Here is a 288,358-nt window from a genome sequence, read left to right as displayed (position 1 = left end):
AAACAACTAACCACATCCAGCTCTCCATGAGGAAGCCTGCACATGTCTACTTGCACACACCAATGCACAGCAATCCCTGCACACATTACACACACACACACACACACACACATACACCAGATTCCAAAGCAGGCAGAACTCATTCAGTCCCGAGACTGCCAGCAGCATCACTTACCCACCATCCACTATACACACACATCAACATTGCCATTTGTACCCTCCCCATTTGGGACATAAAGGAGTCCCCACAGGGAGGAGTAACCTAGCTGGGGGAAGCTGGGCCATCCAGGGAAACCTGGGACTGGTACAGCCAAAGCCAAATTGCACTAAGGTTCAGCCTGGGGACCAACTTGAGTAGGAGGGGGCAGGCTGTATCTTAGCCATTACCCAACAGCATACAGAAGACACTCCCCCCCCGACCCTCCCCCCCCACAACCAAAAAAACAGAGCCTGTGCTTATAGTGTTTATTCACTGCCTCAACTGCCTTCAGAGTAGACTCAGGCTCAGACAGAGGTTCTCCACTCCTTTCATAAGCCCCCCTCCCTTCCGATCATGTGTTCCATTCCTCCCCACCCCCACTCCCACCCCCCATCCCCTCGCCCCCTCAATAACTCTAAATTTGAGACTTTGAGTAGCCAGCTTGTCAAGCTGTTTGGCGCTAGGATTCTGTTTGTTTGCAGCTTCAGTTCCACATCAGTGTTCATTCTCTTGGTTATCTGCACACTCAATCCCTGCACACATCGCACACCCAGAACAGGAGCACTTCACCCACTGGTCACTCCCACCCCAGTGACAGCTTTACTTCTTTTCTGTCCATTGCATAAACTTAGTCACACCTAGTCACACACAGCAGCACACACTCAGTCACCCCCAGTTGCACATGCTCCGTTTCCATCAGTCAGCTGGACATGCCTAGTCTCTCGGTTGCATACGCTCTCCTGACACACTCAGTGACACACCCTGTTGATGCTGGAGAACATGGCCACACACACACACACACACACACACACCCTCAGCCCCAAGGTCTCCTCCTGGACTGGCAGCTGTTAGTCACCAAGGTGACTTGCGGATGGCAGCCCTGAATCTGGGGGTGCAGAAGTGGGGCCCCAGGGAAACTCAGGTGGGAATTCTCCTCCATCCAGAGAAGCACTCCCCTCTCAGACACATGCACAGGCCCAGGACCACCACCTTCCTTTGCTCCAGTCCTGAGCCTCATCTTTGGCAGACACTGTAAACCCACCCAGGATCAGGCTCCCAGCTCCCCCAGGTCTGCTGACCTCTGCCCAGGACCTCATTGGCACAGGCGCACAGTCTAGGGAGGCATCCAGTTACCACACAAACCAACCATCCATAGTTCTACAGCCTAACCATCACCACCCAGCACACCCACAGACACCTCCCACAGCCGACCAGGGTCCTCTCCACCTTACTACTGCCGCTTCCGACCTGCTGACCCTCGTGACCCCAGTTTGCTCAGATTCCGGGTCCCCTCACCCACATATCGTGCAGCCCCCACCCCTGTCCACTCTGGACCCCTTATCTAACCACTCCCCCTACACTTGCGCTCCCTTAGGCCCCTTTCCCAGGGGTGTGTGTGTGTGTGTGTGAGGGGAACATCTGTATTCTCAGCACAAACTACTTTCTGCGCCCCAGAAAAAGGGTTGGTTATTGGGGTAGGGAGCAAAATCAAGGTGCCCCTGGGTTCTAGCTGTTGGAGACATGCAGGGCGGGGTGAGTGGACTTCCTTGGACCTGGAGGCTCAGAAGGGTGGGGAGGAGGGGGTCCCCGCAGCGACTGGCAGGGGCGGAGGGGAGGCGCGCGGCCCCAGCCCGTCCCTTTCAGGGGGGACTCATGCATCAAACTTCAATTTTCCGGACGATTGAATTAGTGATTTTTTTTCTCCTGAACTAAAATACACTTAAGTCTTTGGGATTAATTACCACGTTCTGGTCCCTCAGACTGGAGTATTACTTATCGGAGCTGCGTCTGACACCGGCCCGACACCTCGTAAAATAAGGAACTGCGCCTCCTGGTCTCACCCGGCGCCGCCCGCTGGCCCCCCGGGCCGGGGAAGGCGGAGCGGGGAAAGCAGAGCTAGCCGGATAGCGCAGAGGGGCCCAGCCTGTCCGCGCGCCGCGGGGTCCCGGGCCGGAGAGCAGAACCTGCCCGCGTCCCGGGACTTGGCAAGCAGGGCCGAGGCCCCAGACCCAGCCGTGAAGGAAGAGGCAGAGCCAGGTCGCTTCTCCAGGGCAGCGGGGAAGCGAAAGTGGGTCCGCAGAGAGGCCAGAATCCTGAGTACGCAGGCCCGCGACGGCCCGGGGCGGTAAAGTAACTCGGGCAACAGGGCTGGCGGCCTGGAGGGTCCCAAACCTTAACGAACCTCGCCCCGAGAATGGGCGCAGGGCCCACAGCCCCTCACACGATTCAGGCCACACTTGCACGTACACTCACTCTCCGAGAATAAACACATAATGCACGCGCCCGGCCCCCACAGAGCGCACACATGCAGTGAACACACCACGCACAGCCGCACCCGAGGCCCGCCGGGCCGGCGCCTGCAAGGAGACCAGGGCCCGCACTTGGGTTGGAGGGCCTCTCACATCACAGGTTCTTGCTGTAGCGCCCGAAGCTCGGCCAAGGCCATCTCAGCGCCCGGGGCGGCGCGCGGGTAGTTGCTCTCATCGGAGCCAGGATTGCCTGGGAGAGGGTGAGCTAGAGCCCAGGCCTCCCTGATCCTAGCTCCTCCCTCCAGTCCCCAGACAAGTCCCTCAGCCCTTGCCCTCGGTTGCCGCCGCCTCCCTGCGCGATGGAGCCAGGAGACTAGCCCCGCACCACGCTGCCCGGTCGAACGAGTCGGACCTCCAAGGCCACGCGCGCTGTCAGCGAGGCTCCGGAAGCCCACGGACAGCCTGGCGGAGGCATGGAATCCAGCGCAGCCGAGAAGACTGAGCCGGGGCGGCTTGAATCCGCTCCCCAAATGGTGTGGGACCCTTCACGGCGCGCTCTCCCCGGGCCTCCTTGGGTTCAGCCCAGGGCTCAGCGTTCGCCTCTCTCCCCTTCCCTCCGACGACTGCAGTCCCTCCTTCCGCCCGCCTTCTCTCTGGCCTATAGAAACAACGAATTCCTCCTCGTCTTTCCAGGCCTGGGTCCAAAGCCACCTCCTCCCTGAAGCCCCCTCTACCCTGAGCCCGAAGTCGTTTCTCCGAGCTCTTCAAAAGGCGCTTCCCTGCCTCTCGGCCCAGTCTCCTCTGTCTTCGCTGGGGTACGGCGGGCCCCGTCCGCTAGACTGGGAGTTCCTTGAGGGCCGGAACTGGATCTGATTCGTTTCCATTTCCCCAGCCCCCAGCGTGGCCTGGTGCAGAAAAGATGCACAACAAACATTTGCTGAATTGAGTGGATTTTCCCCTTTATTTTATTAATCCTTCCCCTTCCTTCTTTCCTTCTTTCTTTTCCTCCTTCCTTCCTCCCTCGTTATTTTTTATTTCTTGGTTATATTCAATTGTCATGTTTTTCAGGCTCATTAAATCCATTTAGAGACAAAAGAATAAAAGGCAGAAGGGGAAGGAGGGGGAGGAGGGAAGGGGGAGGGGAGGGGGAGGCCAGGGAAGCAAACAAATAACCCGCTTTAACTAGACGGGCGGATAAATGGCCCCGTTTCTCCTCAGCCCCGATGCGCCTGCTTAGCTGCGCGCCCCGCGGGCCCCGCAGCTCGGGTGGGCTTAGCCCCGGGGCCGCCGCCCCCAGCCCGAAGGGACCCAGCAGGGCCGGGCCCGGGGCCGCGAAGCGGGGAGCGGCCGGAGGTGCCAGGGCCGCTTCATTGGGATTCATGGGCGTGTTGGGCGGGCGGCCTCGGGCTCCGGGCGCGGGGCGGGGGCCGGGCGGGGGCGGGGTGCGCACGGCGGGCGCAGATGCCCGAGTGACCGCCGCGCCGCGGTCCCTGCGCCGTCTTTGTGCCGGGGAGGCGCGCGCGGGGACCTAATCCATCAAATTGTCTACAAATTGTGAAGAAAATTCAAAAACCATATGGTCGCCAGCGCCGGCGCGCTCTGGGCTGCGGAGGGCCGTGGCCGCGCCCGCACCCGGAGCCGCGGGGGGCTGGGCCCGGCTATTGTCGCCTGTCAGCGGCCGCCCGGGTCCATTCGTCCCGGCCTTCATGGTCCGCGCTGCGAATTACAGACCCATCCATCCTGAGAGGGCGATTTATGTCGCCCGGGAGGAACCGGCCTCACGCCGGCCCGGCTGCCCGGCCGCCTCTTTCCTTCTTTCGCTCTCGCCGCTCCTCTCTTTTCCCCATTCCCTTTTTCTCTCTCCGTCTGTGTTTCTGTTTCTCTCTCTGTGTGTAGCTTTTCCTCTTTCTCCCCTCGTCTCTGTGGCTTTCCACTTTCTCGATCAGATTTTGAAGTGTTTTTTTCTGTTCTCCTTTTTCTATTTTTCTCCCTTAGTTTCCTCGTGGACTCGCACGTTCGGATTCAGGCCCGGGGGCCCCAGCGCCTGCCCGAGAACAGATGCGCATTTCTCACATCAATTTTGCTTAGAAAGAGAGCCGAGTGGCCTGGAGGCGGGACCTTCCTCTAGTGACAGCGGCCACTCGCCAGCCCAGTGATAACAAAAGCCCAGAGAGAAACCCGGTCCGTTCGGAAAAGTGAAAGCTGCCCCTGTTCCTGCCCCAGCCGCACTCGGGACGCTGGGACACCCCCCACCAACCCCCCGCAGAGTTCTTGGTAGATTTATGTCTCTGTCCCCAGCAGCGTTCGGGGCCCAGAATTTGTGAGCCTTACCAGAAATCCATCCCAACTCACAGACGCCTCGGGCTCACATCTTCCTGTGCCCATGTCAGCAATTTAGTCTGCCCTCGTGCCTTTGGCTTTTTCTTCCCTCCCTCAAGGCTGAGGCCCTCTGGCGAACCGAAACTTGGGAGCCCTCAGGCTCCACCCCGCTGTCCGACTGAGCTGTACCACCCAAGGCTTAGCCGGTGTCCCGGGGAGCGCAGGAAGAATACCCTTGGGTCCCGGCTGCGATGCACGAACCCCAGGGCAAGTGCCCCTACCCTCAGCCTTTGCCCCACATAAATTAATTTCGCACCCGTGGCGCCCTCAAAGTACGCACAGATTTCCTCCCAGTATTGTACGCCTCACTTTTTACCCGGACCTGGCGAAGCCCGCTTCTCTCGCCCCCTCACCATTTGGTAGCTGCCGCGTGTTCGTGGGCAACAAGCGCCTCCTCTCTCTCACCACTTCCCCCTCACCCTTCATTCTCACGCCTGCCCCGAAACTCCTCCAAATCGCCAAGGCCTAGGCAGCCCGAGAGCAGGAGCCGAGAGACATCGAGCCTGCCGCGGCTTCACTGAAGAAGGTCCACTCATTCAGACACGGTCACCGCCGGTTCTAGTAAAATGGCAAAGACTTTATTTATCGGAGAAAGAGGCCTTAGTTACAGTCCGGGAGGGAGAGGGCAGGGCAGGAGAAGGGGAGTGGCACGCGGGACCCACCCTCATCCAGCCACCCTTGTCTGGCCAAGACGAGCTAGGAGCAGGGCATTGGAGACTGCAAGACAGACCCAGAGCTGTGGAGGAGGTGGGTGAGGGTTTAGGCGGGCCTCCTCTCAGTCTCTGTCACATGCAAAGAAATTCTAAAAAGAGTAAAAAATAATGCTTGGACTTTGGGTTCCGTTTTCGTTGGTTGGTTGTTGGATTTCCCCCTGCTTTGTCCCTAAGACCCGGACCCCAGTAGTCAGTCCAAGGCAACCAAGAGAGGGTGGGAAGGAATCTTTAAAATAACATTTCTGGGCATTAGGAGGCAGAAATGGCATCGAAAACGGACTTTTCTCGCGGAGGGGGAGGTTTGGGGGAGAAAACATTGATTTGAAACTTGCAAGTCAGGACCCGGTTGTCCCCCTCAGTCCCTTCCCACGCGGGGGAGAAATAAACGCAGAAGGGAATAAAAGAAATCAGCTGCAATAGGTCTAGGGAGGTGAGGAGGGAGAGGGCCGGTGCATTCGCCACATGCAGAGAAAAATAAAAAAAGTCGGGGCGGCCCCCTCCCCCAGACCTCGAGGTTAAGTGTTTGTTACCCTCGATTCTGCCTCGCCCTCAGCAAAGCCGGCAGCCTGAGCTTTGAAATCAAGGAAATCTCCGAAACTTTAACAAATGAAAGAAAGGAAGAAGTCAGGCTGCGGTGGAAAGAACCCGGTATATAGGCTTAAATATTTATACAGAAGCCATACAGAATTGCACGGCGAGGGCTCCCGGGGCGGTGGAGGCCGCGCGCGGCGACCGGCTCCGCCGGCCAGCCCGGGTTTATTGCTTCGAGAGGGAAGAGGCGGCTGCCGGGAGCCGAGTCCGGGCCAAGGACGGGGAGAAGGCGGGAGTTGCAGAGGAGGTCCCAGCTCCCCTCGGCGGTCCGGTCCGGGAGGCGGCGGGCATCCGGCGCTCGGAGCCCGGGGGCGGTGGAAGATGCTGGGCGCTGCTCAATCGTCCACGTCGATTTCTTCGTCTTCCTCGTCCTCCGAGCAGTCCTGGCTGCTGGCTGGCTGGTCTGTGAGCGGGGAGGCTGGCGAAAGCTGCAGGGGCCCAGCGCCCGGGGCCTGCGGGGCGCCTGTGGTGAGTGCCGGAGAGCCAGGCCTTGACTTAGCCCTGCCGCCGCCGCCGCCGCCGCCGCCGCCCGCGGCCTCCGAGTTCTGCTCGAGTTCGGCCAGCGCCACGATGTCCATCTGCCCGCTAGGGCCCAGTTTCTTGGCGGACTCCACGTCGGCCTTCATCTCCTCCAGGTCCCGTTTAAGCTTGGCGCGCCGATTCTGGAACCAGGTGATGACCTGAGCATTGGTGAGGCCCAGCTGCTGCGCAATTTGGTCGCGATCGGCGGGGGACAGGTACTTCTGGTAGAGAAAGCGCTTCTCCAACTCATAGATCTGGTGATTGGTGAAGGCTGTGCGCGACTTTCGTCGCTTTTTGGGGGTCTGCCGCTGCCCAAAGATGGTCATCCCGTCGCGGCCTGCGAGGAAACCAGAGTATAGTCTTGCGCCCGGGGAAAGGAGACCCCACCCCGGCTCTTACTCACCCCACCTAGACCCATCCGGCCATCAGTCTGCCGCTGTTCCCTTCTCGGATTAGATTCGGCCACCTGGACTAGGGCAAGCCTAGGCTATGGCAAGCCCCCTTCCTCCATCTCTCGTCTACCGGAAGTCCCTAGGAAAAATTGTTTTGATCTCTGCCCCGTCACCTGAGAGTTCGTTTGAAAGAACCGAAGTCGCTAGAACATAAGAGAGCCAGACAGGGATGCTCTGACTGGGTGTGAATGTTGGCTCTCCACCTCGTCGCAATCAACACGACTCTACTGCTACCCAAAAGGTCCCAGCAAAGGCTCTCCATTCTGCACCCCAGGAACAGGGCTAGGAGTTACCAGGCCACTGAGAACGAGAGGAAGCCAGGCAGACTGCGGAGAGATCTTGGGTTCCCGCCTCCCCTCCGCGGCACTCGACTCTAGCCTATCCCGAGGTCCCTAGGAGACAGGGTTTGGGTCCTGTTCCACGCATCTCCACTCCCAGTGGCAGCGGCTTGGGTTGGAGGGCCCTGACGACCGGCGTGTGGGGTGAGGCGGGCAGAGACACAGGGCAGTAAGCGTGGGACACACGGAACAGGTCGCGGGGTGCTGGGCGCGGGGGAACCCAGTGGCGGCGCCTACCTTCGGCTGCCTGCAGGACGCTGACCTCCAGCCCCTTAAAAGTCTTGCTAGCGAGCTCCTCAAGCGCGCACAGCGGCGAGGTCTGAGAGAGAAGCGCGCGGCCCGCCAGGGGCAAGCCGCCCGGCGCGTGCTTGTCCGCGGCCGCCAGCAGGTGCGCCGCCCCGCACAGCGAGTAACTTCTCCGCACAGACGGCTTGTTGAGGATGTCCTCGATGCTGAACGGCGTCAGCGGCTTGTTGGAGTTGGCGGGAGGCGGCAGGTGGTCCAGCGGGCTGCGCCGCCTCTCCTCCCCCGGCGCCGCCTTGCTGTCCTCCTTGGAAGTCATTTCGGCCTCGTTTGGGGGCCCGGCCCGGGCGGCTCGGGCCTCGGGGACCCAGCCCGCGGGCAGCTCGGGCGCCGGACGGCGCGGCGGGAAGCAGACGGGAAGGAGGCCGCGCCGGGCAGGGCGCGGGCCGGGCTCGGGGCCGATTAGCGCAACAGCAGAGGCGAGCAGAGCCGCACGGGGCCCCAGGAGGAGGGCGCTGACACGGGCGCTGCCGCCGCCGGGGCTTCCAGCAATCCGAGGCCCGAGCCGGGGCGCGCCTCGCGAGGCTCCAGTTTCGCCAGCCCCGGTGCTATTTAAAGGTGTCAGGTGGCTCCGCGGCGGTTCCTGGCCCACGGTCCTGGCGGCAGCAGTTGGAAGAGCCGAGGCGAGGGCGCCGATCCCGTACTGCGAGGGGAGGCGGAGAGATGGAGCAATTGACTATTGCTAACAAGTTAGCCTTGATCGAGGAGTAATCAATTATCTGCAGCGGCACTTCTGTCTCTCTTTCTTTCTCCGTCTTTCTCTCTTCTTTCTCTCTGTTCTCTCCTCCCGTTCTCTCCCTCCCTCTCTCCCTCCCTCTTCTCTCTTCTCTGCTCCCCCCGTCTCTCTCCTTCGCTCCCTCTCCCTCGTCCTCTCTTTCACTCTCTGTCCAATGCAGGCGGCTCTAAGTTGGGAAGCTCATTAATTAGCGGGCCTGGGGTAGGAGGAGCCGGCTGGAATTAGCCTGCCTAATGCGCCTGTCAGTCCGGGCGCTGCGCCGCGCTCGGCCCGAGCTGTTTGTAAATTACATTAGCCGCGCCTTTATTGCACCCGAACCTCCGGCGACAGAAAAGCCGCCGCCCCCACCCCAAACTGCGAGCCGCGCTCCCGGAGCACCCGCCTCCCGCCGGCCTGGCTGTGATGGCAGCGCTGGCCCGGAGGTCTCGGGCTCTCCAACCCTGGATTTGGCGCCCGATAAGGGCGGCAAGAGCACAGCCGGGGAGGTATGCAGCCGCCGCGCGGGCCAGGTAAGACCGGGAGCCTGGGTGGGCCCCGTCGCCACCCAGAGCAGACTTTGTCGAGCTGAGATCAAGGACACAGCGCCCCTACCCCTAGACCCACTTACCCCTCACCCACGGCCTTGGGCGACGCGCCTGGCGGAAGGAATCTGGAGCCCTCGGGGTGGCCCGCGGTAGGTCCGAGAAGGTTCTGCAGCCCTGGGTGAAGCGACACAGGACACAGGGGTGGAGGAGTCCCAGGGGTTGGGGGAGGAGGCCAGTCCGAGGACACAGCCTTACCCAGCGGAGAGGTAGAGCGGGGGTAGTTGTTGATGGCTCTAGGCACCTCTCCACTGGCCGGAGCCGAAGCGACAGCCTTACCTCCTCTCGCAATCTTGCACACTCTTTTCCGGCCTCTGCTCTCCAGGCCGACTGGGGCCACGGCCCGTCTGGTGATCGGCGTCCGACCGAGGTAGCCAGGCCGGGTGCCGGGGCTAACGGGGCAGGCTCAGGGCCTCCCAGCTGCGTTCTGCCGGGCCCCGGCCGGGCCCCGCTGCCGGCCCCGCCCAGCCCAGCGCCCGGCTTGAGTGAACCACCAGGCCGACTCCAGCTGTTCCGGATGCGGGGCGGGGGGCCCAGAGGGGGCCGGGTCACGGCTGGGGCTGCGCTCTCAGGAACCCGCAGGGAGCTGGGGTTCGAGTGAGACTGGACTCTGGCAATCCTATGGCCCGAACTCTGCGTATCAAGCGAGCATTTGTGTGCATCGGTATTTGAATGTGTTTATGTGTTCGGATATGTATATATGTGTGTGGTTCTCCACGGATATATTTGTGTAAACGTATGTGAACTTGTGGGTATTTGGGCATGCCTGTTTTTCATTCCCCTGAGGCATCCAAGGGGGTTGTGCCTCTAGTTTGTTTTTGTTTCTCTTGAGTCCTTCCTTTGGTTTGTATGCAGCTACTTGCCCTGCCACCCTAGTTTTCTGTGTCTGCCCCTGTAGAAAGGAGGGGAGGAGGGGACTGGCTGCAGCTGAGGGAGGAATAGCTGCTGTCCTCATACACAGCCCCAGCCCTTTCCCTGGCTTTGTTTGTAAACTCCGGGGCAGGCAGCGCAGTCTGACAGCCCTGCTTGGTCCAGAGACGGCTCCAGAGAGGCCAGTGCAGAGGACCGTGGCCCAGCTCAGAGGCTGGGATGGGAAGAATAGGACCTCTTGGGCTTCTTGCCCTGTCCTACCTGCTCCAGAGAGAAGACCAAGCTGGGCTGCAGGGCAGGGAACAGGTTCTTTTCCTGGATGCCTCTAGCATAGGGACCTCTGAGCATCAGAGATCAGTGTCTTTATCTCCCGGTTAAAAGGACAGTGTAGGGAGAGAGGATTCTTGTTTGGGACCCCAGTGACTGCCCCAGGCCTGCCTGGCAGTGTTGGGAAGAGCTATTTACCCTCTCCCTGTCTTTGTCCTGCATTTTGGGGAAAGCACAGGTACTTTAGAAGCAGGAATGGTGAGAATGTTCCCCCAGAGATACAGAACTATCCCCCAGGCAGGCCAGTCTCTGATGCATCAGTGTTACTCTGGGAGCCATGAGGTGAGGTTAGGCCTGGGGTCAGAGTCCAGAGATGGTGAAGAGGGACCCGAAGAAGAGGGTTCCGGGGAGCTGAACTCTGCTGGCTTGGAAGCTCTGAGATGGAAAGGGGTCTGCTCTCTCCTCTCACTTCCTGCTCTTAGGATTCCACCTCACCTCTCGCCCACAGCCCATTCCTGCCATAACCCCCAAAGCCATGACCCAGAGCCTCAGGCAAGCCATATCCAGAGGAGGCCCCTCCACATCAGGGAATGGGGACTCTTTGGTCCTTATCCTCCGGAGGAGCTCTCACCTCTACTCTTCCTCCCCCATTCTTCCAGTCTGTTCATCTCTCCACACCTGACATTGGTCTACAAGACAGGATTGCAAGGACAACCCTGCTCCTCCTGTCTCCCAGCCCCTCAGGACCAGCAGAATTCGGGATTATTGTGAGGTTGCCAGGAAGGTGAGGAATGTGAATTGGGGAGCAGAGGGGCAGCATAGAGTGCCTCCCCTGGAGCCCTATTTCCCTGGACCTTTAGTTTATGGCCACGTTGTGTCAAAGTACACAGGACATTCCGAAATCATCTGCTACATTACCCCTTCTAACCACCATCGCCAAATCATCTTCCCTTCTTGGCAGGTACCTGCTGTCCAATCCCACGGTTTTGGGGTTTTTGGCCTAACTGGTTGTACTCTTGGCTGGCCAAACAGCTCTGGCCAGCATAGCTGGGGAATCAGGGGGCACATGGTATCACCTGCCCATTTTTGTTCAGGGTCCCCTAAATCCATCACCTCATTGAGATTATCTTCAAAAGCCAGTCCACTGTGTGGTTTGTTTTCCCCCAACTCACTCCAGACCCCAATGTGTAGAAAAGTGGACTCTTTTGAACTCATGAGAGCCCAAACCCACCGGCAGAGCCCAAACCCATCTGCAGAGCTAGGGGCTGTGTTGGGGGTTGCCCTCAGCCTCATTCCCTCTCCTGCCAGAATGGGAGATCCCTTTGGACAGGGCCCTTGATGTGGGGGTTGTCCACTTCAGACATTCACAGGCTAGGCAAGAAGGGGGACACCCTCAAGTATTGGTTGAATGAGTTTTTGTCGGGCAAATGGAGTATAGACAATTGTGTAGAGGGGAAAGGTTTGGGCTTTGGTGGTCCCACCTCAGAGGAGTTTTGGAGATCGTGAGATTTGGAAAGGGGAGTAACTCAGAGACAGGTAGGGTAGGGGTTGGTTGGAAGGAATATGCCATTGCTCCAGGATCTCACCTTCTGCTCAACCCCCTTCCAGGCACCCAATGCTGGATCTGGAAGGCTCCATAGGGTTCCCCAGTTCCCAGTCAGCGGGGCCATTGTCTTCTCCCCTGGAGTTGGTCCCAGAGTCTGTTCCACAGAGGGAATGCCCGTCTTCAGAGCCTGGTCAATATTGCATCCTGACTCCCGAATTCCTGCTTACTGTCTATACCACCAGGGTATTCCAGCCTTATTCCAGCTCCACTGCAAGGGGAAGGGATTATTCTGCCCCAGATCTGCTTTTCCCCTAGTTTCCCTCCTCAGACAAAGAGGAGGGAAAGGACATTGCATGAATTGTGAGGATAAGGGAAACTGTAGACTGACATACAAGGAGTTATTCCTTGGCATGGGAGAGTAATTCAAATAAATCCCCAAAGGCTCTGTCAGCTTTAATCCAGATTGTCTTGGTAGCTTCATTCATTTCCAGATTATTTGTGTAAGCATCATGTTGGCCTTCAGGCCAGAGCTTCCCTGAGAAAAAAAAGTTCTGACATTGCTGGAAATGAGTTAACTTGACCACCAAGTGCGATCATTTTTGTCCCCCAGGGACCTGCTACTGTGACACTTCTCATGGAATTCAGAGAGTGTTTCTTCTGCTGTAGAAGCAGACTCCTGCCACCCTGGCGGAACCAGAACTGCCCACTTGGTTTTTATTTTCTGCCCTGGGCCACCTTCTGCAGTAACAACAACAATAATAACCATGACAATAAACACCATAAGCCCTTACCATGTGCTTGGCTTCCGACTAAGAGTTTTATTGATTTCACTTATTACTCACAACCCTATGAGATAGTTACTGCTATTACCCTGATTACATATAAGGAAAATGAAGCCCAGAGAAGTTAAGTAACACAGCCAAAGTCACACAGCCTGTTTGGGAGTAGTTAGGACTTAAAGACTGTTGTTGTTTTTTTTTTCCCCCTGACTCAAATCTTAATCCTAGAACCATAAAATTTTACATCGGAGCCCAAAGTTTCTTTGAATGGACTTTAGGGGCTCTGCAGATTCCAAAAATTGTGTGTAAAATTATGTATGAGCCCAAGTGTTCATATTTTTTCAGGGGCAATATTATGTAACACACTGGATTCTCAAAAGGGGTTGGAGATCCAGAAAAGGTTAAGGCCAGAAGCAGGCCAATAGGGGAAGGGAGAGAGAAGCTGCCTCTCTGCAGGCCTGGGGAGCAGGGAGCCAGCTGCTCTGAAATTCATGCCAGGCTCCAAGCCTGCTTCTGGACCTGCCCTGCTGTCTCTGACCATGACCAGCTCTCGGGACCTCTTCTGGCAAAGAGAGATGGGGGTAGGCTCTAAGACCAGGGCACTTTTTTGGAGAGCACCCTTCCTTCCTTCTCTCTTCTCACCTCCCCAACTTCTTTCATGAACTGAACTCCTTTAGAGCCTAGTGACAGGTGGTCCCACCATATGAGTCTTTCTGGCCCTTTGGTCCTGCATGGGGTAACTGATTGCCCTTTGAAAGTGTAGGGGGATCAACAGACCACTGAGTAACACAGACAGATAGAGATGAGGAAAGATGCTCAAGGCCCAAGTGACCATATTCCTGCAGCCCTCTTTTCGGTCCCAGGCCTTTGCTTCCCTCACCCTGAGACCAGAAGTAAATCTTATTGCTGCCCTTCCTGGCACTTGTTTTTTTTTTTTTTTCTATGCTGCACGCTTATGGGATTTTAGTTCCCTGACCAGGGATCGAACTTGGGGCCTGAGAGTGAGAGTGCAAAATCCTAACCACTGGACTGCCAAGGAATTCCCTCCTGGTACTTCTTGCTGTTTTTAGTGCTCAACTCATCTTGGGGAAACTTTCCTGCCTGTTCTGTCCTCTATGCCCCTTCAAACATTCCCCATGGAGACATTGTCAGATTGCCAGGAGCTGCTGGTTGTTGTCCTTCTACTTCTCTCCACCTAGCTGTGAACTTGGGAACCTGAAACTCCTTTCCATAACCTGTGTCAGCCTGGCATATATGAAGAACTCTCTATGCATTTGTTGAATGAATAAACTAAATGAACAATAGATAAAAGGGAGAACTAGGCAGGGACCTCTGCCTGTGCCCCCTCAGAGACAAAGAAGGGAGTAAGGGAAGGGTAGGTGCATTGTTTTTCCAGCTGCATGCAGATGTGTGAGGCACTCCTGTGGCTAGTACCTCTAATATACATGAAGGGGCACAGAGACCTCATTCTTTAATGCTTTTTGGCCATGGGGGTGGGGAGTGTCCTAAGTTCTGGACCCAGCTGTGGTATGGCCTGACTCAGGAATGGAGTTTGTTAACCTTCTCTCTTTAAAAAAAAAAAAAAAAGGCTCCCATCCTATTTTGAGCCCAGAAGCAGAGAAGAACAGACAGAAGGAGGAGAGAGATGGGCCAGTAGGAGTGGCAGGAAATACACCTCCTCCCCAGTAGCCTAGGGGACTATGAAGAGGGTAAAGGATAGGGGCCGGGGGTGGTGGGGTGGGGGAAGTAGTGTCTGGTTCTGTCCCACGGGGAGTAGCATTTGAAATAAGCCATGAAAATCCAGAAGCACTGGGGTAGGTGCAGAAGTGAGGACCACTTTCGGGTAAGCAGAAAAGCTGAGCAGGAGGCCAGAAGTGCCAACCCAGAAGGGGAGAAAGAGTGCCCCTCACTCCCTGGCCTGGGCATCAAGCTGCTGAGGTTGGTTGGTCCGCTGTGCACCTCAGCAGGTCTGCAGCCTGGGGCATGGGCTGGTGGGCTTCTGGGATGGTTGTTTGGGACTGCAGGGGGGAGTTGGGGACAGGCTGCACCCCAGTCCTTGCCGGTCCTGGGTCCACAATAGGGGTTCCATTCACTATGCCACTATGCCATCTACGGAAGCACCAAGAACTGATCGCCTACTAAACCTAACTCCTGGGTCCTTGAGCTCCCCAAACCGCTAAAGGTCAGGCTACCACAGAGGTCTCTGCCAGTGGGAGGGTGCCAGGCAGAGGAGCCTGGGCCAGGACAGGTGGGTGGGGGAGGAACCTAAGCGGTGAGGGGGGAGGAGACCTAGGAGCCAGCCAGCGAGCGTGGTTAGGAGGGCTCCAGAAAGGCCTGAGTCAGGCTTCTCATAATAAACTGCACGTGAATAATTCAGCACCAGCGCGCGGGGGCTCATTGCATTAGCGCCTCACCTTCCGGCTGAGGGGAAGGCGGGGAGGGGGGTCACTAACGCGCTTGACGAGGGAGCCAGATAGAAGACTCCTGCCTACTAGCATCCTGGGTTCTGCCCGGCCCAATCCCAGGAGACTCATTAGTCCCCCGAATGCCTCCGGCCCCACCGGTCAGAGGGCGCCTATTGGGCAGGGCTGTCCCAGCGAAGCCGCTCTTAAGATCCCAGGCAAGAGAAAACAGGCAGCGGGACCAGGGCCGGAATAGGGGAGGAAGGGGCCCGACCTGTGGGCAACTGAGCTGCGGCAATGCCCAGTCGCGCTGAAAACGTGGGCGGAGTGGCTCTGAGCAAAGAGGAGAAGGCGGGCTCCTGTGCTCAGAGCCCGGGTGCCCAGGGGCTGCCTTCGTCTGGGCCGGGATTTTCCTTGTGCTCAGAATGGGGCTCCAGGGACGCTGAGGGACTTTTCACCCACGGTGGATCCCCAGGTTGTGCTTCTTCCCCCACCCCACCCCCACTGACCCACCCACCCATAGACCCGGGCGGCAGCCCACCCTCGTGCCCCCACCTCGCGTCAGCCGGCGCTGAAAGGAGCACCGGAGGCCCGCTAGGCCTGTTGTTCTCCGACTCTGCGACCCCATGGACTGCAGCAGGCCAGGCTTCCCTGTCCTTCACCATCTCCTGGAGCTTGCTCAAATTCATGTCCATTGAGTCGGTGTTGCCATCCAACGATCTCCTGCTCTGTTGTCCCCTTCTCCTCCTGCCTTCAGTCTTTCCCAGAATCGGGGTCTTGTCTAAATGCACACCACCTTCAGCCTTATTTCGTTTGAGCAGAGCCAGCTTCCTCTGGCTTTTCCACTTTCCACCAGCCCCTGGGTTTCTGATCTTGAGGGTTTGCATTCATCCCGTCCAACATCCACTGTCGCTTGATTCCTCCGGCTCTTCTCCAGAACCGTTCACTTCCAGGCAGTCGGCCCCGCCCTCTCTCCATCAGCCTCCCCACTCCTACGAAGTGAACCTCGGGCCGCTGGAGACCCTCGAGCTGACACCAGTGGCCCTTCGGGGCCGGCGCGACCGAGGCCCCCGTCTGGTCTCCGGAGGTCTTGGGCAGCCCGACGAGAAGTCCGGCCGAAGGCACCTCGCGTCCCTCCCTCCCTGCTTATCCCTCCTTCCCTGCCTTATCCCTCCTTCCACCCCAGCAGAATCCTCGTCTTCTGCCGCCGCCTCCTCCTCTTCCTCCGTCTCTACGCATTTGTTTTTCTTGGTTGGGTGCCTTGGGCTTCCGGAGGCCAGGCCGCTGGGGACCAGGCAGGCTGGGGTGTCTTTGCAGAGGCAAGTGAGGACTGATGGCACCTGGACCCCAGACGGCTCCACCACTGCCCCTCAGTGTGTTCTTGGGTAAGTCTCTTAACCTCTCTGAGCCTTTACGGGGCAAAGGTCAAGAAATTTAGGGAGAGTGATGGATGAGAGACTAAGTCATTCGATTTGTTTGGGAAAAGGGGTTGCCCGCTTTGGGGCCTGAGGAAGTGAGTTTCGGGAGAATACTAGGTCCGAAACGACCATTTATTTTAACGAATATTTCAAGAGCAGCTGGTAGCTGCTTATTTTTCTTTTTTTACAGCTGATGGGTTTCCAGGCATTAGAAACTTCTCCAGTCCTCACCACATCTTGGTTTTACCGAAGAGGAAACTGAGGTTAAGACTGCGTCCTGCTGGTCAACTGCACAGGTGGGATTCGAACCTGCCTCCGTTTAGGAGTCGCTCCTAAATTTGAGCCAGGCAGCCTCCCTTGGACTGGCAAATCGAGCCCTCACAGGGCTGGCCACCACCTGAGTGAGGAGGGGTTGGGCTGAATCACTAAGCATTCTTTTTTTGTGTGCCGGGAAAGCTTTGAAAAATTTTTCAGGTAAACGATTTTGGCCACTCCCCGGGAAGGATGGAAAGGACACCCGGCGGGGACCTCCAGCTTGTTGAGGGAGAGCCCCCTAGGGCGGGACACGGAGGTCAGCTCTTCTCCCAAGCAGAGCCCAGGTTGAATGAAGCCTTGGCACCTGGATTTTTCCTCTTTTGAGTTTATCCATCTGCTCAGTCTGTCCTGTGTAGCCCACGTCTTCAGAAGACCAGGTCTTGGGGGGTAGAGGAGAAGGCACAAGGCCCCCTCCAGGGTACAGGTATGGCCAGACGACGCCCAACTCTTTCACCCCTTCCAGGGGCGCCTCTCTGAGGGAAGGTCCTCCTAGCGGCAGAGGAATTGGCTGGGGGGAGTGGAGGGAGGCAGGAGGGGGCCGCTGGCTGGGCAAGGAAGGCTGGAATCCAGGCTCCCCAGCGACCCCGTCCCAAGCTCCCGCTGCAAGGTCGCGGCATGGCAGCCCCGACAGGCCACGTGTCCCTCGACACAAGTCCCATTACACTGTATTTATGTTTCACTTTATTGTTTTTTTTTCCTCCTCTCTTATTATTGTCTCACTCTGGGGGAGGCAAAGGATATAATATATTCATCTTTATTATACCAAATCTGTGTGAAGCATTTAATAAAACGCTGTTTCCACACAGCCAGGGATTAGTGTGAGCTATTCTTAAGTTAATGCTCGGGTACGGAGGGCGCCTCTGCTGCAACGCCTGCTGCTGGCGGCCGGGGGGAAGCGCAGGCCCTGGGTGCTGCGCCGGCGCCCACCCCCAGCACACGGTGCCCTTACCAGACCGCGGTCTCTCAGTGGCCCCTCGGGCCCCAGCCTGGGGGAGGGGCTCCGAAACAAGCTCCCTCCAGCGTTTCTAACTCGCAGCGGGCCTCGGTCTGCGACTATGAAAATGGGAAGACAAATCCTATAGCCGCTTGCGTCTCAGGGCTCTGTCTTGGGAGGCTGAAGAAGCCGCGGGGGTAAGCAGGACTTTATAAGCTGGAGTGGAAAAAGAGGAGGATTTGTCAGCACGGGGGTTGATGGGGGATAGAGAGAAGCAAGGAGGCCACAAAAAGTGGTTCTAGGCAAAATAGACCCCCAGGCTGAATCCCAGCCCGGGCTGGGGAGCAGAGTGCAACTCCAGTTTGAGCAGAGGCCAGGTTTTGGCCTGCCTGGGCCTCACCCCGAGCCTGATGAACGTGACTGACCGGAATCAGCATTTTTTTTTTTTCCCCTGGAGTCAGGATCTTGGCATGTCACAGTAGGTGACATGGTCCTCCCGGTAGGTAGATAACAGTCTTTGAAGTTCAGGTTACAGCTAGCAAATTGAGACTCAGAAGTTCAAGTGGCTTGTTTGAGGAACCCAGCTGGAAAGTAGCACAGCAGATCTACCTGTCTTTAGACTCCACTTCCCCCTTCCCCCAGCCCTCCTGCTTGCCACCTCTCCCCTCAGTGTCCCCTCATCCCAGACCTCCAGAGTTGTCCATGGCATGTAAGCTTTCCCATTCTGTTTTACACACACACACACACACACACACACATACATGTCCTACCTGGGATACCCGTGAGAAGAAGAAACAGTCACATGACTTTCTTATCCAGGCCCACTGCTCAGTAGCTTTCCTGGTGGCTCAGATGGTAAAGAATATGCCTGTAATGCAGGAGACCTGGGTTCAATCCCCCAGGGAAGATCCCTGGGTCTGGAAGAGTCCCTGGAGAAGGAAATGACAACCCACTCCAGTATTCTTGCCTGGAGAAGTCCATGGACAGACGTGCCTGGTGGGCTACAGTCCATGGGGTTGCAAAGAGTCAGTCACGACTGAGTGACTTTCACTGCTCAATGTACTTTAGAACCCACATGCCTCCTGTTTGTTTTTCCGGCACTGATTTGGGCACACCAGCCTTCCTTTAGTCCCTTGTTCCCTTGTTCCAGGGCTGTGGGAGTTGGGGGCAACCAGGCCAGGCCAAAAGGAGGTGTTGTGCAGGAAAGGATTGGGATGGGCAGATAAGTCCCCCTAGTTGGAACTAACACCCTCCTAGAATTCTCAGTCCCCATCTGCCCCTATCACCCGCTCCTGTAGGCTTCTGGTAGGAGCTTCTTTGAAGGCTAAGGGTACTTGAGAAATCTGACAGTTCCCAGCCTGGGGCTGGCTGGGGAAGGGTACCCACTCACTGTGTGGTAGGGCTGGGACTAGGATGAGGCAAATAAGGTGCTTAGGGCACACAGTTTAAGGAAGTACTTGTTCTCAGTGCTGTGTACAACCCCTGAAATTTTGTGCTTGGGCTTCTCACTTGTCTCATCCTAGTCCCAGCCTCTTTGTGGCCCCAGGGCTGGAATTACCACAATTGCAGTGGGGACAGAGAATGATTTCGCCTTACCCTTATGAATGAATATGTAGAAGTGTAAACAATGGAATGAACTGCCAGGGGTGGGGGGAGGGCAGTGAGCTTTCCCAACAGGTAGAGTATGCTTCGAACCAGCTGGAAGGCTAATAATCAGTCTTATTGCCATCATCATATTCTGCATCATTTTATTGGGTTGGGCAAAAAGTTCATCCAGTTTTCCCATAACATCTTACGGAAAAACCCCAACAAACTTTGGCCAACTCAATTCCATCGTGTGTTTTGTGCCAAGTAAGAGCTTTACCCACATTATCTCAAGCAATGTATTAAATGTCTTTTGGCTGAGGATGGGTATTAAAGTCTCTGACCTTCTGGATCCTTTCCATCTCTGACTGTCTATTGTTGCTTAAGATAAAGGACACTTCTGTTGATTTTGGTTAGTTAATTATAGTTCAAATTATAGTTATTATTTGAACTTGTCTTGTGGCCTTTCCTAATGAGTAAGCTCATTGAGGGCAGGCACTGTGTCTAATCTCATTTTTTTTTAAAACTATTCCTTCTCCTCCATGATCCACACAGAACTAAGCATGTAGCACATGTTTAATAAATGTGTACTAAAAAAAACACATGAGTAATCAAAAGCTGTCTGTCTACCTGGCCATTCGCTTTCCATGCTGTGCCCATCAGAGCTATGAAGTGGCCCCTGGGAGAGCCAGTACCACCTCTGCAGTCATTGTCCCCCTTTCCCTGAAACTGAGCTGAGTTCAGGCTGGCACTTATAAAGCCTCCTCCCCACTCACGCTCCCAGCTCTTTTCTAGTCTGTGGGCAAGGCAAAGGCCAGCCCAGCTTCCACCTGTGCAGAGGAGTCCAGTCTCATACTGAACAAGCCTCGGAAGAAACCATTTGGGTTGGGGAGGAGGCCTCTGGGAGATCAGAGCAGGCAGAGGCCCTGTAGCCAGAGAAGCCTGCCTGGCAGAGCTGGGACTAGAGCTCAGTCTCGGAAGATGGGAAGGACTGAGAGGCTAGAGGGAAGAAATCGAGTATTCCAGGTTAGAGAGAGGGGAAGCATGGGCAAAAAGACAGAGGCAGGCGGGACTCCTTGTAACAGTTTTGGGAGACAGTAGGCTGGCCTGGCTAGAGCACCAGAGGACATAAGTGGAAAAGATGTCCGTGGAATGCCTTGAGTGTCCTGACCCAAAGTCAGAGACCAGAAGTTGGGGTTCAGAAATCAGAGTCTAGAATTCTGAGCCCAAAGCCACAGTCCAGAACTCGGCCTTGAACAGAACTGTCTTCTGGGTTGATGTGAGATGCCATCATGGGCTCCAAACTCAAGAGGCATGAGTGACCTGGGTCACAAGATGGACTCTTCTGTTTGGCTTGGCCCAGGAAATGCAAGGCCTGGTATGGGCTCAGAGCCAGCCTAGGCCCACCTGAAGCCCCATGCCCTAGGACTGGCATGAGTAGCTGTACCAGGTTCTCCCAAATCAGACCTTAAGTCTGGCATCATCTGCCACTCAGGAGCCCCGAGCTTGGGCCAAGAGTCACCCACCAGTATACACCCTTCCACCCGTCCCCTTTCCTTCCTCCATCCTCTGATATAGGTAGAATCTAGGGCTTCTAGGTTGGACCCAGCTGGGCTAGGCCGCTGGGGGGTGGAGCCGTGATGCCAGCCAGCGTGTAGGCGTTGCTGTGCCGGCCTGTCATGGAGCACAAGCCTGCCAAGGAGCCGGAGCGCTGTGCCGCGTGGAGGGTGTCAGGGGTGGTATTGTCGGCGCACAAATGCTCAACTTTATGTACTTTTAACTAGAGGTGTAACAGATGGCCCCGTTTCTGTCCAAGCCAGGGAGACTGGTGCCCATTCCGGCTGCAGCCAATCAATCCCGCCACTCTGGGGGGAGCTACAAGCTGGGCTGGGAGGCCTGGAGCCAGCAATCGCGCAAGGCTGTCTGCTCGGGCTGGCCCAGTCCTGCCTCTGCCAGCCGCTCAGCCGTGGGCCTGGGGAGGTAGGAGGGCAGGAGAGTGGCAGCCATGCCTGGGAGCCCAGTCAGAGGCCTGTCTGGGAGAGAGAGTCTGGGCCTACCCATCAGGACCCAAATGGCCAGTGAAGACGTTCAAGCGCCCAGCCCACCCCACTTTGCCCTCATTCTCCTGTGGTCCCTGCTTCATCCCTAAGCCCCAGATCTCTAACCCCCAAACACTCCAGACCCTTAACCCTGCTGTGTCCTACCTTGTAGACACCAGATGTCGCTTGGGACTGTGGGTAGATAGAAGTACCTTTGGGAGAAACAGTTCACAGAACTGCAGATGATGTCAAGATATCCAGGGAAGAAGAGAAAACAGGATCCAGCTGGAAGAAACCGTTACCCTGTTCATACATTCATCCAGTCAACACTTGGTGAAAGCCTACTATGTGCCAGATCCTTTGCTAGACACAACAATGAATAGGACAAAATTCCTGTCCTTGAGACCTTCTTGGGGAAAGACACACAAGTACATGGATAACTGGAGTGATGAGCCTTGGCTCATAAAAGTCTCCACAAGGACCACAGAAGCACAGAGCAGGAGCATTTAACTCTATCTGGGAGATCCAGGGAAGATTCCAGCAGGAGGCCAGCTCTGAACTGAGTGTTAAAAGACTGGTAGGAGGCTTTGGTCAAGGTACAGGCAGGGAAGGGTATCTGAGAGGGCAGGAACAGCATGTGCAATGACATAGTAAGAAAGAGCATGGTGAAGGGAAGGGTCAGAATAGATTTGAGTGTGCTGGAGTTGGGTACGGGGTTGGGAGGGGAGGGGATGAGGCTGGTAGCTGATGTCTTGGCCCTGTTTCAGCAGACTGGCAACGTGACCCAGTGACTCTCTTCCCCCAGTTGCCCCTCCTGTGACCCTGCAGCTCCTCCTCCTGAGCCCAGAGGGAGTGAGGAAAGGAAGAGGCCAGGCCTAGCAGCATGCAGGCAAGACAGGAACTCAGGACACCCCTCAGCATCGGTCCTCCAGAGTGATCCTGGTCCTGGCCTGCCTTCTTCCCTAGCTTGAGGGTTGAGGCCATGAACCAGGGGGCTGACTCTCTCCCAGATGTGTACCCCTGGCGTTTCTAAGTCCCTGAAGAACAGCTTTTTTGTAGGTTCCTTAGAAATGACTTGGAATCTTATTCATTTGTTCACCAAGCATTGACCATGAGTTGTGTTCAAGGCCCAGGCAGGAGTATCATCCAAGACTGTGAGGAGCTCAAGTCCAGACCCGAGAGAAAGACAGGAGTCTCGGCAGGAGTCCTTCTGTTTACAAGAAACAGATTCCCTCAAGTTTAAAAGAAAAAGGAAGGTCTTTCTGTGGAAGCAATGGCCCCAGGCAGCTCTTGGCGCTGACTTCTCCCTCATGGTAAGGTGAAAAGGCACCCCACTGGGTCTTCTTTTATCTGTTTGTCTCTCCTCATTAATGTTCATTAAACTGTTGTTACAGGAGGAGAAGGAGTGACAGCTAACAAGTTCTGAACCCTTACTGAAAGCTAGACAGATTGGTTTTCTTTCTTTCTTAATCCTCTTAAGAACTGTGTGTCAGCTAATCTCGTTATCCCCATTTTACATGTGAGAACACTGAGGCTCAAGGAGGTTAGGTGCTCTGCCCCAAGTTCAAGCCAGGAAGTGGAAGAATCAGGATTCCCACTCAGGTTGGCCCCCAGGGCCCCAGCTCATAACTGCTTCTGACCCCCGTGCAGCATCGAGAGCTTCCTGGGTATCCTCATAATTTCTCATAACTGTGACTTGCATTTGACCAGCCGGCCTCTCTGAGTCTCTCTCTACATCACCTCTGCTAACTGCTCTAGTCTCTCTGTATTTCATAGTTCAAATTCCCAGGAGAGGACGTCGGATTGGCCCAGCTCATCTTTTAATGCCAGGCCACACTGTAAGCAGCTTGCCCAGGCAAAGAGCTGGTTGGGAGTGAAGCCATGTGCAGCCACTGTCCGGCATTTTTGATAGAGCCAAGAGTAGGAATAATATTCTACGAAGGAGGAAATGCAAAGTGCTACAGGAAAGGTGCAAGAAGAGGATGAGGGGAGACTTCATGGAGGGTCATTTATGGTTTCAGTTTTAAAACGAATAGGATTGGGGGGCAGGGTTAAAGGCAAGGATTTCTGGAAAGCAGAACATGAACACAGGCATGTGACTGGGATGGCATGAGTCATGTTCAAGGGCCAGTGAGTAGTTCTTATTAGAAGAAGGGTGTGCATGAGACAGAAGCTGGAAATGTAGGACTTGAGTGCTAGCATGAATCTAAATTTAGTGGGATTTATGGAAGGTCTTTGAGCAAGAGAGGAGTGTGATCAGATGGGTAAGATGATCATATACCCAGGGCAGTTCCAATTTATGTCTGTTGTCCCATTGTCATTGCTAATTTTTATTCTTAACTTTTCATTGTTGCCATTGTTATTATTATTTTACAGAGTCCCCTTTGACTCTTAAAAGCATCCTAGTTTGGGTAATAAAGTCTATGGTTGCCCCAGCTGTAAGGGCTATAGGCTGTTGCTCTGCTAGGACTGGGTGAATGGGGCAGGATGAAAGGCAGGATGGTCTTGGATGAGGATGTTGCCATAGTCCAGGTAAAGAAAGTCATAACCAGATGAGGGCAGAAAAGACAGAAAACAAAAGGCTGTGAGCAAGAGACAGGGCTAGGGTAGAATTTCCCAGACCTGACCAGTGAATGGATTTGGAAGATATGGAAGAGATATGGAAGGGGGAGTGTAGAGTCCACGTGACTTCCAGATGTTCAGCTTGTTTGAAAGAACACTAGAAGTTTGAAGGTAGGGTTTGTCAGGGATAGGGGACAGAGAATATGACTGTAGTTACAGAGAGTTTGAGGTGCTCTGGGACATCCACTCAGAGATACTCAGCAGGAAGCTGGATATTCTAGATGGGAATGCAGAAGCTGTAAGTTAGGGATTCTTCCGAAGAGATGGCTAGTGGAAGCCAGGGGAGTGCTGAGCTTGCCTGCAATGGGCCAGGAGGTGGAGTAAGATAAGATGAAAACTATTGGGTTGATCAAAAAGTTTGTTTGGGTTTTCCCATACCATCTTATAGAAAAACCAGAAAGAACTTCTTGGCCAACCTGATAAATCCCAGGAGATTCCTGTACTTAGAAAATTGAAGGAGAGAAAGAAATCAGAAAGACTAAAAAGGAATAGTCAAAAAGTTAGGAGAAGAAAAGAGTTAGTGGCCTGAAGACAACAGAAGTTTCTAGGAAAGAAACTGGTATTAAATTCTGAAGCGTGATCAGTGAGGAAGACAGAGTCAGTGGCCAATGGGTTTGGTTATTCTCAGGCCACAGTTAACCACAAGTGACTACAGAGTGGTGGGATATCGCAGGAAGAGTTGATGACCAAGAACTAGAAGTAATGAGGGTGATTTCTCATTCATAAAGTTTATCCAGGAGAAGGAGGAAAGATGGAGAGCTAAAATGGACAATATGTGGAAGATGCTCGATGGAGAAAATTCTGGGAAGAGGCTGGGGTGACTGGGTTCTCAGTAAGGAGAAGAAGAGGGGGAAAAGGGTAAGTGATTATCCAGGAAAATTCTAGGGTGGACTGGTGGGTTTGGGGTAGGTGGAGAGGGGAATATTATTTGAAGAATGGGCTTTGTATTCTTGGTAATACGAAGTATTCTTGATAAGTTAGAGTGGAAGTCTTGCAGAGAAATTTGTAATAGTTGTGGAACTGTAATGAGTTAATTATAGATGAAGAGAAAATTTTTGTTCTGTTTTGAACATACTGGTGTAGGAGGAGTTGAGGCCACATGAATGGGCTGGGTTTTTTTCCACCCTCTCCACAGTGTCCAGGAGTAGGAGCCAGAAAAGTAGATGGCAGTGCAGCTTAAGGCTGAAGATGGGTAAACAGGGTGGCAGGAAGCATGTTATTCATATAATGGATATGGAGCCAGGGTAGGAAAGGAGCAAGAAAGGCCAGACTGGGGGCAATGGAGTGGGAGAAGGTGGAGGCCTTAAGGGACCAGAGAATGAGCCAGTAGGAATGGGGGGAATGAGTGAGGTTGGAGCATAGGAGATTAGGATCAAAGAAGAGAATTTCAGATCCTGAAATTCGGGAGTTTCCAGAGGTGAGGGGTGGTCATGCCAATTAGAATTAGAAGTAAAGGAAACTGTCCATAATGGCTGAGTTCAAGACCTTCAGAGGACTAAGGAGGCTGGGTGGGTTGACTGGGAATTGAGCTGCTTTCAGAGTCCCCAGGGACACTTCAGGTTTGACCTTTTTTTTATTTCACCAGTTGGTACATGTTCCTTTATTTGAAAAAAAAAAAAAAAGATCTGAGGATCTAATGCACAGCGTGATGATTATAATTAACAGTACTATATTGTATATTTGAAAATTGCTAATGGAGTAGATCGTAAATGTGAGAATAAAAAGGAAATGGTAATTGTGTGATGTGATGGAGGTAGAGCTAAAGTTGCATGCAGTATATCCGTATGTCAGATCAATGCATTGTACATCACGTGTAATGTTATATGTCAATATAACATCAATAAAGCTGAACAAACATTCAAATGATCAAAATTATAAGTGCTCATAATCCCACCCCTCAGATATTACTTAAGTTAACATGTTGGTGCTTATTCTCTAGACCTTGATATATATACTATTTTTTAAAATTCAAGTATAGTTGATTTACAATATTGTGTTAGTTTCAGGTATACAGCAAAGTGACTCAGTTATGTATATCTATTTTCAGATTATGAAGTTATTTTTTTTAAGTTATTGAATATAGATCCCTGTGCTTTACCGTAAATCCTTGTTGCTTATCTCTTTTACTGACATATATATTTAAAAAACCAAACTAGAGGATCACATTATATATATCTAATGCTTTCCTAAATAAGCTTTTAATTTTGAAGTAATTTTAGATTTACAGAAAACTTGTAGAGATAGTACAGAGAGTTTCAATATGTCTCTTACCCTGTTTCCTCTAATGCTAACATCTCACATTACCATGGTACATTTTCCAGGACTAGGAAAGCGGCTTTGGTCCATTGTTATTAACCTAACTCTAGACTTTATTTGGCTCTCATTAGTTTTCCCACTAATGTCTTACTTACTCCAGGATCCCATCCAGGCTCTCACGTCGCGTTTAGTACGCATACTGTTTTGCAACCTGCTTGTTTTACTTACCATTATGTGTGAACACCTTTCAATGATGCTAACATTCTTCTACACCATCATTTTAATGGCTGCGTGGTTTTCTGTTGATGGCTGTGCCATTGCCAATCCCTACTGTGGGATGCTTAGGTTGTCCAATTTTTCACTCTTATGAACCAGGCTGGGATGAGCCCCTTGAAGCTAAATCGTCTGGACTACGCCTGCTTATTTCCTCCTGATACATTCATAAACATGGTATTGCGGGGCAAAAGGCATACGTTCTGTAGAGGCTGTGGATGCATCTTACCCCACTGGCCTACTGAAAGGTGGTGCCCGTTTACCCTCACAGCAGCGTCACTCAGCCTTTTTTTTTTTTTTTTTAAGTTCATGACGGGGAGGGGGCAGATACAGAAGACCTTTAAGATGGGCTGTCCCTCAATGCCATACCCCTCTCTCTGCTCTGCTCTTCTCTAAGCCACAGGGTCCACATCGGCCCTGAATGCAGCTAGCAGCTGGGGTGGGGGTGGGGTGTGGCCAGGCTATGGCCCCTGGGCTCTGGGGACACCTCCTGTGTAGGGAACTGAGGAGGGGGCCTGCGCGGCTGCCTGGGCTTTGTTCTTTTGCCAAGAGCTGAGCTGGCGGGGAGGAAAGGATGAGGAGAGGCTGTAAGGGGAGAGGGAGCCCTCCTCTCCCCCCATGAAAGCTGAGAGGCAGGAGGGCAGCTCCCTGAGCCAGCCAGGGGGGCAGCAGACAGATTGGGAAAACGTAACCTCCTCGAGACGCATGCTCCAGTTCAAGCAGGAGGCATTAAGGATGAAATATCTCCCGAGCAACAATTCATCTCTAACTGGGAGGAGAGGGACTCGCTGACATTTAGCTGTGATCAGGGGCTGCACACGCCTGTCTCCAGAAGCCTAACAGGAGCGTGGCTGCCTATGTGTGCGAGAGAGTGTGTATGTGTGTGTGTGAGAGAGAGAGAGGGTATGAGGGACTCTGCAACTATAGTGAAGCCATAGGTATATGGTGACGGTGTGAGAGAAATCATGTGTGTAACAGGAGGTGAAGGATGGTGGGTGACTGTAGTGAGACTGTAACTGTACATGTGACTGTTCAAGTGTGACAGTCTGTGTGTGACTGTGAGGGCTCTGTAAGTGTGTGTCAAAGTCAAGTCTGTAATGAGGTGCTGGAGCCTCTGTGAGCCTGTGTGTGATGGTGCAAGTGTATGCTAGGGTACTGTGCACTCTGTGAACATGACATTGAGCCTTGAGACATCATGAGATTGAAAATGAGGTGATAGATGTGAAACTGACCCCAGGTGAGGTTAGTCTCGGGCCACTGCCAGCCCCTGAAGTATGTTTGTGAGAGCTGGGAAAAGCTGCCCTCTCCTCCATGAAGGCACAGCCCCCAACCGTGCTGCTCTGCAGCTCTCCTGAACAGGGTGCAGTCTGCAGTTCTCCAAGTGGGGGCCCACTCTCTTTTCTTATCGTCCAGTGGAATTTTGTCTTATTTCACTTATCACGATGTAATGTCTTTACCATGTTTGTCAAAGTACGTGCCTTTCCCCAGCTAGACTGGAAGCTCTGCACAGGTGAGGACCACTTGTTTAAGTCTTTGTTTGCTGTCCTAACGCCAGCATCTAGCCCAGTGCTTGAGGCAGAGGAGTTGCTCTATAAACGTTTCCTGGATGACTAAAGAAATAACCAGGACATGGGGAGTGTGTTCACATGTGTAAATCAGCCTGCAGAAGTGTGGGCCTGAGCCAGGTGTGTGCCTCTGCTGGCTGAGCGTCACTGTCATTCCCAGAAGGCTTTTCTCCTCTCTTCTAAACCTCACTCCCAAGTCGGCCAAGGACAGGAGTGGCCTGGAGACAGAAGGACACTTGAAGAGGAGCCCCACGTCTGCACTGTGTGTGGGCCAGGGTGAAGGGAGCAGCAGGACCGGGCTCATTGGCTAGAGGGACAGCAAGGGTCAAAGCCTAACCCACGCCCTTGGATGCTCTCCTGCCTCATCTTCCAGGCCCCTTTGAGGCTCAAGAAATCTTCCCAGGGCTGGACTCAGAAAAAACCGCCACCCAGGCTGTGCAAGCCCCCGTCCCTGGCCAGCCCTTGACACACCATATACCCTACCCTGGGGTTCAGACCACCAGTCCTGCTTTGGTCCCCACGTGACGTACTCAAGTGACACAGGATTCTTTTGCCTCCTGAAGGCAACAGAGTAGCTAGGGTCACACTAGCCTCACCCCCTAGGGCATGGCCTAGGTCCTGAGAAGAAGCCAGTGACTCCACATTTGAGGGAGGTGTGCACAGGGGTGGGTCTAGAGATGAAAAAGGTCAAGGTGGGTGGATTGGGAGAGGCTGGCAAAAGAGCAGAAAGAAATGAGCTCAGAAGGCATGAAGGGGCAGAAACTCAAAAGTTCTAGTGGGCTGAAAAGATTGGGCCAAGAGGAGGTGAATGGCTCGGGACAGAGGTCCAGGAGTGTTCTTGTGGAGGGCAGGTTGGGAGTAGAAGATGCAGGGAGCCTAGAGCTAACCAGAGTGCAGGTGGCCATCAGCACAGCCCTGCCCCTAAAATCTGAAATGGTTCCCAAGGTCCACTCACACTAGCACCCTAGGGTGCCCAGCTGAGGACTTGTGCTCAGAGGCCCTTGGAGGAGAGATGGTGTGTGTCAGAGCAGCAGGAGAGACCACCAAGCAATCCGACAGAAGAGACCCGAGCTGATGGTTGTCCTTACGTTACCAAAGCCTTAAGTTTCCTCTAAATGAGAGAGGACGACCATATGCTCTGCCAGGTTTCCTCCAGCTCAGACTGTGCCTTTGGGACTCTGATTGTGTGGCCAGATCTCAGGGCTGCACTCACTGGTCTCAGGGCTGCCTCTGGCCTCTACTTTTCCAGCAAAGGCTCGGACACAATGTCCCAGGGGTACCTGTTAGACCCTAGAGGCCCCTTCTCTAGACCATGAGGACCCTAACCTCTTATCCTTCTTTCCTGCCTCCATGTCCAACTTTTCAGAGTCTGGAAAGGCAGATAGCTTGCTGTTTGCTCTGGAATCTGACCTCAGGAGCAGACCATCCCCTGCCTCTGACCTCTGCCCTCTCTCCTAGGACCCTCAGTGCTTCTTCCACTGGGAGCAGTTCCCAACTTGTGAGACCAACCTAGCCAGGAGATGAGGTAAAAGGTATTTGCTCTGCACTGGCCCTAGGAGACCACAACCTGCTTCTCCCTGGAGGAGGGGATCAGAACAGACTAGGGCCTGCTCTCCCCCTTACTATTCTCCCCATGGCTTCATGGATAACTGGAACCAATTGCAGGGGATATTTCCCTGTCGGGGTATAGCTGCACTTGTCCATTTACCTGATGGAATCTCACCCACTGCCCTCTCAGGGGCACCAGCTCAGACATGTGGTTGACCCTTGATGAGCTGGAGAGGACAGGGACATGTTTTTCCTTCATCTCTTTTCATGGAGGAAAACCCATGACTATGGGTTCCTTAACGTTAAGAACCAAGTCTTATTTATCGTTGTGTCTCCAAGGTCCAGCTCAGTGATCAGCACGTAGTAATTGGTCAATAAGAATGTAGAACAAATGAATGAATGAAAGAATAGAGAATGAATTCCCCCTTTTCTCCATTGATAATAATGGAGAGGAAGTTTTGTATATTACCTGTGTTTATTATCTCCATAGGGTCTACTTGTAGTGGCAAAGAGCTACTGCTTCTTTCCCTCCTACCTGGCCACCTCCCTGACCTGAGTCACTTCACAATCCATTTTCTCAGCATCTGGGGAGGGAGGCTGTCACTTTAATGAGCATCTGGGATGTCTTCAAAGTGTAGGTGGGGACTCCCCTGGTGGTCCAGGGGCTACGACTCCATGCTGTCAATGCAGGGGGCCTGGGTTTGACCCCTGGTCAGGGAACTAGATCCCATATGCCACAACTAAAGATGCTGCCTGCTGCAACTAAAAAGCATCCCACATTCCACAGTGAATATCAAAGATCCTGCATGCGCAACTAAGACCCGGTGTAGTCAAATAAATAAATATTAAAAAAAAAAAAAAGTGTAGGCGGCCTTGCTCACATGCCTCAGAGCCGCCAACCCACTCTCTCTGCAGGCAAGCAGTAAATCAATCACCTTTGCCTTGGGCAAAGCCCTATGCCAGGCCTTGGGGAGGGGTCTGGCCTCAAAATGTATAAAACGAGGATTTAGTTCCCTCTTTCTTGGTTCCCTCTGATCAATGACATTCAGCTCTAGAGATTGAAAATCCACTCCTTTTGGGTACATGATCAGAGCAAGAGATGTACTTGGGGGTCAGAACTCAATCCAGATGCCCATCCTTTCTATCCCCATGGACCACATGTGAGTGGAAGGGTTGACTGCTTGCTTTAGAAAACCCAGGTACCTGCGGCTCCCTGGGCGCGTTAAGAGGGCAACTGGAGTGAGTAGCCAGAATGCAGGCGTGGGCAGAGATGAGAGCTCTTGCTGCCTCCTATACGGCCACCACCGTCAGTAATACCAGAGGAGGCCCCTCTTCCCAAATGCTTCAGATGCACGATCTCACTCCATGGAAGAGACATGGGATGTCCAGGGTCTTTATCTACAGCAGCTTTCCATAGAAGAGCAGTATTCCTGTTATTTCTGGGGTCAACCAGAGAAACATAGGACAATGGTCATGCTGTGCTCTCTATTAAACAAACCAGGGAGAGCAAAGAGCTTGTCCCCTCCCCACAATCTTTTCTCCTTCCTCTGACATTTTTTATATACCAGGTTTCTCTGTTGGTAAGTCCTGCCAGGAAATACCCTTTCCCAGCTTCCTCTGGGCGTGGGAGTCACCAAACCAGCCTTTAGGGACCAACTCTACAAATCCAGTCTGTTTTCACTCAGCAGAAATCCAAGAAAAGATGTTGGCAGGATACTGGTCCCCTGAGAGCATGCCAATACCAAGCTCCTCAGGCCTGGCCAGAAGACCTCTGTAACTGATGGCAGAATGCCCAGGGTTAAGTGGCCATGAGTTAGAGATAAACCAGGGCTCCAAAAGCCAGGGAATCCAAGCAGGCAGAAAGGCACTTCAGGTTTCAATGGACAGGGCAGGGGAGGCAAGAGTCTAGAATCTAAAAGGTCATATAAGGTAATGAATACTTGACCCTGAGGCAAGAATTGATGAGTCATGGGGATGCTGGGACCCAGTGCCTACAAGAGGTTATTTTGAAGAGGTGGGAATTCACGGTACACTCTGAGGACTTCTAGATAGGACAAGGAGAGCTTGGGGCGACTTTATAAAATGAGATGAAGGAGATGTTGGAGGTTCCAGTACTAGTGGTGGTGATGGCAAAAGTGGTTGTTATAACACTATAGTGAGGTTGATGATTATAGCGCTTGTATGATTATGGTAATAGCAGGAATGGACTGATGAGTGGTCATGATGTTATTATGATTTGTTAGTGATCACTACCATGGTGATAAAGGGAGTAAGTAATGGAAATTGTTTTCACGATGACAGAAGTGGTGATATTGAAGCTCACAGTGACAGGAGCAATAATTTGGAGGGTGATGGTAGTATTGGTAGATGATGGTGACAGTAATTATGGTCACAAGTGAAGAAGACAATGCTGCTGCTGCTGCTAAGTCGCTTCAGTCATGTCTGACTCTGTGCGACCCCAGAGATGGCAGCCCACCAGGCTCCCCCGTCCCTGGGATTCTCCAGGCAAGAACACTGGAGTGGGTTGCCATTTCCTTCTCCAATGCATGAAAGTGAAAAGTGAAAGTGCAGTCGCTCAGTCGTGTCTGACCCTCAGCGATCCCATGGACTGCAGCCTTCCAGGTTCCTCTGTCCATGGGATTTTCCAGGCAAGAGTACTGGAGTGGGGTACCATTGCCTTCTCTGGAAGACAATGCTAGAGCTGTTGAATTGTTATCCAGAGAGAATTTGTAGTAAGGATTATTTTGGTAAATATGGGCTCTTCATGTGGCATTGTTCTTGCCTTAATCCCAGTAAGTGTATGAAGTGAGCCTGACGCTGTACACAAGATAAGGAGGGACACATCATGGCCCCGGGTCTCCCTGAGCTGGGACGGAGGACTTCCTTCTCCAAATGCCTCTGTAATCAGACATGCACTGCTTTCCTGTTCTACTCCATTCTGATTACAGACAGAGTAGAGGTTGGAGGGTAAGCCACACTCCACCTTTCCCTTCCCTTTCATCTTCCTAGGTTTCTACTTGTTTCCAAAGATAACCCTTCTCCAGAGTCCAATATAGAAACTAAGTCACAGAGGTTTTTCCTTGTGGGCTGGAGCTTGAGCCTGATGGGTGTGCCAGACATCTGGCTGGAGATGAGATAATGGCCAAAAGGCCCTCCTTGCAGCAGGAAGAGAAGTGGTTACTGTAGCTGCTATATTTAATTCAGAGCTGGTCCTCAGTCCCTAACCAATTCAGCCTCCAACAGCTCTCTTGACCCTGTCCTGGTCAATCCTGTTGCTTCCTGCCAAGTGTGGCTGCTGAGCACTTGAAAGGCAGCTAGTCCAATTGAGATGGGCATGTAAATATACACTGGATTTTGAAAACTTAAAATGAGAAAAAGAATGGAAACTATCTCTTTAATAATTGTCTATCTTGATCACATGTTGAAATAGCATTTTGGAAATACTGGGTTAAATAAAAGATATTATTAAAATTAATTTCCCCTGTTTCTTTTAATTTTTTTTACATGTATCTACTACAAAATTTTAAATAACGCATATAGTTCACATTATGGTGGACAGTGCTGCCTTAGATCATTGCATTTCCTTTGTTCAGGAAAGCAAGAGGAAAGAAACAAAGCAAATTACAAAATAACAGTGAGTTAGGCACATAATGAGTTTGTTTCTCTCTCCCATAAAGTCTAAGCAGAGCAGATATGGCAGCTCCATCCCACAGTGTCAAGGCTTCCGTCTGCTTCTTTATTATTGCTTCACCATCCTTAACACATAGCTTCCATCCTGAACTCTGAGATGGATGCTCTAGTTCCCATGTCCATTTCACACCCATGAAAAGAGGAAAAGAGGATGTGGAGGGTCAGTGCCTCCTTTTTAAGGGCAGAGTCCAGAAGGTATAACATTACTTCTGCTTGTATCTCTTTGGCCAGAATCTACTTAACTGGACACATCTAGCTGCAAGGGAGTCAGGGGAACGTAGTTCCAAACTGTGTGGCTAGGTTCCAGCTAAACTTGGGTGGGTGGGGGGTATTATTTTTAAAATGGGAGGGTGGATATTGGAGGCCAACCAGCAGTCTCTGCTATACCCAGAAAGGAGTTATACCACCAGGCTCACACATTCTACTGGTCTGAGGAGTGCCTAGCACCACTGAGCTAGAGCTTTGGGCAGCAGGAGAATGGAGCTGGTAACCTCCAAGAAAAACCTGCTCCTTTGAAAGAAATGCTTTTGATAAAGGCAGCTGAGGTCCCAGCACATTGCCAGATGTTCCTGGGTCAGAAAGGTTTTAAGAGAAGGAAGGAAGAGGACAGTTTGACAAGAAAAAGAGGCAGGAGTATTCTGCAATGATTATTTAAATTCTACACTCTGTTGCCTGGGACACTGCCTATGATTCCAATTATTTGGATATTTATACTCAAAGTCTTCACTGGTCATATGACATAGGAACAATGGTTGCAAATGTTTGGTAAGTTGGCTCAGTTTATTCAGAGCCTGCTTTCTTGCCCTCTTTCCTTCCACCTATTATGACTTCCACCTCTATCAGATGCCCAGAGCTGGCAAGGAGGTGGACCCAGGAGATACACAAGGCCTGTATTTAAGGGAGCAATCTGAAAGTGTGTTAGTCACTCAGTTAGGTTTGTGACCCCATGGTCTGTCCATGGAATTCTCTAGGCAAGAATACTGGAGTATTGCCCTTCCATTCTCCAGGAGAATCTTCCCGACCCAGGGAATCAAGCCAGGGTCTCCTGCATTGCAGACATATTTTTTTTTTTTTTACCATCTGAGCTACCAGGGAAACCTGGTCTGAATGGGGTGTCAGAATAATCAAGGACCACCATCCAAACAACCAAGGAGTGAGCAAAGGCTGCAGTGGGACACTGGATTTCTTTTTTTTCCAGGTCTTCTTAGTAAAAAGATATTCAAGAAAAGTAAACTAGGTCTCTAGGAAGGGAGGGTCTAGGTCTCTCCTGGCAACTGAGGTAGTCCTGTTGCTTTGCACAGACTAAGAGTTTGATAAGCGTTGTGTTACCTGGATGAGCACTTGGGTCGAGTTCAGTGTGGAGTCACGTCCAGAGTTGAGCTGTGAGGAGAGCCTAGGAGAACATTGGATTTTGAGGCTGGAGACCCCATAGCTGTCCCCCACCCTGGACACATCCCCATCTTTCTCAGTGACCCTGTCTCTGGTCCTACACCATCATCCTTCCTGGGATCTTCCTTTTGTGACTATTGAACTGATGGCTCAAGCTCAGGGCTACTCACTGGAAACTGGGCATGTTAGGTAGAGACGGGACAGGTGTGGGCTGTTCCTAGGAGGCCTGCTGTGCCTCAGAACGCACCTCCCTGGCAGACCCCCCTTTGTCCTTGGAAACAAACCCCTTAGACAGGGCTTCCATGACTGCTGTCTCCTCTGGGCAGCTACTTTCCCACTCAGTGCAGGTCAGATAAGGAGACCACAGTCAGCCCTAGGAGAAGGTCTGGCTGGCTGGAGGGGCCCATACTTTGGACTTCCCCCTCCTCCCATACATCTTGTTGTCAAACACATTTTATTTCCTCACGTCTGGGGACTCGGGGGCTTCCCCTCCAGGATTACTTCCTCCTCTGGTTTGTTTTCCAGCTGGAGACTCTAGGAGCCCCGCGGCAGGGGGGTGGCTCCTCTGCTATGGCCCAGGAGGCTTCAAAGGACCCAGAGTGGAATGCCAGCTGGGGAGACTGCCGGCCTGGGGGGAGGGGCCCAAGGTATAGGGCTCTGGATGGGGTCCCCACTCATTTCCCAATCCCCTACCACTGACTGAGGAGCTGTATCTATGGGAGAAGGTAACTTCAAAGGTTTGGGATGGGGGACTCCTGCCACCCCCTCCCCTGGGGCTCAGAGCAGGGCAGGAAACGCGCCCCCCCGCCATGATGGATTAGGTGCCTAAGAGCCATGGCAAGCTCATGGCTGGGGAGACCTTCTCCCTTTTCATGGGGCTCAGATTTCACGATTTTGGGAGGGAGGAGGGGGTGAAATAATTAGTAATTTGTGATTAAGTCTTTTCATGGATATTTTGTTTCTTTGTTCTGTGATGTCGCCCGGAGCCATTTAAAAAATGACTTAATGACAAAAAAAAAATAATTGCTCTTTGTAACTAATGACTGTGTCAAAGCTTAGAAATCACCAAAGCCTCAGAAAGTAGAAACCGAGACACAGAGAGGGGCGGGGTGCTTGTCCTCCAAGGAATCCGATCAGCTATCATAAAGTGGCCAGAGATCTGTTTGTAGCTGGCAGCCCCCTCCTCTCAAGCCAGCCAGTACCCCATGCTCACCATCAGCCCAAGGGCTTCAGGCCTAGGATCCCCTAGGAGGCTTTGTGGCTGGGTCCAGAGGAATGGGCAGAATGCTTGAGGTCAGCCCAGACTGTCGCAGCAGGCCTAGTCTTGGAGTCCCTCCTTCCTCCATAAAACCCTCTAGGAGGCAGACTTTCCCTTGTGTGGGGGATGAAGGGGTAGTCAAGCCCTCTCCTCATCACCCCAGCATCCCAGACGGAGCACCTCCATTGCCCTAGGATTCAGAACTTGGGTCCTGTCTTTTGGGTGCATACGCTAACCACAACAGCTCTTCCGTGGGCTGGGGCCCTGCAGAGCTCCAGCCACCTGAGAGGGGATGTGCCAGGGCCTGAGCCCCAAGGACTCAGCGCAGCCCAGCTTCCTTCTGCCGCCCCCAGCTGCCTCCCGGGGGCCCCTGGGGAGTGGGCTGAAGCCGGTGAATTGCTCACGCAGCAGATTCTGCTCCTGTTCCCTTCCTGGCCCTCGCTCTGATCTCTCCCAGGGGAAATGCTGAGGGGGAAAAACCCGTTAACTTGTGCCTTCTATTTGGTTTTCCTCTGGTTCTTGTTTAAAATGCAGAGATTATGAGGTCAAACTCTCCCAGCCAATATTTTTCTAATGAAAAATGTAGTAAGGCACGACTGAGTAATCTAATCTATAAGTTAAGCGTTCCACACAGCAGCGATTTTCACCGACAGAACTTCAATAAATCTTGTTTTGAGAAAAATGATATGAGGCTGATGTTCTATTTTTGTCAATTTGAATGGACTCCCCTGCCCCCCCACCAGTCCCCAGAAACACTGCATTGCACCCAGCCCATCTCCTTCCCTCCCCCAGAACTGGCTGCATGAAAAGGGGGGACAAGAACAATCAGGTGGGAGACTTGAGTTCTGGTCCAGCCAGGCTCCAGAGGTCTGGGGCCAGAGGCATCTGCTTCCGCACTCCTGGCCTCTGTGGCTCTCCTCCTGGTGAGGGGGTAGGTGAAGGGGCTGGTGGTCTTGAAAGCAGAGGAAGCCCACAGTCTAGGAGATTGTGTCTTCCCTAGCCACAGGGTCAGATTTACCAGGTCAACCTGTCTCTCCTGCCTCAAGGCTGAGCAAAGAGCGAATAGCAGGTCTCACACCTTTCCTCAACCCCCAACAAGCCATTGATAGATTCGGCAAGAAAGGTCTTGCCTCAGGCTGAATTCTTCAGATCCGTCCTTGAAGTCGCTGATCCGCCATAGTCTGACTTGAACAGAGAGGGCGAAGCAGAATGTGGTGACTCCCCTCAAAGTGTGTGTGAGTGTGTGTGTGCGCGCACACACGCATGTGTATACCTGTGAGCACCTGTGTGAGGGCTCTGGGAGGCAGGCTTTCCTGAGGGACATGTGGGTCATAAGCCTGTCATGGATGAGGGCTGCCAAGAAAAATATCAAAAAAGATATCTTGAGCCCAAGGGATATGTGGGAGGCCACAAGAACGGGTATGGAGAGGCTGTTTCAAGAAACTGGAGAAGCGGGGAGGGCAGCCAAAAAGGATTACAGCACCTCATCAGAGAGAAATCAATTAGGAGAGGTTTCAAAATAAGGAGCGCCTTCCTCCCTCCTCCCAGTGACCGTCCGCTGAGGGGAATGTACTGAGACCAGCAAATGCCAGGACAGAGAAAGGGTTTCTGAGTGAAGACCCGGGAGCACGTAGGTTGCAAAGAGCCAGAGCCTGCCTCCGTCTGAAGTCTGCAGGCGTGGAAAGCCAAGACAAGGAACTTGATCTCTCAGGAGAGCTGAGCAGAGAGGAAGGAGGCCTTGGTGGGGTCGGGGAGGAGGGTGGTCCACAGATCAGGGGGCCTAAGTTCTGATATCCCCAACGGTCTGACCTCAGGCCTCAGTTTCTTCATCTATAAGTGAGGAAAATAAGACCAGTCCTACTTACCTGATAGCAGTGTAAGCAGACTGAATGAGAAGATGTATGTGAACACGCCCAGTTTAAAGTACTGCACGAAGTGAGCTATTGATAGAATTTTTTATCGGGCTGGTCAGGGTGAGAAGACCCAGGGACAACTCTCAGCATTTTGTGATGTTGCTGAACCAGGTTACATTAAGCCTGAGGCTGGGGATCTGTCGCTGGACCTGCCTCTGGAGTTTGGGCTTCAAGACTCCCTCATGGAGGAGAAAGCTTGTGCTGGTCCTTCGCTGCCCCGGTGTGCCAAGGTTCCACAGCGTGGAGGGATCCTGGGAGAGCCTTTGGGCTGGTTAGGGGGCTGGGAGAGGAGTCATCTCTCAAGGGGAGGGGAAGGGCGAGGACCCCTTGTCCCTGCTGGATCAAGTTCAGGCACCAAGAACAGTCCATTTCTCCCCAGGCCTTAGCGAACCCTCTGCTCCCTGGCGTCACTGCAGGGCCATTCTGAGGCTCCTGGACACTTTCCAGGTGTGGGTGGTGTAACTCCAAATGTCAAATATTAGCTCCAGGTCCTCTTTTGTCTTCTGGTCCTCGCCCACAATTCCTTTCCACTCAACCTCCCACTGAGTGTTCTCAGGAGAAGGGAGCCCAGGCCCAGGGCTGCCTGAACCCAGGGCAGGTAGGGAGGTGCTTTGAGATTGTTGAAGCTGTTCAGAGTGACCAGGAGTGGCCTGCACCCTCAGAAGCCCTGGACACTCACTTCTAAGGGCAATAAGAGGTGAGGGGAGACAGAGTATTGACTTCCAGCATGACTAGGGTTGAGGGTGAGCCCAAAGCAAAATTTCCTCTCCAATTCTCTGTGCTTGGTGTGTGTGGGGAGTGGTAAGTGGGTTTGGCAGGGTCCAGAGCTAAAGGACCCCCAGAAGGGGTCTGAGAATCCCTGTGACCCAGCCTAGTCCTCTTCTTGCCCCCAGAGAGGTCCCAAGCCCCTTCCTAGAAAAGTTACCACAGTTATAATTGCACAGACCATGTATTAGGACCTCTTGAAAACTGGGGAGTGAAGAGGGGATTATGGTTGGAGGAGACAGGAGCTTGTAGACTTTATGCTAACCCATACCCACTAAAATCAGATTTTCAAGGAACTTTAAATTGCACAAAGAATATTCACAGGAGATGATGATAAGCAAAAAAATAGAATACAAATTATTAGGTACAGAATAATCCCATTTATGCAGCAAAAAAAATTTTATAGATTAAACAAAATGATGAGAATAAAACAAGCAAAAGTAGAGACGGTGATGGTTTCTAGGTGGTAAGAATACGTGTGATTTGATTTTCTTTATATTTCTCTATAGTTTCCAAATTTCTACCACCAACATATACATTTATAATTCAGAAGTTACGAAAAAGATTAAGAAGATGACTCTGAAGTCAAGCTGGCACCCCAAATGCAGACCCAGAATTTGGCAGCCCTTTGCCTGCTCCCTGGGTCTTCTTTGGTGATCCTGGGCTGGCTTCTTTTATGGCAGCCCATGGGGGAGGGGCTGAGGCCCAGCAGCTGGGAGTCAGCTGTGCTTGGAGACAATCCCGTGTCCAATGGGATAGGGTGGAGTGGGGAAGGGGGGCTCATTTCCGAGCTGGACAGGAGCCAGGTTTTAGGGACCAAACTTGCCAATCAGCTACCTGAGGCACCAGTAATTCATAACTCCTTTTCAGCCTTTGCCCAAGGGTCTCCACTCCCTACTCCAGTGCCTGGCTTTCAGCTATATGAGAAGGGATTAAAGGAGCTTCATCTGTGGTTCTGAGGTTCAGTGAGAACCTGGATTTATGGACATACATTCAGGCCTATATTCACCCCTTTCCCTGGCTTCAGCTCCCTCCTGCTTCTGGATTCCCAAGGCCATGGACTCTGTCTGGGGAAAAGAATGGCAGGTTAAAGCTGGGAGGGGGCCCCACAGAATCTGGCTGAGGGGTTTTGGACCAAAGAGTCTCAGTTAATCCAAGCCTGGGGGATTAGTAAAAATATGGCTAAGAAATTCTAGCCTACCTTCAACTATTCAGTTGTGTTAAAGAAAAAAAAAAAAAAAAACCCACATAAAAAAGGCTTTTTAGACCATTTATTTATGAGCATGTGTCAAAGTTTTATTTCAGTCTTGCTGCAAGTGAGGAGACCTTTAAGAGGCCAATTCAAGGATTACCTCTTGGTAGACATATTTAGAGGAAAGAAGAGTGGTTAGCATCATTGTTTAAATGGACATACAAAAATGATGTCGTGGATAAAATGCATCAAACTCTCACTGACAACCGTAGAGGTAGATGGGAAACTGACTTCTAAGAAGAAATCTGCATCTGCTTAAAATCTATCAGAAAAGTTTGAGTATTTTTATTCAGAATGCTGTTTTCTCCCCACCCCCACCCCCGCCCCTGCAAATGGATTATATTGAGCAAAAAGGCTCTCTTACAGAAAGGTTTGGTGTCTTTTCATCTTACAGTTGGAAACATTGACCTGGCTCCTTCTCCAAGGCTGGAGGCTCAAGCATGAAGCAATCAATATGGAAACTCTGGGTTCCTATGTGCCCAGCCCATGCCAGGCACCAAGGTGAGAACAAGACAGTGGGCAGGATTGCAGGGAGGCTGAATTCTCTCCATACCAGGGAATATTTCCAGACAAAAGGATCTGTCCAGGTAAGTCTCTCTGGAAGTCCATGAAGCTCCCTCATGCTGGAGGTAAGCAAAAGGGCAGAGGAAGCAAGCAGCCTCATGATAGAGATATTCTAGAGCTGTTTCTGCAAGTGCAGAAAGTAGACCTCTGGTGGAATGCCAGGTGCTTTCAATGGTGCATTGACAAGACATTAAATCATACTGAATCCCATAGTGAGAGAGTTACTTTCTTTTCCTCTCTTTTCCATTAGATCCTGGGTTCACAGAACTAGGTTAATCACATTCCTCTGTTCATGACACAATCTCATCTTAGTCCTTGCATAGACCACCATATTATATATATTTAGTTAGCTTTTTAATTAGTTGCTTTTAAATAATAATATAGACACCCCATGAATTTTTCACTCAAAACAAAATCTCAAGCCTTGACAGTACTAACTAAATGACCCTTGTGTTCCCTTCCCTGCCTCTGACCTGAGGCAAATGACATTCTGAATCCCATATTCATCATTTCTTGCTTCCCTTTTAGTATAGTAAATATAGTTTAATATATTTATACCTAAATGTATTCCTGAAAAGTATATTTAAATTTTAAACTGTTTTTAATTTTATTAAAAAATAGTATCAGACTATATACTATATAATTTTCTTGGACCATCTTACATATTGTATTGAATGAGTCATCTATACCAACTGTTTCATGTCACTTAAGTTCCTTTGTTTTGGCTACAGTATAAAATTCCACTCTCTGTGGGAATTCCATGAGGGTTCAGTGGTTAAGACTCGGTGCTTGCACTGCCCTGGGCCCAGGTTCAATCCCTGGTCAGCGAACTAAGATCCCACAAGTCATGCAGTACAGGCAAAAAAGTTAAAAAATAATAACATTCCATAATGTGAGGATACTATAGATTGTTGTGAAGATATCACTCTCCTTATAGCCATGTTCTTAATGGTAATGTTTTGGCAATTCCCTGGCAGTCCAGTGGTTAGAACTCCTCACTCCCGTTGCCAAGGGCCTGGGTTTGATCCCTGGTTGGGGAACTAAAATCCCATAAACTGCGCTGCACAGCCAAAACAACAACAACAAAAATAATGCTTTATATTACATACATTTTAGCACACACACACACAAAGATACTGCTTTCCCATTGATGGACATTTGGGTTGTCTGATTATTCCAGTTGTATCAAAGAGAAAGTCTCAGTTTGGTGCTGGTGTGTCTTCAATACCTCTGTGACATGTGTTTCTCTCCCTTCCTTTTTAACAAAGAGAGAGGAGACCCTAGGCTTAAGAGTTCTCGGCAGGCAGTGGTAGCCAGCTAGAATTGAATTTCATTGTTTTTTATTTTACTAATTTTTATAATTACTTTCTATTTTTGACAACTAATGATTGGTTTTCCAGTTGTTATAGTGCTCTAGGGTTTTTTTTTTTAATAAACATACTCAAGTAAAAAAATCATAAATTGATTTAAAGAAAAATATCAAGTAAATAACATTATTGGGGGTATACGGATATGGAGTGAATTGTGAAGCTGGTACTTGAATGCTGAAGCTTGGAAAATATGATTTTAGAGGTTGATCAGAGTTTGGTTGAACCTGTGATCTCTGTGGCTCTTCTAAGGCTGATAGTTTCTGATATTCTGGATATACAGAGTATAGGCCATGGGAGCTCAGTGAGTGCTGGAATGGTCAGGGAAGGCTTTGTGTAAGAACTGGGGTGTGATCTTGGCCTTAAAAAATGAATAAGATTTAAGTGAAGATTAAAAAGAAATGACAGGCTACTGAGTTTGCTTGGTAGAAGCAAAGAATAGTGATAGAAAATAAAGACAATAAATTTGGATTGAGTGGAGGAGGCTAGATTATTAAAGTCTGAGAAATCCAAAGAGGACTTTAGACCTAAGTTTGTGGGGTAACAGGGAGCCACAGAAAGTTCTTGAGTGGGTAAGTGACATGATGACATGACTCAGACCCCGAGCAGGTACTACCAGATTTTTGGTGAAACTCCTTTGTCCATCCAGAGACTGCTGATTAAGTCATTTATACCTCAAATATTTATCAAAGGCCTCTCACGCACCCAATACCACCCTGTGGATTCAGTGATACACAGAAACATACTCTTTATTCTCCAGAGTTCTAGTGGATGATCCAGACATTGAAGAAATAATCACATAAATAAATGTAAAATTAAAAATGTAGTTAACCCAACGAAGCAGGTGTTCCTTATGTACATGTAGTAGGGGAAGGCTTACCTGGTTTAAGAGGCAGGGCAAGGCTGTTCGGAGGAAGTGATATCTGAGTTGATGCTAGAAGGATGAGAAGGAGTTGAATAGGTAAAGAGAAAAGGGAAAAACACTTCAGACAGAGTAAGCAACATGTCTGAAGCCCTGTGGCTTGCAGAGGAAGCCTGGAGAGTCCCAGGAGTGGAAAGCTCATGAGGAAAGTCATTGTGGCCGGGTCTCAGGGTGAGGAGAACATGCTGAAGAGGAAGATGAGAGACCGAGAGGCCAGGCTATGTCAGAGACCAGCAGCTTTTAGGAAGACTTGGGACCTTTATCCTAAAAGAATAGGGAGCCATCGACAGGGCTGTGACATGACTGCATCAGTGCTTTTTTTTTTCTTCAAAAAGGAAAGAAAATCAAACATTCTGGTACATGTGAGGAAGACAGGCTGACTCTGAGTGTCCCTCTCGGAGCCAGCCCCAGAGCCCTCCAGCCCCAGGGTTTTAGGAGGCTCTGTAAGGAGAGCTGCAGGAGGCTGAGGGGAGCCCGGGTTGGTGGTGAAGGAGTACCAAGGGGGAGGCAGTGACTGTGAGGATCAAATGGAGATAAGTCCGGGAGGGGCCAAAGGACACCTGCATGATTGGGGGAGGCGGCATGGAGAGGGGCCAGAAGCCAGTGAAGGGAGAGGCCGGAGCTTGGCCGAAGTCACCCTCAGAAGCGGAAAGCTGCTGCAGTGACTATGTTTCCCCAGGAGAGGGCTCCACCTTGGGAAAATGGCTGCATCTCCATGGTTCCGAGGATCTCTGAGGTTCCCTAGAGAAGCCGTTCAAGGGTGGGGCATGGGGGTCCCTTGCCTCAGTTGGAGGAATGGGAGCCAGGGACGGTGGTTGGGGGCTGGCTGGCTGGTGATGGTTGAGCCTAACCTAACCATGTTAGAAGCAAGGAAGGGACCAGGAAGAGCACAGAGCCACAGTGGCCAGGATTCATGAGTGGGGACAGAAAGGTGGCCCCAAGCAGTGTGAGCAATCAGTAAGCCTGGAGGGCTCTGGGGGCTGTGGGCTTGCCAGTCCTCAGAGAGCAGAGGCTGTTGTGTTTTGGCTTTTGCTTTCTCCTAGATACGAATGGGGGCAGGAAGTGGAGGTGGAGGGCAGGTGGAAGCAGGGATCACAGCAGTAGTAGAGCTGACCTGAAGTGAGACCCCTTCATCTTAAGCCCTCATCCCCTCATCCTTTCTAAGCCTCCTTGAATTGCAGAAAAACAGGGAAACTGAGGAGAAAATTTCTCTCCAAAAGGAGCCAGACTTTAGGTGAGGGAGGGAGAAAAGGAAACCTGAACAAGAGCCCCATGATTCTTGTCAAGATTTTTAAGAAGATGGGGAATAAAGTAAGTGTGGGGAATTCAAGGCTTGGGTGCCCGTGCATGCACGTACACACATGTGTACACTCGCTCACTCACTTGCACATTCATTCACATATATACACACATCCTTTCTCCCTTCTTCCCCACCACAGACAGCTGGGGTGTGTGTCACCAGCACCCATTAGCACAAGTGAATGCCTTCATAGTGTTTGGTGTGCGTGTTGTTGTAAGTAAAAGATGCAACTCAAGAGGAGTGATGGGGGGTAAGGATGGGGGATATTCCAAATGTGATCTGTGTTTCTGAGGGGATGAATGTAGTGATTCATTTATTCATTCATTCATTATCATTTATTCATTCAGTCAGTCATTCACTCAACAAGGTTATGAGGGAGCCACCATGTTTCCCAAGCAGTGTGCTTGCTTAATAATAAGCCACAGATGCTACTCCTGCTCACAGTCTAATGGGCTTCAGAGGAGACAGGCCTCAGGACAGAGGCAGTAAATGCCATGATGAAGGTGTGCAGTGTATATGGGAGCTGGAAGAGGAGAGCTGCCCCAGAGCACTTCCAGAGAATGGAGTGGGTACCTTAGTGGGGTGAATATAGATGCTGGTCAGGGGAGTGTCTCCCGGAAGTGAGCTGCTCATCCACAGCTTGGCATGTGTTTGGGTGGGTATGTGGATTGGGAAGTGTGGGGTATGCTATGTGGATGTGTATATGGATGGCAATGTGTGCGTATGGGGAGGTGTGAGGTGTGTATCGTTATCAGAATTATCAGAGCACATCAGCTCTTTATTACATGTATAATTTCCCCACATCCCATCGAGTCCCTCTGTGCAGGAAGCTGGAGTGGAACTAAACCAAATAGGGGATTAGCAACTTCGAGGGGCTGTGGCAGAGCTGCAAGTGCTGCTGATGGATGGTGTTGGCAGGAGGGGAGGGGAGCGGGTGTCCAGCAACGGAGAGATTGGAGGAGGAGTGGAGGGGAGTCCTGGTATGGGAGAAGAGGGTGTCAGGGGAAGGGGAGTCAGCCATCTGGGAGGGTGGGAGACTGAGGCAATGTGGACTGGACTGGGGACAGGGACCAGTGCCTGTCTTTAGGGAGGAGGTCTGGGGACAAGCCCAAAGACTGGCAGTTCTCTGCGATAAGCTGGAGGAGGAGAATAGATGGGAGAGGGAATATACCCAGTCCAGGCCAGTCCTGCTTGGGGTGGGGGAGCCAGGCCTGCCTGAGGGCCTGGCCACCCAGCATGCTCTCTTTTAGAGGTATTTCCTGCATCTCATATGTGGAATATGGCCTGGAAGGTTAGTGGAAAGAAGTCATCTCAACACTGGATTCAAATCTCAAACTTTGAAGTAGGACCTTGGGCAAGTTACTTCTCAGAGGGGTGTTAAAAACTGGGGTAATAATATTTACCTTGCAAGGTGGTGGTGATGATTAGTACAATATATAAAAACTCTGGGACCTAGTAAGCACTCAGTGAATAATGACTTTTTACTAAAGATGTTGGATTTGTTTGTAGAGCTGAGTTATCTACATGCCAATCAATCTAAACCTCTCCTACTCTTTAAGATTCAAACACAACCTCCTTCTGTATTCAAGCCTCTGAGCTGAGCCAGGCCTACGGAGGCAGCCCCTTCTCCTTGCTCTTGGCTGGAAAAATGTTTCTAAGTAAGTGTTTGTTTCTCTGGATGCCCCTTCAAGCATATTTCTGTCACCGGTTCCTTTTTTCTTCCCTGTTTCACTTAATTTTTTCTCTGCTTAGCCAAGTAATCCATGGTTATTGTGGAAAGTAAACATAAAGAAACAAGAGTAAGAAAACCTTTAATCCCACCATCAGAAGCAAAGATACAAATCACTAACGTTTCTCCAGTGCTATCAGGCCTTATACCAATTGCTTTGGATGCTTTATTTCATTTCATCTTCACAATAACTCTGGGAAACAGGCACAATTATTGTCCCTACTGCCTAGAAGAAGCCAAGTCATAGAAGGTAACTGATTCAAGATTACACCACTGGTAAGTGATCCACGGAGAATGCAAACTCAGGCAAACTATACCTTCCTTCTATTCTTGTCCATTTTCTGAGGACATTTCTGCAGTCTTCATTGAACCAGACTCTGGCCTTCAGTTTACAAATGTTTTACTATCTTCTCCATATCTGGCACAGTGCTGGGGTCTGCTGGAAGACAGGAGACAGCACAGAGGAGCATTTTCTAGGCCCAGCTTCCAGCAGTTCCACAGGACAAAGGCCAGAGCTCAGTGTTCTGGGGCCAGTGGCAAAGGAATACAGAGGAAGGAGGAGCAGATGGCCAGCGGGGGCTTGGGGAGGAGGACTCTGCCTCAGCTGAGCCATCTCTTCATGCCCACTTCTCCTGACTCCCATCACCACACAGTGGCTCCTCTCAGGGCACAGCCCTGCCACCCGAAGAGCAGAACCCCACAGCCCTTGGGGCTGCAGCAGGCCCACAGGCCACTTTGCCAGGACACCTTGCCTCTCTCCCTCCATTCAGCCAATCCACCTGTGGTCAGATGAACCTTGTTGAAGCACACTTTGTTAAGTCCCTTACTGTTCAAACACTGTGGCGCCCAGTTAGGTACAAAGTTCTTGGTTGGCGTTCAGGGAGGGTCTTGCTGATCTAATCTCAAACTGTCTCTGCAGCCTTCTTCGTCCAGCTCACCCTTCACATGAGAACATCCCAACTGGGAAAATGTCTTTTTTTCAACAGCTCTTTCCTTCTCCACCTACCAATGCACCATCTTTTCTTCAAGTCCCATAATATATGCTTCTTCTTACACATCTTTCCTGACTGCTTTCCTAAGCACGATGACCATTGGATCTGTCTCTTCCTTTGAGTTCCATAGTCCTTTTTATTCCTCTCAAAACATTGATCTTAGGCAGCCTGACAGCATAACTATTTTTAATTGAAGTCTAACTTATATACAGTCAAGTGTAGTAATCTTAAGTGAATTTTAAATGAATTTTTACATACACACACCCAAACAAATACACACACGTAAACTTTAAGATCAAGATATAGCACATTTCTAGCACTCCAAAGGAATCCTTTGTGCCCCATTCCCTAGTACTTCCTATCCTAACTTCTATCATCCTAGAATAATTTTGTTTGTTGTTAAACCTTATTTAACTGAACCGTACATCATAAACTCTTTTGTGTCCAACTTATTTGATATTGTACCTGTGAGGTTTATCTACATCTGTGAATGTTTCAGTAGTCTATTCTTTTTCCTTGCTTTGTAGTATTCCATTGTGTGATGGTATCAAATTTATTTACCTGTTCTCTCATGGATGGACATTTGGGTTGTTCCCATTTGGGACAAAATCAGCTGCTGTGAACATTCATGTACATAACATTTACATAACATAGCATTTATTTCTCAAGGGCATACACCCAAGAGTAGATTTGCAGAGTTGTAGGATATACATCCCTTGGCCTTGGACTTCATCTCTTGGACTGCAAGGAGTTCCAACCAGCCCATCCTAAAGGAAATCAGTCCTGAATATTCATTGGAAGGACTGATGCTGAAGCTGAAACTCAAATACTTTGGCCACCTGATGTAAAGAACTGACTCATTGGAAAAGACCCTGATGCTGAGAAAGATTGAAGACGGGAGGAGAAGGGGATGACAGAGGACAAGATGGTTGGATGGCATCACCAACTCAATGGACATGAATTTGAGTAAGCTCTGGGAGTTGGTGATGGGCAGGGAAGCCTGGTGTGCTGCAGTCCATCGGGTCGCAAAAAGTTGGACAGGCCTGAGCAACTGAACTGACTGAGGATATACATAGCTTCAGCAGGTACAGTCAAACATTAGTCCAAAGTGATTTTACTAACTTACACTCCCAAAAATCTATGTGAGTTCTAGTTGCTCTAGGATTGTCAACATTTTTAATTATAGCTATTCAGGCAGGTATTATACTTATATTTTTATATTTCAAATAACAGTAATCATATTTACCATCTATTGATTAGATAGAACAACTCTAGAAAGCTGGTATTATTATCACCATTTTACAGATGAGGCTCTGAGTGGCTTAGGAGTTGAACAAAATGACAGGGATGATCCACAGGAGAAACAGAATACAAATGCAGAACTACTTGACACCAAAGTCCCCGTGGTCCAGATACATCATGTTGCTTCTCTTCTGCCACATAATAGAGAGCAAGACTACAAAGAGATGTGCTCTGTAGTGCCCAAGTAAGAGCTTAATAAGGGATTGTTAAATTAAAGGAACTGATGTGCAGGAAGAGGTGGAGCTCTTGCATTAGGGAAGAGCCATCTAGGTGTTCTAAACTCCAGTGACTGATCGGATTCTGTTGGAATCTGACAGGCTGCCCTTGGAGTCAGGAAACCTAGTTCCCTGATAAAAGAGAGAGACAGAGAAAGAAGGAGCGAAGAGGGGAGGGAGAGAGGAAGGAAGAGAGAGAGAGGGAAAATGGAAGGAAGGAAAGAAGCAAAGGAAAGAGGGAAGAAGGAAGGAAAAATCACTACATTTAATCAACTTGGGCCACAGTTTCCTCATCTATAGAGTGGAGATAATAATACTGCTCTGGCTAGTGAGAGAATAAGAGGTAGGGTATTGTATTTGTAAACTGCAATGTTAAAAATTGATAGAAATTTTAAATCATAGCCGTCATCTATGGGGCTTTATAAAATACATGGATACTTAGGATTCAACTGTGGAGATACAAATTGGCTTGATCCAGGGTGGAGGCTGGGCATATACATTTTTTTAAGAGCTTCTCTGGGTGACTCCAGGGCTTGGCTAAGGATAAAAATTGCCAGGGTAAACATATGCATTATTATTATTATTATTCTCTTTTGGAGGGTGGAAATGGGGAGACTCCTTTCAGAAGAGTCTTCTGTAAAGCACAGTGATCCATTTTAAGTCCTTAGATGAGGAACACTGTCAGTGTCTTTATATCCTGGCCATCTCTAGTCTGGAGTCTTAAAGGCAGGTTTGTGAGGGTGTATATTAGGGTGTGCATGTGTTTTTAAGACTATATGCCTGGAAAGGGCAGTAAGGAGAAAACCAATCATGCAGGGTTTCTATATTGAGAGGAGGGCACTAGGGACAGGAGGAAGAATCAGTCAAGTTCAGGGGTGCTCAGGCCCATGGACTTCTATCCTTAAGAAACAAGCAAAAAGGAGCCAAGCCTGGGGCTTGGCTGTTCCTGTCACCCTAATTTGGCCACAGCTGGGGTCTGAGTATCACCCTGTTTGGCCACAGTGTCAGCCCTGCCTGCCCCTGACCGCCGAGCTGGGGAGGCCTGGAATCTAGCCTGGAATCCAGCAGCCATCCTTCTTCCTGTTAGTCCTCTGCATATCCTGTGCACCCAGGATATTGTCCATACTTGAGCGGTAAGAGAGGGTCAGAGCAAGGCGAAAACCACCTCTCCTACTCTGCTCCTGCCTAGGGCCCTCAGTCCCATTGACCTGCTCCCTGTCCAAGGCAAGCAGTCCACATTTTGGGTTTCTTCCACTATTTATACTCAGGAGAGGGACCCTGGGGACCCCATGGGCCCAAGCTACTGGCCCTACTTATCCTGGGGTGGGAGGGAGAGGAGGTCCTGCTTAGGCTCAGAGAAGGATGTGGGAGAGAAAAGAGGAAATAAAACAGAGGGCAGGATTAATGAAGTGGCTTCAAGAGCTAATAGTGCATTTACCAACATCTCCTCCTCTGACTCCCATCCAGGAGGAAACTGGCCACAGCTCTGAGGCAGGCTGTCTGGCTCCCAGTGCACCTTTTAGGGATCCCAAGGCTGGAAAGAGGCAGACAGCCTCTCAGATGACAGAGACAATCTCTCTTCTCTTACACCCCAATCTCTGTAAATGAGATTGGGGTCTCAGCCCCTCCTGTGCAGTGCAGGTCCTTCCCCAGAACCACCAGCTTCCAAGTAGCCAGTGGAAGGTACATTATTTGGCAGTGTTTGGGGGATCCTGCCCCCCACTCCAGCATCCAACCACAAGGATACAGCCCTGGCCACCTTCAATAGTCTCTTTCAGCCTGTACCCATCCCATGCCCTCCTCTCTCCCAGGCCTCCTCCCCAGAAGCTGACCTGGAGCTGGATTCCCAAATAAACAGTAACTAATTGGATTAGGAGCTGATAATATTGTTGACCTTTCTTAATGTCTGCTGGCAGTCTTTCCACCACACTGAGGCTTAATTGTATGGGGTGGGGGGAGGGTGGGGGACTTCCAGGAGTGAAATGTGACCCCTGTTAACCTCAGATAAAATGGGCTCAGCGTCTTCCCAACTGCCTGTCATCCCCCATGGAGCAGGAACACACACATGCTCCCACTCTCATCAAATAATTACACAGATGATACACACATGCATAGGCATGCATGCAGAGATGCAAACACACCCAGCAGCACACAGACATCTCACCCGAATCCACACCTGACTTTGAACATGGATCCTACATGTATACAAGCCATACAAACATGTGTGCATGCAACATCACATATATGATAGACAAATATATGCACATACACAGTCGCAAAAACAAACACCGAGATACATCTAGGCAAGTATAATTACATACTTGATGCATAATAGGTTAATAGACATACTCATGAATGCATACAGATGCACACACATACACTGCCATGTGCACATATACTCAGGCATGATGCTGAATAAAAGGAGCATGCACAGTGCATGACACGTGTCCACATGTGTGCATAATGTGCACATACCTTTGCCCCCGGACAAGACAGCCCCCGCCGGCGCTCCACATAGATAGTCTGGCCCACCCCACACCCCATCTCTTTCACAATCTCTGTTACTTCCACTTTCTACTTGTTCCTGGGCTTCCTGGTTGTGTTTCTGGGACCCTGTGTTTATGGGTCTCTTGGAGCCCGGCCCCGCCTCTGTGAGTGTCTCCATCGCTCAGAACCTCTGGGGCCCTGCCGCTGCCTGGATTTCTCTCTGCTCCTGGGATGCCGAAGTTGAAAAGGGCCTGGCTGGCAGAGTGGTGGGGAGAACATGCAGAGAGAAGAGATTAGAAGAGCTGGGTATGGGCAAGGAGGCCAGCGAGGGTGGAGAACAGGGTCAGGGGGAGAGGACCCGGAAAGAGGGGAGCGGCGAGGGAAGGGGAGCGCGGGGCGGGGGAGGGGCGCCTGCCTGCGCACAGCAGATGTTGCCGCTCCTCGGATGGAGCTGTTAATGTAAGTGGAGTTTGTGCAATGGTAATTAGGAGGGCCCTCATTACCCTGGCGGAGCCGGCTGAGAGCCGATAAAGCCGAGGGGGAGAGGGGCCGACATCAGGGTAATGGGGGAGCGGGGCCGTTGAGGAGCTGGAGCCGAGCCGGGACCGCTCCACGCGCAGCTGGAGCCCGGCGAGAGGGCCGGGGAGGGGGGCGCGGACCGGGCCTGGAGCCCCCGGGAGAAGCAGGGGTGCGAGAGGGCGAGTGTTGCGCGCGGCTACCTCTGCGCTGGCCTTGGTGCCGGCCGCGCGGGAGAGGGTGTCGTGGAGCGCGAGCTGCGAGGACTGGAGCTGCTTGTTTGCAAGGGGCAGGTGGCGAGGAGGGTACCAGGCCGGAGTGTCCGCCTCAAGTGCAGCCCTGGGACGGGGAGTGGAGGTGGGGGACATCCCCGGGGAGGCGGCGGGGGTGGGGGTGGGGGAACATCCCCAGAGGCCTATGCACCTATATTCTGAGACCCCTGGTGACAGACAGCGGTGGGGCCAGAAGGTGGGAACATGAAAGGACACCCTTTTCCTCTAGTGCCTCCCATCCCCCTGCTCCAGTGCCTGGGGATCTAGGACTCATCCAAAGTGACCAAGACACGGTATCTGGAAGAGAACAGCCAGGACGAGAATTACCATCTAGAAGGAAGGTTCCAGAATGTTAGGTCACAGACTGGAGGAGACCAGCCAGAATTCAGGAGATGACTGGCAACCTCCCCTCCGCTGCCAACCCTAGGGGAGGGCCCCAAGCAATGAGCATGTTGAAAGCGGAGCCCCAGCATCCCTAACTAAGCACCTTGCTTCCCTTGGGCTTTGCAGGAAGGGGAACAGAGGCAAGGGAGCAGTGAAGCACTTGTACCTCTAATCCCCGTCTGGGGACCTGGGAGCCCTTCCCACACCTCCAGAACGGGGTCCAGGGTGGTGAGTCCGTTTTGCTATTTACCATCCAGGGATTTCCAGGATGAGCCCCAGTGCTTTTCAGACTAAGGAGTGAGCAAGCCCAGTCTTCCTAGCTAACTGAGAGCCATCTTCACAGAACGGGCCATTTTCACAGAACAGGCCAAGTCCCCTTCTCCTCCTGCTCCCCCAGCCCAAGGCCAGACAACCCTGGGAAGACTTCCAGGAGGCAAGGAATCTGCCACCATGGCAGGGAGAGGGGAACTGTGGGGGGCCTTGCTTTCTCCATCGGAGGGTCCATCATCCCCTTTTTAAATCCCTTTTTCACACAGCCCCCACCTGCAGCCGCTTTCAGAAGCCCAAGGTCATTGACTCCTGCCACTTCAGTTTACTGACTTCCCAAGGAGTATATCATGCACCCTCCCCTCCTCGCCCCCGTTATGGAAAGAGTGGAACAGACAGGGGGATTTTTTTCCCTTCAGGCTTTGAGGAAGGGAAAGGAAGGACCTGCCACTACCAACCGCAGAGGGAACCATGTCTCCCAGAGAACCAACAGGAATGTGGTATCTCTGAATAGACCTGAGCTGAGGGGAGACCCCGGAAGCCCCTCCCCTCTTCAGCAGCGTGGCAGAGTAGGGGTTAACAGGGAGAGGCTGCAAGACTGGAGCAGGCGGTGGCTCCCGCCTCCCCCCCCCCCCCCCCGACCCCCAGAGTTGCTGACTCTTCCTTTTTGTTCGGGCTGACAGCGAGCACCTGGTGTGCTCCTGCAACAATATTGTTCCTGCCTCCCTCCCTCCAGGCCCCAGGCTCCCCTCTCTCTCCCCCTCCCCACCCGCAGGCAGCCTTCCCCTCCATCTCCTCTTCCCCCTAGCCCCTCCTGCCACTGGCCTCCTAGGAGCACCCCCCCAACACAACCACAAGCACGGACCCTGCGGTGTCAATAAACACAACATATGCTGCCATTAATGTGAAAATCGTGCCCTCTACTCCATTCATCCCCTCAGCCTGCCCGCCCGCTGGGGGCAGGGGTAGGGGGGTTGGGGAAAGAAAGGTCAAGTGGGAAACATTAACTACCCTCTTTTTTTGATCTGCTTACCCCTCACCCCCACCTCCAGAGATGGAGAGGAATTGGAGGAGCATGGATGGGAGAGGGATAGGGGTGTTCTGAGACCTGTGTTCTCCCCCAGAGTCTCCCAGATGGAAACAGGTGAGCACCCTCCTCCAGCCCACACGCCTCTTGAGCTTCAGCGGGACAGGAGTAAGGCTGCAGTCAGCCCTCCCACAAACGGCCACAGTTGCTGACAGGCTTCCCCTGGGGGTAGACATGGTCAAGGCGGTCTTGTTCTCTTGCAAGTCCGGCAATCATCTCAGCTCCTGGCAACCTTCTGTCTGTCTACCTGAATTATAAAAGACAAACCAGAAGGGTTCTCCAAGAGGGCTGGGCTTCAAAAAGCCCTTGTGAAAGGAGCCAAATACCTCAGGTGGCTAAGGGAGTGGCCTGGCCTCAGTCTCCTCAACTAAATCACCAGTGCCAAGGCAGCAGGGGATAATAAAGATAAAAATAATACAATAACAACAGCTAACATGTATTGAAGGCTTATTTATGTACCAGACATTGTGCTAAGCACTTTACAGGCTTTATCTAATTTGTTCCCCAAAAGGCCTCTATAGGGAAGTTACAGCTGATATCCCCATTTTACAGCTGAGGAAAACAGGCTTGCTTAGGACAGCTAGCATGTACTGAGTACTCACTGTCCTCCAGACCCTGGTTGGAGTTTTCTACATATCATGTCAGTGACCCTCTGAGGTTAGCAACACTACTGGTGCCATTTTACGGAGGAGGAAACTGAGGCTCAGAGAGGTTCAGTAACTTGCCAGCAAGTTACTGAAGTTCACAGGCAGCAAGCAGAACTTGGCCAGGAATTCAGGTCTGTCTGACAGCAAAGCTTATCCTCTTGGCCTCTACACGTTGTTGCCTCCTTTCTCTTCTGTATTTGTCTCCATCTCCAGTAGCACCCACAGCACATACAACTCCCTCCCCCACCCAAGCTCACTCCCAAGATCAGACATATAGTAGGACAATGGCTTCCCAGTGGCGCTAGTGGTAAAGACACAGGTTCAGTCCCTGGGTCAGGAAGATCCCCTGGAGGAGGGCATAGCAGCCCACTTGAGTATTCCTGCCGGGAGAATCCCACGGACAGAGGAGTCTGGCATGCTGCAGTCCATAGGGTTGCAGAGTTGGAGACAACTGAAGTGACTTAGCACGCACACATGCACAGGACAATGGGGAAGGAAAAGCCAGAGTTGAGACTCTCATTCTCTGCCCAGGTCCTCACTCTTTCCACTGTCACTCCCTGCTGTACCTGTCCAGCCTGCGTGCTCACTGTCCCCTCACCCCCATGGCCAGCCTCATTCTGAGGAGCCACTGTGTACAGGCAAAGCGCCCCTTTAGGCTCCCAGAGCACAAAGATATTGTGCTTGGCTCTGCAGCTCCTCACTTCTGAGACTCCAGTTGCTTTATTGATACTAACTTAACACATCCCCCACTTCCCCACCCGACCAGGCCCAGTCTGACGGGCAGAAATCTGCTGCCTGGGCACCACCCTGACCTCTCTTTTCCTCTTTCATTATCCGCTCTGGGCACCAGGGAGCCAGCACCAAAATTAAAACAATAACTAAGCCCGAAGTGGACCCAGCAGCCCCCACTCCCACCCAAGGGAGGGAAAAAAGCCACAAAAACACCTGGAGAGGAGAATAATCAATGGAAGGGGAGGGGTGACCCACTCCCACGCCAGCAGCCCCCCACCCGCCTTAACCCTTTATCCCCTGCACTGAACCAGAATTCCCAGACCCCATCCTATAAAGAAGCAGCAGCTCCTGGCAACTGTTCAGCCATTTAGTGCTTTGGGGTTTGAATAAACAAATCTGAGACAGTGAGGTCCGCAGAAGCCCACAGTTAAGAAGGACTAAGACTCCTAGAAGCCAGTGTTACCATGAACAAGAAGTACTTCTTGGGCAAATTGCTGGAGAATTGGTTGATCACTTACTTAGCGATGTGTGTCAAACGCTTTATAAAGTGCACTACTTTATTTGATCCTCGCAACAACCACACCTGTAGGCATTTTTGCTCCTATTTTTCAGATGAAGAAACTGAGACTAAAATGAAATGACTTGCCCAAGTTCATCTCAGCTAGTAAGTGGCAGAATCAAGCTTCAAACTTCTACTCCAGACTCTTTTTTCAGAGCCTACAACTTAACCATCTGGCTGAGCTTTCTGCCTGGACCTTTTCCCAGTGCTACTGGAGTCTGGGTAGACAAGTAGGCTCAGTTCAGGAATCTTCTGGCTTCAATCTTACTGAAAGGAATGGAGATCAGCGAAGGCAGGACCCAGGTCTAGGCCTGCTGAGGCCAGCAGAGGGGGCTGCTGTAGTTGAGGTCAAGTGCGGGAGAGGGAAGCTGGAAGTGCCTATCTCAGGAAAGCAAAAAAGTGTTCCACAGGGCTCCCCGTGCCCCCTGGCCCCTGCAATGTCTATGGGCCAGCTGCCTCAGCGCAGGGTGCCCCTCCCAGGGGAGGGGGAGGGGCAGAGTTAGCCCTGCTGAACTGTCCTAACTGTGGAGCTCTACACAGAGGACCTCCCCTCCTTGTCTTTCTGCCCTATGAGTATTCTAGAAAGAGAATCTCAGCTACTCCATCCACTCTACAGCAGGATACCCATATCCCCTAGCAGGCCCCACTGCCCCACCCCAACACACTCCAGCCTCTCAGCATCTTCTTCTTTTTAAAAAATATTTATTTATTTATTTGGCTGCACTGGGTCTTAGTCGCACCAAGTGGGATCTTCAGGCTTCATTGCAGCACGTGAACTCAGTTGCTTGGCATATGGGATCTCGTTTCCTGACCAAGGATTGAACTTGGACCCCCTGCATTGGGAACTTGGAGTCTCAGCCACTGGACTACCAAGGAAATCCCTCTCAGAGTCTTCTGACTGTCCACTTACCTTGTCATTTTTCACTTTAATTCTACTGACATAAGAACAGAACTTTTTCAAAGGCACTATACCAGAAAACTGAAAGAAAGATGAGAAAAACTAACTATTATGTCTAGACACTGTTCTATGGACTTTGCCTAAAACTTGCACAACAATCCTTAGAGATAGGTACCCCTGTTCTACAGAGGGAGGGAAGGAGGGCCTGGTAACTCATAAACTGAAGCTGGGAAATGACATAGCTGGGATTTGAATCTAGGCAGTTTGCCCTTTTGTAACACTACTTTTTCCCCCCAAAAAAGAAAATCTTCAAATGCTTTATTCTGCATTGGACTGTAAGTTCCCTAAGGGCATTCTTGCCCATCTTTACAATCTTATAATAGGGTAAAACATAGGGTACACGTGCATGTATGCTCAGTCATGTCCAACTGTTTGCAACCCCATGGACTGTAGCCTGTCAGGCTCCTCTGTCCATGGAATTTTCCAGGCAAGAATACTGGAGTGGGGTGCCATTTCCTATTCCAGGGGATCTTCAAACCTGTGTCTCTTATGTCTCCTGGATTGGCAGGAGGATTCTTTACCACTAGGGTCACCCAGGAAACCCTAAACATACTGGGACCTCCACAAAAGTGCACCCAAGGAATTCTAAGAAAATTAAAGGCCATGAGGACTGCCTGTCACACCCCACAGGGAGATGGCCTGATGCTCTCAACCTTGGCTGTCCTGGGTGCTAGATCAGCCATGCTGCCTTCCCAGTCAGAGGTAGGCTGAGCCAATAGGAGAGCCAGGTCTGACGAGGTCTTCAGGCCTTTCCATAACCCTTCCCATTGCCTCACTGGTCTCCCTTGACTCTCTAGATACTGACCTAGTCTTGGCTTCTAAGTCCGCACAGTCCCCCAAATTCCTGCCTCTACCTCCCTCCAAAGACTAGTCATGAGGACCCTTCATGGCCCTGACCTTCAGAAGTTTTGGCTCCCTTTGCCCAGTTCTCTCCATTCTGCCTTTTGTCCTGGAGCATATTTGTGGTGAGGGTTGGCCCTGCCCTTGGGAAGCTTAGCTCCTTCACACCGCAGCCTGGTTTCAAGCTGTCCTAAGGACAGATGCCCTGGTCCCAGGAGCCCATCCGCCGCACACCTGCCCCCTGCCCACAGCTGACCAAAGACTTTCCTTTGCCACCCCCTCAACACAGCCCTCTATTGCTCTGTTCCTGACGTGAGCATTTCCTCCAAATCCCCACACTGCCTCCCGTGACCCACTTAGAATCCTAACTCTCCAGACTTAAAATAGAAAACACTCAACACAAGCTTTTACACTTCCTGCTACCAGCTGAATAAAGGCTATGTCCTTAGCAAAAACAATAACCGCCTATTACTAACAATAGTTGCCCACCAATTCAGCACCTATGGCCATTCATTTGCTCAGCTTTCCCCAAGGCACTTCCTACCTGTACTCAGACTGTATAAATGCCTGGGTGTCTCTCTGGGTGTGGGACTTGTGTGTGACAGTGTTCTGGGAATGGCTATTGTGTACTACACTTTCTCTTCTCCTTGGGAAAAACTCTGAAGTGGCTGCTGGCCCTGGGCTCATCTGTAATCTGGGGCATTGATCGGGGTTCATTGATAACTGATTGTTTTCACACGTGACTCGGTCACATTCCTCTAATCTCCATCCTTCTGCTCAGTTTGCATGACAAGAAGCGGCCTCAGTGGGGAGAGGTCGCTCACCTCTGACCAGGATATAATTGGAAAAAGAAGGTCATTGCTGCCTTTGCTTCTGGGGCAGATCAGCTTCGTTCCATTTGTGTCAGGAGCTCTTGCCAGCCCACACTGTCAATGACGTGGAGACAATGGCTGTGCCCCACAATGGAGCCCACAGAGATGTGCTCAACACAAATCACGAGACCCACGCTTGCTCTCATCAGGACAGGCATGTACGACAACACACACACAACAGGGGCTCTCAACGCTGAGGATACCATCAATGACACACAGGACAACACGTGACATCTACACATAGAGGACGCACAAAGAGATACATGAAAACAATGCTTACCGATGACACAGGCATCCAACGACAAATACACACAGTGAGACACATAGAGACATTTTGATGAGGGCAAAGAGCCCAGGCTGAGCTACCACACCAAACAGGAAAAAAATGTTCAATAGTCATTCCTTTCTTCGGGCAATGCCCCTATGGGAATATATCAGAATTACCTGGAGAGCTTTAACAAACTGCTTGTTTCCAGGAACCCGTGCAGGCCCGTACACACCCCTTACAATATGAGTACATGTGGATCCACACGTTTGCGATGAAAAGCTCCCTCAAGTAATTCTGATATGCCCCCAGGTTTAGAATCATTGAACCAGGCTCCCCTCTACTGGGTGGCAGAATTTGCCAGTAGGGGTGTGGGGCTGTATTTTATTTTCTCAGTTTGGGAAGGGACAGGCAGGAGCTGAGAAAAGAATTCGCCTATAGCCGGAAGATTAGGGGCCAAACAGTGGCCAGGAACTGAAAGAGTTAAAACTGGGCATTGATCCCGGCGACCTTGGCTGGCCTCATTAGCGCCCGCACAGCACACACAGAAGGACCCTTCGCGCGGGGACTGTCCCAGAGACTCGCCTGCGCTGCGCCGTTGGGTTGCGAAGGCCCAAAAATCCCACACCGCCTCCGAAGCCGTGTCAGCTGCAGCCTTGGGTATCTTTGGGGAACCCTGGTTAGCCCCTGGTCCGGTGATCAGCCCCCGAGGCACTTCCCCGTGCCATGCTGGGCACTGTAAAAATCAGAAAGTTGCTTCTGTTCGGGGCCCCGGGAAGGGCCGAGCTGCCCTACTCCCAACCCGGCCTCGCAGGGAGGCCTCCGGGAAAGGACAGAGGGCAACGCGCGGGGACCGTGCGTCGGAGGCGGCGGGTCACTTGAGCCCCTGCGAGGTGGCGCGGAGATCTGCGGGGACAGCACAGGGTCGCGCCGCCCCCTGGCGGCTCAGTGGCAGAGTTGAGGCTAGGGGCGGGCGGCAGCGGGGGTCTGGCCGCTCCGGGACAGGTTCCTTGTTTCCAGAGACGAGCGGGGGAAGGATGTTGAAAAGACGCCCCCACGAAGACTGTCCTGTCCTCCCTCACTTCCGCTCTGCCTCTGTCCCTTTCTCGATTTTTATCTCTCTTCCTTCTCCCCCCATCTCGCCCACTCTTCCTGCCCTTCCCCCTCCCGTCCTCACCCCCTCTCCTACCCACCCCCCTTCCTTTCTCTCGTCCTTCGCCCGCCCCTTCCCGCCCCCGCGGGGCAGCGCCTGGGTGCGCCCGCTTGGCAGTTAGCCCATTAGATCTCGTACTATTGATCCGCTTCTGAGCTGAAGCTGACAGCCCCCCACCCCCTTCCCGTTCTCTCCTCGTCCCCATTCCTGTCCGCCCCCCCTCCAACTCCAGGCGGTCCTGGCCTGTGCCTTCCCCTCCACTCAAACCCCGACGCGGGCTGCGCCGAAGTCTCGCCCTCACGAAGGACAAGAACAAATGTAATTAACGCGACTAGCGAGGGGGGTGAGCCCCTACCCGCACAGGCTCGAGCCGGGGTCTCAGCGGTCCGCCCCCTGCCCGCCGTCTCCCTCCCGCCCCCACGCTCCCCGCCCCCCGGAGCGGGAGCATTTGGGTTGAGCTGCGCCTGCCCTATAAATCCACATATAATTCTCGCCTTTCCTGTTCAGCTAAGGAAAATAAACGTGTAAGGCTGTTTCTGGGAGCCCAGCTCAGGGACCGCTCTAAATTCTCCTCTTATTGAGTCCGGGCTGGAAATCATTCAGTTCGGCGGCGCGCCCCCACCCTCCCCACCCATAGCCCGCCGCAATCCCGCGCCCGCGCCCGCCGCGCACACGCACGCGCGCACACGGGAGGCAAGAGCCGGGTATATAAATATCTCCAGCTCTCCCCATAGCCGGGCAGATTTATTCCGCTGCCAAGCCTGCAGAAAATTGACTTGTTCATGGAGGCGGCTATTGACACATCACCGGGGGGAGGGTTAGGGGAGAAAGCAGTGGAGCCGGCGCCCCTCCATTATACGTTAATGTAATCAGCAGTGTGCGAAATGACTGCGCGGAAAATAGCATCACTGACATTTATATTAGAGGATATTGATGGCAGGAGCTGTGACCGCATCACTCTGCCTCCCGTTTCCACGGATTGACACAGGAGCCTCTTGTTGGCTCCATCCACGCTCGCCTCCCCTCCCCCTCCTCCTCCCCCTCCCTCGCCTTCTCTCCCTCTCTCCACCCACTGTCTCTCTCCTCGCCTCTCCCCCACCCTCCCAATTCACTCTTCCAGACGCTCATTTTCCAAATAATTCTTGCGCACCTACTGGGTGCCACGTGCAGGGTCTCTCCCGCGCGCCTGTCTCTAGGTTTCTCTCTTTCTTCCCAACAGTGCCCTTGCCCTCTTTCTCCCTTCTCCCCAGCTCTGCCTCCCCCTCCCCCTTCCCTGGCTGGGTGGTTGGACCGCTGCTGTCAGAGCAGATAGATAATTGAAAAATGGGCCTCACCTTTGCAGCCAGCAGGAGTGGTTCAGGCAGTTACGGCCGGGGTTACCTACTCCATCTCAGGCCCAGGCTCCAAAAGAGATTCTGAGGAAATTGGATTTTACATGGATGTTTTATTCGGGCAGAGGCTTTAGTGTATATAAATACAGCCGAGGAGGCCTTGGCGGCAAGGATGAGTGAGGCGAGACAATCCCGCCTGGGGCCTGGAGGCTCAGGGGAGGCAGACAGGCCATGTGCTCAGCTCTGGGTCCCAGACCTGGACATCCGCGCATTTCCTCCTCAGCATCTGAGACTAAAAGAGGTTAATGCCTCTGAACAGCTCCTCAAAAACTGCCTTGGGAATTTTAAAAGTGTGTAATTGTTAACAGCACCATGTACTGAGAAAAGAAGGAAATATACTCAAGAAGTTTGAGGACTGATTCAGTAAATATTTATTGAACCCTTAAGTTGTGAAATTGTGTTTGGGGCACATGAGTATGTTAGACATGGCTGCTGATTTCAAGGACAGTTTGGAGAATGACAACCTGGGGTGTCAGGTTAGGGACAAGGAAGGGGAAAGGTGTGGAAGTGGGTACTGAGATCACTTCTCTGATCATCCAATCACCTGAGAAGCCTGGATGAAGAAGCAGAAGGGAAGCGGGTCAAGCTGGGGGATGGAGAGTCCTACCAGCTCTCCAGTCTGTCTGTCCTGGGCTGGTCAGCAGAGTTTCTGGGAACATTTTAGACAACTGTAGTCACCAAATCTATAGGCAAGTTCATATCCAAAATGTTTGCAGGAAATCTGATGAAATCCTTCAGAGGGCTAGGGTGATAGATCATCAAGGAGCAAGGTGAGGCCTTCCAGAGAGACCAGCTGCAAGGCATGAAGAGGGCCTGAGTGAGAAACCCTTTGTGGGAGACCTAAATTGAAGGTACATAAGCCAGTGGGGGGGGTAGGGGTGGGGGGTGGGCATCAGACAACAAGGGAGGTGAGATGTGGGTGTGGGAAGGAGGGAGTAGATGCTTGGAGGCCTTGAATAAGGAATCCTCCAGTGTTTGAATGCCCCAGTCCCCATAGGAAGGCCCCTGTTTTCAGTCATGGGCAGGGTCTTTTCTGTGCCTCGTCTGATCTCTGATTAGAGTCTATGTGGTTGACAGCTGTAGCCCAAATCATTTTCATTTCTTGAAAGAAGAGCTCATGAGCCAACCCATGATTGAAGAACTGTTATTAAGGTGAGTATAACCAGGCTAAATGATCACCAACGGGCCAGGGGATCCTTCAGGGCTCAGAGCAGAGACGACAGCTGCCTTATCCCAGCCACACCACTGAGAACTGGACCAGTCCTCCCCCAGATTCCAAAGCCCCCCTTCTTCTCCGAAGCCACATTGTTCTACTGTTACATCATCAGCCTGCAGGGGCAGGACAGGTGCTGGATAGATCATGGCCATCCCTCCAGCTGCCCCACACACATCCTAGACACTTCCACATGGCATCTGGGAGCTCCAGTCCAACTCTAGGATGGGAGTACTCTGGGGTAACTGCACTTCCTGTCTGACTTCTATTAGCCTCTTTCCTCTCTCCTGTGGATTACATTCACTCTGACAGCCTTGAGTCAGACACCCTTCCCAGCTATCAGGAAGCCAGGCTGCTCCCACTTACCAGCATTACTTATACCTCCTCCTCACCTCTGGTCTCAGAGAACCACACGAACTCATGTCTCCACCCCGCAGGTCTGATCCTGGTTTTGTCTTCCCTTCCTTGTGACTCATTTGACAAAAGATTCTGTGTCCTGAGATTCTGGTCTTACTCCTAGTCTAGAAACCCTTGAATAGGTTGGTGATGAGAATATGAGGGTGTGTGTGTGTGCATGTACCTGTGCTCACTTGGTCATTGCATGCCCAGGGCACAGGGGACATCATTCATGGAGCAGGACTTGGTACCACCCTGCCTTCCAAATTAGGGAACTGACATGCATAAGGAAAATGAAGGAGCAACCAGGGAAGTAACCTCCCACAGCAGGAAGGATGCCTCTCAGTCCTGCATGCCTTATTCAAATGAGATTCTGGAAAGTCATTCTTCCATGATCATTTACTCAGTAAGCCATCAGAGAGGACCCAGTGACATGGGGTGGAGGGAGGGAAGAAGGTACTGGAAATAGCCATGTAAGACTCAGCCACTCATTGTGATTCAGAGCCTGTCCATTCCTTCTCCCTATGTGAGAAGGCAGCTGGAGACAGGGCTCAAAGGAGAATGGACCTTCGAAAAAGAGAAAGCCTGTTTCCAGGGGGCAAAGGAAGCCATTAGGAGCTGGAAGGAGGAGGTCTGGTTGGAGAAGCCAGGCTTCACAAAAGTGCGTTTCCAGCCTTAGCAACAAAGCCAGTGTTAGCTATGCGACTGTGATGAGAATCACCTAAACCCTCTGGAATTCAGATCTCCCATTGGTTAAAAAAAAAAAAAATGGGGGTGTCCTTTTCAGCTATAACTTCTGATTCTAAAGTGGTGAATGAATATGTTTGGAAAGCCCAACTTGGGATGAAAGAAGGAAGTTCACAGTTAAAGACTGAGACTTACAAAAGGGATAATGAAAGATAATTGTGGAGCCAGTGGTCTGAAATTGCTCAGAAAACTCTTTGGGGGTTGAGAACCTGTTGGAGCCAAGACAAGTACAGAGCAGGAAAGTGGACCAGGTTTGGGCAGAGGGGAGGCAGGGATAGATCCAGAAAGCAATGCCCCCTAAATTTGTCTCAAGCCAATTCTCTGCTTAGAAATCAGCTGGTACAGCCCAGAGATCCAAGTAACCTGGAAGCTATTAATTCAAATGACAGGAATCTGTGCACTCTTTTATGTTTTGTACTTTAGAGGGTAAAGGGTTAGTTTGTTTCTCTGGAGTTACATAGTTTCTCTGAGACTATGAAGTTTCCTAGTTGAAAAATGTTGTTAGAGCGTCACGGTAAAGAACCCGCCGGCCAACGGATGATACACAGGAGACGCGGGTTCGATCCCGGAATCGGAAAGATCCCTTGGAGAAGGGAATGGCAACCCACTCCAGTATTCTTGCCTGGAGAATCCCATGGACGGAGAAGCGTGGCGGGCTACAGCGCAAGGACTCGGACACGACTGAAGGGACTTAGCACGCAGGCACGCACGAGCTTAGGATAGAGAAGGGATCAGGGCGCCCCTAGTGGCAGAGCTTGGTGATTGGCAGCAGCAGTACCGCTTCAAGACGGTGCAGAGGCTGCAGGCAAAGTGAAGCAACTGGAGAGAGGCGGTGGGGGGCACTATAAGTAACGGATACACCACCAGCCCCCTCCCGTCTTGACTCGGAAGAAACAGGGCAGGTGACATGGGAAGCTTTGCAGCAGAAAGGCGCCTTAGAAAATAATCCCCAGGGGGAAAAGACTAGAAGCCCAGAGCACAGGAAGCTAGGAGCCAGCAGGCAGGGGAGGAGAGAGAAGAGGGGAGCAAAGATATCCCTTTCCACGGATGTGCCTTGGCCCCAGCCCAGGCAAAGGGGGGCAGATTTTCTGTCTAGTCCCAAGCCCCTGCATCTGCCACCTTGTTTACCTCGTGCCTATTTATAGTTGCAGGCTCCAAGCCCGGCATGGGACTCTGCAATTTATGTGACTATAAACCTCCAAAGGGCACTGGATGCTGGCAGGGCATGGATAAAGACAGGGGCAGGCCTCTCAAGGTCAAAATGGCCACCCTCCCAACCCTGTTGACCTTACACTCCACTAAAGAGCAAGAGGTCATAAGACTAGGCTCAGGCAAAGAAGCCATGCGTGGAAAGACACAGTCACCTCTTTGCCTCTTCCTACCCTGAGCTGGTTCAGTTTAGGATTGCAAGCAAGTTAGAGAGGACCTGTTTGGTTTGGTTTTCCCTTTGGGAGGTCGTTGGGAAGCTCTGGGTAGGAGGGTGGATCTCATCAGGGGATGACTGATTTTGGAGAGAGTGGCTGAATCTAGCCTTCTGGGAAGGAGGGGAGAAAGGAGCTCTGCCACCCAACTCTCACCTGCCCATCCTCTTAACATCAGAAGAGAAGAAAAATCCTGATGGCTCAGACAGTAAAGAATTTGCCTAAAATGTGAGTTCGATCCCTGGGTTGGGAAGATCCCCTGGAGAAGGACATGGCAACCCACTCCAGTATTCTTGCCTGGAGAATTCCATGGACAGAGGAGGCTGGCGGGCTACAGCCCATGGGGTCCCAAAGAGTCAGACACAGCTGAGTGACTAACACTTTCAGAGTTATTCCTGGCCACTGGCTTCCTTCTGGGAAGGCCTTGGAAGGCCTGAGCCAGCCCACCTCTCACTGAGGACAGGGTATGCTGGTCTACCAGCACCTGGGCCTCTGATCACCATGAGATTCTGCTCAAGCAGAATGGCCTGAAGCCTTCCCTTTAGAGGCAACCACTACTTAGCCTCTGGCTGACCGTCTACTTCTTGTCTCTCTCCATTGCCTGATACCCTCCAGCCCCACCATGTGTTCTCCCCTCACTGCTTCCCCTAAAAGTACCCCACACTGTGCGTGCCAACCCTGCTCCCTCTGCTATCCCAGCCTCCTGATGTGCCCTCCCCCTCAAGCCCTTTGCACTAGTCTTCACCCCATGATTTATCACAGAAGTATGGAGGCTGGACATAGCTCAGCTCTGTGTGTGTGCATGTGTGTGCGTGTGTGTGTGAGTATAAGGATGTCCTGGGTAAGTGGACAGTTGCAAATCATAGGCCAAATGGGTATGAACATGAAGGAGAAGAGAGACCCAAAATGACCTTCTCCTCAACTGTTTTGTTATTTCCTCATCAATCTCTGGTCTGCTGGATAAATCTGAGGGCTTTCAGAGGGGAAGTGCCTCCTTAGAGCCCATGTGACCCTGTGGCCATTTCTGATCCTGCTTTGGCCTTCCCCTCCCCACCACCCTTTCGGGGCTCAGCTGCCTCAGGACTGGACTAAACCTGGTGGGAGGTAAGCAGATCTGGGGGTCAGGGGTTGCCCAGCTGGGATCAACCCACCAGCAGTGGGAGGGGCATTGAAAGATAATGAACCATCAGTTAATGTGGACTCACTCCTGCCTGGGCCTGGCCTTGGTTTTGGCCTCAGAGAAGGATTGGTCTCTGGGTAAAGTAAGACTCCAGGGAAAAGAAGATGTCCTGGGGTATGGGCCAATTCTCAGACCTGTTCCTCTGTCCTCCTTTCCCATTGCAGCCCACGGGGGATGTGAATGAGTGAACCAAGTCATGTCCTTTCTTCCTCTGAAGAGGGGAGTCAGGGAATGGAAGAGATTCCAGAGAGTCCCTTTTTGCTCACCTATTAGTCCCCTTTTTCTCTCATGCCTTCTGTGGGGTGAGGGTGGGGGAGTCTGGGAGATGGAGGTCGGGGGTGAGGACAGTGTCCAAGGACCCGGGGAGAAATCAGGGACCTGGGTGGGGATATGGGGTTCAGTGGAGAGGAGCTAGGAGGAGGAGCTGGGAGGAGGACAGGGCTCGTCCTCTTGCCCTCTCCCAGAGGGAGGCAGCAGAGGACCATGGGAATTACCCCAACCAGCAATCAGCAGTTCAGTTCCCTTTGTGTCTCCTGTCCATCATGGACCCTATTCCAAGGGACTCATTCAGATGGAGTTTGTACAATTCCAGTCTATGCCCTTCTGCTGGAGAGAGATTTGGGGATGTCAGCCTGTTTTTGATTTGGCCCCCACAAGCCCCTCTATTCATTCCTAAGCAGGGAATCCTCTCCTCCTTGTCTAGAGCTTAGAAAATATACCTTTGTTCATTCCTCCACCTCCTCAACCTCCCCAATTCCCTACCTCCCTTGGAGACCAAGATCCAGCCCTGAGTCACCACCCTGAAGAGGCCCAGTCTAGCTGAGGGAACTTCTCTGAGCCTGCTGGGCCATGACCAGATGTTCCAGTCTGAGTGTCAGTCTTCCCTAGGGAGTTTTGAATGAGGGTCAGGCCCACACACTCCTAAAGTCTCTTTTCTCCTATCCACATTTAGGTACTCACCAGGCCCACTTACCTGTATATGAGAACCAAGTCAACCTGGAGATGCACAAGGGCAGCAGCTAAGTGGAGGAAACCTCAGGTGTGACCTTGAGTGAGATGAAAAACCAAAGCCTCCCAGGCTAGAACCTCCTGCCAGCATGGCATCTCTCAGCCTGGTTGGAAGCTGGGGGCAGGGGACAGAGCACAGATGGGTGGGGAGGGCACTGATCAAGGAAACTAACATCTCAGTTGCTGGGAGCTTAAAGTTAGGGAACTAGAAGGCACCCAGAGGCCTCAAAGTTACACCCTGGGGCAGAGAAAACATCTCCTAAGGGGCCACTTGGGCATGGGGTAGAAGGAGCTAGAGACAAAATGGCCTTGGTTTGAGGATGGTCTTATCCAAAAGGAAGGTAAGACTGACCAGGTTTTTCAAGAAGAAAGAGGGCCAAAGAGTTACTTTTGAACCCTTATTCTGGGGTATGGGTGCCTGAGAGAATTGAAGACCTGAACTCTGGGAAGTGGAGCTGGGATCCAACAGGAGCGCATGTGTTTGTAAACCAGTCCAGCAACAGAGAGGCAAAGTGGGGGAGTGGCAGAATGGCACTTTTCTCTCTCACCCAGTCTCCTGTTGTTCGTTCTAGGAAACCTGGGGCTCAGAGCGCCCATGATATAAGGCAGCTGGCACCTTACAGATCTCCTAGCCTAGACCTGTTGTTCAGACAGGGAAGGAGAAGCTCAGAGAGGAAAGGGAGGCCCTAGTTCCCAGACTGTACCAGTGTCTTCAGTCCTGCTTGGCCATCTACCAGCTTTGTTCTTAGACCCCAGATAAACTTATCCGGTGGAACCCCAGGCTGATCTACCTTCCCATAGATTTGTTCCCAGATCAAATGGGTGGGTGGGTGCCCCCTGCCCCACCCACCCCACTGCTGCTTTAGGTTTAGGAAGCCAGATCCTTCCACGTCTGGCTGAGCAAGGAGCCCTGGTTGGGAAATCTCCCTTCTCATTCCTCTTCCAGACTGGGGCTTCTTTGGGGCTCCCTCTGCAGCTTGACATGTTAAAATGTCTTGCCCACTCTGCCTCTGCCTCTCCTCCTTTCTCTCTTCTCCTACCTTCTCTCCCCCCGCCCACTACCCCACCAATCCCTCCCCTAGATAGAGCCCCTGAACTGCTGAGATGAATCTCTGAAGCTCGTGGTTCTGGCCTGTGTTCCTGGTAATTGAGTTGTGGTCCCTGGTCGTGATGGGGGTGGGGTGGAGTGGCTGCCTGCGGTCCAGGCCTCCTCCCACCATGCACAGGCCGCCTTAGCCCACCCCACTGGGATCCAGCAGAGAGGGTAAGGAGGAGGTGGTGAGGCTTCCTCTTCCCCAGTCTGCCTTCTCCAGCTCTCTGCCTCCCCCTCTACCCCTCCCTGCTTCATCTCCAGCACAAATCACATGGTGACAGCCCCATCCAACCTTTGGGGAAGGGTTTGTAAATGTGTCTTCCTTAGCTCTGATCTCCAAATTGTTCCTTTTATTGCATTTGTCACGGTGAAGATTAAAGTCCCTGGGTGGCCTGTACCACAAATCACAGAGTCTGCTCAGGGAGCAACTGCAGGTTGGGAACTGATGGAGGGGTCTGGGCCCTGTTACCACCTGTATGTGTGTGTGTGCATGCGTGTGTGTATATGCACACACATGTGTGTGCACTCACAAGCACACACTTCTATCTGTGCTGTGGATTTGTACCCAGGAACAGGAAGATGTGTCCTTGGTGTTGTCATTCTAAGCTGTTGGCCCCCTTTATAGCACAGCTTGTGACCTCTTCCTCCAGACTGTCTTCCAGGATCACCCCACCCATTCCATGGTGAGCATCGCTGTCTCTCCTGTATCTTCCATTAGGCAGGAGCGGAAGCTATGTTCACATCACAGATATTTCAAAATAGCCTTCTGGGTCTCTGGCTGCATCAGTCTCTAGATCCCATCCTGGCAACCCTCTGGGTCAAGGGCAGCTAGACCCAAAGCCTCCAAAGAATAGCAGACCTTACCCTGCCCCAGCACCCTTAGACTCTGACATTTTTTCTCATCCTGGGACATAACTGGGTTTAGAGGGGACACAGCTAAGATAGAGGAGACCCAGCTGAGGGACCCAAAGGACAAAAGCTCCCTTGTACACACGCACTGAAAAACAGTCCCTTTCCTTCCCTCTTATGAGGTAGGCTTCCTGCCTGTCCCTCATGCACATTCATAACATTCAAATTTATGCCGTAATCTCCGCCGCTCCATATGTATGAGCCTTTGATGGGTGTTTGGGTTTATGGGATGCACCCAGCCCTCCGTTCCCTCACCCGCCCACCGCCTCCAACCACTGCAAAGACGCTCGTACATAATTGACATCGGCAGATTCTTTCATTATACAAGATTTAGCATCTGCTCAGGGATCGCTCGCTCCTCACTCACTATAGATGACTTTTCCCTGCGTTTCCTATTATCAATTCAAATTAGCCCCATTTCCCCACCGACCAGTGCAGCATTTACACTTGACAGTGAGGAAACAGCAAGGCTGTAACGGGCTTCTCAGTTATTTAGGCCCAGTTAGGCCAGGACCCAGAAAGCCTCAACAAGGGGGTAGGCAGAGGTGGGGTCATCATAGCAGGGAGAATAGGGTCACCACTACTTCGTCTCTGTCTGGCCTTCTTATAGCCTTGCACCCTCACTTTCCACCCCGGGGAAGGCTTCCTCTCCCATCTGGGTCTCTAAGGGGTGGGGTAGCCCCTTGCTGTCCACCCACTACTCAGCAGCAGGTTTTCTCCCTCCATCCCACCTTCCCTATCTCTCATTCCATCCATATTGGCTCCACCTGTGTACCTAATGGACTACCAGCATAAACCAAAGAAGAGGTATTAGCAGCAGCCAGGCTCTGACCCTCTCCCCTTAAGATGTCTATCTTTCAGTGCATCTCTGTGAAGATCTGAGGTAGTGTGGCCTAGGAGTTCAGAGATCACAGCCAAAAAAAGAAACAGGCATCAGGGAAAGACATTGAAATCATGGCATGCAGCCCTAAGAAGAGAGAGAAACACACCCAGAAAAGGAGAGACGTATGAGAGCCTAAGGGAGCTGACAGAGATGCCTCTGGGGTTTGGGGAGAAGGCACAGGAAAGCAGAAGGCCTGGGTGAGGCCCTTTTTCAGGCCACGCTGGCTACACAGAGCTGTAATTAGGTCAGTGCTGCCCACCCACTAGTCTGACTAGTCCAGGCCCGGTCTCCTGTAGTAACTCGTGGGTCCCCTGAGCCCACTAAATGGCCTAAGTACAGGGCAGAAGCTCCAAGTCAGCGAGGCACTGGGCCTAGGTCCTGATTCCAGTCAACCCATCTCAAGGCGGGTGCTTCCCTCACCCATCTCCTTGGTCCCTCCCCTCCAGCCCCCAGCCCCTCCCCTTCCCCAGCCCAGATCAGCTTCCAAGGACAGATGTGGGGGAGAGGAGGTGGCAGGCAGGGTCTGAGAGGCTCTGGGATTAGAGGGGTCTTTCCCATGCTCAGCTTCTTCGGAATCAAAGAATTCCTCCATCTGATTGGATTTACCCTAAGTCACAGGCGTGTGGGACCTTCTTTCCCTCAGCAACAGCTGGAAACAGCCCTAAATATGATTAATTAGAGCTGTAAAAAGTCCCGGACACAATTAAGATTTATGTGTGTGTGTGTGTGTGTGTGTGTGTGTGTGTGTAGAAGGGTCAGGAGTTGGGGGAGTGGGGTGGATTACCAGCTACATCTAGTGCCCTCCAAGGAGAGTAGAATGACATTTCCTTAGAGACATTCCTCTGACATCCATTTCAGGCAAGGGTCATTTTATCCGGCCTCCAGCTTCTGAGCAGATTAGCCCCTTTCACTGTCCCAGGGGTACTGCTTGATTTTCTGCTTTATTCCTTGATAAGGGGGGAGGGCACATGGTTTCTGGGGCAGGTGCCTCATTTCTCTTCCCTCTACCACAAGCAGAATGTCCTCTGCCAAACCTCAGTTCCTCTTGCTGGGTCATTCTAGGGATCAGGGACATATGTGCAAATCTCAACATAGCTCCTTAGACACAAGCCCAGAGGGATGTAAAATAGGAACCTCAGAGGAAGCTGAATAAATGAACTGCCAGCCAAGCTTCCTGCCCTGGGAGATATCTCACTTTCATCCTCTAAGACAGGACAGAGGTCATCTCTTTGGACTCCCCCCTCCCCACCGCCCCTGTACCTCTAAGATGACAAAAGCTTATTCAGTGAGTCCTCTCCTGCCTCTTCTGTGATTTGGGTAATTGTTCCCAAAGATGTGGACATCCCAGCTTTGATAAGATGCTGGTGATGATCAATGTTATTTATAATCCTGAAAGGGAAGGAGACAGGAGCACAGACAATTCCCTCCAGTGAATCATCTGAAAATCAGTTCTCAAGAATCTTTGAAGGAGCACTTGATTTTAATTTATTTTCTTTATTACAATGGATCGATAGTCTGTTTTGCTGAAATAACTGAGCCCAGGAAGAGGTTGCCTAGGTTCTGGCACCGATGGCCAAAGATGTAATGGACCAGAGGAGTGTGGAAAAGTCCCAGACTTGGCATCTCCTCTCAGAACCCTTCCAGGGTTAATGGCCTGAGTGCCGGGGGCCTCTGGTTTATGGCTGAGTCCCCAGCGGAGGGATCTAGGAAGGCTTAGAGCTGCTGAGTGGTCTTTGGGAGAGAGCCACCACGTATACTGATTGAGTTCATAACAAGCAGGGACCTAAACCACTGGGATTGTAATTCATCATCCTGATATCAAGGCCAAGGAGTATGTGGACACTGCTTGTCAATCCTCAGCCCCGATATAGGCCTGCTGTGAGTGTCAAAAGCAAGAGGGATGTTCCAGGGGCCCTGGATGCATGTGTGTTGGCTCTACCATAGGGGTCAACTGTGTGGTGTGCTCCCCCACCATTTCCATTTACACCCTTTGGGCTTTACAGTGTATCCAATGGCACCCCACTCCAGACTCTTGCCTGGAAAATCCCATGAGCAGAGGAGCCGGGTAGGCTGCAGTCCATGGGGTCACTAAGAGTCGGACACAACTGAGCGACTTCACTTTCACTTTTCACTTTCATGCATTGGAGAAGGAAATGGCAACCCACTCCAGTGTTCTTGCCTGGAGAATCCCAGGGACGGGGGAGCCTGGTGGGCTGCCGTCTATGGGGTTGCACAGAGTCTGACACGACTGAAGCGACTTAGCAGCAGCAGCAGCAGCACCATCAGGGAGAGAGGGAAGTGGGCGCAACGGGGTGAGCAACAGACTTGGGTCCCAGTGGGCAAAACAAGGAGAAGGCAGAGAGTGGGAGATTGGCAAGAGGTGGGCAGGAAAGCAAGCTGAGGATGAGCAGCTCCTCTGTGAGTGTCCTATGCTCTGCTCCTTTGGGCCTGATGGTGGTGTTTACACAGAAGGCTCCATGTATCTTTGTAGCTTAGTGTGTCTCTGTATGTGTTGTCTCTCTACTCTTGTGTCAATACTTTGTGACCCTATGGCTAGGGATAAGTGTGTCACCAGAAAGATCAAGAAACTAGGGAGTTATGCAATAGATCAAAATCAGACTTCCTTGGATTTCCTGAGCACAGTATTTGAAACATGAAATTGAATGCCTTTAGGAGAGGCAGTGCCTTTGAGCCATAGATCCCACCACTCCCTATTGCTTTCCACTGGTTGCTTCACATTAATATAATCTGCCTGGTACTGCAGTCTTGAGTCTGTGACCACTTGAAAGGAAGGAGATATGCTACTATTGGTCCATGAATTGTCTCCTGAATAATTAGTCTCCTTCAGAGACAAAGGTTGGAATCCAACTACCACCAGATTTCCTGGAAATGAGGGTTACCGGGAACCACTTTTTTTTTTTTCTTTTCAGAGTCAGGAACACCTTTATTGAGGGAAGGAAACAAGCCTCATCTTTCTACGAGAGAGAGGTTCAAAATTATATAGGTGGGATTGGAACCCAGGCTGCATCAGTGGGACTCTTTGCACACTGCCTCTTCCCTTTTCCAAGTCAGTTCTGAGCTGAGGTAGAGCTGAGATATGAGAGAGGCCGAGGGAGAAAAAAACACAGAGACCCTGAGGGACTCATTTCAAGCTGGTGTGCCCTGGACATGGGCCTCTGCCAGAGGATGGAGGGGGTTTGGGATGACACCCTGATGGGATGGTTGTTGGGGAGACTGATTGCTCAAACAGCCCAATCTGTGGTCTCACAGGAAGGCAGGGCCCCCTTCCTGTCCAGTATCATATCACCACCCTGCTCCATCCTCCATCTTTCTGGGAGAAAGGCAAACTTGGGGACCTAAAGAAGGGTAGACTCTTTTTTGTTCTCGAAGCTTAGAAGAGGTAGCTGGGAATGTGTGAGGCTTGATTTGGGTCTGGGGTTAGGACTTGCTCTTTGTTCCTGCTCCACCTTGGTAATCAGCCTTCCAGAACTCTCAGTGGATCCTATAGGGTAAGGCCCCTGGGGGGACCAAAGTAGCATCAGATCTACCCTTGGGATCCCCCATTCAACTAGCAGCTTCCAGAGTAGGAATCCTGATACAAGCCTTTCATTTGACTTCCAAGAAGCCTAGGATAGAAATGGGGAGGGACTAAAGGGTGCCTTAGAGGTTATGTAAGGGAGTAAGTATTTTGTAGTTATTTATTGAGCATTTATTTTGTGCCAGATATTGGGTTGAGTATTTTACATACTGTATCTCAATCATCCTCTGAGGAATGTATTACTTACTTTATCTTAGTACTCAGATAAAAGAAACTGAAGGTCTAGGAAGTTAAAAGCCACACAGCTATTATGTGGTGAATCTGATTAAATTTGAATTTCAAATAAACAGTAGTTTTTGTTTTTGTTTTAAGCATAAATACCCAAGAAAGCATGGGTACACTTTTGCTAAATTTGTTGTGTATTTGAATTCAAATTTGATGGAGCACCCAGCATTTTCTCTGGCAATTCTAGGACCTGCAACAGTCCCCCAGGAAGCCCTGAGGGAAACAGGCCTGAAGGAGAAGGAAATGCCGTGGACAGAGGAGCCTGGAGGCTCTAGTCCAAGGGGTCTGCAAAGGATTCAGACTCGACTTAGCAACTAAACAGCAGCAGCAAATGGTGGTCTAAGCTTAACAGACTGCTTAGGCTGCAAAGACAGCCCTTTTCTTTCTTGCTGATTGTCGCTGATGCCTCACAGAGCAGGGCAGGGCTTGGAGTCTGGGCTCACCTTCTGCCCCGCCCCCCTCCCAACCCGCTCTGCATTGGGGGTGTCAGAGGTCACACCCGTTCATCAATTGATGGGTTGCTCAGTAGGAAGCGGCAGACCACAGGTCTGCACAGCCGGGAACCATGAAAGAAATTTAAAATTAAAAATGTCAAGAAATGTGAGACGGCAAAAAGGCGCTTAAGCAGTCATCACGGGAAAAATTAAAACTCCTCACATTTATCGTCCGGTTTCGCACTGAATTATACAATGGGGGGCGGGGTGGGGTCCACTGGAGAGCCCGTCCAAGGTTTCCAGCCTCTGAAGGTCTAGCCCAGCCCTCCCTCCAGGGCGGGCCTAGCTCTGGGCTGGCCTGGCGGATGAAGGATGTGGGAGCGACTCCTGGCCCGCATCCCAGGCTCTCGCGCCCCGCTCTCCTCCCACCTTCCATCAGACCCCATTCTGGGACCACACGCTGGTCCTGCCCGGGCTTCCACTCCGGTTGGGGTCCGCCCTCCTCCGCAGGCTGAGCTCCGCGCGGCTCCACCCCAGGCTCCACCGCCTGCTCCAGCGCTCGCTCAGGCGTCAGCTCCGGTTCAGGCTCGGGCTCCCACTCCCGGCACGGCTGGTTCCGCTTGCTCGGGGCGTCTCCCTACTGAAGAATTATGTTGCATAAAGCAGCCGCCACCATCTTGAACTGGCAGTGAACTTTGCTTTCTACATATAAATACAGATAGCAATCACACCCCAATCAGCGCTGAGGCTTCAGGGCATCATCTCAGCAACTCTAACTTTCCCATTACGATAATGTGATTTTCACTCAGTCTATAATATCACCAGCCATGAATAAAGCAACTGGCTCTTTCTGTCTCTCTCCTCCCTCCCCCCTTTCTCTGCCTCTCTCCCACCCTCCTCAGTCTCTTTCCCTCCCTGGCGCCCGCCTCTTCTGTCTCTCTCTGAAACCCCTCCTGGTGTCAGTCTCCATCTGTATCTCTGCATCTCTGAGCATCTCGGCCTTCCTCTCCCAGTCTCTCCTTCCTTCTCCTCTGGGACTCACCTTCCCTAAATACCAAAGACAGGGATGTGCAGTCCTCCTGGGACTCGGTAAAGTTCTGTTCCCCAGCTCTGCCATCATCTGCCTTTGCCTGAAGGTGAGAAAGTCTGTGGGATCGGAGGTGGTGGGGGTGGCCTACAGGGCTTTGGGAAGGTGATGAGATGGGGAGGGGAGGCCAGGACTTGGCTGTCTCCCTTCTCTCTCTTTCTCTTTCCTTAGGTAACAGGAAGGCTGTCTGTGAGAATTCCCATCAGGAACTGAAGCATCCAGCAAGGAGAGCTGAAAACTGCCTTCTTAGGAAAGAGTCCTGGCGGTCTTCTGGATACTGGGGGCCCCAAACCCAATCAGGTTCCAAGTGCCAGACTATTGTAAGTACATCCAGCTGGTGAGAGGATACTCTAGAGAGCCCTGGGGAAAAGAAGAACCTGCCCAACCTTCTAGGGCTACTTCTGAGTACCCTGTGCCATGCACTTGGCTAGTCAGGCTAGTGCTGCCTTTGCAGGACATGTGTTAAAAGTCCTCAGACAGGGGACTTCCCCAGTGGTCCAGTGGTTAAGAGTCTTCTGCCTTCTAATACAGGGGATGTGGGTTCAATCCTTGGTCGGGGGAACTAAGATCCCACTTGCCACAGGGTGTGGCCAAAAAGTAAAAAAAAAAAAAGTCCACAGACAGTCTTTATCAAGGTGTCAGCCACCCTGTCAGAGCTCCTGGAAAGGCCTTCTCTTGCCTTCGTGGACATTCTCTAGGATGGTGGTAGTGCTAGATAGGGGGTTGTCTGTGCTGGTGGTTCCTTTATCCATCCCCCTGGGTTTGTATTCCAGTTCTTTCACCTACTAGCTTTGAGGCCATGAACAATGCTCTTAACTTCTCTAAGCTTCAGTGTCCTCATCTATAAAGTGAGACTAATTATAGTACCTATCTAGTGAACAAAGTAATGTGTATACAGTGCTTAACACAGTATTTGGCACATTGTTCAATAAATGTTAGCTATTATTATTACTATTAGAAACTACTGGATAATGCCACATATATAAAGCAGTACATCATAGAAATTATGAGCCTGGGTTTTTAGAGTCAGACTGAATTTGGGTTCTAGCTTAGGCACTTACCAGCTCTGTGACCTTAGAAAAGTCGCTTAGCCTCTCTGAGACTCAGTTTCCTCATCTGTAACAGCAGTAATAGTAGTCCCTTCTTCATAGTGTTGTTGTAAGGGTTACTCGGGCTAATCTAGTGCTTGGCACAGTGCTGACATAATCCACAGGCTCTAGAAGGGTTAGTGATTAAGGGTCAGACATGGCACATCCAGCCATGAATGAGGCAAACACTGTGGTTGTTCTGTGGCTTATTCTCTGGGCCCTGACCTTTTCTATTGCTCAAGACCATTGATGGTCTTGATCTTTCACTTCTGTGGAGGTTGAGGGTTTGCTTTAATTTCCCTGGCTGTTAAATTTTGCACCTTTTCGGCTGCCCACCTAGCAGAGGAGTGGGACTAGAATTCCTGCTTAGCCCCTTTGCTAGGTAAGAGTGGTGAGAGAAGGGGCTTTTGAATGCTCTGTCTTAGGCAAGGGTGACAGTGTCCAGAAGGCAACTCTGGGACGCGCTCCTTAAGGAAGGGGTGACAAATTAGAATCGGACATCTGCATTCTGTCCATTTCTGTGTTTCTAAGTGTTTATGGATCCATATCTTTGTTTCATTTATTTATTTATTTTTGGTTTCTCCCTGAAGATTTCTATGGAGGCTGATCCCAGCCTGATCTCAAATGCAAGAAGGGAACGAAGACTCTGCTCACCTCCGTTGGGCCCTGAAGGCGAGACAATCAGAGCTCCCAGCTCTGGGGCCTGGAAAGGCAGAGCCAGAGGAGGAACCTAGGACCACAATGTCTGGCCAGTGGGTTATTTGGATCTCTTTGCTCAAACCTAGCCTCTTTGCTTGGCTCCCGGAGGAAGGAAGCTACCCTTCAAGATCCAGAGCCATAAGCCAAAGCAGTCTTAAACAAGTGTTTCAGCCAAGGGAACTTGAGCTTAAGAGTCTGGTCTCCTCCCTCCTCACCCCACTTCTCAAAGACAAAAAAGACATAGTCCATCCCATCCATATGGTCACAATCCAGTGGGGGCATGAAAATAAGAAAGTAAAGCAGGAGTGAGAGACAACGACAGGCTGCAGTGAGGACAAAAAACAGAACAGGGGTCAGTTCAACCTAACACTTCCTAGAGGAGCTGGTGCTTCAGCTAATTTGTAAATGTGGGCAGAATAGAAGGGGGAAGGGAAGGAAAGGCCCATAAGGCAAGGGGAATGGCATATACAAAAGCCTTGGGGCATCGAACAGCATGGCTCATTTGGAGACCTGCTGTACAGAGGGTGGGGTGGAGAGGTCACTCTGGGGGAGGCCGGGGGCAGGGGACAGATAGTAAAGGGCCGTGGGCAGTTGTGCTTTTATAGGGGAGGGCATTAGTAGGGGAATGACTTGCATTTCAGATAACTAGCTCTGAAGAAGATGAAGAGAACGAACATGGGAATGTAGCCAGAAACACTGGAGGCTGGGAGGTCAGTAAGGAGGCTCCTACAACTGTGCAGGCGAGAGACAAAGAGGACCCGAGCTGTGGCAATGGGGTTGGGGGTCCTGAGACTGGGGAGAGCCTTACAAGGGCATGGACAGGATTTTGTCCACTGTTTGGAGGTGGGATGTGATGGGGGAGAGGATTCCTGGATGACATCCTTGGGTGAATGATTGGGAGTGATGGAGGTGGGGAACAGAAGGAGTGGAAGGGGTTTGGGGCGAATGCAAAGTACTAAGTTCTAAAAAATAAATAAATAAAAAATAATAAAATAAAAAAAAAATGCTGAGTTCTGACTGGGACATGTACCCACTTGGGGGATCCAGAGTACATCTCAGCAAAGATACCCTGGAAGTTATAAGGCTATTAAGAATAATTTTATGTCCATACATTTGGCAATGAAGATGTCTGGTACGGAGTTGGAAATGGGTGTGTGGAATTCAAGAGAGAAGCCTTGTCAGAATATATGGATTTGAGAGTCACCAGTATATGGATGTGTATTACAACCATGGGAAGGAGGTCAGCTACTTGGGAAAGACATGAGAAGAGAAGAGGGCCAAGAATAGTCTTGGGGAGTATCAACACTTAGAGGAGTGTGTGGTTTTCAACCTTGGCAGCACATTTTGATGAGCCAGGGAATTTGAAAAGCACCAGTGTCTGGGCCCCAGCCCAGAACAACTAACTAGATCTGAAACTCTGGGGATGAGCTGTAAAATTCGTCATGCATGCATGTTAAGTTGCTTCAGTCCTATCGGACTCTTTGTGACCCTATGGACTGTAGCCCACCAAGCTCCTCTGTCCATGAGATTCTCCAGGCAAGGATACTGGAGTGGGTGGCCATGCCCTCCTCCAGGGGATCTTCCCAATCTAGGGATCAAACCTGGGTCTTCTGGTCTCATGCATTGCCAGGCAGATTCTTTATCACCAGCGCCACCTGGGAAGCCCAAAAGTCCCTCAGGTGATTCTAAAATGGAGCGAACCAGTGACTGGGAGGGCAGAGGAACACGGCTGGCAAAGACTGAGAAGGAATATTCAGAAAGGATTTTGAGGAGGGAGAGTTCCAAAGCATCAGATGATGCAGAATAACAGCAGGTGAACCCTACCTGGCACTCATGCTCTGTCGGGGCCTTGACATGAACTCACTGAATACTCCCAGAGGCTTGATGAGGCAGGTGCTAATATTATCATCGCCGTTTTAGAGATAAGGAAACCAAGGCACAGGGATGTTAAGTACTTGCCCAGAGTCACACTACTAGTAACCAGAAACCAGGATTCAAGTCCCGGTAGCTGACTACTGAGTCTGTGCTCCTAACCGCTAGCCCACCTTTCCCGCCAAGGGTTAAGTGAGGTGAGCACTGCCGGGTTCTAGCCCTTAGCTGGTCCATATAGTCTTCCAAGGGGCCCACTGTTCTCTTCTCTCTTCCCCTCTTTCTGTCTTTCTCTCTTTCCCTTTTTCATCCCTCCCTATATCACTAAGGCAGCTGCCCTTTGTCTCTCTGGCCTTGCCCTGGCTGAGAGGCCAGGTAGAGCTGGTTCTCCTCTTTGTTGGTGAGACCACACTGTCTGCCCCTAACTGGGTGGCTACAACCGTGAGCACATGGCCGGTAGCCTCTTCATTCATCATGCTGAGCTGAGCATCCTTTTGAGGTCTTCACAGTCTGGAAGAGGGTGGGGAGTTGGGGTGATACAGAAGAAATAAAGGCTCTGACAGTCCTGGGAAGTAAGTCTTTCTGGGGAGTTGATACTGTGATAGGTACTAAGGAGGAAAAGAGACTGGAATCCACGTTCACATGGAGGGAATATCAGCCTCGTCAGACACCTGGGACACCCCTCTGCACAGCTCCTGCCTGATTCCCCCAGGCCTGGAGGCAGTGGTTCTCAACCAGCCTGCATGTTAAAATATCAAAATATACTGCAAGGACCACCTTCTGAACAACTGGAATCTCCAGGGATAGGACCCAGGCGCTGATAGATTTAAAAAGGTCCCCAGGGGATTTCATTGTAGCCAGAATTGAGAACCACAACGTCAAGAAAAGAGCTCTGGATAAGTATAACAAAACAGTGCTTCTAACTCTCACTTTATCATTTCGTAGCTGGTGATCTTGGATAGTCCATCAGACCTCTTTGAGCCTTAGTTTCCCATCTATAAAATGGGAGTAGTAACTTGACCCTGCCTACATTATACAAATTGTTATGTTGCTCAGGTAGACTGTTGAATGTAGTATATTTTGTTAATTATATAGGGCATTATATAAAAGTGAGGTGGAATTAACCTATATAGACACAAATAGATGCAGGTGTTCACTTAGCACACTAGGGGCACTTGAGTGAGAACACATACACACACGCGCGCATACGACAGACAGCAGTTGGTTGGGCTCTGAAAGCAGAACTGTGGTTCTCTAGACTTGGCCTTTTATGTTTTTAGCCTTCAGAATATGCCATTAAAATATGGAGCATTGATCTGGGTGTGTGTGTGTGTGTGTGCATGTGCACACACGCACAAATGTATGTGTTTAAATGATTGCTAAAGTGTGGCATCATTTGAGTCTGCCTGTCAGCCTATCAGAAACGTCATCTATAACCTTCACTGTTTGCAGTTTAATCTCCCCTGCCTCCTCGAGGGCCCTGTTCTGACATTTTAAACCCCATAAATGACAGTAGTGCTCTAAGCCATTTTGAAAAAAGCCAAGCATTTGGAAAAAAAACATAGAGACATATCCCTAAATTCCCCTTCCCCTGAACACATGCTCACTCACGCTCATAAGTGGAATCACACACATGCTCATACCCTGCACTGGCCAATTTAGGAGAAGTCACAGATATGGGCCAACATAAGCACACGTGTGTGATGGCAGGACACAGGTGCATGAAAGCCCAGTCGTGTATCTGGGGCCTTTGTATATGCTCCAGTGGGCACACGGCAAACACAGCTTTCTGCTCCTATCAAGTCCTATTCATTCAAAGCTCCTTTGCTTTGAAAGATAATTGAAGAATCCAAGCTCCTTGGAAGGCTGGTACTGGGAACAGTGGGGTAACATGGGAGACTGAGGGGCCCCAAATCTTGAGTTTAGTGTTAGGCAAGGATGTGAGTACAACAGGATAACGAGCAAATTGTACTCCACCCTACCAACAACCAGAGAGCACACCACATTTGGGGAACTGGAATGAAAAAAGAAAACCCAGAGGTGCTTATTAAAGGAATGAGCATGTGAGAAGGACAAGATGTGGTATAAGATGTTGACAGGAAGCCCCATAAGACAGGGCCCTGTCAGCTCCTGGCTGTATCCCTAGGGCCTGGCACTGGGTTTACCACACACCAGAGGCTCATCAGTACCTGATGAATGAATGACTGAAAGAAGGTGTAAACACTAGTGTGAGTAAGTAGTAAGGGGAGTGTGTGTGTGTGTGTGTGTGTGATGGAATTGGGAATGGGGCTGGGAGATTGAATAGTTAAGGACAGTTTCTTAAAATAGATGACTTCTGCTCTAGGCCTGAAAGAGAGGGGCCCACATCACATCTAATATCCATTTGTTCCAGGGTAAGTGGCTGGCTTTTTTTGGTCTACACTATCTCTGATTTTGCAGCAAGATCTCCCTACTCAAAGGCAAGATAGACTTTTCTCCTATATGTGAGGAGAATGTACCAGCAGAGGATAGGGACTCCGGGCCACTTGATTCTGAGGGGCTCTGCGGATTCCTCATGGTACGACTGGCTCCTATGGCCCTCCTATGGCCCTCCTATGGCCCTCCCAACTCAAGTCATCGTGCACTTTAAGGAACTTGTTTCCATGGCAACCAGTTAGTGTCAGAAAATGAGGGCTGTGATGTCAGAATGGGGGATGGGGTGAGAAACCTCCATCCCCCATGTCCCTGGGTCCCTGCTCAGAGTCTTGCAGCCTTGCAGGGAAAGCTCCAGAAGAGATGAAGTACACCACACTCCTGAGGAGCACAGATTCTGGGTCAGTCAGGGCCCAGAAATAGGGACTGATTTGGAGATCTGACTCACCTGGCAGTGTCCCTACCTGCCATTCCACTCCAAAATGCTGGCAAGGCTGGGGGCCCGGTAGTGAGACAGTGTGGGCATACTTGGAAGGCTAACAATGATCTGGGACCATTGCCTGTCTCTTGGGAGAGAGGGATCCAGGCTCTCTTTATAAGGGGGCTGTAAACAAGTAAACATGACGTAGAGGGAAGGAAGTCTCGGTTGTAGTAGACCTGTCATCATACCCTAGGGATGGATGCTTTGGTCTACAGGAGGAAAGTACATACTTGTAATAAGAGTAGGGACTTCCCTGGTGGTCCTGTGGTTAAGACTCCAAGCTTCCACTGCAGAGGCACTAGTTCCTGGTCGGGGAACTAAGATCCCACAAACCACACAATGCAGCCAAAAAAACATTTTTTTTTTAAATAAAAGAGGAAGAAGCCCAGCTATGAAGGCACCTAGAGAGTGTCAGAGAAAGAATTCAGTGGGCACTTAGCTCTCTGAGTCTTGGTGCAGAGAATGAGACGTAACAGAGCTACAGCAATTTAAGCCCCTTAAATCCTTAGGACCATGACTAGCTTTCTGAGGGAGTCTGGTCTGTTTGGGAAGTTCATTCAAATCAGAAGATATAAAGAAAGAATGCAAAGGACCTTGTCCTTAGGAGAAAAAAGAAGGCTGGGTGTTCATTTACTGGACTTTCTGGCCGAAGTAAGTGAACCTCATCACACCAGCTGGGCAGGCCCTGCTGTGGAGATGATGAAGAGGACGACGACGATGATGATGATGGCAAACAGCAGCAGCTGTGTTTCTCAGGGCACTTGACATTTTCCTCCTTGTGGTAGGCCAGTTGGCAGGTAGGCAGAAGTTGAATTGTCTGTAGGTTGGGTCTGAAAGTGGACTCTGGGGTGGAGATGGCTGTGCAGGAGCTTCACTGGGGAGCCCTTGGGATTATCACCGGTGCAGGGAAGGAACTGGAAAGAAGCAGGACTGAACTGGAGGAGAAGTTGGGTCGTGATACTCAGAAAAGGCCTTAGTCGACCACATGGAGGGCTCTGAGGCTGCAAGGCCCTTCAGAACTGTCTGGAGTAGAGAGAGGGGGCTGGCCCTTCATATGGCTGGGGTGACCAGGCACTGGACGCAGGCTGCCCAGGGAAGGGCATGACCTTAAGCGAGACAGCTTTCTTTGGCAGAGACAACTCCGAGGAAAGCTGACAGGCCAGGGAGGCACCTGGAGACAGTCCTTGAGGACTGAGGAAAGTGTGGTGTTGCAGCATGGCCTCCACCACAGCAATGACCACTTTTCCTTTTGAAAATGAGGAAAGGGAAGTTCAGAGAGATGTTATGACCTGCCTAGTCATACTGCTGTTGTACAGGTAGGGTTGGAGTTTAGTTTCAGCCTCGTAGACTTAGTCTTGGCTTTATGGAGAAGAAATGTCAGTGTAAAACTCCTCTGTATGACTGCAGGAGCAAATCATTAAGGGAATCTCTCGCTGAGCACCATGGAGGACAGGCCACTGGAGCTAAGGGTTCCTGAAGTGGGAGGCTAAAGGGAAAGCTCTCCGCAATGTCCTTGGGCAGACAGAGTCAGGATGCAGACAGATCCTGAGCCAGGTCTCAGCTCTGCCGGGGTCTGGGTAGCTTCCTCCCTCTCTGGAAAGGGCAGCTCTCTCTTGAGTGTGCTCATTCACGTCCAACTCTTTGCAACCCCATTGGACTGGTAGCCCACTAGGCTTCTCTGTCCATGGGATTTTCCAGGCAAGAATACTGGAGTGGGTTGCCATTTCCTTCTCCAGGGGATCTTCCTGACCCAGGGGTTGAATCCATGTCTCTTGCATCTCCTGCATTGGCAGATGGATTCTTTCCCACTCTGCCACATGGGAAGCCCCTGGAAAGGGGAGGCTGTGCTTCTTAGCACAGAAGTCACAGACCTGGCTGATTTGGGCTGTGAGAGAAACTTCCTGATAGTTGTGTTGAGCTGCTAGAAACAAATGGGGCTTTGAGAATATTATTCTGTCTGCTTGATGCCTGGTCTCTGGGCCCTCAAGGAATGGAATCTCCCTGGGGGCTTCTAGAAGGGGACAGAACAGTCAGTAGGGGTCGAGTCATGGTCAACCTCAGCCCCAGGACCAACCAGCTGTATCAGGAAAGCCTGGCAGAAGACATTTGTTTGCTGAGGGATTGACAGTGGTGAGGAAACGAGTGGGCAAGGTGACAGAAGGTGAGAGATACCGAGGCGGAGAGAACAGAGGGGACTGACTTTCAGAACCAGCCATCCTGACAGAACCAAGGTGAAGGAATGCAGTCCCTGGGCTGGGCCATCGAGATCCCACTGAGGATTCTGGAAGTCTCTGAAGAGTGTTATGAATACGTGTGGTTGGGGTGGGGCCGTGACAGGATCAGGTGAGTGTAGGAAGTAGAGTGAAGGGAGCCCACACCCCTCCCTTACCTGCACACTTGAACTGAGGGGTCTTCGGGCTGTGAGTGACAATGGTTTCTCACAAGTGTCCCTGGCTAGGAGGTGGGAAAGAGCCCTGAGCCATCACTGGAAAGACCCAGAGATGCAAGAGGCAAAGGGACGGGAAGCTGATGGCAGCTTGGGAGTTTCTGCCAGGGACGCTCACGAAGATCTGCCAGCCTGTCCCCAGTTGCTCTTTGCCCTGAGGGCCATGGGCATGTGCCCCCAGGACCTGGTCATTCTTGCTTTTCTGGGAGGCAAGAGTGAGCAGTCACAGTTCTGTCCAGGAGACTGTTCAGAAAGGGACTTGATTTTTTTTCTTAAAAAACTCTGTCACCTCGCCCTTCCCCCACACATTTCCCTTCATGACCTTGTGACTCCTCCATTAGGTCTCCTTTCTTCTTGCTTCAAGAAAAAGCCAGGCAGGGAGGGCTGGGGACCAGGGAGGGAGGCGAGCCGGCAGAGAGGCTGAGCCAATCGCAGGTCTGCAAGGTGCAAAGCAATCAGCGGAGCCGCTGGTGAGCGGGTCACTCAGTAGTGTGCACATCAGGGTGAAATCCTTTCAGCTCTTCGCCAAACCCCTAGTGAAAGACAATCAGGCTCGCTGTCACCGAGCTAATTCTGTCTATATAAAAGCAGTAATGAAATTCACGGCAGGATTACCCTCTCCATCCAATGGGCCAGCGTCGTGGTGACATATCTCTCTTATTGCCCGAATGTAACACACCATCTAATTTACGTCGTGTAGCGAGCAGGAATGAAATGTTCATAAAGAATTGCTGCATCTCGTCACCTTAACTGCGGCCCGGGGCTCTGAGGCATCTGTCAGGGAGAGGAGCAGGAGGAGGGAGGGCGGGCGGGGCTCAGGGAGCAGCAGCCAGGGGCAGGGGTTCTAGGGGTGGCTGTTTCTTAATAGGGTGAAGTGAAGGCAGAGGGAGGTGGGGCAGAGGTAGGCTAGGGAGGAGAGTGGGAAAGGGGGCCAATGGAGGGCTTTGGGGGAGACAGGGCTAAATAAGGGTAGGATGGAGTGGTCTGTGGGGAGTGTTTGGAAGTCTGTGTGAGTCTGGGGAGCCAGAGAATCTGAGCGAGTATGTGTGTGTTTGGGTGACTTTGTGAAGAGACATGGTTCATTGGGAAAATGGCCCTCCGGTGCCTCCCAGATACTGCAGGGCCCCTAGTAGTCTCTCATTCTCTCGAGGTGGAAATCCATCCACTTCTGAAGGCTGTCAGAATCAGACTCTTGGTTTGTGAGAAAGGAGACCTTTAATAGAGTTAAGCAAGTAGCAGACAGACAGCAGAGGCAAGTTTGCAAACTTAGGAGTCATTCATGGCCCCTTGGGCTTCTTATGTGCACTGCAGGACAAGACCAGCAGCCAGTGCTCTCACCTCCACTCTAAAGTGTTTCACCCATCCATCCTTTTCTCTCTGTCCCCACCACCCCAGTCCAAAGCCACTGCCATCTGTTGCCTATCTAACTCAACACCCCACTTACTGGTCTCCCCCCGTGCCCTCTTGCCCCCTCAACTCAGCCAGGTAGTGGTCATCTCACTACTATTGTCCCTCAACTTGAAACCCCACTATGGTGTCCCCTTGCTCTTAGGACAAAGACTAGAACCCACGTCTCTGACTTTGCCCTACACTCTCAGTTTCATGCTGTGCTCCAGCCACATTTGTCTTTTCCTATAGTCTGAATGTGCCGCATTCTAACCAGCCACTGGGGCCGTGCACAGGCTTCCTCTCCTTGGAAGATGCCCATCAGTGGCTGCAGCACCACCCCTGCATGACTTTAACTCCCACTCTCACTTCAGATGTCAGTCGAAATGTTGGGACCTGGAGGAAGCCTCCCGTGACTACCCACACTTGGTCAGCTTGGCTTTCCTAGCATCATTTCCTTCCTGTACAATACAGACTGTGTACCGTAAAGAGAAGATTCCTTGTGTGACCATCTGATTACAGCCTGGACTCTGAGCTCCATGAGGGCAGAGACCCTTATGCTTCCATCACCTGGTACAGCATCCAGGGACACTGTAGCCACTCGATAAGTATTGTAGAATGAAGGCATATGGGGCCTGCACAACCATTACAGGCTAGAATCGCTGCTCCTTCCTTCTTCCATTCATTCAGCAAATATGTACTGAATGTCTCCTGAGTGCCAGGCACTGTCAGAGGCACTGTGGTCACTAGGCTAAACCAGTGAAGAGACAATCTCTGCCTCTGAGGAGCTCACAGTCCAGGGAGGGGGACAGGCAAGAACAGAAAGCAACCAGGGTGCTAAACATGTCCTGTGCTGCTTTACTCCAGAGACAACCATGTCCTGGGCCCACATCAGAGCCCCCATGAGGAGGGGTTGATCTTCCTGGGCTATACAAAATTCTCCCAAACTTCCCCTAGACACAGCTCAGACATCTATGGGGAAAAAAAAACCTCAAAAGAAAACAAATTTATTAAAGAGGCATAACTGGATTTCTCTTACCAGTGCTAATAACAACAAGAAGCATTTATTAATTATGTGCCAAGCACGTCATCTTATGTAGTCCTCACAATGACTGTGACTCCTACGGATTATTATCCCTGATTCACAGATGAGGAAACTGAAGCCAATTGATATAAGTAACTTGCCGTAGAAGGTCACACACCTGGCACACAGTTAATGCTTAACAAATATTTATTGAGTGTACGAATGAATGAGAAGTTAATAGGTAGAAAGGACAGGTGTTAAACCTAGGCTTTCTGGCTCCGAAACCCGTGGGCTTTTTATTATTTATTTCAGGCAACAAAATTTGGGGGCTATCAGTCTCTGGTCAGTGTTAGAGAAATAATCTGAGGTTGGACTCTGAATCTATGCTTCCTTCTGACCCAGACCCTAGTCCAAACATCCATGGCCTTCCTACAGATACACATGACACCAGATACCAGGCTCGGCCATGGCAGGAAGATTAGGTTTAGAGAAGACCAGACCTTACTGACTCTAGGGAAATGCTCAAAAGGCGAACCTTTCCCAATCCTGCCCTGTCTTCCTCCAACAGGCTTAGGTTGGCTTATCAAGAAGTCTGGGAAGAGGGAGTTCCCTTGTGGCCTCCTGGTTGGGATTCCAGGCGCCCCAGGTTCAAGCCCTGGTTGGGGAACTGAGATCCTGCAAGCCACCTGGTGGGGCCAAAAAAAAAGCCTTGAAACAGTATGATCAAAACAAAGTCTAGGAAGGGATCTTTGTGGAAGCTAAAACGTCATTCTTGTGTGTACATATCAACCGCATCTTATTCTCTCTCTCTTGTGCCTAAGCTGTGTTGTCTTTTCCATTGATTCTGAGATATTTACCCACCAGATGATATATATCTATGTGGGATGTTGCGTGTGGACCTGTGTTCATGTATGTATACACATGTATCAGTAAACTCATTCTTTCATTAGCTCTCTCATATCCCAGTGATATCTGTTCTGTTTGAAGACACCTGAGTCTGTAACCTGAAGTTCCCTCCCCAAAAGACATCTGGGAATATGGGTCCCTGAAGCTGTCTTTCCCTCTTGCTTCTAGCTGCCACTCCTGAAAATTGTACATGACCTTCCAGCTGCTGATGGCAGGCCACAGAGTGGGATTGTGTGACATTTGTTTCCTCTTATTTTGAGGAAAGTTCTGCTCCTTGGCAGTGGGTAAATATCTCTTATCAAAGAGCTAATGCATGGATGTATCATCAAAGAGATAATATATGCCTGGCACACAGTAATCTCTCGATTCATGTTAGCTATTAACATTATTATAGCTCATTTGTCCTCCCTGACCAGAGGGCGTCCCTCCTTCTCCCCGCAGCCCTCCTAGGGCTGGAAGTACAAGTAACCATATCCACTCCTTCCAGGGAGCTGTGTGAGGCTTGGTGCACTTACAAAGACCTCATGGGGTGAGAGGGCTCCAGGCCATTGTCATCTATATCTCTCAGTAGGACAAAAATCTCACACACCCCTGGCAGGCAGGACTCAATCATATTTTTAAGTTTCTATAAAATAAGTTTCAAGAGTATCTTTAGACATCACACCCAAAACCTTAAACTTTTTTTTTTTTTAAGTCTTTTGCTGCACTGCCTGGTATGTGGGATCTTTGTTCTCCCACAAGAGATGGAACCTGTACCTCCTGCAATGGCAACATGGAGTCTTAACCATTAGACCGCCAGGAAAACTCAAAACCTTAAATTTCTAAGACTCAAATTGTTTCCTGCATCCATCTTCCTGCAGTTGACATCTTTCCTCCTAAACTGGACCTGAAGCCAGACCCACTGGCCAGTGCCCACCAGAGAGGAGCAGTTGTAATCATAACACCTGATAACCTGAACTCCTTTCCTTTGGCCCAAGTGGCCTATCCTTCCAGCTAGTGATCTGTTTTGTGGCTCTGCCAGGGGTTGACATTCTAAACCAGACTCACTTCTTCAGGTGAAGCAAGATATCATTCAAGTTGGATGGATACAGAGCATTCAGTAGCAGAGGCTGGAAAGGGTGGGGATGAAAGAGAACTCAACTATCCTAAAGAATCAGGATTTGCAGGACATCATCTGCCCTTAAATTGGCATCAGACATTCTTTTCAGGGTCCATGAAACCCAGGGGTCTGTACCAGAAGTGAATTAAGGCTTATTTGATTGTTTTTGTACAAGCAAGAGGGGAAAGGAAGATTCTATGGAACACATAAACTAGAGGAGGTTGGTGATGGATTAAAAATTGGAATCCAACCCTGTCAATGTGTTTATTTGATTTCCACATTTTCCTCCCCCCTTTTATTCCCACTCTTCTTCCCCTTCCCCCAGACTGACATAAATGAAACCCTGATGGCTATTTCAACTGCAACCTTATATATCCAGGGAAGCCTGAGCATCCCAGCTGCTGGCCGGCTCTGATCCTCTAAACCCAGAGAGGCCAGCTGGTCAAGTTCTCAGGGATGGCAGATCCTAAGTGCAAATTTGGCTTTTGCTACCAACAGACTCTGATCATGACAGATCACTTAGCTTCTCTGGGTACTGGCCTTAGCCTCCTCCTCCCCTCTCCACACACCCCACCTCAGGTGATAGCAAGAAGCATCCTGAATTTCTTGAAAAACGATTCTAGAAATTCACCTTTGTGTTTCCCCTTATAATTACCAGATCAGAATGTAGTCCCCATGAGGATTAGCAGGATCTTGGGTGGGCCAGTCCTCTTCTCTGTTGGCCTGGACAGCTGTTTAGTCACCAGCCAGCGGGAGAGAGTGCAAGTGGGTGGGTGCAGCTCAGCCCTATTGCTGGGTGCAAAACCCATTGTGACATTGTGATAACAGCGAAGATAATTGTCCAGCTTCCTGGCTTGTCTGAGGGCTTTGTGTGTTCCTCCAGATACCATATGGTTCAAAACTGTCAGCCTAGTGGGCTGCCGTCTATGGGGTCGCACAGAGTCGGACACGACTAAAGTGACTTAGCAGCAGCAGCAGCAGCAGCAGCCAGTGATTAGGAATCTGGGCATTCACCCATGAGAGTCTAGGTTCAATCCCTGATCAGAGACCTAAGACCCCACAGGCCACGTGGCATGTCCCCAAAACCAAAAAGCTATGTCAGCCCAAAGTAACCACCGCATCCAACCTGCTTGGAGTTCAGTATGACAGCAAGGGGATGTCTAGTATGTAGATAAAACTCAAAGGCCCTCAAAAAGGAGACTAATTAATGAAGAAATAGACATAAATTCTATTAAGTATGGCTCAACTCTTTTGCTCTCCAGGCCCTCCCAATACCAGAAACTTTATTTGGTGGTCATTCCCTGCTCAGTGTCATTAAATTCTCTGGTAATCTTCGGGGATGTGTAATTATGCTGTAGTTAGTGACTGTTCACTAAGTAAACCCTTGGTGTAGTTACCATGTAAGTCAACGGTATTTACAGGGTATTTTTTCTGCCTGTAACTCAAAGCCTTACCGAAACAAATTGGAATTGCCTTCTGGAGGCCATTGTTATAAATTACAGACCCAACATCTGTCCACATCTGCAATGTCTAGACAGCCTGTCTCAGCTACAAGAGAGGGGAGAGACGGGAAGAGACGAACGAGGGAAAGTGAGGGAGACATGAGGAGTGGCAGAGGGAAATCTCAGAATCACATAATTTTTCTCTGCAGAGGTTTGCCCAAATGACTCCCGTGCTGGCTTCTGAAATGGATCTGACTCTTCAGAAGCTAACACCAAGCTCTGGAGGGTTCAGGAACTGACCATCATCCCTGAGTGGGTTGGGAATGCAACCACTTCCTCTGGGCCACCTTTCTGTCCCTGACGGGCTCTCTGGTCATAGTGAAGCCTGAAAGTTACAAATACAGGAACTGATGATGGCCTGAGTTAGGAGAGCTGCCGTTTCTCTAAATTCCCTCCAAACTCTCACCCAGCTGCTCCCTGACTCGCACCCCCAACGGGCTCAGCTTTTGGGGGCAAGGCATTCACGTGCCTGTCTTTTGCTGTGGTCCCTCTCCTGCACCCGCGATAAGGAGCCTGCCCGTCAGCTGAGTGATTGTATTTTTTTACAGTTCCTAGCACAAACCTTCTCATTTATATGTAAAGCAGCCATTAGTCATAGCTCCGTTCCCACACACTGCCTGATGTACAATCACATTTTGCAGCGGATGAATCTTTCCACACAGCTGCTCTGCTATGAATAATCCGTCTCCAGGCCCATAAATCAGAAAAAAATCATGCACCTCGTTCGCCTGATCCTTACACAAAGTCATATATTTTACATGAGGACGAGCTAAATATTCATGAGTCTTAAAGGCTTTCTTCATAGGCACTTGTTGGGGTTGTTTTCTACTACTGGGGGGATACCCAAGGTTGTATTTAGGTGAACCAGAGATTTTAAAGAGGATAGAAGAGGGGAAGGAGAGGGAATCTGTGTATGTGTGTGTGTGTGTGTGAGACAGAGAGAGAGAGAGAGAGAGAGAGGGAAAGATTGATGGAGATTCTAAGCTTATCTCTTAGTCTAGGAGTGATGTGGGACAAAGGGTGCTCATGTGAAGTCTTAAAAACATGATAAATACTTGTTCACCTGAGCTTCTATCCTGCTCAGAGCCATGAATATTGCCTCGCATACTTTCAAGGTCATTTCATAACCTTTGCCCTCTGACCTATGCAGCAATGACTCTGGCCCTTTTCTGTATAGGGAGGTGCCTCGGATCCCCACCCTGATTTGATCAAAGCAGAATGCGGGGTGAGAGACCAGAGACATGGGGAATGAGCAGATATAAAGGGAACCATTTTGATGCTAACAAAGCCTGTGACCCATGCGCAGCTTCAGGCCTTCAGCAATTTCCTGGGGTTTTTGTTTCCAACCCATTCTGGTTCCAGAGAGCATTTAAGGTGGCTTTCCTGCCCCTGCCTGCTGTATCTCCATCCCCTGGTCTACCTCCCTCCACTCACCCTCTTAGCCCCTCCAGGCCCCGATTGCTGCAGTCAGCTCAGAGGGCCCATGCACTCTGCCAGGAATACTCTCCCTGCACAGCTCCTCAAACTGCCCCTATTTCCTGAAATGCAAATTTTGACCCCTTCAAGAAGCCTCCTTCCACTCTCTAGAGGAGAGGGAGTGCCTGGCCGTGTAACCTCCCCCTGCCGCCTTCCCTAGCTAAACTACTCATCACACCAACTCGTCTGCTGGCAGGTACTTTTTCATTTTATTCTGGCATTCGCTCAGCATTTGTCTGTGTGTTCAGTGGCGCTGTCTGTCTGACTCATTATGCTGTGGTCCGCAGTGGTGGTGATGGTGTGTCCTCACTTCCCTGGGAAGGTTGAAAATTCTTCATCCTGGATTTCACTGACTAGATGAAGGACATATTTCTAGGTAGGTTTCTTGGATTTAGATTTGGAAACAAACATAAGCTCTCAGACCCTTTCAGCCTTCGGTGGATGATGATGCCTTGTGTTCCATTAGCTGTCCTCTGATGAAGAACTGTCCCCAAACTATAGTGGCACCCCCGTGGGGAAAATCACCTCTCTGTTTAACAGATGGGAAAACTGAGGCCTAACCTTGGCAAATCACTTTCTCAAGTCAAATCAAGAGGAAATGACAGGACATTACAATTGCATCCAAATTAACTTTTATGATTTTGACTCAGGTCATCAAGTTTTTTCCACCCACCCCCATGGTAAAAGGTCAGACATCAAAGCCTTTTCTTTTTCTCCAAGTTCCATGGGCTTATGCACTCTGCTCCCCTTTGCTTCTCCAACTCTCAACCCACTCTTACTAATGTTCAGAAAGAATTAAGTAAGAAACCTGCCAGAGAGGAGGAAAAAGTCCAAACAATCACAGATGGCCGGCTCGCAAATTTAATTTAAAATCATTCTTTATTATCCAAAATATTAAAATTAAAGCTATAATGCCCAAAGGAAAACACAGATTAAAACCCCCTATGTTTCACAGCCTTTTCCTCAGGGGGTCCCTGAAACACTGAGTAAGAATGCTTTGAGAAGAAAGCAGGCTTGCAGGAGCGAAGAGCCAGCTGTAGATCATTGAGCCAAACTCTCGGTGACTGACCCAATCAGCTTCCCTTAAAGCCAAACACCAACTGTTTCATATGCAATTAATGATTGCCCTGGCAAATGAAAGTACATCAAGTCATCACAGGCATCGTTGAATGAGAAGACACACAGCAGTCACAGGTAGCTCATCCCTGGCATCTACATAATGATATTACCAGGCTAATCTAGGCTCAGGATTTAATTCTGCAAAACACCATGCACTAAATATTTATATTCATAAAAGGGCTATGGGGGAAAAAAGCCCACATGCTGCCTCTAGGCTCCCCATTTGTCTAGAATAAGCTGCTGGCTCATTTGCTGGGGTGTATGGTTGGGGGTCAAAGGCATCAGTCAAGTGTCAGTAGAATTCTAGTGTTTCTGGCCCCAACTTCACCCTTTGAAAAGCCTCATTGCTGGATTGGGTATTCAGAGATACCCAAGAGAAAGCAAAGCCCCTTCCTTCCCTGGATATGTCAAAGCAGACACGGAGGACTCCTCACGTATCAGTGAGAAAGTAGAGCAGATGAGAACGTATTCCTCTGTCTCTGGTGCAGAAAAATGAAAGTCTAGAGAAGGATCAGAGACTGTTTAGAATCATACCTCACAAATTTTAAACTGCAGATGTAATTCCAATTCTTGGCACCACCATATCTGAACTGTAAAACTGAAGAATAGAGTTTCTCCAAATAATCACAAATAAACCAATGCTGATGGAAAGAACAGGTGTTCTCTTTGGCTTCTTGGATTTGTCTCTATTTTCTCTATTGGATCCTAATTCTGAACCACAGTCCTTATTCAAATGTTTTTTGCAGTGCACTCCTGGGCCTGACACCTCCAGCATACAAGGCACAGGACCTAACGCAGCTTGGCCTTAGGGGTTGCCAGGATCATTTCCATGTCCATCCTGGAGGCTGCTCTCCTCTCCCCACTTGTATCTCAAACCCAATTCTTTTTTTTAATTGAAGTACAGTTGATTTATAATGTTGTGTTGATTGCTGCTGTACAGCAAAGTAATTCAGTTATATGTGTGTATATATATACACACATTCTTTTTCATATTCTTTTCATTATGATTTATCATGGGCTATTGAATATAGTTCCCCGTGCTATACAGTAGGACCTTGTTGTTTAACCTTTCTATATATGCTGTTCTTTAGTCACTAAGTTGTGTCCAGCTCCTTTGCGACCCTATGGACTGAAGCCTGCTAGGTTTCACTGTCCATGGAATTTCCCAGGCAAGAATACTGGAGTGGGTTGCTTTCCTTCTACAGGGGATCTTCCTGACCCAGGGATTGAACTCGTGTCTTCTGCACTGGCAGGTGAATTCTTTACCTCTGAGCCACCAGGGAAGCCCATTCTACTTACACCAGCTTGCATCTGCTAATCCAAAGTCCTAATTCATTCCTCTCTGCTCCCCTTCCCCCACCACCCTAGCAACCACCAGTCTCTTCTCTATGTCTGTATTTCGGCTTCTGTTTCATAGATAGGTTCATTTGTGTCATGTTTTAGATGCCACATATAAGTGACATCATAGGGTATTTGTCTTTCTCTTTCTGACTTCATATGATAATCTCTAGTTACATCCATGTTGCTGAAAATGGCATTGTTTTCTTTTTTTATGGCTGAGTAGTATTCTATTGTATACATCTTCTTTATCCATTCATGTGTTGATGGACATTTAGGTTGCTTCCATGTCTTGGCTACTGTGAACAGTGCTGCTATGAACACAGGGGTGCATGTATCTTTTTGAATTATAGTTCTGTCTGTGTATATGCCCAGGAGTGGGATTGTTAGATCATATGGTAATTCTATTTTTAATTTTCTGAGGTGGCTCCATACTGTTTTCCACAGTGGCTGTACCAACTTACATTCCCACCAACAGTGTAGGAGGGTTCCCTTTTCTCCACACCCTCGCCAGCATTTATTTGTAGACTTTTTAATGATGGCCATTCTGATCAGCATGAGGTGATACCTCATTGTAGTTTTGATTTGGATTTCTCTAATTATTAGCAATGTTAAGCATCTTTTCATGTGCCTCTCAGTCATCTGTACTTCTTCTCTGGTCTCTTTAGGTTTTCTGCCCACTTTTCGACTGTGTTGTTTGCTTTATCTGTTGTTGAGTTCAAACCCAACTCTTTTCATCCAGCCCCCTCTGCCCTTTTTGCTCCTTGGCAGAAAATGCAGATGATGGAGACTGTTGGTTTCCTGTGCACACCATGACTTGGAGCCTTCAGCAACTTTTCCAGGGCTCTGCATATTACAATCAAGATGAGATCAGCTAATAAAAATTACTTTGGTTACAATCCAAAGAGATTAACCAGCCTTAAGGGTTTCACAGCTATGCATTACACTTTTCAATTTTCCTACAATTAAGCTAACAACAAATAATATTGACAAATAAAGTGCCAGATCTGCTAGCTGAAGCCCTGCCATGGCAAGCAAGAGTTGTTCTGCCGCTAAGTAATCGTCTAGCCATTGCCTGCTTGTCAGGTCCAGCCTGTGATTTCCAACACGCTAGGGCCCTGGCACTCTAGCTCACGGATGAGGGGGCAATGAGTGAAGCTTGTTGGTTTTGTTTTTTAAAAAGATAATAATCCTGACTCTGGCCCTCCTTACACTTTCGAAGAATTTTCCTTGTTTCCACTGATCTATCAACATCCTGCTAAAGAAAATCCAAGGTAAGGAGACCTATATTCTCGTGAGGCACAACTACATTAACTCATTAACTAAGTCAGAGTCACAAATCCAGGGCCTAATATAAACTAGACCCAGCACTAATAAAATCTGGGGATAGGCCCAAGTCTCAATGAAAACCCTCTCCCACACAGATGCTGCTTGAGGTCTATGGAGGCTAGACTTCAGCACGCCAGGTTGCCTGGGCATTGGAAACAATAGCAGGCTGCAAGATGCTTTGGCTCCTGTCTACAAAGCTAAGGCCCAATTACTTCTCTGGATATTTCTATTACTCAAGTTTGGAGAAGAAGACAGCAGGAGAAAGGGCTAGGAGAGGAGGTCTACAAAGGGAATAAAGGTCATTGTTACCATTTAATGAGAGTTTACCATGAGCCAATCACTGTGGTCAGTGCTTTCACTCAGTAATTTATATAATCTTCATAATAATCCTATGAAGTAGACCCCCATTTTACAGCTGAAGAAATCGAGGCCTGGAGAAGTTAAATAGCAGTTCAGGAATTGAACCCAGGTTTACAGGGAGGCCTGGCATGCTGCGATTCATGGGGTTGCAAAGAGTCGGACACGACTGAGCAACTGATCTGATCTGATCTGATTTGGTTCCAGAGCTTGTCTATGCTTTTTGCCACAAAACCAGTGAAAACTGCTGAACAATTACAAATACAGAAAATATATTTCTGTAGCAGAATCTAAATTATTATTATTATTATTTTTGGCCAGGTCTCGAAGCTTGTGGGATATTAGTTCTGTAACCAGGGGTTGAACCTGGGCAAGCTCAGAGTCCTGACCCCTGGACCGCTGAGGAAGGCCCAGCAGAACCTAAATTCTGATCTAAATTAGAAACAGGACATCTAACCTCAAAGTCATACTCCCTTTGATACAATGTTTGATCTTCATCAAAATCAACAAATATATGGGACCTCTCTGGTGGTCCAGTGGCTAAGGCTCCATGTTCCCAATGCAGGGAGCTTGGGTTTGCTCCCTGGTCAGGGAACTAGATCCTGCATGCTGCGACTAAGACCAGGAAAAGCTAAATAAAGAGATAATAAAAAACAAACATCTGACAAGAACCCAGTCTCCTGGGACAAATGGGATAGTGAGAGTGTTCTATTTCTTCAATTATGAGAAACAGAGGATAATCTTAAACTAAATCATGTGAAAGTGAAGTGAAAGTGAAGTCGCTCAGTCGTGCCGGACTCTTTGCGACCCCATGGATACCAGGCTCCTCCGTCCATGGGATTTTCTAGGCAAGAGTACTGGAGTGGGTTGCCATTTCCTTCTCCAGGAAATCATTTGAGAAACTTGTTAAAAATGCAGATTCATGGGCCCCACCCAATCTTCTTGATCAGAATCTCTGAATAGGGGGCTTGTGAGGCTGCTATTTAACAAGGTCTCCAGACGATTATTATGCATCCAAGCAAGGAAAACCATTGACATGAACTATGAACATTGCCCTCAAATACATGCCAAGCCCTGTGCCCTGGCATCCAGGCCACTAATCTGACTGTAAGCAGCCCTCAGCTCCTTCACTCTCCCTCTACCTTCAGTCTTTAATACCTGCCAACTGCATTTCTTCCTCCTGTCTTTATTCTAATTCACCCTGGTCCCTGACCTCATCTGTGCTCTCCCCTCCTCTCCTCACCTGTGTTTGGGTTTTACACCTGCCCCTGGCCTGCTTTGGCTTCTTCCTTTCTCTCTTTTAAATGTAATTTTTATTTAAGTGTATTATACATACAGAAAAGTGCTCAGGATAATAAGGTTACAGCTCAATGAATTTTTCCAAAGTGTATATACCCGTGTAGCCAGCATGAAGTCTTTCTCTCTCTTTTTAAACACAAATTTGACTCTAAATAGCACTGAAGGGTAATTTAAGTCTTTAGTCTCTTAAAGGGACAGCAGGAAAGGGAAATTCCACCATATATCATTCCTTAAAACCTGATTGTAGAAGCTTCTCACCACCAAAATCTCTCTGCCTTCTTCCCTTCCTTTCACAAGTATTTATTCGGCACCTACCATATTATGTGCTGGGTCCATAATGATGAACAAGATATCCCTGGGTCCTGCTTTCATGGCACTAAAAGTCTCACAAGGGAGACAAATGAGACACAGAAAGGAAACAATAAATTGTGGACTTCCCTGGCGGTCCAGGGAAGTGGTTAAGAATCTGCCTGCCAATGCAGAGGACACCGGTTTGATCCCCAGTCTGAGAAGATGCCACATACCATGGGGCAACTAAGCCCGTGGGCTGCAACTACTGAAGCCCGCTTGCCCTGGAGCCTGAACTCTGCAACACGAGAAGCCACTGCAAGGAGAAACCCACGCACCACAACCAGAGAGGAGCCCCTACTCACTCAACTAGAAAAGGCCTGTGTGCAGCTGCAGAGACCCTCCGCGGCCGAAAATAATAAAGAAAATGTACATTAATTTAAAACATTATAAATTGCGACAATTGCTCTGAAGGGATTAACTGGGTGCTCTGGTGCCTGGAGGGTGAGGAGGTGAGGCAGGGGAGGAGGAAAGAGGAGTTTCTGAACAAACTATGAATGAAAAGGGCAGAATGTGAAGGCAAGGGCAAAGGCCCTGAGGTGGGACACACCTTGGATCAGGGCAGGAATTCTTTCCTTTCTCTTGGTGACCTCTCCAGCTCTCTCCTCCCATCTTTACAAATCTCTTCTTTTCCACCAGAAGCTTTCTACCTTGTCTGCCTCTTTTTATAGGAACAATCTACCATTTTCTCTCTTATAGCATAATAAGTGTTCATCAACCCAGACCCTGACTGTTTAGTGACGTAGAGAAGGGGGGAAGAATGTGAACTTGAACTTCAATTTTTTTTTTCTTTTTCTGGTTCCAGAAATGTTTGAACAGGATTTATCCACCTACTCTTTGGAATCAACTCGCAGTCATCCTGTTGTCCCTGAACTAAGTCTACAGGAAGCCTCTGAGTTGCCTCCTTTCTCTGGTTTCTCACAGTTATCTCTGGGAGACTCACAGAGGAGTTCTGTTCAGGAACTCAGAGGTTTAGAATCAAGAAGTCTCATCAGTGGTTTTGGCAGCTACACTGTTTTGTTTCTGAGCTAACGCTGCCATCAACGATAGCCCTGGCATTAAAGGCAGGGGGCAGTACAGACTGTGCCCCAAACAATTTGGTTGCAAGCCCTTCTAACAACGATGACTTGAATGAGAGTGTTACAAGCACAAAGAAACCTGAGGATTCCAGAGCAGCCCTCTGGCTCTGTCGTCTGCTTTCTTCCTGCCCATGTCAGTGTGAGGCCTCTGCACCCTCTGACCCTAGAGGGAGGCAGAGCAAGTCCTTCTTCTAGTCTCTTCTCTCCTTTTCCACCTCCACCCCCCAGCCTATCCTCAGATCCTCTTACAATCCTGCCTGCCATGATCTCTCAGTTATCACTGGGAGACTCATCTTTGAAGGACTCCCTCAGTCAGACTCGCTGACAGGTGACTGAAGTGGGGAGAATGTTGGGAGGTGAGCCCTCATAACAAAGTAATTAGATCTTTCAAAAGCCCAGCTTTACAGACCTTTTCGCTTCTCCAGTATTGTGTGATAGAGCACCTCCTTCTGTTAACTTCAATGTCCTGGAGAAGGTGAGTTAAATTAAAAACAAACAAAAAACTGTTCTTCCATACAGAGATCCAAGTTAAGGCCTCAAAGCCAAATCTGGGTATACACATTTTTTATGTCCTCTTTGTGTTCCAGTCCTTGACAAAATCCTGTCCAGTTTTTATCATCATTATCACCACCATCTAACACTGACCGAGTTCCTATCATAAGCTAGGGCCTGGGCAAACTGCTTTATGTGCATCTTTTCCTCCTGGTCCCACTAAACCTGGACTGCTAAGCCTGACCGTGACAGTGATTCTCAGGGTCAACCTCCAGGGCTATGAATGAGGCAGACCCTCAGACTAGCACTGGCACCAGCAGGGAGAACCAGGGAACTGGGGGATAAAGTTTAGATGCCTTGCCCTCTGACGCTTGGGACATGATTGGGACAGTTTTCTGACAGACACTGGAGAGTAGTAGCATTTGGTCATGTGTCCACTTAACAACTACGAGGAAGATATTAGCTTGGGATAGTGGAATTCCCACCTCTGGGAAATGACAGCAGCCAGATAAAGACATCATCTGCTCATGGGATCTGGACAAAGGCCAGTTGAAGAGAAAACAACCCATACAAACCTTAAAATCTATAAAACGAGGGAGGGTCAAATAGTGTCTAACAAATTTAAGCAAAGAAATAAAGGAATTACAGCATGAAAATCTGATTAATATCTGAAGCTGGGAAAAATATTCAATAAACACATACACTATCTTCTTATAACCAAATGAATACTCTTTTTGTCTGTTCTGGACAAAGGTTCCTGATTTGGATACTATTGTTAGTAAATACCAGGCCACCTGACCTGCCCCTTGAGAAATCTGTATGCAGGTCAGGAAGCAAGCAACAGTTAGAACTGGACATGGAACAACAGACTGGTTCCAAATAGGAAAAGGAGTATGTCAAGGCTGTATATTGTCACCCTGCTTATTTAACTTATATGCAGAGTACATCATGAGAAATGTTGGGCTGGATGAAGCACAAGCTGGAATCAAGATTTCCAGGAGAAATATCAATAACCTCAGATATGCAGATGACACTACACTTATGGCAGAAAGTGAAGAAGAACTAAAGAGCCTCTTGATGAAAGTGAAAGAGAAGAGTGAAAAAGTTGGCTTAAAAACTTAACATTCAGAAAACTAAGATCATGGCATCTGGTCCCATCACTTCATGGCAAATAGATGGGGAAACAGTGGCAGATTTTATTTTGGGGGGCTCCAAAATCACTGCAGATGGTGACTGCAGCCATGAAATTAAAAGACGCTTACTCCTTGGAAGGAAAGATATGACCAACCTAGACAGCATATTCAAAAGCAGAGACATTACTTTGCCAACAAAGGTCCATCTAGTCAAAGCTCTGGTTTTTCCAGTAGTCATGTATGGATGTCAGAGTTGAACTATAAAGAAAGCTGAGGACTGAAGAATTGATGCTTCTGAACTGTGGTGTTGGAGAAGATTCCTGAGAGTCCCTTAGACTGCAAGGAGATCAGTCCTGAATGTTCATTGGAAGGACTGATGTTGAAGCTGAAACTCCAATGCTTTGGCTACCTGATTCAAAGAACTGACTCATTGGAAAAACCCTGATGCTGGGAAAGATTGAAGGCAGGAGGAGAAGGGGAAGACAGAGGATGAGATGGTTGGGTGGCATCACCGACTCAATGGACATGAGTTTGGGTAAACTCCGGGAGTTGGTGATGGACAGGGAAGCCTGGCGTGCTGCAGTCCATGGGGTCGCAAAGAGTTGGATATGACTGACTGAACTGAACTGTTAATAAATGCATTTAGACTGTGGGTTAGACTACCTGCAGGAGAATCTGTATTAGTTATCTATTGCCACATAACAAATAACTCTCCAATTTAACAGCTTAAAGTAACAGTAATTATTTATTATCTCATAGGGGTCAGGAATTTGAACAGTTTATCTGAGTGCTCTACCCAGCATCTCATGAGGTTGTGTTCAAGATGTGGGCTAGGTTTGCAATAACCTGAAAGCTTAACTGTGACTGTTGGATCTGCTCTAAGACGGCTTGCAAATGTTATTGGCTATTTGGTGCTGACTGTTGGCAGAAGGCTTCAGTTTCTTGCTCTATGGACCTCTCCATAGGGCTGCCTGGGGTTCCTTATAATTAAATGCCTTATTTATCCCAGAGCAAGTACTCCAAGTGAGTAAGGCAGACCCACAGTATTTTGTATAACCTAGCCTTGGGAGTCACCCTCCATCATTTCTGCAATATCTCATTGGTTACATAAATCAGTCCTATTCATTATAGGAGGGGTGTGAATACCAGGAGGCAAGAATTATTGGGGGTCATCTTGGAGGTAGTCACCACCATACCTTTGTTCTCACAGCGTTCTATTTAAACCATTCACTTCAGACTGGGACTTGAACCCATGGGTGTCAGGACTCAAACCCAGCCAAAACCTTACTGGAGACTCTAGCCCACAGTCTTTTAATTAGAATCACTTACCTGATGTCTGGACTTACTGAGGCTCAGATTCTATGTGTCTCAGCACAGAAGGAATTCAGTTAGAGGCAAAGTGAGAAGCAAGAAATAGATTTATTAATATAGCATTCTTACAAGAAATGCAAGCAGGCAGGTGAGGAAGCTCTACCTTGAGGATTAAGTGGGCTACAGTTTAATAGTCAAAGGAAAGGGAGAAGGGAAAAGACTGCCTTTTTCGAGTAGATATCAGGCTTACATCACTAGCTCTTCCTCTGTATCAGGCAGGAGAACGTCTGACTCTATGAGGTCAAATGAGGACTGTCATATTGCTGCTGTTGTTGTTTAGTTGCTAAGTCATGTCTGACTCTTTTGTGACCCCATGGACTGTAGCCTGGTAGGCTCTTCTGTCCATGGGATTTCCAAGGCAAGAATACTGGAGTGGGTTGCCATTTCCTTCTCCAGAGGACCTTCCTGACCCAGGGATTGCTTCCAGGTCTCCTGCATTTCGGGCAGATTCTTTACCATCTGAGCCACCACGGAAGCCCCTCTATAGTTAGACAAGCTTGCTTCATTCCACGAGGTTCCAATAACTTTCTTGAGTGATTAATTTACAATGGTCTCCCAAAGTTTCCCAGGTTTCCCTCTCTATTTATAGACTCCTACTGAGCCTTCTACAGCTATCTGAATATTTATCCTATTTTATCCCTATCACTATCAGGGGCACACAATTACAATTTGCCCCATTCCTGATGATGCTCACTGGGTTTTTTTTTTGGGGGGGGGATACTATGTCTTGTGCAGGATCTTAGTTCGCCCATCAGGGGTCAAACCTGTGCCCCCTGCATTGGAAGTGTGGAGTCTGAACCACTGGATGGCCAGAGAATTCTTGATGTTCACCTTGATCGCTTGCTTTAAGTTATGTCTGCCTGACTTCCCCACTGTGAAGTTACTCTTTTCTTTTTCGAATCATTAAGTATATCGGGAGTCATATCTCCATTATTCTTTGAGTACTTCCTTGTGTTCTGGCACAAAATTTTCTAGCTTCATGTTGTTTTTACCTTGTCCTAGCCCTGGAATTAGCTATTTCCCCAAGGAACACTAATTCCTTTTAGTGGAGAATGGTATTTAGAAGCTAAGATCTGGATGCTAAGTCTAGTTACTATTATTGGGTATTGCTGCTCCAGGGCTTCCCTGGTAGCTCAAATAGTAATGAATCTGCCTGCAATGCAGGAGACCCTGGTTCGATTCCTGGGTTGGGAAGATCCCCTGAAGGAGGGCATGGCAACACACTCCAGTATTCTTGGGCTTCCCTGGTGGCTCAGTTGGTAAAGAATCCACCTCCAATTCGGGAGACCCTGGTTTGATTCCTGAGTTGGGAAGATCTCCTGGAGGAGGGCATGGTAACCCACTCCAGTATTCTTGCCTGGAGAATCCCCATGACCAGAGCAGCCTGCTGGGCTACCGACCATGGGGTCGCAAAGAGTAGGACATGACTGAGCAACTAAGCACAATACAGCAGCATTGTTGCTCCAAGACCCTCACAGTGGGCAGAGCTAGGGAATGTGTGTATACAATGTCTCCCTTCACTGCTACTAGCTTCTTCCTCCACATGGAAGCCCTTACCATATCAGTTGGGCTCCAACACCCCATGCCAGATCATCTCTCAGCATAGACACCAACTTTGTTCTGTCCTGTGTAATAGTTTTAAGACTAAATTGTTCAGGAAGAAGGTCCAAACTGAGCCCATCTTGATTGTATATGCAAATTATATGAAATTTAGAGCTATTAATTGTTAACATTTATTGAATACTTACTACATGCCAGGTGATGTTCTAAGGATTTTCCATGAATCCTCAGGCCAGCCCAATGAGACAGGAACTATTATGGTCCCCATTTTGCTGGTAAGGAATAAAGAGGTTAAGTAATTGCCCAAGGTCACATGGTTACTGGACTTCTAGAACATATCCTTAAAAAAGGAGGAGGTATCCTGTGTCCTTCACAGCATTTCCCTGATGTAGGCCTGGAACACAGATACTGTACTGCTAGATATCCTCTGGGGACAAATTGCCCCCAGCTGAGAACCACTGGTCTAGAAAAACAGTAATTGAATCTAAGTAAAGCTGCTTCTTGATTGTTTGTGCTAATGAATGAAAGAAAGGGGATAAACGTAATCCAGAAGGGCATAAAGAAGTCTCTTTTCTCTGTGTGGCAGAGATTGCTGGTTGCCTATTCCAACACCCATTATAAAGACATTTCTTCAACCTTTCTCCTCCAGCTCTGTACCCCGCCTGCCTTTGTACCCATACTCTCTCCCTCCATTTCTGTCACTGAAGGCTAATCCTTGCATCTGGATTTCACTATATCTTCTTAGACCCTCCTATTTCTACCTCTAACCACAGTGCTATCTCTCCTCTTCTTCCCTGGATAGCCATATATCTTGCAAGAAGAGACTCAGCAGTCTCCATTTCCTCACCTTTCCTCTTCAGCTCACTGCAGTATGGCATCTGCCTCCCCCCATGATCCACACTTGCCAGGTTTTCCTCCTGTCTCTCTGGTCACTTCTTGGGCTCCTATTGCTGGCTCTTCTTCTGCTCATCCTGTAAATCTTAACGTTCTTCAGAATTTCATCCTGGACCTACTATTCTTCACACTGCTTGCAGTTTTCCTGCATGACTTCATCCTTTCCTTCAATTGCCACCTATATGTTGAAGATCCCTATCTATAGTCCAGGACTTTCTTTCCAGTGTCAGTTCTGAATATCCAACTGGCTATTTGATGTTTGAATCCATGTAGAAGTCTCACAGGTATCTTGAAGCAATCTGTCTAAAAAAAGAAAAAAAACCATAAAAACTGATTATCTTTCCACTAACTGTTGTTCCTTCTTTTCTGTTCCCTGTCTCAAAAAATAGCACTCCTCATTCATCCTGTTTCCTGAACCAGATACCTAGAAGTCATCTTTGACACATCCTTTTAACATCATCCACGACATATCTCCATTATGTCCTACAGATTCTATCTCTTCAACATCCCTGGAATCTATCTGCTTTCTTTTTTCATCACCTCCATCATCAGACCTCCATCATTCCTCCCAGGAAGATTTCAGCAACCTCATGATTCTTTTTCCAGTCTCCAGCTACAAGAGATTTTCTAAAATTACAAATCGGGCCATGCTGCAGCCCTGCTTAAAAAAATGTTCAGTAGTTTCTTGCAGCCCTCACAATAAAGTCCAAATTCCTTAATCTGGCATCTAACCTGGAGTGAAAGTCAAGATATTTTATAGTTGCTAAGGCACAGGCACTGACCCCAGTTAGAAAGGATCTCAGCCGGTTCACCTGGCAGTGTCTGTTGGCTGAACGGCTCGCCTACAGAGCCTCGTGCTATTGTCTTCTGCATTCTTGTCTGGTGCTGCTCTTCTTCTAAGCCACCCTAATCTTGTTTTGGTTCTCAGACTGCATCATCAAATGCAACTTGAGACTTCCCTGATGGTCCAGTGGTTAAAAATCCACCTGCCAGGGCTTCCCTGGTGGCTCAATGATAAAGAATCTGCCTGCCAGTGCAGGAGACATGGGTTTGATCCCTGGTCCGGGAAGATCCCACATGGTTTGGAGCAACTAAGCCCACGTATCGCAACTATTGTGCCTGTGTTGTAGATGGGGAGCCGAAACTACGGAGCTCATGTGCCACAACTACTGAAGCTAGAGCCCCTGCTCCATAATAAGAAAAGTCACTGCAATCAGAAGCCGGAGCATCACAACAAAGAGTAGCCCCTACTTGCTGCAACTAGAGAAAGCCTGTGTGCAGCAAGGAAGACCCAGAATGGCCAAAAATAAATAATAAATAAAAATTTAAAAAAATGCAACTTTGCCTGAAATGCTCTTTTTAGCAGCTTTACCATCACCCCACCCCATCCCCACTCCACAGAGCTGCCCTGAAAGGGATTGACTGCTCTATCCAGAAAAGAATGGCTTTGGCCTGTGGCAGTGGGCATGTCTGTTGAGGGAACCCACACTCTTAATGATTCCTTCTATTTAGGCACAAAAGCATATAGCCTCAGTGGGGTTAGCAAACTTTCCTAAATAGAGAACTGACGGTTGATCTTTTATGAGGACAAGGAAGTAAGATGATGGTGGAGACAGGAAGGGGACATTCTTTATTTAGCTCCAAGCTAAAACAGTATCTTTCTTGCCAACTGAAATATAAATAACCTTCCCACCTCCACAGGACCTCTTGACCTAGGATTAAGCCTATCAGATATTCAAGTAGTTGATGGATATTTAGTCAGTTGATCACTTTGCTTCCATTCAGCTTTGAGCTTTGATTGGCTGTTCTTAGGGATTCCCTTGTAGCTCAGTTGGTAAAGAATCTGCCTGCAATGCAGGAGACCTCGGTTTGATTCCTGGTTGGGAAAGATCCCCTGGAGAAGGAAATGGCAACCCACTCTAGTATTCTTGCCTGAAGAATCCCATGGACAGAGGAACCTTGGAAAACAGAGGATTGTGGTGGTGATGGGGGGGGGGGGGGAATTGTTGAGTAATTCTAGATTTTGGAAGGCAAGGTAGGCTTAGAGGGGAATCTGGATAGCAGAGGTCAGCAAGAAGGCACTGAGCAAGCATCCAGACTCCAAGGCAGCCGTCTCAAATCTGGCTGCAGATTAGAACCACCTGGGGACCTTCTAAAATTACCATTGCCAAGGGCTTCAGTTCAGTTCAGTTCAGTTGCTCAGTCGTGTCCGACTCTTTGGGACCCCATGAACTGCAGCACACCAGGCTTCCCTGTCCATCACCAACTCCCAGAGTCCACCCAAACCCATGTCCATTGTGTTGGTGATGCCATCCAGCCATCTCATCTTCTGTCATCCCCTTCTCCTCCCGCCCTCAATCTTTCCCAGCATCAGGGTCTTTTCAAATGAGTCAGCTCTCCACGTCCACAGACTTATTAAATTAAGGGTAAAGCTTGGCCACCATTATTTTTTTATAAAGTTCCTCAAATGACTCTTATTTGCAATTAGGGTTGAGAGCGCAATGGCAATGGGATGAACAGAAAGCACAGACATGTGTAGAATATTTCTAGCTCTGTCCTGCTATGTGTTATACGTACAGACTGCAGAGGGTTAGAAGCGCTGAGTAGTTTAACTAAGGGCATGATCCTTATGGGTTGGAGGTTGCCCAAAGTAAAATATACAGACTGGCAAAATAAAAGGGGGCTGGTAGATTGGTAACCCTGAGTGTGGTAGTGTGATGAGGTGTACACTGTCCTGGTGTTTCGGTACTGCAGTTTGGCTCTACATAGCCCAATTAATGGAGAAGGCAATGGCAACCCACTCCAGTACTCTTGCCTGGGAAATCCCATGGATGGAGGAGCCTGGTAGGCTACAGTCCATGGGGTTGCAAAGAGTCAGATACGACTGAGCGACTTCACTTTCACTTTTCACTTTCATGCATTAGAGAAGGAAATGGCAACCCACTCCAGTATTCTTTTGTGGAGAATCCCAGGGATGGGAGCCTGGTGGGCTGCTGTCTATCGGGTCGCACAGAGTCGGACACGACTGACGTGACTTAGCAGCAGTAGCAGCAGCCCAATTAAGTGTCCTTAATAGCCTATGAACCAGCAAATACGGTCTTAGGTGCGTATTCCCAAATATATTCTCATTCATGGAAGAATGTAGGAAGTTGATCACTGCAGTGTTATTGGGAACGGAGTCTTTTTATTTGTTTATTTAGCTGCACTGGGTCTTAGCTGAAGCATGTAAATTCTTTAGTTGTGGCATATGGGATCCAGTTCCTTGACCAGGGATCAAACCCAGACCCACTGCATTAGGAGCATGGAGCTTTAGCCACTGGACCACCAAGGAAGTCCTGGGAACTGGAGTCTTTTCTGGAAGAGTAAATGGGTAGAATGTGGGGAATACACACCATTAGACTATTCAGTTAGAAGCATCATGTTTTATGTACATAGCAATGTAAATGGATTGTAAAACCACAGGTACTGGGTGAAGAAAGTATGAAACACAATGAGACACATAACAATATTACATTTGTGAATTTAAAATTTAACACGCAAAACAATATCTATTTTGCAAAAACTGAACAAACCAAAAGAATGACAATCTCATTGCGCAATATTTTCACACTCCTCTATGGATAACAAGGGCTTCCCTGGTGGCTCAGATAGTAAAGAATCTGCCTGCAATGCAAGAGACCTGGGGTTCAATCCCTGACTTGGAAAGATCACCTGAAGAAGGGAATGGCTGCCCACTCCAGTATTCTTGCTGGAGAATTCCATGGACAGAGGAGCCTGGCAGGCTACAGTCCATGGGGTCATAAAAGAGTCAGACACAACTGAGTAACTAATACCTAAAGTAAAATAAAACAAATGACTTCTCAACAGAATTTTACAGTAAAGGATGTTAACCTCCCACCCAAACTGAACTCTCCTAGACAATCCTGCCTCTATATTTTCAGACAACATGGTCATCCTGCCTCTGTTTCCTCTGTCAAGACAGCTCTGATTACTAGAAAGCATGAGTCTGAGTCCTGTGTCATTACAGTGTAGTTCAGTGAAAATAGCACAGGCCTTGCAGTCAAGCAGATGGGGTTAGAATCCTGATGTAATTTGCTGGGTGACTTGATCAAGTTACTTATCTCCTCTTAGTCTCACTTACTTCATCTGTAAATTAGGGATAATAATACCTGCTTTACAAAGTTACCCTATATTAGAAATTATGAATATAAGATACCTAGTCACAAAGAGCTAATAAAGTGACAGCTGTTATCATCATCACCACCATCACTATTATTATCCCATCCAGTGGGCCTACTTTACCCTATAGAGCTATATACATATGCCTTTCAATACTTTAACGGAGAAGGCAGTGGCACCCCACTCCAGTACTCTTGCCTGGAAAATCCCATGGATGGAGGAGCCTGGTAGGCTGCAGTCCATGGGGTTGCTAAGAGTCAGATATGACTGAACGACTTCACTTTCACTTTTCACTTTCATGCATTGGAGAAGGAAATGGCAACCCACTCCAGTGTTCTTGCCTGGAGAATCCCAGGGACAGGGGAGCCTGATGGGCTGCCGTCTATGGGGTCGCTCAGAGTCGGACACGACTGAAGCGACTTAGCACTTAGCACTTCAATACTTTAAAATACTTGAATTTATTTGCCATGTTATTCCTAAGTGCTCTTTTTTCAGAGTAGTCATTTATTTGGTTATCTTGTCCTTGGCTGCGCTCCTGCATAAGATGTTTACAGAACACGTTGCCCATAACCGAACAAAGTACTCCAGGTGTGGTCTTAGGGCTTCAAAACAGAGTAAAATCATAAAACTGTATTCCCCAGACACTACTCTCTTCAAGCTGCCTAACTTTCAAACTTTAGCTTTTATGGCAACCATATCACATACTGCCTATGAAAAGTTGCAGGTAGTTTTCACATGAATAAATTTTGAGTCTTCATTTTGCAATAGTAGTAGTAGAACTTAAAATTTTTTTTTTTAATTTATTTATTTGGCTGCACTGGGTCTTAGTTGTGGCACCTGGAATCTTTGATCTTCGTTATAGCATGTGAACTCTTAGTTGGGGCATTTAGGATCTAGTTCCCTGACCAGGGATGGTAACTGGGCTCAGTGCACTGGGAGTGGGGAGTCTTAGCCACTGGACCACCAGGGAAGTCCCTTAAAAAAAAAAAAATTCCAGAGTTAAACTTTTAATTAACTTTATTATATATTAGGTAATGTGCTGAGTTCTGAGGACATAGGAATGAGTAGGACAAAGTATCAACATACTAGAAATGTAAGTTCCGTGAGACCAGGTCTATTGTGTTCACTACTGAATCCCCATCTCTTGGGCACAATTATCTGCACACGGTTATATGTGCTGTTTGTTGAATGAACAAATGAATAAGATTTACAGTGGAAGATTTCCCTATAAACGAAAAGCTATTTCCCTATTTTATGAACTCAGATATTTTGTACAAGCCTGTCATCTTTAGCACAACCCTAGTGTTTTCGCATTTTACGGTAAGCTGATTTCCAAAATAAATTCGTACAGTCCCCTTTAAGGCCAAACTAAATATTACATGCTTTATTTGCTGGATGGCCATTATATCCCACTATTAAAGACCTTTTGGAAGTACCCATTTAACATCTCAGGGTTAGCAGTAGCCGGCGATGGTTTCTGAGTGCTAAACACCCGAGAATTTTCTGAGTCGAGTTCTATTAGACCCTGACCTATAGTGGGTTAGAATAAGGTGGAAGTGTGGCGCGATGACTTAGGAGGACCTTGAAACTCTGCAATTCAGCATGAAGCTACTGCTAGGTGCCCATAGGCCCAGCGTCTCAGTCGAAATCCGTCCCTCAGACGCCAGACATAGGAATTTGGGGGGAGTCCAGTTCTCTAGAACAACAGTTAGGGAGGCCCTAACGTCTCTGTCCTCTCACAGCTTTTTCCAGTATTTGGGCTACAGGTGAGGCACTGGTCGCCATCTTGATATCAATTGCCAGGCAAGTCGCCACTGGCGTCTCTCGGTAACCACGGAGACACCGATGCCCCTCCCGTTTCTCAGCTCTAGAGGCTGCAAACTACGATTCCCATACGCTGATCGTCTCTACTTGACGGTCAGTTGTCTAGATTTGGCTTGGGAGACACCGCGACCCTACCGCAGTGAACCGCGGGAGTTGCAGTTCGCGGTGTGGCGTCACGTTTTGCTTCAGGAAGCTCCAGAACCACAAATCCCGTGAGCCAGCGGGTAACACGCATGCGCAAAGGACAACTTGTCTTCCCTGGCCCCGCCTGCCAGTTCCTGAGAGGTAAGAGGGCGGAGGAAAGGAAGAGGAGGCGGGATCCGGGCGCTGCGTTGGCTGCGGCCTGGCACCAAGGGGGCGGCCCCGGTGGAGTGCAGACCCAGTGGCCCCTGGCGATTATGGACCCGGCCGAGGCGGTGCTGCAGGAAAAAGCGCTCAAGTTTATGGTGAGGAGAAGGTGCAGGCCGGGGAACTGTGGAGGTGGTGCGTTGGCGGCGTCCCTGAGGCTCGGGCCTGGGCTGCCTGCCCGTTGGAGGAGGGCGCAGCGAGACCCTGGGCCGAGGCCGGCGGCGGGGGCGGCTGGAGGGACGGGACGGGAGCTTCTGGGAGGTAGGAGGGGTTGCGGAGAGGACCCGGGGGTGGGGGCAGCAGCTCCGCCATCTTGTGGATGAGAGGCCAAGTGACAGCGGGAGCCTAATCGGGGAGGGGTCTCTGGGGCGCGCGGGGCCCTGGAGAGTAAGGGGCGTAGGGACAGTTACTGAAGAGCTGAGGAGGCCAGGAGGAGAGACGCCGTGAGGCCGCTGGCAGGGCCTTGCCGGTGTGAGGGTTACGGGTGAGGCCCTGGAGAAGAGGTTCATTCAGTAGTGGGGAAGGGGAACGCTGGACAGTGGGAGGAAAGATACTGGGAGTGGGAGGTGGGTGGGAAAAACGGGCAAGGCTGGATGCGGATGAATCTAAGGTAGAGCAGAGAGAGGACTGGTGGGAGACTTGCAGTCTTGTAGAGTGAGATGGGAAAGAGAGCCTTTGACTTCAGGGTACAATCCCAGCTTGGCCAAACTAATGTTGACAAACTCTGGGAAGAACTAGGCCTTACTTAGGAAGGAAAGGACTGGGGACGGGGATCTAGGGCTGTGATGACAGTCTTTGGGAAAGGGAAAAGGTTGAATAGATGCCAGAATTACAGGTATCAGGAAAGGGTATACATCCTCTAGTTTGAAAGAAGACAGAAGAGGTTCACTGGTTAGGGAAATCCAGGTACAGGAGATTAGGGGCGAAATTAATATCTAATAGTGTAAACCAAAGCTTAATGCAATATCGTAGAGACAGTAAAATGTGGAGACCAGGTGCAGTATCACTTTCTGGGAATGGAAAGGCTATGCAGATTAGCATCCAAAGACCCATAAGAAGTAATAAGATCACTGGAGAAATTCAGGAGATAAAAGGGGGAATGCAGATAGTGGAGAATAATAGATGTCAGGGTTAGTAGTTACTTAGGAGTTTTAGGTTGAAGTTTTAATCCTTGGGAGTCTAGTTCTTTAACTTTGTATCATGCTTTTCTTTTTTTGATATGTGTATGTTTAGCACATTTGTATAGCTATTTGATGCATTTAATCTGATGCTTCATTTGTATATCCCAGATGTAAAACCAGACTTTGTGGTTACAGCTAAAGAATGATGGGATGCATAGACTTCTTTCTGTCTTAACTGGTGTCCATAGGGACCATTGATATTATTTGCAGTCTATTTGCTTTTTCAGAAGTAATTGTAACCTGTCACTCCAAATCTTTATTTCTGTTGTTAGATAGTTGTTTTGTGTCCTTGCCTTAGATACCAAAACAAATGTAAACAAACCATGAACACTAACCTAATTGAATTTAGGGTTTAAACTGCTGCATTTACAAGAATATAATTTAAGAGTCTGGTCAAATTTACTATAACTTTATTTATTTTGTATTAGTGCTTTCTAAAATGCCTAACTAACGTTCAAGTGTATCTTTAACAAAATACTATTAGACCTGAAGAAAGATCTTGAGTTTCTGCCCAGTGTTGAAATTCTAAAATATTAAGAGGCTTCGAAATTGTTTTGGACTTCAGAAGTGAGACGAAGTTGCTTTGTATGTACAGCCAGCTTCTAGATTTAAGTAAGAAAAGTAACAGCTGCTTATTTTTGTTTTTCTGCTTAGAGGTTGACTCAATCCTAATCTTGACACATGTCAGATTTATGGAATAATGTGGTTTTAACAGATCATAAAGGGACCTTATGAGATCATCTTCTTTACTCCCTGATAGACCTCAGCCTAGGAACATTTTCAACCAATTGATCTCTGCTTTGTACCAGTGAGTTGTTTTGATAATGGTCTCCTGATTGAGTTAAAGTTAGAGCTAGAGATGGCCATGAGTAGTTTGAAGCTTTTGGGACACCACACATTATTAAATGTTGAGTCAGTTTCCATAAGGAGAAACCAATTTTTCTTCAATTTTAGTTACTTTCATTTTTGACCTTGCCTGCTGTTAATGGCTGCTGTTTGCGAGAAGGCCAACTGGAAAAGGGTCACCAAGAATGACACCTTAATAACTGAAACAGAATGGAGAGTTAAAGATTTGGTGTTCTTTTTCAGCTCAGTGCTGTGCTTAGTTGCTCAGTTGTATCCGATTCTTTGAGACTCCATGGATTATAGTCCCCCAGGCTCCTCTGTCCATGGGGATTCTCCAGGCAAGAATTCTGAAGTGGGTTGCCATTTCCTTCTCCAGGGGATCTTCTCAACTCAGGGATTGAACCCAGGTCTCCCGCATTGCAGGCGGATCCTTTACCGTCTGAGCCACCAGGGAAGCGCTTTTCACCTCAGTAACAGTCTTATTATGAATCTAAGTCACAACCTGCCTTTGGTCCCATTTACCCTGTTATGTTTGTTTACTTAGTCATTTGAGATAGGAAGATATTTTATTTGTGCTTGCACCTGGTAATTAATGCACAGTACACATGGAAAAGATTATCCTTTTAATCATATTGAAATTTTTATATAGTATTTGGCTTTATTTTGTCCTATCCTTTCCCTCAATTCTGAGGTGTGAATGACAATTTTTGTATAGGATGCCCTGATTTCTACAGTTTAAGAAAATATAAAATTTTGTTTAAAATAACATGAAATGGATATTCTCTTTTCTGAATTTTGCTCATTACTGTATTGATGTAGTAATTTGATTAATTTTTATAATAAAACCTTATCAGTGAGACCGATTCAGATTTGACCATAATTCACACATGGTCTAGACTTAAACTTTATCTTTGACTATCTGTACTATATCTGTATCTGTCTATCCTTCTGTATTTTATCTATTTATATGACAAGTTGAAGAATGGATTTGAAATTTATTTTTAAGTGGACAGGATAAACTGGTCTCAGGATCTTAGAACTAGGGAAATTTGACACATGGATGAAATAATTTCAGGATGTATAGAATAGTTTTTTTTATTGATAGATAAGTGAAACAGTGTAAAGGTTAACTTGCTGTGTAACAAACATAAATCTTTCATTGATTGGTGCATTTTCTGTTTCGCTTGGTGTTGGCTGGAATGTTCAAAATGGCCACAGTCTCTCATGGCTGGCCCAAAATGGCCAGTTTCTCACGTTGGCCACTGTCTGGAAGTTCAGCTAGCAGTAAGGCCTTCTTGTCCTCCTTTCTCCACATGGCCTTCTTTTGGATTTCCTTAAAGCATGGTGTCTGGGTTCTAAGAAGGGGAGCATTCCAGGAGATAAGAAATAGAAGCCAGCCAATTCTCTTAAGTCCTAGGTTTGGAAGTTGAGAATGTTGTTATTGGTCAGAGACAGTAAAGGCTGGCCCAGAGTCAGAAGGAGGGAAAATAATCTCTCCCTGTAGACAAAAAGAGTAGCATGCAGGAACAGAGAGAAGGAAATTGCTGGGGGCCAGGACCTTTTGAGTCTGGCTACCATAGATGCTGTTCTAGTTGGATGCTCAGGCTGAAAATACAGATGGGATCAGCCACATTTGTGGCTATTAACACTTGGAATGCTTTGGGGACATCTCATTTTTGAGATTAACTTCCTAAAAAACTATTGTGATCTCCTGCATGACTTGTCTTAATAATGTTACTGTAGAGATAATATTGGATGAATTGATATGATTCAGGAATTTTTATTTGCTTGAGAACTATATATATCTAAAAACAAGAAATTGCATTTTAAAATAAGTATTCAGATTTTTCACTGTGATGGACTTTTCTTTAAATCAGATTGATTACCAGCTGGTTGGATAACATTTGAAGCTAGTTCTTAGTTTGTCAGAGTTTCTGTATATTAATCTCTCTTGCATGTATGCTCAGCAATTCTTTGCGACCCCATGGACTTCAGCCCACCAGTATTTTCTGTCCATGAAATTTTCCAGGAAAGAAGCCTGGAATGGGTTGCCATTTCCTACTCCAGGGGATCTTCTTGGCCTAGGGATCAAGCTTGCCTCTCCTGTGTCGCTTGCATTGCCAAGTGGATTCTTACCTGTTCTCAATTTAAATTAGCCTTCAGTTTCTTTTCTGAATACTCTTATATAGGCATTGGAGTATGAAATTACAAATTAATGATAATTCTTTGTGCTCATTTTCTTGATTCATGTTTATGATAGATGTACATAGTAAGTTACTGGAAGTGAATTACTAAATGTGGAGTAAAAATTCTACTTTGAATGAATGCCAGAAATTTTTTATTGCTAAATTAGAAAGTGAACTTTCAAAGGAGACTACTTATTCTATATTATTTATGTATTGTTTAAATCCTTAAGGAAGGAAGCAGTTAAGAATTTTTTTCCCTTTCTAAAGGGAAATGAGACATGATGTAAGATTTTGATCATGTATAGATAAAATTATTTGTGGTAAATGGCATTACAATTTACAAAAAGAAGAAATAAAGAAAAAATAATCTTTGTGGTATAAAATATTTTAAGATACCATGTGCTTTCTAGCAGTATTTTAATATAGCATGAAAGTGCTTTCTAAATGTTTATAATAAGAATTCATTGTGGATGAAGTAGTAAATATTTGCCAGTGTTTAACAGTCTTGGTCACTATAAAGAAAACTGCCTTCTTCATAAATCAAATCCATCATCCTAACATCAGCAGTGGAGGAGGGAGACCATCTCTATGGGAGAGGTCCACCTGATCTTACCACTTCAACTAGTATTCTACTAGATTCACCTTGTGCTGAGGGAATTACCACTGGATAATTTCCTTTAGTTTTCTGAAGTCTGATTGAAACTAAACTAGAACATTTTATAGAAGACTCAGAGATAGCAACAGTGGACTAGATACTGAGAGTAATGTTGAACTAAGAATGTGATTTGTTCTCTGGGGCAGTACCATACCACCATAGTTCCTGGATTGCCTTTGTACGTGGCCAGGGTGGGGATGAGGAGCAGAGGAGCAAAAGTCACAGAACTGGGAGAGAATTCCTGGCTGCTTAAGGTAAACATTTTGAGTTGGAATTTTTTCTTGATTTCTTTCTCCTTTCTGAGATTTGGCTCTCCCTTCAGGTACATTTGTCTTCCTATTCCCAGGCTTGTGACCTGATTCTGTCTGTGTCGATTATAGGATAAACATGGTAGAAATGGGAGGGTTTTGTTTGTTTATTTTTCTTTGTTTTTGAAAAATATGATCAGCTATGAATAGCTAATATGTATTTATTTAGTGTTTACTAGTTGCTGTTCTAAATTCTTTACATATACTGTTGTTTAATTTAATCCTCCCAATAATTCTGTAAGGTAGATTCAGTACTATTGTTGCTCCCATATTTGGATAAGGAAACTGATTCCAGAGAGGTTAAGTAACTTGTGCAAAGTCACTCTGCTTAGCAAGAAGCCTGAGATCAAATCCTGGCAGTCTGACTTGAGACCTACACTGTATTTCATCCTTGAGGCTCAGAGAAACCATGGAATATGATGGCATATTTCTTTGCTGGCCAAATGGGCCAGAGTGAAGAATTACTGTCCAGATTTATATACAGATTTTCTGATGATTTGAATTATTAGGAAATGAAGTTGCCACAGTATCATTGTATCGATTGGCTATTGCTGAGTGATAAAACCCCACAATATGTCATGGCAGTATAATGATAGATATTTATTCTCAAGAACATGTGGGTTTGCTGAACATTGGATGACATAGGCTGAATTTTGTTGGGTTTCTCTGGATTTGGCTGCTCACTCAGGACTGTTTCACATATTTTTCTGAGACTGAGATTGAAGAGACAGTGACTTCCCAGGCTGAGCTGTCCTCATAGCTATAGTAGAGGCGCAAGAGAGCAAGACCACTGGTTCAGATTCCTTTCAGTCATTGGTTATATGGTACCTGCTGATATTCCATTAACCAAAGTAAGTCACAGGGTCAAGTGAGGAGGTGGGAAAGTATACGTTGCCCATAGAAGGAGTGGAAGAGAGAGCAACTTGCACAATAATCTACTATGGTAATAATAATCTATAATAATCTAATATACTCGATTTGTAGAAGAATGGTAAAATGCTTACTCTTACAACTACTGTGCTGGTGCTATTCTGACTAGCACTTTCTCATTTTGGTTGCCGAATGACACCTAATGTAGTGTGTCTCTCTGTATTATGTTATGTAGAAAAAAAAAGTGTTAAAAAAAATAATCAGAAGGCAGTGGCACCCCACTCCAGTACTCTTGCCTGGAAAATCCCATGGACGGAGGAGCCTAGTAGGCTGCAGTCCATGGGGTAGCTAAGAGTCAGACACGACTGAGCAACTTCACTTCACTCTTGCAACCCAACCACACCTTTGGCCAAGGCCCTCCCCTTGAGCCCCTCACCTTTGGCCCAGAATGCTCTCCCGCACCCCTCGAGCCCTGTCCCTTCCTCGGCCTAGGCTCTTCCCGGTGTCCAGTGTATTGTCTACCACGCAGCCCAAGTTTGTAATAAAGCGGAGACTGGAAAAAAAAAAAAAGAAAAAGAAATAATCAGAATCTTGACTTTAATCCACAGTGATAACCTGAAAAGTTCATCAGTATCACAATACTATTTTTCTGTACTTGGGAAAGATAAGGTTGATGTGGCTCCAACAGCATTTGTAACAGAAGTTGAACTGTAACAGAATTTGAACCAAGGTCATACATAGCGCCTTAGCAACTCCCTTGGTGCTAGGTTTAGAGCTCTTAATAACCCCTTCTCTGCACCTACTCTTAGGGGAGCAAGGATATTTTCTGATGTCTGGGAGACTTTCAGGCTTTCTCTGAAAAATTGTGGAAACAGAGTTGTAGCGTGTGGATAATGTTTTTGCAGCATGGATGCATAAATCCTTGTACCTCTCAGGAAGTATGACACTAAACTGTTAATGTGGTTACTTGTGAAATGGTGGATTATGGGTAATATTTCAAAATATTTAATGGCATCTGAAGATCTATTAGGAAACACACAGCACAAAAAGCATTACTTAGTTGTTTTTCTTTTTCCTACGTTCCTTAATGTTTTCTACATTTTGACAGTGAATATGTATTGTTTTTAATCAGATAAATTAAAACTTAATATATTTAATGTTTATGTTTAAACTTTAAAAAATGTATATGTTTATAAAACAAGTACCCCAAACGAAGACCTGCACTTGGTCATGGAGCGCAGTGTAGCAGGTGTACTGGCCAGTGGACTGGCAGTGATGGCTTGAATAGACATCTCACTCACCTCATTTTGTTAACTGAAAAGTCTTAACTGTTGGACTTGCCTACTTAATAAGGATCTTTCTCTCTCCCATCCCATACCCCCAAGCTCATTTTAAATTGTAAACTTCCATGAATATGTTAACACAATTGATAAATTATATTACTTAAACCGCTGTATGTATCTAAAGTTTTCACTGGAAGTTTAGAACTCTGTGGTTCTCAACTGTGTTGAAGCACTGCATTTTCCTGTTTAGAAGTACTTGGCAAAAAGTTGACAACTGGAAATGAGGCCATGGTAGTTGGCCTGCACCATGACTTGATAAAAATATAAACATAATCTGAGTGCAAAACATTATGTTACGTGTGGAGGGAGGTGGTTCTGGGGGCAGGAGGAGATGAAGACACAAAGTTAAGTAAAACGTCTGTCTTCTCTAGAACTTCACAGTTGGTTGAGAAGACAAGCATTTATAAATCTCTCTTAAGGCACACTTTGGTAAGTGCCAAAGTAGAGGCGCAAAGTGCTATAGAATTTAAGGGAGGGGAAATTAGCCTTAACTGGAAAGAGCTTTGGAAGGTTTGAAGAAGAAAGCTTCATATTGGGTCTTGTGGAATATATAGATTTTGCAGACTTGTTTCTGAAGTGGCTGTTCCAAGAACAGGGAGTAGTTTGGGTAAAGGCCAGAAGATCAGGAGATGGTCAACACAGTGAGTAGATACACGTGATTTGAACATAAGGTGCATAGCAGACAAGAAGGAAAAGATAAACTGGGAGGCTAGGGAGTTTCGATTGAATCCAGTTTGTAGTCAAGAATAATATTCTAGTGTACTTGGTATATGTCTGTATAAGGTTTTACTGAAGTAAAATAAATACACTTTTTAAAGAAATCATAAGTATACAGTCCATTGAATTTTTACACAGTGGTCACTTCTGCATAACAATTATCTAATACCTATAGATTAGTTTTTGCCTTTACTGATATTTAACTTCATATAAGTAGAATCTTTCCAGTGTATATACTAGTCTGGCATCTTTTGTCCCTCATAAGAAGATTCATTCAGGTTACCTTAAGTGTAGTGTGTTCATTCTTGTTGCTCTGTAGTGTTCTGCTGTGTTAATTCAGTTCAGTTATTTAGCCATTCTCTTGTTGATGGACGTTTGGGTTATTTCCAGTTTTTGGCTACTGTGAGTAATCTTGTACATGTCTTTTCTTGAAAATATGTACATATTTCTGTTGGGTATATACCTAGAAGTGGAATTGCTGGATCATAGGGTATTTTTATCTTTACTAGATTCTGTGAATTTTTTCCATTTGATACTTTCTGCAGCACCATATGACAGTTGCAGTTGCTGTACATTCTTGTAACATTCACTTGCTGTTGTCTCTCTCCACTTTAGCCATACTAGTAGGTGAATGATATTGTCAGACTTTTAATTTGCATTTCTTTAATAGCTGCTGTAGTCAAGTACCTAAAAAATTATTTAAGAAGGTTCTTAACTTTTTTAAGTTTATTGGCTGTTCAGATATCCTCTTTTGGGTCTGTCTATTCAGGGCTTGGTCTAATTTTTTCTTTTTAATTGCCTTTTTCTTATTGATCTATTCCCTATATTCTGGAAAATACAGTACGGATCTTTCATCAAATATATGGTTCTTTTGTGGGAAAACAATGTGTTTTGTTTTCAAATTTTTTCATTTAAGGAATCAGTAAAAAAAAAGAAAAAGTAGTCACAAGATTTTGTGGCTACAAAGTATCTACACAGGATTTATAGAATTACCAATTTTTTTCGCTGTACCACCAGTGCTTGAAAAAGTTGCACCACTGTCAGCACCATCATTTTATAAATGAAAAAAGGAGCTTTTTAATGCCATAGAAATAGAAAACACATAATCTCAGAGTAAAGGAAACTCTCTGAGGTAGGGAGAATAATGCCCCATCCCCTGAGCCCCCATTCACAACAGTTGAATCCCAAGAACCTGTGAATATGTTAAATTACAGGGCAAAGGGGATTTAACAGATGAAATTTGGTTGCTAATCAGCTGATTTAATTTTTTTGCAATACCATGTGGCATGCAGGATCTTAGTTCAGTTCCTGGACCAGGGATCCAACCTGTGCCCCCACCTGCAGTGGAAGTAAGACTCTTAACCACTGGACTGCCAGGGAAGTCCCTCAGCTGACTTTAAAACAGGGAGATTATCCTGGATAATCCAGATTGGACCCAGTGTAATGACAAGGGATCCTAAATATGTAAGAGGGAGGCTGAAGAAGAGGTCAGAGTGATGATATGTGAGAACACAATCCATTGTTGCTGATTTTGAAGAGGAGGGAAGAGAACCATGAGCCAAGGAATGTGAGCAGCCTCTTGAAGCAGGAAAGGATAAGCCTCCAGACAAGAACATAGGCCTGCTGAGGCCTTGATTTTTGGCTCAGAGACCCATTTCAGACTTCAAAACTATAGGACTGTCAAATAAAAAATTACTGTTGCTTTAAGCCACTCACGGAGAAGGCAATGGCACCCCACTCCAGTACTTTTGCCTAGAAAATCCCATGGACGGAGGAGCCTGGTAGGCTGCAGTCCACGGGGTTGCTAGCGACTTCCCTTTCACTTTTCACTTTCATGCATTGGAGAAGGAAATGGCAACCCACTCCAGTGTTCTTGCCTGGAGAATCCCAGGGACGGGGAAGCCTGGTGGGCTGCCTTCTGTGGGGTCGCACAGAGTCGGACATGACTGAAGTGACTTAGCAGCAGCATCAGTAAGCCACTCAGTGTGTGGTAATTTTTTACTGCAGCCATGGCGAAATAATGGAGCTTCCCTGATGGTGCAGCGGTTAAAGAATCTGCCTGCAGTGCAGGAGTCACTGGTTCAATCCTGGGTCAGGAAGATCCCCAGGAGGAGGAAATGGCAACACACTCCATTATTCTTGCTCAAAAAGTCCCATGGACAGAGCTGTGAACTACAGTTCATGGCGTCACAAAGAGTCAGACACAACTGAGCGACTAAGTGTGCGCATGTGCGAACACACACACAAACATACACACACGGCAAACGAATACATCTTAGATAGTTACCCTAATTGGAGTGTGTGTATACACACTCCATATATGTATGCTGCTACTGCTAAGTTGCTTCAGTCGTGTCCGACTCTGTGCAACCCCATAGACGGCAGCCCACCAGGCTCCCCCATCCCTGGGATTCTCCAGGCAAGAACACTGGAGTGGGTTGCCATTTCCTTCTCCGATGCGTGAAAGTGAAAAGTGAAAGTGAAGTCGCTCAGTTGTGTCCGACTCCCAGCGACCCCATGGACAGCAGCCTACCAGGCCCCTCCGTCCATGGGATTTTCCAGGCAAGAGTATATATGTATACATATATATAATATCACTATCTTTATTTTTAGTGTTTGCTAACTACCAGTGCAGTTCATTCTCTTTCTCCTAATATTTTATTTTGAATCAACTCAGAATTACCAAAAGTTTAAAGTACAACACAAATGACATTTCCTGAACCATTTGAGAGTAAGTTGTCACATCATCATCACCAAATGCTTAATGTATGTTTTCTGCAAACAAGGACATTCTTTATAACACAACCATCAAAATTCAGAAATTAATATATTTCTGAGTTAATTGCAGATCTAACCCCTTAGACCCATTCAAACTTTGCCAGTTGTTCTGATAATGTTCTTTGTAACAAAAGGATCTGATCCAGAGTCACATACTGAAATTAGTTGTCATGTCTTAGTCTCCTTCAGTCTTGGAACAGTTCCTGTCGTCTTTACCTTCCATGACTACGGCACTTTTGAAGATTATAGGCTATTTTGTAGAATGATTCCTCAATTTGGGTTTATCTGATGCTGTTTCCTTATTATTAAATTTGGGTCCTGTATTTCTGTCAGAAATACCACAGAAGTGTTGCTTTGTTTTACTGATGGCCCCCTTGCAGGTGACACATAACGTTTGTTTGTCTTCTGACTTTTTTTACTTGATTAAAGTGGCTTCTGGCAGTTTCTTCTTTAAAGATAATGTTTTTCTCTTTGTATTAAGCATATTATGGGAAAAGTACTTTGAAACCATGTAACTATCTTATTCATCAGATTTTCAACCTATTTATTTCTAACAGAATGGGTTTATGAATTCCTGTTTTATTTGATGGGTTATAATACTATCATTATTTCTTTTGACAAATTGTTCCCTGTTTGGCCAGTGAGAGTGCTTTCAAACTATTTTCTTTGTCTTTTTGATATAATTCTATCATTCTTTGAGCATGTCATTGTTTTTTGATATAAGATATTTTAGGCTTACCTTGTACTTTTTTTTGCCCCAGCCCTGAAATCAGTGTTTTCTCTCTTCTTTCCCCCTGGTTTCTTTTAGTAGAGAATGATATACAGAAGTCAGTATCTGGGTGTTAGGTATATACACTGCTGTGGGAATGTCACTGCTTCCAAGTCCTCTCACTGGACAGAGGTAGGGAATATATGTATGTGTAAACATGCATACACACACATGTGCACACACATTTATATTGCTTTTTAAAGTTTATATATTTAAAATCATGAGTTCACGTGGATATCTCCAATTTTAGTCTAACACAACAGGGTTCATTCAATAATTTCCTTTCTATAATTGTAACTCCCTTTTCTGATAGTAAGTTGGCTCTCATTATCCTCAACATATTTTCTTAATCTCCCCTGTATGTGACCAATCTCTTCTGTTGCTGCTGTTACTGACACCCATCATGTGAATGCCATCCTTACCTTATCAGGCTCCAAAATCCTATATTAGGCTGCTGTCCCTAGCTCCCTGTTTGAACACCTTTCTCATTTCAGGCTCTGGTACTGTGCACTAAGTTGCTCTCCTCACTCCATTTGGACTCTAGCACCCTGTGCAGGGCTACCAAAGCTGCCATATTCCTGTGTAGACATTTTCTTTATCTTGCTGGGGTTCTGACATCCTTCTGTAGGTCACTACAGATTCCACCATCACATCTTATGAACCTAACTAAACTGAATACAGATTTTTCATTTTGCAAAACTGAAACTCTGTACCCATTAAACAGCTCTCCATTTCCCTTTCCTCCAGTTCGTGGCAATCACCATTCTACTTTGTTTCTGTGAATTTCACTATTCTAGATACCTCATTTATGTGGAACCATACAGCATTTGCCTTTTTGTGAATGGTTTATTTTTTTTAGCATAATATCCTCAAGGTTCATACATGTTAAGGCATGTGTCAGAATTTCCTTCCTTTTTAAGGCTGAATAATATTCCATTGTATGTATACATCACATTTTGTTTGTCCATTTATCTTTTGTCAAATACTTGGCATACTTTCACCCTTTGGCTATCTGTGAATAATACTGCCGTGAACATGGGTCTACAAATACCTTTTCAAGACCCTGAAATGCTTTATTTTACCTTTTACATTTAGATCTACAGTCTGTCTGGAATATATGTGTTTGGTATGAGGTAGAAGATAGAATTCTGTTTTATTTTGTTTTTCCTCTGTTGTATTGCAGGGTTACTTTTGTCATATATCACCTGTCTATATATGTGTGTGGGCTGTTTCCAGGACTTTTCGGCTCCAATGGTCTAATTATCCTTCTGCCAGTATCATACTTCCTTAATTACTCTGTTTTGATATCAGTTCTTAATATTGGATACGGAATGTCCCTCAGCTTTTGCATGTCCATCTATATTGGAATCAACATAATATCCAAAACATCCTCCTGTGACTTTCATTGGAATTTCACTGAATCTGTATATAAGTTTGGGGAGAATTGAGATCTTAACATTATTGAGTTTTATAATCCATGAAAATGGTATATCTTTCTATTTTGGGGATCTGTAATTTCTCTGTCGGGGTCTTTATACATCTTTTGTTAGACATATTCCTAGGTATTTGGTGTTTTTAGATGCTATTTTTTAAATTTAATTTTCTGTTTTTGCTGAGTGTAAAATTTTTTTAAATCTGAAGTCCATGGCCTCCATTCAATATAAACACATGGGAGTACTTTTTTCTGAAAGGTCTATACTTTACATCTGAATCTGATTCCTACTGGGGGTAATACAGCAAAGAAAATTAGAAGACCACTTTAGTTATTTGACTTAGAGTAGATTAGACTAGGAGGAGGCAATGGCACCCCACTCCAGTACTCTTGCCTGGAAAATCCCATGGATGGAGGAGCCTGGTAGGCTGCAGTTCATGGGGTCCCTAAGAGTCGGACACGACTGAGCGACTTCACTTTCACTTTTCACTTTCCTCCATTGGAGAAGGAAATGGCAACCCACTCCAGTATTCTTGCCTGGAAAATCCCAGGGATGAGGGAGCCTGGTGGGCTGCCGTCTATGGGGTCTCACAGAGTCGGACACGACTGAAGCGACTTAGCAGCAGTAGCAGCAGCAGACTAGGAACACAGAGCAAACAGGCAAGGAGGCTACTTAAAGGCTATGTAATAGTCTAGGCAAGAAGCTGTGTGGGCTTAAGCCGGGGCAGTCAATATGGAAAGAAGGAAAGATATTCAAGGAATATTCTGGAGATAGACTGAATAAGGTTGCCTGGAGTAGGATAGGAGAAAAGAATAAAAAGAGAAGAGTAAAATAAGACTTGTTTCAGGCAGTGTTAGTTGCTCAGTTTTGTGCTCCTCTTTGCGACCCCATGGACTGTATCCTGCTAGGCTCCTCAGTCCATGGAATTCTCCAGGCAAGAATACTGGAGTGGGTAGCCATTCCTTTCTTCAGGGGATCTTCCCGATCAAGGGATTGAACCCGGGTCTCCTGCACTGCAGGCGGATTCTTTACCGTCTGAGCCACCAGGGAAGCCCTCATTTCAGGTATATTTAGGGCGATTAGTTAAAGGGAAGGTTGGGTTTCCCTGGTGGCTCAGACAGTAAACAGTCTGCCTGCAATGCAGGAAACCTGGGTTTGATACCTTGGTCGAGAAGATCCCCTGGACAAGGAAATAGCAACCCACTCCAATATTCTTTGCCTGGAGAATCCCATGGACAGAGGAGCCTGGTGGACACAACTGAGCAACTAACACTTTGACTTGTCATAGCAGTAGGTATGGCAAAACAGCTATTTTGGTGGGTAAAAATATTGGAGTAGCCCTTCACTTTTTAATAATGAGACTAAATTTAAGATATTCACATAGATAAAAATGGGCAAAATAATACGATTTCTGGGATTTAGAAGGTAGAAAGTTGAATGATGGGGTTTACTTGATGCTGTTCTATACTTTTCTGAGTATATGAAATTTTCCATAAGAAGAAGTTAGAAAAGAAAGATGTATCTAAATAGAACTGAAGTTCTCTGGACCACCTCTCAAATTCCTATATGATAGAAAGATCAGGATTCATCTAAATGTCGTGTAAGTTCATAATCATTGCCTGTTGTACTGAGAATAACATTTTAAATCAAAGTCAGCCAGATAAGGAGGCACAAAGCTACGGAAGCTTTACTTGTTGAGGTAGGCCAAGTGCTTGGATATAGCTAGGAGCTGAGGAAAGGAAATTTAGCCAGGCACATGGAACATGGTATCTGTGGGCAACTGAAGCAGATCTGGGGACCCAGGGAAGTTTATAAGGGCAGGATATAATTTCAGAGGGAGAGAATAGTGACAAGGAATCTGGGTACAGATAGTCTGGGGAGATCCAGATAGGCAGACAGCATCAGTGAGTACTGAAAAGAGGCAGCAAGTCCCCCCTTTCAAGCTTGGGCTCAAAAATAGAACTGGAATACCCAGCAAGGAACTGAAGAAGTTGGCCTACTCATTAGTGCCCACTGCAGTAGCACTATACTTTATTAAGTGTAAGAATTATTTGGAGAGCATGTTAATATGTATTGCAAATTCTCAGCTCCTCTTCCATCCACTTTTGTAGGCCTCAAGAATCTGCATGTTTAACACGCATCTCGGTGTTTCTGATAGAGATATTTCTCTGATCACGTTTTGACAAAACGTCCAGACCACTGTGTCCTGTCCAGTGTATCAACACAGAGGCAGTAGGGGAAATGTTGTGACTACAACCAGCGTAAAAGGTGAAGCCTTGTACATGGGGAACTAGCAGGAAGCACCTGAGCTAACTGAATTCAAGTGTGGAGGCAGGTGGTGATTATTCTGTAGTTCAGTTCCGTTGCTCAGTGGTGTCTGACTCTTTGCCACCCCATGGACTGTAGCATGCCAGGCCTCCTTGTCCATCACCAGCTCCTGGAGCTTGCTCAAACTCATGTTCATTGAGTCAGTGATACCATCCAACCATCTCATCCTCTGTTGTCCCCTTCTCCTCCTGCCTTCAATCTTTCCCAGAATCAGGGTCTTTTCAAATGAGTCAGTTCTTTGCATCAGGTGGCCAAAGTATTGGAGTTTCAGCTTCAGCATCAGTCCTTCCAATGAATATTCAGGACTGATTTCCTTTAGGATGGACTGGTTGGAACTCCTTGCTGTCCAAGGGATTCTCAAGAGTCTTCTCCAAAACCACAGTTCAAAAGCATCAATTCTTCGGCACTCAGCTTTCTTTATAGTTCAAACTCTCACATCCATACATCACTGAAAAACCAGAGCTTTGACTAGATGGACCTTTGTTGGCAAAGTAATGTCTCTGCTTTTTAATATGCTGTCTAGGTTGGTCACAGCTTTCCTTCCAAGGAGCAAGGGTCTTTTAACTTCATGGCTGCAGTCACCATCTGCAGTGATTTTGGACCCCCCCCAAAATAAAGTCTGTTACTGTTTGCATCTTTTCCACATCTATTTGCCATGAAGTGATGGGACCAGATGCCATGATCTTAGTTTTCTGAATGTTGAGTTTTAAGCCAACTTTTTCACTCTCCTCTTTCACTTTCATCAAGAGGCTCTTTAGTTCTTCTTTGCTTTCTGCCATAAGTATAGTGTCATCTGTATATCTGAGGTTATTGATATTCCTCCCAGCAATCTTGATTCCAGCTTGTGCTTTATCCAATCCAGCATTTCTCATGATGTACCCTGCATATAGGTTAAATAAACAGGATGACAATATACAGCCTTGACATACTCCTTTCCTGATTTGGAACCAGTCTGTTGTTCCATGTCCAGTTCTAACTGTTGCTTCCTGACCTGCATACAGATTTCTCAAGAGGCAGGTCAGGTGGTCTGGTATTCTCATCTCTTTAAGAATTTTCCACAGTTTGTGATGATCCACACAGTCAAAAGCTTTGATGTAGTCAATAAAGTAGAAATAGATATTTTTCTGGAATTCTCTTGCTTTTTCGATAATCCAGCGGATGTTGGCAACCTGATCTCCGGTTCTTCTGCCTTTTCTAAATCCAGCTTGAACATCTGGAAGTTCACAGTTCATGTACTATTGAAGCCTAGCTTGGAGAATTTTGAGCATTACTTCACTAGTGTGTGAGATGAGTGCAGTTGTGCAGTAGTTTGAGCATTCTTTGGTATTGCCTTTCTTTGGGATTGGAATGAAAACTGACCTTTTCTAGTTATGTCAATTAAATCTCAATAAAGCTGGAAAAAAAGAGTGAAGACAGAATGAGACAAACTTCATGGTAGAGGCTTGAAATCTTTTTGAATTCTAATTGATTAGTATTAAGTTGGCTTCTAAAAAGAATTTACTTCTGGGTACTGTTTGCAGCTGGAGTAGTTGGTGAACCATAAGGGAAGAAAAATTAGCAAGATAATACTGTTTATAAGAGTTATATCTAGTAGAAGAACAATAGCAACATCCTCAAACGTGGCTGTTCTAGGCATGTTAAAATCACATTACAATAAACTGGTTGTAGATAGTTCTAACATTACTTTCATTGTTAATATCCTATGACCCTATCGCATGTGAAGATAAATGACAACAGACTACTTCAACAACTGTTTTATACAGTTCTTAAGATAACATCTTGAGGTAATGTCAAGGAATGAAGGAAGAAATTTGAGGAATCACTGAAGTGTTCCTTAAAGCAATAGACATAACTGAATGGTAGGGAGATTTATGATGAAACATTAGTCTCTTGTACAGTTACATAGATCAGAGTTATTCTTTTGAGCAGGGTCCTCAGGCTGAGGACAGAGCCACAGGCTTGCTGAGTAGTGAGGAATTCTGTCTAAAAATGTCCTTTTATCTTCATCCCTTGGATTATAAGCACCATCAGCCACAGCATCTTTAAAATAGAGGAAGATGTGTAATTGGATACAAGTAAAGGAGTAAATGTGAAGGGACTTTCTAGGCCTTAAGGATATGGTGGTAGTGATACTTTTACCACAAAACTCTAACACAATAATTCACACAGACTCCCAAGGTTTGTTGACTATACATTCTACCCCATTCCATTTTACTGTTTAAACATGTATATTTTCATGTCTGCTGTGTATGACCAAAGAACATTTTTGGTCTTAGTTCTTTCTTTAAAAAAATTAACACTTAGTAAAATTAACTTTTTTTTTAGTGTACAGGTCTCAAAATTTGAACACATGTAGATTCATACATATTCATATAACCACTACTGTCAGGATATACAACAGCTCCATCATTTCCCCCAAAACTCCCTGTATTATCTCCCCATCTCCCTAATTTCTGGAAACTGTAATCTGTTCTACCTCATTTTAGTTTTATTTTTCTGAGAATGCCATTTAATTGGAATCATACAATATATAATCTTCTGGTACTGACTTCTTTTACTCAGCATAATGCCTTTTTGATGATTCATCTAGGCTGTTGTATGTATCAATAGTTCATTTCTTTTTATTGGTTAGTAGTAGTTCATTGAATGGATTGTACCATATTTTGTTGATCCATCTGTTGAAGGACATTTGGGTTGTTTCCAGGTTTTGATTATTATAAATAGAGCTGCTGTTAATTTTTTGAACATAAATTTTAATTTGTCTGGGGTAAATTTGGAGGGGAATTGCTGGGTCATATGGTTAGTGTTTGTTTAACTTTGTAAGAAACTGCCAAGCTGTTTTCCAGAGTGGCTGTACCATTTTGCAATACCACAAGCAGTATATAAGAATTCTAGCTCTGCATCCTTGCCAGCATTTGGGATTGTTAATATTTTTTGTTTTAACCATTCCGACAGGTATATAGTAGTATCTTACTGTGGTTTTAATTTACATTTCCCTAGTGCATGCCTCAGTTCTTTTTTTTTTTTTTAATATTTATTTATTTGGCTGTGTCAGGTCTTAGTTGTGGCATGCAGGATCTTAGTTCCCAACCAGGAACCAACTTGTGCCCCTTGCAGTGAAAGTGTGGAGTCTAGGGTAGGAACACCAGAGACATCCCTACCCTATACTTATTTATTTATTATTATTATTTTTTTTTTACTTTACAGTATTGTATTGGTTTTGCCATACATCAACATGCATCTGCCACGGGTGTATACGTATTCCCCATCCTGAATCCCCCTCCCACCTCCCTCCCCATATACTTTTAAAAAATAAAGCAAAGTAAGTGATAAACAGTCATGATGATCATGATCATTATCAGTCATTATCAGTAAAGAGATTTACTGATCTCTTGTTCTTGGTATAATTTTGAAAAACTTGCTTATTCAGGGAAATAATTTAGATAGTGGAAAGAAGGTCATTTCCTTAGTAATGTATTTGTTTGGCCCCCTTCTACTTTTTTTCTCCCTTTTTCATAAATCATCGCAAGCAGAAATTTGTATTATAAGAAGCAAAGCAGATGATTGCTAGTTAAACGTTTAGTATTTTAATAATTTTATTTATGTATTATTTTTGGTTACACTGGGTCTTCGTTGCTGCGCCTAGGCTTTTCTCTAGTTGCAGCTAACCTTCATTGCGCTGCTCAGGCTTCTCATTGTGGTGGCCTCTCTTATTGTGGAGCACAGGCTCTAGGTATCCGGGCTTCAGTAATTGCAACATGTGGGCTTAGTAGTTGCAATTGTAGGCTCTAGAGCCCATGCTGAGTTGCTCTATGGCATGCAGAATCTTCCCGGACCAGGGCTCGAATCCATGTCCCCTGCATTGGCAGGCAGATTCTTATCCACTGTACCACCAGGGAAGTCCCAAAATGTTTAGTGTTTTCGTTAGTTATTAGCTTAAGGTCAAATTTGTTTAATGAGTAAATGTGGAAGAGTTACTTTATTTACACTTTGAACACATACTTACTGATCATTGACATGCCACTCCCATTTTATGAAGCTGGAATGTAATTTCTTTATTTTTTTAATGACCATATATGTTTATAATTATTGAATCTTTGTTTTGATACTAGGTGAGTCAGTACTTTACTTTGATACCAAATCCTCAGTTAGGAAATAGCCTCCTGATTAGAACTTGTTTTCCTAGGAAAATATAGTCCACTTGCAAGCAGTTTCTAGTAATATATGCTGCAAAAATAGTCAAGTAGTGACTCAGATTTAGTGTTGAGTGTAACTGAGAAAAGATGACTTAAGTAGAGGGACATTGATACATCTGTTTTTCAAATTGCAGTTAATTATAGTGACAGCTTATAAGATCTACTTCATTGTCTCCTGGAATCTTGCTTAACTTTACAAATTTCACATGATTTAGGTTAGAAATGGACAGTATAAAAGTTAGATGAATTAAATGAAAAGAATCTTGCGTTATCAAATCATGCTTCTAAAGGTTTTTCATACCGTCCAATCATGTTCAGGTGTGACATTTTGAAAATAAGAATGATTGTTTCATTTTTTATCAGAGTTTGAGAATAGAAACTCCTTTTATGCAGGTATGTATCATCTTTGATTATATGGTAGTCTTCTGGATATCTTCCTCTACTTGATGCATACCAGCTGCATCAATAAATTGTGTGATCCTTGATGTGTTTGTATGTGGTCATGTTAAGAATTGTTTCTTAAGTATTCTTAAATACGTTTTACCAGTATTTTATGGAAAAATACTCATAATCTTTTGACAGCATTCATGCTAAAAAGAATTAGAAACGGATATTTATCTCATTTGGAACTCATTCTCTTTCAGTGTATCTTTAAAGTGTAGGTATGAATAAGAATTCATACAATAGGATCAACTGAGACTTTGATTTAAGTATATTACAAATTGTATATGGAAGCCTGCATAAGATACTACATACTGTTTTTTTTTCCAAAGAAGCTTCTTTAAATGGTTTTGTTAAGTGTAGGAATGTTCTGATGATTATCTTTTTAATTAAAATGAGAAATCTTTGTTTAAAGTGGCATTCTTTTTTTACTGCCTGTTACAGTCTCTGTAACAATCATTTCTTAAGTCTGAACGTTTTATTTCCAGGAATCCATTTATATAAAACTATGTTTAGACTTAATTAAGGAACGATTCTTACAAAGCTTGTAAATAGCCAGGAAAAAAGGGACAGAAGATAAAACTGACATTCACATTTAACAAAATGATTGTTACAAGGTATGTAATAAGCTATAAAAATACAATAAATCTCTTTTTATAAGAGTTCATATTTTTTGATCCTTGTTTTCAAGGGTATTTAAGGAAAGCTCTGCAAAGTGACATCTGTTTTGCTGAATGGACTAGTGAGAACTTCTTTTGTTTCTAACCGATAATACAGGAGTTCTACCTGTCTTCTTTGTGTGCTTTCTTTGAAATACATTCTAATCAGTTAAGATGGGGATGTAAATTTTATATTGTGCAATAGTGAAAACAAGACCTAGTTCTCATCTCACTTATACTACTTTCTAGAAGTCAGAAAAAATTTGGGCAAGTTACTTAACTTCTGAGTCTTATTTTCCTCATCTGGAAATTAGTGATAATAATTCTCTTCCTGCTTCAAAAAGCTGTTGTGAGGACTAGGTGAAATTACACACAGTGAAAATATTTTGGAAGTTATATATAAGACTGTGAACATTCAAGCTACCTTTCTTAATCTCTTTAACAGTTCTGGTAGTACTATTAATAGTAATAGTAAAATAACAACAATGGTAGAAAACACTTAGAGCTCAGTATGTACAATGTACAATTCTAGGCACTCAGCATTAACATACATTAACTCATTTGATCCTCTCACCTCATTAAGTATGTATTGTTATTATCCCTGATTTATACACTTGCAAACTGAGACACAGAGATGTTAAATTATTTCGTTAAGAGCATACAAACAAAACCTTGTGTGCACCAGGACCCAAGAAAAAGCAATGACACCACAAGAGACTGACCCAGACTTGCCCGTGAGTGTCCAGGAGTCTTTGGTGGAAGTGTGGGTGGGCGGTGGCCTGCTGCAGGTTGGGGGCACTGAGTGCAGCAGTACATGCATGGGACCTTTTGAAGGAGGTCACAATTATCTTCGTTATCTCCACCATAGTTTGGCCTCAGGTCAAATGACAGGGAGGGAACACAGCCCTGCCCATTAACAGAAAATTGGATTAAAGATTTACTGAGCATGGCCCTGCCCATCAGAACAAGACCCAGTTTCCTGTTCAATCAGTCTCGCCCATCAGGAAGCGTCCATAAGCCTCTTATGCTTCTCCATCAGAGGGCAGTCAGAATGAAAACCACAATCACAGAAAACTAATCAAACTGATCACATGGACTGCAGCCTTGTCTAACTCAATGAAACTATGAGCCATGCTGTGTAGGGCCACCCAAGATGGATGGGTCATGGTGGAGAGTTCTGATAAAACGTGGTCTATTGAAGAAGGGAATGGCAAACCACTTAAGTATTGTCAACTACAAATTGGCACTTACCAAGAGCATTGCCAGTGACTGAACAGCAAAGGCATTTTCCGTCTGCCTCTATGGAAATGCACCCGTCCCTTATAGCTCAGTTGTTAAAAGAATCTGCCTGCAGTGCAGGAGACCTGGGTTCAATCTCTGAGTTGGGAAGACCCCCTGGAGAAGGAAATGGCAACCCACTCCAGTATTCTGGCCTGGAGAATTCCATGGACTGTGTAGTCCATGGGGTCGAAAAGAGTCAGACAAGGACTGAGCAACTTTCACTTTCACTTTCTATGGAGACTGAACCCCATGCTGCTATAGCTGTTGACCTTCAACAATCCCTGAGGGAGTTCAGGGTAGAGTGAGGCACTCTGCTCCAGGGAATCTGGTGGGACAGGTCTTTAGATAGTTGGATGTTTTTAGAAACAGATTTTATGATCTCAGTCCTTTCATGTCCTCATATCTAGAGAAGCACTAAATCCCTTCATGGTGACATTAGATCCTCATGACTAACAAAAAACCTTTTGTAAAATGAGTGCTTCATGGTATTGAACTCCCTCTTCACTGAAACCTTATATATTGACTTTCCCCCACTGCCGCTTTGGAGCAGTCTCCCAGAGCTATCTGAGATGCTGTCTCCTGGGCTGCAGTCCTCATTTTGCCCCAAATAAAACTTAACTCACAACTCTCAAGTTGTACATCTTTTTTTGGTTGACAGTATTTTTGCCTTGAGAACCCCATAAACAGTATGAAAAGGCAAAAAGATAGGACACTGAAAGATGAACTCCCCAGGTCAGTAGGTGCCCAATTTATGCTGGAGATCAGTGGAGAAATAACTCCAGAAGGAATGAAGAGATGGATCCAAAGCAAAAACAACGCCCAGCCGTGGATGTAACTGGTGATGGAAGTAAAGTCCAATGCTGTAAAAAAGCAATACTGCGTAGGAACCTGGAATGTTAGATCCATGAATCAAGGCTCTTGATGAAAGTGAAAGAGGAAAGTGAAAAAGTTGGCTTAAAACTCAACATTCAGAAAACTAAGATCACGGCATCTGGTCCCATCACTTCATGGCAAATAGATAGGGAAAGATGCAAACACTGACAGACTTTATGTTTTTGGGGGCTCCAAAATCACTGCAGATGGTGACTGGAGCCATGAAGTTAAAAGACGCTTGCTCCTTGGAAGAAAAGCTGTGACCAACCTAGATGGCATATTAAAAAGCAGAGGCATTACTTTGCCAACAAAGGTCCATGTAGTCAAAGCTCTGGTTTTTCCAGTAGTGATATATGGATGTGAGAGTTGGACTATAAAGAAAGCTGAGTGCCAAAGAATTGATGCTTTTGAACTGTGGTGTTGGAGAAGACTCTTGAGAGTCCCTTGGACAGCATGGAGATCCAACCAGTCCATCCTAAAGGAAATCAGTCCTGAATATTCATTGGAAGGACCGATGCTGAAGCTGAAACTCCAGTACTTTGGCCACCTGATGTGAAGAGCTGACTCATTTGAAAAGACCCTGATGCTGGGAAAGATTGAAGGCAAGAGAAAGGGATGACAGAGAATGAAATGGTTGGATGGCATCAGCGACTCAATGGACATGCTGCTGCTGCTAAGTAGTTTTACTCAATTTCGGGAGTTGGTGATGGACAGGGAAGCCTGATGTGCTGCAGTCCATGGGGTCACAGAGTCAGATACAACTGAGCGACTGAACTGAACTAATAGCATACAGTTGGAGAAATATGGCTTTGAAGAGTAGAATGAGTGGTATCAATCTTTTTTCAAATCCATAGAAAAATTGAGAAAAGCGTAATGATCCTCCATATATCCCTCACCTGGATTGACCAGGTGTTAACATTTGCCACATTTTTTGCTTCTCTGTGCAGCTATACTTGTAGACATCATCATGATATTTCGTCGCTACTGTGCTTGTATTTCCTTGGAACACAGTATTTATCTTTCATGACCACAATGCGCCTTAGCAACACCCTACTGAGGTGATTTAACAGTTTAACATTTTGTTATTCAATATATTTGCTGTTGTTCTTTCACAAAGTCGTGTCTGACCCTTTGCAACCCCATGACCTCCAGCACTCCAGACTTCCCTGTCCTTCACTCTCTTCTGCAGCTTACTGAAACTCATTTCCATTGAATCAGTGATGCCATCCAACCATCTCATCCTCTGTCACCCCCTTCTGCTTTTACCGTCAGTATATTATGTTCAAATTTCCCCCACTGTCTCAGTAGCATTTTTTATAGCCTCCTTTTTTAAAATCCATGATCCAATCACATGTTACGTATAGTTATATCTCTTAAGTCTCTTAATTTACAATAGTTCCTTAGTCTTTTTATTCTTTTTCAAAAGTTTTAACTTTTTTTTAAATTGGAGTATAATTGTCTTTTTATTCTTGAAATTGACATTTTGGGAGAGTCCAGGCTAGTTTTACAGAATGTTTCTCATTTGGATTTGTCTGATTGTTATCCATGATTAGATTCAGGTTAAAAAAAATTGGCAGGAAATACATGTGGTTTCTTTCTCATTGCATTACATCAGAAAGTACATGATGTTGTCACGCGAGTGTATGTTCCTCATTTCTTTGTCTTGTCACAACAAAGATTTGGAGTGACAGACATTAAAACCCTTGGCCCGTCACAGCTCTCAGGTCTTGGACAAACTGTGCTACAACTCATAGGCAAATCAGTGTTACCGCCATTTTGGACTCCTTTTCCCTATTCTACCTACCTAACAATGTCATTTTGTTCCTTTATTGGTGTTGCTGTTTGATCATTTTATTATGAAATCACCAGATTTTTCCATCGTAATGGTGTATTTGAAATTAATAAATGCCCAGTGGAGCGAAACTTGGAAATTTTGTAAATAACTTGTTTTCCAACATTGTTTCCCCCAATAGTTATGGCATCTACCGATGATGATTGTTCTGTAGAAGTTTTAAAATCTGCCCATTTATTTTTAGGCAGATCTAAGTGGTTTTTTTTCCTTCTTGAGTTTGAAATGGTGACTGTTTCCTATTTTGAGAAGATGTTGGGTAAACTTTGTCATTTTATTTTTGCTTTTGAACCTAGACTAATTAAAACATACTTTTAACGTTCTAATTTATAGGTTATATACTTTGTAATTTTTATCTTTAGTGGAAAACATTGCCAAAGCTGCTTAAATAATTGGGTTTAATTTTTAAAGGCTTGTGATATAAAAGCTGTATCAGAAGTTCCTGGAGGGCCTGTATTTTCCATTCCATAGGTCTGGGCTACGTAGAGACTGAAAATTTGCATTTCTCACTAGTTTCAGATGATGCTTCTGGTTCTGGAATCACAGGTTGAGAAAGGAAACGGCAGCCCACTCCAGTATTCATGCCTGGAAAATCCCATGGACCAAGGAGCCTGGTGGGCTACAAGTCGGACATGACTGAGCAACTTCTGTGTGTGGCTTCTTTAGGCCTTTCTCGGCAATTTGCTTGTAATTATTTGGGCTTCCCCCCACTTGTTTGCTTTCTCTGGTAGACATGAGAGTAGTGTGGATATAGAATAGTGGAGTTATTTGAAGTTTGTTTTAGTTGATTTTGGTTAATGTTGGAAAAATTGTGGGAATTGGCTAACTTACTGAATCAGATCAGTCGCTCAGTCGTGTCAGACTCTTTGCGACCCCATGAATCACAGCACGCCAGGCCTCCCTGTCCATCACCAACTCCCAGAGTTCACCCAGACTCACGTCCATCGAGTCAGTGATGCCATCCAGCCATCTCATCCTCTGTCGTCCCCTTCTCCTCTTGCCCCCAATCCCTCCCAGCATCAGAGTCTTTTCCAATGAGTCAACTCTTCGCATGAGGTGGCCAAAGTACTGGAGTTTCAGCTTTAGCATCATTCCTTCCAAAGAAATCCCAGGGCTGATCTCCTTCAGAATGGACTGGTTGGATCTCCTTGCAGTCCAAGGGACTCTCAATAGTCTTCTCCAACACCACAGTTCAAAAGCATCAATTCTTCGGCGCTCAGCCTTCTTCACAGCCCAACTCTCACATCCATACATGACCACAGGAAAAACCACAGCCTTGACTAGACGAACCTTTGTTGGCAAAGTAATGTCTCTGCTTTTGAATATGCTATCTAGGTTGGTCATAACTTTCCTTCCAAGGAGTAAATGTCTTTTAATTTCATGGCTGCAGTCACCATCTGCAGTGATTTTGGAGCCCCCCAAAATAAAGTCTGACACTGTTTCCACTGTTTCCCCATCTATTTCCCATGAAGTGATGGGACTGGATGCCATGATCTTCGTTTTCTGAATGTTGAGCTTTAAGCCAACTTTTTCACTCTCCACTTTCACTTTCATCAAGAGGCTTTTTAGTTCCTCTTCACTTTCTGCCATAAGGGTGGTGTCATCTGCATATCTGAGGTTATTGATACTTCTCCCGGCAATCTTGATTCCAGCTTGTGTTTCTTCCAGTCCAGTGTTTCTCATGATGTACTCTGCATATAAGTTAAATAAACAGGGTGACAATATACAGCCTTGACAAACTCCTTTTCCTATTTGGAACCAGTCTGTTGTTCCATTGCCAGTTCTAACTGTTGCTTCCTGACCTGCATACAAATTTCTCTTAAGAGGCAGATCAGGTGGTCTGGTATTCCCATCTCTTGAAGAATTTTCCACAGTTTATAGTGATCCACACAGTCGAAGGCTTTGGCATAGTCAATAAAGCAGAAATAGATGCTTTTCTGGAACTCTCTTGCTTTTCCCATGATCCAGCGGATGTTGGCAATTTGATCTCTGGTTCCTCTGCCTTTTCTCAAACCAGCTTGAACATCAGGAAGTTCAAGGTTCACATATTGCTGAAGCCTGGCTTGGAGAATTTTGAGCATTACTTTACGACCCCATGTGCAACTGTGCAGTCGTTTGAGCATTCTTTGGCATTGCCTTTCTTTGGGATTGGAATGAAAACTGACCTTTTCCAGTCCTGTGGCCACTGCTGAGTTTTCCAAATTTGCTGGCATATTGAGTGCAGCACTTTCACAGCATCATCTTTCAGGATTTGGAATAGCTCAACTGGAATTCCATCACCTCCACTAGCTTTGTTCGTAGTGATGCTTTCTAAGGCCCACTTGACTTCACATTCCAGGATGTCTGGCTCTAGGTCAGTGATCACACCATCGTGATTATCTGGGTCATGAAGATCTTTTTTGTACAGGTCTTCTGTGTATTCTTGCCATCTCCTCTTAATATCTTCTGCTTCTGTTAGGTCCATACCATTTCTGTCTTTTATTGAGCTCATCTTTGCATGAAATGTTCCTTTGGTATCTCTGATTTTCTTGAAGAGATCCCTAGTCTTTCCCATTCTGTTGTTTTCCTCTATTTCTTTGCATTGATCGCTGAAGAAGGCTTTCTTATCTCTTCTTGCTATTCTTTGGAACTGTGCATTCAGATGTTTATGTCTTTCCTTTTCTCCTTTGCTTTTCACTTCTCTTCTTTTCACAGCTATTTGTAAGGCCTCCCCAGGCTGCCATTTTGCTTTTTTGCATTTCTTTTCCATGGGAATGGTCTTGATCCCTGTCTCCTGTACAGTGTCACGAACCTCATTCCATAGTTCATCAGGCACTCTATCTATCAGATCTAGGCCCTTAAATCTATTTCTCACTTCCACTGTATAATCATAAGGGATTTGATTTAGGTCATACCTGAATAGTCTAGTGGTTTTTCCTACTTTCTTCAATTTAAGTCTGAATTTGGCAATCAGGAGTTCATGGTCTGAGCCACAGTCAGCTCCTGGTCTTGCTTTTGCTGACTGTATAGAGCTTCTCCATCTTTGGCTGCAAAGAATATAATCAGTCTGATTTCGGTGTTAACCATCTGGTGATGTCCATGTATAGAGTCTTCTCTTGTGTTGTTGGAAGAGGGTGTTTGTTATGACCAGTGCATTTTCTTGGCAAACTCTATTAGTCTTTGCCCTGCTTCATTCCGTATTCCAAGGCCAAATTTGCCTGTTACTCCAGGTGTTTCTTGACTTCCTACTTTTGCATTCCAGTCCCCTATAATGAAAAGGACATCTTTTTTGGGTGTTAGTGTAGGTCTTCATAGAACTGTTCAACTTCCGCTTCTTCAGCGTTCCTGGTTGGGGCATAGACTTGGATTACTGTGATATTGAATGGTTTGCCTTGAAAACGAACAGAGATCATTCTGTCATTTTTGAGATTGCATCCAAGTACTGTATTTCGGACTCTTTTGTTGACCATGATGGCCACTCCATTTCTTCTGAGGGATTCCTGCTCGCTGTAGTAGATATAATGGTCATCTGAGTTAAATTCACCCATTCCAGCCCATTTTAGTTCGCTGATTCCTAGAATGTCGACATTCACTCTTGCCATCTCTTGTTTGACCACTTCCAATTTGCCTTGATTCATGGACCTGACATTCCAGGTTCCTATGCAATATTGCTCTTTACAGCATCGGACCTTGCTTCTATCACCAGTCATATCCACAGCTGGTTATTCTTTTTGCTTTGGCTCCATCCCTTCATTCTTTCTGGAGTTATTTCTCCACTGATCTCCAGTAGCATATTGGGCACCTACTGACCTGGGGAGTTTCTCTTTCAGTATCCTATCGTTTTGCCTTTCATACTGTTCATGGGGTTCTCAAGGCAAGAATACTGAAGTGGTTTGCCATTCCCTTCTCTAGTGGACCACATTCAGTCAGATCTCTCCACCATGACCCGCCCATATTGGGTTGCCCCACAGGCATGGCTTAGTTTCATTGAGTTAGACAAGGCTGTGGTCCTAGTGTGATCTTACTGAATAGGATCTCATTAATCTGACTTATCCAAAATTGTGTTATAATGAAAATGGCTATAGGCTGTTTTAAAACTTACTGTGGCATTTATGTTTGTAGGAATTTTCTTCACTTCACTTAATGAAACGCTGATTCCTTAGTTCTGACTGAATGAAATGTCCATCATGGTCATTTTGGGCTTTCAGGACTCAAGTGATCCCTCCATACGTTTCATCAACTTGGTCCTGTTAAGTCTGTGCAATTAGTAAAGCAAGTGGCACATTCGTATGTCATAGAGATAGTGTTGCTTCTACAGAATTTGGCCAGATGGTCCTCCTCCCTTTCTTCCCCTATTAGAAATACTATAAACGTCAGCTTAATAAAAGGCTGACCTTAATATTTGCTTCCCAGACTAAATCACAGCCTTGAAGCAGTTATTTCCTTCCAAATAAGAAGTTTAATTTCACGCCCTGATTAGTGCTAGTACGTGCAGGTAGATACTCATTTTGTGCAGCTAAACTGATCTGCTTTTGCAAATTACTTGCCAGTCAGCAGAGCTATAATTTCTTATGAGTAGTTGGTAGTAAATTATAGTTCTTATTAGTATGTTTTATGTGTGTGTGTGTGTTTTCAGTATGTGCTTATGAAGAAGGAGTAGGAATCAGTCAACAAACTTTGGCCAGATTAGGATTTGACTAGTAGTTTTTTTCGAAAACTGAAGGGTTGATGAATTTGGACTAACAATTCTAATTAATTATGTAAACTGGTTAGAAAGAGTGAGATCTTATTTTCAGTTGATGTGAAAATGTGCCCAGAATCTTGAAAGAGTGATTCCTGGTGTAAAAGAGTAAAGAAGAAAAATTCTCTTTTGTATTGAGAAATAGAATATATTGTAGTTAACATTTGAGTTTTAAAATTGGAAGGCACTATTGAACTGAATTTTTAACTGCTTAATTGAGGCCATTAAGTTAAAATATTTTTATTTTAAAGTGAGACTTTTATTAAACTTTGATTAAGAAAAAATGCCATCAGTCAGAAGGAGGCAAAGTTCTACTTTTTAATAAGTGGCTCAGTTATTTGCTTTAGCTGAGATATCACTAAATTTGTTTGGGCTTTGTGTCTGGAGGGGTCATATGACTGAAAGCTTCATAACTTTTCTTGTTCATGGATCTCACTGAAAATCTTTTGTATGTCATGAGATAGTCCCCTGGACATACACATGTATATACCTTTTCTACATGATTTCAAGAGGTTCAGACATCCTTGAATCCTATCCATGTGTCCTGATCTAGACTTATTTTAATTTTTACATAATGTATTTTAATTTAAAATTTGTTGTTGATTATCATTTAAACATAACTAGTTGTGACTTTTAATAAGGATGTGACTGTCAGGTCTGAGCTTCATCATAAAATGTCATTTTGAGAAGCTAATGAAATATCGAGTATAGTATTTGGTAGTGTTAGGAAAAATGGTACAGAAATGACTTGACTGGTGGTTATCAAAAATCCTACTGGAATTTCCTGTTCTTAATTTTCTTATTCCCCCAACCACCCAGACAAGCAGTGACAATTTATCCTTGTCTATGATGATGGAATTTTACCTGTCAAGGATATATGGATAGATATACTTAAATCTTTTAATTGCTATCCTACTGATGTTCCCAGGCTCTTTCTACTTTTATCAGTTTTCTTAAAGAAATATCATGACCAAGCAAATTCCCAGCAAGGTCAGTGTGCCCTAGAAAGTGCACGTTACATGTAGATTTGGAATATACTCTTTTCTATCAAGGTGGACCTTAAACACTGTCAGCATGTTTAGTTATTTATACTCTGCAGTTCTCAGAGGGCTGGGAAATATCATTTTCCCTTTTTCTTCATCCTTTTAAGTATCAACACCAGATATCTGTCCGCCTACTTAGCTCATTCAAGAAACAGTGGTTTGCAGTCACTTTAGTAGTCATACACTTTGGGCAAAAGACCTTGTTTGGATTGTAGTCTGACTTCTTGCTTTTATAAATGAGCAAACTGAGACTAAAAGAGGTCATGTAACTTGTTCAAGGTTACAGTTGACTAGAGCCCACATTTCCCTATTCAAACCCCAGTTGGTACTCTTTTGACTCTTTGTTTTGTTTGTGGCTGAGCTTATGTTTCTTTCATTTGATGTGATTGATAGATAAATTGAAGTGTGTTTGTGTGTTTAATCTATGACTTTGTTGTTGTTCAGTTGCTCAGTTGTGTCCAACTCTTTGTGACCCCATGGACACCAGGGGGTCCTTCACTATCTTCCAGAGTTTGCTCACACTCATGTCCATTTAGTCGATGATGCCATCCAACTATGTCATCCTCTATTGCTCCCTTCTCTTCCTGCCCTCAATCTTTCCCAGCATCAGGGTCTTTTCCAGTGAGTTGGCTCTTCACATCAGGTGGCTAAAGTATTGGAGCTTCAGCTGCAGTATCAGTCCTTCCAATGAATATTCAATATTCCAATGACTTTTTTTAAGAAAGCCTTTTCTGTCCTAAGTTTATGAAAATAGTCTCATGTTTTCCACTAGAAGCTTGATTGTTTTGCCTTTTACATTTTAGAATGTTAGTCTCCCTCACTTTAGGATTGATTTTTGTGTTTGTGAGGATGGAATTTCATTTCATTTTTTTCCGTATGGACTTCCAGTGTCCCCCAGCATCATCTACTGAAAGATTATGTATTCTTCTCTGATCTGCAGGGCTGCCTCCATCATAAATCCTGTCCTTACGTGCGTTGGTTTGATTTTGGGTACATTATTCTGTATATTGTTCTGTTTATCCCTGTATCAGTACCATGCAGCCTTAGTCACATAGCTCTATAATAAGCCTTGATATATAGTATTTAACTCTTGATAGAAATCAAAACATGGGGTTATTTTTAAAGTATTTGTTTTTGAATATGTAAAACATGTAGCACAGTACAAAGTTTAAAAAAATACAAAAGGGTATATATAAAGAAATCTCTTTTATCCGTCTTTTTAGCATTTATTTTCCCTCCCCAGAGGCCACCACTTTTTCTTATTTCTTGGAGATTAGTTTAAATTAGATACTTTAAAGAGTTTTTCTAGGACCCACCAAGAAGACACCTACCATGGATTAAATACTAAAATTTGAAAACCTTTGGCTAGGGAAAATGATTTTGGTTTCTGTTTTTTGTTTGGTTTTTTTTTTTGTTTTTAATGTTAAGAGGCAGTAAGTAGTGTATAATGAAAGAGCACTCTCTTGAGCCAGATAATTTAATAAGCATTTGATTCTTAGACAAATGCTGGAGTTTTTTTAGCCTTTAGTTCTGTTTCTTGTCTGCACTTTCTTCCTATTTCTCACCTTGTAAAATGAGGGTAATGATAAATCACACATCCTACTTCATCAAGTCAGTTTGAGGTCTATAGTGTCTCCATACAAATTTTAAGATTTTTTGATTTAGTTCTGTGAACAGTGCCATTGGTAATTTGATAAGGACATTGCGTTGAATTTATAGATTGCCTTGGGTAGTATAGTCATTTTAACCATGTAGATTCTTTTAATCCAAGAATATGGTATATCTTCCCCATCTGTTTATATCATCTTCGATTTCTTTCATTAGCATCTTGCAGTTTTCGGAATACAAGTCTCTTGTTTCCTTGTTGTTGTTATTGAGTCACCGTGTCGTGTCCAACTCTTGAGACCCCATGGACTGTAGTCCGCCAGGCTCCTCTGTCCATGGGATTTCCCAGGCAAGAATAATAGAGTGAGTTGCCATTTCCTTTTCCAGGGGATTTTCTCCAGGGATCGAACCTCAGTCTCTTGTATTGATAGGCATATTCTTTACCGCTGAGTCACCAGGGAATTTCTTAGTCTCATTTGGTAGGTTTATTCCTTGGTATTTTATTCTTTTTGATGCAGTGGTAAATGGGATTGCTTCTTTAATTTCTGTTTCTGTTGTTAGTATATAGGAATGCAACAGATTCCTGTGTATTAATTTTGTATCCTACAACTTGCAGATTCAGTGATGAGCTCTAGTAGTTTTCTGGTACCATCTTTAGGATTTTCTGTGTATATCATGTCATCAGTTTTACTTATTCTTTTCAAATTTGGATTCCTTTTCTATGTTTTCCTTCTCTGATTGCTGTGGCTATAACTTCCAAAACTATGTTGAATAAAAGTAGCCAGAGTGGGTATCCTTATCTTTTTCTTGAATTAGAGAAAGAAAATGCTTTCAGTTTTTCACCATTGAGTTTGATGTTAGCTATACGTTTGTCTTATGTGGCTTTTGTTATGTTGAGGTATGTTCCCTCTATGCCTACTTGCTGGAGAGTTTGTATCATAAATGGGTGTTGAATTTTGAAATGATCATATGGTTTTTATTCTTCAGTTTGTTGATGTGGTGTATCACACTGATGTGTGAATATTGAAAAATTCTTGCATTCCTGGGATAAATCCCACCTGTATGGTCCTTTTAATGTATTGTTGAATTTGGATTGCTAGTATTTTGTTGAGGATTTTTGCATGTTCATCAGTGATATTGGCCTGTAGTTTTCTTTTTTGTGTGGTATATTTGTCTGACTTTTGTATCATAGTGATGGTATCCTCATAGAATGAGTTTAGAACTTTTCCTTCCTCTGTACTTTTTTGGAGTAGTTTCAGAAGGATAGGTGTTGACTCTTCTCTAAGTGTTTGATAGAATTCGCCTGTGAAGCCATCTGGTCCTGGACTTTTGTTTGTTGGGGGTTTTTTAATCACAGTTTCAATTTCAGTACTTATGATTGGTCTGTTCATATTTTCTATTTTGTCCTGGTTCAGTCCTGGGAGTTATTCTTTAACACCATACACAAAAATTAACTCAAAATGGATTAAAGACCTACATATGACTGGATACTATAAAACTCTTAGGGGAAAACATAAGCAGAACACTCTGACATAAATCACAGCAATATCTTTTTTGATCCATCTCCCAGAGTAGTTTAAATAAAAATAAAGATTAACAAATGAGACCTAGTTAAACTTAAAAGCTTTTACACAGCAAAGGAAACTACTAACAAAATGAAAAGACAACCCACAGAATGGGAGAAGATAGTCTCAAATGATGCAACTGATAGGAGATTAGTCTTCAGAATTTACAAACAGCTCATGCAGCTCAATATCCAGAAAATAAACAACCCAATGAAAAAATGAGCAGAAGACCTAAATAGACATTTCTCCAAAGCAGATGGCCAAGAGGCACATGAAAAGATGCTCAACATCACTAATTATTAGAGAAGTGCAAATCACAACTACATTGAGATATCACCTCACAACAGTCAGAATAGTCATTATCAAAAAACTTACAAACAGGGGACTTCCCTGGTGGTCTAATGGCTAAGACTCAGCGCTCCCAATTCAGGGGTCCCAGGTTCAGTCTCTGATTAGGGAACTAGATCCTGCATGCCACAGCTAAAAGATCCTGCATGCCTAAAAGATCCCTCATGCTGCAACTAGAGATTAAAGATCCCCATGCCACACATGAGACCTGGCACAGCCAAATAAATACATATTTTAAAAATCTACCAAAGTAAATGCTGTAGAGGGTGTGGAGAAAAAGGAACCCTCCTACATTGTTGGTGGGAATGTAAACTGGTACAGCCACTATGGAGAAGAATATGGAGTTCCTTAAAAAACTAAGAATAGAGCTACCACATGATCCAGCAATCCCACTCCTGGGCATTTATCCAGAGAAAAACATGGTCCAAAAGGATACATGGAATGTACCATTGCAGCAGTGTTTACAATAGCCAAGACATGGAAGCAGCCTAAATGTCCATCAACAGATGCATGGATACAGAAGATGTGGTACACATATGCAATGGAATATGAGCCATTGAAAGAAGGAAATAATGCCATTTGCAGCAAGGATAGACCTGGAAATTACCATACTAAGTAAGTCAGAGAAAGACAGATATATGATATCACTTATATGTGGAATCTAAAAAAAAAGATAGAAATGAACTTGTTTTTTAATGAGGGAACCAGTGTTTATCTATATTATAAAAATCAGAAAACATTAATTTCTTTTTGAAATTAATTTTAATAAAAGTTTAATTTTTTTCCTGGCATTCCAAAGGATCATCTTACCTACCTCCTGGCGTAATACCTACATCCCACTTTGGAAACCAACTGGTCTAACATAGGAGTAAGATGCCCTTTGGTAGAATTGAGTTCTTTGCCTTTTTTTCACATTCTCTTCAGATTTCATACATCATTGAAAAGCATCTACATAAGAAAACTAATCTTTAAAACAAGCATAGCCAGTGTAGTGCAGACTTCTTATACTGTATATCATATTCTTCTAAAACTAAATGTATGCCCTGGAATCCATACCTAGGTCTTCCTTTATCCCAAGGTTTTAGTAGCTAAATTAAAGGCTTTATAAAGTATGGATTGTTTAGTTGGCAAATAGTTCCATGTCAGTTCTCTGTGGAAAATTAATATTCTTGTAGGGCTAGAGGTGGAGATTGATGACTAAAGATACATTATAATTTCTTACTAAAGAAAGTGATTCTTTGATAACTTTTTTTTTTATAATGTTTTCTTTCAACTTGGAATGGTTCAAATAGCAATAAAATTATTTTAAAGTTTTGGTAATTGGAACTTTCATATCTAATTACCAATGACTGATATAATCAATCTTTAAAAATTAGTACATTATACCCTGGAGTGTAGAAGTACATTTAATTCTCTTGTGTATATATAAAACTCTTACCCTAAAAATCAATCATTTTGGACAGGATATAACATACTCTTGAGAAGAGTTGGTAGGGGCTTGTTCCAGTAGCCTGCAAGTCCCTAATGGAGTGTGTGGCTAAACATGTCAGATGAGGGCAGGAATAGTAGTTCCACCAGTGAGTTCCAGCAGATGTGACATCAATAGCATAGATCTGAGTGCATGTCGGCTCACAACAGACTGTCCTGATGATGAGGCCAGAGGCTCTCTTTTGAAGGGTATTCTGGATGAGTCATAGCTGTTAACAAGAATGCTAGGCCACACATGCACAGGTGATTCACCAGTCCTGTCAACAAAGGGCATCACAAAAATTCAGTCTCAAGATTCCATGATTCCAACAGCATTAGCTCCTAAATTCACATTTTGCTCTATAATAAAATTATATCATCTTGCTTACAGCCTAGGACCTAGTGGCTTCAGCTAATTGAGGAGTCATTGCAAGGTAGCAATTTCTTGGGAGTTTAAGCCTTAGAAGATCTTCCCTGGTGGCTCAGATGGTAAAGTGTCTGTCTACAATGCAGGAGACCCAGGTTCAACCCCTGGGTCGGGAAGATCTCCTGGAGAAGGAAATGGCAACCCACTCCAGTATTCTTGCCTGGAAAGTCCATGGGGTCGCAAGGAGTCGGACATGACTCAGTGACTTCACTTTCACCTTTTCAAGCCTTAGAAAGGAGCATTTTCTCGAGGTTCCCTAATGCTGGGCTGAATGAATCACAAACTGGAATCAAGATTGCTGGGAGAAACATCAACAACCTCAGATATGCAGATTTGATACCTCTCTAATGGCATAAAGTGAAGAGGAAAAAAGAGCCTCTTGATGAAGGTAAAAGAAGGGAGTGGAAAAAAGTTGGCTTAAAACTCAACATTAAAAAAACTAAGATCATGGCATCCAGTCCCATCATTTTGTGGCAAATAGAAGGGGAAAAAGTGGAAGCAGTGACAAATTTTATTTTCTTAGACTCTAAAATCACTGTGGATGGTGACTTCAGCCATGAAATTAAAAGATGCTTGTTCCTTGGAAGGAAAGCTATGACAAACCTCGACAACATTTTAAAAAGCAGAGACGTCACTTTGCCAACAGAGGTTCATACTGTCAAAGCTATAGTTTTTCCAGTAGTCATGAACAGATATGAGAGTTGGACCATAAGGAAGGCTGAGCACAGAAGAATTGATGCTTTTTAACTGTGGTGCTGGAGAAGACTCTTGAGATTCCTTTGGACAGCAGGGAGATCAAACTAGTCAGTCCAGAGGAAATCAACCCTGAATATTCATTGGAAAGACTGATGCTAAAGCTCTATACTTTGACCACCTAATGCAAACAGAAGCCTCATTGTAAAAAACCCTGATGCTGGGAAAGATTGAAGGCAAAAGAAGAGGTGGGAGGCAGAGGATGAGATGGTTAGACAGCATCACTGACTCAGTGGATATGAATTTGAGCAAACTGCAGGAGATAGTGAAGGACAGGGAAACCTGGAGCGCTGTAGTCCTTGGGGTCACAAAGAGTTAGACACGACTTAGTGACTGAACAACAGCAACCAATACTATGGAAAGAAGAAAGCAGAGTTAGAGATGGGCTTTTGTGTATGATTTTAGCCCATTTGTTGGTTTCATTTTCACTTGAGTGTCTATCCAGGTTGCCCAGGATTGGAATCCATTTGGTCCTAGATTCTCTTCTTCTCTGTCCATACCCTTTGTGTTGCCATTCCCCCTCTCTCATCCCTCCTCTAAAAATAGTGTAACCACCCTTTTGCTCTAGCTGCTTTTAAAAAAAATTATCATTGTTTTGGGTTTCTCATTTTCCTGTGTGGAAAAGATTCTAAAGAAAAGATCTTGATTCTGTCATTATTTTAGCTCTTTATATTTGCCAACCCTCTCCTCTTTAGTCTTAAAAAAAAACTGACTAAAAACTAAATTGTTAAGCTGTTATTTCAGAATTTGGTAGAGTGGATTTTAAGAAAACGATCATGCTATGATCTTCAGGTTTGGTTAAATAAATCATCTTTTTCAGTTCACTGCAAACTACAAAATTTATTGAATTATCTCAACTGTGATTAAAATTAAAGTGTGTCTCGTTACACTAATATGTGAAAATTAGTTCAATCCTGTAAAAATACCACAATATTATAAATAATCTTTTATATGCCTGTAGGGAACTAAGGGGGAACTTAACTAACATTTGCATATTTTCCCCTCAAATAGTAATATTTCCATATTTTGTTTGTAAGCAATAAATATGTATATGTATTCATGGATATTTGTATTATGGGCGAGTTTTTTTTTTTTAGTTGCACTGCTGCACAGCTTGCGGGAATCTTAGTTTCCTAACCAGGGATCAAACGTGTGCCCTTGCAGTAGAAGTGCAGAGTCTGAACCACTGAACCACCAGGGAATCTCCACTATGTGAAAAATTTTAATGTAGCTTAGTCAGCTGATCAAAGGACTTAAAAGATCTGAATTTAGTTATTTAATCTATTAAGTTAAGATAACCTTTTGAATATACAGAGTCCTGTTATTGCAAATGCTGGTACAACGAGGAGTAGTAACAGTTGATAGTTTTTTTTTTAAAAACACACTTATGTCCTGGCATGATGTTCCTAGTAATGGATATGGTGATCCACTAGCCAAAATACTTTAAAAAATTTTTATGTTGCTGTTTAGAACAATAAATGCTTTTCTTTGATCTTTTCTATGGATATCAGTTTTTATAAATACACAATTTATACTATAAGAGAATTTGAACTGTATGAACTTCTTCAGGATTCTATTAGCATAGAAAGCCTTGAATTGAAGGTTAAATTTTTAAATGGCGTTTGCCTAATATAAAGCTCACTACTCCCAGCTCTGGTATTCCTAACAAATGATGTTGGATTACTATGGCAAAGTATTCAGTATAGAACTGTATTCATTCTTGATTGTTCTACTTGGGACAGGTATTAATGGACACTTTACTGTAGCTCATAATTATGATGATATTGCTATCTTTTGCTTCGGTAAGTCTGTATAAAAGTAAGTCACTGCTAATGGTAGATAGTTTTTGGATTTCAGGTTTCAGGTATCGGGGTTTTTTTTTTTTTTGAGGGGGGGTTAAGTTTATTTTTTGTATGATGAAAGTTCCTATCAAAAATAACTCTTCCCTCAAAAGGTTTTAAAATTGGAGTTTTATTGTTTAAATAGCATTTTTATGTAAATTCTGTTGCTTAGTTTCTTTATAGGGAAATCCAGTGTCCTTAAGAATACAATCCTTATTTGATATTTGGCAAAACTAATACAATTATGTAAAGTTTAAAAATAAAATAAAATTAAAAAAAAAAAGAATACAATCCTTAGAGAAAGTTGTTACATACTGGAGAAAGGCAGAATGATTGTGTTGTTATGGCAACTCAAATGGAGAAAATGAAAACAGCACAGATAAGCTGCATCCTGTTGTCATAGCAGCCATAGTTGTGAAAATGATTAAAGCTGGTCTAGAAAGGATGTATTGCAGCCTAATCCATCGGAAGTAAGTAGTGTGAGAAAGGACAGGGAGAACTGATATTAGACAAAAGTTAAATCCCTCTGGTGCCATAAGTTGCTAGTATCACTCACTGCATGTAGACAGATCTCTGTCCTTTCTAATTATGTTTCAACTCAGTTTTATTGCCTCAGATCATAACAATAGTATGAAGGAGAGAGAAATGAAATAACCATATGAAAAGCTTGTGAATAAAGGGTTTTTTTGGTGTACATTTAAGAAGAAATTGAAGTCACAAAATTTTGTTAACTGAAAGTGGCTTTAAAGGAACAGTAGAATATTTCAGTTTTCTCCTCTTTCCCTCATTTTTCACCCAATTCTTTATTTTGTTTCTGTATCATTTTAGTCTTAAGTGTTGAAGTGCAACATAAATACCTAATGTTATGGCAGTTTGTCGGAGAAGGCAATGGCACCCGACTCCAGTACTCTTGCCTGGAATATCCCATGGACAGAGGAGCCTGGTGGGCTATAGTCCATGAGGTTGCTGAGTCGGACACGACTGAGCGACTTCCCTTTCACTTTTCACTCTCATGCATTGGAGAAGGAAATGGCAACCCACTCCAGTGTTCTTGCCTGGAGAATCCCAGGGACAGGGGAGCCTGGTAGGAGGCCGTTTATGGGGTCACAGAGAGTTGGACACGACTGAAGCGACTTAGCAGCAGCAGCAGCATGGCAGTTTGTAAAGCATCAAATGCAGCATTGTGACTGCAGGTGAACAGATGGGTTTGATGAATGATAAGCATCTTGTAGGTGAAATTTATTTTAGCTATATCCTTCAAACTTTCTCTCTAATCAAAGCTTCTTAATTATTTTAAATGCCATTATTTCTTTCTCAACTTCTACTTGCCCACCGTAGCAAAATATTTCCTCCCAGTGGAGTGGAGACATGTTAGGAATGAAAGCTGTGCTCTTTGTTCAGCATCTGGCTGTTTGCACAGGTTTTTGTGGCAATGGAATCAGCCTCTCTGTGTGAAGAATATTGATCTACTGCTTGGTAGGTACTGTGTAAGAGAAGTATCTCAGTAACAATGTGTTAAAGTGGTTTAAGAGCAGTGTATATTACAAATAAAGTAGAGGAAGATGGAGTTCTGCAAGATTGGACACGTGCTAAAATATCCATAAAACTGAGAGGTTGATCTAAAAACTGTGCTGTTGAAATTCCCGTATTTCTTCCACATTTAATTGCAAATAGTTGAACACTATCTGAGCATGAGTACACGAATGCCATTGCCCTTTTGCTCTTTACTAGAGGTTTTTATTGGAGAAGGTAATGGCAACCCACTCCAGTACTCTTGCCTGGAGAATCCCATGGACGGAGGAGCCTGGTAGGCTACAGTCCATGGGGTCGCTAAAAGTTGGACATGACTAAGCGACTTCACTCTCACTTTTCACTTTCATGCATTGGAGGAGGAAATGGCAACCCACTCCAGTGTTCTTACCTGGAGAATCCCAGGGACGGGGGAGCCTGGTGGGCTGCCGTCTATGGGGTCACACAGAGTCGGACACGACTGAAGCGGCTTAGCAGCAGTAGCAGCAAGGAGGGCTGTGATACTTGGTTTGTAGTAGTTGAAATACCATTTGATATCAGGGGATCTTTTCATGAAGAGTTTCCCTCTCATTTAAGAAGAAAGCTCCAGATAGCACTCCCTCCTGATCTCATTGCTATAGCAGACACATCTGTAGAGAAGGGGACGTTCCAGAAGTCCAGTGTGAAGATTTGTCTCCTCTCCCCCTACTTCCCATTCAAACGATTTTACTTTGTGGCTGCTTTTGCTGTTTTTGCCTAGGAAGGGAGAGGTTACACTGGATTGGTCAAATGGTAGCCAGTCTGCCCTAATATATGGATTATTGACATGATACTGGCCTCTGTTGAGTCATAGCAACTGCTATGAACACATGTATAAATTCCTATTGAAAAAAATGTTGCAAATGCCTTTCATCAAAATGGAAGACTGCTTCAACTTCTCTTTACTCCTCTAGTTGCAACCAAGCTTTTTTTTTCTTTTTCCTCTCTTTTCTCTTTCTCCCTCCCTCCCTTTTTCAGAAATACATAAAATCTAATACTCCCAATGAGGACTCTGCTCATTTGAAGTCGTTGTATAGGCCAACCCCATATCATCAAAAATTGTTGTGTGTGATTCCCAGGCCTTAGCTGGTGGCCTAGTTATTTCAAATAATATTTAATGCAATAAATTCTAGTGCAATAAAGGAATTTGGACAGTACCTTTGAGTTTATTGCAGTGGGATTTGACTTGATTTTAATAAAATAAAATTCCAGTATAGCCAAATAATTTCTTTGTGGCATGATTTAAAAGGTCTTTAAGTACAGGTGTAGGAGATTGAGTTTGTAAAACCTGATCTGAGAAAATTGCAGTTTTATTCTTACTGAATAAATGAGCACTTCAAAAATGTAGGAATTCTCCTTACTTAGCATAAGGTGATTTTTAATAATGTAGCAAAGAAAATGTAGGCAAACAACCTTACTTTTTGTACTGTTATGGGGAGAATAAAAATACCACCCAGCTGTATGCATAAATTTGTTTACTAAGTTGGTTGATTTTCTGTAATGGGTATTAAAAATGACTTTTCTGGTACAGAAAACATGTGGTATCTAGGTATTATTATGAGGCTATGCTGCCGTCTATGGGGTCGCACAGAGTTGGACACGACTGAAGCAACTTAGCAGCAGCAGCAGCAGCATGCTGCCTGCTAATGTTGAATATTTTGTGTGATTTTTTTAAAAAGAAAATTTCCTTATTCAAATTCAATAATCTTATGGTTAAGTGAGCCATAGACCAAATATTTAGGACTTATGTTGATACAAATGAAAGAAAAACACAACACAAGCATTTGGTAATTAGGAAAACCAGAATGTCAATGTTAGAAATTTGATCATAGTCTTGTACTCTGGAGATCTTATCTCAAATCAGTGGCTTTTAAGATCTTTTGTTTTCTGTAGTGAAGCAGAATAGTGAAAATGTTTTTATAGAAAGTTATGAAGAAAAAAGTATGTATTAATTTGCTTTGGGTCATTCTAATCTCTCTGGTAAATCCATAATTAGGAAGGCCTTTTAAAGACTGTGTTCTAGTCTCACAGGTACACAGCTACTCCATATCTGGTGAATCTAAATTCATATGTGAGGAGGTTATGTTTTTTTAAAGCATATTATTTACACAATTCACTGGAATGGCTCCTTTGGAAGTTGGGTGGCTCTCTTATGTAATTACGTACTTAGTAACCCTGCGCTACACAGCAGTAGAAATTCAAGTAAGACTAATTTACTGCTTATGCATAGTTATTAGAATTTTAAAGCATTTGTTTGTTCAAAATTCTAGTGTATCAGAGTGTTATATTTGAGTAATTGCATACTTAATAAATAATAATGAATAAAATTTATTTTAGAAAGCAGCCAGATTTGAATCCTAATAGTTCTAAATAAGCATCAAAGCCGCTTTATTCTTTCCCCCTTCACCATATTGTTTAAAGGAATTTCCATCCCTTTAGGCCACATTTTGTGGTGAAACTAATAATTTCTTTTTTAAAAAATCCATATTTAGATGTGTTGCAGATGGATTTAAATAATAGAATTTTTTAGAATTTTGTTGCTGCAAGGTATCGGTAGAAATATTTTAATCTACTCCATTTTACCAGTGGAGACACTGAGTGAGGCACATGGAAATTAAGTGAACTGCTCAGGATCTTACAATTGATTTGATGATGAATCTGCACCTTCTTCTGGATTAATGTCTTAATTCCTCAATTAGTGTCACACCTGTTCTCAGTTGTTACGATAATTCAACAGTTCACTTCACCAGGGATTTCTTGAACACTTCTGTTGGACTCGGCAGTGGACTTGGTATCCAAAGACTATGAGAATATTGTGAGTTTATATGGGCTAGCAATAATGATATCAGACTAGTAATACTTTACATTTAAATTCTGATTTATGTAGTGTTTTTCAATGTTTATAAATGTTTAAAAGTGCCTAAGCACTTAAATCTAAATTTTCTACTAGATTATAATCTCCTTTAAGGCAGGGATTCACTTTTCATAACGTTAATCCAGTTTCATTTTAGAAGGCTTAAATTAAAAAAACATTATTTTTTGAGCACTGATGGCATTGTTGAAATAACTGTAGCTTCCCATGGTGTTTATTCTGGGGATAATACTCATTTTAGACATCGATTTTTGTCTTCATTGGATAGTTTTGGTTTCCAGTAACAACTTGTCTCTTTTCGTCCTTAAGCAAGAAGGAGGACCTATTTTAAGGGTACAGAGATAGCTCACGGGAATAAAGTGCAACAAGGATATGGAGTCAGTGTTGAAACACTTTTAGGGCTCAAGGCAGCCACTTTGTACTCCTGGGATAAATTTCACTTGGTCATGATGTTAGTCCTTTTTATATGTTGCTGGATTTTATTTGCTAGTATTTTGTTCAGGATTTTTGCCTATATATTCATGAGAAATTTGTTGTTTCGTTGCTAAGTCATGTCTAGCACTTTGCGGCCCATGGACTGTAGCCCTGCAGGCTCCTCTGTCCATGGGATTTCCCAGGCAAGAACACTGGAGTGGGTTGCCTTTTCCTTCTCCAGGGAATTTTCCTGACCCAGGGATGGAACTCCAGTCTTGTGCATTGGCAGGCAGATTCTTTGCTGCTTAGCACCAGGGAAACCCTTCTTGGAAAATACTGGTCTGCTAATAGCCATTCTTTTACTGAGTCTATACAATGAGTTAAAATTTTTATTATTTTCAGTTCTTATATTTCCATTTGGTTCTTCTTTATATGTATTGTTTTTTTGCTGATACTTTCTGTCTTTCCATTTCTTTCTAGTGTTTGCAGTGAGTTGTTGAAACATTTTTATACTATTTAAAGTCTTTGTCTTTAAAGGTAATTCAACAACTGTGTCGTTTATTATTGGCATCTGTTGATGTGCATTGAGATCCTCCACACTCTTCTTTGTATGCCTAGTAATTTTGGGGTTGTATCTTGGACATTTTTAATATTATAAGACTCTGAGTTTATTTAAATCCTAATATTGATATTTTTGTTTTATCAGACTCTCAACCCTGTTCAGTTCAGCCTACTAGTTCAAATAGCCATATTAAGGGTTGTGAGTTCAATATCTCTTCCATTTTTAAAGCTTTTACACTGTTCTTAAAATCTGTTCCATGCGTGTGCCACTCACTCAGTAGCCAGTCTGGGATCTGGATGATAGTCTGTCTTGCAGTTCATTTCTTAGAGTCTGTGGCTTGCTGTTTTGGTCACATGTCCATGTATGTGAAGCTTGCAGGTGAGCACAGGAGTTCGTAAAGCACTTTATGGGCTTGTTTTTCTGAGCTGCCCCCTCTCCATTATCTCCCTGGTACTATCTGGTTCTCTGGGATTTCCTTTTTCAGTCCTCCTGCCAGAAAGCTGGAGCTTCATTTAAGCTTCTCTACCTGAGTATGTTACTGCATCTGAACCTAACTGATGAGGATGGAGGTGGTAGGGTCGGGGAGCAGTGAGGTTTTTTTCTCAGTCTTTTAGGATCAAAACTCCTCTGATCAAAAAGAGTTTTCTTAACTCAACTTTAGACTACTATGGGGCCCTGCTTCTCCTGTGGTTTTCATCATCGTATTGCTTGGAGAGAACAGAACTGTAAAGAAAGAAGAATGGAAGATTTCCACTACTCTCCCTGAGTATTAGGATAGCCCTTCTATACTTATTGGACCAGACCTAGAGGGCTTCTCCTGGGTCTTTCTTTGTCTACACTAATAATAACCTACTTTTGGTTTTCAGAACGCAATCTAGGCTCATGGATACTGGAGAAATAAAAATTTTTAAAGGAAAATTCATTGTTGAGATCGGTGCTTGATGAAGCCATCTTCCCCAGTCTGCCTACTCCTGTTTACTTTTCAGGGAGTCCTCAAATAGCTGCACTATCCATTCTGTCCATTTTTAGTAGTTAAATTCAGTGGGAGATAAGAGGAAAGAGTGTGCTTTTTCCATCTTCCTGAAACCTGGACATTAGTTGAAATTTGAGTTGAAGGTAAATGGAGTCATAGAAGAAATAGCTGACCGTAGAAATGTTGATATTGACACCATTTGATAAACTCTAGATATGCAGCCAGAGGAACATAGCGAAAGTGGACTTATCAACATAAATGAGGAAGGTAGTTGTGCCAAAAAAGATGAAGATGTCCTAGGAGAAAAACTTCACATGAAGGGCAAAGAAGTTTACATTAAAGGAACTTTCAGACATATTTCACAACATTGAAAGTGCAAAGGATAAAACTGATCCAAACTTAGAGTGACAGGCATAGAAAAGATGCTTGCTTTGTATGTTGGTAGAAATTCTTGAATTCTGTGGCTTGATGATATGTATCAGTTTTTGAAAAATTTTAATATTTCTTTAAGGTTGCTTTTGCCTCATTTTTTCTTTTTCCTTCTGGGAGTCCAAACACATGTATGTTTACTCTGTCACTTATATCTCTGACCTTATTTTGGTATTTTTCTGTCCTTTATCTCTGCTTTAATTCTGTGATTTTCTACTGACCTATCTTCCTGTTCACTAATTTTCACTTGCTTTGTTTCTAATCTGCTCTGCTGCTGCTAAGTCGCTTCAGTCATGTCCGACTTTGTGCGACACCATAGACGGCAGCCCACCAGGCTCCCCCGTCCCTGGGATTCTCCAGGCAAGAACACTGGAGTGGGTTGCCATTTCCTTCTCCGACGCGTGAAAGTGAAGTTGCTCAGTCGTGTCCGACTCTTAGCGACCCCATGGACAGCAGCCCACCAGGCTCCTCCGTCCATGGATTTTCCAGGCAACAGTACTGGAGTTTCTAATCTGCTCTGCTGCTGCTAAGTCACTTCAGTCGTGTCTAACTCTGTGTGACCCCATAGATGGCAGCCCACCAGGCTCCCCTGTCCCTGGGATTCTCCAGGCAAGAACAATGGAGTGGGTTGCCATTTCCTTCTCCAATGCATGAAAGTGAAAAGTGAAAGTGAAGTCGCTCAGTCGTGTCCGACCCTCAGCGACCCCATGGACTGCAGCCTTCCAGGCTCCTCCGTCCATGGGATTTTCCAGGCAGGAATACTGGAGTGGGGTGCCATTGTCTAATCTGCTCTAAACCAATGTGAATAATTCTTTTATAAAAAAATATTTATTTACTTGGCTACGCCGGGTTCTTAGTTGTGGCATGTGAGATCTTTAGTTGTGGCATGGAGGATCTACTTCCCCAACCAGAAATCAAACCTGGGCCCCCTGCACGGGGGAGCACAGGGGTCTTAGCTACTGGACCACCAGAGAAGTCCCCAGAACTTTTTCATCTTACAGAATTGAAACTCTGTGCTCATTAAACAACACCCTCCCACTTCCACCCCCGATTGAATTTGATTACTACACTTGAGTTATTTCTGGTTTTTTGGCTGTTTGGGTCTTTCCCCCCACCCTCCTGTCTTGGGGACATTTGATCTTTTTTACTGGAATTCTTAATTATTTTTATTGAATGCTAGACATTTTTAAAAATGAGAATCATACAGAATTTAGATGATATCTTCCTTCAGAGAGGGTTTAATATTCTTTTCATGGGTATATCCCTTTGATTCAACTGAAGCAGGTCTGTTTCTGCTGCCCTTCCTTGGTATTAACTGAAAGCCTAATTTTTTTTGTTGTTGTTTAACCAGGGCACCTTGTCCTTGAAGGGGTTTGTATTCCAATTTTTGGCTCCTTAGCTCCATGAGATTGCCAAAATGTGCTTTCAACTTGGTTTTTCAGTATCTGGCTCTTTGCATTGCAAACCCTAAGAATCAGCAAATGCCTCAAGGGGAATCATGAGTCAGGTTAACCACATTTTTCTCCTGCTCAAAATTTGGGCCCCTAAACTCTTGGCTGCATTTGCTGTTTTTGATGCTGTCAAATCATTTTCTCTATTGTATTCAGGTTTTTAAAATTTTATTTATTAATGTATTTACGTAGCTTTTATAGTTGTCTTTTTCTGCATGGAATTTAGTCTGGCAATTACCACATCATTGTCAAAGGCAAAAATCCCAATATAATTTTCATTAACTAATTTTTCATATTATTTTAAGCATTCTCAAAGCTTAAGGAAAAGTTGCAAGTAAAATGCAAATATCATTTTTTCCATAGATCGTTTGAGAGTGAGATACTGACATGATGTCTAATCATTCCTAAATTCTTTGATTTGTTTCCTATAGACAAGAACATCTTCCTGTCAGTTCATTTCAAGTTGAGTTGCTCAGCGTGTCCAACTCTTTGCCACCCCCTTGGACTGTAGCATGCCAGGCTTCCCTTTACATTGCCAATTCCCTGAGTTTACTCAAACTCATGTCCATTGAGTCAGTGATGCCATCCAACCATCTCATCCTCTGTCGTTCCCTTCTCCTCTTGCCTTCAATCTTTCCCAGCATCAGGGTCTTTTCAAAAGAGTCAGCTCTTCACATCAGGTGGCCAAAGTACTGGAGTTTCAGCTTCAGCATCAGTCCTTCCAATGAATATTCAGGACTGATTTCCTTTAGGATGGACTGGTTGGATCTCCCTGCAGTCCAAGGGACTCTCAAGAGTCTTCTCCAACACCACAGTTCAAAAGCATCAAGTCTTCCACGCTCAGCTTTCTTTATGGTCCAACTCTCACCTCCATACATCACTACTGGAAAAACCAGAGCTTTGACTAGACGGACCTTTGTTGGCAAAGTAATTAATGTTTCTGCTTTTTAATATGCTGTCCAGGTTGGTCACAGCTTTTCTTCCAAGGAGCAAGCGTCTTTTAACTTCGTGGCTGCAGTCACCATCTGCAGTGATTTTGGAGCCCAATAGAATAAAGTCACCCCACTGTCGCACAGAGTTGGACACGACTGAAGTGACTGAGCAGCAGCAGCAGCAGAATAAAATCTCTCACTTTTTCCATTGTTTCCCCATCTAATTGCCTGAAGTGATGGGACCGGATGCCATGATCTTAGTTTTCTGAATGTTGAGTTTTAAGCCAACTTTTTCACTTTGCTTTTTCACTTTCACCAAGAGGCTCTTTAGCTCTTCGCTTTCTGCCATAAGGGTGGTGTCATCTGCATATCTGAGGTTATTGATAGGCAATCTTGATTCCAGCTTGTGCTTCATCCACCCCAGCATTTCACATGATGTACTCTGCATATAGGTTAAATCAGCAGGGTGACAATATGCAGCCTTGACGTACTCCTTTCCTAATTTGGAACCAGTCTGTTGTTCCATGTCCAGTTCTAACTGTTGCTTCTTGACCTGCATACAGATCAAGGAGGCAAATCAGGTGGTCTGGTATTCCCATCTCTTAAAGAGTTTTCCACAGTTTGTTGTGATCCACACAGTCAAAGGCTTTGGCGTAGTCAATAAAGCAGAAGTAGATGTTTTTCTGGAACTCTCTTGCTTTTTCGATGATCCTACAGATGTTAGCAATTTGATCTCTGGTTCCTCTGCCTTTTCTAAATCTACATCCTCCTGTAGAACCCAATAATAACCATAAAAATAAGGAAATTAGTATTGATACATGACTGCCAGCTAATCCACAGACTCCCAAGTTTTTCTATCAACTGCAATAAATGACCTTTTATACATAAGGATCTAGTCCAGAATGACATGTTGGATTTAGTTATCATGTCTTCTTTAGTCTCCCTTCAGAAGGGAACAATTCTTTAGTCTTTCCTTGACTTCCCTAACATTGACATTCTTGAGGATTACAGGACAGTTATTTTGTGGATTATTTTTCAGTTTGGGTTTTTCTGATGTTTTCTTATAATTAGATATAGGCTGTATATCACTGGCAGAAATATCACAGAGGTGATGCTGTGTTCTTATTGCAGTCTATCAGGTGACACATTATTTTAATTTGTTTCATTATTGGTAACAATAATTATCACTTGATTAAGGTGTTAGGTTTTTCTACTGTAAAATTACTGTTTTCCCTTTTGAAATAAGTATTATATGGGAAAATATTTTGAGACCATTTAAGTATCATATTCCCCATCACACTCTTCAGTTTATTTTGTGTATTATTAATTTGGATTTCTGTTTTACTCAGTGTGTTATTATATTAGTTTTTGTGGCATACTAAATTACCACAAATTTAGTGGCATAGAGCACACATTTATTATCACACAATTTCTTTGGTTCGGGAGTCTGGGCATGCCTGATCTGATCCGTTACAAGACTATAATGAAGGTATTGGCCAGGGCTGAGGTCCTGTTTGAAGGCTTGACTGGGGAAAGAGCCACTTCAAGTTTACATGGTTTTTGGCAGAATTCCTTTCCTCGGGAGTTACTGGAGACCCAGTTCCTAGCTGGCTGTTGACTGGAGGCCACCCTCAGTTCCTTGCCATGTGAACCTCTCCAGTGTGACTACTTGCTTCATCAAAGTATGCAAGCCAAGGAGACAGTGGAGTCTCTTAGCAAGATAGAAGTTACAGTCTTATATAACCTAGACGCAAGGTATTAGGCTATTCCACACTCAAGGAGACAGGATTACTTACAAGTTTTATGAATATCAGGAGTTAGGAATCATTGAGGGGCATGTTGTAATACTGGTATTATCTGCCAGTATTATAATCCATTATCATCATTATTTGTTCTGATGTTCAGTTTGTCCTGGAATTAGCCTGTGAGAGCCTTTGCACTGGCCCCTGTATCATCTTGCCATGTCTCCATCTTTCTTTGAGTACCACAATAAGGTACTCTGCACTTATCTGAAACTTTTCCTGCCCAAGTTCTGGAATTAGCCATTGTTCTAAGGAGCTCTGATTCTTTTTAGTGGAGGGTGATATTTAGAATCACTAAATGTGTGTGTGTGTGTGATCAGTGTACTCATTATTATTAAGGTGTTACTGTTACTACACCCTCTCATTTGATAGAGCCAGGGGGTATGTTTGTTTGTATGTATGTGTATATACCTATACATACATCACTTAACCTAGAATTGTCTCTGTCTCTGATACAAAGCTTTGGATTCATAATATCTAGTTCAGCAGCATAGTATTCACTCTAGCTTTCTTCATTTCTTTATCTGTAACTCTTCTCTGATGAGAAGTTTGGGTTTTTTATTATCCTTAATATTTGCTCTTATTATCCTTAATATTTGCTCTACCCACTTGATTCAGTGAATCTTCCCATATAACTCATCTCCCATTGGTGACATAGCTCTGTCTCCATTTCTCACCCAATACTCTGTATGGATGCTTTCCCCAACCTTTTGGAATCTATTTGCACTGGACTGCCCCTTCTACCCTTTCTCCCCATTGAGTCAGAAACTTTGCTGGGCCACTATCCCTCTACTCTGTGAATGTCTTCTTCTGTTTGCTTTGGGAACTCTTACTACCCTGCCCTTCCCCGTCATGTGGACACGTCATCATCTTGCTCACTGCCACTTCAGTCCCCCATGTAGAAGCTCTCCTCACTCAACTCGAGCTATAGAACTCCATGACAGGCCCGTCTCTTGTAAAGTTTTTTTCCCTCATTCTACTTGGACTATGAAACTCTCTTACCCCTCAGGGACACCTCTCTAACACGCACTTGGACTCCAAAAACCTGTATTGGGCCATTGTTGCCATTTAATTTATACCAATCAGTTTGATGCCCACTTGGCTTGTACTCACTCAATGTCTGTCGAACTGAGTTTTTCAGGTAGGAAGGGAGTTGAGGGGTAAGAGGAATCAATTTATTTTTTAAATTAAAAAAGTCTCACTAGTATTTTTACAACAAATGCTTGCAACCTAGTGGATTATAATTTATGCAGAAGCCAGTGATGCTGTATTTGTGTAGCACTTACAGCTTTCTGCCCATGCCATATTTTCACTCACATATAAGAGGTTTATTTTCATGTTATATTTACGATTTCTGACCTTACCTACTCCATTCCCAGCCCAATACCCCAGAACCCACAGAGCATTTTTAGTTTATGTGTGTCTGTCAGTGCTACCATCCTTCTTCGAGTCATTCCTTTGAAATCTAGGGGCTTATTTCTGACTTACTTTCTTCGTTCCTTTCATTAGTTGTTAAGTCCTGTTGATCTTCTGCTTTATATAAGTTGGGGCCACCACATTGTTACTTACCATGGCCTCTTGGGTGGGACTCCTTTTCTTTAGTTTCAGTGCCCTGAAACCCACCTTTGGCTCTGTATTTCTTAATAAATGAGATAACTTCATGTCTGACTTTTTAAATGCCATTTTTGTGTGGCATCATCCTAGTAGTCAGAGTATCTAGCTTTGAATCCTATATTTACCACTTGTGTGATACCCATTCACTTTCAGTAATTTATTTAACCTCTCTGGATCTTACTTGCTGACTAGATTGTCTTACAGGTGAGTAAGATGATAAATTATGAAAGAGATTTTTCCAACACACATACCTTCCATCCTGGTAAGATCAATCTCAGTAAAGTAACCAGTGTTATTTTACCGGTATTCTCACTGTTGTATAAGCAAAAACTGTTTCCTTACTTCTCTCTTTATGATAGGTAGCTTTTGCTGATCTCTTGACATTAAAAGCACTTTTATTGAGCATCTACTCTGATCAGACAGTGGAGAGTTAAAAAAAAAAAGACATGACTCATATCTAAGAAATACAGTCTGATAGAGGAGGCAAACGTAATAAATTTACATATAGTAACAAGTTCTACAAAAAAATTAAAGCCTGTGTCTGAACTTTTCTAAAAATTAGAACTTTAAACTTATATAGCAGCAATTGTGTGACACAATTTAGTACATTATTGTATTTTTCCTTGTAGTTACTGTTTGTGAACTTATTGATTCCATGATCTACACTTCTTAATGGCTTCTCAGAACATTTTGAAATGCAAGTGGCATTCATGGAATCCTGTTCTTGGTAATGATGCACTTTATATTTTTTCTTTCGTACTTGAAGTTTTAGATCCCTTATTTTAACTTTACCAAAACCTTGTGCATTAAGGGTAGGCAGATATGATTATCATATATGACACTTTGGTAAGTGAACTAAATTGGGATTCTTAAGAGGCAGGTCAATGAATTTGTATAGGTAGAGACTGAATATACATGATCTATGGAATACTATAGTTCTCTTGGCCTGAATTTTTTAGTTGATATAGTTGTGAAAAGGGAATTCTTCTATTCCATGGCTTAAGGATACATAAACTCTCAATGCAGCAATCTTTTTACTGTTGATTATTATAGCTTCTATTACTCCTAGAAGTTGACCAACCAGGGACCTGAGTTTAAGGGGTTTTGTCATTCAGCTTTCATATAGTAAATGCTAAGGCCAGCCCTTTGCCTGCAGGGCGTTCTATCAGTGAAGAGAAACTGTGGCTTTTTCCAGGCAGCCAAATAAGGGGAAGAGTCAAGATTTTCAGTGTTCTCTGTGAAAATGAGTTTGTGCTGTTGAACCTGATGGACCTTAGACACTTCCTCCTCAAAGCACTGCAGGCCCCTTGTGCAGCGTTTCAATCTCTTTTTCTTTGATTTTTCTTGATTCTTTCAAGTAGTAGAAAACATGTTTTAAGCATTTAAAAAAATGCTGTGTATGTTTTTTAAAAGCTGGTAAACTCATTCAGTTGAGTAACAAACTTCAGTTGTAATAAATTATTGTAGTTTTCAACCTTATTTTGAGAGTTGCAGTGGAGAGCCATTTGGGGTGAGGTTAAGTAGAAAGTGAGCTGAAGAAATAAACCTGTGCTATGTAAGGCTAGATTTCTGTTAGAGGGAGACCCATGTGTGATTCAAACTTCATTGTAGCTTTTGAGATTGCAGAGGAGAAATACTTAAGGAATAGGTCCTTCACAAGTTCTTTAACAGATAATGGAAGTTAAATATTTAAAAGTGAGAATATAGTTGCTAGATTGCAGTTTAGTTTGGAACCTACTTTTATTAAAAAATTGTTTTAAGTGTAGAAGGAAAGTCTTAGGAATTCCCATATTAGTTTGCAAGGAGAAACAAACTTTTACTGTCTCAACTTTAAGTAGAAAACTTACGTGGGTTTTGGGCATCTTAAGGAGGATTATTTGTTCATTGTTGAAGGACAGAGAAAGTCATACATTTTTGTCAGAAAACTGACCAATCAGGATGACCCTGAAATGTTTAGACTACATAAGGAACAGTAACCGCAGTGGCACCCTTTTCCACTCTGTTGCTTATTGCCTAAATTTCTTTTGATTTCCTTTTTCATTTAGAAAATGCTGCTAAATGTGAAGATAGAAGGGAAAGAGGTAGAGTTAGAAATTATAGCCTATTCCATTAATTTTGTAATTATATCTTTTTTCCTCAGTGTTTTAAAGTGGCATTTACCAGTATGGGTAAGATTAATTGTTACAATACAAACCAATTTGAAAATTGGTTTTTAAATTGAGCTATAATATATAAAATCTTATGGTAATGTGCAGATCAGACTATATTCAAGTGTGGTTATCATACCCACACCAATTGTCTTGTAATAATCGGGAATGCATCCTCTGTGTGGTGTTTGCAATTTAATGCTATTTTAGAAATCACACCAGTATATCTAGTGACTTTCCTGGGTGTATGTGGCTTATTATTGATTATAGTTTTATTTGGGAATTTTAGTTTAGGGAGGTGGGATAAAGCCCTTTCAAATTCTTAGTTTTTAGGAGTTTTGATGGACGATAGGAATGAATGAATGAGGAGAAGGGCATTAGAATGAGTAACAGAAAGAACAGTTAGATAATGATTAACCAAGTACATACTGCAAAAATAACACAGAACCTAATATAAAATGAAGGAGACAAAACATTCAAAAGAGGAATGCCTTAAAAGCTTACCAGGGAGCAGTCATAAATATAAATAAAAATGTATATTTTAATTAAAAAGTGGAGATCATGCACTTAGTTATTGCCAAAAGTATATGAGCCATCTACCTCTTCTGAAGGGAAGTCAGAAAAGTTACAGGCTATTTTTCAGTGCCTACTCCATTTTCTTTCCCTGTTTTCATTTTGGCTTTTAAAAATTCTCGCTTTATTTCTCTCTTTTCTCAAATTCAGTCCCTTCAGCGTGAACATTGTTCTACCCAGGATACACAGAACTTTTAACCACTTGATTAATCATATAGGTTGTCTCATTAACAATGAGAGAAAGTCACTACCAGGGAATTTCTTTTCCATTAAAGATTTTAAATATAGAAGAATTTATGGCTGAGAGACTTATCACCAGAATATAAAGTATTTTTGTTTCTTTTGTTCATTGTTCTATCCCTACTGCCTAGGACAGTGCCCAGCACAAAGAAGATACTCAACAAGTACTTGTCAGATAAATGGCCAAAACATTAGATTTAGAAACTTTTAATGTCATCTTCCTAACAAAAATTATTTTGGCTAAGAATTTGGTGCTTCCAGTATAGGGTCCAGAGAAGCCAGTGGCACCCCACTCCTGTACTGTTGCCTGGAAAATCCCATGGACAGAGGAGCCTGGTAGGCTGCAGTCCATGAGGTTGCTAAGAGTCAGACACGACTGAGCAACTTCACTTTGACTTTTCACTTTCATGCATTGGAGAAGGAAATGGCAACCCACTCTAGTGTTCTTGCCTGGAAAATCCCAGGGACGGGGGAGCCTGGTGGGCTGCCGTCTATGGGCTTGCAGAGAGTCGGACACGACTGAAGTGACTTAGCAGCAGCAGCAGTATAGAGTCATATTAGTAGAACAGTGGTTCTCAAGGGGAAAGAAACTTTTTTTTTTTTATCCTGCTCTTCCTTGTCCTCTTCTCCCAGCTGCCTTCTCACAAAATGAGAATATCTGCTACTGAGAACCACTGGATGCGACTGAAATTAAATAATTCTTAGGAGTTCATGCTCAGTCATGCCTGGCTCTTTGCAGCCCCATGGACTGTAGCCTGCCAGGCTCTTCTGTCTATAGAAATTTCCAGGCAAGATTACTGGAGCAAGTTACCGTTTCCTACTCAAGGGGATCTTCCTGACCCAGGGATCAAACTGAGTCTCTTGCATCTCCTGCATTGGCAGGTGGATTCTTTACCACTAGTGCCACCTGGAAAGCCCCAAAATTCTTAGGAGACAAATAAGTAAATGGTAGATGAAAGCATGCACGTGTATGGTTAGGGTGAAAGGAAGAAGGAAATTACAAGTTCAAAAGTATGGGGGTAAGATGTATATTTGAACAAAATATCAAGGTAATTCATTAGAGTTCCAGGGCCAACTGGAAGGACAGAGAGGGTGAGTTGATGTAGGCAGTGGGGAAAGGTCAGATTAATAGAGTGCTTGAATTTCTAGGGAGCCTTGTGAATTATTGACGAGAGTGACACGATCACAAAGTGAAGACAATTCTGTTTAGTGGCTGTTTGTAAAATGGATTGTAGTTTGAGGAGAAGAAACGTTGAAACAAAAAAATTACGTGATTGTTGTAGTAGTTCAAAGCAGTTTAGCTGTTTTGGTTGTTAAGTTATCCAGTGATGCCTTTAGTAGATACCTGTTTTTGAAGTCTGATGCTTCCACTTTATGACCTAGGGGAGGATAGAGGCAAGAAGAGTTCTGAACTGAAAAGCAGTAGGCCAGGATTCTAGTTCTTACTTCTCTACTTTCTAAATTCTATGATCATGGATAAATGCTTAATTTCTTCTGGGCATCAATCACCTTAACTAAAAAATAAGAAAATAATGATCTGAAAGCTGGAGTCTAAACCAATTTTTGAAGGCCTTTCCAGTATACCATCCTTGTATCAGTTATAGATAGTGAACAGTGAATACCATATTTTGTTTCCTTAATATTTCCCCAACTAAAGTGTTTTAAGAAGAAAAAAGTCCCATGATGATAATAAATAGTTCAAAGCTTATAATTCAAAGTTTAGTATTATGTGCACTGACTGTTGTGCTTTAAAATGTTTTTCTGTTTTTATATGTGCTATGATCAGGTATTTAGTTTTTTAGTATTACTAGACTGTAATAGCACCCAAGTTGATGGACAAAGATTCAACCTGGGATACATTTAGGGAAATCTAAAGATTGTAAAAATTCTTCTAAAAGATATAGTGTTTATAAGGTACAGGAGCAGTACCACTAATACTGTTTAATTAGTAATACTAAAACTCATAAGTTCTACCTTTTTTTTTGTTTTGTTTTGAATATACTGTATGTATATTTACACTTACACATTTCTTGTTTGTTTATTTACAAGGTTTTAGGACCAGCAGCTTTTTGGGGTCCTCTTTTTCTGTCCCTGTCTCTCCTTGCTTTGTTGTTGTTTTCCCTTCTGTTTGGATTGTTTCTTGCCTCCTCCTGCCATCCCCCACATCCCCCTAAATCCATCTGGAAAGATAAAGAGGCAGCTGCTATGGTAACTTATGCATTTTGGTTAATGAATAGCAGACTAACAAGATACATAAAACGTATGCAAATTTTGCGGCGTTAGTTGCTGTCAAACTGTAGGGGTATAATACTTTTTCTTTTCCTTCTTCCCACCTTCTTAAAATCCTTTTAAGTTTCCTGTGATATTTTGTTTTCTAATTTACCGTTTCTAGTGTTGAAGTGCTACTATGAATGATTTCTTTTTTCTGCTTAGTCTGCACAATATTTCACTTTTGTGGTGAGTTTATGGGAGATGAGTTGAGGTGCGTAGAGGAAAAGAATTGATTAATTGGAATAAGAAGTAGATTTCCTTTAGTTTCATACACAGAAGAACAGGAATAAATTTTTAAATTAAATATTTTGCTTTTTGACCTATAACTTTTTTTTCTTCCTTTTTTGGGCACTAGTGCTCCTTTTGAGTTTCCATCTGGGGTTAGAACTAGTAAATAGTATTTTCTTGAAGATGTTTCTGTCATAAAGGCAAGCTGCAACTGGAATATTGTATTTAGCCAAGCTTTGAGAATTCCTGTAATCTGTGTCATCCTGTCTCATGCTGTCCCATCTCATAGTTGTCCTCTCTCTGCAGTGCTCTATGCCCAGGTCTCTGTGGCTGGGCTGCTCCAGCCTGGCGGACAGCATGCCTTCGCTGCGATGCCTGTATAACCCAGGGACTGGCGCACTCACAGCTTTCCAGGTACTTTCTCTGTCTCTGTGGGTTATTTGTGGGCATTAGTATGTGTGTGTTAGTTCATTAGTGTGTCTCTCCTTCTTTCCCATCCTTTACTTAAGTTCGCTTTTCTCCTTCGTGTTGCCTGTATTTCACGTCACTCAGTTCTCCTTTAATTTTTAATGTAGATCCAGACTGATCCACTCTTGAGACATTTTTGTTATGATTGGTTTGCCAAAATTGACAGAGCACAACTTGATTTGTTGGTTTTCATGTTTAGTAGAAGTATGATAATGAGTTTTAAAGTAATCTCAATAAATAGCATTCAATATGTAATGTTTGCTCTGGACCTACATAAAACCAATTAATATAATCAATCAATCAATTGCAACCAGTTGCCTGGGCACTTTCTTATGTTTTTCTTATGATTACTAAAAACATAAAGTGCTCAATTCAGAGTGTCTCCTTGCTACTATACTATTATTTATGTGTGGGTGTATGTATATGTTTATGTATCTATATGTGTGTATTTTACATATATAAGAACTGTGTTTATTTATATCCTGATTAATAGGTCTAGTTTCAAGGTGGAAAGGCCTTCATGACCTTTGAGTATAGTGTTCAGCTTGAGACAGTCCAGCTGGTCTTGCTTGGACCATCAGATCCTAGTTCCCTTTGGCCTTTCTTAGAGGCCACTAGGGCAGTTCCAGGATGTGAGAGAAAACTATAGAAGGAAAGAGGAAAACTTGTAGAGAAATACGTAAGACAGAGCTCGATGCCCATTCTTTACAGATTAGGGTATGATACATGGTGATTTTCTTGGTAGAAGTGTCATTTATCTACCTTAGGTATTTGGAATTTGTATCTAGCATTTGGGCTTCCCTGGTGGCTCAGATGGTAAAGAATCTGCCTGCAGTGCAGGAGATCCTGGTTCGATTCCCGGGTTGACATGATCCCCTGGAGAAGGGAATGGTTACCCACCCCAGTATTCTTGCCTGAAGAATTCCATGGACAGAGGAGCCTAGTGGGATACAGTCCATGGGCTTGCAATGAGTCAGACACAGTTGAGCAATGAACATTTACTTAGTAATATGTAATAAACTAGTGATTTAAATTTGTTTTTAACTTATGTAGCTCATGTTCTATTAATAATTTCAAAGACAAGTTGTAAGTATCAGAATGCTTATGACTGAGTCTTAGTTAAAGGTTGGAGAACTTAAGTATTCTACATTCCTGACCAGTGCTAACAAACAGTTACTTACCTTTAATGATACTATTTTAGTGATGATGTTACTGGATATTTGTTTGTCCTTTGCAAAATATATTAAACTTCTTTGTCTTATGAGATACAATATGATGCTGTACAGGCTTTAAAATTAGTTAAATCAGGACTCACATACTGTTTGTCACTAGTGGTATGATCTTAAGCAAGTCATTTCATTCTAAATTCATCTATAAATGGAGACTATAGTTAGGGCATGCAGTAAATAGTTGCTGTTTTTATTATCCTCATCTTCATCATCATTAACATTATTGCTGTTAATGTTAGAAAATATTAATATCCTGAGTATCTATTTCAAATATTTTTTCTTTTTTACTATATATCATTGATGAACTTTCAGCTCTCAAGAAACTCATATTCTTTTTTTAAACCTTTTTGGAGTTGCAGTGAGTTTCACCAGAGTGCAGTCTTAGAGAACAGTCCCTATAAGACTGCTGTCACATCAGATACCAGTTGTAAGGACACCTCCGCCTCTGCTCCTCTCCTCAGATTTGATAATTCACTAGAAAGGACTCAGTAGAACTCACTGAAAGCTATTATATTCAAGGTTTATTACAAGGAAGAGATACAGGTTAAAATTATCCAAAAAAGGGACATATAGAACAAAAATCTGGAGGGAACCACATCTTCCACCATCTTGGATCTAGTTAGTTCTAATCAGTTTTGGTCATGTCCTATTATCTGTCATTCTTTTAAAGGCTGTGTCCTGCCCCCCTTTCCTTCTTGTTTCACTTTGAACAGGGTCTGGCAGATTAATGGGTTCTATATTATCAGAAACATGCCCGAAGGACTAGGTTTGGAAACTTTCAGCAAATACTGTTTCACCTTGCTATATAACATTACACTGTGAAATGAAATCTTACTTTTTTTTCATGCCTTAACCAAATTCTGTATCATAGCAAAGCCTACTCTGGGTTCAGGTATTGATGAAAAACTTTGCTTTCCCCAGTATTGCTATAAGTATGAATGTTTATTTTTCTTTTCTTATCTTCAGAAAAATCATTAAGTTTTATGTAGTAAAAATGGAAAAAAATGGGGTTATCTGCTGGCATTCTGTTAATTCAGTGGTTTTTTTCCATCAGGTTCATTATACACAGGTGCTCCAAATTGCTGATTGACTAATTGGCAGATATAGACTTAAGTCTAGTCTTTCCTGTTTTCACTACTAGAACTATAACAATCTCAGTACATTTGCATTTTTCTGGTTTGGGTTTTACCTTATTTGCTTATTTAGATTTTTGTTTATGTAAAAATTACATGCAGTAAAATGTACACATCTTGTGTACTCTTAGATGAATTTGATAACTGTAAACATTTGTGTAACCTCACTTTCAAAATATAGAGCACTTCCACAATCTGAGAAAGTTCCTTTGTACCCCCTTCCAGTTATCACCCATATCCCATATGCAATTACTGTTCTGATTTGCCACCAAAGATCAGTTTTGCCTGTACTTGAGCCTCATATAAATGTAGTCATACAGTATACATTTTTTATATCTGTTCTGTTTTGATCAGCATAATGTTTTTGAGATTTATCCATTTTGTTATGTTTATCTGTAACTCATTCTTTTTTTATTGCTAAATAAATTCCATTGTACTAATATACCACAGTTTTTCCATTCGTCTATTGGTAAACATTTGGATTATTCCCATTTTTGTCTACTATGGCTAAAGCTATGGTGTACAGTTTGTGCATATTTTTGTGGACATGGGTGTTTATTTCTCTTGGCTTAATACCTAAGAGTGGAATTGCTTGGGTCGTAGAGTATTTTTAACTTTAAGAGATGCATTTCAAGTAATTCTTCAAAGTGGTTGCCCAGTAGGAATACTTATTTCTACTTATGTTGCCAAACACCTTTGAGGAGGTAACTTAGTAATAGCTTCATGACATTTTTTTCTTTGAAATTATTGCATTCCTTTAGAAAATTTGAAGCAGCTTCAAAATCAAAATTCTTTGACAATATAAAAGGAAGAGCTGTTGCTTAATTTGTTGGATTATCCTCAGTAACTCAGATGGAAATGGCAACATTGATATGGTTTGATTATTGACTTTTCCAATCCACACATTTCAAATTACTACAGAAAAGATGCTCTAAATATTGTTTAAATACAGTAGATTCTTTGAGGACTTGTTTATAGTTTGAACATATTTTCATTTTCATCATTTTGCTTTGTCCTGGAAAGTCTATAGGTAATTAAGAGGATTTCTGTTGATTAACAGTGGGTGTATTTTGTGGAATCATTTGTTTGTCCTCAGCACCTGGTAGTCTTATAATCTGTACTATTAAATGAGACTGAGCAATAGCAAGTGTTTAAAAATAGCTGAGTAATTCGGATCCTTTATTTTCTTTAGACATTAAAGAAGAAGAGAAATTCTGACAATAATAATTTAGGTAGATTTATATGACCTTAGAATGTTTTTGGTGTTACGTATAGCTAGTAATTTTAAGGAATTTTTGAGCTTGAACCATGTAATATTTTAATATTAATCTAGTGTCCATTATTTGAAATCTAGTGTCCAAAGGTTGAAATTGTTGAGAGTTGACTTCAAGAGAGATAATGTAATGTGTTTTACTGTTTAAGAATACTTAATGATGTCAGGGAACTATATTCAATATCCTGTGAGAAGCCATAATGGAAAAGAATATATATATATATATGCATGCGTGCATAACTGAGTCACTTTGATGTATAGCAGAAATTAACACAACATTGTAAATCAATTATTCTTTAGTAAAGTTAAAAAGAAAAATACTTGAAGTCTACTAAATCTTACCATCTATTATGTGAAGTGTTAACATGGAAGAATGCTAGGGAAGTTAAGCATTATTCAGAGTATAGGTATATATACATATGGAAGATTTATTTTACATTTGAGGTTTTAGAGGAATATGGATTATCACACTGAATGTAAATGAGCACACAAATTTTTTTTACAAAACACTACCATAGGAAAATTACCCCATGTCAAAAATGCTCACTTATCAAATCATAACTGATGCCCCCCATTATATACAAATCATCTCAGTAGTGTACAATTTTTGTTTAATAAAAAGTTCAGTTCCTTTTGAACACTCCCAAAGACATTCTGTGGTATCATCACCCTGATACCAAAACCACACAGAGTATCAAAAAAGAAAATTACAGGCCAGTATCTTTGATGACCATAGACACGAAAATTCTCAACAGAATATTAGGAAGCCAAATCCAACAATGCATAAAACCACAACCAAGTTGGATTCATCCGAGGGTCATAAGGATGGTTCAGCATACACTGATCAATCAGTGGGTACACCACATCAACAAAAGAAAGGATAGAAACCACATGATCATCTCAATAGACACAGAAAAATTTGCCTTTGATAAATCACATCCATTTAGGTAAAAACTCTAATGAAAATTGGTGTAGAGAGAACATGTCTCAACATAATAAAAGCCATTTATGACAAATCGACAGCCAGTATTTGAGTGAATGGTGAAAAGCTGAAAATATCGCTAATTATTAGAGAAATGCAAATCAAACTAAAATGAGGTACCACCTCACATTTAATGGCCACCATTAAAATATTTACAAATGACAAATGCCAAAGAGGGAATGTTCTTACACTGTTGGTGGGATTGTAAATTGGTACAGCCACTATGGAAAACAGTATGAGGGTCCTCAAAAAACCAAAAATAGAATTGTCATGTGATCTAGCCATCCCACCCTTGGGCATATACCCAGACAAAACTATTATTCAAAAAGATACACGTACCCCTTTGTTCATAGCAGCACTGTTTATAATTGCCAAGTGTGGAAATAACCTAAATGTCCATTGACAGATGAATTGTAAGAAGATGTGGTATATAAGAATATATATATATATATATATATTTATACACACACTGGAAGGTTACTCAACCATCACAAAGAATGAAATAATGCCATATACAACAACATGAATGGACCTATAGATTATCATACTAAGCAAAGTAAGTCAGAAAGAGAAAGAGAAATACCATATGATATCACTTATATGTAAAATTAAAATATAATACAAATCAACGTATCTGTGAAGCAAAACATATTCATAGGTATAGAGAACAGGCTTGTGGTTGCCAGGAAGTGTAGGTAGGGGAGGGAAGGAATGGGAGTTTGAGATTAGCAGAGGCAAACTACAGATATGGGTGAATAAATAAGAAGGTTCTACTGTATAGCACAAGTAACTATATTCAGTATCTTGTGACAAATCATAATGAAAAAGAATATGAAAAATAATATATATATGCATAACTGAGTCACTTTGCTGTACAGAAGAAATTAATACAACATTCTAAATCAACTACAATAAGATTTTGTTTTCAGTGCATATGTTGACATATGACCTATGTTTATCCTAGCTATACCCTTTACATAAGGAATTTGCATATAGTGACAAATCAAAAATGTTTTTGTTTGGTGGGGGGGGAACCCTACATTTTTGTCTGCTAATAAAACTAATTGTTTGTAGTAGAATATATAAATTATTTGGTAAATATGTAAACAAAAAAGTATTACTCATATTCCTGCGATAATCATAAATCAACATGCTAGTTCCTTCAGTCTAGAATGACTTATCCATTCATGCATGCATACACACACACACACATAGATATGCCCAGACAAATATAATTTTGTTTTAAAATATATTTATTATTACCACTTTATTATAAAATTATAAAAGTAAAAATTTAATAATTATAAAAAATATAGAGAAATAGAAAAAGAAAGGATCTATTTTAAATGTCCTCTCAGATATTACTATTTTACTGATACTGTTACTTTCTGATTTTCAGCTCTGTTCTATGCTTTATTAAATTCTATGTTTGTCACCTGGTCATATCAATTTTTATCCCTCTTTGCTGCTGCTGCTGCTGCTAAGTCGCTTCAGTCGTGTCCGACTCTGTGCGACCCCATAGACAGCAGCCCACCAGGCTCCCCCGTCTCTGGGATTCTCCAGGCAAGAACACTGGAGTGGGCTGCCATTTCCTTCTCCAATGCATGAAAGTGAAAAGTGAAAGTGAAGTCGCTCAATCGTGTCCGACCCCTAGCGACCCCATGGACTGCAGCCCACCAGGCTCCTCCATCCATGGGACTTTTCAGGCAAGAGTACTGGAGTGGGGTACCATTGCCTTCTCCGTTATCCCTCTTTACCCCATATAATTTTTAGCCATTTCAAATTCATAGTTCTCCAGCAGTACTGTGTCATGCTCTGTGTCTTGGCATATCCTTTCTCTACCTGGAGAATGCTACTACTGAAAACACCTATCATCCCTTTCCCCTTGCCTCCCACTTTTATCTAACCTGGCTAATTCCTAAATTCCACAGTTCTGCTTAAGTTGTTTCACCTCTAGAATAAAGGCCCTTACTGATCTTTTTACCCCTCCCCACTCCCTTAACCTAGTCAGAGCATATGTACCAAGGACATGCAATAGATACCTCTGTCATAAACACTGATATGCTATTGTAATTGTTCAGTTTCTTGAGAGTACAACTATGTTTTGTTCATTTTTACATTTCCAGTGTCAAGCACAGTATCAAGTGCTTGGCACTTGAAATGTAAAAGATTAACTAACATTGATAGGATGGGAAAGAGAAAGCCTTGAATTGCTCAGAGTACCTGTACATACATACACACGAGTTTTCTATATTCAAAAAGAAGTTATGATAATTAAACAGTCATTCCAAAGACTACATATTTACACAGAATAAAGGAAAATTTGTTGAATCTGATTTATGGGCAGGCCTCAGATTTTATACATTTGACTTTTACATGACTCACACTATGATGATCCCTTCTGAATTAGATTTTGTATACTGAATTTGGACTCTTGTTGATGGACAAAAATGCACATTTCAGGCTATTAAATACTGGCACTGCCAGCCAGCTGAGCTCAGTTTCAGTGATGTCAGCATCTTTATCTTCACAGCAGTGTGGGTTTGTACAATTGTTTGGCTATTTTATTGCATTTTACCCTTATTCTATACCAGAATAGACACAGGGAAAATTAAAATGATGGTTAGGGATTAACAATAGTTTACAGAAAGGATAGAAATCATTAGAGATAATACTGAAAGTGACCCTTTAGTCTTGATTAGGAACAAATTAAAGTGTATGTGCAAACTGTTGGATATTTATTATACTATATATTATTGAAGCTCATTTATTTAAAAGAAAGTACAATTATGAATTTTAAAACATTTTAGCTGACCTTGAAATTCATTGTTCACCTTCTGCCCTTTCAATTTATATATATATATATATAAAACACAGAAAAGTTATAGATGACCTGAATTTGGTGTATTTTACTTTATGCTAGAAAGTCTATCTTGGGAAGAATGACACCATTAGGACTGATTTGTCTTTCAAGATGCTTACTTGATTGTTTTTAATATTCTGTTTCAAGTTTGTTTTAATATTCTGTTTCAAGAATAATGGATTCTTCCATTGCTAAGTATTTTGACATGTTTGTGATGCAGGTAATGTTCATTTACAGGCTAATGCACAGCATTGTCTAGTATTTGCATGTGTGCATGCTCAGTTACTCAGTCGTGTCCGACTCTTTGAGACCCCCATGGACTGTAGCCTGTCAGGCTCCTCTGTCTGTGGAATTATCCAGGCAAGAATACTGGAGTGGGTTGCCATTTCCTACTCCAGGGATCTAATCCAGATCATCTTATTGTGAGATGATCAGATTTCCTTAAAAAAATTTTTTTTTCCTGATGCATCTGAAAAATTAAACTTTTCATTCCACCAAAAGGGCTTATTGCTTTTATGTTGAATAATGTTGGATTTTACCTAATTACCCTGACTTCAGCATGACCCCATGGCACAAGGGAGAATATAGGTACCCAAGGAGGCCTGGGGTCACCCCAATATAAGTAACACAGACTGGAAAAATCAAGTTGATGAAAACTTTTTTTTGTTTTAATTTCATAGAGTTTTGTTTTTCAAATGTAAGTATACAAAGAATTGTCCAAGGATAAACATTAAAATGCTTTATATGTAGTCTCTGGGCACATGGATTTAAAGCAAATGGGATTTGTGGAGTTTTCTGTACCTTCAAATATTTCTATTGAAAGTGAAGTTGTTCAGTTGTGTCCGACTCTTTGCGACCCCATGAACTATAGCCTACCAGTCTCCTCTGTCCTTTAGCCAAAAAAAAAAAGTGATAACTTTTTTTAAAGTTGAACCTTAATTCACTCATTGTAAGTAGTGTATGTCACATAAATCTGTACCAAAGTGAAAGATATATGTAGAATACTCTACTAAGAAATATTTTTCTTTCCAGCCTTCTAACAGTGTTTGAGGTAGATATTTACATTTGCCTTTTCCTAAAGTGGAAACTAGGGTGTATCAAGGTTAGTGACCTCAGTTCAGTCACTCAGTCGTGTCCGACTCTTTGCAACCCCATGAATTGCAGCACACCAGGTCTCCCTGTCCATCACCAACTCCCGGAGTTCACCCAGACTCATGTCCATCGAGTCAGTGGTGCCATCCAGCCATCTCATCCTCTGTCGTCCCCTTCTCCTCCTGCCTGCAGTCCCTCCCAACATCAGAGTCTTTTCCAATGAGTCAACTCTTCGCATGTTAGTGACCTAGTTCACCTGAATATTAGGTTTGTTTTTTGCTTTTTATTTTTAATTTTTAAAAATTAATTTATTTTAATTGGAGTCTAATTACTTCACAATATTGTGGTGGTTTTTGCCATACGTTGACATGAATCAGCCATGGGTGTACACATGTCCCCCCATCCTGAACCCCACTACGACTTCCCTCCCCACCCCATCCCTCTGGGTTGTCCCAGAGTACCAGCTTTGAGTGCCCTGCTTCATGCATCAAACTTGCACTGGTCATCTGTTGTATATATGGTAATATATATGTTTCAATGCTGTTCTTTCAAATCATCCCACCCTTACCTTTTCCTGCGTGGTCCAAAAGTCTGTTCTTTACATCTGTGTCTCTTTTGCTGTCTTACATATAGGGTCATTGTTACTGTCTTTCTAAATTCCATATATATGCGTTGATATACTGTATTGGTGTTTTTCTTTCTGACTTAATTCACTCTGTATAATAGTCTCCTGTTTTATGGTGTTGTAAACAGTGCTGCAGTGAACATTGGGGTACATATGTCTCTTTCAGTTCTGTTTCTTTGGTCTGTGTGCCCAGCAGTGGGATTGCAAGGTCATATGGCAGTTCTATTTCCAGTTTTTTGAGGAATCTACATACTGTTCTCCATAGTAGCTGTACTAGTTTGCATTTCTGCCAACAGTATAAGAGGGTTCCCTTTTCTCCACACCCTCTCTAGCATTTATTGTTTGTAGACTTTTTGATGGCAGCCATTCTGACTGGTGTGAGATGGTACCTCATCGTGGTTTTGATTTGCATTTCTCTGATAATGAGTGATGCTGAGCATCTTTTCATGTATTTGTTAGCCATCGGTATGTCTTCTTTGGAGAAATGTCCATTTAGTTCTTTGGCCCACTTTTTGATTGGGTCATTTATTTTTCTGGTGTTGAGCTGCATGAGCTGCTTGTATATGTTGGAGATTAATTCTTTGTCAGTTGTTTCATTTGATTATTTTCTCCTGTTCTGAAGGCTGCCTTTTCACCTTGCTTATAGTTTCCTTCATTGTGAAAAAGCTTTTAAGTTTAATTAGGTCCCATGTGTTTATTTTTGTTTTTATTTCCATTACTCTGGGAGGTGGGTCATAGAGAATCTTGCTGTGATTTATGTCAGGGAGTGTTCTGCCTATGTTTTCTTCTAAGAGTTTTATAGTTTTTGGTCTTACATTTAGCTCTTTAATCAATTTTGAGTTTATTTTTGTGTCTGGTGTTAGAAAGTGTTCATTTCATTCTTTTAGTTGGTAGTTGACCATTTTCCTAGCACCACTTGTTAAAGAGATTGTCTTTTCTCCATTGTATATTTTTGCCTCCTTTGTCAAAGATAAGGTGTCCGTAAGTGCATGAATTTTATCTCTGGGCTCTCTATTTTGTTCCATTGATCTATATTTCTGTGTTTGTGCCAGTACCATACTGTCTGGATGACTGTTGCTTTGTAGTATAGTCTGAAGTCAGAAAGGTTGATTCCTCCAGTTCCATTCTTCTTTCTCAAGATTGCTTTGGCTATTTGAGGTTTTTTGTGTTTCCATACAAATTGTGAAATTATTTGTTCTAGTTCTCTGAAAATTACTGTTGGTAGCTTGATAGAGATTGTGTTGAATTTATAGATTGCTTTGGGTAGTATACTCGTTTTCACTATATTGATTCTTCCAATCCATAAACATGGTATATTTCTCCATCTATTTGTGTCATCTTTGATTTCTTTCATCAGTGTTCTATAGTTTTCTATATGTAGGTCTTTTGTTTCTTTAAGTAAATTTACTCCTAAGTGTTTTATCCTTTTTGTTGCAATGGTGAATGGCTCAATTTCTCTTTCTGTTTTTTTCATTGTTAGTGTATAGGAATGCAAGGGATTTCTGTGTATTAATTTTATATCCTGCAACTTTACTATATTCATTGATTAGCTCTACTGATTTTCTGGTGGTGTCTTTAGGGTTTTCTGTGTAGAGGATCATGTCATCAAATTGATGAAAACTTCTACGGGTGGTGGGAGCCTTTATGGAGGTACTGTCCTTACCAGAGAAATTCTTCCTGTGGGCAGTTAAGGTTCACCTGTATCCTCTGGAGAGGTACATATTACTTTCTTTATATTCCAAGATTACTTTCTTGTTCCTGCAATCTTTGTGCTGAGTAGAGGCCAAAGTACCATAGGAGTTCTTTATATGTTATTTAGGAATCATTGTTGGTGGTTTTGTGACTGCACAGCCATTTGTACCTTCTTTTACCATTGTGCTTTTTTTATGTGGTAGTGTTTTATTGTCTTGCTGTCCTTCCCTGTGTTAATTTCTAGGTTTGCTATTTTGTGTAGACTGTCAGGATATGGAATCTTGGTAGATAGGCATCATTTAAGAAACTCTTTTCTTTGTCATTTTGTGTTGGCCTTATTGGGGGAAAAAAAGACCAATCTCTTGACTATGTAGCTGCTCAGGCCTCTAAGAATTACAGTGCTTTCTTCATGGGCGGTGACACCCATGAGTTCTGTTTTTCCTAAGAATGATGTTCAGTAGCTGTGAGCTTTTCTATATTCTCTGGCCCAGTCCTCTGGAAACCAAGTCTATGTTTTGAAATAGTTATTTGGGCCTAGGATGTTGTAGATCATCAAGAAATGGGATTTTGCATTGTACCTTCCCCAGCTGGGTTATCTGTCACTTGCCTTTGAACATTCTCAGGTGTACCATTCAAATTCTCAAGACCTTTCTTGCAAATCTAGTATGTGTGGCTTGGTATGAATTAAATTGGAATTCTGTATGCAGTAAAATTGGCATAAAAAAGAGTAAATTTATTTTTATATGTGATCCTTTAGCAAAAAGTTCATGTTTTAGCCTGATTTGGTCTAATTTTTGTGGATGTTGGAAATCATAAACAGAAGGAGTAGAGGGATAACTACTCTTCTCATGTTTCATATACACAAATATACATTTCAGTATTTTAAACTAGTTTATACAAAGCTTTTGCATATGAACATGAGAAATTTTATATTGGAAAGAAAGCACATGATTAGTTTTACTAAAATATAGTTGCTATTGTTTACTCCAGTTTCTGTCCTTTGCATGAGCTGTGTTTAGGGAGCCTGTTTCTTTACTGGTAATAAAACACAAGGGAAATTTCTGGTATAAATTAGTATATTTCCTCTAGACTTTTACATTGTCAGGTCATTAATTTTTTTTAAGCATTTTAGTTGCAGAATAGTGTAGTCCTTTGGGGAGAATTGGTAAAATGAGGATAAAATGGGTACAGGATTCCAACAGCTTGAAAATAACACAGTATTTGACCAATATCTCTTTTGTATTCCCCACTCTGGTTCTATTCCAGGAGTCTTGGAAATGTGCCTATGGACTATTTACAGTGAGATTATAAAACTGAATCATGATTTTGGTGAATAGAAGCCAGAGCATGTGGCTCCAGCACCCCAGCTGGCAGTAAGCTCTCCCTAGGTTTATGAATGTAGTTAGATGGCCCCCAACTGTTTACAAGACAGCAGAGGTGAGATCTTTGATTGACAAGTCAGAAATGCATTAGATCATTCTCTCTGCCAGTCTCTGGTTCATGCTGTTAAAAATGTCAGCCTCCAAGTTTGAATGGCAGCCTGAGGGCCTTAGAAGCTTTTTGTTTTCTGAGATGGAAACACAAATTGGATGTGTGCCTGAGCGCTTCATCCTGGGCTGTAATTTCATCTTTTAGCTAAGAACCACAAGGTACATGAGCAAAGCACCCTGTAAACAATAATACTGTGGAAAAAAAAATAAACAAGGTCGTGTTTCTGGTACGTTGATCCGATGGTGTCCTGACCTCTATCACGTTGAACATCTCCACTCTGATTGCTGTTCCCTTTGGCATTACAATGAGAGAAAGAGAGACTGACATAGGAGGAAAAGATTTAAAGTTGCAGTGTCGTTGCACATTCCTTGTATTGGCTATGAAATATTGAACTGTCAGAATGTGACACTTGGTTTTTTAAGCAACCTTTCTTGTTTGAGGTGTTTGCAGTTCATTCCTTTATCCCCCATTTGTCTGTTTTCATTGATAGGGTTGGAAGTAGTTGCCTTAAATGCATGAAAAGGGACAATGTTAAAGAGAAGTGGTGCTGATGGAGCCAACAAATAAACTTAACACTAGAACATAAATGCAGGCTGTGAGGTGTGGACAAAGGAGACTAGAGTTGGGTTAGTTAACTAATTTGGAGGTTTATGGAATGTACTAAGTTCTAAGGAGGAATCAGCTTAGGTCCTGGTTCTGTTTTTTTGTGGAGGCAGGAAGTTTGGAAGGTAGTAGTGTAAAGATAAGAAATGGAGTGACATAGCTTGTTAGGCTGATAGCCCACTGTATGGCAGTACTGCTGGTCAAATAAAAATTAACCCAGCTATGTTATTTATTGCTCTGTTTATCCGAAGTTTTTGTTCATTAATGGAAGCCTTAAACTTTTGGGAAGAAGAAAATACTTTTCTTTTTTTTTAAGTGCAGAATTCATGAATGGATAATATGGAAGAGCCATTACATTTGTATTAGAATAAGTTAGTGGCACATGAAAAGAAAATTTTCGTTGAAAAAGCCAAACCATAGATTTCTTGGAAAATATTTTCTATTAATAGAAAGTTTCCTATTGCTATTTAAGTTGCAGTATATCTTAAAATAACATTTTACAGAAACAAGTTTTTTTTTCATTCTACAAAAGCAGCTCTTTTGACAGATACATGATGTGATTTTATCTTAATTTGTTTTGGGGACATAGACCTTACCGGTAAGGTTTTAAGTGAGAATGACCTTTTGAAATTCTTGTGGAATATGAAAAAGTAGGAGTTTGTGTGGAAAGTACTTGAATTAATTCATTGATGCTTTTAAAGCACAGCCATTTAGCTTAGTCCTCTCCCTATGCAGATGTGAAAGGCAGGAGCTATTCTCTATCATGAATACATAGTGAAATGCTCTGGAAAAATGGTGGCAATCATTCCTGACATTTCTTAATTCCCTGCTTTGAGGTCATGCTTAAAAGAGAGGAGATAATATTTGTAAAATAATGTCCTGCTCCCTTGTACCCAAAATTATGTCTTCACAAGGTACAGGGCAGAGAGAGCAAGAAAAAAGGGAGGGATATTGAGAATTACTTACTGTTGTTTTAAGTATTGTTCTGTATTTTTAAAGCATAAATATTGATGTAGATTTTCATTTAAGCTATGAGAACCCAATATCTTGACTCAATGGAGGATTTTTTAAAAAATCAGTCTTCAAGAAATTGATTTCTCATTGGCTGATTTCCTGAGGATAAGTAAAAACAAACCATTCTTTCCAGTCTTGAAAGAGCAAGAGAAGTGCAAGTGCTTAGCTAAGAAATAAGACTAGAAATATGTACATTATGGCACCTCCTAAATCTTAGCAGAGAGAAAGTACAACAAATTTCTTCTTCCTTCCATGTATTATTATGCAGCAGTCACTATCAAAATGCCTCACAGCCCATGGGCTTTTGTATAGCCATTCCTCCTTAATGATTATCTTTATTACTTAAAGTCCAGGTTTCCCTTATAAGCAAAAATCAGTATATTCATAGAACCATGGAATTTCACTGTTGAAAGTGAGGTCAGGAAACCATCCAGTCACATACAGGACTCCTTTATGAAGTTTTTTTGGCAAAGGGTCATCTAATCTCTGCTTGATCACTGCCATTATTGGCAAGCTGAATTTCTTGAGTCATCTTGCTTTCTTCTTCACTGTTGGTTCTGTTAGAAAATTTTCTCTCAAGGAGTCAAACTTCTTGTTCACCTGCTGATTCTAATTTTACCTTTTGTATAATATAAAGTAATTGTTTTCTTTTTCATGTATTTCTTTGTTTTCTTTTTCATGTATTTCTGTGTTTTCTTTTTCATGTATTTCTGTGTTTTTTTCTTCATGTATTTCTGTGTTTTCTTTTTCATGTGTTTCTGTGTTTGAGGATAGCTATCATGTTGCTTATGTTTGCTGTTCTCAGAGTGAATATTCCCAGTTCTGATAGCATTTCTTTGGAAAATGCTAATAATCATTCCTGCCATTTTCATAACCCTGTATTTTGATGGGGAGGGTGTTAATCATTCTGATTGTCCCTCCTTGTGAATGCATTCCACCTTGACAGTGTCCTCGTAACAGTGTGGCATGCATAACTAGAGACAGCACTGCAAAAATAAGTAATAGTGTAGTATACAGTTTGAACATAATTTGGATTATGTAATTTAATTACTGCAGCCTAAAATTGAATATACTTCTTTGGTGTAGATAATGGAAAAATCTCTAGGAACTTAGCCTGAGTGTGTTTCCTCACCTTTTCTTTGAAGTCAGAAAAGCATATGTAAGCACTTTGACAAATGACATAATGTAGTGGCATATCTGAGTGATACAGGTATTTTAAACCTAGCTCTAGTTCCTGAAGATGGTGAACATCTGCTTAGAGGTATTGTAGAGCTCCACAATGCACTAATTGAATTACTTTTTTCTGGAGTTGCCGACTGCACTAATTGAATTAGAATCCGTGTGTGTGTGTGTGTGTGTGTGTGTGTGTGTGTAGCCAAGATAATTCCAACCTTAACGGAAGAGACTGTGAGATATGACTGATGGTGTGTACTGTGCTGCTATCTAATGGCAATACATGGAACTACTACATGGTCTCCAGGGAAGACAGAATGCAGTCATCTGATCTAGCGTGACCTTAGTCTAACCCCATCCAGTTTAGTTCAGAAGGTCCCAGGATGTATTTTTGTAGTTCTTAATCTAAGAAGAAAGGATGTGATTAATTAACCTATTAAGAATTAAGATATATTTGTTAGGCATAAAGTTTGTTTGTTTGTTTTACAAAATATTATCTCAAATATTCAATTGAATTAAAAGCTAATATAATTGGTGAAACAAATCCAAACGTCCTGAGTCAGTGGGTCATGTTCTTTCTCAGTTTGCCTTTCATGTGACATAAATGTAAAAAAGAATTACCTTTTAAAAATGTCTTAGCATAACAGAGGAGCTTCCCCGGTGGTACAGTGCACAGTAGTAAAGAATCCACCTGCCAATACTAGAGACACAAGAGATGCAGGTTTGATCCCTGGGTCAAGAAGATCCCTGGAGAAGAAAATGGCAATCTGCTCTAGTATTCTTGCCTGGAAAATTCCACAGACAGAGGAGCCTGGTGGGCTGTAGCCCATGGGGTCGCAAAGAGTTGGACACAACTGAACAACTGAGCACACACAAAGCATTATAGAAAGTAATGAATAGGGCTTGTGTTCTTAAATAAAACTTCTTTACAGTTGTCAGAATACTGAGGTCAGTCAATTTAAGGGTGTTATCAAATTTTACTATATATAATTATGCTTACATAAAATTTTAAAATTATTATAGGAAATATTTTAATTGTAGTTTCAGAGTAAGTTCTCCAAATTTGTGCTGCTCTAGTTAGTTGTTTAAATTTTAACTTTATTATAAATTTGGGCAAGTTTGAAATTCTCAGAAGTGAAATAGGCAATTCTCTTCCTTTTTAAAAACAAAGAACTCATTAATCACAATTTAATTTTTGTAAAACATCATGAAAATATAATTCTTCACAACTATATAAAGCAAATACACGGGGGAGACCTCTGCAAGAATGAACTGTATTTTGATTCAGTGTAACTTGAGGCATCAGTCAGTTCAGTCGCTCAGTTGTGTCCAACTCTTTGCGACCCCATGGACTGCAGCACGCCAGGCTTCCCTGTCCATCACCAACTCCTGGAGCTTGCTCAGATTCATGTCCATTGAGTTGGTGATGCCATCCAACCATCTCATCTTCTGTCGTTCCCTTCTCCTCCTGCCTTCAATCTTTCTCAGCATCAGAATCTTTTTCAGTGAGACAGTTCTTCGCATCACGTGGCCAAAGTATTGGAGTTTCAGTGTCCAGTGAATATTCAGGACTGATTTCTGTTAGGCATTCTAACTTATACAATTTTGCCTCACACAGAAATACATGTTTGATCGCTTGATTTGTAGAGTGTGTATGTGTACTTGTAATGCCACTTCAACAGTGGAAGAGTGCTATTGGATACGTTTCCTATATAAAAGTTTCAATCTCTTATATATAGTCTTCATTATTAAAACAAAAAGTAGTTTTACTGTTCCAATATTTTGTAGGCTAGTTTGGTTTTATTGTAAGATTGAGCTAAGATTGAAGTAGCTCTAAGATTGAGCTACTTAGGTTTCTGAGCTATACAAATAGCATTAATTAAAATGACTAAAATACATGATAGACACTCTATATCTACTTTTAAGGGCATTTTACTGAGTTAGAAAATATATTTTGACATCATGTAGATCTAAATCTTTACAAATAACATTGCCACTCACAACTAGCCTTAATTCAGTTTAATTCATGTATTGAATACCTTCTGTGTGCTGGGTACTGTGCAAATTACTGGGCATAAATTAAGATTCAGACCCTGTCCTCAAGGAGCTTATAGTTATTTACTAGACATTCATTGAGAGCTTATGTACCAGGCACTATGCGTATAATTTGTGGGGACTCCTGCTGCTTCCCAGGTGGCACTGGTGGTAAAGAACCCACCTCCCAATGCAGGAGACGTATGAGACTGGATTTGATCTCTGAGTCAGGAAGATCCCGTAGAGGAGTGCATGGCATCCCACTCCAGAATTCTTGCCTAGAGAATCCCATGGACAGAGGAACTTGACTATAGTCCATAGGATTGCAAAGAGTCAGACACAATCGAAGCGACTTAATGGCATGCACTGCTATGAATAATCATTTGTTTCATGTATTTTTCTCATTCATTGAGCTAGATAAGGTCTGGCTTAGTAGCAGCTCTAAGGAAGCAGTATACCTATTTTCATATCAGATATAGCTCATGTCAGCAAAAATAGACATCTTAAATGATTTTCTCTTCTGCCTTTACTCACCTTCCAAGGGAGCAGTGATGTTTTTGATAGCTTTACATGTAGCTTTAAAAAGACATGGGTAACATTTATAACAGTGCCTCCTGCTGGTCATAGATCATAGATGTTCAATCCTGTTGTCTCTAGAATTTGTAGTGCTCACTTGTGGTTTGGTTACTTCAGGGCTTCTTCTAAGGCCCTTAAGTGGGTAAGAGTCTGTTGCATACAAGGTATAAAGTGCTTCTTTAAACAGTCTATTTCTAGAACTTAAATTGTCCTGGGACCAGGTCTTGATATAAAAATTCATAGAAGCCTGTTTTTCACAGAGTGTGGTAACTCCTTGCCTAGTGCTGTAGTGTTAAAATTCACATTGGCCAGGTTGTTCTGTAAATTAAACACTGACAGCTACCCTCAGGGGAACAGCCAATGTATTTATGATGATGTGCTGATTACACAAAATACACTGCAAGCAGAAAACAGCTGCAGAGAACAAACCTCTTAAAAAGAATACAATTACAAATAGCACCCTCAGTATTTCTAGTGGTGAGTGTAGAATACAGCATGCTAATGCAGGTTTCTTACTTAGTCTGCCTGAAAACAAAAAATCTGAAGGAGGTGAGTTAAATTATGGTTGGTTGCACACGTGGTGCCAAGATTAGCAGTGAAAAAATTCTGTTTCTGAAGAGCACAGCTATGTGTGTACAAATATAAAGTGAGGAGTAGTTTTACCCACCATCCCCCCATTTTTGTTAGTATGCTTTATTAGTGCTTTTCTTATATGTATTATGGTAGAGCGTGGCCTTGAGGTGATAAGGGTTCTGGACATTTGAAGTCTTCTATACAATGAATTGAGCAGGAGAGTATCAGAATTGTTTTTAAAAAATTCAATAGGAATTTCATGTTAGAGCTTGAATATCAACATTTTGTTTGAAGATGGAGCACTATATTTTCATTGTTATTAACGGTTTTGAAGATGTTTGCCCTTGGAATTGATAAAAGGAGTCATGAGTCTGAATCTATGGTAAGATCTCAGATTTCTTAGATTCTCTTTTTCAAGAATTTGGTGTTTTAATACATTGTAGTAACTGTGCGATTACATATTTTTAGGAGAATCAGTTCTCAAGTATGTCCCCTTTCATCCCTGCATGTTCCCAGTGATGTGCAGACAGGTAAGATTTTTTTAGGAAAAAAATTTGATTTTCCCTGTTTGAGACTCTGTTACAGTTTAGGGTCTGTATCTATAAAATATTTCAATCACTGAGCATGCTAGCTTCTGTTTAAATCAGTAGAAAATATGTTGATCTTCCAAGACATAAATTTACTCAAGCCAGTGGTGAGGTATATAGCAGGAGGATATAGTGATTGGAAACAGTTCACTTCACCCGCCTGAAACTAAGAATCAACTCTTCAGTATATGGATCACTGGTATATAATAATCGACTATTATTGGTCTGTCTGTTGGTCTCTTTTTAAATCAGTTTGGAACCTCCTGGAGTTATTTTCTTGCTCTGCTGACATCAATCCCATGCGGCAGAGGAGTTGTGTATAACCGCTTTGGTTTAATCAATAGAATAATTGATAAACCAGATAAGATTTAAACTGATTATAGCCCCAACAGAATTCCCCAGAGGCCTTGGACTCTCTTAATTTTGACATGTGTGTTGTGTACCCTGAGGATGAAGTGCAGTTTGAATTATCTGTTTTTATTTGCTTAATGACGGGGAGGGTGTTAAAGTCAAATGTTTAATTAACCCAGCAATGGGCTGCGTTGTCACTTACACACAGCTGATTGAGATATCTCATGGAGAATACTGAATAGGAATGATAATGTGGCACTGGGATGGAAGATTGCTTTTTCAATCCATTTGCTGGGTCACTGCTTTGAATGTCTTATTGGATGAAAGGCATTCAGCCTGGAGAAAAAATTCAGCATTTAAGTACATTTTGTTCTCTTCTCCTACTCTAACCCCCCCTGCCCAGAAGTTAACTAAAACAGATATGTTCTAGGTTTAATAAGCCATTCGTGTACCAGTAGGAGACCAGGGTAGTCAGTAGCCTCAAGCTACATAATTTCCCATGGAAACGGAAAAATCCTAGTAGCCTCCAAGGTATTCTAAACGTGAACTCTTTTGTCCCTTACATCCCTTGTCCCTTGCCATTATTGTGGAGTTGTCTTTGGTCACTTGTCTCTTGCCTCTTTCTTCTGTGTTTGCCTCATGTGCAGCTTCCTCTAGGGCCACAGGCAGACCTTTTGCTCCTAAAGAAGCTTATTCTCCAGTACATTTTTTGCCGTTCATGCAGTTAGGTTCTATTTGGTTATATTTCTGATCAAATATTATAGCGAGGTTGTTGAACTATTTAAAGAGATGAAAATGTGAAGCATATAGATTCTTGTTCCCTTTGCTACTGCTATTATAAAACAGTTGGTTCCATGTATGTTTTATCTGTTAAGAAGCAGTTTGCTTTCTGTATGGACTAAAATCTAGGCCAAGAAGGATTCTGATAGTCCACACATCAAAAATGCAGTTCAGGCAATTGGAGTTTTAATGACTTGCTGCCCACAAAAAATTCCTGACTAGCTTTGTAATCAATGTAAAATTCTTTGGAGGCATATTGAGCAAAACTTAAAAAAAATTTTATCATGACTTTCCTTCTTTGTAGTTCTTATGTATCCTCTTTCTATCCCCTGAAGATCTAAGCCAGGAATTTACTAATTTTTTTCTTTGCTTTAGTCATTTGTATTCCAGAGAGCACAATAGGGAGAAGGATACAAGATTGATTTTTGTGTGTGTATGTGTCCTCTTGAAAGCATAGTCTGGGGCATGACTACTTGGCGGTGGGGGGTGGGATTTACTGAGCAAGAGAAGCATGCAGCTAGTTTTCAGGCGCAGTTTGGACTTTTGCAGGTCAAGACAGACCAAACGAGTAGCTTATCTTAAGGGACACAAGTAATAGACCAAATATAGAACAGCTATTTCAGGAATCATGTAGGTCATTTAATTATCCATTATGATTGAGTAGCTAATGCTCTTTTGGCAATTACATGACCTCTGTTATTCCTGAAACCTTTCCAGGCCCCCATGGGTCGAATGACCCACCAGTCAGTGCTTGCAGACTATACCACTCAAAAGGAAAAGAGATTCTGGGAGCTACCGGGATTTAGAAATAGCTGTGCTTTCTTTACCAATCACTGCCCAGAATATTCTTTGTATTGCAGTCAGTGATCAGCAGCTGGTTTTGAAGTCTGTTGTTCCTTCCTTGTCTGCAGGAGCACGAGTTACATTGGTTTCCACAAAGGGCAATTGTGGCAAGCAAACTTTAATACCAAAGTTGGCTATGATGGTATTCAGTATACAGAATATGATGGTTTACAGAGTAGTACTGGTTCTGTACTACAAGAACAAGTACTGCAGTATTAAAACTAATGTTTAGTATTTGTCAAATCAATTATTCATTACAAAACTCCGAAGTTCTGGTGATTTTTTCATTCCATAGCTCGACAAAATACCATTGACAATACTAATAACAGATTTAAGAGACCATTGATTAAATTAGCCTGGTCTGAATCGGTTAATCATTATTTATTCAATTAAATAATCGTGCTTCTATGTGAAATCTAAAAAAAAAAAAAAAAAGATACAAATGAGCTTATTTGTGAAACAAAAGTAGACTTACTGATATAGAAAGAAACTCATGGTTACCAAAAGGGAAAGGGTGGTGGTGATAAATTGGGAGTTCAGGATCAACAGATATACACTACTATATATAAAATAGATAAATGACAAGGATCTACTGTATATAGCACAGGGAACTATATCTAATACCTTATAATAAACTATATGGAAAATAATCTGAGAATATATATCTATACATTTATATGTGTGTATTTATATATCTATAGCTGTATCTGAAGAACTTTGCTGTACTGTGAGACTAACAACATTGTAAGTCAACTGCTCTTCAGTTAAAAAAAATCATGCTTAAGTGATTATCTGATTTTTAAAATTTAGATGCTGATCCAAGACAGAATAATTCTGGAACATTTAGATGAATGTTTCTGACTTCTTTTTTTTTTTCCCCATTTTCTAACATTCCGTAGGCTTAAGAGAAAATAATTTTGTTAGAATAACATATAACCATATCCTTTAAGTAGAGAACATTTGCATTGTTATAGGAATAGTTTTCTATTGGAGAAAAAGAAAAATCTTTAAAATTTTGTTAGACATCAAAGAGCATTGTTTAAAACAACAACACTAACAATAACAATTCAACAATATATATGTGTGTTTGTCCCTGGGGTAGTAAAATTTGCTATCTTCCCAAATTTATCATGTACTCACTCCAGGTTAATCAGCTTTTTATTTTGTTGTTTGGTAATATTAACAAATAAAAAACTGAGGACATGAATTGATGTTTATAACCTTTGACCCTTCAGAAATAGAAGCCTTCTCACTTAAATTTTAAATCCTTTAGACCAATACTGCCTTGGTGTCTGGCTAAAGACCTGTACGAAGGTAGTTGTTGTAAATTATATTAGTTTTTTTCTGTTTAAAAACATTTTTCCTCATTATATATTAATATATGTGTGTGTGTATATATATATTCCTGTAATGGAGATGAGCAGAAAATGAAAAGCAGAATTTACAGTTAAAACAAAAGTTAGAGCTTAAACTCAAGTATCCGAATAAGGAGTATAGTTTGTCTACTTGGCATTTTAAAAGGAAAGCAAGGGCTATAAAGCAAAATGTGATGTTTGATTTCTTATTGGTTAGTTTCTGTTCTTTAAGGCATACCCTTCAGGACCTGTGCTGAACCATGTTATTCACCGTTGGAAACCAAAAATCTATATAAGTCAGTGAGTGGAGATGATATTTGTAATTTTAAAGACCTGAACATTCATTCGTATAATTAGTGGAAAAGCCCACAACATAACAAACCCACAGAATAATAATTTCTTAATAATAAGGGAAAAAAGAGTGATTAAATAAGGAACAATGCACAATAGAAATATACACCTAAATATAAATCTTAACCTAGCCCATTGTGGTTTCCACAGATTTACTTATTTACTTGGGATGGTTTTATTTTCACTCCAAAATGGATAGACATTTGGGGATATTACAGTTTATCAACTTTAAAGGAGCCCTAAATTTCTTTTACAGTATTGTTGAATTGTAATAAAATGAGAATATACTAAAGCAGGGAAGACATCCAAGGTGATGAAAGTCATTTAGCAGGAAAAAAACTCAGGAACAGGAATGACAGAAATAACTTTGCAGAGAGAGGGATTTTGGCGTACATCGTAAGGGTTCTATAGTTCTCAATCCCATTTTGAGAAATCAGAAAGATCTGCGGAATGCAGATGTCCTTGAGTTACAAAAATAACCAGATGTCCTTATTAGTAGAAGCAAATGTTTGCCTCTTAATTCACACAAAAGTATATGCATAGGGTCTCTGGATGAAATGTTGTGTAAATATGGCAGCAAAGAAAATTGTGGCATGAAAGTATCTGTCCTAAACATATAAGCATAAAGGTTCTATCTTGAAAGGAAAAAAAATTCTTTCAGATTCATGTAGATTTAAAAGTAAGAGAAGTAAATTAAACTGTTTATACTTTTGTTCACCATGATAGGTGGGGTTGTTTTTTATTATTATTATTATTATTATTATTATATGCCTTTCTATGCCAAGTACCCCTGCTGAATTTTTATTCATTTTACTGTACTTGTTTAGCTACTTTGTACCTTTTCATTGTGTTTTAAACAGTAAAAACATATGCATGAAACTCATTTTTTTCTGAACAAATGATAGTCATCTTGGTTGCAGTAGTATATAAATGCACCCTTAGCAAGCCTATTGGGATTTTAAAAATATTAAGCCGCATTGTTAGAAATAGATGTGGTTTGATGACTGCATGTTAAGCAGAATAAAGTATAAAAAAATCACTTGAAAAGGCAAGGTATAAAGTTTTTCTGTTTGTTTTTAAATCAGGCCTTTAGAGTCAAAAAATCCTTTAGAGTTTAAATGGACTATTGCTTCTGATGTGGAGCATATTAACATAATTACAGACTCTTTTATATAGTACTCATAGTTATTGCTAAGTTAACGTTCAAACCTTTGATTAAGAAGTCACAAAGCTGAATGTGTTCAGACAGCTGTGTAATATCTCTCCTGTTCACAAAACAGGACTGTTCTGGTTTTTTTTTTTCCTGTTTCTCATTTATTGATAGAAACCTCTCCTCCTATACTAGCTATTCTTTTAATGGTGAAATATTAAAATGCTGTATTATGATACATTCTGTAACTTGAAAGTTAACAAAAGCAGCTCTGCTCCTTCATCTCCTTGCCTTGTCACTCCCTGGTACAGTTCTCTCTTCCATCCTTCTTATCAGAGTATCTCAGTGCTTAGTTGAGCTTGTTTATCTTAAAAGAGCAGGAGGCAGGCTTTTAGGGAGTAAAAGCTGCATGTTCCAGTATAACAGGCACCAATGCTGTTTGACTTGAAAAACATTTGATCTCTTACATTAACAGCCCATGTCACTGTAATAGGACTACAGCCGGGCTGTTGTTCAGTTTTCTATTATTTTAGCTTTGAAATAACTGTTAGAACTGCTCCAAAATCTCCGTGTTTAAAATTATATATTGGCTGTCCCTCCAGGACTCGTAAGTAAACAAGGTGATGTGTGTGGCCAGAGGCAACATATTTTGTTAGCTTTGTTTTAAATAAGAACTTTGCCTATCTTAAAGGTGGTTTTTGTCTGGTCCCTGATAGTGTGGCATGACTTTGCTTTTGTAAATTTGTGTATCTTTAAACAGATCTTTTTTGGTTTTTAATGTGTGTGCTCAGTAACTATTAATTATGAACTTTAATATTTTTCTCAAATAATGAAGCATTTAGTTTTCTCATGAAGCTTAACTTGAAATAATCCTGCACACTTTCCCTAAGTACAGCAGTTTGTGCAGCAGTTGTTGAAAATGGGCAAGCAAGAATTTAAGGGGTATGTTTATTAGACTTAAATATTATATAGTTTTATTTTAAAATATTCAGTTCTTGGTAATTTCTGTGCCAGAGATTGTTTGATGGTTGGAATCAGGTAGCAGTATTTAAAGAACGGAAAATAAAATTTGTAAAATCAGGTGGTTATTCTCTTCCTTTTTAAGAGTACCTTACATTGTAACAGCGATAGAATGGCAGCTTATTGTAGTAGTGGTGGAATGGCCGCAGACAGTTTACTCCTTCCTTTTCTCCTTCCTCTATCTATCTGTTTTCAAGAACCTGGTTTGTTTCCCTGTTCTAATTCATTTCTCATATGATACAGCATTGCCAGGCTACCCGGCCCTTTCTTTGCATTTTACCTAAAATACATATATCAGCCAGCACAAGCATAATTGGTTGAAAGGCAGCCATCTATCTGAGGAGTTCTTCTAAATACTGAATGTGTCATGTGCTTTGACATGACATATCTGTAACATCTGAATACAGAAAGCACTTTTTGCGTTAGCTGTAGGTGTTGAAGCAGTAGTGTGTTTTAAGAATGTGAGCTGTGCAAATTCTAGCTTGTGAGGTAATGACAAGTGTTTGCCTGCATAGACAATATATTTTTCCCCTTGAGGTACCCGCACACCTAGTCTCCCTCAAGCTCATCATCTCTGTCAGGTTAATCAATAGGCACCGTATGGCAGAGGGTCAGTAATCAGTGTCATCGTGCCTTTAAATCGTGTTGAAAATTTGCTTAAAGCCTGGGCCAATTAACATCGAGATGATGAATGGATGGGAAGATGGGAAGAGCCTGACGCTCAGGGGCTTTGTGAGGAGGAGATGCTCAGCTGTTGAGCAGCAGACACCAGCGAATAAAATCAGCCATTCATGTGAGCTCAGTCCACCCACTCTTAATGATAATGTCAATCTAGCAAAATATATACACATTGGAGTTGTCACGAGTTCATAAATCAAAGGAGTTTGTCAAAGGCATTCAGATTAACGAGGCAGCAGCAATAACAAGTCAAATTTGCATAGAGAATTGCTCGAATCTCAGTAAATTATGATCCTGTTTTTCATTTGATTATTTGCTAATGTCTCAAGAGGGAGAATGATTATATTAGCATGCAAAATCTACTCCAGAAGTAGAAATCTGAGGTATAGAAGACCAGCACACTATGACAATTAATCAGTTTCTGCATAGTAGCATAAATGCACAAGGCCCAGAAATGAACTTCTTTTTTATTATTATTTCTCCTTGCCACTGATCCAAATGGTTCAGCTTGACAGAGACTTTATATTGCTTTAACAGTGTTTTGAATTGTGCCTGCAGGCAAGACATAGTTATGCAGCTATAACCAACCTATCCATCTGCCAACCAGATTGGAATTCTCCTATCCAAGGCTTCCATTAACCCCCACTGACAGCTCCAAACAGGATTAAGAATTTGGAAGCATAAAAAAATAGTTGTTCTTTGCAAATATACACAATCCCTTTGCATTTTGAGAAAGGCTGCATCTGTGTTTTATAATTAGTGTTGGACAGTGTAGCAGAGGGGAAAACCTACTTGGTGTCTTTTGGACTTTTGTCACAGGGAGTAAGGTGGTACTAATGGAAGTTCTGTGTTTGGTTGCCCCCGAGAGTGCTTTCCATTCCATCCAGTTCCTAATACTGTGCTTGGATTGGTGTATTACTAGAAAATATCACTTCTGGGAAACTTTAACTGGTGGATCTTGTTGAAGTTGAGCAATATAGGGAGGCTTTGAGGTGGCTGTGGTTTAATAGAATATGTCAAATGATAAACATGCTGGAGAAGCAATGTGCGTGAGAACATGCCAGAGAATATTATCTTATGAGGACACTTGAGGCCCTCCCTAAAACTGATCCTAGAATAGTATTCTTCAACTTCTGAACTTGACCTAAGTTTTCTCCATTGTATCCTAGAAGAATTAATTAAAATTTGTTTAAACACACAGTATACACACTACTCCCCCCACCCCCAGACACACCTTTTTTGTCACCTTTCATTGAATAGTTTGAAAGATTTTTATCCATGTAACTAACTCACCTTTTAAACTTGCAGAATAATAATTGTTCCTATTTTTGAAAATTGCAGGTCGTATATATTTTTGGAGGTTATAATTAGCTCCAAATCATATAATAAGGTAATGAGAAAAATATGAATCCAATTACTGATTTACAGATCAAGCCCATGCATAATATGATGTTTGCAACTAGCTATAGAAATTGGCCTCAAGATTTTTCTCTTTACATGGGTTGTCATTTTATATAATGATAAACAACTGATTCAAAATCAGAGTTTTAATTCACCACAATTTGCCTGCTTTGCTAAAATGATCAATTTTTCCTGGCTGCAGAGACCATTTAATTCTCCCAGTGAAGAGTTGTGGCATAGGTGGAAAACATTACTTCTAGTTTTAGAGCTGGTTATTTTATTTATAGCAGATGTCTTTTCAAACAGGCTTAGGCTGTTGCACCATCCAACCTTGAGCAAGATGCTTACTCAAAGATTATTATGAGTCATTATGAGTGGCTTGACTTTTCATCACTGTGTAAATTAGTTTAGTTTTTTATTTGATTATATAATCAACTCTTAATTATCCATGTCATCAGGAGTTGTGTGTTCGAATAGATAACTGAAAACAGTAAATAAGCCACTTACTAGGTAGTGGAGAATATTGCTCCATCCATAAACCTCTGAAAAGCTAGGAATACTTTACCAACCAAAGAACTTTTCCTTCTTAATGAAGGGTTGGCAAACTTTATTTGTAAAGGACCAGATAATAAACATTTGAGGTTTTGTAGTCCATAGGATCTCTGTCCTGACCACCCACCTCTGCCATTGCAGTGTAAAAGCAGCCACAGATAAATGGTAATAAATGAGGATGGCTTAGTTTCAATAACAGAGAAGGCAGTGGCACCCCATCCCAGAACTCTTGCCTGGAAAATCCCATGGATGGAGGAGCCTGGTAAGCTGCAGTCCATGGGGTCGCTAAGAGTCAGACACGACTGAACGACTTCACTTTGACTTTTCACTTTCATGCATTGGAGAAGGAAACAGCAACCCACTCCAGTGTTCTTGCCTGGAGAATCCCAGGGACGGGGGACCCTGGTGGGCTGCCGTCTGTGGGGTCGCACAGAGTCAGACACGACTAAAGCGACTTAGCAGCAGCAGCAGCAAGTTTCAATAAAACTTTATTTAGAGCAGGGGCTTACAGTTTCCTCCTGTAAATTATACTGGCATTAAATTGATAGAATGATAAGACTGTAGTTGGCTTTCACTTTGAAGTTTCTCTGCTGTGGAAACCATTTTTAAAGCTATCTGGATGGTGTGGGTATAGGGTTTCAGTTATTTATTAAGACCTTATTATCTGTATATTATGTAATGTGTTGCGAGGTAGAGGGAACCACAAAGACTGTCCAGTAAGCTTTCAGTCTTATTGGGTACTTGAGAGTAGATACAAACATTCATCTATTTAAGTGCCAAACTGTGTGGACCAAATAAAAATGTTAAGAAATTTCCAGTAAGATAAGATGGAATAGTTGTATACTTTCTTAGAGGAGAAGAAGTTGAAACTCATTTTAAGAATGGGTAGGACTTGAATTGATTAAGTAATTGTGTTTATAATTCTAGACTAGTGTTAATAAAGATCCTTCTAGCTTGGAAATTTCAAGACCAAATCATGTTTATGAGACTATGAAGAGACTTGCTTAACTAGGGCAGAAAAAAAAAAGTACGTTGAGGGAAATAACTTGATATAATGTAGCAGGAAATTCTGGAAGATCTTGAAAACCAGGCCTAGAACTTTATATTTGATTTCATGGAAACAAAGAGCCACTATACATTTTTGAAGAAAAAATTAGTGGTGATTAAGAAAGATTAATCTGGCAATAGTACTCAATCTAATAAACATTTAAAAACTCATATTATGCTCTCAAGCTTTGTGGGAAAGATTGAAGGCAAAGGAGAAGAGGGTGGCAGAGGATGAGATGGTTAGACTAGCATCACTGACTCAACAGACATGAATCTGAGCAAATTCCGGGAGATAATGAAGGACAGGGGAGCCTGACATGCTTCACAGTCCACGGAGTCACTAAGAGTCAGATATGACTTAGCAGCTGAACAACAACTACTGGAAAGTGAAGGGGGAAAAGCAACTGGCCCTGCCCCGAAGAAACCTACACTGCAAGGCTGGGGTGGAAGCTTGTTCATATGGAGATAAAACAGAGAAATAAAACAGTGTTTCCAAATAGAAGTAAAGTGCTAATTTGAGTGCTTTTCTTATTTTGAAGAATGCTAAATAACATGTAAATGGTGCAGGAGACTTTAATGGAAATTGGCCTAATTGTGGATGCTATCTGTACTAAGAAGTTTGGATTTATCCTGTAGATGACAGAGAGTCATAAAAGGTTTTTAGCAGAGGAGTAGTCTTTTTAGAACAATGATTCCGACAGTAGTATATGAAATGGAGCAGATACAGATTTAGGCAAGGAGGCCAGAAGACGATCTCAACAGTAGTAACACTGATAAGAGGTATTGGTGGTCTAGATTAGAGTAAAATGCAAAACTAAGGTTAGATCTATTAAAATACATGACTCAAAGGAAAAATTGAAGACCTAAAATTGGCTTCAATCTATTTAAAGAAAAAAAAAGAAAAGGTGGGGATGGGAGGGATGAGTAAAATTGACTCTGAGGATTTAAGTCTGGGATAGAAAGTTGAGAAGGAAAGAGCTAGCCTAAATGGGTGAGGATGGTAAAGAGTGCTTTAAATTTGGATATGTTGATTTTGAGACAGTTTTTTTTTTATGTGATTCCTTTTTTCTTTTTTATTCACCTCCGGGTTACTTCTGGAAACATTTTATCCAAAATACATAACATCCCTGAGATCTAACACATGAGCTTTAGTAGTATTTCATTTGACTTTTACCTACCAAGTCTGTTTTACCTACCCTTTCTGTTACTAAGTCTGCATGTCTGCAGCTGTTATAACTCTAATGCTTCCAGTTTGAAGTTAAATTCAAAGTTGTCAGTGAGGCTTTTATTCTGCCCTTAAAAATTCTAAATTAGTGAATGCTGGGTTAAGGCATAAATATTCAAGTTAATATAAAAGGTAACAAGTTATGTAGTAGAAATATTTTAATGCTAATATTTATACACTATTGTTACTCCAGGACTACACATACATTCTGCAAATAATTTACTATAACGAAATGTTCCATCTGAGTGTTGTGAATGAGTTGTTTTGAGCAGTCAGGTTTTTCTAGTTGGCTCAAGCTTAAGTGGTAAAATACAACTTTTATTTTTATTGAAGGAATTTTTTCCCTCAGTTTATTTTTCATTTATCTGACTTCTGTTTTTCCATTTATTAACATATTTTCTTCTGGATTTCATCTGTTTGGTTAATTTTTATTTTGACATAATTTCAGATGTACAGAAAGTTAAAAGAATAGTAAAAATAAATAAATAAAATCCCCTTATACTCTACATAGATTCTCCATGTGTCAACACATTTGCTTGATCTCTATTAATACATAAAGTGAAGTAAAGTGAAAGTCACTCAGTCGTGTCTGACTCTTTGCGACCCCATGGTCTATACAGTCCATGAAATTTTCCAGGCATACTGGAGTGGGTAACCCCTTCTCCAGTGGATCTTCCCAACCTAGGGATTGAACCCAGGTCTCCCACATTTCAGGCAATCAGTTCAGTTCAGTCGCTCAGTCATGTCTGACTCTTTGTGACTCCATGAACCTCAGCAAGCCAGGCCTCCCTGTCCATCACCAACTCCCGGAGTCCACCCAAACCCATGTCCATTGTGTTGGTGATGCCATCCATCTCCTCTTCTGTCATCCCCTTCTCCTCCTGCCTTCAGTCTTTCCAAGCATCAGGATCTTTTCAAATGAGTCAGCTCTCTGCATCAGGTGGCCAAAGTATTGGAGTTTCAGCTTCAGCATCAGTCCTTCCAATGAACACCCAGGACTGATCTCCTTTAGGATGGACTGGTTGGATCTCCTTGCAGTCCATTGCAGGCATACACATATATATTAACGGGCTTCCCGATGGCTCAGTGGCAAAGAATTTGCCTGCAATGCAGGAGGTGCAGGTTCAACCCCTGAGTTGGGAAGATCCCCTGGACGACGGCATGGCAGCTCACTCCAGTATTCTTGCCTGCTAAATCCCATGGACAGAGGAACTTGGCAGGCTACAGTCCATAGCGTTCCAAAGAGTCAAACACGACTGAAACAACTTAGCATGCACATTTATATATTAACATCAATTTATTTATTACTTTTTCTGAGCTCTTTTAAAGTTAGTTGCAGACACATGTCCTTTTACCCCTAAATATTTTCATTGTATGTTTCTAAGACCAAGGACATTCTTTTAAATAACCATAGTACAAATGACACAAATGAACTTATTTACAAGACAAAAATAAACTCACAGACATAGAAAACAAACCTAACCTAGGGTTACCAAGGGGGAAAGGGGGAGGGGTAAATTTGGAATTGGGGATTAACACTACTACCGTATATAAAATAGATAAACATAAGGACCTACTATATAGCACAAGGAACTATAGTTAATATAATAACTTGTAATGGAAAAGAATCTGAAAAAGAGTAAATATAAATGTATAGCTGAATCACTTTGCTGTATACCTGAAACACTGTAAATCAACTATACTTCAGTTTAAAAAAAAAAACAAACCCCAGTACAGACTGTCGAAGTCAGGAAGTTGAGTGTATAAATAGACTTTGGTACATCCATACAGTGCTACTACTTGCCAATAAAAAGGAAAGAACTGCTGAAATACGAAAGAACACAAATGAATCTCACAAATGAATGTATTTTTTATGTTAGATGAGAAGACAGACTCAAACAGTTACATACTATATGATTCATTGTATGACGCCTTAGAAAAGACAGAATTATTGAGACAAAAAAATAAATCAGTGATCCCTAGGGAAAGGAGTTTACTCTATCAAGGGGAATTTTGGAAGGTAATGTAACTGCTTTACATCTTGATTGTGGTAGTGGTTATATAACTTTATGGTTTTCTCAAAACTCAATAGAACTATACCCCCCAAAAAATTTGTTTTTCCACATGTTAATTTTAAAAGTAGAGAAACAGTCAGGAAATTAACATTGATATGATGTTATTAGTTCATCTATAGACTTGTTTCAAATTTTTCCAATAATTCTGATATTGTTCTTTATACAAACCTTATATCATAATGCCCACTCAATAATTGCCTATCAAGAACAGATGAAGTAAAGGGTGGAGAAGAAAATTGTGGATATGGGCTCGATAGTCCTTACCCCGTTAGGCTCAGATCACTTATTTTTCACTATATAATTCAGTGCAGAGGAGTTTACCATCAATTTTGTTTCAGCTCCTCCCCCCACCAAATAACTTCAGATCACAGGCTGCATTCAGTTTTGTTTGTTTAGTTTTCTTTAACCTGTAACAGTTCCTTAGTCTCTCTTTGTATTTTATGACCTTGACGCTTTTTTGTTAGGTACAGACTAGAAATTTTCTAAGATTTCCCTCAATTCCGGCTAGTCTGTTGTTTCTCATGAGCAGATTGAGGTTATATGTTTTGGGCAAGGTGAGAGTTGGACTGTGAAGAAAGCTGAACACTGAAGAATTATGCTTTTGAACTGTGGTGTTGGAGAAGACTCTTGAGAGTCCCTTGGACTGCAAGGAGATTCAACCAGTCTATCCTAAAGGAGATCAGTCCTGGGTGTTCATTGAAACGGCTGATGCTGAAGCTGAAACTCCAATACTTTGGCCACCTCATGCATAGAGTTGACTCATTGGAAAAAACCCTGATGCTGGGAGGGATTGGGGGCAGGAGGAGAAGGGGACGACAGAGGATGAGATGGCTGGATGGCATCATCGAGTTTGGGTAAACTCCGGGAGTTGGTGATGGACAGGGAGGCCTGGCGTGCTGCGATTCATGGGGTCACAGAGTCGGACACGACTGAGCGACTGAACTGAACTGAACTGAATTTGTATCATGAGTCTTACCCACATCTTTTAGTTACCCATAAGTAGAACTTAATTTAGCTTGATTGGACATAATTTACACTTGGACATAATTTAGAATTGGACATAATTTAGCTTGATATGACCAAGGGCAGTTGTGAATATTGCTTATTGGAATGCATCATAGTTAAAGATACAAGGAATAACTGTGCTACTGAACTGGGTGGTGTTGGAGAGCACAGTCTTTGAGAACCACCAAAGTGACTATCAGGTATGTTGGCTGTTTAATCATTCCCGGCCATCCTCAAGACTGTAGAGCTATTAATTTCTTATTCACTGGCTTTCTGGCTCTCCTCTTCACTTTGAGGAGGGTACCTTACTCCTTGCTCCTGATAACATGACTGTTTAATGTCACTACCTCTGTTTTAAGCAACAACATAATTGAATTTTTTGAATTGATTGAATTCAATTGATTTGTTTTCTCATGGTGGATGGTCCAGTAAAAGTAAAAAATGATTAAAAGAAGTCGGGAAAAAGAGCAAAAAATGTTGGGTTATTGAACTATCTAAAAAAGAACTAGCTGTAACAGTGTTTTTCTCCTTTTCTTGCTTGTTAATGTTAAAGTTACCTTTTTTTTTAGACAACAAAATAAATAATATGTATATCCTTTGCCCTGATTGAATGGAGAAGGGAAAGGAGCTCCTCTTCAGCTCTGTGTTCTGCTCTAAGGTAGTAATCATCCTTTAGCTCCCTTTATCTTTTAATACCTTAGACATTCTTATAATGCTCACTCAATAGTTTCCCATCTAAATCAGAAAAAAATAGAGGGTCAGGAGGAAGAAAATTGCTGATTTGGGCTAGATAGCCACTGAGCACTGAAGAATTGATGCTTTTGAACTGTGGTGTTGGACAATACTCTTGGGAGTCCCTTGGCCTGCAAGGAGATCCAACCAGTCAATCCTAAAGGAAATCAGTCCTGAATATCCATTGGAAGGACTGATGCTGAAGCTGAAGCTCCAACACTTTGGCCACCTGATTGAAGAACTGACTCCTTGGAAAAAACCCGGATGCTGGGAAAGATTGAAGGCAGGAGGAAAAGGGGACGACAAAGGATGAGATGGTTGGATGGCTTCACTGATGGACAGGGAAGCCTGGCGTCCTGCAGTCTGTGGGGTCTCAGAGAGTCGGACACAACTGAGCAACTGAACTGAACTGACTCATCGTATTAGGTTAAGATCACAGGTTTTTTTGCTATGTAATTTAGTGTAGAGAGTTTGCCATCAATTTTGTTTCATCCAAAGCACCTGTAGAGTAAAAATGTGATTTATAATGTCTTCAGTATAACAGACTTTCACCAGAAAGTAATTAAGCTTCCAACTTTATTATGATGAAATTTAAAAAAAAACAATTTTAAATATAGGACCTTACGTTGAATTAAACAGGTTTAGGTGATCTGAAATGGTATTTTATTTAAAGGAGGGTGTGTAACTTCATGGACTGGGAAGTAATTACTTAACAGATTATAAGTTTAAAATTGAATACTGGCTTAATTGAATACAGTTCATTTGTATAGGAGAGTAAAAGCAGTTAGAATTCTGAAGTTATTGAGCCTCTATCCCTAGCTTGTAACATAACATTTTTTTTTCTTTTTCTTTGTATTGATTTTAGGGACCTTTAATGTAAAGTGATCATTACAAATGTAAAATATCAAGTTAAACCTCATGAGAGATTTCTGGCCAGAAGGAACACCTTAGTGTGCTGGCCTATCAAGGTGTGACACAGAAGGCACACAGATGTTAGCCATAGAGGGCTTCTTGATACAAAATGCAAAAAATGTATACTATCTAAGTTTAAAACACCATTATGATCCTGTATTCAATTTCATACTTGTATGAAATTTTTCAGATAAACTCATGTTGGATATAATTTTTGGATCTGAAAGTAACTCCTCAGTTAGAATATGATGAATATATGTAATATAATGAGTAAATCAGCTGCACTTTCTAAAATACTAACATTACACACGTAACTGGATGAGAGCATGGCAACCCACTCCAGTATTCTTGTCTGGAGAATCCCATGGACAGAGGAGCCAGGCGGGCTATGTCCACAGGGTCACAAACAGTCAGACATGACTGAAGTGACTTAGCACACACTCATACATGTAATTGTGGAAAATAGAGCCCAAATAGTGTGTATTTCAGTTTTCTGTATTTTGCCTTGCAGATAGTGATTTACATGTGTTGATTACCAGATTTTTTTCAGTTGTTTTTTAATGTGGTAAAATACACATAAAATTTATCATCTTAACCATTTTAAAAGTATAGAGTTCAGTGATATTAAATACATTCATAATGTTGTGCAACCATCACCCCCATTCATCTCCATAACTCTTTTCATCTGGTTAAACTGAAACTCTACCCATTGAACAATAATTCCTCATTCCTTCCTTCTCATAGCCCTGGTAACCAACATTCTATCTTCTGTATGTATGATTTTGAATACTCTTAAGTGTGTTATGTCAGTGGAATCATACTGTATTTATCTTTTTATGACTAGCTTATTTCACTTAGTATAATATCTTAAAGATTCAACAATTTTGTGATATGTGTCAGAATTTCCTTCCTTTTTAAGGCTGAATATTATTCCATTGTAAGTATATACTGCATTTTACTTAACCATTCATCCATCAGCATACACTTGCATTGCTTCCATGTTTTAGCTGTTGTGGATAATGCTGCCACAAACACAGATGTACAAATATCTCTTTAAAACTCCCCTTTCAGTTCTTTTGAGTATGTACTCAGAGATGGAATTGTTGGATCATGTAGTAATTCCTTTTTTAATTCTTTGAGAAACCATAATGTTTCCCATAGCAGATATACCATTTTACATTCCCCCCAGAGATGCACAAAAGTTCCAGTTTTTCAACAGCCTCATCAATACCTGTTTTTTTGCTTGTTTGTTTTTGATAGTAGCCTACCTAATGAATGTATGGTACCTTGTAGTTTTGCTGTTCATTTATGAAATGAGTAGTGATACTGAACATCCTTTCATGTGCTTGTTGACCATTTGTATATATTCTTGGGTAAATGTCTATTCAAGTCCTTCATCCACTTTTGAATCAGGTGGTTCTGTTTTTTGTTGTTGAGTTTTTACAACATCTGTCTATATTCTGGATGTTAATTCCTTATCAGATAAATAATTTGCAATCTTCCCCCCATTTTATGGGTTGCCTTTTTACTCTGTTGATATTTAGAACTCTGAACTTGCTTCTAACTGAATTAGTATTTCCCTCTTTTTTTTTTAAATACTTTGAACTAAATAAAAAAATTTTTTTAAATTTTATTTTATTTTTAAACTTTACAATATTGTATTAGTTTTGCCAAATATCGAAATGAATCTGCCACACGTATACCTGTGTTCCCCATCCTGAACCCTCCTCCCTCCTCTCTCCCCATACCCTCCCTCTAGGTCGTCCCAGTGCACCAGCCCCAAGCATCCAGTATCAGTATCGTGCATCTATTTCCCTCTTTTTAAGTATTAAACATCTCATTGACATTTTAGGGTCTTCTAACTGCTATTTGAGTTTATAGTGGCAAGAGTGGATTTTAACTGTTAAACCCTGATTAAATTTTATTGCTTTGAGCTAACTAAGCACTATTTTTAATAAAATCAAATCTGAGAAGAGAGGAAGAGAAATAACTAAATTTTTTCTAGGATCTGACTTTGAGAACTTGGATCAATCAAACTTTACTATGGTTTAAAACTAATTAAGAGGAGGCAGTAATCCTGGCTTAAGTTGTTACCAGCTAAGTATGAGTGAAGTCACCCAGTCGTGTCCGACTCTTTGCAGCCCCATGGACTGTAGCCTACCAGGCTTCTCCGTCCATGGAATTTTCCAGACAAGAGTACTAGAGTGGGTTGCCATTTCCTTTTCCAGGGAGTCTTCCTGACCCAGGGATAAAACCCAGGTCTCCGGGATTGCAGGCAGATGCTTTACCCTCTGGAGCTTTTTTGTGTCCAGTGCCAACCTGCATTTCTAAAGAATGATAAACTAGACTTATAATGAATATGATCTGCTGGGCAGTGCTTAAATATAGATGAAATACTTTCCCACCTAGGTCCCTACATACATTTATTTATATACATGGGCATATGTTTTCCTTTACATAAGTGTATGTCTATATGTATATAAATCTTCATATGAACAAATACATAAATATACACGGTATTCTAGCTTACAGAATTAGAAATGTAATTCAGTTTACTCCCACAGAATAAGATTGAAGATAATGAGAACTGAATTAAAGCTTACTTTCTTTCACAGAATTCCTCAGAGAGAGAAGACTGTAATAATGGCGAACCCCCTAGGAAGATAATACCAGAGAAGAATTCACTTAGACAGGTATGAAATTCAGTCTTACTTAAAATAAAAAGCTACCAACAACAAAACAAAAGACAGGAAACCCTCAATTTGCCATTTGTTAAGTACTGGAGCTTAAATTAAGAATACTCTGAAGTTGGTCTGGCTCTCAAGCCATCAATTTCAATCAGTTAACATTGTTTTCCCAGTCATTTAAAAAATATCCTAGTTGTACAAGTACAGGGCAGTCATTTGTTTACACGTAGTGAAAACAAAATCAAAGGAAAGTTTTCTTATTCAGGGAAAAATAACTTGAAATGTATCTTAAATGCAGATAGTAGATAGTTTAAACCTTACTTTTTTATTAAGATTCTTCATACGCTAAAAAATAATAAAAACCAAAAGGGATCTACCTGTAATTAAGTTAGCTCCTAAAGTCTGAGCAAATTTGTTTGCTTTTTCTGGAAGTAAAGGACAATATTAATGACAACTTTAAAATAATTTTTACTCACCACAGTGCCCCGACTCCTCAAAGGTAATACATTCTTTGAAAGTTCAATTCTGTGGTGCTCTGTTTTTAAAAACTAAAATGTTAAAAAACATTTGGTCAAAAAATAGGTTCTTCTCACTGCCTGTAGCAACCTCTAACATCTTCCATCTCCCACTGGCAGCAAAAACAAGTTCTTATAGTGTTGCCAAAGAATAGGTATGCACAAATATTTATTTTAAATATAAAATTGGAGTAGATGAGCACCAGCAGTAGTAAAAATAGTTTTAATTTACTTGCATCTATGGCATTATTCTAAGAAAAAGAAGAGATTGAATATTTGTTGCGTGCCCACTGTGAACCTGATACTTAATTTTACTTAACCCTCACAAGAACCGTGTAAAGTTGCTAGATATGATTTCCAGTTTATAGATGAAGAAAATGGAGGCCGAGAAAGATTTGATGACTTGTTTAATTAGCAAGTCAGTGATTTGAAAGATCTCAGTGTTGCCAAAGCATTTTTACTTCAGCCCTCTACCTCTAATCTGTAGACAATGTAAATTTAGGGGAAAAGTATTTGAAATCGTGACACATCGTTCTTTTATTTATGTTAAAACAATTTTGGATGCAAAATTTTTTTATAAAAATAATTGTAAGTAGAATTGAATCAGTTCAGGAAGCCTTGGTAAATAGCCAGATGATCATCAAGCATTGATATTGTTTAGTTAGAGCGTTAACTCTTGGAGATAAACACCTGATCTGTAAATCTAAATATATAGGATGAAACTGAATAAGATAAATTTGGAAGTGGAAACACTCTGCCCACTATACAGAAACAACTGTCAGAAAACAATGACATGACAAAAAGTTTTGGCAACTTTATTTAAGCTAACAAACGAATTTTCACTCTGCAAAGTTATAAATTAATTTTAATAGGCTGATCCAGATGGTCCATTTGGAAAATGGATAGGCTGATCTGTTGAAAATTAAACTAAATTTATCTCTCTCATACTTCAAACTGAAGCAAGAGAGAGAATCGTGCCTATTAAGTCCAGCACATACAGATGGACCAGCAGGTCACACATGGGACTAATCTGATTCATTTAAAAAATAAATGCATACATTATTGAATCATTTTCTACTTGCAAGATCTGTTTTGTGCAGTGTTTGAAAAAAAATTAATTTTTTTTTCATTGCTTTTTTAGCAGGTTCTCTTTACCCCATCTGCTTTAATTTAACAACCGTTTTTTAGGTTTGTTTTTATCCTCCTAGTACTCCAAAATTATTTTTCTAATATATGTCATTCAGTGTTGAGATCCAAGCTCTGGAGATTAATTAGGTCATGAGGCTTTCCCCCCTTCTTTCTTTGTAAAGGGTTTTATCTCTATTCTCTTTGTGAAGAGCATGAACTCTGTTCTTGGAAAGAGAAATGGCCTTTAGAAATGGGGAAGTAAGAGATCCTCCTGGGGCCCTCAGAGTCTTTTAGCTTCTGGGTGTTTTAACAGCCCCATGAATGCAGATTTGTAAATTTATTGCAGTGCCATCTGGTTTTTTGCTGGAACCAGATTACTGTTGGCTTGTGTCTGTCTATTGTGGTGGTCACTCCCTAGGAGCTTGCCCTCTCAATCTTAGGGATGAGTGATGAATAACAGGGGTCAATACAAGCGGGTCACAGGGCAGCTGTCCAGGACTACTCTGAACTTGATTACCCCATCACCGAGTTTCTTAATGTAGGGTATAGTATAGAAGCTGTTTAAACACCCTCTTTTCTCCATGCATAGGACAATAATGAAATGCCATTTGCTCTCCCTACCCCACCTTTAGTCAAGTTATATAGATAAAAAGATGTCAGAGCTGCCTTTTACCTCAGGTCTATATAAGCAGGATTTGCATCATGTGGCCTAGTCCCTTAACTTGACATTCTTTTGCATACTATTTCTAATGGGGTTTACCACTCTTTAACTACTGATTTTAAAATACTGTTATGTTCTAATAAATTTAGTGTTGTTTTAAACTAATTTTAGAGCTTATATATTCTAAAGTATAGTTTAATCATTGTTGATAGGATATGAACACGCCTGTTAATTTAGAGTTATTTAACTGTTAGAGGAACTGAAAGAAGTATTATCACTACAGTTCTTAAAAAGGTAAAAGGGAATATTATAAATAGCTTTATACCAAAAATTTGGCATCTTTGATGATATGGACCAATTCCTTGAAAAACACAACTTACTGATACCAAAACAAGGTGAAACAAAATTTGAAGAGCCCTATGTCTGTTGAAAAAACTGAATTATCAAAAGGCCCACATAGTTTTCTGGTGAACTCTATCAAACATTTAAGGAATAAATAACACCAAAATAGAAAACAGAGTAGAAAAGAACACTCCCTGACTTGTATTATGAGGTTACCATAACCATAATTCTAAGACTTGAGAAAGACATTAGCAGAAAAAATATTGAAAGAGAAAGTCAGAAGACATTACTCCCTGTGTCACCAAGTTGTTTTGTATACCTGCTTTTCCATTTTATATCCAACATCAGAAGGCAGTAGAGTTGGGAGGTGGGGGTGGGGTGGGGGGATGTAATTATTCTTTTAATTTTCTAAATTTCTGAATAATCTTCTGATCTCTTGTTATTTTTAAGTGTAAACTTTTATTTAAAAGTTGTACAGAGTAGCTACAATTTTCTTTTTACTTTTATTCCTAGAATGTGAAGCCCAGAAAACCATAGCAACTGTGTTCATAGTACTCATATCTGCAAACAAGGGCAAAGGCCTGAGAGGATACATGAAAGTACTCATTACTTTTTGAAAACATAGCCTTACAACATGCATACTCCTTCTTAGCTTCACATTGGTGCTAATAGGATCTGTCAACCCTGCCTTTCTCTGTAATTGAGTAAATTGTGACCTCGGTCTAATCCCTCCCCCATCCCCCATTCCTTTTGTGTATGTGTCCACTTACCATCCTGAGAACGTGGGTAGTGATAAATAAAGCATTGAGTAGAGCCGTCTCAACTCTTTGAAAGCAGCATGATGCCAGCCCTCTAGTTATATTTCTTTAAGTGTTTACGTTTTTCGGTATTCTTTCTCTTGTGTAGCTGGAACCCTGGGGATGCAAAGCCATGAGAGAGGCCAAGAAGCTAACAAAGTAGCTGTCTCCCTTGTTAGCTTGTTCCTTTATTCTTTAAAAACAAGATAAAAACCATCTGGCTCAGGGCATTACATTTTCCTCCCCCATGCACCTCTATAGATGGAGGCTTCACCTGCAGTGAGGGTTTACATTGATTAGGGAGGGAGCAGTAATTCAAGCTTCCATCCTCTTCAAGGATACTTTGCAGTCTTTAAAGGTGCTGACCCACTGAGTTAAACTGTCAAGGGAGGATAAAAAAGTATCTTCATCCCAGGAGGTAACAGCTGCCAGGTTTTCAACACCTTGCATGCTGCTGGAAAAATGTCGCAATTGTCAGCTGAAGAAAAATGACTCTGTTGTCATTTTCTGTTAATGACTGGGCCTTATAAAAGGAACTGCATAAGCCTTTTAGAAGGAATAAGTAGCTGTTTTCCTTTCCTACCACCCCACCCCTCCCCTAAATTCCTATGCTGTTCTAAACATTAACTTGGAGTAGATGCACAGAAACCAGCGGTAAAGAACTTAAAACAATCCAGTGTAAGCATGGAGGTCTGATTGGCATAGCTCCTTTATACAGTTGGATGAGTAGGAGGAACAAGCACATCACTGACACAGAAAATGACATTATCATGTGTTTGAACAAAACAACAACAACAACAAAAAGTCATTCATAAGCCAGTGAACTGAGAGAAAACATACTGTATTTCTGCTCTTAGGAGGACAATTTGTTTTCAAGCAGCATCCAGATGGGTAAATACCACGACATTTCTTTTTCAAGAGAGCCACTTCCTTTATAAAAAAAAAAGAGAGAGAAACTCACTGAATTTACTTCCTTTAATAGCTCTGTAGTGTTTGTATAATATGTAATGGCATTCCCTTCTTTCTGATTTGATTGATGAGGGGGAAAGGTTTAATGAAGTCCCCCATATCAGGCTGGCAGGTTTTTTTTCCTATTTGTTTTAGGTTAGTCATTTTAATTGTATTGAGTAATTAGAAGGTACACACAGCCAAGGGAGCTTTGTTCTGATAATTGCTCAAGAAAACCCATTCCATATCTGCCGTTGTTTTGTGTTAAGATATTTCTCCCCCTAGTGGAAATAGTAAGCACTTTGGCTTGGCAGTAGGCAAGGTGTAATTGCAATATGACAAACTGTGCTTCAGGGACTATCTTGTAAATACTTTAGTTTGGGGTTTGGCATTATTTCATTATATAGGTATGTTTTTTCCCCTATGAAATTCCTACTTCTTTTTTTTCTCCTGAAGTGCTTTGGGCTTCGGATGGAAAAAAATTGCCTGAGATGTTTATTAAAAAAAAACAACACAAAAACATAGTGCATCCTGGGTAATGTTTTGCAGCTTGACTTAATTTTAGTCATCTGTTTTAATTACCTATTTATAAAAATGCTTTTGCATTTGTAGACATTATTTAATACTTCAGAAGAAGCACCTCATTTGAAATAAATAAATTGTACTTCTTTTAAATAGTCCGTGTAAAAGACCTTAAAGGTAATTAATGTAGGTCTCTTAAGTAAGACAAAAGTCATCTTTCCAAGTCTGATGAAGTGATTTGTTTATTTAACTTCCCACTTTGGCTGAATCCTTTAGAGTCTAATAACTTTTTTGTTTTTTAAACATGGCTTTTGCAATTTGTGTCTTGCTACAAAAACCCGTTTTCAAAAAGAAGCAATTTAATAATCAGCAGTCTTAAAATTACTTTGAGGAAGGAAGACCGTATAGGGGGTTGGCATTTTGTTTTATTTTTATTTCAGTGTAATCATTCTTTGATAAATTGTGTAATCACTGACTTAGTAGAAAAAATATTATTGAACTCCTGGGTTGCAATGACCATAAAAAGTATATTTTCATATAGAGACATAAGATACTGTGAATAAATTATAAAGGAAACAGTTTATATGCTGGTTGAAGTCCATATGGGCCCAATTTATTTTGTGTTCAGTGCTTAATCTGGATGTACCATTAAAAAGGTAGGAGGGGCTATTGTACCCAGTTGCATGAGTCCTTAAAAAAAAAATCTACCATAAGAGCAACATGGAATGAGATCAGATACAGCTTTGCATCTATTGAATGAGATTTGATAGCATCATTGTGGCATTTTTAAAGTTCAGTTTCACCTTTCCTAGGTGTTGCTTTTAGTTTGCTTTCTCTGTCCTATATATATATATATATTTCTATATATATATATCTGAAGGTCCCTGTATACTCCTTCCCACCCCCCAGTCACTAGCCATTTTCATTATAGTATATCTTGTTTTGCTATAGGGCTGCTGAACAGATTTCTTAAGCAGCTTTTTGCAAGGTTAAAAAAAATGCAGCCTGGTAACAAGTTTGTGTCATTTTAAATATATACCTTCTAGTAAATAAGGAGAAGTCTGGCAATCAATCCCTTTTAGTGTGTTATATGTTTCACCTGACAACTAAACCTTCTATTGATTAGCCATTACTTTGTTAGATAATCCTATGTCATTGAATCCATTGTAAAAAATTAAACTCTTTAAAATGTTTTACCCTAGCAGCAGTGTGAAAATTGAAAACTTGTTCAGAATTACAGCCTGCTTTTACAAAGCAGGTAGTTTTCAGCAAGGCATCTTACTGGTTTATGCTTATGTGCTTTATATGCTATATAAAAACGTATTAAAGTACTCCAACGCAAAGCTCTCTGCCTCTGGTTTAGCAATGAAGCTACCTTTTCAGATGTTGTGTGGAGATAGAACCTATCTTGCCTGTGGCTGTTATACTCACTAGTTTGTTTTAGCTGAAAGGAGTCTTACAATAGTAAAATACTGAAAGTAAAATATTGGATTCTTTGGCCTTTTTGTTTCATACTGATCTAAGGACTCTGACCAGTTTTAGTTTACTAATCTAGGTGACTTCCTTTGGAGAAAAAGAAGATCATATACCCATTTTACAGATGAAATGTCTAAAAAATAAAAACCTGTATATATCCTTGGGCTTCCCAGGTCGCGCTAGTGGTAAAGAACCTGCCTGCCATTGAAGGAGACTTAAGAGACATGGGTTCAATCCCTGGGTCGGGAAGATTCCCTGAAGTAGGAAGATTCCAGTATTCTTGCCTGGAGAATCCCATGGACAAAGGAATCTCTCAGGCTACAATCCATACGGTCGCATAGAGTAAGACATGACTGAAGCGACTTAGCATGCATGCACATCCCTACTCTGGAAACTCCTACAAGTTCCTGAATCTAACTAATGTTCCCCTGAGTTGTATTATACTCATTTCTGAGGGTAAAAAAATTTTGGAGAAAAATTCGTTTTCTACCTGCCATGACTTTTTTTTTTTTCTTCAGAAAAATAAAATAACATTTTTATTAACTGTTCAAACCTCTAGTGCTTTATCCCCGAAATGTTAACTGCATACTTTTATATTTTCATTGAAATAAAGATGTCATACAGTGAATTACATATATATTAATTGCATAAGTCACTGAATTTTTGACATCTTTTCAACTATGTAACCACCACCCCAATCAAGCTATAGGACATTTTCATTACCCAAGAAAGTTCCCTCATTCTCCTTTCCAACCAGTTTCCCTGTCCACAATGAATCAAACATTGATCAGCTTCCTGTCATAGATTAGTTTCACCTTGCTTGAATTGTGTGTAATAGAATCATACATGTTGGGGTCTCACTCTCACTCAGCATAATGTTTATGAGATTCACTATACTGCTGTGTTTATCCAGTTGTTCATTCTCTTTTACTGTATAATATATTCCATTGAATAAATATACTACACTTTGTTTTCTTCGTTTGATAGACACTTGAGCTATTTTCATTTTTTTAAAATGAAGTTGTTATGAATGTCCTTTAAGTTTTTTTGGTGAGCATGTGTTAAATACTTTTTCATGTATTTATTGGCTATTAATATATTTTCTTAAGTATCTGGGGGTTTTTTTGCATTAAACAAATTGCATTGTCTGTCTTCAGTTGCTCAGTTGTGTCTGACTCTTTGCGACCCCACGGACTGCAGCACACCAGGCCTCCCTGTCCATCACCAACTCCCAGAGCTTGCTCAAACTCATGTCCATTGATTGAGTGGGTGATGCCATCCAACCATCTCATCCTCTGTCGTCCCCTTCTCCTCCGCCTTCAAACTTTCCCAGAATCAGGGTCTTTTCCAATGAGTCAGTTCTTCGCATCAGGTGGCCAAAATATTGGAGTTTCAGCTTCAACATCAATCCTTCCAATGAATATTCAGGAATGATTTCCTTTAGGATGGTCTGGTTGGATCTCCTTGCAGTCAGGGACTCTCAAGAGTCTTATCCAACACCACAGTTCAAAAGCATCAGTTCTTCAGTGCTCACCTTTCTTTATAGTCCAACTTTCACATCCATACATGACTACTGGAAAAACCATAACTTTAACTAGATGGACCTTTGTTGGCAAAGTAATGTCTCTGCTTTTTAATATGCCATCTAGGTTGGTCATAACTTTCCTTCCAAGGAGTAAGCGTCTTTTAATTTCATGGCTGCAGTCACCATCTGCAGTGATTTTGGACCCCCCAAGAGTAAAATCTGTCACTGTTTGCATCATTTCCCCATCTATTTGCCATGATGTGATGGGACCAGATGCCATGATCTTAGTTTTCTGAATATTGAGCTTTAAGCCAGCTTTTTCACTCTCCTCTTTCACTTTCATCAAGAGGCTCTTTAGTTCTTCGCTTTCTGCCATAAGTGTGGTGTCATCTGCATATCTGAGGTTATTGATATTTCTCCCTGCAATCTTGATTCCAGCTTGTGCTTCATCCAGCCCAGTGTTTCTCATGATGTACTCTGCATATAAGTTAAATAAGCAGGGTGACAATATACAGCCTTGACATGCTCCTTTCCTGATTTGGAGCCAGTCTCTTGTTCCATGTCCAGTTCTAATTTGCTTCCTGATCTGCGTATAGGTTTCTCAAGAGGCAGGTCAGGTAGTCTGATATTCCCATCTCTTTAAGAATTTTCCACAGTTTATGGTGATCCACACAGTCAAAAGCTTTGGCATAGTCAATAAAACAGAAATAGATGTTTTTCTGGAATTCTCTTGCTTTTTCGATGATCCAGCAGATGTTGGCAATTTGATCTCTGGTTCCTCTGCCCTTTCTAAAACCAGCTTGAACACCTGAAAGTTCACGGTTCACATACTGTTGAAGCCTAGCTTGGAGAATTTTGAGCATTACTTTGCTAGCATGTGAGATGAGTGCTATTGTGCTGTAATTTGAGCATTCTTCAGAAAAGGCAATGGCAACCCACTCCAGTACTCTTGCCTGGGAAGTCCCATGGATGGAGGAGCTTGGTTAGGTTACAGTCTACGGGGTCGCGAAGAGTTGGACATGACTGAGTGACTTCGCTTTCACTTTCACGCATTGGAGAAGGAAATGGCAACCCACTCCAGTATTCTTGCCTGGAGAATCCCAGGGACAGGAGTCTGGTGGGCTGCCATCTATGGGGTCGCACAGAGTTGCACACGACTGAAGCGACTTAGCAGCAGTAGCAGTTGAGCATTCTTTGGCATTGCCTTTCTTTGGGATTGGAGTGAAAACTGACCTTTTCCAGTCCTGTGGACACTGCTGAGTTTTCCAAATTTGCTGGCATATTGAGTGCTGCATTTTCACAGCATCATCTTTTAGGATTTGAAATAGTTCAACTGGAATTCCATCACCTCCACTAGCTTTGTTTGTAGTGATGCTTCTTAGGCCCACTTGACTTCGCATTCCAGGATGTCTGGCTCTAGGTTCAAACCATCGTGATTATCTGGGTCATGAAGATCTTTTTTGTCTATCTTAGTTCTAGATAACAGACCTTTGTCAGATATGTGTTCTGAATATCTTCTCACAATCTGTATCTTGCCTGTTTATTCATGGTGTGTTTTTGATGAGAAGTTTCTGATTTTTGAATGAAGTTCAGTCAGTTAACCCGTACCTTCTAGAATTTACTCCAGAAGCTTTATAAAATTTAGCTTTTACCTTGAATTCTGGCCCATTTCAAATTAATTCTTAAGTGTGCTGTGAGATAAAGTTTGAGGCTCATTATTTTCCCATACTTTTTTTGGACTGAAAATTATTAAGATAGTTTATTTCTTCCTTCAGTTTATTATTAACATTGTAGTGTACTTACTTTCTGATTTGTTTGCTTGGCTAGTGATTTTAGTATTTATTTGTTTAATTATTATTTATATTTTTATTAAAATATAGTTGATGTATTTCATACCATACTATAATAAGTTACAGGTGTACAGTATAGTGATTCACAGTTTTTAAAGGTTATACTACATTTATACTTACTATAAAATTTTGGCTATATTCCCTGTGTTGTACAATCCCCATACTTTTTTTATTCACTTGGTTTGGAACCATTGCTGAAAAGACTTTCCTTTCCTCCATTGAATTACATGGGTGCCTTTGTCAGAAATCAGTTGGCTGAACAAATGTAGTCTATTTCTGAACCTCCTGGAAAGGAGGCTGCTTGCTGCTGTATGCAGAGCAAAGGGTATCAGTGGCTGAGGCCCTGACCAACTCCTACTTCATGTCCCTGCTTGACACAGAAGATGAGTTCAAGGTCTTCTGTTTTTTTAGAGGTGTCTGTCCTTGCACTGAACTCTGCACTGTCTTGATTATTGTAGCTTTGTTGGAATCAGGTAGTGTGAGTCCTCCACATTTTTATTTTTAATATTGTTTTGGCTATAGTTACTTTACACTTCTATATAAATTTTAGAATCGTTAGAATTTCTATTAAAAAGAAGTCTGTGGGGTGTTGATTTGGATTTTTTTGAAACTCAAATATCTATTTGCATAGAATTAACTGCTCAATAATAAGAGTCTTCCAGTGTGCGGACATGGTCTGTATCTCCATTTGTCTTTTAAAATTTTTCTAAGCCTTTTTTTTTTCGGTTTTCAGTGTACATTTTGTGTATGTAGTTTGTTAGATTTATTCCTAAGTATTTAATGTTTTTCAGTGCTATTATAAACTTTTCTCATTCTCTGATTGTTGTTAGAGTATATAAATGCAGTTGGTTTTTAACAGTTGTCTTTGTTTCCTATCATTTATGAATAAAGAGAATTTTTTTCTTTTCAAATTTGCCTTTTGTTTCTTTTTTCTTTATTTGAATTGCTAAGGCCTCCATATAATGTCGAATAGATGTGGTAAAGGACATCTTGGCTTTGTTCCCAGGCGTGAGAGAGTTTTAAATAGTCTTTCACCACTAAGAATGATGTTAGTTGAACTTTTTTACATGCCCTTTATGGGATTGAAGAAGTTCCCATTTATTTCTAGCTTGCTGAGGTATTTTTTTTTTAATTATAAATTGGTGTTTAATTTTGTTAAATGCACCTCCCATTCTGTTAATATGGAGAATGACATCAGTTGACTTTGTTAAGAAGTTTTGTGTCTCTGTCCATAAGGGATATTAGTTTGTAGTTTTTTTTTTTTTTTTCTGATATCTTTGTTGTGATGTTCTTCTTCCTTACTGTTTAATAGAATTCACCAGTAACACTGTCTGGCCCAGAAGTTTTCTTTGTGGGAAGATTTTTATTTAAATTTTATGTGTAATGTACTGTGCTTAATTGCTCAGTCATGTCCAGCTCTTTGCAACACCATGGACTACAGTCTGTCAGGCTCCTATGTCCATGGGGATTCTCCAGGTAAGAATGCTGGAATGGGTTGCCGTGCCCTCCTCCTCGGGATCCTCCCAAACCAGGAATCAAACCCAGGACTCCCACATTGCAGGCTGATTCTTTACTGCCTGAGCCACCAGGGAAGCCATTTTTGTGTAATAGTTTCTAATAATTTCAACTTCCTTAATAGTTACAGAGCTGTCTGTTGTTAATTTAGTCGCTAAGTCATGTCCAACTCTTTTACAACCCCATAGCCCACTAGGTTCCTCTGTCTGTGACTGGAGTGGGTTGCCATTTCCTTCCCCAGGGGATCTTCCTGACCCAGGGATTGAACTGCGTCTCCTGCATTGGTAGGCAGAGTCTTTACCAGTGAGCCACCTGGGAAGCCCCTATAGAACTGTCTAGATTTTCTGTTTCTTATTCTGTCAGTTTTGGTCATTTGTATCTTTCAAGAAATGTATCCTATTTTATTCAACAGATTGTAATCTATTAATATCTTTTATTTTATTTTAATACTCATCCATTTTGTCAAATGAGAGCCCATTTAGGCTGGCATCTGTGCCCCTATGATATATGTCCATCGTTTCCTGAGTATTTCCAGGTTTGTTTTGTATTTATTCTGTCCATTCCAGGAATCAACCATTTCTCCAGGGAGCTATGGCTCCTTGTAGTGCAGAATTGTATTTAGAAGCCAGGATTTAAATGTTAACTTTTATTTTATATCTGTATTATATATTTTGAAAACCATGAGTTCACATTGATAGCTCCAGTTCCAATACAGTGTCAACAGGGTTTGTTTTAGGTTTTTCCCTTTTCATATTTGTAATTCTCCTTTAATGATAAGAAACCCGGTTTGAGTTTTTTCCTCTTAGCACTTTAAAAAATCCTGTTCCTTGGGAGCTCCCTGGTGGTCCAGTGGTTAGCACTTGGCACTTTCACTGCCAAGGGTTCAGTTCAATCCCTGCCACGAGGTGCAGCACCCCCTGCAAAAAAAAAAAAAAAATTTATTCCTTTGTCTTCTAGACTTCACTGTTTTGGGTGAAAAATCTGCCATTATTTACATTGTTGCTCCCATATATATGGCATACCCTTTTTCTTTGGCTGCTTTTAAGGTTTTGTTTTTGTTACTGATTTTCAGCAGTTTTGACTGTCTTGGACCTAGGTTTTATTTTCTGATATTTAGGGGTTTTTGTATTTAATCTTTTGGGGTTTACTGTTCTTATAGTAGCAAGGCAATGGTTTTCACCAAAATTTGAGAAATAGTTGGTCACTATTTTTATAACTTTCTGTGCCCCATTTTTGCCTTTCTTCTGGGTCTCCAATTCCATGATACTAGATCATTGAAAATTGCCCCACAGGTGACTGAGACTCTTCTTTTTTTTTCTTTTACCCTTTCTATGCTTCACATTATTTCAGTTGATCTGTTTTTTAAGTTCATTGGCCTTTTTTTGTGCCATCTCCAACCTGCTTTTAAGCTCATCCAGTAAATTTTTAATTTCAGGTAACATATTCATCCATTCTAGAATTTGTTTGGCTTATTTTATTTTATTTTAATGGTGAAAATTTCCATCTGTTTACTCACTGTGATTGTATTTTTCCTTAAGTTGTTGAACATATTGGTTATAGCTTCTGTAGAACCTTTATGAACTGATTCCCATCACTAGATCATCTCGTGGTCATTTTCTGTTGGTTTCTTTTTCTCTTTACTATGGCTGCCTTTTCTTCTTCTCATGTCTAGTAGTTTTTATTGTTTACAGGACATTATAAACAATACATTGTGGAGACTCTGGTTTCTTTTATCTTCCTCTGTTTATCTTACTGGCTGATCACTGTGACTTCATAGAGTCTGGTTTTATGTTTGTTAGGGCAGGTGTGTTTTGGTTTTGCCCTTAGTCCTGAGGCATTATCCCTTAGTCCTCAAGACTTACTCTTTAGTCTGAATGCAGGGTCTTTCTAAGCTTTCATTAGAAAGTTTGATGTGCTTATGAAGCTCCTCTAAACTCAAATTCAAAACCCTGTGTCTCCTCATGGGCAGCAGCTGGAATCTCTTTTCATATCTTTCAGTCTTCTAGCTATTACTTTATTTTGGAATATTTGGAGTCTCTCATTCGTGTAAGTAATTTGAAGGTTAGCCGTAGATTTGAGAGAAATTTATATGCATGTTTTGATGCTTCCTCCCTGCCAGAGGAAGGACTGGCTCTTTCTGTTTTCTATTTTTCTTCTCAATTTCGAGCCACTGCGGCTGCCCTGAACTCCCCAAGCCAATAGACTGTCTTTCTAATTGAAGTTTTAGCCATCCTGCATCAAATAGCCTAGTGAGTACCCTCATGGAAAAAGCACGTAAACATGGATCTTACTAAGTGTGATTCTCCTCTTTCTCAGTCCTATTCTTCCCCCAATTTCCGCCTACTTTTGGTGAACCTGTAGTGCTTTTGTTTTTTGTTTTTGTTTTTTTTTTGAATATTTTTTCCATGGTTTATAATTGTTATCTGAGAAGAGTTAATTTAATACAAACAAACATCTCTGCCATTATTGGAACTAGTACTCTTTGGCTTAAAGTTTTATTTTATTTAGTATATACCAATTGCTTCATAAATGTCTTAAGAACACAGTTTAAAAATTGTATTGTCTGTACATGAATAGTTTGTGGTATTAGCAATTGTGAAAAAGTACTGAACCCTGAGTCCAGATGTACATGTGCCAATAGTGCCTGTACACTAATGTCAAATGATCCAGTTTATTCTTTTAAAATATGTGTTTGAAATAATTTCAACTTAAATAATATAAGAATAAAACAATTAAGTGGATAAATTTTTAAAAATTTAACTTGTTTAAATGGAAACTCAAATTTATAATGTCATTTTCTCTATTTTCTTAAATTTTATTCTTATCTATCTGCTCTTTTCCAAAGAATGATAGTTGACCAAAAATGAATTATTTAAAATATCTGTGTCCATTGCAAATATAAATAAGTACATAAATGAATAAGCAGATAAACGGAAGAACTCATAGCTCTCCCTTCAGAAGAATCACAATTAATTAATGTAGAAGGAAAGAGAACACCATTAGGACGCAACAGTAAAAATGACCATAGGCAAGATCTAACAATATGCTAATATTAGTATGCAAAAATTGAAGCAGCAAAAATTGAAGCAAAATATTTGCATAGTCTTAAAGTATTTTCCTCAGTATATTTAGTAATTTCTAGACGAAAAATGTTAAGCTAATGATAGAGAATCTTGTTAGACACAATCTTAGGCAAATGGTCAAGGTTAACATCAGTATTTCTGAATACTCAGCAGTTTGGTGCATTGAGAACAGTACCTCACCTCTATGGTATCCTTCCCAATAATGTACAACCTCAGTCTGATCTTGAGGAAACATGAGACAAGCCCAAACTGAGGGACATTCTATAGATTAATCAGTACTCTTCAGCAGTGTCAGAATCATGAAAGATAAACAAAGATGGGGAAATTGTCACAGATTAGAGGAGACTAAGGATACCTGGCAACTAAATGCAATATGGGATCTTGAATTAGATCCTGAACGGAAGAAGAATGTTAGTGGAAAAACTGGTGAAAGTCAAGTAAGTTCTTAACTTTGTATTGTACCAAGGTTAATTGGTTTATTTTGATAAATATTCTCTGGTTGTGTAAGTCTTCAATGTAAAGGGAAGCTGGGAAAGGCTGTACAGGAACTCATATCTATTTTGCAACTGTTCTATAAATCTAGAATTTTAGAAAATTGATATTTTCTTATTATTGGTTATGAGATCACCTGTGTCTTAAGACTTTTCTCTTTAATTTCAACACATATGTGTATATCAAGAGTTCTCAAAGAGTATTCTTAGACCAGTAACGTTAACATCAGCTGGGGACTTGTTAAAAATGCAAGTTCTCAGAAGCTCCGGGGATGGGACCCGGCAATCTGTATTTTAAGAAGTCCTCCAGATGATTCCCATGGGCACTAATGTTTGAGAGCTGTGACTTGTACTTTCAGTAAAAACATAAGACTAGAAGGAAACATTTTAATCAATATATTGGCCAGTTGTATTACAATAAAGTATCAGTTCAATTCAGTTGCTCAGTCCTGTCCAACTCTTTTCGACCCCATGGACTGCAGCATGCCAGACCTCCCTGTCCATCACCAACTCCCGGAGCTTGCTCAAACTAATGTTCATTGAATCAGTGATGCCATCCAACCATCTCATCCTCTGTCATCGTCTTCTTTTCCTGCCTTCAATCTTTCCCAGCATCAGGGTCTTTTCCAATGAGTCAGTTCTTTGCATCAGGTGGCTAAAGTATTGGAGTTTCAGCTTCAACATCAGTCCTTCCAATGAATACTCAGGACTAATTTCCTTTAGGATGAACTGGTTGGATCTCCCTGCAGTCCAGGGGACTCTCAAAAATCCTTTCCATCACCACAGTTCAAAAGCATCAGTTCTTTGGTGCTCAGCCTTCTTTATGGTCCAATTCTCACATCCATACATGACTACTGGAAAAACCATAGCTTTGACCAGACGGACCTTTGTCAGCAAAGTAATGTCTCTGCTTTTTAATATGCTGTCTAGGTTGGTCATAGCTTTTCTTCCAAGGGGCAAGCGTCTTTTAATTTCATGGCTGCAGTCACCATCTGCAGTGATTTTGGAGCCCAAGAAAAAAGGTCTCTCACTGTTTCCGTTGTTTCCCCATCTATTTGCCATGATGTGATGGGACCAGATGCCATGATCTTCATTTTTTGAATGTTGAATTTTAAGCCAGTTTTTTTCACTTTCCTCTATCATTTTCATCAAGAGGCTCTTCAGTTCCTCTTTGGTTTCTGCCATAAAGGTGGTGTCATCTGCATTTCTGAGGTTATTATTTCTCCCGGCAATCTTGATTCCAGCTTGTGCTTCATCCAGCCCGGCATTTCACATGGTGTATTCTGCATATAAGTTAAATAAGCAGGGTAACAATATACAGTCTTGACATACTCCTTTCCCTATTTGGAACCAGTCCATCGTTCCATGTCCAGTTCTAACTTGCTTCTTGACCTGCATACAAATTTCTCAGGAGACAGGTAAGATGGTCTGGTATTCCCACCTCTTTTAAGAATATTCCACAGTTTGTTATGATCCACATAGTCAAAAGCTTTGGCATAGTCAATAAAGCAGAAGTAGATGTCTTTCTGGAACTCTCTTGTTTTTTTCTATGACCCAACGGATGTTGGCAATTTGATCTCTGGTTCCTCTGCCTTTTCTAAGTCCAGCTTGAACATCTGAAAGTTTTCGGTTCATGTACTATTGAAGCTTTGCTAACCAACGTTTTTGCTTTTTTTTAATTATGGTAAACTACATGTAACATTTACCACTTTAATTAGTTTTAAATATGCAGTTCACGGTATTAAATACATTCACATTGTTGTATAATAGCCAGCACCACCCATCCTCATAACTTTTAACATCTTGTAAAACTGAAATGCTGTACTCACTAAACAGTAACTCCTTATTCCCTCCTTCTCCCAGCTAGTTGAAACCACTATTTTACTTTCTGTCTCTATGATTTTGACTAAGTGGAATCATGCAGTATTTGTCTTTTTGTGACTGGGTTATTTCACATAGCATACTGTCCTTAGGTTTCATCCATGTTATAGTGTATGTCAGAATTTCTTTTTAAGACTGAATACTGTTCCACCCACTATATGTATGTACCACATTTTGCTTATGCATTTATCTGTTAGTGGACATTTGTGGATATTAGCTATTGTGGATAATGCTGCCATGAATGTGGGTGTACAAATATCTCATAAAGACTCCGCTTTCAGTTCTTCATATACCCAGAATTGTAATTACTGGATCATATGGTAATTCTGTTTTTAATTTTTTGAGGAATCGTTACTGTATTGTTGTTTTTTTTTTTTCCACCTTGGCTATACCATTTTGCATTCCCACTAACAGTGCACAGGGGTTCCAGTTTCTCCACATTTTCACTAACACTTGTTTTCTGGTTTTGTTTTGTTATTAGTAACTATCCTAATGGATATAAGGTGGTAACATATTGTAGTTTTGATTTGCATTCCTCTCATGATCAGTCATGTTGAGCATCGTTTCATGTGCTTTTTAACCATATGTATATCTTCCCAGATAATCTCTATTTTGCTTCCCTGGTGGTTCACGTGGTAAAGAATCTGCTTGCAATGCAGGAGACCCGGGTTTGATCTCTGGGTTGGGAAGATCCCCTGGAGGGGGGCATGGCAACCCACTCTAGTATTCTAGCCTGGGGAATCCCCATGGACAGAGGAGCCTGGTAGGCTACAGTCCATGGGGGTCTGACTAAGCACAGCACAATCTCTGTTCAAGTCCTTTGCCCATTCTGAATAGTTGACACCTCTACCTTTCATATATACGGTGAAGTCACTACTGCTCACACACTTGTTCATGGCACATCAGTGGCACTTTTGGGCTGTCGCTTTCTTCCCCATGTCTGCCTTGTCCCTCAGCTCCCATAAATGTAGAATTTACACATAGGATCTATTTGTGTGTTGATTTTTAGAAATGGGGCAGAATTTGAAAACTGCATGACAGTATTTCAGTACCTGAACTTATTTCAAAAAAATTCTCTTTGCAGACATACAACAGCTGTGCCAGACTCTGCTTAAATCAAGAGACAGTATGTCTAGCAAGCACTGCTATGAAGACTGAAAATTGTGTGGCCAAAGTAAGTAATATTACACATTAATATATGTTATGTCACATCATAACAATGGTTTATCTATAGATATCTTTACTCAGTAACTAAAGAGTATTATAGAATTGTTAAAAAGAATACAGCAGGCATCATTATGTTCAAAGCAGATTGCAAGTTGGAGTTTCTATCTCTTCAGTCGCAGCAGAATTTTTTGATTGTGTTCTCTGGTCACACTTTAGTCTAATTCACATTTGTTGCTTGACACTAATTACGGTTTATTACAAATAAGATTTGTGTGGGATATCCCTAGCAGTCCAGTGTTTAAGACTCCAAGCTTCAACTGAAGGGGCACAGGTTCGATCCCTAGTTGGGGAACTAAACATTCTGTGTGTCAGTTCAGTTCAGTTTAGTCACTCAGTCATGTCCAACTCTTTGAGACCCCATGGACTGCAGCACACCAGGCCTCCCTGTCTGTCACCAACTCCCGCAGCTCGCTCAAACTCACGTCCATCGAGTCAGTGATGCCATCCAGCCATCTCCTCCTCTGTCGTCCCCTTCTCCTGCCTTCAGTCTTTTCCAGCATCAGGGTCTTTTCAAATGAGTCAGCTCTTCACATCGGGTGGGCAAAGTATTGGAGTTTCAGCTTCAGCATCAGTCCTTCCAATGAACACCTAGGACTGATCTCCTTTAGGATGGACTGGTTGGATCTCCTTGCAGTCCAAGGGACTTTCAAGAGTCTTCTCCAACACCACAGTTCAAAAGCATCAATTCTTCAGCACTGAACTTTCTTTATAGTCCACCTCTCACATCCATACATGAATACTGGAAAAACCATAGCTTTGACTAGATGGACCTTTGGCCAGAAAAAAAAAAAGATTTGTGTTTAAAAAAATACAATTATTTTCATAAGTCCATTGGTGGTTTTAAAATGTAATTGAGTATAGAGTATACCTTTGTAGGATTGTGAAATATACTATAGAAAATCTAGTTATTTTATTTGACTATTAATATTTATTGAGTAGCTATTGATAAATATATTGCTTTGGAGGTCTTGATCTGACTGGACAAGTATGTTTAATCATGCATATGGAACCACTTGTTTCTCATGTATAAATGTTTGCTGTATCAATAGACTAGATACAAAAAATAATCTTAGGTATTAGAGATCTTACAATCTAATAATTGTAACAACTTTGCCTCAAGTTTTCCATCTCTAATTACTCAGGAACTTTGACCTAAATTTAGGTATCAACCATTTTGCTTATTCCAGAAGTTAAGTGAAATTCCCATATGGGCCCTGTTTCCAGACTTTTACTCTGTATATCTGCAAAATTACTGCCTTTTATAACTATTCAGGAATTTGTCACTTTTACAACACTCCCAACTTTAACTAGTTTAATCTATTGTGTTACGCATTCAGGCTGTCTGTTACTGTTATTATTAGAGCCAGGCTTTGTATCATGTGTCTGCATTCTTTGCTATAAAACTCGAAGGATGGCAATATTTTTTATTTTGTTTTATTTCTTAAAACATGAAGTAGTTTCAGTTGGTAAAGGACCTACTTTATCAACTGGAAATATATCATACAAAATACAACCTTTGAGAATGATCCATAGAGAAATGTCAAAATTTATTAAAAATTATGGTGAAATAGGTAGAATTAATCAGTTAAGTTCATAAATTAGAACATCTTAATGATTTACCTCAAAATCTGAATATTACGGTTTAACATATTTATTTTTTTGGTCATATAGTCACAGCCATCTAGTGCTGATTGACCCTGTTTTATATCCAGCATTTGTACATTGAGATGGGGGACCAATAATTTGGGCCTTTGAAAATAATCTTTTTATCTTTGGGCCATGGTGTTTTCAGTTTTCATCACAACTGGGTGACTTCTGGCTAAACAAGGTAAAATCTTAGCATGAGCAATGATCCAAGGACAGGGTGATGATTTTAATGAGTTTCATTGAGAGCTGGCCAAGTGAGCATCTGTTCCTTTTGTTTTCTCACTACTTTGTAAGCCAGGATCTCTAAGCTACATAGTTATGTTGGTGTATGTCTGTATGATGGTTTTCCCCCACCACCACTCCTATCCTCTACTTCAGTGGTGCATATAGGCACAATGGCATAATTTCTTCTATGCTCTTGGGTGAGGAAATAAGTTTGCTCATTGCTTCTCATCAGTCTGTTTTTGTTGCTCCCAGATGGTGACCCTCTCATCCCATTCTTGCTTGTTCTTAACATTATTCTGCCACCTATATCCTTTCATCATGTCCTTAAATATACTGGTTTAATAATGATTTCTTTATTTCCTGATGGAACCCACTTAACTTTCTGGTTCCTTTTATTGACACACATCTTCATCTTTTGTTTCATTGCTTCAGATTTGAACCAAATAATCAGTTGGTCAAGGCAAATAAAAACATGTAGCTGAAAAAATTTCTTTCTTGCAGCAGTTTCCAGTGAGGTGCAATAACATGGGAATAGGAAAAGAGTTTTCCCTTTTTTATTTACATATATTATGTGTATCTCATGATTCTGTGCTGCTGCTCTTGGCCTCATTTATTGCTTGCCCTTTGAAAAATAATGAGTTACCATTATTTTTGTAGGTCTGTAAGCTTGTCCCTATTTCATGCTCTTCACCTTTAGCCCTTAACTGGATAGTTTCACCTGCTGTACTTCATATGGCTGTGGTTTTTAACTTGGTACTGGTATCTATTATTGATTCAGACTGTGCTCCACAGTGGCCTTGAATGTCCAGTCATCTCCATGGAGAGCAGCTATAACACAGTGATATTAACCATTTTTGTCCTCTAGTTCAAAACAACTAATTCTGATAGGAGTGACTTTGGTTTGGGTGGAGATGGTAATTGAAGTCTAAGATCTTATTGAATACTGTTTATATGAGTTTTAGAGAAGATATTAATACCAGTTAGTCCCTTTAAATATAGCAATACTGTTAGGTTTGGACCCCTAACCTAACCTATGTATGCGACTCTTCTTTGCCAGGGCTATCTTAAAATACATGTTTTATAATAGGTCTATGAAAAGAGACCCTTAGTCTTCTTTAGAATACAAGAAAGTAAAGTTGTAAGGCAAACTACAGCTACTTTGGGTTAATCATAATCTTTGAATCTCTTAAGAATGAGTCTTAAGAAAATATTTTAAGATAAAAATGGGGAAAGAGACATTTCATAGTATAACAATCCAAGTAATATTTGGAGGCATTGAGATGTTTTTTATTTCTTCCATAGCCTTCCTTCTTACTAATTATAGCCCTGTAGTTCATGAGATTTGTGTTTGGAACATGATAAGCTCTGTATTTATTGTAGCTTTAAATGGACAGTCATTATTGACTGCCAACTTAGTCTTTAAAATCAATAATCATGTTGTACCTAATTGTCAGCCTTTGTGGTGTTTTTTAATTGGTAAAGAAAGCTGACTGGAAAAATAAAGAGCATTAATTTTTATCTTTTTATTGACTTTATTTAATTATTGAAATTTTTTGGTTTCAGGCTTTTCCATAATACACCCTTCCACACACACATACAGTTAAAACTGAATTGTTTTGAACCATCTGCCTAGATTTCTGCCTAGGTCAGAGAAGTTCTGCCTCTTTGTATTTAGAAAATAAACCCTTTCACAGTCCTTTGTAGATGTGTTCTGTATTATAGTAGTTGTTGTTTCTTGTTACTGTTTTTACTTCAGACTAATAATCTTTTTGCAACTGACTGAGACAGAAAAATGTGATGTTCCTTTCCACTCACTCCAGATTTTGATAGAAGACTTGTTTTATTTATTTCCAAAATTATATCCGCAGGAAACAAGCTGTTTAAATTCAGATTATGCTGAAGCAAAATGGTCCTGGTATGAGAAGCAACGTGCTGTTTTACGAGCACCGAGTCCCTTTTCTCATAACTGATTGATAGTAAATATTTTCCTGAAGAATTATTGCCAACCATGAACAGTGCAACTGTTTCACTTTTTTTCTGTGCTACTTGCTGTACCAGCCATTGTCGGTAATTAAGATCTACAATTCACAATGCAGACGTTTGCACTTCCTCTGGGTCTGTGCTATTTATAAGGCATTTCAGCTGTTCAGAGTTTCTTTTGAGTTTTAAACTACATGTTAACAGGCTTCTTTAATATACTGTTCCACAAGTAGCATGTCAGATGGTTTGTTCTATGCACAAGCTCCTCTGTTGGGTCTAAAGAGTAGCTTTGTGGAGAATATATTAAGATTTAACCATATCACTGAGGCTGATGTGATTGGAAAAAGTATAAGATATACATATAAGTGAAGTATTATAAAGTAAAGGATAAGCATTACACATTAGGCTCATTGCTGTTTTAAAGAGGCAGGAATTATGTTCAGAAGTAATATTTTTTTGTCTTTAAATATTTATATGAACTTAATGAATGCTAATGGGGGTGACAGAGAAGTGCTGAGAAATACTAGTACAGTGACTTTTCCAAGCTCACTTTGAAGTAATAATGATATCAAGGACCCTCATTATAGATAAAGAGTGTGTGTATTTGGTCTGACTAAAGATATGAGAATATGTAACCTTCTAGATGTGCATGATATTTAAGAATACAAACAGAGGGCACCAAAATGGATCAGCAGATTGACTGCGCATTTGCTGTGTAATCAGCTTTAGGAATCCTAAGTAGCATATGCCACTGGAGGAGAAACTGTAAACAGGAATCCTGATCTGTATTAAAATTGGTAAAATTCTAAGTCATTTTCAACCATTTCAAGAAAGTTAATTAAGAAAAAAAGTCAAGACCCCAGTGAGAATCTTCATGCATTATGGTCTAGAGTAACAGTAGCTACTTGCTACCTGGACTCATTGTTACACACACAAGAAAAAGAAACTGAAAGCTGTCAACAAAATATGTTAAACTTTGCCCTGACTGTGGATCAGCCTGATTGTTTTTAAGCCTGAAGTCAGAGGCGTTGATTCTGCACATCGGCCACCAGCATCTTCAGCAGAGCAGAGCTGCAGAGAAAAGCAGGATAGGGGTTTCAAGAACCGATTTCTTGATGGCTCCTTGAATAGACAGAACTTATAACAGAGCTTTTCCAAGGCAGTTTTGTTTGCCAGAACTTAAGCTTTCTGTAGTTCTTTTGAAGTAGAGTGTTTCTGTAAACTTTTTCCCTTCAGTGAATTGTTTATGAACCATTTTTTAGATAGCAGCAGTGGCTCAACTGTTGGGAACCACTGATATATCTGACTGAGGCACTTCAAGATGCTAGAACGTATTCACATTTCTATCTAGCCAGGGTGCTAATAAGATTGAGTTTGTCTTTGTGGGTTGATCTAGATTAGCATGAGATGAGCCCAGTCAGTGTCTCCCTCAGTGAAGAAGGAAAGGTTGGGAGAGAGCAGGAGGAAGGAAGGAAGTTTTTCATCAAGAACTGACTGCAGTATTGCCTGCTGATGCATGTCGGATCACCCGCACCGAGAGATCACATGGCTTCTCCAAAAGTCAAACGATCAATTCGCCTCGTTTTGGCTCTGTACTTAATGCACAAACAGTGCGATCTGCGGGGCTGTAATTGCATTGTTAGGGCCAAGGAACAAGCCTGTGCCTTTTCAGCAGACAGCTGGCAGGGAGAGAGGCATGTTGTTAGGAAAGAGAGAGGCAAGGCAAATAAAATTACTGCTAACGCTCAGAGATCGGCAGGAGTCCTACTTGCCTAATCTTACCGGTGGGAGCAAGCGGCTGTTGTAATCCAATTATAGCAGCATAAGCAATTTGTTAGACACTCCGCATAATGTAACAATTTCCCAATAAACTCTGACTTGTAATAACGTCGGCAAGAGTCCGCATAAATCTGCCCGAATGGTGGGGGCTGGAGCGTTCGGCTGGGGGCTTGTAATTGGCGCCATCAGCACGTTTTGCGGAGTGCAGTATGGTGCAGTCTTTTAGTGCAGGAATTTTAAGGAGAAAAGCATGGCACACGCTTCTTAGAAAAAGAAGAGTGGCCATTAAAAGGGGAGCAGCAAGAAGGGCATATTCCTGCCTTCACATTACCTAGGAATCTTGGTATAGAAAGAAAACAGGAGGAGGCCATGTTTCCTTCTAATACTAAATGGGGGAGAGGGGGGTAGAATGTGTGGATTAAATTCCTTTATTTAAAAGGCATCAGTTTCTGTTATTTAAACGCTCCTTCTCTAGCACCTCCCCCCACCAAATGCCTTTCAGGCAGCATTTAGATAACATTTTTACAAAATGTTCTTAGCTAGGCAAGCCTAGAAATGCCAAATTAAAATATATTTTCTTCTAGAGTTTAGCATTTTCTTTACAACAGAAAATATATTTTCTTTATGTCCAGGACAAATCTTTTAAAGATATTATCTCACTGACTATCAAACCTTTGTACAGAATTCTGTCTTCTGCTTTAAGAAACATCTCTTAATGGAGGGTTTAAAACACAGATAATTGTTTGCTTAGCTGGCTTTATTATGCTTCTTATTTTCTAATTCTGAAATATATTGTGAATTTCTGTGATACTAGGATTAGTAATCTTTCTTGTTGAACACTTACATTGTGTAAGAATAGTTTTTATTGTTTAGACCTATACCTGGATGATCATTATAGAAATCATTTTGATTCCTAAGTGATAAAATTACTGTTTTAGAAAAATATTTGTTGTTGTGTTGTGCAAAGTAGAAGCTCTATTATTTATTGATTGATGAGCATTTGTAGTCACAGAATAGAGTTTCTTATTATACAGGGTATAGGAGGGTGAAGAGTGCTCACATATTCGAGTTAATAGATTTTCATACTGTGTGTGTATTAAATGTTATCTACTTTCTTGTGCCAGCCCAACTCTTCACTGTTGTTAATTTGTGTCAAAACCAAGCTTATGAAATAAGTACAGGATTCTTCAAAATATCATGTTGCTGTGGGTATTATTACAATAAATATTTACTTTCAGTATAAACACTTCCTTCTAGTGAAGCAAATGCTGCCGTGTTTGAATGGAGCTACATCAATAAACTGCAGTGCCTCTAATAAAGCCACTCAGTGTCTGAGTTTAACTAATGGCTGATTTTCATGGCTTTGACAGTGAGCTGTGTGCGTTATTTTCTCCTGATATTGTAAAAATAATGAGAGCAAATTAGAACAATCAGTTTACACAGATAGCTCCTGATTGGAGGCGATGGGCAATATGGCAGCAGGTAATCCATCTTCGGGTTCCTGTCACATTAACTTCAGCAGTGTGAAAAGATCAGGTGGGGTAAGCAGGGATCCTGCCCAATCGGAACACTGAAATTAATGAGAAGAGCATTGTTCTGTGATCAACCTTTTAATTAGCAAGACTGGAAACCGAGGGAGTGATGAAGGCAACACCACAGCTTCACAGTGCCAGGCACAATTCCTGAAGAAGAAATGAAAAAAAAACTTTGGGTTTTACATCACACATTTGTTGCAGTATATAGAGGCGTTGTGTTTCTACTCTAGAGCTGGTTTACAAACTTAAAGAAATACTACCTATACATGTGAAACTAATGTAATAGTATATGCCAATTTTACTTCAACTCCAAGAAAGAACGAAAAGGCTGCCTACTTTCCAAAGTATTGTCACAAATATGGTTGCTATATTAATGATTTATAGATGGTAATTCTGTCAGGGGTCGTTGAGAACTTTGATTACCAGTACACTTTCTCTGGCATTTCACTCTGGCTTTTAACCTTTGATTTTTTTTAAAAAAATCAAGTAACCAGAGAAATTAAAACTTAAAAGGTCTACCTTGTCAGCCTCCCAACATTCCACCCCTCCAATATAGAGTTTTCTTTGCAAGTAGCATATGGGTTTTCTGATTTAGAGGACTTGTCATTTTTAATTGTTTATGAGAGGACCCTTATCCAGGTGTAAGCTATGGAATGTTTAAATTTTATTCCTTTCCTGATTCTGTTTATTAGGAAATTCACTATTTGGTTTTTTTCACTATGCCATTGACATCTTCGTGTAGGGGACTGTGTTACTTCAATGTATATAATTGAGAATTGAATATCAATGAATGGTGTTTATAAGAGGAAGAGGGAGAAAAAAATCCAGGTAGTAACTGAAACTAAAGGCTAGTTCATCCACTTAGTTCTCACTTTTACTAAAATAGTAACCTTGCTAATCATCCCTGAAATATTAGGAAATATGGTATAAGACTACAGAAGACATTAATGAGCCAGATTTTCTCTACCAAATCAGCGCCCATTTTCTTGGCGCCTTTGGCAGGCTTTGACTTTGGGAAAATAAACAAGGCAACCAGGATTTGCAGTATTTTAGAATTTGTATCTTAAGTTTAGTGGTTTACTGTAAAAAGCAAGTAATATAGTCGATATAGATGAATCCAGATATCTCCCAAAGATACATAAATTTGTTTTCTTGATAGTAATAGTCAGTTGTTTTAGGGATTTATTTAAAGTAATAATACGTAAAAACTAGTTAACAAGTTAACAGGTACCCGTCTGAGTATAGAATTTACAGAAAAGAGCCTATAGTATGAAATATTCAGGTTAGGTGTAAACAATTTTTTTTAGGACGTAGTTAATAGGACTTTTAAAAATATATATATAACTAATGGAAATTCATTATTGCAGCCCTATAATACTGTACTTGCAGAATGAGTCCCTGATATTCTACTTCTTTGCAAAACTCATGAAACAAGGCCCTTCACTTCCTCCTAGTACCCATCTCCCTACCTTCTTTCCCCCTCTAAAAATCTTCAGTACTGCTCTTGCAATTCTGTCAGAAACTTGATTTTTTGTTTTATTTTTTTAACCAATAATGAGCTATTCCTGAACATATTCAGTAAGACTTAAATGTATCAGTATTTTAGGATTAGTCGCTTAATATTTAAATAGTCTTTAGAACTTCCCCCCTTCATTGTCTAAGAGATCTTTGCTACTCTGTATCAGTTCAGTTCAGTTCAGTTCAGTCGCTCAGTCCTGTCCGACTCTTTGCGACCCCATGAATCGCAGCACGGCAGGCCTCCCTGTCCATCACCAACTCCCGGAGTTCACCCAGACTCATGTCCAGCCCACTTGTTAGAATTTTGCGTGATAACTTTTCTGCATTCCTTAATCTAGAAGAGAGATTTTTATTATAGTTTTATGGATTTTTGTGGCTTTTCATTCTCCTTTCTCCTAGTTTGACAGTTCCAGAAGCCTTAGGTTCATAAGCTCTCCATGAATAAGTATGTTCTTAGTCATATGGTGTAAATAGATCACTTATAAAGCTTATGAAACTCGAGCTCTCCTTTTGAACCTTCCAGTACTCATGAGCTCAGTATTCATACATGCAAAATTTTATTCTTGTGTCATGACTTCAGTTTCTTGTAAGGCAAATGAGCTATGAATTTAAATGACTGTACTAAGTTTCTACAAAAATTAAATTGTATTTTTCCATTTTCCTACAATTGTGGAATTCCATCTGACCTAATGATCTTGCCATATTTGTTCTTGTTGTTAGAGCTCTTTTCCAGTAAGATTTATTTAAGATCAGTGTTAAAATAGATTTTTTTTTGGAGAGCATCTTGTTTTGTTTGTTTATACTGGTAATAACAGAAATTTCTAACTGACTGAATGACCAAGAAACTCTCTTTTAATTTCCTTACAGAGAGAGAGTTGCCAAGTCACCTTAAATTCTACTAATCCCAAATCTCATCAGTAGGGTTTGCTTTAGAGAAAATTTCATTAGTCTAGTCCTTTGGAGCTCACCTGATACACCCTTATTTAAAATTCTTATGTATGGAACCAGTTGTATCTCTGATGCTACGATAAGCTTTTCTAAATTCCTCATCACCCTCAGTTATTAGTTTGGGATTTATTCCTACATAAGGAGTTTTTAAAGATACATTTTCTTTTTCTTATATCTTCAGAATGAAGATATTTTTACTTTTGTACTACTCTATGCAAATGTAAATGCTTATTACTCAGTAATAATCACCTACCTTATAAATACTGGTCTTTAAAGGACTGAAGATGAGCTCATGTCATTGGACTTAGTGTCGGTGTGGTAACCTTAGTATGAGTCCGATACAATCAGTTGAAGGTGGTAACCTTACCTTAGTAATTGTTTTATCAATAGAAGTTGTTTTGGAATACAAATCTCATCCAAATCTCTGCGTCAGGATTTACAGTGTAAACATATATTGGCAGTCCTTTTACACCAAGAACTTATTTTTCCTGGTTAAACTTGGTAATTAGTTTAATCAGTTTTAGAAAAAAAATGTCCCTTCAAAGCCAGGCTTTGTGTAATTATACTTCAGTAAATTTTTTTTTTGTAAGCATGCATGCTTTTAGACAGTTGGGTGATTATAAAGACAGGATGAGGGTATATGAATTAATAGTTGGACTTTGAATCTCTTGTATGTTTCAGACAGTAAAGAGGAGGCTTGGGACAGTGAGTAATTAAGAAACAGGTTCATCAAAAGCAAATGAAGCAAAAAGCAAACAAACGTGACTATTATTCTGTGTATGTATGTGTATATAAAATCTCCCTAGGTATTCTCTGATGGAAAGGATAGAAGTTTTTGATAGTTAAGATTGACATATAAATATATATAAGAAGCACTTGGTCACGTGGAGCACTAGGGCCATGATAAACAGAAATGTTGAAATACTTTTAGAAGAATGAACATAAATTTAATTATGTTTTATACCTCGGACAGCACTTCTTTAACTTTATCCACATTTTCTTGGAATATCTAGTAACATAAGAAATTTAATTGTAAAGATTAAAAGAAGGAAGAAACAAAACTTGGGAGCAAGCCTAAAGGGAAATATAGAGAGAAAACCGTGTTTAAAGAGAGATGGTTCCTACAGTGTTAACTATGGAGTGTGTAGCGTGACTCTGTAATGGAATATCATGGCAGGGGGTATAATACTGTAAATAAGATGAATATGCCACTTGTGGATTAATGGGCAACCTAAAGAGTGGCTTTATTTACATCTATGTGTGAGGTTCATTTCCAGTTTGTGTATTTTTTCTTATTCTTATAGTTGGCATACTTAAAACCTGATGGATTAGGGAACTTAAAAACAGTTTCCTTGTATCTTAATATGTGTGGGTTTGGGGCTTTTTTTTTGGTAGGATTAGTATAGTGTTTTTTGGTTTTTGTTTTTTTTACTTTAAATTTGATAGGTTGAAGGAATTTTCTTTTTCCTCTAGGTAATTCTAGAGAAGAGGTAGGTTCTGAATATAAGTCCAAGAAATACAACTATTTATTATGTTTTACATTTTGATAAGGAATAGGTGTAGACATCATATTACAGATTATAGTAGATTCCATTTGCAATAATAAAAGGATATGGGATGTTTTTCAAAGATTTGAGTACTGAGAAATGTAAATTTGAATACATCTAGCTTGTACACTGTAGGAGCCACTTTCTCAACATTATAACATGAGAACATGCAATAAAAGTAGATCCAAGTGAGAGCTTTATATAACTAATATTTTAAATTTGTTTTATTGAAGTACAGTTTATTTACAAGTTTGTGTTCATTTCTGCTCGATAGCAAAGTGATCCAGTTATACATAAATATACATTCTTTTTCATATTCTTTTCCATTATGGTTATCACAGGATACTGAATATAGTTCCTTGTGCTATATGGAAGGACCTTGTTTATTCATTCTATGTATAATTGTTTGCTTATGCAAATAATCTTTTAGTCAGCTATTTAGGCTACTCTTGGTTTCCAATTAATGCTATTATTTAGTTCTCTTGGAACTTTAGAAGTTTGAATTTTAGGGCTTTTACTCTGCTTCTCCTCGGTTGAAAATATATGGTAGAAGTTACCTATAAAAGGCAAATTGTATGCAAAAATCAATTGCCATCAGTGTCGAGTTTGAGTAGAACTAATTTTAACTTGCGGAAGGTAGATTCTCAACTTATATTTGTTGAGTCTGATATATATTATTTAAAGTATTAAAATCCAGATATTATGTCGTCAGATTTGACAGCCTTTTGCACCATTGTTTATTGAATGTTTACGATGTGCCAGACACTAAGGGTTAAGGGTTTTATATACACTCTAACTCAAATCCAGATGACGATCTCATTAAGCATACACAACCCCATTTTATATACAGATTAACTATAACTGAGCGGTATTAAGCAATTTGCCCAAGATATGTTGCAAAACTAGAATTTGAACCCAGACTATCTGACCCCATATCTGTGTGTTTTCAGTCACTGTGTTTAGCGTTTTAGTACATAGAAATTAGGCCAGATGAAGCAAATGTGTGGGGATTTTCTAAAAAGTTCTCTGTGGTGCCTACTAAGTATTAGCAATTTATTAACAAGTAGCCATGATTTGGAAAACACAACTATGCAAATTGGTTCTGTAAAATCATGATACGGTAATACATTTTAGATTTGTGTTCTCCTCTTACACTTACAGTACTGATACTTTCCTTTTCAGCATTCCATATGAGATAAAAATTTAAAATACATCAATTAGCAACCACAAAAAAAATAAAACTATTAAGTGAACCTTGTAATCTCCTCTTACTATCTGAGCTTTTTTTTTCAGGCTTTTGATTGTGTGTAATAAAACTGTGGCTTAATTAATGCCAGGGTTCTGAAGCCTTTGGATGCCACGAAAGAGAGTGAAGCACAGAAACCAGGAGGCAGCATCAAATAGCTTTTCTGTTGTGTTAATTTAGATCTGTCATTCTTGTTCTAGTTCATGATACATGGCTCCCAGCAGATACTAGGTGAATTAAAAGAGAAGCAGTAGTGGATCCTATCTTAGGAAAAACACAACTCATGATTGAAGCTCTCAGTAGCTTAATGAATCACTGTTTTCAGATAATATTTCACCCCTAGTTTGAGCTGCCCTTGGAGTGAATGTGGCCGTGTTATGTGACCAGCAGACATGATGCAAAACCAAAGTAAGTGGTAACTTGGCATCGTGGCTTTGTGGTGGTATGTGCAGGAAAGATCCAGTGCTGACATCCATGCCGCACTACTGTCTTTGGCAGAGGAGTGCTTGTGTGTAACCAGAGCATGAGAGAGGAAGTCGTACTGACTTGTATTAATCTCCATTTAAAATGCTAACCAAAAAAATGATAAAAATTTCCCTTGGAAATTGCTAAAGTTTCCTATGACTTTAGACATACTTTTTGAGGGATCTGTATGCTAAAAAAAGGTTGCTAGGAAATATTTATTTATTATAGCTCAAAAATGTTATTTCTTAACTTTAGTATGCAAAATAATGAATAACACATAATAGTCTTGGCTAAAATGAGTTTACTCTAATTCTTTATATTCTCTTCTTTTTAATTCTCTGTCCTTGATTCAAGGAACTTATTAACTGGTTTTATATGTGTATTAATTTTAACCAGAGTGTTGATAAGCAGTGTTTCTTTCAGGGAGGGGAAGATTTAAAATCCAACAATGAAAAACGAAGCCCCTTTTATTTCTGGCTACATTCCCAGATGGTGTGTATTATAATCATTGAACTTTCAGAGACTGCTCAAATTCCTCCTGAAATGTGTAGGATTGCAACATCATAACTAAATCATACTTTCTGGCATATCCAAACATGAAACAGACATTCCTGAGTGGAAACATTGATAACATAATTTCCATTGGTTAAGGTCTCAGTGGAGAAGGGAATTTACAAGCATGGGAAAAGAATACAGGCTAATTTGAATAGCCTCTATTGTCCAGGGGGTTATTTAATGCTAATAAATACTTGTTTTAGAATGGATGGAACTAGGTTAAGTGTTTACAGCCAAACCTTCCTCTTCTCCTCCACTGAAGAGCAAGGTTCTCCTAACACTGACCTACTTTGCTCTTATTTGGTACTATACATACAATGGTTGTGAAGCCATGAAGAGAAAAATTGATGAAAATTAGAAGAATTTTTTAGTAGGAAGTGCTTGGTAGCATGCTTCTTTGTTGGTGAGACATAAATGTTGCCACAAATTATGAATAAATGCTCCAAATTCTCTAATATTATAGCAGTTATAACCATTTTTAAGCCTCCTTTCTAAGTAGATATTTCTCTCCTGGCTTTCTGTATTGTGAACTTTACAAAACTGGCTTAGGCAGCCTATTAATTATTCATACCGTAGCAACAATTAAAGCAAATTAAAAATAAAAATCGCCATATTGCATTTAACCGTGGGCAGCACCAAACTGTGTCAGCTCTGTAAGGGCCTGTGATGTTTACTTAGTTAAAAGTGCTAGAGGGAGCTCTAACCTTGTTCAGAGTAGTGGCATATGGGAACAGTTGTCTGTATGTGGCCAAAGGGTCGTAAGTGAAAATAGAGGCTAAAGCTGTGCCATGGCAAAATTTTAAATCTTTTTTATAGAACTCCCTGTTTCCTTTACATCAGAAAATAAGGGTTAGGACTATGTATCTGTAACCAAACAGGACTTTATCCACTCTTATTTCTCTTTTTATGAATACAATAAGCTGTTTCCAATACAGTATTCAGGAGACCCTGAGTTTGGCTCAGCTAATTTTCACAAAGTGAATGTATCTGTGTAACCACTAGCAAGATTAAAAAAAGGAGGAGGAAAGGAAAAAACCCATACCAGAAACCCACTCCTGCCTTCTTTGTCATTCCCCTCCCAAGGCTAGCCATTCTCCTCACTGCTTAACATCATGTGTTAGTTTTGCCTGGCTTTGAGCTTTGTGTGAATGGAATCATACAGTGTATATTCTTTGCTATCTAACTTACTTCCCTCAACATAATGTTTTTGAGAATCATATTATTGCATATAGCTGTAATTTATTTATTTTCATTGATGTGTAGTATGTCATTATGTAAATATACCAAATATATATGTCCATTCAGATTTTGATAACTACAAAATTTTTTGGTGTATATCTTTTGGTCAGTATGTGCAATGAATACATGTATTCTGTTGCATGTGTCACTAGTAGGGAAATTAGAATTTCCTGACTGGTGGTACCAATTTATATTCTCTCCAGCAGTTAATGAGAGTTCCGTTAGGCACTTACACATAGGAAGTCCTCAATATATTTGTTCAAATGAGATAACTCAGTACACACAAAAATTCCCTAAGTTGTAGTTTTCTCACCCAGAGCCTTTGAGCTGTTCTTACAGTCTAATCACATCTTAAATTTTCTTTTTTTTCTTCACAGTTCTATCCCCAATCACATCAGCTAATGGTGGCCAGACAAGTTAGCATATTTTAAAATATTCTTATTCATATTTCCCTTTCCTGGGGAATTTGGTATGGAGTTTCAGTTAAAATTTTACTTTGAAAGTTTAATGGGCGGGTCCTGATACAGGCTGAATTGCTGAGATGGTTTCTACATACCAGCAAATGATAATGATTACCTTTATTAGGCGTTTATGTACCAGACCCTGTGCTTAGTGTTTTATACATAGTCTCCTTTATTACAGTAGCTAATATATCACTTTGTCCTTGAGGACACTTGATGGCCTTTGGAATCCAACAGAAAAAGGTCTCTAAGATAGAACTGGCTGTGGGCTATAAGGGTGAAAATTAAACCAGCAGAGAGCAGCAGCCATCAGATCATGACCACTATAATCTGGATAGAAAGCATTAAGAGGATCCCAGTAATTTTTTCATATCTATTTGCAGACTCTTCATGTAGCCCTACTATTTTGATTTGGCCCTAAATAAGACAAATTGATATATTAAATTGATAAACTATTTTATCTCCTTGTGAAATAAAGGAATTTTTAATAGATACATTTATTTATTTACAATTTTCTTGAACACCGTAAATACCGGGAACTATAGAGGAAGATGGAGAAGGAAATGGCAACCCATTCCAGTATTCTTGCCTGGAGAATCCTGGGATCAGAGGAGCCTGGTGAGCTGCTGTCCATGGGGTCGCACAGAGTCGGACACAACTGAAGCAACTCAGCATGCATGCATGCAGTGGAGAAGGAAATGGCAACCCGCTCCAGTGTTCTTGCCTGGAGAATCCCAGGGACAGAGGAGCCTGGAGGGCTGCCGTCTGTGGGGTCGCACAGAGTCGGACACAACTGAAGCGACTTAGCAGCAGCATAGAGGAAGATGGATGGGGAAATACGAGAGTAAATTATGAAAGAAGTGAGGCACGTTGAGACACAAAGTGTCACGGTATCATTAAGTCTTCAGATCTGTGTCAGCCCTGAGAAAAGTTATACCATAAAGTTTTAAATTCTTAACTATGGTTAAGTAAAGTAAAAGAATAGTAATGTTACCTGTGTAACAGTTACAGTCAGAATGATAGCATTTCTTTGCATTAAAAGCTCAATTGTTGCAGGAAAATTTGACTTACTCTTGGGATTTTGGAATATATTGCTTGACCAAATAATATTATGAAAAATACTTCTTTTTGCTTGAGGTGTGTTTTCTTAAACTCTAATATGTTCGTTTTCTAGTAAGAAAATGTGAAGAATGATTCTCTTTGTAAATGTATTCCCTCAGCTCTATTTTAATTTACATGGAACTGAACCATAAACTCAAAATATAAAAGCCAGACTGAGCCTCAGATTATTCCATCCACCCACTCATTTTATAGAGGAGATCCCAAATAGTAGAGACTTAGCCAAGATTACATAGCTAATTAGTGATGGGACTAGGCCACCGTGCTGTCTAACTTTTGCTGTAGAGCTGTTTACATGTGACTCAACTATAAGAGAACTTTTTGTAGTGGTTTGTTTCCAAAGCATGAAATTTCCAAAGCCTCTGTTTATTCCTTAAACAGAAAATGGAAGTAGAGTGTATTTGGCTCATAGGAAAACTTCACTGTAAAAAGTTGTTTTCATATTTATGGTGCTACATGTGAGCTTAAGCCACACCTAGGTGAAGTGAAAAACTGGGTAGTAAACCAGGAAGTGTCTTTACAGAAACTGTTTCGTCCTTTAAGAAAAGCCAAGTTCTGCGAAGAAAAGACCACAGTTCTATTTCTTAAACAAGCTCGTAAACAGTATGGAAGTAAGTATCTTCCTGATTTGCATTTTCTCATCCCACCTTCACTCTTAGTAAACAAACACAAAATTCCTGGTAGAGGGTTGTTCCATTTAGAAAAAGAAAATTTTGGGGGACGCTCAAGATTCAGTATTTTCTCCAGAACACCAAAAGTCTGCAGTCTCTGGCCCATGAAACACCATAAAAATAGTGCCCATGTGGGAGAAATATAAATAACCTTCAGACAAAATCACAGAGTAATTGTTTTTCTGCTAATTTTTGAAAGAAAAGGAGGGTGAATGCTGATGACAGCTGGAATTTCAATCTGGTTTCTGCCCTGCCTTTGCTGATAACTAAAATGAAGTACAAAGTCTGAAGGAAGCAAAATGTACTCTATACTTTACAGATTGGAGGAATCATCCTGTATTTACTGTAAAAATCAGAAAAGTGGATTTTCAAAATTAGGGTACTGTGTTGAGAATCTTGTTACCATGCTAATAACTTCCTTATTGTTTTTCCCTCACTAGATTTGAGTGTTGTGGGAGTATGTTTTGGCAATTGCTCTGAAAGATTGAAAATGAAAAAAAAAGTCAAATGTTCAAATGTCTTTTATTTCATATCATGAAACATATTTCGAAGTCTTTCCTTTGCTCTTTCCAGTCTTCTCCAATTGTTAAATGTCACTCATTGTAAGTTCAATTTTACTCTCATTCTTGAATTTTTACAGTTATATTTTATGTATTTTTTTACATAAAAATATTGAAACTAATCTTAGAAAATAGTGGATTAAAGTTAGAGTACTTACAGACAAAGCATCAGTGTAGTGATAGTAGCATTCTTATTGGTAAGAGCAGGTCCAAAATATCAGTTTAGAAAAACTATACACTTAACAACTGCATTTTGCAGTCTGATCTGAAATCTAATAACTTCTGTGAATTTGAGCAAGTTATTTTGATCACCTCTGCTTAAAAAAAAAAAAAAAAGCAGATGCTACATCCAAACTAAGCTTTTTCTGGATAAATTAAGAAGACAATTACCCACGTATTCCAGAGAGAAATGTCTTTTGTCCCTTGATGCTCCAAGGGTTATTAAAGTTTTACCTGCAGATAACCAAGACTTCCAGAAGTTACAAGTCATTTACTTCATTCACTGCAGCTAAGAGAGGCCTGTGCTGCTGCCTCATAGGATTATTTCTTGCTGCATTTAACATGCATTAACAAGCATTTGGAAGGAGTTGAATTTCTTCTAGAAAGCTGAGTTGGCTTCTTGAGATCCTATCCCCAAAAGCCTTGTATTTTCTTAATCCAGGTTTTAGATGTAGCTTCTCAAAGGCTTTCTTCAGGAGCAAGTTTTACCAAGTCATTGAGACCTTTTTATTGGACAAAAAAAATGTAAGGATTAGTGCACAAAGAGGAAGAGGATAGTTTTTTCTTCTTTATTTTAAATTAACTGTATTTCCCTGTGTCCTTTTTAATTGCATTTTAAGTGTGTTTCTGTGTTTCTCTCTGGCAGCCAGTGCCTCTGTCATTCCCTGTTATTTATTGGTAGAACTTAGCTTTCTGATGCTAAAATAAAGGGAGGATATGAGGGGAAAGTCAGGGAGAAGACTCTTAGTTAAAACTTTCTCCATCACAGAAATTTTGTTTTGGTACTATTAACATTATTTAACATCCAGATAAGCAACCTCTATCTGAGGAAGTTTACAGAAAGAGCAACAAGATTCCAGACAGTTAAACTTTATTACTCTGCCTGAAACATTAAGTAGCGGTTTAGAAAAATAGTTTTTCATCCCCTCTGCCTCTTGATTTTTATTGTGTGGGAGAGGACCTTTTTGCCTGATAGACATATTGTTTTTCTTAGGGCAGGTGAACTTGGTAATGCTAGGCCCCTTTTGCATTTAGTTATATTCATTCCTTTTCCCCTCATCTCTCTTCATCTCATCCCTACCTTCCATCTCTCCCTCCATCTTCCCTAGCCCCTCATCTCTTTCCCCTTAGCCATTTCTTCCTACCCATGCCTAACCTTTCCTTTTCTTTCCTCTCTCCTACCTACTCTCTACCCATCCCCAGTCACTTTCATTCCTCTCCTTTCTCACCTTTCCTCTCTTCCTTGCTTGCTCGTCTCCCTCCTTCCCTTCCCTTTCTTCTCACCCTTCCCCATCCTTCTCACTCCTCCTCACCCCTCCCTCCTCTCGCCTCCTCTTTCTCCTCTCCCCTGCTTCCCACACTTGTAGTCACTACAATTCTGTATCCTATGGGATCAGATCTTGACTTCTCTGAGGTGTTCAGCAAAGGAGATAAATTTTGCCTACTCTGATTGATTTGATGTTATAGACAAAGAATTCTCTAGGTGACATAGAAACACTCTCTCAATCAAATAATGCACTAATAATTTTTTAGACTGAAAAGATACATACCCACCAAAATGTGCATATTGTTTATTTGTTGATGATGGAAACTATAGGCAGTTTTTATGTTCTCTGTGCTTCTGTATTTTTCATATTTTCTAAAGTTGTTATAAATGCTGTTTTTTAAAAAAAAATCAGTCTTTCTTTGCTTGACCCCAATAATCCTTATTTAAAGAAAGTAAAAACCAAAAAAAAAAAGGAATCAAATTTGATCCTCTGCTGAATGTGAATTTGCCGTTTTAATGTCAGTCTTCCTTTCAACTTTCAAAATGGTGGCCCCTTGATTGCAGCATGTAGCCTTCAACTCTTGGCGATAACATATCAGATAATGGATTTTAAAAACTATCTCACAAGTTAGGCTTAAACTCATAAGTTCTATAAGACCTTTTGTGCCTTTCTCTACTTTTCCCAGAATTTAGTTCATATTTTGTTTTATTGGTAATATTTTTGTAATGTGAGGGTGGTCAGTATAATAGACTTAGCAATTTACATACAGATTTGTTTTCAGTCTTGAGGGATAGAGGGGACTGACATTCATGAGCAGGTATTCTATTATTGTTATACCTCATTGTTATACCTTGTCTATTTTCCTTGCTACTGTTGGTTATAAAAGGCTTAAAATTCATACTGTACTAGGCCATGGTACCAATTTGCTCAGTTAAATGTTAAAATTCCAAATTCAAATTCAAACTGGACCAAAAGGGGAAAAAAAAATCCAGACTGTTTGCTTCTCAATTGGCTAGCTGAGGTATGGAAGGTGAATAAGACTAGATGAAGTGCTCTAGACAGAGTTATGCATTTCCTAGCTATAGTGTACTTGTTTCAGAAAGGGTTAAATGGTGTATTTAGTAAATGGTTTTCTAGCTGCAGGGGTTTTTGAGAAGAGATCTAGGAATTCTACAGTTAATTGGATTCTTCAGGCATGGACTTATGGTCATTGAAAAAATTTGAGTGAATGAAATTCTCTCGCTTTGCTCCTGGATATAGTTCATATAGTGTTTTATTATTTTTTAAGAATTTTATGCCTATTTGTGCTGGCTGAACATTTTATATGATAAACATGACATTTTAAAAGATTTTACACAGTATATTGCCTTGCTTTGCCCTTCTCCCTATTTTTTTCTTCTTCCCTCATTTCCCCAAGTCTGCATCACTGGGGCTTTTTCTCATTTTTCCCCATCTTGTGAGCAAAGTTTTAACAGTATGTAGAAAGTTAACTGCCTGGAGTCTTTTAAATATAAGTAACACGCAACCAGTAATAAGCTGTCGGTTGTTGTGGGTTTTTTTTTTTTTTGCTGCCTGCGAAGAAACATAAACACAGCGCTCATTTCTGGCAGGTTTTTACTGTCAGAGTTTCTCCTATTATATTTATCTTACAATTTGCCAGGGGGTGAAGTTATTAAGTTTTAGCAGCAGCCATCGATCAAGTTCACAAGTTAACACGATAAAGGCTCTGTGCCGCTCCGATCCGGGGAAATGATGATCCTCACTCGGTAATTAACTAAATGAGAAAGTTAAATCTTACTTGAGAGCTGGGAGAGATGAAAGAGAGGTGTTTGTCAGTTTCTCAGTGGAAATTAGAAGCAGTTTTCTGCAATTCCCTAAGCTGCTGCTCTGTCATATTTTACATAAGCACTGGGAAAACGTCTTGTAATTAGTGCTGTCATGGAGGTTTTTTTTTTTTGCTGAAGGATGTTGGAATAATTCATTAGATTATCAAGAAAGGCTTGTGTCCTGAAATGATTAGCACAGTGAAATTTAAACCATTAACGATAACAAGTTTAGAGCTTGCTGCAGTGCAGAGGCACCCAGGGTATGTCTGTGCCTATTTCAATCATTTCTTATAATTAAACATTATGTCCTTTTTTCCCCCTCATCACTAAGACCCATCCAAAAATCCTTTTAAGGTGGCACTATCTACATCAGTGGGTTTACCAGCCTTGGAGGTGTGCGTAGTTAGTAGCTATAATAATGCAGCAGTAAATTAAACTGCTGTGAGCTTCTTGGTTTAGAACAAAAGAACCTATCACCCTGGAAGCTATGAAGTTCCATGAGAGAACCCACTGCAGAAACAAGAGCCCCTGTTTGAAACCTAAAGATGTTAAGTGACTATCCTATCCCTTTAACTTCCTCAGAAATCCAGAAATAATAAAAATGGCTTTGTTGTGGTTTTGGTAGATTTTTTTATATGGCTTTTCCTATAATTAATAGGGAAAAAAAAGACTGCTAAGTGTCCAGTCTTTAATCGTTTATACTGGGGCATTTGTGAGTTCATTTTCTGGTGAGTTTTATTTAAAAGAATTGGAGTGATTGCAAGCTTTTCTTGTTGGTTATTAGAAACCAGTCAAATTCATAATGTGAACTTCCTTCTGCTGACAAATCTGCCCCTTCCTGTCTTCCATGTTCACTAATCAGATCTGACATATTTATGAGTTCACCCAATATGTAATCATATTTAGTAGAAGCTGTTAAAATATTAATGCAATAATCCTACTGAGAAATGTGATGTTTACTCCTGCTGAAATGTTTGTCCCATTCTGTACCTATAGTCACCATTTTCTTTTCATTTGCACTCTTACCCCTTGCCCCAAAAGATAGTAGACTACTTCTTTGGTCACTGAAAGTTATAGAGATTTTTTTTTTTAAGTGGAAATGTTCAAAGTGATGGTTCTACTTTTGAGCATTCATTATCTTTTACTCTGCATGTTCAATTTATGGCCAGATTCTCTCCGTTTCACTTGAAACTCTTTGTTAAAAGATGCTCAAGTGCCAGAGAGCTCTACTGAGCCTTCTAAGGGTCCCTTTCTGTTTTCTACCCTAGCTCTTTGTAAATTCTAGAACTATTCTGGATCTCTGTGTTGTCACCATCTCCATCCTTAGGTATACTTACTTATTCTTTCAGTTCTAATCAAAATGTAGACAATATCATTTCCTCTTAATTTAACCAAGACAGTGTTGACTTTTTTAAGAGCTGTTTTTACAGAGAAATCAAGGGAAAACAATAAACCAATGTTTTTATATCCTTATTAACTAAAGCCTGGCAATAGCCAATAGAGAATAGTATAGACCTTTTAAAAAAAAAAAATCCTCCCCCGCTCTCCACCATCCCCTGCAAAACTCTTGAATTTATTTTATTTTTATCTTGTTTCTTCTGCCCACAAGGAGCAAGAACCCTGGTTTTGTTCCTATCCAGGTTGATGTACCAGATTAAATATTTGAAGGATTGGCCCTACTGAAGAAGTAAATCACTATACTGAAGTAAATGTGTATTATAACCCAGATTTATAATTCTCAGCAGGGCTTTTCTCCTTCTTCCTCTCTTGTAAGGGTAAAATAGCTTTCTTCTAAGCACTTCCTAATCTGCCTTTTCTAACCTTAGCCATGACTGCTTCTTGCCTTGATTATGTTATCAGCTCTAATTGGTCTTCCTTCCTCTGCTTTCAACTTGCTCTTCTTAGTCTCTCCTCACTGCCCCAGATGCCCCGCCCCCTTCTCTGTGTGGTACCTGCTGCTGCTAAGTCGCTTTAGTCGTGTCCGACTCTGTGCGACCCCATAGACGGCAGCCCACCAGGCTCCTCCGTCTCTGGGATTCTCCAGGCAAGAATACTGGAGTGGGTTGCCATTTCCTTCTCCAATGCGTGAAAGTGAAAAGTGAAAGTGAAGTCGCTCAGTCACGTCCAACTCTTAGCAACCCCATGAACTGCAGCCTACCAGGCTCCTCTGCCCGTGGGATTTTCCAGGCAAGAGTACTGGAGTGGGTTGCCATTGCCTTCTCCAAGTGTATTTCTAAAGGGTAAATCAGATGATGCCATATTTAACTACCTCAAAACTGCCAGGGGCTCTCCTTTACACTTAACAAGAAGTCCAAACTCCTTACCTGTGACCCAGAAGTCCTTACATGATCTGGCCCCAGGTCACCTCACTAACCTCATTTCCCACCACTTTCTCCCTCATTCAGTTTGTCCCATCCATACCAGCTGCCTTTCTTTCTTTCATTTGAACACACCATTGACTTGTTCTTCCTTCTGTCTGGAAGGTTTTTTCCCTATATCTTCGTAAGATTTGACTCTCATCTTTCAAATCACAGTTCAGACATTACCTACTTCAGTGTCATTGCATAAACACCTCAGTTAGGGTATTTTTTGTTACTTTGTTTTGTTTTCTTCACAATACTAACTGGTTTCAAGATTAAAATATGTATTACATATTCTCCCTCTACTTCTTGCCAGAGAAAGTAAAGAAAAATTTTGTCTACCTGTTCACTGGTTTTGCTAGCACCTAGAAAAGTGCCCAGCACAGACCAGTCACCCAATAAATGGTTGTTTAAATTACGGTTATTGGGGGGTAAAGGAGGAAAGAGATAAATTGCAAGATTGGGATCGATACATGCATACTACTATATATAAAATAGATTACTAATAAGGACCTAACCATATAGCACAGGGAACTCTAGTCGGTACTCTGTAATATATGGGGAATATGTGGGGAAAAAAATCTAAAAAAAAGTGAGTGTGTGTGTGTGTGTGTGTGTGTGTGTGTGTATGTATAGCAGATTCACTTTGGTATACACTTGAAACTGATACAACATTATAAATCAACTATACCCCAGTAAAAATTAGATAACACAGGGTGGCTCAGGGCAGGCCAGCCTAGGCCAAGCCATCACTATGATCCCACCAGGGTAGATCTGTGTCCTCTCCCTGTATATGTGGTAGGGGTTTATGTGGGATGGGTCTGCCTCAAGTAAGAGCAGACTGATAAGAAGTCTGGTGGGCCGATTATGTCCACACCCCAGTTCAAGCTGGCTGGGTGGGATGTAGAGAGCCCAGGCAGTGCCCTTCTACCTAAGGTTTATCCCAAGCCCTTCAGATGTATATCTTACCTCCTGGGTGCATATCTGAGCAGACACAGGTCTGTACCTGACCTGAGAGCAAAAGGTCAAGTGGACAGAAGAGGCAGTGATAAGATGATGGCCTGGCAGGGCTCTGATGCCTCCGGGCAGGGCCAGCTGCTACACTGTCATTGCAGAGCCCCAGCCCAGAGATCCGTGAGGAGCTGCTTGATGGGGACACCCGATCCATCTGCCCAAGTGAGGGGCCCATGCACCATACTGCCACCGAGGGCCAGCACAGGCTCCTGTTGAATGTGGCCGCTGAGGGTTCCCCAGAATCAGGGCCCAGAGGTGAACAGGAAAGGCGTTGGGCCGGGACACCACCCAGGCTTTTCCTCAGGGTCCTGTCCTGGGCTCACAGAGAGCATAACACATCTGCTCCCACGTGGAACACTGTGTCAGCCTTCCCCTGAGTCAGCTGGAGGGCCTGGAGCCCACTGGGGCAGAGCCTGAAGCCCCGGCAGGAGACCCACTGGGCAGACGATGATTTCCCACTCGGGCAGGGAAAACCCAGCTGCTCCTGCAGGAGACCCAGAGCCAGGTCAGAATTCACCACCCCTGGGGGCAAAACAGGCTCTTCAACCACCATCTCTGTCGCTGTAGGCTCCTGATCTACCACGAACTGGCTACCCCACCCAAAACTGACTTTCCTTCCTCAATCTTTGTGTTTGGTGTGTTGTAGTTTTATCTTTTTCTTCCCCATTATTTACGGCATTCTGTTCTTTATGTTTTAAGTGTAAAGCAATAAATTTTAAACATTTTCTGTTTTTGTTTTTGTTTTTTTAAAGGTTGTTGATTGATTGATTGATAACTCTGAAGTTCCAGCCTTAGTCAAAATTCTTGTCCTGTCCCTCTTAGGCTATAGCCTGAACCCAAGCACAACTGTTGCCCACTTTATACTTATATTCATTCATTCATCATCTTAATCATTATATCCCTCCCTCACTCCACCCACCCCTCCACCCAGGGTTCCCAGGGTTTCAATACCAGAGTCTGTCCTTGGAGTCCTTCTGAAGACCAAACAGAATCCTTAAATATCATTTGCATCTCTCTAGTCATCAATGTTATTCTCTTTATCTAGTCCTTGTACCCACAATTCCAAATGTTGTCCTATATCTGAAACATTTCCTTTTCTCTACTTAATATACACCCTCCCTTGTGATTAAAGCAGTTTAGTTTACATGCAAACTAAAAACATCTGTCATCTTACCATTAAGTTCAGCCAGTCTGCTGTATCTTCCAGCACACACCCAGTGCAGTTAGCAAAGTCAGCACACTTAATGTTGCCAAGGCAGTGGTTAGGCTAGTTGGTATCTGCAAGTGTGTATTTTTCCTTCCTGGCCCAGGCAGAAGCTTCAGAGAAATTCATGGTAATTTTGAAAGTGATGCTTTAATATATTTTCAGGGAAGGAAATGTTAGCCCTTGGCTTTTGAGGACTAAGCTGAGAACAGTCGTATAAATACTTAAGTCCTTTCATTTTGTGTGCTTGTCACCTGACAGCTTCTTTCTTTCTTTCTTTTGGAGATAACTGTTCATTGTGAACAGAATAGCAGAACAGGAGATGTGCAGGGTTGGCAGAAAGTTAGTATTACCATTAAACTGAGATTGTTTGTCAGCTTTCTTAGACATTTGAACAGTAGTGGTTGAGTCATCAGGCTCTTGCTGGGAAAGCCAAATCAATTCTATTGCCACAAGTAACCATTACCCTCTCTCCCACTCTAATATACAACCTTTTGATTTTTTAATAATTGAACTTTTTGACTGTACCCTTGTGGATTTTCTGAGGTTCCCAAATTGAAATTTTGCTGCATTTACTTTAGGCATTAGTAGAAAAATCTGTAAGGGAGAGTGATAGAGAGAGAGGAGGCTTGATAACAAAGGCCTTTATCTCCAGAATTCTCTACAAATATAATACCTTCATTATGAATTAAGTTAATATTACAATGGCATTTATCCTTAGGAATACCCTATACTTAGAAGTTTTAAAAGTCTATTTTCATATTAAATAATCAGTTTGATGAATTTTGGTGAATGTATACACCTGTGTAACAGTCAATCTATGGAACATTTTCATTCCATTCAAAACTTTACTGGTGCCGTTACCCAGTCAATCCCATCCCCAAATCCAGTCCCAAGCAACCACTGTTCTGTTTTTATCATTATAAATTAGGTTTGTTAATCCTAGAGTTTCATATAAGTAGAAATGTAAAGTATATACTCTTTTTGTGTCTGATTTCTTTCATTCAGCATGTTTTTGAGATACATCCTTGTCATTTGGTATATCTGTAGTTTGCTCCTTTTATCATTGAGTACTGTTCCTTTGTCCCCTTCATGGATCACAGCCTTGTCCTGATGAAGGGGCTTGCGTAACTCAGTGAAACTACGAGCCACGCCACGCAGGGACACCCGAGACTGATGGGTCAGAGTGAAGAGTTCTGACAAAACATGGTCCTCTGGAGGAGGAAATGGCAACCCCACTCCAGTATTCTTGCCTGGAGAACCCCATGGGCAGCACAAAAAGGCAAAAAGATATGACACCAAAAGATGAGCCCCCCAGGAAAGGTGTCCAATATGTTACTGGGGAAGAGCAGAGGGCAATTATTAATAGTTCCAAAAAGAATGAAGTGGCTGGATGAAAACAGAAATGATGCTCAGTTGTGGATGTATCTGATGGTAGATGTATCTGGTGGTAAAAGTAAAGTCCGATGCTGTAAAGAGCAATATTGCAAAGGAACCTGGAATGTTAGGTCCATGAATCAAGGTAAATTGGCCGTGGTCAAGCAGGAGATGGCAAGATTGAACACTGACATCTTTAGGAATCAGTGAACTATAATGAAAGCTGAATGCCGAAGAATTGATGCTTTTGAACTGTGGTTTTGGAGAAGACTCTTGAGAGTCCCTTGGACTGCAAGGACATCAAACTAGTCAATACTGAAGGAAATCAGTCCTGAATATTAATTGAAAGGATTGATGCTGAAGCTGAAGCTTCAATACTTTGGCCACCTGATGCAAAGAGCTGACTCATTAGAAAAGACCCTGATGCTGGGAAAGATTGAAGGCAGGAGGAGGAGGGGACAGCAAAGGATGAGATGGTTGGATGGCATCACCGACTCAATGGACATGGGTTTGAGCAAGCTCTGGGAGCTGGTGACAGACAGGGAAGCCTGGCGTGCTGTAGTCCATGGGGTCACAGAGAGTCGGACACAACTGAGCAACTGAACTGAATTAAACTGAACTATAATGGATGGGAATGGGCAGATTTAATTCAGATGACCAGTATATTTATTACTGTGGGCAAGGATCTTTTAGAAGAAATGGAGTAACCCTCATGGGCTTCCCTGGTGGCTCAGAGGTTAAAGCGTCTGCCTCCCATGTGGGAGACCTGGGTTCGATCCCTGGGTTGGGAAGATTCCCTGGAGAAGGAAATGGCAACCCACTCCAGTATTCTTGCCTGGAGAATCCCATGGACGGAGGAGCCTGGTGGGCTACAGTCCATGGGGTCACAAAGAGTCGGACACGACTGAGCGACTTAACTAACTAACTAACCCTCATAGTCAACAAGAGAGTCTGAAATGCAGTACTTGGGTGCAGCCACAAAAGCGACAGAATGATCTCAGAGTTGTTTCCAAGACAAACCATTCAACATTATAGTAATCCTTAAGTCTATCAGTCCCAGCCACTGATGCTAAAGAAACTGAAGCTGACTGATTCTATGAAGACATAGAACACTGTCTAGAACTAACACACACACACACAATAAGATTTCCTTTTGATCCCAGGGGATTGGAATGTAAAAGTAGGAAGTCAAGAGATACCCAGAGTAACAGGCAAGTTAGGCCTTGGAGTACAAAATGAAGCAGGGCAAAGGCCAACAGAGTTTTGTTAAGAGAACAAACTGGTTAGAGCAAATACCCTTTTCCAACAACACAAGGGATGCCTGTACACGTGGACATCCGTAGAGTCAGTAGCAAAATCAGAGTCAGTACCAAAATCAGAATGATTATATTCTTTGCAGCAGAAGATGGAGAAGCTCTATACAGTTAGCAAAAACAATACCTGGAGCTGACTGTGACTCAGATCATGAGCTCCTTACTGCAGAATTCAGGCTTAAATTGAAGGAAGTAGGGAAAACCACTAAGCCTTTCAGGTATGAGCTAAATTAAATCCTTTATGATTATACAGTGGAGGTGACGAATAGATTCATGGGATTAGATGTGGTAGAGTGCCTGAAGAACTGTGGACGAAGGTTCATAATATTGTACGGGAGGCAGTGACCAAAACTATCCCAGACAAAAAGAAGTTCAAGAAAGCAAAGTGGTTGTCTCAGGAGGCTTTACAAATAGCTGAGGAAAGTAGAGAAGTAAAAGGCAAGGGAGAAAGGGAAAGATACACTCAACTGAATGCAGAGTTCCAGAGAGTAGCAGGGAGAGATAAGAAGGACTTCTTAAATGAATAATGCAAAGAAATAGAGGAAAACAGTAGAATAGGAAAGACTATAGATCGCTTTGAGAAAATTGGAGGTATCAAGGGAGCATTTCATGCAAGAATGGGCATGATAAAGATAGAAATGGTAAGGACCTAACAGAAGCAGAAGACATGAAGAAGAGGTGGTAAGAATACACAGAACTATACAGAAAAGGTCTTAATGGCCCAGGTAACCACAGATGTGTGGTCACTTACCTAGAACTGGACATCCTGGATTGTGAAGTCAAGTGGGCTGTGGGAAGCATTACTATGAGCAAAGCTAGTGGAGGTGACAGAATTCTAGTTGAGCTATTTAAGATCCTAAAAGATGATGCTGTTGAAGTGTTGTACTTAATATGTCAACAACTTTGGAAAACTCAGGAGTGGTCACAGGACTGGAAAAAGTCAATTTTCATTCCAATCCCAAAGAAGGGCATTGCCAAAGAATGTTGGCAGAGAATTGTGTGGCATTATCACACAGGTGCTCTCATTTCACATGCTTGCAATGTCATGCTGAAAATTCTTCAAGCTAGGCTTCAACAATATGTGAACCAAGAACTTCCAGATTCAAGCTGGATTTAGAAAAGGCAGAGGAACCAGAGATCAAATTTCCAACATTTGTTGGATAATAGAAAAAGCAAGGGAATTCCAGAAAAACATCTGCTTCTTTTACTACGCTAAAGCCTTTGACTGTATGGATCACAACAAACTGTGGAAAATTCTTAAAGAGATGGGGATACCAGACCACCTTACCTTGCCTTCTGAGAAACCTGTATAGAGGTCAAGAAGCAAGAGTTAGAACCAGTCTTTGCCACGTCAACTGTGAGAATGAAGACCATTCTCAGCAATCAGACTGTTGACATCCCAGAAAATGTCGACATTACCTTGAAGGGACGGACAATTATTGTGAAGGGCCCCAGAGGCACCCTGCAGGGGGACTTCAATCACATCAATGTAGAACTCAGTCTCCTTGGAAAGAAAAAGAAGAGGCTCCATGTTGACAAACGGTGGGGAAACAGAAAGGAACTGGCCACTGTTCGCACAATCTGTAGTCACGTACAGAACATGATCAAGGTGTTACACTGGGCTTCCGTTACAAGATGAGGTCGGTGTATGCCCACTTCCCCATCGATGTTGTTGTTCAGGAGAACGGTTCTCTTTTGGAAATCCAAAATTTTGGGGGTGAAAAATACATACGCAGGGTTTGAATGAGATCAGGGGTTGCCTATTCAGTATCTCAAGCCCAGAAAGATGAGTTGATTCTTGAAGGAAATGACATTGCATTTGTGTCAAATTCAGCTGCTTTGATTCAGCAAGCCACCACAGTTAAAAACAAGGATATCAGAAAAATTTTGGATGGTGTCTATGTTTCTGAAAAAGGAACAGTTCAGCAGGCTGATGAATAAGATCTCAGTGATCCTGCTGCAGAAACCACAAAGATGGCAAATGGTTCTGTGGACTCAGTTGTGATATTTTAAAGAGGCAATAAAAACTCTTGATTTGGAAAAAGAAAAAAAAAGAGTTAGAACCAGACATGGAACAACTGACTGGTTCCAAATTGGGAAAAGAGGACATCAAGGCTGTATATTGTCACCCTACTTATTTAACTTATATGCAGAGTACATCATGCGAAATGCCAGCCTGGGTGAAGCTCAAGGTAGAATCAAGATTGATGGGAGAAATAGCAATAACTTCAGATATGCAGATGACACCACCCTAATGGCAGAAAGTGAAGAGGACCTAAAGAGCCTCTTGATGCAGGTGAAAAAGGAGAGTGAAAAAGCAGGCTTAAAACTCAACATTCAGAAAACTGGCATCCAGTCCCATCACTTTCTGGCAAATAGATGGGAAAACAATGGAAATAGTGACAGACTTTTACTTTCTTGGGCTTCAAAATCACTGAGGACAGTGACTGCAACTATGAAATTAGAAGATGCTTGCTCCTTGGAAGAAAAGCTGTGAGAAACGTAGACAGTGTATTAAAAAGCAGAGACATTACTTTGCTGACAAAGGTCCATATCGTCAAAGTTATGGTTTTTCCAGTAGTCATGTACAGATGTGAGAGTTGGACTATAAAGAAGGCAGAGCACTGAAAAATTGATGCTTTTAAACTGTGGTGTTGGAGAAGACTCTTGAGAGTCCCTTGGACAGCAAGGAGATCAAACCAGTCAGTCCTAAAGGAATCAACCCTGAATATTCATTGGAAGGACCCATGCTGAAGCTGATGCAAAGAACCGACTCATTGGAAAAGACCCTGATGCTGGGATATGTTGAAGGCAGGAGGAGAAGGGGACAACAGAGGGTGAGATGGTTGGATGGCATCATGGATTCAATGGACATTCAGTTCAGTTCAGTCGCTCAGTCATGTCTGACTCTTTGCGACATGAGTTTGAGCAAACTCCAGGAGATAGTAAAGGACAGGGAAGCTTGGCATGCTCCAGTTCATGGGGTTGCAAAGAATTGGACACAACTGAGCGACTGAACAACAGCAGCAGCAACACATATGTTGTCAGATTTATTCCTGAGAATTACACATTTTTTAATGCTACTATAAATTGTATAGGCAGTTTTTTAAAAAAAATATATATATTAATGAAATTAGTATAGTGGCTACCCTTAGAGGGGCTAGTGACTTGAAAAAAGGAGCACAAGGCAGAGTTTGTGACCAAGGCACTAGTTACACAGTATGCTCACCTTGTGGAAATTCATCAAGCTATACACTTAAGGTTATGTACTTCTATGTATATTATATATTATACTTCACTGAAAATTAAAATAGAAAAGATATACTACCCAGTGAAATAGAATGATATATTTTCAAAAAAGAGAAAGCATAAGTCCAGCAGTGTCATAAATTCATGAAGAGTGTCGATTTACTGAGCACTTTACTCTGTGCCATGTGGTGAACTAAGCTTACTTTTCGTAGATGATTTTGAACTTCACAAAATCCCAATGGAATAGATTCTGTAATTAGCCCCACTTTACAGATGAGTGAAACAGAGACTCAGAGAAAAAATCAAGTTATTTACTCTATGTCACATAACTGGTAATTGAGGAGCTAAATTGAAGCCACGTCTTTCTACTCTAAGGCCAGTGCTCTTAAAACAATGTGGTATGGTGTAGTGGTAAAGGGTAACTCATTTGAAGTGATGATGGATCTAAGGTATATGCCTGCCTGCAATGAAATACTCTGTTTTGAGGGGCGGTGACTGGAGTGTATTACCAGTGGCCAGTTTGCAAATACATGAACTCTCGGTTTATGGTTCATTTCTAATAGTGTTTTATCTCCTGTTTATGATTGAATCATTGAAAGTATGAGAAAGTCTTGACTGAACTTTAACTCCTGCAGTGGGATAATCAATTTGTGAAATCCTTCAGCACTTTTATCTGTTAATAGTCTAATAGCCACTGATCAAAGCCTGAATCCCCTTATTTTAGTAATATCTGATTTGTTTACAGTATAAATAGAACACTTTCATTACCTTTTTGATTATTGTTCTCTGTGACTGACATTTCTGGTCTTTATCCAGGATACAATACTCTGTCATCCAACTCCAGTCTATTTCTTCCTTTAAAAGACAAATATATAAAAGATGATGAGAAGTTTTGGTTGTTGGAATGAGAAGTGGTGTTTGGTCAAGTTTTCCTTTTCTGAGATGCAAACAAATAGCCTACACAAAACAGCCCAGAAGTCCCCCAATGCCTGTGTCCAACAAGGTTGTTATTAATCATTTTTGGTCTTATATCATAGATAAAAATGGTATTTATGCTAGAAAACATCCAGCTCTGTCTACACCAGGGCTTGCTGTTCATAGTGTCTGTTCCTTCTGTATAAATAGAATGGCTCATGCCATTCCTTTTTTAAAAAGACATTTTTCTATTTATTTGGCTGGGCTGGGCCTTAGTTGTGGCACTCAGAGATCTTCAATCTTTGTTGCAGTGTATAGCATCTTTAGTTGTGGCATGGGAACTCTTGGTTGCAACATGTCGTATCTAGTTCCCTGACCAGGGATTGAACCTGGGCCCCTTGCATTGGGAATGTGGAGTCTTAACCACTTAACCACCGGGGAAATCCTGCTAATGCCATTCTTGAAAATATACTTTCAACTGAACTATCACAATATTGTCAACTGGCTGTATCCCAATTAAAAAAAAAGTTTTTTTTTAAAAATAAATAAATTTAAAAATAAAACAGATGCTACAGGAGATGTTTATTTAAGCACAGACAGACAGCTTCTAGAATCTGTGGTGGTTCTTTGTGGTTTATTAAAATATATCAGTAATATAATCTAGACCCCCCAAAAAAGGAAATATACTTTCAGCTATGTATTGGGAATCATTTGTAGAGAGGCCTACGTGTAGGAGTTAACCTGTAGAAATTAAACCAAATCTGTGCCTTTAATAGCAGAAGTTGATTCTCCAAATTTGGTACAGTTTGATGGCATATTCAATATGGCAAGAACTCCCTAGTAACTCAGGTCTTCTTGCCACATTGGGACTTCTTCAGACAAATATGCCAAAGATCCATCAAGTTAGTTTGAAAAGTATAAGTACCTAGCTGTACCTGCCACTTTGTGGTTATCTTCTAAAGAAAATCAACTTTCTTTAGAGTAGTAAAATTTTCAGTTGATTTCTGAATCTTCTCCTAGTGTTCCCCAGCTTCAAACTTGAATATAATCTTTGTCTCTCCCCCCACCCCAGCCTCATACCCTATATATCCAGTTGATCAGCAAATTCACTTGACTCTGCCTTCAAAATATACATTGAATCCCAATTATTTCTCACCACATCTATAGCTACCACTTAGTCCAAAAGATTGTTGTCTCTTCCGTGGACTACTGTGACGTAGCCAGGTAATTAATTAGTCTCCTGATTTCTATTCATGTCCTCTACAGCCTGTTCTCCACATAGCAATGATCCTTTTAAAAGGTTTCAGATCATAAAATGCTCAGGCTTCTAGGCGCTTCTCCATGTGATCTCTTCCTGCATAGCTTCTCATCGTCTCCAGGAGAGTAGCCTCAGTTTTTACATAGTGGCTCAAGGGTCTAAGGCAGAGTAAGCAGAAGTTGCCTAAGCCTAGAAGTCCCAGAATGTTACTTTCTCCGCATTCTTTTAGTCAAAGCCCAGATTCAAAGGCTGGGACAAACTATTTCTTGATGGGGGTAGAAACAGAATTCATGTTCAGGGAGGAATGGAGTCCTTTGTGACCAAATTGTTACATTGTGGTTTTTTTAAGTGCTACATAACAAATTACCACAAACTTAACAATTTAAAATAATACCTGTTCATTAGCTCACTGTTCTCTAGGTCAGAAATCTGATATAGCAAGACTGGGTTCTCTGCTCAGAATATCACAAGGCGGAAATCAATGTGTTAGTCTGAGCTGAGTTCTCATTTAGGGAAAGAAATCTCAGGTTGTTGTTGGCAAATTCAGCTCCTTGCCTTTGTAGGATTGAGGTCACCATTTTCTTGTTGGCTGTCTGCTGGGAGATGCTCTCAGCCCCTAAGGGTGATCGAATTCCTAGCCTGGTGGTCCCCTTCTCTTCTGCAACCAATTGGGGGGAAAAAAAAAAGTCTGCTTTTAAAGGACTGATATCATTAGGTCACGCCCACTGGGGTAATCTCCCTCTTAAGGTCCTGATTTGGGACCTTAATTAAATCACAGCAGTACCTACATGTTGGTTTGAATAACAGAGAAGAATTTCTTTGCCTGTCAAAATGGCATTATCTTTTCTATCCCTTTATCCTGTGTTATTTTTCTTCATTATTTGTATGGTAATGTTTTTAGCTTGCTATACCTACTGTGTTGTGAATAACTGGTGGTAGAAACTATGTTATTTTTGTTAAGTGTTGTATTCCTAGCACCTGGGACAATGTTTAGAACATTATAGATGCTCAACTAATATTTATTGAATGAACCAGTTAATATTAAAGACTTTATGGCATATAATTTTGATGACAACAGGATTTGGGAGGAGTGGGGAGAAGAAAAGGGTATGTTGAGTATTGATGTTATTTAAGCTTTATCTCTAAAGGTACCTGGGTCTCAAATTATTCATTGGCTTTTCTTTGCATGGAGGATTTCTTACTTAACTATTAAAAAATAAGTTGTGAGTAAGTAATTGTATAAATGCACAGTAACGGGTATATACAAGATAAGCAAATTAGCTTTTTTGCTTGCTAGTCATAACATGCTTTCATTGGTTTTCATCTATATATCTCCAAATAATGTTTTCCTATGAACTTTTGGAAATGGATGCCTTGTCATCCAACAGTATTCCTGATTTACCAATTTACTGTGGTTATTTCTGTGGCTTTTTCCATATAATTGCTGTTTGCAAACATCCAGTTACTAATAAAATAACAGAGTGAGCTCCATCAAACAGACATACATAACATAGCATGCCAGACTGGAAAATCATATAATTTCCCTTATTTCAATACTGACTGTTATATGTTTCTTTCAATCCACCTCTTCTGCAGACAAAACTTGCCAATGGCACTTCCAGTATGATTGTGCCCAAGCAACGGAAACTCTCAGCAAGCTATGAGAAGGAAAAGGAACTGTGTGTCAAATATTTTGAGCAGTGGTCAGAATCCGATCAAGTGGAATTTGTGGAACATCTTATATCCCAAATGTGTCATTACCAACATGGGCACATAAACTCATATCTTAAACCTATGTTGCAGAGGGATTTCATAACTGCTCTGCCAGGTATGTGTACAGGTGTTTGTAAGGCGTTAATTTGCCTGAAAGATATGTTACACTAGTAATCATACTGAATCTTCAGTTCTGTTTCTCTTTAAAAAATCTTTGTTGGCTTGATTTTTATGAACTATTTTAATCATACCTTCTTGGGATATAAGTACAAAAAAATCCAAGTCTGTAAAGAGACTCCTTTTCCCCCTCTCTTCTCCCTGTCTCTATTCACCCTATTTTTACTCACATGTAGGTTTAAATAACATCTTTTCTGAGGTGTTATCTGGTTTGAGATGTGTCTTTTATAGTGTCTTAGTTTTAAGGTATGTTAACATATTTGAATTTCTTTGGGAATTTATCAATAGAATATTTACTTTGCATGAATGAATAAGAAGCATTTTTTATTGAATATTTTAGAAAGAAGTGTATCTCAGGAGCCTTGTTGTGATATTAAGTATGTAAATTCCAGGCTTTACAATCTCACTGCTCAGTAACTAAATAGCTGTTATAAACTATTGCATATTTTTTATTGTATGTTTTTTAAAATGTATTTGTGCATACACACACACACACACACACACTTTTGAGAGTGCTGTGGTTGTTTCACTGAATGCTTAATGGTGATTTGGGATACTCCGTAGGCATCAGTATTTGGGGAAAATGATGTATCAGGAAAATACAAGATTCTCACCCATGTTAAAAGTCTGGTTTTTTTAAAAAGTAGTACAAAAATGAGTGAATTTCTAAAATATAGTCTATCTTTTTTTTTTCAGTAGTTTCCTGATTGTAGCACTTACCAGAAATTTATAAAATTCAAAAATGTTCAAAATGTAAAAACATTTTCCAGAACCCTGCCATTCAGAGAGAACTACTAGTGTGTTCTTAATATTTTTCCTAGGTGTATATATTTCCCTCATAAGTGTTTGCAACATTTTTATTCTTACTATATCCTCTTACTGTGTTTTCCTAAGTGTTGGTTCTTTTAAAAAACAATTTTTTATAGTATTGTATATTATTTATGATGGTTGAAACACATATTATTTAAACCCTTTATTGAACAGTTCAGTTCAGTCACTCAGTCGTGTCCAACTCTTTGCGACCCCATGAACTGCAGCACGCCACCAACTCCCAGAGTCCGCCCAAACCCATGTCCGTTGAGTTGGTGATGCCATCCAACCATCTCATCCTCTGTCGTCCCCTTCTTCTGCCCTCAATCCTTCCCAGCATCAGGGTCTTTTCCAATGAGTCAGCTCTTTGCATCAGGTGGCCAAAGTATTGGAGTATCAGCTTCAACATCAGTCCTTCCAATGAACACCCAGGACTGGTCTCCTTTAGGATGGACTGGTTGGATCTCCTTGCAGTCCAAGGGACTCTCAAGAGTCTTCTCCAACACCACAGTTCAAATGCATCATTCTTCTGCACTCAGCTTTCTTTATAGTCCAACTTTCACATCCAGACATGACCACTGGAAAAACCATAGCCTTGACTAGATGGACCTTTGTTGGCAAAGTAATGTCTCTACTTTTTAATATGCTGTGTAGGTTGGTCATAACTTTCCTTCCAAGGAGTAAGCATCTTTTAATTTCATGGCTGCAGTCACCATCTGCAGTGATTTTGGAGCCCAGAAAAATAAAGTCAGCTACTGTTATCACTGTTTCCCCATCTATTTGCCATGAAATGATGGGACCGGATGCCCTGATCCTAGTTTTCTGAATGTTGAGCTTTAAGCCAACTTTTTCACTCTCCTCTTTCACTTTCATCAAGAGGCTTTTTAGTTCTTCTTCACTTTCTGCCATAAGAGTGGTGTCATCTGCATATCTGAGGTTATTGATATTTCTCCCAGCAATCTTGATTCCATCTTGTGCTTCATCCAGCCCAGCGTTTCTCATGATGTACTCTGCATAGAAGTTAAATAAGCAGGGTGACAATGTACAGCCTTGAAATACTCCTTTTCCAATTTGGAACCAGTGTGTTGTTCCATGTCCAGTTCTGTTACTTCCTGAACTGCATACAGATTTCTCAAGAGGCAGGTCAGGTGGTCTGGTATTCCCATCTCTTTCAGAATTTTCCACAGTTTATAGTGATCCACACAGTCGAAGGCTTTGGCATAGTCAATAAAGCAGAAATAGATGTTTTTCTGGAACTCTCTTGCTTTTTCCATGATCCAGCGGATGTTGGCAATTTGATCTCTGGTTCTTCTGCCTTTTCTAAAACCAGCTTGAACATCTGGAATTTCACGGTTCACGTATTGCTGAAGCCTGGCTTGGAGAATTTTGAGCGTTACTTTACTAGCGTGTGAGATGAGTGCAATTGTGCGGTAGTTTGAGCATTCTTTGGGATTGGAATGAAAATTGACCTTTTCCAGTCCTGTGGCCACTGCTGAGTTTTCCAAATTTGCTGGCATATTGAGTGCAGCACTTTCACAGCATCATCTTTCAGGATTTGAAATAGCTCAACTGCAATTCCATCACCTCCACTAGCTTTGTTCGTAGTGATGCTTTCTAAGGCCCACTTGACTTCACATTCCAGGATGTCTGGCTCTAGGTGAGTGATCACACCATCATGATTATCCGGGTCATGAAGATCTTTTTTGTACAGTTCTTTTTATTCTTGCCACCTCTCCTTAATATCTTCTGCTTCTTTTAGGTCCCTACCATTTCTGTTCTTTATTGAGCATACAGTGTTCCCTTGGCATCTCTAACTTTCTTGAAGAGATATCTAGTCTTTCCCATTCTGTTGTTTTCCTCTATTTCTTTGCATTGATCGCTGAGGAAGGCTTTCTTATCTCTCCTTGCTATTCTTTGCAACTCTGCATTCAAATGGGTATATCTTTCCTTTTCTCCCTTGCTTTTTGCTTCTCTTCTTTTCACAGCTATTTGTAAGGCCTCCTCAGACAGCCATTTTGCTTTTTTGCATTTCTTTTTATTGGGAATGGTCTTGATTCCTGTCTCCTGTACAGTGTCACGAACCTCCGTCCATAGTTCATCAGGCACTCTGTCTATCAGATCTAGTCCCTTAAATCTATTTCTCACTTCCACTGTATAGTCATAAGGGATCTGATTTAGATCATACCTGAATGGTCTAGTGGTTTTCTCTACTTTCTTCATTTTCAGTCTGAATTTGGCAATAAGGCGTTCATGATCTGAGCCACAGTCAGCTCCTGGTCTTGTTTTTGCTGACTGTATGGAGACTGCTCTATACAGTCTCCATCTTTGGCTGCAAAGAATATAATCAATCTGATTTTGGAGCATTTAGGTAGTTTAAAATGTTTTTTCCATTATAAACTATGCTGTGGTGGTATTCTTGCCTGGAGAATCCCAGGGACAGAGGAGCCTGGTGGGCTGCCATCTGTGGGGTCGCACAGAGTTGGACACGACTGAAGCGACTTAGCAGCAGCAGCAGCAGCAGTGGACATTCTTATTCATCTTTTGGGCATCCTAGGAAAAAAAATACCACAAGTGGGATTCCTATGTTAAAGAATTACGAACATTTTTAAGGCTTCTAATACATGTGCTAAACTGTCCTCTAAGAAAACTATACCAACTTAAACCCTCCCTCAAAGCATTTTACCACTTTTTTTAATCTTTGCCAATTATATCTTTTTAAAAATTTGTTTTTCCAAAATTGGAATTTAAATTGCCCTTTAAAACAAAAGAAATGCCTATTTATATCTTTGAAATAAACATTTTTAAGCTGAATTTGTATTTACATCTTTTGTTAAATAGAATAGATTTCTGCCCATTCTTCACTCATTGGATTTTATTTTAGCCATAGGCAAGCAGTTTTCTTTGTGCAATCTGTGTGTACCTCATTATTGTGCTCTCCCCAATCACTGAGACATGTTACAATCTCTAGCATATACCACTAAGAATTGAGCAGGAGATGATTAGACTTGTGTATTCTTTGCCTAATACTGATCTCTGATGTATATCTGCTGACCACTTTATAAGATACTAAATCATCAGTCTAATGCTTTATGGCCACTTTAACTTATGAACCTACACCATCTGGCTACATTTAGTAAACCAAACTACTTCAAAAAATGCCTGTAATCCATTAATGTAATGGGTTTGTTTGGAGTGTTAGGTGAAATTACTTCCAAAGACTTATTATAGGGACATAGTGAAAGATCAGGAGCAATTTGATGCTAGCCACTAAAAACACAGGAATGCATTTTGGGAACTTCTGATAGTATAGAAAGTTCAGTATAAAGATGGAGAAATTGAACCATTACTGTACTTTGTATGACAAACTAATTATTATATCTTTAATTGGCTTATAGTCATGTTTCTTTAATAAGAATTAGGTGATGAATGCCTCCATCTGCTTGTGCTTAAATATGAACATGTGATGCCAGCCAAACAAGATCCATTTAATGCTTTCTTTTCCAAATCTGTTGAAGAATGTGACTGACATCCATATAATTTTTATAATTAAAATAATGTTTAAGCACATTTAGATTGTTGCTAATGGCGTCCAAATGTATCTTTGTATGATTCAGGGGAAAGAAACAAAATGAAATGTGATATTATCTCTCTTGCTTGTTAAGTTTGTGCCTAAGGTAATCAGAGTATCAAGGAATCTTTCTGCACTATTTAAGTCTTTAGCAAATCTCTGATACGTTACCTGTAAAGAGAAATGACTTTGAATATTTTTTGTCTCACTGTGAATTAGAACAGCAGCCAAAAGGTCTGTTAATATGAACATCCTATTTTATGGGATCTGTTCCTCTGAGGCCCCAGTACAGATTTGGGTGATAGAGAATTTTAATTGGGAAGCCCACCCAGTTTACACAATCCAAGATCTACTTACCCTGTTTTTCTCTGTATATCCTACAAAAATAGTCTCTGAAATTCTAAGTTGTCTATTGGTCTGGGGTTTGTTTTGTTTTGTTTTTTTTCATTTTTGGCCAACTGTCATTTAGGCTTTATAGCCACAACTGTTCTCAAATATACTTTTTTAAACATCTAAAATTAAACTCGAACTTGAATATACCTCTCAGTCCTTCCTCTTGGGATGTTCCTATACCAACCTATATTTTCTTTTTCTCTCCTTTCTGCATGCCCAGAATTCTATAGTCCAGAACATTCTGACTTAGTGCCTCTCCCACAGTACATTTAAAGGATATTTCTTTTACCGAACAGCTTTGGAACTGCAGCAGTAATAGAAACAGAATGAGAAATGGACCTAATATAAAGAATTGGGGTAGAGATGGGGGGGTCTGAATCACAGAGTTTGAGATGCCATCCATAGAACATCCCCTAGTGCTGAAATCCATATAGATAGATGTGAATTGTTTTCTGGAATCCTTTTTATTTTTAATGTCTTGGGGGGTTTGCTGGTTGTTAGTTTTCACTTCCTTATCTAAAGGAAGATGGAAAATACTGTTCATTTCTGTAACCTTATAGAAAAATTATTGACACTCATTTTAGCCAAGTCTGTTTGAAAAAGAAACTGGACCACACTAGGGACAGTGATGTGCCTTCATAGCAGAATAAATGCTGTTCCTGTTTAAAGGACTTTCTGTTAAAAAAAAAATCATTCACCACCATCCATGTCTTTTTTTTTTTTTTCTTTGCCTCCTCTCCCCACCAAAAGCTCGGGGTTTAGATCACATTGCTGAGAACATCCTGTCATACTTGGATGCCAGATCACTATGTGCTGCTGAACTTGTGTGCAAAGAATGGTACCGAGTGACGTCTGATGGCATGTTATGGAAGAAGCTCATTGAAAGAATGGTCAGGACAGATTCTCTGTGGAGAGGCCTGGCAGAACGAAGAGGCTGGTGAGCCTTTTAACATTCTAACTCTTTAGAGAGCTGCAGGATCTGGCCTTTCACTCTCTGGAATGCAGTATTATTGGGAACCAGCAAGACCACTTATCTTTTGATACACTAATTTTGCTCTTTTATAGCAAAAAGTGTTAAATAGTTGTTCATGTACTTGGCAGTTTTTCTTCTGACCACTCACTCATAAGTGATACCAGTTCAGTTCAGTTTAGTTGCTCAGTCGTGTCCGACTCTTTGCGACCCCATGAATCTCAGCACGTCAGGCCTCCCTGTCCATCACCAACTCCCAGAGTTCACTCAGAGTCACATCCATCGAGTCAGTGATGCCATCCAGCCATCTCATCCTCTGTCGTCCCCTTCTCCTCCTGCCCCCAATCCCTCCCAGCATCAGAGTCTTTTCCAATGAGTCACCTCTTTGCATGAGGTGGCCAAAGTACTGGAGTTTCAGCTTTAGCATCATTCCTTCCAAAGAAATCCCAGGGCTGATCTCCTTCAGAATGGACTGGTTGGATCTCCTTGCATAAGTGATATAATAATGTGTTAATGCTGCTTTGCAAACAACGATTAAAAAAAAATACTACCAGCCCTCCTTTTTGACTATTTTCTTTTTCAGATTTTTTTGTCTTGAGCCTTAGCCTGTGGTGTTCTATCAACTTTTTAATCAAAATTATTTTTATGCCCAACTAGAATAAGAACTCAAGCCTTCAGAAAGAGAAGAAATTGGAATTTAGTATAAATCATTGTTTCTTTTTAAGACTCTTAAATTTTCTCAAGATTTTTTTACTGCTTAATCCTGAATCCTGTAAGACATTATGTAGTTACCAGCCTGAGAGCAACAGAATTCACCAGTTTTGTTCTTATTCTTTTAATGTAATAGTACCATTTCTTTAGAACATCTGGAAGAGGTCTTCTATATATAATTTTCTCTTGGATGATTCTCTATAATGTCATTTTTAAAAAGTTGGGTGTGAATACTTCATAAATAAAATAAAGGTGGTGACATATTAAATATTTTAGTTGATAGTGATGCACCAGCAGGCATGTGTATGCTCAGTGATATCCTGAGCAATTAATTTCATGAATCATTTTTCTTGGATCATGAAGAGATACAGAACAGTTAAGAATGGAGGATCAGCTTTTCTTAACAATTTTTCATAAAAGCATAGTTGGCTCCCTTTTTTTGCATCTTTTAAATTCATTAATGTACAATAAATATAATGACCTCCAAATATTATACCAAGTAATTCAAGGGATTTCTGTTATTCTGGCTATTAGAAGGTCTTTAAAATTTCTCCCAAATTCAGTTAAATTAGGAAGCAAATACCAGGGAATTTTTGGCTATAAAAAATTGCATAAATGAAAATATATTATTATTTCTTCTTCCAAGTATGTTTCCCTTACTTTCACTAATTTCACTGTATGGAAGAATGGAAACCTGATCTTTGATAACTTATTTCATACTTTGGAAATAAACTATATTGTATAATAAAGTAAAAGATTATATAGATATATGGAATTCAAAGTCCATCATTTTCTTAAGCATGTTAGGACTAGCCTTAGAAATAGAGGAGGCAGTTGCTTGCTTGGGAAAATTTTAGGGCAGCTAGGAATATTCCTCTACCCTTCGGGGGGGGGGCGGGAAGAAAAGAAAATCTTCTCCAAATAACTCCTGACCCAAAATTTCACTTGTAGAGATGCATTCTCATAGCTTATAAAGGTTTTGTTCCCTGTTAAAATGTACTTTGTTCCCATTTGGACTGTAAATGACAATAAACCTTTATCAGATGTTGGGACTTTACAGTCTCTTTTTGAAGGCAGGGAGAGTAAGAAGTAGATGGGCAAATCTTGACAGATATGTATGAAAATACCAAAGATAAAAGGCTCCAGAATTATGCTTAGGGTTAATTAAACCCTAAAAGAGGGTTTAAATCCTTAAAGAGGGTTAAAGATCTCTTGTATTAGTTACACAGAAGAAAAAAAAAAGATCACCGAACAGGTGGCTTCTTGGCCTTTTAAAAGGATATGTGAAGGTATAGCTGAGAAATAATTTAGGATCAGCACTAATTATCACTCTTTCTCCTATTTCTTCAACTACAGAAACCCATTCCTGCTCTTTTGAGTATCCTTTAGAGTTCTGACTGTATTCCTTTGTCTTTGGCCATATATATCACCTTAGCTTGATACAGATCCCTGAGATTTCAAATATTTGTTCACCCCATGAAGACTGCCTTTATTATCCCCTTGACAGTATGTGGCTGCTTATGTTTACGTGTTGCCTTTCTTCCTGTGTTAGTAGTTCTTCCTCACTTTAGAAAACAATAGTCTGTAATCACTTTTTCATTTTTCTCTTGCAAGTTGTCTTACTAAGTCTCCTTTGTCAATAAAGCCTTTCTGTTATACTGCCTCTCCCCAAATGCTGTCTTTGAGAACTTCTTCCATTTCCTTCAACCAAAAATAAATAAATACAGTTTTCTAAAAAAGCTTTGAGTTTAATTTCCACTCTACAGTTGTATTTTATATCTAGATGAATTTGACAGTCTGCCCCTAGGACATGAACTCTTATTTTCTCTCTTGAATAATACTGAAGATGCTCTCTCCGCTTAGTAATGGTAACTCTTAAAGTGTAATAAAAGACCACTTGGGATAAGTCCATTTTCTTAATCAGCAGATCACATTTTATGATAGCATTCTGAATTTAATATTTAGCATTTATCATGTCCTCACACTCTTAAAAGTACTAGGCATTTCACATAGAAGTGGTCCCTGTTGTCAGAGAGCTTCCATCGTGAAAGGTTTTGACTTATAAAATAGATACAGACTGAAAAACCAGTTTTCAACACTTAGCCATCCTTTTTTGTAGCACCTTTAACTTGAAGAAATTCAGATGCTTTAGCATGGCAAGATAAATACTGTGGGATAGAAAATGAAATCAGAGGTTTACATGATTTCTCTTTCCTTAGAATGTAGAGATAGTTTCATTGTATATGAAAAAAAAAATCCTGGGGTCCCTGTGTGCAATTGCTAGAGGTTAAAAAGAGGATAAGAATGAGGAATGGTGAGCTTTGAGAGACAATACAGTAGTTAAGAGTGTGACCTCTGAAGTCAGACTTAGATTCAAACCCTAGGTCTTCTCACTAGCTGTGTGACCTTGGACAAGTTGCTTAGCTTCCCTGACATTTGATTTCTTCGCCTGCCAAATGAATATAGTTATTCCTAACCTCATTAAAGGATGTCAACATTGAAACTATTAAATTTAATTATTAACCAGATCTTTTGGGGGAGCGGGGGGGCCTTGCTATCGTGGCTTATGGGATCTTAGTTCCCTGTCCAGGGATTGAACCTGGGCCTCTGGCAGTGGAAGCACTGAGTCCTAACCACTAGACCACCAAGGAGTTCCCTAATAACCAGATTTAGGACCTCTTCATTGAAAATTTGTTTGCCTACAATGTATTTATAGAATAATTATTGTTTAGAAAACTGTATCTTTAAGCCTGAATTATTCCCAAATGTGTCTTGTTTGTCCCTTTCTTTGTGTTGGTGTATCATGCTTCTTGCTCCTATTATAGTCCCTTTAAAAAGACAGTTATTTTAGCCTCTCTGCTGTGGATTTCCCTTTCTGTATCAACACAGAAGTCAGAGCCAGCTACCTTCCTGATAGGAAATTTTCTCAACTAATTTTCAAGGTGTATAATAGGAAGAGGGCAGGGGAGAAGTGCTCCTGGAGACATTGAACAATTAATTATATTGTAATGGAGCTATAGAGGGAGGCGTGGATGACTGGCCCAGAGAAAACATGATTTCTCTGGTGCCAGGATTACACTCAGAGGCATTTCTGCCTGTCTCCACTTTGCAAGGCACAGTGCCAGTGAGAACAGCAGTTAGTACACCCATAGTGGGGTTTACTAGCTTCCACACCGTGTTTGGTGGGTTCTTAACTTCAGGATGAGGAATTAAATTTTTTACCCAGCAGGAAGTGATTGCCATTTACTGATTTTTTTTTTGTAGTAAAGATCTAGCTTGGGATATGAGTATTCCAGAGATGTGCTGTCATAAGGAAGGAGATCCTAACAAATGTTGCTCACTGGAGTCAAGGAAAGGCAATAAAATCCATGTATGTATGTACATAGCCAGGAACACACCTGTGAAAGTCGATTTTATGCCTTAGATTTGACAGCACAGTGCTGTCAGGCATTTCTTTTATTTTTTTTTTTCTGCTTTCGTACTTGCTGCTGGACACTCCTGTGATCCCTTTGTTTTCTGTTGAAATTGCTCCTTTTAAAACATACCAGCAGCCTGGGTGCCTGAGTCACCAATACACCTTTCCACATATAACTGGAGACTGGTAAAAGTTAACTCTGTGACAGAGGCATTCCTGCTGCCCACAATGCTAGGCTCCACTACACTGGCACAGCTTTACTCAATGAAGGGAAGTCTGTGGGGCATGTGCCTAGTTCAGAGTTTGTAGTTATCACCACTAACAAAATTTTCATAAGGTAAGGCCAATAAGTCTGTCTCTGCAGAGGTCTGTTAGTCAGTTAGTCAGAATTGTGACTATACACATTCCATTTGTCTATTGACATAATATTCCTGAAGGCCTGACACTTTGATGTCCTACACTAGAAATCATCATGTTTTACTCAAAAGCAAATCAGTGTTGGCAGAATTCATTTAGCCCAGAAAGTTGCTTGTTAACATGGGAGCAACTTTCAGGAAGTTGCTCCTGAAATCAGGTTTAACTTCGCACTTCTCTAGGCTAGTTATGGAGATTATATGGAATGGTAATTGTGAAAATGCTTTGAAGAAATAGGAGGTTCCTTGTAAATGTATTGGGGGGGTTGGATATGATTTTTACTGAGAAATATTTGTTATTTTTTAGGGGACAGTATTTGTTCAAAAACAAACCTCCTGATGGAAATGCGCCTCCCAACTCTTTTTATAGAGCACTTTATCCTAAAATTATACAAGACATTGAGGTAAGAATCTGTATATTTGGGTATTTGCCAAAAACTAGAGAATCATCAACATTCTTCAGTAACAGCATTGTTACAACAAATCCATTAGGGTTTATTGATGTGGGTTAAAAATCAATTTCTTTACAAGTGAATAGGGTAGGTAAAATATAGTAAATAACCAGGCAAAGAAATTTAAAGCTTTTGAAAATTGTTTATTGATAGATAAATAGGTAAGAGAGAAAATATGATAACAGAAGTGGAAATGTTTAAAAGTTGCACTTATAAACCATTATTCAAATATCTTCTGAATTGAGTCTCTGTGGAAGTTCACTGGTAGAAATGCCACCTCAGATGTAAGATGAGCACTGAGTAGGTAACCTCATGTGGTTCATAGCTTCCCCTCTGTTGGTGAACAGTCTCTCTCCAGAAGGTTTATTATTTAGTCGAACGAGTTACATACAGGAGAGTTCTAGGAAATAAATCTTTAATTACTTTGCAAATGAAAAAATGTTTTAAAACATTAAATAGAAGCTTTTTTTAAAAATGCCTTAAGTTCTGTATATCCAGTAAAGCACTGAGCATTTGTCATTGGTTGCCATGAAAATCAGAAAAGAGTTTAGTTCTAGTCCTTTCCTAATTACTACTTCTTTACCATTCCTTCTTCTCAGACAATAGAATCTAATTGGAGATGTGGAAGACATAGCTTACAGAGAATCCACTGCCGAAGTGAAACAAGCAAAGGAGTTTACTGTTTACAGTATGATGATCAGAAGATAGTAAGCGGCCTTCGAGACAACACAATCAAGGTGAGGTCTCTTCAGTTATGGGGAGGTAGCTGAAGGGGTAAGGATGACCACAGTGTAAAGCAACCCAAAGCAAAAACTCTAAACGATATTTCCAGAAAGTGAAAGTTTTAGATTGTTTCTAGTCCGAAAGCCAAAATCATTTCCTTAAGAGAAAAATGCCTGCTTCTCCCCAGAAGCTCATACATATGGATAGTGCTAGGGTTAAATTCTCTCCTTGAAGTGCACTGAATGGGCTGTTACTCTTTTGGGCCCTCACATAATTATAGGCCAACCCTGTTCCTGAATGAAAAGGATCAAGTCTGCATTATACTGAAGCCACATATGTAGAAGTGTTTAGCTCTACCTGCAGAAAAGAGTGCATTCCACACTACTCTGGGCTTTGATTCTTTGGGGGAATCAAATACATAATAGGGCCTGCAAGTCTCTGCACCACCCCATTATCATGGTGATCAAAAGGATCTTGTTTGCCATCCTAGATCTGGGATAAAAGCACACTGGAATGCAAGCGGATTCTCACAGGCCACACAGGTTCTGTCCTGTGTCTCCAGTATGACGAGAGAGTGATCATAACTGGGTCGTCGGATTCCACGGTCAGGTAGAAACTTTCAAATGATCTTTTGAACTCTGAAATATCAGATTCACTCTGTTCTGCCTTAGATAGTGATTTTGTTTGTATCTGCATGAACACAATTATGAAACTTCATAACCAAAGAAGAATAAGCAATCAGCTCCCCCCATCACTGTGTCAGTCTAGAACTGGAAGACTTGATTTAGGAATGGTTATGGTAAGTTTACATTTTTGTACATTTAAGAAACTACATATTCTGTTTTAGTTTGGGGGAATTATGTATTATAGAAACTTGGTAAACTTTGCATTTTTTACAAAAACTACCTCACAGGGGAATGACATGAATGGAATGAAGCCTTCCTTTCAGGTGGTTATAACTGTAGTACAGGCATGCATTATCTCCTTTAAAATGTATACAGGTGAGCAATACTTTCTCTTGCCAGCCCCTCCCCTGCTGTCCCTGCAGTTTTTAATTGCAAGCTTCACTCTGGGAGGGGCCTTCAATTTCCAGAGGCGTTAGTGATTTGATGACACAGCCATTATGCTGCTGGAGTCCAGTGTAGCTTGAGTTCTGGGTACCAGCAGAACTGCTGGAAACCTCTGTTAGGAATTTTGCCTTGAGCTAAAGGATTTAGCAAACATAATGCATCAAAAGTAACTTTAAAAAAATAGGGAGAAAAAAAGCAGTTAACTGCATTGTTAGATTCTCTGAAGTTAAATGTTTACCATTCCGAATTATCCTCTGTGAATAGAAAAGGCTATTCGTGTTTTCTTGTCTTTTGACTTAAAGACATAGCAAATTCAGTTCATAGAGTTATCAGCATTTAACATTTATTGGTGCTTGTGGAGTGCCTCAAGGAAGCTTAAAGATTGTAGAGGCTAATATCGTTTATTGGACAAGGGAAAAAATTATTTTTAAAGAGAGAGGGTTAAATTGGAAAAAAATAAAATGTGTTGTAAAAAAACAAAGTAAGTATACAAAATGAGTGATGAAAGTAAAATACACCTTCACAAAAATTTCTCAAGCTATCTAAGGGTCCTGCACTCTGCTGTGAAGCCCGTATTTATATTGAGGTGGCTGGTCTTGATCCCTACACTCATTCAGAGCACAGAAATCGGGCCTTATGTTTAGAGTCGAGGTAATTTTACGCCTTGATCTGTGTGGTGAATACTAAGGCCCAAGATCATCAAGCTCAAATCCACAGTACTAAGTCAGTCTATTACAGAAGATTCTTGGCCTGAATCAGTTCTAGGACCCGAGGGCTATCTGTGGGACCACCAACGCTGCAGTTATTAGCAAAATTCCCACCGGTTTAAAATGTATCAGATTAAATGTCAGAAGGTTTATGATAATCTTGCAGTTTGGGACCAATTTGCTGGTGATGGTCGCTGCACCCTCATTTCAGCACCCTGCAACTAGCCCAGATTTCAAGTTCTGTGTCTTAAGGATGGCATACTGGCAGTATCCCATCCCCTTCCTCTTCCCGCTTTCCCAGTCCAGTCCTCTAACTACCACTTCCCCATGGCCCATCAGTAGACTTTACCTCAGCTCAACTTTAGAGCTACAAAAGGAGAGTAAGGTATACCATTAACTGTGAGAAATAGGGTGGAAGGGGTGGGCAGTGAGGTAATCCAGTACTTAAAATGGATTGTAGCATGAATTTCACCACAATCTCAGATAACCGTAATATTTTTGTTCCAGGGTGTGGGATGTAAATACAGGTGAAATGCTGAACACATTGATTCACCATTGTGAAGCAGTTCTGCACTTGCGTTTCAATAATGGCATGATGGTGACCTGCTCCAAAGACCGTTCCATTGCAGTATGGGATATGGCCTCCCCAACTGACATCACCCTTCGCAGGGTGCTTGTCGGACACCGAGCTGCAGTCAATGTTGTAGACTTTGATGATAAGTACATCGTTTCTGCATCTGGGGATAGGACTATAAAGGTAATGAGGCATTTTTCAGTAAGTCCCCACCTTAGAATAGGGGAGTTCATATGGATATCTTCTCAAGGACAATTTTATATTTAACCCTCACTGTAGAATACTTAATATTTATTTAAATCAGATACTAGTTTATGTAATGAATGAGATAGATCATGTGACAATTTGGGTTAGGTTTTTATTCCTGTAAATAATGGTGAGTATGAAAAAGGCAGGGGTAATTTTAGGTTCAAGATTTGTCTGCAAGGCGAGACTAACCCCATAAGAGTACATCAATCTGAGGATTTCTCATATGATAGCAACCAGCTACAAATTAGCCCTATATTACTGTGAATTAAACTTGTCATTTGGGGTTTGATTTGGATTGGTTTAAGACGTTGAATTTCCCCTACTAGTTCAGTCCCATTTCCTGCTTCCCTAAAACTGCAGTTGCCATAGATTTTACTAATAAAAGCACCAAATCAACAGCCAATGCCATTTCTGTTTCAGGTGTGGAACACAAGTACTTGTGAATTTGTACGGACCTTAAACGGACACAAACGTGGAATTGCCTGTTTGCAGTACAGAGACAGGCTGGTCGTGAGTGGCTCATCTGACAACACAATCAGGTGAGCAGCAGGTGCCCTTGCCCAGAAGGGATCACTGTTATCCTGCCGTTTATTGTTTGTGCACAGACCAAACGAATTGTCGACTGTGTTCTGTTTATAATAAAACATTTTTTAGTTTTCTGTGGCTTCTTACAGGTTAAAAGTTTGCCCCAAGCAGAGAGACAGCACAGCAAAGTCTTTTGTTGATGTGTTTCCTTCCTGTAATAGTTTTATCACCAGATAAACCTATTTAAAATGAACTGCTTGAATGAGGAAGTGAGCGAGAAAAATAAAAATGGAAGTTGAAGGCTCTTCCCTAAATGTCTCCTGTCTGCAGTTGATAAGTGCTAATAAATAGCTAAAGGGCTTTTCTCTTTGCCAGTGTTTTAAAAAAAAGAAAAAAGATTTGTTCCCCTACTAGAAGTTGTACAATTTTGGGTTTTTTAGCATTACATAATGGGCCAGGGAGCTACCAGTCTTTGAAATTATGAACAAATTATGAAGAATCCACAAATTGAAGTACTTTTTGTTGTGTTTTCCCTTCATGAAAATGAATGATGCACAAATGCATAGAATTTGAAAGATTTATCAACCCTCTCCCCTCCTTCAAAGCAAGTACTAAAGGAATGAAAAAGCCATTGAAATAACGACAGACAGATATTGTCATATCTAAGATTAGCATTCCTAGAAATCATGTGGATTAGTCAGAAGGCATACATAATTCAAATTAGTATATAAAAATGTTTGAGAACTTACTTTGCATTTCTATTATATGAGAAAACTGTCCGGAACAGTGGGGTGAAAGCTGAGGGTGTCCTCAGTGACAGAGGTACACATATTTTGTGAGAGCAGGATGTCACCGTTCCTGCATCTCATTCTTACTCAATTGTGGTTTCCGAAAACATTATGTTTCTTGGCTTGGCCCTTTCCTTCTTAGGCAACTGTGTACATTAAATTCATCTTTTATATTCCTTGGTGACCCTGATTACAGGTTTATATGAAGCTTGATGCTTTAAAAATATTCACAACATATTTGAACTTAAATCGTACATTTTTCTGCTTATATGGCAGAAAGTAAATAAATTACACTGAAAGTAATACATTTGTATATGAGTGTTGATTGGTTTTTATATTTTGGATATTTTAAAAGACATATGATATATGTTATAACATTCCAAGCTTAGAAAAGAATGCATGGAAATTCACTCAACTCAATGTTCTCTTTCAGATTATGGGACATAGAATGTGGTGCATGCTTACGAGTGTTAGAAGGCCATGAGGAATTGGTGCGCTGTATTCGATTTGATAACAAGAGGATAGTCAGTGGAGCCTATGATGGGTGAGCGTGCTGACAGGGTTTTTAAAAGTTCTCTTAATCCCCCCTGCCTTAGAATGTTAAACATAGCTTTTCCTTGTCTCCATAAGATTATAGATATCACAGAAAGAATCTGATACAGTATTCTTGTGTCTAATCCATATATTCACATCTCTTTTGTTCACCCTTTTCCAAATAATCTTCCAGTCATTTAATTATACTTGTTTGCTCATGATTTTCATTAGTATTTTGGATTTTTGTTCATATATTTATTTTTTCCCTATAAAGCAGAGAACTGGATAAACCCTAGTATATCAGGATATGGATATAAAATAGTGACTTGTTAATAAAATTGAAATGTTGGAGGATAGTATCTTTGGAGGGGGCTTAGTATGGGAGGGTCTTGTCTTCACTGTTGGCATTTCAGTCACAGTGCGTTAAATAATCTTTACTTTCCTTCAGTCTACTTTCCAGTGGTTACAGACTCCGTTCATGTTGTGGATGGATCCCACATCCAGTGACGCTAATAAGCACATCGTATATTCTTACAAGAGTGAACTCGCTTATGAAATTCTCTCTGCCATTTCTTCTCATCAGGGTGCCTGATGTGGAGGACAGGAAGGCCATAGTTCAAATATTGGCAACTTTTTAAAAATATGAGAAACTAACTTACAACTTTTTCTTAGTTTACGAGCTGGCTGTACTTGATTCATTAAGACAACTCAAGCAGCAGTAAGTGTTAACAGACCCATTTCCTCTGCTTTGAGTCACCCATCACTGTCAGACCCTTGGGAAGTTGTTGGGGGTATGACGACATGTTTCAGCTAAGTCCAAGGTTGTATTTTTCTTACTGCCCTGGTTTTGATCTGTACCCTTTTCTTGGGTTTTGTCTGTTACTTACCTTGAGGAGACAGGACATACAATTGATTCATAGAAGGGCTAAACTTTTCTTATTTAAATATTGTTTTTATAAACTCAGAGTCTTACATGGACCCCAGTCCTCTGATATGTGTGACCTGCGCCACTGTCAGAATTGACCAGAAAAAAAATGCCTTAGAGTTACAGGTTTCTAGGTCTAAGTGATCTCATCTACCATTAAGAGTTCTAATATATAAGAACCCCTTTTGACCCCAACATATGGTGTGACTTCACTGTTCACTCTCTTCAGTTTGTTTAAAGCTAACCTATTTCTTGTTTTTAGGTTAATCACATACATTTTCCCCTTTTAAGACTAATAACCTCTACCCAAGGATGAATACATGAACTGAGTCTCCAAATCAAAAACGTTTTTATATATCTTGTGAGCTGCATTTATCATAAAACTATCTACACCATATATATTTATTACCGTGACTTCTTGCTATTTTTCTTGTGTCCCCTTAATTTTGCTTTTTACTAAGATTTTGGTCCCCTTTTTGATCTTTAGAAAAATTAAAGTGTGGGATCTTGTAGCTGCCTTGGACCCTCGTGCGCCTGCAGGAACTCTTTGTCTACGGACCCTTGTGGTAAGAGCCTTATTGTTTAGAGGGGTTTGAGGAGCAGGAAGGGGAAGAAATTAACATTGATGTGCTGTGGAATACAGATCTGGATTTGATAGTTAGAACCTCACAAAGTCTACTACTAAGTGGAAAGGCAACCAGTACTTGACAATAAAATATGTTTATATAGCTGCCTTTCATCCAAAAGTGCTTTAGAGACTGTATATGGAGAAGAATGTGGCAGCTGTTCAACAGCTGCACAGCAACTCTACACAACAGTTTAGTACAGGAAGTGAATAAGAATTCTGTATCCACTAGAAACAGTAGGGGGTACTTGGGGAGAGAGAACATAATGACTCAAATTGGAACCTGTCCAGAATCTGAGGACCTGCACACCTGTGCCTGCAAAAAGTGCCACGGGAGCCTGCATGAACCCCCTGCTCCGCCCCTGAGTTCGCTTCCTATTTAAGGAATGCTGCCTCCAGCAATTCGAATCCTGTCTCTTTTATTCTGTTATACCCCGTGGCCCAAACATCTTGACATTTGGGGAAAGACATGACTTAGAAGGAAGAATGTCATCTCGAAAGCACCAAATTCTTTATCATGGTGTTAGCCAAAGGCCCAGATCAGAAAATGGCCCAAAGGTTTGAAAGCTGCTTCCATGACAGAAAGGTAGGTGGGGTATCATGGAGGACAGAATCTTCTGCACAACTCAGGAAAAGATGAGAGCAAGGATTTGAAGCCTATCCTGAATCCTGCCTCTCAGCACTTTAGGCAGCCTCTGCTCTGGAGAAGAGAGCTGTACTTTTGTCTTCCTTGTTGGATGTAAAGCTCATTCTTTTAGCTCTAGACCTGTTTTACCTGCATGTTTCACACACGGTTTTTTTTAATGTATATGTTCACTCATTTGATTTTTGAACTATAATTTACATACGGGAAAATTTGTTCCTTTTTTCATGTACTTCTATATATTTTGCATAGAAATTTGCAGTTTTGTAAACCCCACACTCAAGATATAGAACAGTTTCATCACCTTAAAAATGATACCCCTTCATATTAATCCCCTCTCCTCAACCCCTAGCTACTGTCCCTGTAGTTTTGCTGTTTTATAAGTGTCATATAAAATTATATTAATGTAGCTTTTGAAAAAACTTCTATTTATATTTAATCTTGGCTGTGCTGGGTCTTCACTGCTGCGTGGGCTTTTTCTCTAGTTGCAGCGAGTGGGGCTGCTCTCCAGTTGCGGTGCTCAGGCTTCTCATTGCTGTGGATTCTCTTGTGTGGAGCATGGACTCTAGGCAGATGGGCTTCAGTAGTCGCCATGCGCAGGTTCAGTAGTTGCGGATCCCAGGCCCTAGGGCACAGACTCAGTGGCTGCAGCACACAGGCTTAGTAGCTCCACCGCAGGTAGGATCTCCTAGACCAGGGATCAAACCCATGTCTCCTACATTGGCAGGTGGATTCTTTCCTGCTGAGCTACCAGGGAAGCCCATATTTATGTAGCTTTTTGCATTTTTCTTTTTTTTTTTCACTTCTTTTGAGATTGATTCACATTGTTGCATGTGCTAATACTTTGTTCCTTTTTATTGCTGAGTGGTATTCCCTTGTGTAGATGAACCAGTTTCTTTCTTCATTTACCAGTTTAAGGACATTTTTGGAATGTTTTCAGTCTTTGTGATACCAAAAACATCCCAATATAGGCTTTTGTGTGTACATTTTTTTCTTTCATTTCTCTTGGGTGAATACCTAGAAGTATGATTTCTGAATATACATTGAAATTTAAAAGGAACTACCAAGCTATTTCCCAAAGTAGCACTTGGGGAGTTTGCAAATGTAAACCCATTTCACATTTCCACTAACAATGTGTGAATGTCCTATTTTTCCACATCCCTGACAGGACTTGGTTTTATCTGTTTTTAAAAACATTACAGCTACTTGGGTGGGTATGTAGTTTTAATTTGAATTTCTGTGATACCTAATGGTATAGAACATCATTTCCTGTGCTTATCTTCTTTTGAAGTGTCTTCAAATCTCATCCTCATTTATTTATTGAATTGTCTGTTTTTTTTAATAGATTAATTGTGATATAATTGACATACAATAACATGGACATATTTAAAGTAAAATGCAACTTAATAAATTTTGACATATATACAAAACAGCGACATCATGCCAACCAAAGAGTGACTATATCCTCATGCCCACAATTACATAGTAATCCCTCCTTCCCTTAACAACACTGAATCTTCTTCTAAATAAAGACCACTTATTTAGGCCTTTTTAAATTTCTCAGCAATGTTTTATAGCTTTCAATGTAAAGGTTTTATATGTCTTCTGTCATATTTATCCATAAGTATTTCTTATTTTTAATGCTATTATAAATTATATTTAAGATTTTTCATTTCTGGATTGTTCATTGCAAGATATATAGATACACTTCTTTTCCAATCTGCATACTTTTCATTTTTCTTTTTTATTTTGTTGTACTGACCATCAGTACAGTGCTCAAAACAGCTGGTAAGAATGGATATCCTTATTGGTCTTTTACCATTTTATATAGATACATGTTAGCTAGGATTAGGAGATTCCTTTCAGTTCCTAGAATAGAGAGCTTTTATTAGGAGTGGATAGGGTTTAGTTAAATGCTCTTATCTGCATCTATCAAGTTGGTCAGTGTGGTTTTCACCTTTATTCTGTTAATTGTTATGTTTTTTAATACATTGAGTTTTGAATATTAAACTGTACAGATCCCATAGACATTAAAAGGATTATAATAAAGGAATGCTATGAACAATTCTGTGCCTTCCAAACTGATAACCCAGATGAAATGGACCAATCCCTTGACAGATACAATATTCCACAACTTAGAAAGAAATAAACATTCTGAATAGACCTAACCTTATTAAAGAAATAGAATAAATAATTAATAACTGTCCAAAACAGGAAGCACCAAGCCCATATGGGCTCACTGATGAATTCTACCAAATGTTTAAGGAAGAAATTATACCAATGCTCTATCCTTTCCTCCAGAAGATAAAAGCAGTGTGAATATTTCCTAATTATGTGAGGCTGGCATTACACTAATCCTGAAACCAAACAAAGATAAGAAAACTACAGATATGTCTACCAATATGTCTTATGAACACAGATGATCATGTATCTAATGAGCTCATTTACATCTTGTAAAGAATGTAAAATAGTGCAGCCTCAATGGAAAACAGTATGTGTATGTATGCTTAGTGGCTCAGTCGTGTCCGACTCTTTGTGACCCCATGGACTATATAGCTCACCAGGCTCCTCTGTCCATGGGCTTCTCCAGGCAGGAATACTGGAGTGGGTAGCCATTCCCTTCTCCAGGGGATCTTCCCAACCCAGGGATCGAACCTGGGTCTCTTGCATTGCAGGCAGATTCTTTACTATTTGAGCCACCAGGGAAGCCCAGTTCCTGTGTGTGTGTGTATGTGTGTATATATATATAGAGAGAGAGAGAGAGGAGAGAGAATAGAATAGAATAGAATATTATCCAGGCTTAAAAGAAAGGAAATGCTGTCACACACTACAACATAGATGAAACTTGACATTATTTAAGTGAAACAGGTTTATACCTGCTTTTTAGAACCAGTTGTTAGATTTTCATGAATTCTGCAAGCTGGTTGAACTCAGATGGATAGCTTGAAATTGGCTAGGATAGAAATTTTTAAACTATAAAATGTGGAAATGCTTTTACAAATTGGGGATAGTTAATTGATAAATATATACCAGCACAGTACTGCTTATTGCTCATCAGCCCTTGGCCTATGATTGTAATAGAATCCTAGAGATACATAGAAGAGGATAAAGCCTGAGAGGTACTGAGGAATGTTCTCATTGAGGCTAAGTCTAGGAGAGTTAGCAATGAGAAACTCGTGTACTGTTTGACATGTGTCAGCTCTGGGGAATATTACTTTGACTGTATATGAAATCAACTACCCATTATTTGGCTTTTATATCCTGCCTTTAATCCAGATTAAGATTTTTATCTGTATTCTTGAAATGGTCAAGAAGACTATCAGCTTTAGCCTTTCCATAGAGTCCTTTTGACATGTTGCTGAATTTGTGTTCTTTTGATTTTGAATAGTTCAAAAGTTCTGTTTCTGCTTCTTTAGGAGCATTCTGGAAGAGTTTTCCGACTCCAGTTTGATGAATTCCAGATTGTCAGTAGTTCACATGATGACACAATCCTCATCTGGGACTTCCTAAATGATCCAGCTGCCCAAGCTGAACCCCCCCGCTCCCCTTCTCGAACATACACCTATATCTCCAGATAAATACTCATACACTGACCTCAGACTCACCCAGGTATGAAAAAGAATTGTGTACATAGCACTGAGGGTAAGCGATGGAACACTGGTGGTAAGGTATTGTGAGTTCATGGAGCCTTCTCATGCCCTTTATAACTCCAAGTCCTGTGATACAGAAACTGACACCACGAGACAGGGCTGGGCTGCACCCTGGATGCTGCCCTTGACTGAGGTAACCAGCCTCAGTCCTTAGATAATTCTTGAGCTAGGTCTCGATGATCCTTGTGTAGTAGAACTAATATTCCTGCCTCAGTCACCTAGTCGGATTGTTAAGGAAATGAGATTTAAATCAGTTTCAAAACTAAGAGCATTGACCCCAAAGCCTGTGGCTTTGTAATTCCCAGATCAAACTAGTACCTACAATGGAGACCCTTTAACCCAAGTAGATAATCTGATGTTGGAAAGAAAAAAATCTCTTGGCAAAATAGCACACAAGGCTGCCTTCTCATAGCTCTTGTCAGTATCATTTGATTATAAAAGGTAGCTTTTCTCTGTCCCCCTTATCTGCATTCCCTGCCCCCTCCAACTGTTTTTTGACCTTGGAAGTAGCTCGAGTTGGTGAGAACTCTGATACCCTCCCACTCAAATCTCCATCCTGTCTCTAGGGCAGAAGAAGATCCTAATATTCATCTTAACCTATATCCCTGGGATACTCAGATCATACCTGATGGTCCTGAGCAGATCAGATATAGGTCAACACTGGTTTGGAAAAACTGTACTAGCTACTGGGAAATATTGCCATTATTGTGATTTCTCATTTCCTATACTTGCCTCTGTTCTTGTGGCAGGAGCACACATTCAGTACACTCTTCTGCATATCTTTCTGCAGTGGTTCTTCTGAATAGGGTGTTGTTGGGCAAGCTTCAGCACTCACTTCTCTCACAGAGGATGTGCTGCTTCCTCAGCCAAGGCACAGAGACAGGCTTGGTGAGAATCCTAGCCATGTGCCCTTGGGCAAACAACTTCCCCGAGCCTTAGTTTCCTTGAGAATTGTAATACCTACGACGCAGAGCTGTTGTGAGAATCAAACGTTATGCGTAGAAATCTTAGTGCTTAGCACAGCGCCTAGCACATAACAGACCCTCAATAAAAAAAAAGTAACCATTAATTAGTATCAATATTGAAATTGTCATATAGGTATCCCCTTCTTTTGCCAAAATGTTGTCCTCCTCAGATTTCAATGGCATTTTGGCTCTCTGATTGTTTACATTTTCTTCTTTGTCTCACTCCTGAAACTTAGACATCCACTAAGAGTCTGTCTCAGGCTTTTCTTCCTTATCTGAGTTCCTTTCTTTGGCTTCCTTATCTCTCCCCAAAGCTTCAGCTCTCATCTCCAATTTGTATGTGTAGTCCCAACCTCTGCCTTAATCTCTAGGCCACATTTCCAATCACTACCTGCACACCTGTCCTTGACGGACGGTACCAGGGGCTCTTCTGGAGCACACATCTAACACTCAGGCTCTCCCCTCATCTACACTACCAGTGCCCTCCAGCCAAGCAGCCAGAGAGCCTCCCCCTACTCCCTCACTTTTTTTCAGTGGCATACTGCTTTCATGGCCACTAAGGCCAGAAACTCAGAGCTGTCCTCACCTGCTCTACCATTATAAGAATCAGGTGAAAGCTCAGTGCTACACCCACCATAGTCATTGTTAATCTCTAGACATCAGAGTCACTCTGCATGAGCACTTAGAGTCCTAAGCATGTCAGTGAGCCCTGCTGAGCCCCCAAACAGGCCATGTAGCCTTTGACAGAAACTCCTGTGTGGCATGGACAGAGAGCAGGTATTAGGAAGGACCCCTGAGCCTTTCTCCCAATTGACAGCTATTTTAATATTCTCTTAGAGAAAGTGAGAAATACAGGAAAAGGGACTAATGACTCTGTGCTCTGTTTTCACACAGGACTCATTAAAGTTGCGGTATTTAACATATCTGCCAATACCAGGATGAGCAACAACAGTAACAATCAAACCACCACCCACTTTCCCCGGACTAGCCGAGGAGCGGGGCTTTAAGACTCCTATTGGGACACAGTTGGTCTGCAGTCGACCCAGGATGGTCTACTCAGCACAGCTGACTGCTTCCGTGCTGCTATCAGAAGATGTCTTTTATCTTTTGTGAATGATTGGAACTTTTAAACCTCACCTCCCCTCCTCCTCTCCCCTCCGCACCTGTTTTTTCCTCATTTGGTTCCAGACAAAGATGACTTATAAATATATTTAGTGTTTTGCCAGAATCTCTCTTGCTTTGCTGTTAAGCAGAAGAACTAGTTTCCCTGTGTAGCCTACTGGGAGAGAGCCACTTCTAGGGGACAGGAAACGCAGCTTCAAGCCAGACAGCACCCAGTGTCTCCCTGTAAACTGCAGGCATGCCCAGCACCCAGCAGGACCTGCCCCAGCCCCACTGTGCTTAGGAGGAGGCAACTGTCTGTTTAGCCTCTGGGGCAAGAAAGAAAGAAAACAAGAATATATGCCCTGGAAGATCTGGGCCTCTTTCCTTCCATCTCTTTCTCTGTTTCTGTCCCTCTTGCCCCTTGCTGCCCCACTCGCCTTCAACATGTTTCTCTGCTCCACCTGAGAAGAAAAAGTATGAAGAAAGTATCCTCAGTTATCATGAGGCAAATGAGGAAATGCAATACTTAGAAGAGTTAAAATGCTCTTCAGTCAAAATTTCAAACCTAGGCTTTGGCCGCAAGTGACCCTTTGTGGCAGCAATGGATTCTCAAACATGGGACTCATCATATTTGCAACTCTTCTCTCTTCCCCTTGTTACACAGCCCACCCCTACCCCCAGAAGGGAGGCGGCAGAAATTTCCTGGGCTCCATCAATGGCCACATCTTTTCTGGACTCAGCAGTCTCCTGGATTCCATGTAGAGTGTGGAAAGGAGTTGCTGATTGCATTTCCTCTCATTAACAATTAGATGTGTAATAAAAAGCATTGTACTTCATCTTAAATCACTGCTAAGGCTCAGCCTACTGAAAGAACTGAAATGGCCGGAGCCAGTTGCTCGGTACTTTGCATAATGGTTCGCGTCTCTGATTTCTTCATCAGGGCCTGCGAGTACCCAAAGCACCTGTCTCTTTGCCAAGACCATGATCAGACTAGCTTACCAGGTGGTCAGGACTAAAAGGTGATGTCTTTTTCACTTAGGCCAGTAAATATCATCCCTCAGAAACCAAGCTAATCATCTCAGCCTTGCACTGCAGAACTTTCCTTCTGCTTTTCCAAACCTGGTATATATAAAAGGCAAAGCTGCCAGAGAGAGAGAATCAGGGTGAAGTTTGGCATACAGGGTTTATTAATGGTGCAGAAACTGCCTTCTCTTTATTTTTCTTCCTCCTCCTGGCCTTATTTTACTCTCCACTCTCCCCAGCCAATAAAATTTCTCTGGCGGTTGGTGAGCAACATAAACAAATGAACTTCAGCAAGGGCCAAGGCTGACCAGTAGGAGCTTCAGGTGAGGGCATGTGTGCCCCAACCTGGGAGCACAGGGAGTACTATCCACGTGTGCCCCACTTGTTTCCAGGTCAGGAGTGGGCCTGCACCAGCCATCTCATGGGACACAGACACACCCATCAGTAGCCGCAAGGCCCAGGGCAGTCTCAAGGGTCCCTTGGAAGCTGAGTTGACAGGCCCATTGTTTCCATACTAATCAACGCAGTTGAGTAAAAGAAAAGCCTCTCTTAACCAGCTGGTGTAAAATTTCAGTGGGAGCCTGTAGCAGGTGACCTCAAAGCCAGGCCACTTTAGTTCAGCAAGGGAGGTGGGGAGAGAGAAAGCCATCCTCACTCTTCCCTCTGCTTTGCCAGAAGTAATCCTCTTTCCAAAATGTGCTCAGACTGAATGTTTTTGTGTAGTGAGAGGCAGACTGTGCATATGCATTTGTCCTTTCCTGCTTTATGAGTGCTTTTAAGCTTTTAGTAACAGGTTATAGAGAGAAAATATTTTCCAATGTAATGATATGTCATTGCCAGGGAAATATTTTCTGAGTATAATACCCTTACCAACTACCCACATGCTAGAGAAATGTCTTCTATTTAGCCACTATCAGGGTTCCTTGTCTATTGTCTTGACTTAATGGATTTTGATTGGTTAAGGATTTTCTATAGATGAGGCAGAGGGTTGACCACCCTGAAAAACACCCAGGTCAGGCACTAAAGAGGCAATGGATTTTGAACTGTTTCAAAATATTGTCCAGTAGCCATAACTTTACCAGCCCTTCTCTTATATGCTGCTATTCAGAAGTGGAACTGCGGAATAGTCATTGGTGCCTGGGGGTTTGCTCGCCCCTAGAGGTTCAGTGTAAGCTATGTTGTTTCTAAGACCATTTTGAGAGCTTGTCCAGTACATCATAAATGAGATCAAGAGTGGACCCTGCAGTCTGAAGCCCATCAGCTCCATCAAGGATATTCTGCAAGTTGTCCTCTGCTCCTGTTGGAAATGGGAATGGAGTTAAGTGGTCTGAAAAACTTGAGTCACATTTCTCAGCTCTGGGGGTCATTTACCAGTTCATTGTAGAAGAAATAATCAGGTAAGTAGAAGTTCATTTCCAGAGAAGGTAAATCCCACTTACCATCTCTGCATGATTTCAGTGGGAATTGATTATCACTAATCCCCAACTGGGCTAGAATAAATGTAAAGTTTGACCTTTTTAAAAAGAAAAGAGAAACAAAGAAGTCTTAACACCTCCAAAGAAATGGTAGAAAAGGAAGTGAAGGTGTCTCTGGGCTCTTCCCCATTGTAGATTAGTCTCTTCTCACTAAAATTCCAGTGTGGGCCTGCCAGAAACATTTCATAAAGATAGAGGAATCGTGTTCAAAAGCAGGTGAGGAGCATGTGCATGCCCCTGCACCCGGTTGCTCTATGGGCACTTGTGAGTTCTCTGTTCACACTGGGGCTTCTTGGACAAAACCAGCATGCCTTGCTACGTGTGTGTATTTCCACTGCTGAGAACATCCTTTTACTTCCCTATGTGCAGTTTGAAAGTGGACATGAATTGTGAATGGGAGGCCTTTTACACTTGTCTCTTGGCAAAATTCTTTCCAACCACTCTTTACCAGAAATTTCAGAGACAGACTCTCTGGAATTCTACTGACAAGTAATAAAGTCTGGCCCTCATAACTTGTTTTGGGGAAGGATCCTGGGACCCCTAAATCATTCTGTTTTCTGCTTGAGTAAGAAAAATCCTTTTTTATTTTTATTTTGTAAAACCAAAAGTTGAAGAGAAGAAAATATGCACTCTGCCATTTCCTGGTACCCACTGGTCTGAACAGCTGTGGTTACTTAGCACTTGGTCATATGTGGAAATTCAGGGCTTTGGGTGGAGTGGTCGGGGAGATAGAATATTAATAACTAGGGCAACGTTTTCTTCCCTAGAATTATACACTTTGGTACTGCTGGCCTTCTTGGCATCTTACATGGTAACACCTTCCTGCCTAGAATAGTGCAGGCCAGAGAGGCTAGGCTGCAAACTTGGTTCTGGAGGAATCCAAGGTACTTCAGGTGTAAAAGGGGCTGTTTAGATGCCCACCACCTGTCTGATGATCAGGTTTGCCATATGACTTTAATCCACATTTCTGATCTCCTCCTCCATTTCTCTGAGTTCAACAGACTTCCCACGATCTGGAGAACATGAAAGGGTGCCCTTGCTTTTCTTTGCCTTCCTCTCTTCCCTTCTAGAGTAACCCTCACTTCTATCAAATGTACCCGAACCTGCAGGCTGAGTTCATCTCCCCAGACTTAATCCACACAGCTGATCGCTGACAGACCACAAGCCCCTTTCATTATCCATAGACTCAACATAATCTGTGCCAAAAAGACAGCCGTCTCTTAGTAGAATAAAGCTGAGTTTTGCTTCTTGTTATTTTTACCTGTAGTTCATTTGTGACTTCAGAATCCTTGAAATTGAGGAGAGAAACCAAAAAAAGTGTGATTATGGCTACCTGATTTCAGGTGGAACTTAATGCATTGATATCCAGAAACCTCTTCTGTTGGAAATTGAGTACCTATGATCTAAAGTTTCCTGGAGGTGGATGACATCTGCCAGCATCTCTCCAGCCCACCCTTAGCTTCCGATTGGTTCTGTGGTTGTGTGTTCAAAGGTCAGTGCAGTAAACAGCATTATAAAGCATCACCTCCCCTCTGTCCCTTTCCCTTTCTTGAATGTTGATGGGGGAAAAAAAAATACAAGGTTAGATCTCTGGGTACCAAGGACACTAACACTTTCCCAAATCAGTGATCACTCAAGCCCAATGCAGACTGTTCTGAGGGATGTTCACTTGACTCCAGCTGTGGGGCAGGCCTGGCAACAAGTGGGAGCCTCCCTGAGAGCTTTTGCTCAGCCTTTGTTCTCTAGACTCTTCAGTACCGACTGCTTTGACTTTTGTGATTATGTCATGGTGATGTGTAGTCAATGTACCGATATGTTCACAACCTAGAATCATCATAATATAGTGTGTTTTTTTTTAACTGTTCAGGAAAAAAAGGTAACTTAATTACAAATATAAGATTAAAGTGAATTTTCTGGGTGTCTTGTCTCTTTACCCCAACATCAAGAGGACAATGACTTTTTCAATATAGAAATTGAGGGAGTAAACAGAGACCTTTTAAAGAAAATCTGATATGAAAAAACAACATTGAGAAGAGTCAGGGCCAAATGATATGAGTAAATGTGGGGACCCAGGCGTACAATTAAGTGTTCCATGTTGAATTAAAGCCAAGGTGATGTCTAATTTGGGAACTGGTCACCATAGCCTTGCCCAACCAACCTGAGCCCAGAGCTTAAGTTTTCTTCTGCCTCCTTATCAGGTGAAAAGACTTGGGTTTCCCCTGCATCCCATTTGATCAATTTTGAGATGGGAGAGCTCACATTTGGGACCAATTTCCAGAGAGATTCCAACAAGCTATAAAAATGAAGGGAGGAAACTCACCCTTCTTCCCTGCTTGAATCAAACCTAGGGGAGTGGGTACCAGGTTGCAACTAGACCCCTCCCTTCTGGTGTCACAAGCAAGAACCTTGGCAAAATTAACCCATCCTTGTTTGCTGTCTATGGGCTCTTAGTAGTGATCCTTCCTGCCTGACCAGGCTCCCTGGCTTGTGGTCCCTGGATTGACAGCTGCAGTCATTACAGCCTTCTCGGGCTGTTAGATGACAGGACCCTGGTGCCGAACTATCCTTGCTAGAACAGGAGCACGTCAGGAGCTAGAACAGAGCATCAGGTGCACCTTGACATTGTGCAGATGAGGAATGTGAGGAACAAGAAAAGGGGCTCTCCACACTGCCGAGACCACACTGGAGTCTCCTCCCTGAGGGTGAAGAGAGAAGGGGAGGAGTCAGCAGAGACCACTGGGGCCACTGGCATTGGCTCAGTGGTCGCTTGTAGGCTGGACTTCTGAGCCCAGAATTAGGCAGAGGCTGGGCCTCGAGGATTATGGGTCTCACCCTGAAAGCCAGTGTCAGATCATTCCCCACAGGAAGACGGGTCTAGGGCACACTTTGGAAAACACCCTGAAATCACAGTTTCCTGAAGCAGTGCTGGGTCTGGACTCCCTCTCCCCTTCAAAACGTAAAGCTCTGCCACCATCAGCAATGACTAGAGAGGAGACCTCTCTTCATCCTGATTGGCTCTTGCCAATTAAGAGCGTTTTATTAGGCTGCTAATTAAAGGTACTTTGTTAGCAGCAGGAGAGGCCGGGTGGGTGCCTGGTGAGACGAAAGCAGAAGCCAGGAGAAATCGTTTTTCCTCCCCACCCCGACGGAAGCAGAGCCTCTCAGGGAACCCTCTCGGTCCCCCAGCCTCTCCCGCTGCGCCCGCCACACCCTTTGCTTTCAATTAGTGGCTCTGAGGGGAGTGAGGTCATTACCAAGCCCAGGTGGAGAGCCCTCCCCTGCCTCAGGCCAAATAGGCCTTGGGTAGGGGAGGCTGTCCCAGTCCCCACGTGCCTGTGTACCTCCTTTGGTGCTTTGGAGTCAGGGCCCAAGAAAGGAGAAGCCCACAGGTTGTGTTTGTTCTCCCCACTGAGGAGTGGCCCGTGGGTCCCCATCACTCAAGACTACTGCTAACTTGGTCACATGGTGTGACTCTCTATGCTCTCTTCCTCACCAAAGTCTCAGCAGGTGGCTAGGAAATGTGACCTTCCTATCACTTTGCAAGTGCTGAGCCCACTTAGACCCAGAGTGGGTCCAGGAAGAGGGGCTGAGGATTTTTCCAGCCTAGCCATGCAGACCCTGAGACTCCTGGTCTGAGACACTTAACCCTGCCTGGCCCGGCTCAGTGCCAGGAAAGTCTCCTTCCTCCAGTAAAGGAGGAGGGCCTGGCTATGACTTAGCACCTAGGGGCTGGTGTGCAGGGTCAGAGTTACCCCCTAGCCAGGACCTTCCCTGTCCCATCTTGCTGCCCTCCTCACCCCCTCACTTAACTGCAGAATTAGCACGAGCCTCAGCTGGGAGGGCAGATTTATGGCTGGGCCTGCCTCCTTCCATTTAACCCCAGGCCGGCCTGGGCTTCAGACACTAAATTAGATTTTTGACAATTAGAGAGACTAATGGGCACATAGCCATCCCCAGAGCCAGATATCCAGCAAGGCCATCCTTTAATATCCACCACTGGCCAGCCAGCCCTTCCCTGGTCACCCTCCTCTCTCCCCTGTTGGGTGTTTCTCTCCCATGCCCTGTATCTCCCTGCCCAGGCTCTAAATGTACTCCAGAGGTTTCTCTGGTTCATTCTCCCTGCATTTCTTACCCTCTCCTTCCCACCCCTCCAGCTCAGCTCTGGGGCTCTGCCCCTCCTCACCTCCAATCACATTTATTTCCTCTGCCTTCCCAAGGGCCCATCCCTCTGCAACCTTTCTGTTGGCCCCTAGCAGACCACAAGCCTCTTGAGGGCAGGGGTTTGTGTCCTACCTGTATCCAGCATGCCTAGCAACCAGGGTGCTTAATGTTTATCGTTTTTGGGGCCCATCTCCTTGCCTCCTCCATCTGAGTCCCTGAGTCTCTAAGGTGTGCCCATGCTGCCCTCCTGGCCACAAGCCCAGCCCTGGTTCTGGCCTGGGTCGTCTTCAGCGTGGGCTGAGTCTTCTTTCGTTGCAGCACCTCAGCTCTGGCTGGTCTTGGGCTGGGTGGGTAATGAGATTGCAGTAAGTGGTGCTGGGGGTGGAGGGGAGCTGCTCACATTCACTCAGGCAGACTCATAGCTCTGTCAGGCTGATTGGTCCTGAGTGGAGGCACAAACGGCCCCCCATGGACACACTGAGATTGGTTATAAAATTACAAGCATTTGTTCTGCTGTCAGTAGCCTTCCCTCCCTCCCCTCTGCCTGCCTGCCTGGGCTCCCCACCGCCCCTCACCCAGCCCTCTCTCCCCTGGGGTCATCCCAT

The 288,358-nt window shown here is 42.5% G+C and overlaps 2 protein-coding genes, 1 long non-coding RNA gene and 1 pseudogene across 19 annotated transcripts; 3 read left to right on the top strand and 1 right to left on the bottom strand.

Moving 5' to 3' along the window:
• Positions 1–5,383: 5,383 nt before the first annotated feature.
• Positions 5,384–12,114, bottom strand: LBX1 (ladybird homeobox 1). 3 transcript variants are annotated; one of them, XM_027529160.1, is made up of 4 exons: positions 9,343–12,114; positions 9,090–9,180; positions 7,681–8,389; positions 5,384–6,990 (listed from the first exon to the last, which is right to left on the bottom strand). In XM_027529160.1, the coding sequence occupies exons 3-4, from the start codon at positions 8,003–8,005 to the stop codon at positions 6,467–6,469; spliced, it is 849 nt and encodes a 282-aa protein (XP_027384961.1). In that variant the 5' UTR covers positions 8,006–8,389; positions 9,090–9,180; positions 9,343–12,114; the 3' UTR covers positions 5,384–6,466. The 3 variants fall into 3 exon arrangements, with proteins under 3 accessions (XP_027384961.1, XP_027384963.1, XP_027384964.1); XM_027529162.1 differs by having other exon boundaries at positions 9,090–12,114; XM_027529163.1 differs by lacking the exons at positions 9,090–9,180; positions 9,343–12,114 and having other exon boundaries at positions 7,681–8,554.
• Positions 12,115–73,900: 61,786 nt separating this feature from the next.
• On the top strand, positions 73,901–76,735 carry LOC113884634. The gene is made up of 3 exons (XR_003508946.1): positions 73,901–74,812; positions 74,935–75,083; positions 76,442–76,735. It is a non-coding gene; the product is annotated as an uncharacterized LOC113884634 (long non-coding RNA).
• A 33,010-nt stretch (positions 76,736–109,745) lies between these two features.
• BTRC (beta-transducin repeat containing E3 ubiquitin protein ligase) lies at positions 109,746–285,501 on the top strand. 15 transcript variants are annotated; one of them, XM_027529282.1, is made up of 16 exons: positions 109,746–109,919; positions 114,836–114,943; positions 166,666–166,773; positions 203,860–203,937; positions 221,750–221,839; positions 256,987–257,218; positions 262,802–262,988; positions 267,868–267,964; positions 268,612–268,749; positions 269,226–269,344; positions 271,020–271,269; positions 271,756–271,874; positions 273,082–273,192; positions 274,595–274,673; positions 278,792–278,984; positions 280,885–285,501. In XM_027529282.1, exons 1-15 carry the CDS (start codon positions 109,872–109,874, stop codon positions 278,951–278,953), a joined length of 1,926 nt encoding a protein of 641 aa, XP_027385083.1. In that variant the 5' UTR covers positions 109,746–109,871; the 3' UTR covers positions 278,954–278,984; positions 280,885–285,501. The 15 variants fall into 15 exon arrangements, with proteins under 15 accessions (XP_027385083.1, XP_027385087.1, XP_027385084.1 ...); XM_027529284.1 differs by lacking the exon at positions 109,746–109,919 and adding an exon at positions 110,214–110,305; XM_027529286.1 differs by lacking the exon at positions 166,666–166,773.
• On the top strand, positions 251,277–252,048 carry LOC113884614 (annotated as a pseudogene).
• Positions 285,502–288,358: the final 2,857 nt, after the last annotated feature.

This window comes from Bos indicus x Bos taurus, chromosome 26 (genome assembly GCF_003369695.1).
Source record: "Bos indicus x Bos taurus breed Angus x Brahman F1 hybrid chromosome 26, Bos_hybrid_MaternalHap_v2.0, whole genome shotgun sequence".
Classification (NCBI taxonomy): Eukaryota; Metazoa; Chordata; class Mammalia; order Artiodactyla; family Bovidae; genus Bos; species Bos indicus x Bos taurus.
Note: the sequence above shows the minus strand (reverse complement) of the source record. Positions and strands in the feature narration are given on the sequence as shown.

Bases quoted from the DNA above. Each gene is read 5' to 3' on its own strand.
- LBX1 (XM_027529162.1), bottom strand. From the start codon at position 8,005: ATGACTTCCAAGGAGGACAGCAAGGCGGCGCCGGGGGAGGAGAGGCGG. The intron at 6,991-7,680 runs GTAGGCGCCGCC...GTTTCCTCGCAG, and splicing joins CGTCCTGCAGGCAGCCGAAG to GCCGCGACGGGATGACCATC.
- BTRC (XM_027529282.1), top strand. From the start codon at position 109,872: ATGGACCCGGCCGAGGCGGTGCTGCAGGAAAAAGCGCTCAAGTTTATG. The intron at 262,989-267,867 runs GTGAGCCTTTTA...GTTATTTTTTAG, and splicing joins CTGGCAGAACGAAGAGGCTG to GGGACAGTATTTGTTCAAAA. The intron at 269,345-271,019 runs GTAGAAACTTTC...TTTTTGTTCCAG, and splicing joins TCGTCGGATTCCACGGTCAG to GGTGTGGGATGTAAATACAG.